Raw genomic sequence first — 286,576 nt, 5'->3', positions numbered from 1 at the left:
TCAGGAGATGAGGCCAGACTAGTAAATCATGATACCATTTTCCATCCATGAAGCCACAATGTGTAAAGTCCCAGTTACTCAGAGTGCTTCTGAGTGCAGTGGGTTCATACTGATACAGGAAGAAAATGCCTGGGATGGAAGGGTGGACAGGGACAGAAAGTTAGATCGGCACAGGATCAAAAGAAAATAGAGTCCACATGGAAACCTCTAGTTATGTTTCTTAGTGTATACTCTGCTCATGTGTTCGAGTGGCTGAATCCATGATGGAAACATCTCACTCTACTGTCCCGCCTGACAATGTAGAACATCTACTTTGAAGACCTCAGGAAAACACAAGAAACAATTTATAACTTTGCTAGAGAAATATTTCAATGGATTCATTTACTCAGAAAAATCCCAAGGGCTTAATGTTTGATTTGTCTTTTTGATAATAACGCCAGAACATGTCAAAGTTTTGAGTTTTGAAGTCATACACACACACACACACACACACACACACACACACACACACACACACACACACACGCTAAGATGATCCCTGATTTACAGTGGTTCAAATTATAGTTTTTAACTTATTTTTTAAAAATATTTATTTATTATGTATACAATATTCTGTCTGTGTGTATGCCTGCAGGCCAGAAGAGGGCACCAGACCCCATACAGATGGTTGTGAGCCACCATGTGGTCGCTGGGAATTGAACTCAGGACCTTTGGAAGAGCAGGCAATGCTCTTAACCTCTGAGCCATCTCTCCAGCCCCAATTATTAACTTATGATAGTGCAAAAAAGCTAAATACAAATTGAACTGAAATTTAAAATTTTAAGATTCATCTCTTCCCAAGCAAGCAGTTTATAGCATAATAATTTTGTGCTGCAAAACAGCAGCAAGAAGTCACAGACTCCAGCCAACTCCATGATTTCAGAGGAAATCAGTTGATTCTGTAATCCGTAAGGTACAGAATCCAAAAAATTGTATGGACAGCCAGTGCTTCACTATATGATGGCTTTATGATAGGTGACTTTTGTCAAATTGTAGCTAAAGTAAGTATTCTGAATGTGTTTAAGGGGACTAAGTTGTGACGTGCAGCAGGCTAGACACATTGAATGTATTATGACAGGATATTTTCAGCATGTGTTAGGTTTATTAGGATAATATCACTGTAAGTTGGAGGACATCTGTTATGCCATGAATATATCAACTCCTTTATATCTTTTCCTTCTTCCATATTTTAACTCTTTCCTGTTCCTTGACTTCTACTTCTGCATCCACCACGTACTTATCACAAGCTGTCTGACTTCAGGATGCCTGGCTTTCATTTTATCATCGTTGTGATGCTATATGTAAGCAACAACTCCTAGTAGATAAGATATGAGGCCTGTTTAATCAAACCTCTTAAACTTCAGGGCACAGGTATCTTTTAGATTATGGATTCGCTACTTGATAATTGCATGCAGCAGATGTAATCACTTTTCCCACTTACTAAACATTTTGGCTTTCCCAAAGTATCTGACCCACTCACATTTTCCTTTTTGTGACATCTTTATATAAATTTATAGATGAGAGAGAGAGAGAGAGAGAGAGAGAGAGAGAGAGAGAGAGAGAGAGAGAGAGAGAGAGAGATATTAGGAAGATACCAGTTAGTCACCAGATTTACTTTTTCTGAGATGGAATCTCAGAGTTGTTTTGATTTGCATTTCTCTGATGTCTAAGGATGCTGAATACTTCCTTAAGTGTCTTTCTGTCATTTGAGATTTTTCTTTGGAGAATTTTCTGTATTGATCTGTACCCCATTTTTAAATTAAATTATTTGGTAGTTTGATGTCTAGTTTCTTGAGTTCTTTGTATATTTTGGAGATCAACCCTCTGCCAGATGTGGGGTTCACAAAGATCTTTTCCCTTTCTGTAGGCAGCCATTTTGTCTTATTGATTGTGTCCTTTGCTTTACACAAGTTTCTCAGTTTCAGGAGGTTCCACTTATTAGTTGTCAATCTCAGAGTCTGTGCTGCTGGGGTTTTATTCAGGAAGTGGTCTCCTGTGCCAATGTGTTCAAAGCTGCTTCCCACTTTCTCTTTTATGAGGTTCAGTGTGGTTGGCTTTATGCTGAGGTCTTTGATCCATTTGGACTTGAGTTTTGTGCATGGTGACAGATATAGATCTATTTTCATTCTTTTACATGTTGACATCCTGTTGTACCAGCACCATTTGTTGAAGATGTTTTTGTTTATCCATTTTATATCTTTAGCTTCTTTGTCAAAAATCAGGTTAATATCAGTGTCTTCAATTCTATTCCATTGGTCCACCTGTCTATGTTTATGTTATTCCAAGCTATTTTCATTACTCTAGCTCTATAATAGAGTTTGCAGTCAGTGATGGCGATGCTTCCAGATGTTCTTTTATTATATAGTGTTGTTTTTGCTCTCTTGGCCTTTTCGTTTTTCCATATGAAATTTAGTATTGTTCTGTGAATAATTGTGTTGAGATTTTTATGTGTATTGCATTGAATCTGTAGATTGTTTTTGGTAAGATTGTTATTTTTATTATATTGATCCTACCCATGCAAGATTGTGGGGGCAATTTTTTCATTTTCTGATATCTTCTCAATTTCATTCTTTTTTTAATATTTATTTATTTACTACGTATACAATATTCTGTCCGTGTGTATGCCTGCAGGCCAGAAGAGGGCACCAGACCTCATTACAGATGGTTGTGAGCCACCATGTGGTTGCCGGGAATTGAACTCAGGACCTTTGGAAGAGCAGGTGATGCTCTTAACCACTGAGCCATCTCTCCAGCCCCTCAATTTCATTCTTCAAAGACCTTGTCATACAGGTATTTCACTTGTTTTGTTAGAGTCATCCCAAGATGTTTTATGTTGTTTGTGGCTATTGTGAAGGGTGATGTTTCTTTGATTTCTTTTTCAGCCCTTTTATCATTTGTATACAGGAGAGCTATTGACTTTTTTGAGTTAATCTTGTATCCTGCCACATTACTGAAGGTATTTATCAGCTGTAAGAGTTCCCTGGCAGCATTTTTGGAGTCACTTATGTATAATGTTATATCATCAGCAAATAGGAAAAGTTTGATTTCTTCCTTTCCAATTTATACTCTCTTGATTTCCTTTTGTTGTCTTATTGCTCTAGCTAGGTCTTCAAGTACTATATTGAAACAGTCACTAAAAAAAAAAAAATCTCAGCCAAAAAAAGTCCAGGGCCAGATGGTTTCAGTACAGAATTCTACCAGAATTTCAAAGAACTAATACTGATACTCTGCAAATTGTTCCACATCATAGAAGCAGAAGGAACACTGCCAAACTCTTTTTTTATGAGGCTACAGTCACCCTGATACCCAAATCATACAAAGAAGCAATAAGAAAGAGAATTACAGATCAGTCTTTCTCATGAACATTGATGCAAAAATACTCAATAAAATACTAGCAAATGAATCTAAGAATACATCATAAAAATCATCTACCATGATCAAGTAGGCTTCATCCTAGATATGCAGGGATGGGTCAACATATGAAAATCTATCAATGTCATCTACTATTGAAAAAAACCACATGACTATCTCATTAGAAGCTAAAAAAGACTTGGACAAAATGCAACACTCTTCATGATAAATGTGTTGGAGTGATCAGAGATACAACGAACGTTTCTAAATATAATAAAGAAAATATACAGCATGCCAACAACAAAATCAAACTAAATGGAAAGAAACTCAAAGCAATTCCACTAAAATCAGGAACAAAACAAAGCTGTCCATTCTCCATATCTATTCAATATAGTACCCTAGCATATATCTCAACACCTTAAGCGTTGGGCCATTTTTGTGTGAAGTTGCATTACCCATCATGGGGTCCCACTTACCTTGATGATCGCTTTGTCCTGGGACTCATAGCCCTACGTTGGGCGACAGTTGTTAGGCCTTCTTAGCCTCCTTATTCCCTAGGGAAAGGTGAGTGTACTATCCACCAGTTTGGCAGCCCCATGATGCAGGACAATAAGACACTAAAGGGAGTCAAGTCAAAGCAGGAACTCAGTTTATTACTGTGAGTATCAACTTATATATGTTAAGTGACATAGTGTAATGTGGGGGTACCTCCAGTCAATGAGGGACAGCCAAGCTCTCCCTCTCGCTGGAGAGGTGTCTACCTAGTTTTTGCTGTCTCATCCTCACTTGGTACCCTCAAACTCGAGCCTAGCCTTTCTCTGTCCTACAGGCCTCGAGGTACAGGTCCTGAGATAATTTTGGCCCAACATCTCCCCTATTTGTTTTATATCCCACTCCCTACCCTGGTCACAAAGCAAGAATAGTGCCCTGGGGAGAGAGTACAGGACAGGGCCACCCCTATTCAGAGTTTTCGCCTGGATACCCTCAAACTGAATGTTTATTTGTGGGATGAGATGTATCGAGCCTATTATATTGTACTTGAAGGGCCAGGAGTTGTACCCGTTGTCTATGTTTTTGGAATGCTTGTTTCAGCCTTTGGAGAACACATGGGCCAAAAAGACAGATCAAAAAAACAACCATCGGACCCAATTAGGGAAGAGATGGGTGTGGTAATCCATGGGGACCAATTAAACCAGGTCTCATAGGGGGTCCTTGACTTAAATGAATCTTTTCTTAACTCATGTAGGGTTCTTATAACTATACTGGAATGGTCTACAAGGAAGCAACATTCTTCCCCAAGTGTCCTACAAATTCCTCTCTGTTCCATAAACAGCAAGTCTCCTACTTTGTAAGGTTACCCTTGCTAAGGAATCCAAAGACTTTTGAAAATAATGTAATGCAGTCTCTGTCTTTTCTAATGTTGCTGTCAATTTCAGCAAATCATCCCCATTTCTTGTAAAATCACCAGGGATGAGGTGCCCGGGGCAGTCCTGACCACTTCTAGCCTCATCAGTGTGGTGATGGCCAGGGCCATCAGGCGCTCTCTCTTATGCCTTTGGGCCAGGAATTCTTCTTGTGTGTGGTAAAGCACATGAGGCAAAATAAATGCAAGCAGGTAAATATCATTATACTGAATGATTTGTGGGTTAGACAGTCAGGGAGTAACTCCCATCTCTTGGCAGACCCCAAAATACCCATGATCTTTGGGCACCCTCCATGAAGCTATAGACCCATCAGCCACATCACAAGTGAGGTTAAAAAAAGGGTGTCTGGTGTATGAAACACAAATTGCGTTTGACATCTGCCAAAGGGGGATAGTCAGTCCCGACATCTCCCCCATTTCAGGGTTTTCCCATCTACAAATATCAGCTTTATCTAGTATTTCATAAGAGCCATTTACCCCAAAGTCTTCAAAGTAGGGGGGTAGTGACTGTAATCAAAGCCAACAGGACTCAGTGGCTTCAGGGTGTGTAAGGTTTAAAGCCATAAAGGCCATCTTAATGGTCTCCGTCAAATAAGGAGAAGCTTCTAATCCCCCTACAACTCTAGGCGGCTTGGTAAAGGATACTTTAGGGGTAGATGATAGGGGGTTTAAGTATGTAAAGTTGATGTTGGGGTATGTAAAGTTGAGTTATATACATGCATGTTCCCCATGGGCATTGTCTTGGAAGCAGGTCCCCGCATCAGAGGAGGGTCCTCAGGAAATTTCTCCATGCGAAGCAAGAGGATAAGGCCATGATCATATCCCTTTTGGTGTAGTATGACCTAATGATTCTCTGGATTTCCTCAGTGTATGTTGCTATGCCCCCCTTTTCATTTTTTATTTTGTTAATTTGGATGTTCTCTCTCTGCCTTTTGATCAGTTTGGATAAGGGTTTGTCTATCTTATTGATTTTCTCAAAGAACCAGCTCTTTGTTTCATTGATTCTTTGTATTGTTTTCTTTGTTTCTATTTTATTGATTTCAGCCCTCAATTTGATTATTTCCTGTCTTCTACTCCTCCTGGGTGAGTCTGCTTCTTTTTGATCTAGAAATTTCAGGTGTACTGTTAAGTCACTAGTGTGAGGTTTCTCCACCTTCTTCATGTAGGCACTTACTGCTATGAACTTTTCTCTTAGCACTGTTTTCATGGTGTCCCATAGGTTTGTGTACACTGTGCCTTCATTTTCCTTAAATTCTAGGTAGTCTTTAATTTCTTTCTTTATTTCTTCCTTGACCTGAGACCGACATAGGTTAGACTCTTGCTGGTAAGCCACAGTCACGTGGTGATACACAGATTTAATAGAAATGGGTTGATTAAGATGTGAAAGTTAGCCAATAAGAGGCTAGAGCTAATGGGCCAGGCAGTAATTTAATTAATACAATTTCTGTGTGGTTATTTTTGGTAAAAGCTAGCCGGGCAACGGGACACAGCCTGCTGTTTCTCCTTACAACAGATGAATCTTCTTCTTCTATAGTATCTTCAACACCTGAGATTTTCTCTTCCATTTCTTGTATTCTGTTGGTTATGCTTGCCTCTGTAGTTCCCATTCATTTACCCAGATTTTCCATATCCAGCCACAAGTTCCCTCGGTGTGTGTTTTCTTTATTGCTTCTATTTTAGTCTTCAAGTCTTGAACTGTTTGCTTCACCTGTTTCGTTGTTTTTTCCTTTGTTTTCCTGGTTTTCTCTGGGAGATTTATTGATTTCTTCCAATTTTTTTTGTTTATCTTTTCCTCCATTTCTTTAAGGGAATTTTTTGTTTCCTCTTTAAAGATCTTCCTCATCCTCATAAAGTTGATGATCAAGTCTTCCTGTTGTATGACCACTGGATTATGGTGTTACCATGTTGCTTTTTAGGTTGTTGAATGAATTCTTCCATTGGTGCCTACCCCTCTCTTCCTTCAATAGGTGTCAGCAGTGTCTTTGCTTCTTGGTTCAATCCTTGCAGTGACTGTGTCTTTGGGAACTGTTCTTGGTCTGTTCTGTGCTATTGCTGTCCCGGTTTCAGAGAGCCACTGAGGTCTCTCTCGTCCTGCTCTTTTGGTCTGCTCTCTTTGGTTGCTCTCTTGGTCTTCTCTGTGCACTCCCAGCCTGTGCTTCAGAGTTCCTCTCTTGGTCCTCTCTGTTCAGTTGCAGCCTGTGCTTCAGAGTTCCTCTGAGGTTGCCTGGAGTGGTGGGGGTTGGCAATAGGAGGGCTTGGGGGTGGAATGGAACTTGTAGCTGGCAGGGTCTGATTGGTCAGGTGGGGATGTTGAAGCAGCTTACCTGTAGGAAGCTTGACTATTGACTGGCTAGAGAATCTGAGGCAGGTGGGGGAGGAGCCCAGGGTTTTAACCAGGTTTGGAGGGCCTAGAGAGTTGGGTGCCCTGCTGGGTGAGTGGTTACTCACCTCTTGGTTCTTTCCTTGAACTTGCAGCCTGTGTTTCAGAGTTCCTCTGAGTAAGCAGGGGATAGGTGGGTTTGGGGGCAGAGGAGGACTTGTAGCAGGAAGGGTCTGAGGATGGGGTCATCTTTTCTAAGTTTTAAATGCAAGTGTTTATAGTTACACATTCCCTTATAAAACTGCTTTTAATGCTTCCTAGAGGTTTTGTTGCATTGTGTTTTCACTTTCTTTTATTTTCAGAAAATTTTAATTTCTCTCTTCTTTGACCCATTTATATTATTCAGAAATGTATTGTTTAATCTACATGCATTTTAATACTTACTAGAGATTCATTTGCTGTTGATTTTAAATTTTATGGTATTGTGGTCAGATAAGATACATGGTGTTACTTAAATTTTTCTGAATTTGTAAGATTTGTTTTGTGTCTCAGGATGTGGTGTATTTTGGAAAAGCTTTCATGACCTGCAGAATAGTGTGTACACTCTTTGACTGAGTAGAACATATAGTCTTTGCTGTTTGATTGCAATACTGTGTAGACGTTTGCCTGCACATAGTCATAAAACAGGATGATTCAAGCTTGGAACAAATAAATATTGAGAAGCCTTAACCTGCTTTGGGCTGTAACTAAGTTCTAAGAAAGTGTTTGAGTCTGTCTTTTGATTGTAGCACCATAAAGACGCACAGGGATACTCAGGAAGGGGGAACTGCAGCACACCCTGATGATCAATTCTGGTTCTTTTGGTTTCAGTGAAGAAATGTCTGTTCAAAAACTAAAGTTCATACACTAAAATTCCATGAAATTCAGATTTTAGTGTCTATAAATAAAGCTTCATTGGCACACAAACACATAGTTAGATTTAAGCAACTGAAACTATATTGGTGTTTTGGCACACATCTGCAATTTTAGCACTTGGTAGCAAGTACAAGAGGTTTACTGTGTCTGGGGATACCCTGGGTTACATAGTGAGTGTCGAGCTAGACTGACCAACATAAAGAAATCCTATGATAAAAATAAAACCAAAGGAAAAAAATGAATGCTCAAGAGTTTAATTGACTTTGGAATCATATTCAACATATTCAACATTTGTTTATATCCTTCAATCCCACAGATTTTAGCAAGATTTACTCACAGCTTCAGTGGTTTAGGCATGGATCCCAAACACTGAAAATGTAAAAGAGAATTAGACCGATCAACCTGATATTTTTTTTTTTTGGTGTCTTAATATAGCAGAACAAGAGAAATGAGAAGGCATGATAGAAAATAGTTTATTTATATTAGAAACATTTAGGGTGGCAACAAGCAGAAGTTACTTCTCTATTCCATCAGAAGGTCCAAGTCTTTTCCTGAGTCTCCTCATGGCTGACTTCATCTCCTGGTTCCTCAGAGTGTAGATCAAGGGGTTGAGCAGAGGGGAGATGACCGTGAAGGTGACAGAGATGGCTTTGTCTGTGGGGAGGGCAGTGAACGGCCGGGCATAGACATAGATGCAGGGCACAAAGTGCAGGGTGACCACAGTGATGTGGGAGGTGCAGGTGGAGATGGCTTTCTTCCGTCCCTCTCCTGAATGAGACCTTAGCAATGATAATATGACCATGTAGGACACCAGGAGCAAGAAGAACCAGAGTGTGGTGAGCATCCCATTATTGGAAATCATCAGCAACTCCAGAACAAAGATGTCTGTGCAGGCAAGTTTGATGACCTGGGGAACATCACAGTAGAAAGTGTCAAGAACATTAGGCCCACAAAATGGAAGTGTCAGCAAGAGAGAAATCTGCACGATGGAGTGGGTAAAGCCTCCCACCCAGGAGCCCACTATTAACCCAATGCAACGGCCTCTGCTCATGATGGTCACATAATGGAGGGGCTTAGAGATGGCCACGTATCGATCTAGAGCCATCACTGACAGAGAAAACACATCCACTCCTCCAATAAGGTGGAAGAAGAACATCTGAGTGAGGCAGCCATTGAAGGAGATGCTCTTCCTGTCTGAGAGAAGGTCCACCAGGACCTTGGGTGCAGTGATGGAGGAAAAGCAGATGTCGGCAACAGACAAATTCCTGAGCAAGAAGTACATGGGGGTGTGAAGGCGCGGCTCACAGGTCACGGTGACCATGATGAGAAGGTTCCCCAGCAGAGTTGTCACATACACCATGAGAAGGAAAAGGAACAGCAGCACGCTGACTTCAGGACTCTGGGTCAGGCCAAGGAAAATAAGTTCATTGACCCTGGTGTAGTTTTCCATCTCCATCAAAACACCCTCTGTCTTCGCTTTTTTTTTGTTTCAAGCGTCAGGCTGTTTATCTTGACATCCTAAGCTTCTAAAATGGAATTCAGAAGCTCCTTTTTATGGCCATAGCACCTGGAATAGATTGTTGTCCATAATCTAATATTGCAGTTAACTTGATAATCAAATTACCACAGAAAATCATTCAATATATTTTGCTACAGTGAGCAACATTGGAAAAGAAAATTCATTAGTAGTGTCACTTAGAATATTTATAATAGAAAAAATTTACCATGGTTTATTTTGATGCTTTTGATATCAAACTTCCAAAGGTCTAAGTAAATCTCTCTTTAAAATACAATTTGTTTCTCTTTAATGAAATCTTTGTAATTCATTTTGTCAGTTATTTTACTTGAGGGGCAAAGATTCTGGCTTTCCTATGAAAAAGTGGAAGGACCACTATAAAGTTAACGTTTCTTAAAAGGTAATTTGTTTTTATTATTATCAGTTGTATTCTACATTGTACAGGGAGACTCCTGGATATGCACATATGGAGATTCTGGAATTCCTCGGAACGATTATTTGTTTTTCACTAAGCGTGGGGTTTATGTGCTTTGTGACAGGCAGCGCTGAACCCTCTGCCATGAGAAACTGGAGCGGTAGTCTCACCCCCTTCTCATTCTGTCGTTAACTAAGTGAGCGATGGAACTTTGACTGAGAACTGTTTGCTGCCAACAGCATCAGTGTCAGTATTGGTTTGAGCAAGCAGGGAAGAGGAGGAAACTCTGTGTGTGTGTTTGTGGGGTTTGTGTGTATGCGTGTGTGCATGAAACTGAGGGGAGACTCATGTGAGATGCTCTAGGACTGAAACAGGATGAAGTTTCCTGGGTCTGAACACAGGTTTCTAATTTCAGCCTCTGTCAAAAACATAGAAATCAAGCTGGGCATGGTGCTGCTTGCCTTTAACCCCAGCATTTTGGAGGCAGAGGCAGGTAGATCTCTGTTAGTTTGCGGTACAGAGTGAGTTCCGGGACAGCCAAAAATACACAGAAAACCTTGTCTCGAAAAAACAAAACAAAACAAACAAACAAACAAAAAACAACCATCACCACTACCACCTCCATCACCACCACCACCACTAGTAAAAAAACCACAGGAATCAACTAGAAACCTACTCTCCCCTCCTATGTTCCTGCTTCTTTTCTCCAGTGGGTATCATCAGCAGACTCATTTGTAAGTTTTGGGAAAAAGCAGTCACGATGACCTCAAGAGTCCATTTATCTCGAGCCTCAGTTGTCTGGTGAATGGTTCTTTTATGTGTTCTTGAGGAAGCAGCTTTCACTTAGTCACAGTTGAGGAAGACGAGATGAAAAGAGACTATACTTCCACCAAAGTGCAGCAGTTGCATGTTGGGACTTGGCTTTACATGTACTTATATCTAGTTCCAAAACCATTTTTATTTATTGGAACAATCACTCTTTGAGCATTCAATAAGTTGGAGTTATTTCTTTGTCTCAATTTTAGTGTAAAGATACTAGAAAAAGCCAAGGAGTTTCCAGATAAACTTGGGTACATCATAGGCACTCCACTTTCTCACACATGTGAAGCACCCCTAAGACGGTGTGCTAAAAACTGATAACAAAAAAATAGAGCCAGACTTCCCTAGATTAGTTTTGATTGTATTTTTGACACTGAGTTTATTAGGAATTTCAAAAGCACACACCTAATTGATATACCCTTTAGTCTTGTCTCACACAGTTTTTGGGTCCTTTCAGGAGAGTTGGCACTTGACTTATGCTAACCATGTCACACACAAGTGCAGCCCAGGTCTTATTCTGGCCATGTTCAGTCTGATGGAAATACAAATATTTAAGGGCATCGACAGCCATGGGGTCCAACCATTGATGCCCCAATGTCACAGAATCACAGTAGGGCTCTATTTTGGGCTGTTATAGGAAACTTTAAACTTTAGCAGTGGAGATAAAAATTTGTCACTGTCTGGATGAATGGCAATACCACAGGCAGAGAAATAATGCCAATAACTGGTAAAATGTCACAGCCCCACAGAAAGCACCAAGAAAAGCAGTGCAGTGGATTGGTGGGCGTGGGGAGTGTGGCGTGAAAGGAGACCTTTATTAGTAACATTTTTCCTTGTCTCATTACATCATCAATAAATATTTCATTATTGAATCCCATGGCTCTTAGGTGCTGTCACCTCAGTGAATGATTGATCTAAGCATACTATCTACTTTTCGTGAAAGGAAGATTGTATAAGCTGGAGGAGATGGAATCAGAATGGACACACATTGTTCTTTCTTTTCTCCAATTCAACACATGTAAATTTACATTTTTGTATTACAAAGTTATTTGAGAAAATCTGAAGAATTGCATTTATCAGAAAACACTTTTTGCATTGATTTTAACATGTAGCAGCCACACATTAAACAATCGAAAAGCTCTCAACACTTGTCTAATGCCTTGTCTCAGAACCAGGCTACTTTATGAATTCTTCTTAACACAAAATCCCCTTCCAGTACTTGACACCTACCTTTGTTTGTCAGTGAGAAGATTGTCTTTGGTCCGAAATACTTAATTTTTCTGGAAAATATTTAAACACAATGACAACATCTCTATTTCAATATGCACACAACCCTAGCTAGCAGCTGAGTATCTTTACCTATTGCCTTTACCTTAAAAACTCATATAAAATGATACTAGATCAAGTGTACAGCATCTGTTGATATCAACACACATAATATTAATTTTTGAAAGATGTGTCTGAAGGTAAATCTCTTTGCATGATTGAATATCTTAGTATCCTTGATCCATTTGCCTTGACAGAAAACTCAAAGAGTCACATCTTCAAGGTTCTTCTGCTGTGTTCCTGTCTTATATTCAAATCTCTCAGCCTCAGGCTTAATGTAAGCCTGGCAAAGGGAGTATCACTGGACAAGAAAGCAAAAGTAACTTACTGTAGCTTTGACCACACAATTTTAAGGGGGTCATTAAAATGTTATCAAAACATGTAGGTACATATATACACACACATAATGACTTATGTTGGCTTGTGTTCCAAGGCTTTAGAGGCAATACAAGAAGTCTCTTTGGTTTTTATCTTTAACACTTGCACTGTGCTCCTGTGTTATATCCTGGTCCCTTAGTCTCAGGCTTATTATGAGAGCTAACTATAGTTGAGCAAGCAAGTGGAAACCAACTGGCTAGTTCCACCGCTGCTGGTGGAGTTTCAGTGGGGATTATTAAATTGTTGTAATGCATGTGTAAACACCCATGTGTAAACAGAGACAATCATGGAAAAAAGCAATTATTCAGGCTACCAAGGCAGAAATGGAGTGCCTTTATTCTAAAACTTAAGAAGCTCTTTGTTGAAACATGCCAGTTCATATGTCTAAAATAGCTCAGTGTCAACCCTGTCTTTAGAAATATGAAGTATTGTATATTTGAATGGCCATATTTTTTTAAAAATTATTTTTATGTGCATTGGTCTTTTGCTTGCATGTACATTTGTGTGAGGGTGCCCGACCCACCAGAACTGGAGTTATAGATGAGCAACATGAGCTAAAATGTAGGTGCTGGAAATTGACCTGGGTTTTCTGGAAGAGCATCTGGTGCTCTTAACCACTGAGCCATCTCTCCAGCCCCTAATTGCTCATATTTCTTTCATGGATAAAATCAAGAAGTTAGAAAAACATAACTGGACCTCAAGCACTTTCATACCATTTAATTTCGTTATCAAGCAGAGAATAATATGACTCTTGAGTCTGGATGTCCACCTCTTCCGGGTGCCATTGAGGAGACTTAGAAAGGCATGCCTACCAACTCTTTCCCGTCATCATGCCATATAAACCAGCACTTTGGGGAGAACTAGACAGAACTAAGTTTGCAAGTGGCAACACAGACAGCAACTGTCCACACAATAGCACCTGCTTTGTATTAATGTACTGCTCCACACAATCGGGTGGTAAGATACAGTGCCCTGGAACACAGTTGAGATGTGAATCTTTGGTTGTTCTTCCAAAGGCTGTGAAGTCAGCTTTCCCAAAGGGATCAAGGGTAAATGAATTCTTAGCCCTACTTTTCCTGTTTCTGCTATCATGCGGCAACATAAATGAAAAGCAGCAGATACAAAGAGAAGACAAAGACCAATCAATACAACCAAAGTATCTGACCCACTCACATTTTCCTTTTTGTGACATCTTTATATAAATATATAAATTTATAAGTGAGAGAGAGAGAGAGACAGACACAGAGAGAGAGACAGAGAGAGAGAGACAGAGAGAGAGAGAGACAGACAGAGAGAGACAGAGAGAGAGAGAGAGAGAGAGAGAGAGAGAGAGAGAGAGAGAGAGAGAGAGAGAGATTAGGAAGATACCAGTTAGTCACCATATTTACTTTTTCTGAGATGGAATCTCAGAGTTGTTTTGATTTGCATTTCTCTGATGTCTAAGGATGCTGAATACTTCCTTAAGTGTCTTTCTGTCATTTAAGATTTTTCTTTGGAGAATTTTCTGTATTGATCTGTACCCCATTTTTAAATTGAATTATTCGGTAGTTTGATGTCTAGTTTCTTGAGTTCTTTGTATATTTTGGAGATCAACCCTCTGCCAGATGTGGGGTTCACAAAGATCTTTTCCCTTTCTGTAGGCAGCCATTTTGTCTTATTGATTGTATCCTATGCTTTACACAAGTTTCTCAATTTTAGGAGGTCCCATTTATTAATTGTCAATCTCAGTGTCTGTGTTACTGGGGTTATATTTAGGAAGTGGTCTCTTTGGTCTCTCAAGGCTGTTTTCCAATTTTTCTTCTATGAGGTTCAGTGTGGTTGGTTTTATGTTAAGATCTTTGATAGATTTGGACTTGAGTTTTGAGAATGGTGATAGATATAGATGTTGTAATAGGGAGCAGTGGGGCTGTGTCCCCAGCACCCCGGCCGCCTGGCTAGCTTATGCCCTGAAATAACAACACACAAATTGTATTCTTTTAAACATTGCTTGGCCCATTTCTATCTAGCCTCTTCTAGGCAGGACCTCATAAGAGCTGCAGGGTTTTGCAGCTGAAGCTGAGTCAGGAAGCCTCTCTTAGGTGAGAGCGCTTGCTTGCCTCTAGCAAGCAGAGTAGAACCAAGAAATGGCAGCTACCAAGAAAACATGCTTTACTCTTTCCCAAGCTTTCTCAGGCTTTCTGTGGACTCAGTTATCCACATGTCTGGGCGCCATTCTGTTGAAATAAGAGCGGTGGGGCTGTGTCCCCAGCACCCCGGCCGCCTGGCTAGCTTATGCCCCAAAATAACAACACACAAATTGTATTCTTTTAAACACTGCTTGGCCCATTTCTATCTAGCCTCTTCTAGGCTAATTCTAATTTACCCCATTTCTAATCATCTGTGTAGCATCAGTCTTACCGGGAAAGATTCTAGCCTACGTCCATCCTGGGTCGGAGCTTCATCGCGTGTGCCCCAGAGAACAGAGCTATCGCATCTACCTGGGAGAGGGGAGCATGGCGTCTCTCTGAGGAGTCTGCTCCCGAGAGGAGAGCTGTCGAGTCTGAGCTCACTTCCTCTTCCTCCCAGCATTCTGTTCTGTTTACTCCACCCACCTATGTTTTAACCTATGAGGGCCAAGCAGTTTCTTTATTGCTTAACCAATGAAATCAACAGATTGATATATGACACTCCCACATCTTATAGATCTATTTGCATTCTTCTACATGTTCACATCCAGTTATACCAGCACCATTTGTTGAAGATGTTTTCTTTTTTCTGTTTTATATCTTCAGCTTCTTTGTCAAAAGCAGGTGCTCTTAGGTTTGTGGGTTAATACCAGTGTCTTTAATTCCACTTGTCCATCTGTCTGTTTTTATGCCAATTCCAAGCTATTTTCATTACCGTAGCTCTATAGAAGAGTTTGAAGTCATGGATGGTGATGCCTCCAGAAGTTCATTTATTGCACAGTGTTGTTTTGGCTATCCTGGGTTTTTTGTTTACCCATATGAAATTTAGTATTGTTCTTTTGGGGTCTGTGAAGAATTGTGTTGGGATTTTTATGTGTATTGCATTGAATATTTAGATTGCTTTTGGTAAGACTGTCATTTTTACTATGTTGATCCTACCTATCCAAGAGCATGGGTGATCCTTTTCGATTTCATTCTTCAAAGATCTTGTTATGCAGGTCTTTCACTTGTTTGATTAGAGTTACCTCAACATATTTTACGTTGTTTGTGGCTATTGTAAAGGGTGATGTTTCTCTGATTTCTTTTTCAGCCCATTTATCATTCAGGAGGGCTACTGATTTTTTTGAGTTAATCTTGTATTCTGCCACATTATTGAAGTTGTAGAATTTTGGGGGTCACTTATACGTACAGTCATTTCATCGACCAATAGCAAAAGTTTGATTTCTTCCTTTTCAATTAGTAACCTCTTGATCTCCTTTTGTTGTCTTATTTCTCTAGCTAGGACTTCAAGCACTATATTGAAAAGATATGGAGAGAATGGACAGCTTTGTCTTCTTCCTGATTTTAGTAGAATTGCTTTGAGTTTCTTTCCATTTAGTTTGATTTTGTTCTTGGCTTACTGTATATTTCCTTTATTATGTTTAGGAATGTTCCTTCTATCCCTGATCTCTCCAAGACTTTTATCATGAAGGGATGTTGGATTTTGTCAAAGGTTTATTTAGCAACTAATGAGATGGTCATGTGATTTTTTTCTTTCAGTTTATTTATATGGTAGATGACATTGATAGATTTTCATATGTTGACCCATCCCTGCACCTCTGGATGAAGCCTACTCAATCATGGTAAATGTTTTTTTTTATGATGTGTTCTTGGATTCAGTTTGCCAGTATTTTATTGAGTATTTCTGCATCAATGTTCATGAGGGAGATTGGTCTATAATTCTCTTTCTTATTGTGTTTTTGTATGGTTTGGGCTTTAGGGTAACTTTAGCCTCATAAAAAGAGTTTGGCAGTGTTCCTTCTGCTTCTATAATGTGGGACAATTGCTGAGTATTCTGGTAGAATTCTGCACTGAAACCATCATACCCTGGACTTTTTTTGGTTGGGAGCCTTTTTATTTCATTATGGGTTATAAGTCTATTTGATTTATTTATCTGATCTTAATTTAATTTTGCTATCTTTTAAAATTTCCAATTTTGTGGAATACAGGTTTTTGAAGTATGACGTGATGGTTTTCTTGATTTCATCAGTGTCCGTTGCTATTTTTATTTGTAATTATGTTATATTTTATTTATTTATTTATTAAAGATTTCTGCCTCCTCCCCACCACCGCCTCCCATTTCCCTTCCCCTTCCCCGATCAAGTCCCCCTCCCTCATCAGCCCAAAGAGCAATCAGGGTTCCCTGACCTGTGGGAAGTCCAAGGACCACCCACTTCCATCCAGGTCTAATAAGGTGAGCATCCAAATTGCCTAGGCTCCCACAAAGCCAGTACGTGCAGTAGGATCAAAAACCCATTGTCATTGTTCTTGAGTTCTCAGTAGTCCTCATTGTTCACTATGTTCAGCAAGTCCGGTTTTATCCCATGCTATTTACCTGCTGGCCTTAGTAGGTTCCCGATAGAACATTCCCATTCTCTCAGTGTGTGGGTGCACCCCTCGCGGTCCTGAGTTCCTTGCTCGTGCTCTCTCTCCTTCTGCTCCTGATTTGGACCTTGAGATTTCAGTCCGGTGCTCCAATGTGGGTCTCTGTCTCTGTCTCCTTTCATCGCCTGATGAAGGTTAATATTCAGGAGGATGCCTATATGTTTGTCTTTGGATTCACCTTCTTATTTAGCTTCTCTAGGATCACGAATTATAGGCTTAATGTCCTTTGTTTATGGCTAGAAACCAAATATGAGTGAGTACATCCCATGTTCCTCTTTTTGGGTCTGGCTTACCTCACTCAGGATAGTGTTTTCTATTTCCATCCATTTATATGCAAAATTCAAGAAGTCCTTGTTTTTTTACTGCTGAGTAGTACTCTAATATGTATATATTCCATACTTTCTTCATCCATTCTTCCATTGAAGGGCATCTCGGTTGTTTCCAGGTTCTGGCTACTACAAACAATGCTGCTATGAACATAGTTGAGCATACACTTTTGTTGTATGATAGGGCCTCTCTTGGGTATATTCCCAAGAGTAGTATTGCTGGGTCCAGGGGTAGGTTGATCCCGAATTTCCTGAGAAACCGCCACACTGCTTTCCAGAGTGGCTGCACAAGTTTGCATTCCCACCAGCAATGGATGAGTGTACCCCTTTCTCCACAATCTCTCCAGCAAAGGCTATTATTGGTGTTTTTTATTTTAGCCATTCTGACAGGTGTAAGATGGTATTTTAAAGTTGTCTTGATTTGCATTTCCCTGATCGCTAAGGAAGTTGAGCATGACTTTAAGTGTCTTTTGGCCATTTGAACTTCTTCTGTTGAGAATTCTCTGTTCAGCTCAGTGCCCCATTTTATAACTGGGTTGATTAGCCTTTTACGGTCTAGTTTCTTGAGTTCTTTATATATTTTGGAGATCAGACTATCCCTATTATTTTTAGGTTTAGTCTTTTTCATGGTATTCTATATTTCCTGGATATTTTGTGTTAAGCTTTTGTTAGATTTAATATTTTCTTTGACTGATGAGTCTATTTTCTCTATTGTATCTTCAGTGCTTGAGATTCTCTCTTCTATCTCTTGTATTCTGCTATTTTTGCTTGTGTTTATGATTACTGATTTTTTTCTCCATATTTTCTGTTTCCATAATTCCGTCAGGTTGTGTTTTCTTTATTGTCTCTATTTTGGTTTTCAAGTCTTGGATCATTCCTTTCATCTGTTTGATTTCTTTTTCTTGATTTTCTTTAAGGGAGATGATTTCTTCCAATTTTTTTGTTTGTCTTTTCCTCCATTTCTTTGAGGAAAATTTTCATTTCCTCTTTAGGGTCTCAAATATCCTCCTAATGTTATTATTTAGGTAATTATCTTCTCCTTCATCTATATTAGAATGTTCAAGTCTTGCTGTTGTAGGGCCACTAGTTTTTGCTGGTGTCATGATGCTCTTTATGGTGTTGAGTGTGTTCTTACCTTATCTACCTATCTTTTCCTCTGAGTTGTGTAGTTGGGGCCGTGTCTCTGCTGATCAATCTTCCAGGTGTCAGTGGATCCAAGGCTCAGATGGTTGCTCCTCATGGTACAGTTGGGGCCACCATTCCAGTCATCCTGGAAGTCACTCTGTGTTTCCAGAGGTCGCTTGGTGCTCCTGGGGTGATCTTGCAATCCTGGAAGTTGTTTGGGCCAGGTCCCAAGGAGGTTGCTTGCTTGGACTTGCTCGCACTGAGGTCACTGGCTCGGGTCTGTTCCCATGGATGTCCCTGGCTCAGGCCTGCTCCCACAAATGTCCATAAAGTGGGCCCAAACCCCTGGAGGTTAATACTTAGAATCACGGTACTGGGTTTGACATCAGCAAGTGTCCAGGAAAGGGCCAGGCAGTTTCTGTGGTTTACACGTTTATCACCCCTCTGCTGAATCCCCTGATCTCTGCTTGAAAAACAGAGCTTGAGAATGCTCTTGGGAAGGAAAGACAGTGTAAGATTCTTGGTTTTTTAGATTTATTTATTTTATGTGTATGGGTATTAAATATTAATTTAATATATATACTAAATACCCATACACATAAAATAAGATAAATTAATAACACATTTATATCGAATACATTTTCCTAAATGTATGTATGTGCTCTTCATGGGTGGTTTCAGAGGCCAGAAGTGGTGATGTCCCCTTGGAACTGAAGTTAGGGATCATTGTGAGCCACATGATGGCAACTGGACCAGGTTCTCTGAAAGAGCAGCAAACGTTCTCAGTTGCTGAGTCACCTATCCAGCCTCAAATTACAAGACTCTTGCTGTTCAGAACACAATGAGTCTTTCTGCATGGAGTCAATCAAGAGTTATTTTTACACAAGTGAACTGCACAGAAGGTGAGAATGTATGGGGAGAAAGACCTCTATGTTTCAAAAATTGTTGGAAATTCTATTGCTATTCTTCATCACTATATGCCTTTTTTTGTTTTAAAGCTTATCTTAGTTTTGTTTTTTATTGCTGTGAAGAGACTGCATGACCATGGCAACTCTAATAAAGAAAACGTTTAATCTAGTGGGCATGTGTACAGTTCAGAGGTTCAGTCCATCATGGCAGGGAGCATGGCAGCATCGGGCAAGCATGGTGCTGGAGAAATAGCTGAGTGTCCTACATCTTGCAGGAAACAGGAAGTTGACACACTGGGCAGCATCCTGAGTATATGAAACCTCAAAGCCTGCCTCCACAGTGACATACTTCCTCCAACATGGCCATCTACTCAAGCAAAGCAAATACCTTCTAATAGTGCTATTCCCTATAAGATTATGGAATTATGGGATTATGGGACCAATTACATTCAAACTACCACAAAGTTAAAAAAAAATTTATTCTTTTAAAGTGATTTGTTGCTGAGGTCAGCAGAAAGGATAGCCAAGTGATATAGATAGTAAAGGTCCCGTTCACTGCAGAATCTGATCTCAGCCAGTCAGGGTTCCTTTGATTCTACTTTCCCCTAGAAATGAGATCCAGTGTTTGACTTCTTTCAAAAATTTATTTACATTTGTCTAAAGCAGGACTCATGAATCTAAGACTGTCTTCTAACTCTCTAGGTAGCTGAGGATGACCAGAAACTTCTGACCTTCCTGCTTCTATCTCCTTGGTGGAGTCCTGGGATTACATATATGTGACAGTTAATAGGATGACTGGGATTGAGCCTAGGGTTTAGGGCTTGCTAGGCAAGCATTCTACCCAAGGAGCTACATCCCAGCTCTTCATTGGTAGTTAAATATAGATTAAAGCTATACAGGTGTCCTTTCTGCCATGTTCCAGTGGCACTAAGGTTTCAGAATACTCAAATGCTGCTGAGATACCATGAGGAACAGCACTGTACGTTCTCTGATTAGAGTACAAATTAGCATTTCTAACTTCTACAATCCTAGAAAAGGTGACTTTTACTTATATGACAAGAAAATGAATTCCTTGGCCAAGATGGGAAAATGACTAACCCACTTTCTATGTAAAGACTTACAACATATACTTCAGTAGTTTTACAGAGGAATTCCTTAGAAAAATTGGTAATAAGAAAATTTTCTTTATTTGGCATGTGTTATCTTGCTACAAAGAAAATGTTTTTCTCAGATACTCAGAGAAAAGTTTGCATGATAATAAACAAAAGCCATGGAAAATGGCAGTAGATAGCATGCTACGTTGGTGTGATTGTTCCCCAAGTTTCTGCTGGGAAAAAAAATGTTCCTAAGGAGAATAGCATATACCAATAAGATGGGTGAGCCAGTAAAGGGCTTGCTGAGCTGGCCTGATGAGCTTAGATCCCTGAAACCCACAATGCTTCTGGGGTGATTTTCCTGCCTCTTTCCCCATTCCCTTGTAAAAGGGCTGGGATTGAGGATGAAAACCACTATATTTATATTTTTGTAGATTTTGGACATCAAAGTCAGGTCATAGGCATTTACCTAGAGCTATCCCATGGACCTTCAGTGCTTGCTAGTCTCTTCCTGTTCTTAACAAGGAAACTGATCTTTGGACCATACAGCAGGTACTGGACTTATGCTTCCTAAAGATATGAAATGTGGGTTTTGATCAAGGTCTTTTTTTAAAAAGATTTATTTATTTACTATGTAAACAGTGTTCTGTCTGTCTGTATGCCTGCACACCAGAAGAGGGCACCAGATCTCATTACAAATGGTTGTGAGCCACAACTTGGTTGCTAGGAATTGAACTCAGAACTTCTGGAAGAGCAGCCAGTGCTCTTAACCTCTGAGCCATCTCTCTAGCCCTTGGTCAAGGTTTTAAGGATTGGCAGAAATACAGGCTAACCCCTATGAGATGAGGTTCTAAACTTGTACACTATGTTCACTGTGGCTTGACATTCTTTTAGGGAAAAGAAAGTTGTAATGGTGGGGTGATCTAGAACCACTCAGTGAATCAAGGGAGGATTTGAAGAGTACTCTGGGTGAAAATAATGCATTGGTCATTGTCACTTCTGAATTTCTTAGAGTCTGATTCTAGAAGATAGGCCAGATGATGAACGAAGGGTGCTATTACCTGCCAGGGGATGAATGAATTTTTTTTCTTCGTGAAACTTTTAACAATGGATGTTTTCTTAGTACACACATTTAATTCAGCAAACATAAAATTATAGGGATGTGTGGAAAACAATAGAGAACTAGAGGGAGTATGTGGAGGCGCACCAAATCCTGCCTTCCGTATAATTCAGGGAAGCTATGACCATCTTGCCCATTTCTGTTACACAGGCAGAATGAAAACAAGTCCGTGATTAAGATACAGCCAAATCTAGTAGCAATTAAAACAGTTTACAAGATTGTATACCCAAACAATTCCTATTTGTGTTTAAAGACCTACTGGGGCTGGTCCAGTTGAATGCCAAGTCAGCCTCCTGGGGCTCAGTGGAATCAACATGGGCAGGGAATTCTCCAGAAATGAGATGAAGAATGAGAACAGAGAAGCAACCTGGAGTTCAGCTCCACAAACCCCCAGGTCCCATGTTCTTCCCTGGTGAAGGGGCAGTGGGAAGAGCTGGCATACAGAAAAGTGTGCTGTCCTCAGAGGAAGGGGGACTCTCAGAGGTTGAGCTCTGTGTGTGCAACCATTAGGAGGACGACAGCTTGGGGTTGAGTCAGCCTTGGGTTGAGAATGTGGTGCCAGGTCCCCCAAGCAGGAGAAAGGAAGGAGACAGAGGAGACTGTCTGAGCTGCTTTGTGTTGTAGACCCTGGGACTGGGCCAATGAATGCTCCTGACCTTGGCATCTCCTGAGAGGGGCTTTCTGGTGTTGAATTACAGATAAGTTGGAGAGTTTAACCTCCTCTACCTAACGAGGAGTCTCCAGATTTGTCACTAATGTGGGGAGACTTTTTTTTCACTCATCAATGTCTTAGATGGAGAAAAATACCACAAGGGTAAGTTTTTTATTTTTATGAAGTTCTATTTGTGGAATGTTGACAGGAATAATAATGACCAGCTATGTTTCTGAGCTTTGTTGGGTAGCAGCCATTATAGGAGCAAGCACAAAGTATTAAAGAGAAATAGCATTCTTAGATGCCCCCAACTAGAAACAGTAAAATTTATTTCTTAATTTATTATTACTCAAGTGTTTTAAAAATAGAATATTTGAAATAAATCCTAAAAAATAAACTGTATATGATAAAAATAAAAAAAACCGAAATAACCATTTAATGATAATTTTGGGCTAATGCAGTGGTCCTTAACTTTCCTAATGCTGAGACTCTTTAATATAGTTCCTCATGTTGTGGTGACCCCCAATTATGAAAATTTTTTCCTTGATACTTCATAACTGTAATTTTGCTACTATTATGAATTGTGATGTAAATATCTGTGTTTTCCAATGATCTTAGGTGACCCTTGTGAAAGGTCATTTGACCCCCCAAGAGATGGAGATCCACAGGTCGAGAATTACTGGGCTAAGGAATGTTCAACAATTGAGTACAGAGATTATTTTGAGTATCATAGCAGCTAACCCCAAAGGGAAACGACAAATTGTATAGCAATCATGGTTAAGCAGGATGCCATATGTATGTCCATTCATAAAAATATGCTCTAACTCCAGAAGTGCGGTACATACATGTAATCTCAGCAACCAATAGACAATTAAGAATCTTGAGTTCAAGATCAGACTCAGCTACATGGCTAGTATATGTCTTCCTCATCCTCCTTGTTCTTATCCTCCCTCCCCTTATTTCCTCTACTTCTTCCTTTCTCCTCTTTTTTGGTGACAGGATCTCCATATAATCTGGCTGTCCTAGAACTTGTTCTGTAGACCAGGCTGGCCTTAGAACTCACAGCTATTTTCCTGCCTCTGCTTTCTAAGTGCTATGATTAAGGATATGCACCACCACAGCCTGGAGTCAGTACATGACTTGAGAAAAGATGAGCAAGGAAGAAGGACCGATGTGAGAGTCACTTTACGGAGAAATGCCTCTTAATCAGGCTTCATCAGAACTGCAGTCGAGCTAACAATGCACTATGCTTCGAGATCATTTCGACCTAAGCGTTCTTTCTGCTTACACCATGTACGCAACCTGTTTAGGATTATCTGACCTTGAAAAAAAAAGCCAATGTACTTAACCTTAGCTATGCTTTGGGCTCCCAGTGCAATCAACTTTTACAAGCTACGATGAATAGCTTGAATCTTGTACCATGTTCTGCATGGTGTTCCCCATTTTTCCTTTGTGACTCATTCATGGCCCTAATTCAGAACAATGTCCATGTAAGATGAGGCGACTTGACTTAAGTGCACTTACCATTGAAAACAACACCTACTACAAACATGTTGCAAGCAATATGTGGGCATAACATGATAACATCTGTTTGTGGCTTTGTGTGCTAATCCGTGTCAGCAGGGTCAGAAAAAAAAAACCAATTCCTTCCCTCATGAGACTCCTGTTTAAGAAAAAATGTGTCTCATTCCTTTTCCATTTGCTATGATGTTCAATAGAGAGGGAGGTGGTTGTTCAGGAGATCAGCACTCCAGGAATGGCCAGGCTCACTCTTGATTAGGAGTTAGACTTTGCTATTAGACAGCAGCACGCCAGACAGAGGAGAATGTGGCATCCTGTGTGAGGGATGGATGTTCTGTCTCTCTTTTATTCTCCAGCCCATTCCTCTCTCTGATCCAATACAGTAAGAAGCCAGAGTGTGAGAGATCCATCTGATGCCGTCCTTAGAGACTCCTATAGGGTATGTGAAGTTAGTTAGATCATGGATCTGAGGGCAGCTGGTGAGAGGCCAAAAATGCTTTGCCTGAATCATGTCCAGAGAGGTAGGAGAATGGACCAGTTTCAGTGCAACCAGGAATAAGGAATTTCCAACAGATTTGGGTGTAACAGAGATGTCAAAACTACCTGTTTGGTTCAGGAATTGGGAAGTCCTTGATGACCTCAAGTTCTTGATTTCTCAAGTTCTTGATTTCTCAAGAAGCAGAGAAATCCAATATAATAGACTACTCGAGATAAAGAATAGGAAATGGGCCTGGTGGTGGTTGTGTGGGTATTTAATCCCAGCACTCAGGAGGCAGAGGCATGTGAATCTCTGAGTTCAAAGGCAGCCTGGTCTATAGAGTGAGTTTGAGGTCAATTAGGGCCTCACAGAAAAAAAACCTGTCTCCAAAAATCAAAATTTATACCAAAACAAACAAACAAACAAACGAATAAAGGAAATGGGAGACGGTTATTATGGAAAGGGGACTGTTGTTAATTGTTTTTGAAGCAGAGTTTCATTTAGCTCAAGCTGGCCTTAAACTCACTCTTAGCTGAAGGTGGGCTGAAAGTCCTGATCCTCTTGTTTCTGCTTCCAAAATGCTGGGGTTACAGGCATAGGCCATCGTGCATAGCAAGAGGCTCTGGAGTATGTCATAACACTGACACGGTTGATCTATGTTAGGGGAAGTAAGGTTCTCGGAGAATGGACAACGGCTCTAGATATTGGAAGCTGAGCAAATAGCTTGTGAGCCAGGATCCCAGACAAAATAAGAGGGACTGAGAGATCTATCTGTGCAGAAGAAAAGAAAGAGCCAAACCTAGGCTTATGGGAAAATGTGATGGTCTTAAGAGTAAGTAGAAAATACTGTGCTCAGAGCCTGTGAAAATAATGACACGTATCTTCCAGGAGCACTCTGCCTGTCGTCAGGGGTGTCACGTGTGCCAGTAGCAGTCCCAATGCACTCAATACATGGAAGAAGGAAATCAGACTGGGATGGTCCTCTTCCACTTCCGCCCCTTCTCCAGACTCCCCGAGGTGCAGATGCTGATCTTTGTGGTCTTCCTCATGATGTACCTGGTCAGCATCGGAGGAAACATGTCCATCGTCCTGACCACCTGGACCAATCGGTGTCTCCACACCCCTATGTACTTCTTCCTGGCGAACCTGGCTAGCCTGGAGATCTTCTATTCTTCTACCATAGCTCCGCTGACTCTGGCCAGCGTCCTGTCTGCAGAGAGAACTGTGGTCTCCCTGGCAGGCTGTGGTGCCCAGATGTTCTTCTTCATCTTCCTGGGCAGTGCTGACTGCATCCTGCTGGCCGTCATGGCCTATGACCGGTTTGTGGCCATCTGCCACCCTCTGCGCTACACCCTCATCATGAGCTGGCACCTGTGTGTCCAGCTGGCGCTGGGGTCCCTGTTGCTGGGGTTCATCTTGGCCATGCAGTTGACTGTGATCATCTTCCGGCTGCCTTTCTGCAGCAGTAAGGAAATCAGCCTGTTCTACTGTGATGTCCTCCCTGTCATGAGACTGGCCTGTGCAGACACCCATGTCCACGAGGCCACCCTGTTTGTGGTCAGTGTCATCGTCCTGACCATCCCTTTCCTCCTCATCACTCTGTCCTATGTCTTCATTGTAGATGCCATCCTGAAGATCCGTTCCGCCGAGGGGAGGCGCAAAGCCTTCTCTACCTGTTCCTCCCACCTGACTGTGGTCCTCCTGCAGTATGGATGTGGAAGCCTCATCTACTTGTGTCCCAGCTCCAGTTACTCTCCTGAGCGGGGCCAGGTAGTATCTGTGGTTTATACATTCATCACCCCTGTGCTGAACCCCTTGATCTACAGCATGAGGAACAGAGAACTCAAGGATGCTTTGAGGAGACTGATAATGAAATTGCTTTTGGTCCAAACACAAGAAACATTCTAAACAATCCTCTACAGCTTACTTGGTAGAAATCCTGAGTTGAACATATGCAGTAGGAGAAATGGGGGCTGATATGGCATTGGTTTGCTACTCTTTTCTTTCTGTTTTTATTTTTAAAACAATCTTATTTTACATACAAATCCCAGATTCCTCTCCCTCCCATCCTCTCGCTCCCTCTACCTTCTCCCCACCCCACCCCTCAGAGAGGGTGAGGCCTCCCATGGGGAGTCAACAAAATCTGTCCCATCACTTGAGGTAGAACCAAGGCCCTCCCCCATGTATCTAGACTGAGCAAGGTATCTCTCCATATGGAATGGGCTCCAAAGAGCCAGTTCATGCACTAGAAACGGTTATGCTGCTAGTGGCCCCGCAAAGAGGACTCACCGCCCAAACTACACAACTGTCACCCACATTCAAAGGGCCTAGTTTAGTCTTATGCAGGTTCCCCAGATGTCAGTCTAGGGTCAGTGAGCTCCCATTGGCTCGGGTCAGCTGTTTCTGTGGGTTTCCCCTTCATGGTCTTGGTCCCTTTGCTCATAATATCGTTCCTCCCTCTCTATGACTGGACTTGAGGAGTTCGACCCAGTGCTTAGCTGTAGCTCTCTGAATCTACTGCCATCAGTTCCTGGATGAAGGTTCTATGATGACAATTAAGGTAGTCGTCAATCTGATTACAGGTGAAGGGCAGTTAAGGCACCCACTCCACTATTGCTTAGATTCTTAGGTGGGGTCATCCTTGTGGATTCATGAGTGCCTGGTTTCCCACTCACCTCATAAGGGCTCCTTCTTTCAAGGTATCTCTTTCCTTGTTTTCCCTCTCTGCTTTTTATTCAACTCCACATTCCTGATCCCTGCAAGTTCTCCTCCATCCTCCCCTTCTCCCTTTCTCCTCTCCTAACCCCCTCCTCCTTCCATGCTGCTAATTTCCTAAGGAGATCTCATCTACTTCCCCTTCCTGGGGTGGGGATCCATGTATGCCCCTCTTAGGGTTCTCCTTGTTTCTGGTCTTCTCTGGGGTTGTGGATTGTAGCCTGGTTGTCTTTTGCTTTATGTCTAATATCCACATATGACTGAGTACATGCTATGTTAGCCTTTTTGGGTCTGAGTTACCTCACTCAGGATGTTTTTTTTTTCTAGTTACATCCATTTGCCTGTAAATTTCAAGGTGTCATTTTTTTTTAAACCACTGAGTTGTATTCCGTTGTGTAAATGTACCACATTTTCTTTATCCATTCTTCAGTTGAGGGTCATCTAGGTTTGCTACTCTTAACTTCATGTTTTATACTGTTAATTTTGTTTTTAAGGCTCATTTCCTCTCCTCAGCCTTAGGTTAGTCCTTTTGGAAAATGGGGATGAAAATACTTCCAGTATTTAAATTCTGAATTAGTAATGAGGATCATTAAGAGAAAACAGTGGTCTCTCTCTTTCTCTCTCTTTCTCTCTCTCTCTCTCTGAAGCAGAGTTGGAATTTATTAAATATAGAAAGAAGGAAACTCAGGAAAAGATTAAGGCACACCCGAAAGAGGGGTGTGGACTCTTCTAAAGAGAGTTGCTACTATGCTACTTACTATTTTAAATATTTATTTATTTAATGTGTAAGGGTGTTTTATTTGCATAAAAAGCTGTGTACAACATGTGTGCTTGGTGTCTTGAAGGCCCTGGAACTTGTGTTATAAGCAATTGTGAGCCACCATGTGGATGCTGAGAATTGAGTTTTGGTCTTCTGGAAGAGCAGCTAATGAATGCTCTTAATCACTGAGCCATCTCTCCAGACCCTAAAAGTATTTATAAAATATTCTTTAATAATTTTATACGTGCCTGTAGTGCATATTTTGCCCATATTCACTCACATTACTTTCTTTCTAACAAATTCCTTTCCTACTTTCACCGTGTGTGTGTGTGTGTGTGTGCGTGCTCACACACACACACACGAGAGCATGTGCGTGCTCACACACACACGAGAGCATGTGCGTGTGTGTGAACGTGCGCATACATGAGTGTATACACATGCTATTAATTTTACTTAATGTTGCCTGCAGGAACGTGGGTGCAGTTTTTTACTGGAGCATGGGAAACTTACCAGTGACTACATCATGTAAGAAAAATGCCCATCTCTGCCCTAGCAGCCATCATCTGCCATTAACTTCTTAGCTAGGAGCAGGGCCTCTTGAGACCTGTCCTACATGGTAGACTTTTGGCAAGTTTGATCTTGTGCAGGCAACCGCAGCTCTCTGAGTTCATGTGAGCAGCAGTCATATCACCTACCATAAACAATGTTTCATAGCGCTCTTCCCCATCCTGTTGCTTTCATGTTCTTTCTGCCCACAAGCAATGGAGGAGTGTTCCCCTTACTCCACATCCTTTCTAGCATAAGCTGTCATCAGTGTTTTTGATCTTGGCCATTCTGACAAGTTTAGAATGGAATCTCAGAGTTGTTTTGATTTGCATTTTTCTGATGGCTAAGGATGTTGAGCTTTAAATTAAGTGTCTTTCAGCCATTTGAGATTCATCTGTTCATAGTTCTCTGTTTAGGGCTATACCCCATATTTTTAAGAATAGTATTGGGAGTGAATTTGTCAGTGGGTACTGAAAATTCACCCACGTTTAATTTCTAACTCCTTAAAATACCCTTGATCCCAAAAGATAGGAGTAAGACAAAAAACTGCATTAACATGATACAAGGAAATGAACATACCAATTGGAAGACATGGGCTACATTCATAGTTAAACATTCTGTTGCTAGAACAAAACAAGTCACCAAATCATGCTTGTGCCCTAGACCAAAACACTCTGTAGACAAACCACTCCCTGGGTGGAATCCCAAGTTATTTCCATGAAGGGAACTGTAACTTAGTTGGATCCTTTGTATCCCATTTTTTATTGGCTTATTTACTCTTTTGAACAATTTTTTTGATTTTTTGTATATTTTGGATTTCAGTCCTCTGTCCAATATGGGGCTGGTAAAGATCATTTCCCATTCTGTAGGCTGCCGTTTTGTCTTGTTGACTGTGTTTTTTGCTTTATAGAAGCTTCTCAGTTTTTCAGTAGGTCCCCTTTATTAATTGTTTTTCTCAGTGTCTGTGCTGCTGGGGTTATATTTAGGAAGTAGTCTTCTGAGCCAATGCATTCAAGGTTACTTTCCACTTTCTCTTCTATAAGGTTCAGTGTGGTTGGTTTAATGTTGAAGTCTTTGATCTATTTGGACTAAAGGTTGTGCATGGTGATAGATATGGATCTATTTGTATTCTTCTACATAATCAATGAGTTTTATTTGAAGCTACTTAAAAGAATATGGGTGAAAGGTTAATTACTGGAGCAGAAATGACTCAAAAACAGCTACATCACCAAAACCCACCCTACCACAAATGTTGGGAACCTGGAGCACACCTGCACAACCTGCAGGTAGCTCAACAGCTTTAAGAGTGTTCTTCCCAAAGGATTCCATTGTTCTAAACCTCTTCTAGGCAGCCTACCTAGTTTTTGTTTCTTTTAGGCAGATGGGCTACCTTCAGAGTCTTCTTTGTAGCTTGCCTTGTCTGAGTCTTCTTCGTAGTTTATCTTGTTTGGGAGCGACTCTCGGTAGTTTTATTACTTACTTGGGAAGAGAAGAGCCCAGTGAATCTGGTCAGTTTCAGGGACTTCCTGAAGCAATTTTGAGTTATTTACCTTGCTGTTTAAGGAGATCCCTTCAAGATGGAATGTTTCAATCCTGGAAAAAAAAAAAAGAACTGTTACACAAGAGTGGGACAACAACGACTTTCCTGATGATCACTTCTCTCAAGGCAATGACATCAGAGCACAGATGCTATATCGTTTTATAAGGGATGGGGCACACATTAGTTTTACTATGCTTTAGTTATTTAGTGATACACTCACTCAATGACATAAAAAATCCAGCAGTAAAGAACTACTTATTGTGCTCTATCCATTCTTCTACCCTGTGCCTTCTTCCTCGGGCTGCAACCAGAAAGTTTTATTTTTATACCACAAGTCATCTTCTTGCTTCAGTGTCCTTCATTTAACCCTTTCCTCCATCTCTTTTATGTTTCCTCTAAACCTCTATCAGATTTAGATGCCAGTTTAAAGATCATTTTCCCCAAAGAGACCTTCTTTAAGCAGAGTAAATATGCCTTTTCATTTCACGACTCTCTGCACCATAGCCCCACTTAACTCTTGTGTGGGGGGAATCAATGTAATCAGAGTGACTTATTTCACTGCATATTTATGGCCAGCCTCTTCTGAAGTCTGATCTTCTAGTGGTCTTCTCCTTACAATGTTATCTGCCCCTGCATTCCTAATGCCAAGAAGAAGGTTTGAAACAGAGTAGATAGGATAAATATTTAACGCAAGCTTTTATGAATATACAAAGGCGGATTAAGTGTTAAGCTCCTACTTGCAGCGTTAAGTCTCTTTCAAACTCAACTGGATAGTTGCTATTATTGTGTTTTCTTACTTGCCACACTCAGTCATCTACTCTTTTATGACATCTCCATAGCTGCGGTTTAAAGAAAGCAGAATAATATGTTCTTCTCATGCTAGAAATACTCAGAAATGTGTATCAGAGGAGAAGGTGTATCAGAGGAGAATGTGTATCAGAGGAGAATGTGTATCAGAGGAGAATGTGTATCAGAGGAGAATGTGTATCAGAGGAGAATGTGTATCAAAGAAGTCTGGAAATCATTGTTCTACTCTTTCATCCTCACGTTCCAGCTGGCTACTGTGGGTTCTGAATCAATTTTCTTCCTATGCAAGCAAGTTAAAGAATAAATGAGCAAAGGAGTGGATGAAACGCCTCCTTCCCTATAGTCCCAATGATATAGCTCACTCTCAGAATTTATAAACTGAAATGAAAATATGGCAAATAAGACCTAGGATAGCAATGTGCTTACTCCCAAACAAAAACAGAGGGAGAAAAGGTGGGTGAGAAGGAGAGAGGAAGGGAGGGAGGGAGAAAATGATAGAGAGAGACAGAGACAGAGAATGTGTTTCAGAATAGGAAGGAACTATTTTTAATCCCCATCAAATCTCAGTGAAAGTGGCAGAGGTTACAGTTTACAGACCTGAGATAGAAACCAAGACTTACATCACCCTACTTCTCCAAGAGCACCTAAACCGCCTCCAAAATGTTGATAGAACAGCTGACCAAGACCCTCTGTCGAGGTACTGTTGATAGACAAGCATTCCAGTGTGAAATTGTCTTTGTTTATTGTATTACCAGGGTCTGAGGTGTTTCCAGTGAACTGTCAGATAGCCTGTGTAGTTAGCATTCTTTGACCTCTGCCTCAGCTCCCCTGAATAGACCTCTTCCTTTTGCTTCTTTATCCTAATGATACTAATGGCACCAATAATATTTTTTTGAAAAGAAAATAATAATTTTCTTTTATTTGGAATGTACTCTACTTTTTTGCATAAAAATTAGGTTGGTTGGTTTTCAGAACAAGACAAACAAGATTAGCCTGTTATTGAACCCATTTGTGAACTAGGTAGTCTGTCAGATTTAGAGAGGTTAAATAACTTTTGAAGTAAACCCAGAATTTGACTCTAATTTGCTTCAATTCCTGTAACAGCCCCTCTCCATTTTAAGACCCTCATAGCTTTTGATGCTCTTGTCTCTCTCATCATAATCACACTGAAGCTGCATTTTGGTCATAAGAAACAAATGATCATTTGAATTGGAGAAGTCTCGGCTTTTTGTTGCTGTTTTAAGCAAGCTCTGCTCTTGTGGTTCTGTTTTCGGTGATTGAGGCTTGAAGGCCTCCCCTTGGCCAGAACTGGAAGAGCCTGATTGTTTAAACACAGCCCCATTTTCTCCTGGGATAAGTAGCTTTGTCTTGAGTTAGGGAGGTAAGAGAAAGTGAATCTCTTCCTGATTACCCTTCCTGCCCTTGGTGGGGCTGTAGAATTTTTGTAGTGGGAAGTGTTGAACAAGAATGTTTTGGGCCTTGAAGCACAGAGCACCTGCAGTGTGAGATGTTAGACAGTCATCTCCTAGAGGGGGATATTACAGCCGATGACCCACATGCAAGGGTATCGTTGAATTACTTAAAAAAAAAAAAAAACAAGTCTGTGCCTCTCGGGGTGAAGGCATTTTTTCCTATTGCTTCTGTGTTTCAGAGTCTTCATAAACTATCACAGTAATGTATTCTGACATGTCATTTTTTTCTTCAATTATCTGAACATTTTCAGGAATTCTGGGAGTAAAGAGATATATGTGGAATATGCTTCTAAGAAATCATTTGGGGAGGTTAGGCTGCAAAATGGATCATTTTCCCTGAAGTACAGCAACGCTCACTGCCTCATTTTCCATGTGAATACTACACTCTATGAGTTTTAGCTATTTTTTTTTAAACAGAAAAAGAAACCATAGAGGAAAGATAAAAATTATAGAAACTGTATAAAAATCCTTTAACGTAAGGAAAATAAGTGGGAAGAAATCATTCCCCTAAGGAAAATATCTCAGAAGCTAAGGAGATTCTCTTAGTGAGAATCAGTGAGCTGGAACTAATACAGAAAACCATGTAAATATGTAATATGTGTTTCTGGGGACAGGCTAAATGCATGGTTAGTCCTTTATTTTGAAGAAACATGTATTCAATGCATTGTACTTCTTTCAGCTTTGTTGCCCTCCATTGGATTAAGAGGTAACAGCAGGCAAACTAATTTTGAAATCACATACTCATGCTACATAATGGTAGACATCGCTCTTGGAAGTATTACTTGTCACTCAAAAACCCATATTATATAAAATTTCAAAGAAAGGCTAATCTTTCCAATAAACTTTTACATGACACTCACTGCTTCTGCACGATCTCATCAATGCCCAGTCCTCCCCAGGCAGGCCTGTTTGCCTTATACCAGGCTGAGTCACTCTTCCCAGCTCTTAGGACCCTTTTTTATGGTCTTACCACAGTGAAGGAAGGTCAAGGTAGAATTCTCAATTATTATATGTTAACTAGCAATAGATATGTAGAAAGAGGATTGTCATCTCCATTTGCAAAGATCCAGACTCATCTAGCCATGATAACACCTCATCAAAATGACAGATAAATCCTCTGATGAGCTCCCGCCTGAATTTCTGTTATCACAAATAACAAGGGGAGAGATTTCACATGTGTTGATAAAAAAGATAAAGTTTTTTAAGGTGGCTTGCTGTGCTGAAAAGTTTTTCCATTTTGGCTACTTGAGTCCTGAAAATAATCCTATGATGGTTGTAGATGTTGTCGATCCTAACCATGAGACAAGACAACAGATGCTTGGAGAAACTGGGTCATCTGGATATGAGTGCATGTTAGCAGGGTAGTGACAGAGCTGTAGATCAAACGGCCTGGTGACATAGTCCTTACTGTGACTCCTTGGGTGATACCCTTTATTCATTCTCCCATTTTTACCCTCAGCCAGATGTTTCCCTGATCACTGATGATACATAGATAAGTTCTGTCCCGACCCTCAGCAAAATGTTTTCCTGGTCACTGATGATACATAGATAAATACTATCCCAACCCTCAAAGAAATCATAAACCAGTGGAAGGGAGACATAGAATCATTTGTGAGAATACGGTAGAGAAGGAGAGGGACGTACGTCCTTGGAAACTTGAAGTTCTCTTTCACCCTGGGAGGAAACTGTCATGGAATAGATATCAGCTAAGAAGTCCCTAAAATGATAAGAGGTAACTTCCCAAGAGGCAATGAGGCAATGAACGACCAATGTAAGGATTAGCTTGACCAGAGGCACAAGGTAAGAAACAAGCATAATGTGTGTATGGGTACCTACAAATCATTTGGTTTTTTTTATGGGGGTAAACATGGGACAAAAAAAATGAGGTGACATGGTTAGCAAAGGCTAGAATATATGGCAAGTTAAAGTATCAGCCATCTCTATAGTAGGATGCACAAAATGATCTAATAAGGAATGAGAAAGAATATTAAAATAGTATCTATATATACTTTTATTTTGATGTTATTCCTAAAGTATTTATATGTATCTGACCACTTTGCCAGCATGTATTGACGTCATGTGCATGCAGGGGGCGGCATATGCTATAGATCTAGAATTGCAGATTATGTGAACAACCCTGTGGGAACTGGAAATGAAACCTTGGTCCTCTGAAAGAGCAGTATATATTCTTAACTGCTGATCTGTCTCTCTAGCTTTCTTTTTGATACAGCTTTTTTTTTGCACAGCCTTAAAATAAACTTATCATAATAATATAACAATACAGAAATGCAATTTTCATGTAAGAGTTACACGTTAAAAATTATTTTCCTGAATAGGCCAAATTATATTGATAAGTTTAGAGGTTATTGTCATATGCAATAAAGAGGCACTTGACAGATAAAACATAGTGGTGCTTTATTGACATATGGCTGTCTATAGTGATTTTTAAAGGTTTGTGACATATGGTGCCAGAACTGTGAGTGGAAAGATGCTCAGTGCTTTAAGATGCTTCCACGAGGAACTGATAATCCAAGGATGTCAAAATAGGAGGGGAAAATGAATTAAGACAATCTCAGTGGTTAGCTCTATGGGGTTTGGTTATACTTGGCCATGCTATTTGCCAAACCCCTTCACTCTCTGTCAACTTCAGCCTCCAAGCTCTCCACGGTTTGTTGAACCTGTGGATCAGAGGTCACACTGGAGCTTCAGACTCCTCTCCCATTCCTGGAATTCTGTCGTTTTCTTTTCTAGCTGCGCACTTATTTATTTCTCATCCGGATGCCAATGTTGTTGAAGACCTACCCCTACCACTGCATTTCTGGTTCTGTGATACAATACCACAGCCTAAAGGAACTTAAGGAAGAAGGCTTTACATTAGGTTAGAGTTTCGGCAGAATAGAGCTCGTTCACGGTGGGGAAGGTGTGGACCAGCATGGTGAAGGAGCAGAAAGCTGGTTGTTCACATTTCCATTTACCAACAAGAAGCATAGGTAGAGAGAACAAGAAGTGGAATGAGACTAGAAACCACAAACTACCCTCCACAGTAAGTACTTTCTCTAACAAGGCTTCCTTCACCTTCTAAGAGTCCTATAACCTCCCTAAATAGCACTACCCCCTGGGAACAAAATATCCAAATACAAGAGCCCGTGAAAGGCATTTCTCATACAAACAACCACACCATCAATATAGCTCTTAGTCTTTTCAATCTTGATCATCTTGATAGTATCAACATCTAAATTGCTACATGATTCCTTCTTTCTTTTATGTACAGTAGCAAGATACTATGGTCTTTGGTATCTGTGCTCGTTGCTCTTTTTCATGAGGCAGTGCTCAACACAGAATATGCTCTATTAATCTTTACTGAATTAAGAGGGGAGCCGGGCGGTGGTGGCTCACGCCTTTAATCCCAGCACTCAGGAGGCAGAGGCAGGCGGATCTCTGTGAGTTCGAGGCCAGCCTGGTCTACAAGAGCTAGTTCCAGGACAGGAACCAAAAAGCTATGGAGAAACCCTGTCTCAAAAATCAAAAAAAAAAAAAAGAGGGGAATGGGTAGATGAATGTGTGGATTTGTAAATGATAAATAAAAATGGATCTTTATAAACATCATCCCTTGATGAGATCATTAGAGAGTAATTTTTCCCAATGGGCGATGATATAACTCTGTCTTAAAGGGTCCCCAATTTATCCTGTTAGATATCTTTATACAGTCTATAAAGAGGAAACAATCAAAGTGGCGTATGTGATGAAGTGAATGTATTGACTCAGGTAATTGGGCAGTCTACAAGGTCAGCAGTCTTGGAATTGTTCAATTTAGAGGCTCAAGAATGTGTCCAAAGGTGAATCTGTATCATTCTCCATTTTTCTTATTGTATAAACATTTTGTTTACGTAACAGATTTACCTGCATATAATTGTTGTATATACTACACATACAAGTGTAAAGGTATAGCACTTGTTTACAAAAATACAGAAGAACAGTAAGTTAGCAAGTATAAAAATATCAGGAACATCAAACAATAATAAAAGTAGCAATCGTTTTTGGAATAAGTGGATTATGACAGAGCTTACTCAATTCTTCCTTTACCTTTTTATTTCACTCTGATGTAAGGTAGTGTTATGTCAGTTTAGATCTGGGATTCCTGAACCAGTCGTTACCAAGAAAGTAAAACATTCTGATATGCTTAGACAATCCATCTACTGTAACCAGAGGAGGAGTTTTTCTTTTGTCCCTACCGCCGGGTCCCAAATAAGTACACAAAAGTTTATAAATAATTACAAAATATTTGGCCTGTAGACCAGGTTTATTACTCACTACCTGTTACAATTTAAATTAACCCATTTCTCTTAATCAATATTTTGCCACATGGCTGTGGTCTTACCTGTCCTCTAGCACGTCTTGTTCCTCTGACAGTTGACTGGCATCTCTCTGACTCCGCCCTTCTTCCTCCCCATATCTTTGTTTGTTTTTTATTTTTTATTGTTCTTTATTATTATTATTAAAATTTCCACCTCCTCCCCTTCTCCCATTTTCCACCCCCTCCCCTCCCCCCCTCCCCCTCCCTCTCCAGTCCAAAGAGCAGTCAGGGTTCCCTGCCCTGTGGGAAGTCCAAGGTCCTCCCCCTGTTGGACTAGAAGTCCAAACATCAGGGAACAGTTGCTCCAGACACCATTCACATATCCATAAATTGATGCAAAAGCAAGAGGATTTTTATTCTGTCATGATAGGGTCCTTGAGGTTTGGGATATAAAGGACATCAATAGCTCTTACAGTCCATCTTTTAAAGCAAAAATCCACAGACACAAGGGGGGAACCTGAATTGGTTTGAAACGATTCGTGTCTGTCTGAACCAGTCTAAACTGGCACTGACAGGTCTGAACCAGTTTTGACTGGTCTGAACTGGTTTGAGCCTGTCTCGACTAGTCTGAACTGGTTTGAGACGGTCTGAACCAGTATGAACCAGCTTGAACATGTCTCAAACGGTCTGAACTGGTCTGGAACTGGTTTGAACTGGCCTGAACCAGTTTGACTGGTCTTGACCGGTCTGAACTGGTTTGAGCCCATCTAGACTGGTCTGAACCGGTTTGAACTGGCCTGAACCGGCCCAAACCACTTTGAGACTGTTTGAACTGGTCTGAACTGGTTCGAGCTGGTCTGAGCTGTCTTGAACTGGTTTGTACTGGTCGGGACTGGTCTGAGCCGGTCGGAACCAGCCTGAAATGGACCAGACATGCACGACAAAATGACACGTGTGATGCATACGACACACATGACAGCCATGACACGTGTGACAAAAATGACACGCCACCCGCACAAGACACACGTGACAAAACCGACACGCATGGCAAAAATGACATGCGCGACAAAAAATGACACGCGTGGCAGATAGGACACACATAACGGGTATGCCACTCATGTCAAAAACGACACGTGTGCCAAAAACGACACGTGTGACGCTGCCCGCACAAGACCCACGTGACAAAACTGACACGCATGGGGAAAATGACATGTGTGACAAAAGTGACACGTGTGGCAGATGCGACACGTGTGACAGATAGGGCACACATGATGGATATGCCACTCATGTCAAAAACGGCACGTATGCCAAAACGACATGTGTGACGGGCAGAGCACACGTGGTTTGAGCCAGTCTCGACTAGTCTGAACTGGTTTGAGACGGTCTGAACCAGTATGAACCAGCTTGAACATGTCTCAAACGGTCTGAACTGGTCTGGAACTGGCTTGAACTGGCCTGAACTAGTATGGACCGGTTCAAACTGGCATGAATGGACCTGAACCAGTTTGACTGGTCTTGACCGGTCTGAACTGGTTTGAGCCCATCTAGACTGGTCTGAACCGGTTTGAACTGGCTTGAACCGGCCCAAACCACTTTGAGACTGTTTGAACTGGTCTGAACTGGTTCGAGCTGGTCTGAGCTGTCTTGAACTGGTTTGAACTGGTCGGGACTGGTCTGAGCCGGTCGGAACCAGCCTGAAATGGACCAGACATGCACGACAAAACGACACGTGTGATGCATATGACACACATGACAGCCATGACACGCGTGACAAAAATGACACGCCACCCGCACAAGACACACGTGACAAAACCGACACGCATGGCAAAATGACATGCGTGACAAAAGTGACACGCGTGGCAGATGTGACACGCGCGACATATAGGACGTGCATGATGGGTATGCCGCCCATGGCAAAAACGACACGCATGTCAAAAACGACACGTATGCCAAAAACGACATGTGTGACGGGCACAGCACACGTGGTTTGAGCCTGTCTCGACTAGTCTGAACTGGTTTGAGACGGTCTGAACCAGTATGAACCAGCTTGAACATGTCTCAAACGGTCTGAACTGGTTCGAGCTGGTTTGAGCTGTCTTGAACTGGTTTGAACTGGTCGGGACTGGTCTGAGCCGGTCGGAACCAGCCTGAAATGGACCAGACATGCATGACAAAATGACACGTGTGATGCATACGACACACATGACAGCCATGACACGTGTGACAAAAACGACACGCCACCCGCACAAGACACACACGTGACAAAACCGACACACATGGCGAAAATGACATGCGCAACAAAAGTGACACGCGTGGCAGATAGGACACGCATAGCGGGTATGCCACTCATGTCAAAAATGACACGTGTGCCAAAAACGACACGTGTGACGCTGCCCGCACAAGACACACGTGACAAAACTGACACGCATGGGGAAAATGACATGTGTGACAAAAGTGACACGTGTGGCAGATGCGACACGTGTGACATACAGGACGCGCATGATGGATATGCCACTCATGTCAAAAACGACACGTATGCCAAAACGACATGTGTGACGGGCAGAGCACACGTGGCATGAACGAGACGTGTGACAGATATGACTCTTTTGTCAAAGAGTTTTTCAGCATCTAACGAGATGATGTGAATTTTTTCACTCAGTTTGTTTATATGGTGGATTGCATTGACAGATTTTTATATGTTGAACTGTATTGTGGCTGGTTTTTCTGATGTGTTCTTGGGTTTGGTTTTCCAGTATTTTTTTGAACATCAATGTTCATGAGGAAGATTGGTGTGAAGTTCTCTTTCCTAGCTGTGTCTTTGTGTGGTTTGTGTATTAGCGTAACTATAGCATTAGAAAAAGAGGCTGGCAATGTTCCTTTTGTTTCTGTTGTGTGGAACAATTTGAGGAGTATTGGTATTGGTTTTTCTTTGCAATTCTGGTACAATTCTGCACTGAAGCCATCTGGCCCCAGGCCTTTTGGGGGGGTACTTTAGATGACTGCTTCTATTTCCTTAGGGGTTATAAGTCTATTTAAGTTGTTCATTTGGTCTTGATTTAATTTTGGTATGTGGTACCTTTCCAGAAAAATTTTCATTTCCTTTAAATGTTTCAGTTTTGTGAAGTACATGTTTTTGAAGTATGACCTGATCATTCTCTGGATTTCTGAAGTATCTGTTATTAAGTTCCCCTTTTTATTTTTGATTTTGTTAATTTGACTATTTTCTCTTTGCCTTTTGGTTAGTTTGAATAAAGCTTGGTTTATCTTAATTGATTTTCTCAAAGAACAACTCTGTCTCATTTATTCTTTGTATTGTTTTATTTGATTCTATTTTATTAATTTCAGCCCATAATTTGATTATTTCCTGTCATCTACTCCTCCTGGTTATGTTTTGCTTCTTTTTTTTCTAGAGCTTTCAGGTGTACCATTAAGTCACTAGCGTGAGAATTCTCCAGGTTCTTTTTGTAGACAATCAGTGATGTGAACTTTCCTCTTAGCACTGCTTTCAAAGTTTCCCATAAGTATGGGTATGTTGTGCATTCATTTTCATTTAATTTTTTGAAGCCTTTAATTTCTTTAATTTTCTTCTTTGACCCAGGGGTGATTCAGCTGAGCATTGTTCAATTTGCATGAGTTTGTGGACTTTCTCCAATTCATGTTGTCGTTGAATGCTAACTTTAAGCCATGGAGATCTGATAAGATACCGGTGGTTATTCCAGATTTTTTGTATTTATTGAAGTTTTCTTTGTTACTGAGCATGGTCAAGATCTGCTGAGTAAATTGTGAATATGGGGACCTTGGGGGGAGGCTTGAAGGGGGGAGGGGAGAGACAGGGAGGGGAGCAGAGAAAAATGTAGAGCTCAATAAAAATCAATTAAAAATGTAAAAAAGAGAAAAACATTCTGAGTGAGGTAACCCAGAGCCAGAAAGATGAGTATGTTACGTACCTACTCATATGTGAATACTAGTTATAAAGGAAAGGGTAAGGAACCTATAGTCCACGACCCCAGAGAAGCTAAGTATCAAGGAAAACCCTAAGAGAAACACATAGATCCCCTTGTGAAGGGAAAATAGACAAAATCTTTGGAGAAAGTTGGGAGCATGGAAGTTGGGAGAGAATGAGATCATCTATTGTCTGTGTTTTTGTGAGTACACCTGATTTCATTGGGTTGGAGTTTTCCTTCTAGTACCTTGTGTAGGGCTGGGCTTTTGGCTGAGTATTGGGCAAATCTGGTTCTGTCCTGGAATATCTTGTTTTCTCCCATCTACAGTAATTAAAAGTTTTGCTGGGTATAGTAATCTGGATTGGCATCTGTAATCTCTTAATGTCAGCATAACGCTTGACTAGGACCTTCTGGCTTTCGCTGTTTCCATTGAGATATCAGGTGTAATTCAGAGGTCTACCTTTATATGTCATTTGGCCTTTTCCCTTTGTAGCTGTTAATATTCTTTCTTTATTCTGTATGTTTAGTGTTTGTTTATTATGTGACAATGGGATTTTTTTGGGGGGGGGTCTAGTCTATTTGGTGTTCTGTGAACTTCTTGTACCTTCATAGGCATATCCTTCTTTAGGTTGGGAAAGTTTTCTTCTATGATTTTGTTGAGTATTTTTTTCTATGCCTTTGAGCAGGAGTTCTTCTATCCTTATTATTCTTAGGTTTGGCCTTTTCATGGTTTCCCATATTTCCTGGATATTTTGTGTTAATCTTTTGTTAGATTTAACATTTTTTTTGACTGATGAATCTACATATCTTCAACACCTGTGATTCTCTCTTCCATTTCTTGATTTCTTGTATTCTGTTGTTTATGGGTGCATTTATGATTCCTGATCATTCCCCCACATTTTTCGTTCTGGATTCCTTCAGTTTGTGTTTTCTTTATTGTCTCAATGTTTTTATGTCTTTTATTTTATTTTTTTTATTTATTTTTTTTTGGATTTTTGAGACAGGGTTTCTCCGTAGCTTTTGGTTCCTGTCCTGGAACTAGCTCTTGTAGACCAGGCTGGCCTCGAACTCACAGAGATCCGCCTGCCTCTGCCTCCCAAGTGCTGGGATTAAAGGCGTGCGCCACCACTGCCAGGCTTGTTTTTATGTCTTGAATCATTTCTTTCACCTGTTTGATTTCTATTTCTTGGTTTTCTTTAAGGGATTTGCTGATTTCTTCTAATTTTTGTTTTTCTTTTCCTCCACTTCTTTGAGGGAATTTTTCATTTCCTCTTTAAGGCCTCAAACATTTTCCTAAAGTTATTTTTTAGGTTGTTATCTTCTGTTTCATCTGTGTTGGGGTGTTCAAGACTTGCTGTTGTAGAGCCACTAGGTTTTGGTGGTGCATGTTGCTCTTTGTGCTGTTGAGTGTGTTTTTACCTCGTTGTGCACCCATCTTTTTCTTCAATTGGTGCAGCTGGGTCTGTGTCTCTGGTGGCTACTCCCCCAAGTGCCAGTAGATTCAAGGCTCATGCGGTTGCTCCTCATGGTGGAGTTGGGGCCCATGGTTCTGGTCATGTGGAGGTCCCTAGGCAATCCAGGAGTTGGGTCTACTCATTCTGTCCCCTATAGAGGTTGGGCGGGCAGGCAGGCCTTCCTTGCCTGCTGGCTCCTGCAGAGATCAGGCAGGCCAGAAACTTCTTAATTACAAATAGAAACTTTAACTTTCAAGGACTTAACAGAGGACAAACAGGGACTTATTCTTAACTGCAAACAGAATCTTTAACCTGTAAGGTATATTGTTCCTGTTTTGGTTTCCCATTAATTTGCAAGGCATATTCTTCCTGTTTTGGTCTCATAGTTATATTTAGGAGCTTGTACGCACATGCACAATAACAACTAATGGAAAAAGAAGTCTTGAATTTGAAAAAGCAAGGAAGAGAATATGGGAGGATTTGGAGGGATTAAAGACTTTGAAAGAATTAAAGGTAAGGGGTGTTAGGATTCAGGCATAATGCTGCCTTGCACCTGGTAGGATGCACCAAGCATTACCGTGGCCAGTCCAGGGTCTAATGGCTGCTATGCTAAGTATGTATGTAGGTGTAAAATGTCCCTTTAAGAGGCAAGCTATGTCCCATTCCCTGTTCTTTTCCTACTGTTTTTCTGAGGAGGCAGGCTGGTTGTTTAGTTTAATCTTAAGAAAAGCCGCTCCGCCAACGCAAAAAATTCCAATCAAACCAGATTAGACAAAATTAAAATGTCCGTGTTTAATAAATGCGGCACTCTGGAGTGGACCAAGATAGCATGGCAGGGAGAGCAGCCCAACCAAACCTGAAACCGCGTGTCCCTTTTTCTGGTGAAGTGGTTCTGACCTGGGGGAGGGTCAGCGCTTGGCAGGCTGGGAGTTGGAGTCTGGACTGGGGCAACTCCCAGGCCAGGGGCTTCCAATCACTGGTCCTTGTGTCTTCTTCCTCTTTCTGTATTTCTCTTTCTCTTTTCCCTTCCCCCACTCCTTTTATCTCAATAAAGCTTCCACATAAGCTCTGACTGCATGCTGTGTCTGTCCATCACCAGCTGTGGGCTCCCACCCACCACGTGGCCCCTTGGCTCACCAAGGTCTCTCTCGCACCGTTTTACAAGGGGAAAATGATATAATTATATTATAATCTCAGAAAGAAAAGGAAAAACTGTTAAGGCAGATCATGCAGTCATTTCTATTATAGCCAGAGATGAATCGAAAAGAATTTTATTTTCTGCACCAAAACATCTTGTTAAACCTGGTGTAGTGGTGCATGCCTTTAATCCAGCACTCAGGAGGCTGAGGCAGATTGTTACTCAAAAAAGAAAAGAAAGCATCTTGTTCTATGCAATCAAATTTATTATCTAGCAAATGTTTTATAGGATTGTTTGATTTAAGAGACCCATGAAGAAAAACAATGAATGATTGGGGAATGTGACAGCCAGCCCTAACCTAAGGGCACTGTGCTGCCTGTCCAGAAATAAACTGTTCTATCCCAGTCATTAGAGATTTCCCTCGGAGTCTCAGACCTGTGTGATAATTTACACATAATTCCCCTGAGATGGCAAAAGAAACTTAATATGGTAGCAGGCATCTCGCAAGGGCCTTTGACTTTGGCCCTGGAATGCCTGTGAGACCCCAGTAGCCCACAGGTGAGATAAGAATAGGATAATGGTGTTCCTGCTGTGGGGAACTCACTTCGGCTTTGGTAAACTTGCTTATTGCTGTAGGAATGGGGCGAAGGGGTTGTTTATCACTACAGAACTGGAAAGAGAAACAACTAGGGAAAGTAAAACAATTTTCTTGTCCAGCTGTGGATTCCATAGATAATTGGAATGTAGACCTTCGATATCTACCTTTATAAACCAACCCTCCCTTTGGCCCCTGTTTAAATCTAAGGTTGCTGTCCTTCTGACTGGTCTGAACTGGTCTGAACAGGTCTGAACCGATTTTGACTGGTTTGAATGGGCCTGACCTGTCGAAACCGGTTTAGACCGGTTTAAACCTGTTCAAACCGATAGAAACCGGTTCGGACTGGTCAAACCGGTTCAGACCAGCGACCGGTTCAGACCGGTTCAGGCCCGTTCAGACCAGTAGAAACCGGTTCAGATCGGCTCATACCAGCTGGAACTGGTTCAAGCCAGCTCAAACTGGTTCAGACCGGTCTAAACCAGTTCAGACCGTTTCAAACTGATCCAGACTGGCTTAGACCAGTTTAGACTGGCTCATACCAGTTCGAACCCTTCTGAACCGGTTCAGATGGGTTCAAACTGGTTGAAACTGGTTCAGACCGGTTGAGACTGGGCTATACTGTTTCAAGCCAGCTCAAACCAGTCAGAATGGTTCAGGCCGGTTCAGACCAGTCGAAACCGGTTTAGACCGGTTCAGACCAGCTCAGAGCGGCTTAGACCAGTTCAAGCTGGCTCAAACCGGTTCAGACAGGTCTAAACTGGTTCAGACCCGTTCAAACTGGTTCAGACTGGCTTAGACCGGTTTAGACCAGTTCAGACCGGTCCGAACTGGTCGAAAACTGGTTTAGACCAGTTCAAACTGGTTCAAACTGGTTAAGACCAGTTCAGACCAGTTCAAGCCAGCCCAAACTGGTTCAGACTGGTCCAAACCAGTTGAGACCGGTTCAAACTGGTTCAGACCAGTTTAGACAGGTTCTGTTTCAGACAGGTTTAGACCGGTCTTGGACCGGTTCAGACTGGTCTAAACCGGCTCAAACTGGTCTAAACCGGTTCAGACCAGCTGAAACCAGTTCAGGCCGGTTCAAACCGGTTCAGACCAACTTAGACAGGTTTAGACCAGTTCAGGCCTGTTCATACTGGTCGGAACCGGTTCAGACCGGTTTAGACCGGCTCAAACCAGTTCAGACCAGCCGAAACCGGTTCAGACTGGCTCAGACCAGTTCATACCGGTTCAAACCGGTTGGGACCTGCTTAGACTGGTCAAAGCCGGCTCAAACCGGTTCAGACTGGCTGAAACTGGTTCAGACCGGCTCAACTCAGTTCAGGCTCGTTCATACTGGTTGGAACTGGTTCATACTGGTTAGAACTGGTTCATACCGGTTCAAACTGGTTAAAACCTGCTCAGACCAGTCAAAACTGGTTCAGACCGGTTCAAGCTGGTTCATATCAGTTCAGACCAGTTCAAACTGGCTCAAACCGGTTCAGACCAGTTTCTGAACCGGTTTGAGCGTTTTTGAGAACCATGCAGCTAGGGCAGAATTCATACAACTGGCTGGGAGCAAGGTCTGGATACTCAAGGAAGGATCCAGTGACCCTTCCTGCCCCTCCTTGTAGGAGAGGATGCCAACAATCAACAGTAAACAAATGTAATACATGTTTAAATAGTTAAAAAAATATTCCACATGGGGCTGGGGAGATGGTTAAGCGGTTAAGAGCATTGCCTGCCCTTCCAGATGTCCTGAGTTCAATTCCCAGCAACTACACGGTGGCTCACAACCATCTGTAATGAGGTCTGGTGTCCTTTTCTGGCCTGCAGGCATGCATGGAACACAGAATATTGCATATATAATAAATAAATATATTTTAAAAAATATTCCACAGTGTGTGTGTGTGTGTGTGTGTGTGTGTATACACTCATCTACTGTGTGCATTGTATTTTGCAGTTGTAATAGTGGGGGTGAATGTAGAGTGAATCTCCTGGGAGAGAATGATGTGTTGGTCAGTATCACCTACGAATTCCTTGGAGTCTGGTCTAGAAGATAGGCCAGAAGGAGACAGGCACTTCCAAACAGCTTTTCTAAAAAGCACTGATTCCTCACATTGGGCACATGGGTGACTGAAACAGGATGAAAGCCAGGCATCTCTGACTTCATTTCGTGTCTGTCTGTCTGCTGCCTTTACTTTTACTGAAGGGGCAGATATAGTGTTGTCTTTAGCCTTTCCTCTCAGAGGATTCCAAGAGCAGCAGAACCTCACAGTACAACATACCACCAGGGCAGATCTCATTATCCTTGAAGAGAGGCCTTCTTCCACACAGAAGCTATCATCGTGTAGAAACTAGACTGGTCTCCTCACGCATAAAAGTGAAAAGGACTTCTGAGAGCCAACTATCTTGTAGAACCAGAAAGAGACAACGATCAACCAACCACACCTTGAAAAGACTGCTTCTGTACACACAGTTTCCCTGTCCCAGCTCTTCCCCAAGTAAATGTAAACCTAATACCAGCAAGGACACTGTGCCATTGAACTCCTTTATTTGCTTCTTTCCTCAGTGGGGCCACAGAGAATAAAATCTTCTCTGATTTGTGCTATTGTTTTTCCCTTCCATTGGTGTATTGACCTTGGCTTGGAGATATTGCCTGAAACCAAGCTGTCCTTCTATGAATTCCCATAATAAGACAATGACTGAATATAGGCTAGTACTTCTGCCAAGATGTGAGTAGATTTTTCATTCTGAGACTATAAAAGGATGGCTCTTTTCTTAGCCTCTATATGATAAAAGGTACATTAAATAGAGAAATTACAAAATGATAAGAGAATAGAAAAAGGAGAGAAATAGGAGACATACACACAGACAAAACAATACACACACACACACACACACACACACACACACAGAGAGAGAGAGAGAGAGAGAGAGAGAGAGAGAGAGAGAGAGAGAGAGAGAGAGAGATCATTATGAGGAACCTAAAAGTAGAAGAGAAGGGTTAAAATATTTCTGTATATTGTGTGGCTGGAATTGGCTACCACTGAATTATGTATTCTGTGTCTCTCACAGATGACTGTGATCTTGCCCAAATATCTTAAGAGTACAGAATAAAAACTGAATCAATGATCAAAACATAGCCAAATCTAGTAGCAATTAAAACAGCTTACAAGATTGTATCCCCAAACAATTCCTATTTGTGTTTAAAGACCTACTGGGGCTGGTCCAGTTGAACGCCAAGTCAGTCTCCTGGGGCTCAGTGGAATCAACATGGGCAGGGAATTCTCCAGAAATGAGATGAAGAATGAGAACAGAGAAGCAACCTGGAGTTCAACTCCACAAACCCCCAGGTCCCATGTTCTTCCCTGGTGAAGGGGCAGTGGGAAGAGCTGGCATACAGAAAAGTGTGCTGTCCTCAGAGGAAGGGGGACTCTCAGAGGTTGAGCTCTATGTGTGCAACCATTAGGAGGACGACAGCTTGGGGTTGAGTCAGCCTTGGGTTGAGAATGTGGTGCCAGGTCCCCCAGGCGGGAGAAAGGAAGGAGACAGAGGAGACTGTCTGAGCTGCTTTGTGTTGTAGACCCTGGGACTGGGCCAATGAATGCTCCTGACCTTGGCATCTCCTGAGAGGGGCTTTCTGGTGTTGAATCACAGATAAGTTGGAGAGTTTAACCTCCTTTAGCTAACGAGGGGGGTCACCTTTTTTAGTACAAACAATAAGCACCACAAACCAATCTTTAGAGTAAAATCCTCCCTGCAAAGGATCAGAGGAGAGAGAGATCCATTTCCCTAGAAATGTGTTCAGTTCTCAAGGTTGCCGCTGGTAGTCAGAAATCTACCCTCCCTTGAGGAATGAGTGCTTTGTTGCACAGCCAGACAATATACTGCCATCAACACAGCATCTAAGTTATACAGTCAAAACAAAATTTCTAGAAAAGAAGAGAGAGACTTGTGGATGATACTTTTTGAGACTGTACTGGTAAAGACACATCTGAGGATGACACATTAGTAAGGTGAGAAGACACCCAGAGCTTACCAACTCAGCCTTCAAGGGTAGGGACTTGTGCAGTCACCGTTGTAGCAGGGAACACAGGAGAAGAGCGCTGTTACCTACAGCAGAAGCTCGCAGTATTTCACTTTCGTCATTTTGCTAAGTCATCAGAGAGGGATGCCTGGAGAAGGGGAGAGTGGGGAGCTGTCTCAGCTGTTCATCAACGCCTTGGATAAAGCCACAGCAGGCAAGAGTAAGTGTCTATTTCTAGGTTTCTTATACTTTGGATGCTTTTAAAAATAAAATAACTCAGCCGGACAGTGGTGGCACATGCCTTTAATCCCGGCACTCGGGAGACAGAGGCAGGTGGATCTGTGAGTTTAAGGCCAGTCTGGTCTACAGAGCAAGTTCCAGCACAGGCTCTAAAGTTACAGAGGAACCCTGTCTCAAAAATAAATAAAATAATAAATAAATAAAATAATGCATAATCAGACCTCAAGCTCAAAATAAAATGCATAGGATAGAAGTAAAAATGGAAATAGAAATATAAATTTAGTTTTAATTTGGGTCAAAGAATATTCAATAACTGAGTATTAAGCTTAGTTTTGGGTTTCCTAGCAGCTACCACAAACAAAACAAAACAAAACAGTATGCAATGGTCAAGTTCAATAACATATGTAATCGAACTTGACTACTCAAAGAAATGTGTGTGCGATTTCAGGAGTGTGGTGCACACCTGTAATACCAGCACTTGAGAGGCAAGGTATGAACGTCATGAGTTCAAGACCAGCAATGGCTATAAAGTTAATATATGTCTCAAGACAACAAAACTGTGTGTGGTGGCTCTTGCCTGTAACACCACTACTTGGTACTCTCTGCGAAGCAATAAGTTCTCCATGAGATTGAGGCCAGCCTGGGCTACATAGGTAGTTTCAGTCAGTCTTGGCTGTGTATTACAGAGCATGACCCTGAGTCAAAAAATAAACAAATAAGAAATAAAAAACCCCCAAAGATAAACAAAAATTTTAAACACAAAACAAAACAAAAAAATCAACTAAGAACAACAACAACAACAACAACAAAAAGATAAAATAAAGGAAGAGGAACAAAAGGCCGTGGAGTGTGTGCTAATGGGAATCCCAGCACTCTTCCTCTTAAGAAATGGTGTTTGTTTACAGACAAGAAACTCGCTGAGGGTTTGAGTTCTAGTCAGAGTCTACACTATGACCCGTTTCCTCTTTGCGCTTCTGATTTTGAACTCACGTGAAACATGTTGGATAGAGGAGCCTGAGTGGGGATGCAGCTCCTGGAGCTGAGGTCAGGGAGCAGACTTAGCTTTGTGCACAAGTTCCTTATAATTGCAGATGTCAGTGGGGAGAGCTTGGGAATACACTGAGTCAGATGTCAGTGGGGAGAGCTTGGGTATACACGGAGTCAAAAAATGGAAGTTTCCTCAGGATCTCAAAAGTCTGGAATGCTAAGTTAAACTTTCTGGGGATCTTTTAAATAATAGCCTTTCTTTATTTTTGAGATTTTTTTCAGACTTGTATACAATGTAATTTGGTCATGGCTACCCCCAAATTCTCTTGGACACGGACCCCTAAACTTCATGACCTCATCTTTAAATATAACACAGTGAGTCCAGTTAGCGCAGTTCATATACGCGTAGGTTTTGGATTATACATTGCAGCACGAGAAATCTACCGATGGTCACACATTCAAAAACAAACAAACAAAATGAAAAACAAAACTCCTCCAGGAGCTATCAACTGTCAGTGCTTCTTCAGTAAGAGGTAGGTTGTGGCTGGGCGGTGGAGGCGCACACCTTTAATCCGAGCACTCAGGAGGCAGAGGCAGGTGAATTTCTGAGTTTGAGGCTAGCCTGGTCTACAGGGATTTCCAGGACAGCCAGGGCTACACAGAGAAACTCTGTCTTGAAAAAATGAAAAACAAACAACAAAACAGCAATAACTAAACCAAAACAGAGAGAGAGGTGGGGGTTTCGGAGGGCACCTTCCACATCCGTGCTGGAAGCTCCGTTGGACTGATCTTGTGTAGGTAAGCCACAGCGGCTGTGAGTTCAAAAGCCATGCCGAGTCCAGACGCTCTCTTTTCTCAGAATTCCTGGGTTAACTTTTTTTTTTTTATCACAGGTGTGTGTGTGTGTGTTTACATGCTATGCCATGAGTGTGGACATGTGAAGACAGGGGACAGCTTGGAGGCTCCAGCTGTCTCCTACCCTGTGGGTGCCGGGAATCAAACTGATGCTCCAGTCCTGGGGGCGGCACAGCTACCTCACCTGTCTTGCCTTCTTCAGTGTGGAGCACTGGTTCAGTGCACACAAGCTGTAAAACTCTGTCATAGAACTGCTGACTTTTCGAACCTTTCTGGGATTCCTGTGACAGTATTCAGGTGCTAAAGTAAAGATTTGTCTTTTTCATTGGCCAGAAATATCTCTTAACGCTCTCTCTCTCTCTCTTTCTGCCCCCCCTCCCCCATCATGTGCATCTGTTCATGGATGTGCTGCATGCACACGAGTCTACCAGGGTGCAGGCATAGGTGCGCTTATGTGCACATGCCGAGGCCGGAGCAGCACACTGTGTGTTTTCCTCTATGGCTGCCACCTGCCTTACTGCCTCGAGATAGGAACTCTCAACAAACCGAAAGCTTGCTGCTTTGGCTAGAGTGTCTGACCGCAAGCTCTCAAGCTTGCAGAGCAAGCCCTTCTGTGCACTGAGCCATCTTACAGTTCCCACCCTATGAATCTCACTCAGGTTGTCTTCAGTGTATTGGTCATTGCATGACTGTAGAGTGCCAGGCACTGGTTTAGGCTGTAAGCATCACTGAGTGTCAACAAAGTCACTAATGCTGGGAGCCATAGGGGTGTGGCTGTAAACGAATGAACACAGAATATGTCACCAAATGGTCACTGACCATTCTCTTTGTGTTTAACCATGGAGACCAGATGCCAGGCGTGGAAGGAAGGTCTGCTAGCTCTCCTCGGTGCCTTGCACACAGAGAGAGGTTGGGAGTGTGTACCCTAGTTCTGCTCACAGCTGACAAATTTCAATATTTGGAAAACTCCCTGACAAAACCTACCTATCCACGTGTTCTCTTGTATTCCCTTTTATAAAAGCTAAGTATTCATACAAGTGTACGTTGTATATTGAACATAGGCTTCCCACACTTTCTGCCTTCCTCCTCCTCACATCTTTCCCTCCCTAGACAGTTTGCTTTTACTTTCCTGTCCTCTATACGCCCACAGATTTGTGTATCTCTATGGAGTCGAGTAACCCCAACAAGAGAAAGCAGGGCATTTCTCTTTTTGAGGCTGGGTTAATTCTTTTAATGTGATTGTCTTCTGTTGCCCCAATTTTCCTGCCAGCAACAGAACTTCCTTCTTTGTGGCTGAAAACTTGTGTTTTCTTTACCCGTTCTCCTGTTGTTGGGCACCTAGGTTGGTTCAATAACTCAGCTATTGTGAACAGTGCTACAGCGAACCCTGATGTGCAGTTATCTCTACTGTATGTTGGCCTGGAGTCCTATGAGTAAGTACCCAGGAGTGATGCAGCTAGTTCACACGGGAGTTTAGTTTTGTGAGAAAGCACCGTTCAGATTGCCACAACGGCTCACTCATTTACATCATGCCAGCGATGTGTAAGGGTTCCCTGCCTTTCAGACCCTGAGAGCGTTTGTTTCCTGGTGACTGGAGTTATGACAAGGGTGAGATGGAATTGATAGTTTAGCTTTGCTTTTTTCTGATGACTAGTGTGGTTGAGCATTAAAATTATTTTAAATTCAATTTTATTTATGTGTGTCTATATTTAGTGTATAACATTTTCACATGTGTGTGAGTGTCCACAGGCTAAGAGGAAGACATCAAGTCCTATGGAGCTGAGGTTAGGTTAGAGATGGTTTTGAGCTGCACAAGCATGGTTGCTGGAAGCCAAACTCAGGTCCTCTGTAAGAGCAGCAAGTGCTGCTAACTGCTGAACCTCCTCTCTCACCTCCTGAACCTTTTTTTTTTTTCCATATGCTTACTTTATCTTTTCTGAACCGTCTGTTCCCTTCAGTAGCCCGTTTATCGATTGGGTTGTTTGACTTCTCGTTGTTAATTTTTCTTTTATTTTCTAACTGCTCTACCCAGATATGGATGTCCCAAATGTCTCTGCAGCATCAGATGACAGCAAGTCCAAAGAGCTGCATGGGCATGAAGTCATGTTTTAAGAGGTATGGCTATTCCAAAACACAGAAACAGGTTTAAGGAAAAGCTGCAATCAGAAGGAATACCGTTTGCCCCTTCTCCACGATGGAAAGGAACAACCTTCCATGATTGTCGCATGTGCAAAGGTCATGGCAGGCCCTCAGACAGGAGCACAGCAAATATAGGCAAAGATACATTCTGCCGGGGATGCTCCTGACACCTTGTGTGACTTCACTGTTAATTCAGAGAACAAAGCACACAGTAGTGTTTTTCTGTCTGCCGTGGGAGCTTAGATGCTTTTGAACTGAGCGTCTGCATCTGACCCTGTCCAAATGCCTGTGTTAAACTCTGCAATGTGGTGCTGTTGGTTAGTGGAGCCTGAGGAGGAAGTAGGTTTAGGTGAGGACATGGCATGAAAGCCCCGTGAAGGGATTAGTGCTCCTCTAGAGGAGGAAGTGGGTACAGTTTCCTCTCTGCCATGTGAGGCTACAGAAGAAGGAGGCAGCAATCTGCATCCAGAACACGGGCCCTCACTGTGACCCAACCTATGGCTACTTTAAATTGGGATTTTTCTGGGGTTAGAACTTGAAGCAATAGAAGTCTATGGTCTGAGCTAATCAGTCAATGGTATTTTAAAATAACAGCCTGAATGAAGACAAAGTTTATACACTTGAGAAAGAACAGACGTCTGTTTTTGCTTACACACGGGATGTGGTGGCAAAGATATATGATTGTATATATGCTTGTGTGTGCTTATATTTGTGTGTATTTCTATTGGTCTCATTTGTTATTGTTATTGTAGACACCATGGAAACTTGCAGTGAAGTTTGCTCCTATTAATCATAAGCAGTGCAAGGAATACTCAATATTAAAACTTTAAGAAAACAAGAGATGTCTCTTTAAGCATCAATTAACTATTATAACCTGCTTTATGTAGAACATTATGGATCAGCATCTAGTGCTGAGATTATTTACAAAGGCAGGGATTCAGGGAACCTGTAAGGGATGGTGGAGCACTGAGGGCCAGCAGTGATGGGAGCTGTTTATATCCTTGGGGCAGGAGTAACAAGGTATGAGGCAGAGCCACTGGAACTCAGCCATACCTTGCCCCGTGGAGGATAGGGCACTCACTCAGAGCTGTGGTCACTGAACCACAGGGTTGGGGAGGGATGTGCAAGATGAGCACCCTGCCTCTTATTGTGTAGTTATTCATTCTCCTGCTAGCTCCTACCTTTGGTCAAACTTAACTAGAAGCCATAGGGTGATGGACCCAGCTGATCCAGTCCTTAGAGACCGGCCTTCCACAGACAGGACATGGGAAGAGTGGAAGGTAGATCTGGGAGGGGCAATCAGTTGACTAGCCAGTAAAACCTTGTCTGAGTGAGTCTTGACCAGGAAGAGTAGGCTTTACAAGTGTTAAGATGGAGTGTCCAGAGAGATGGGAAGATAGACTGGTATTATCACTGAGACCAGAAAAGAGGAATTTCCAGAAAAGGGGAGTAACCAATTGGTTTGAATGCAACATAGATGAACTCAAAGCTGCCTATTTGATTCAGGAACTGGAAGGACCTTTGGTGGCCTTCATTAAGACAGTTTTAAGGAGTAGAGGGATTAAATATAACCAGACTGCTCATCTGCTTATAATAAAGAACATGTAATGACTATTGTGGGAACTAGAAAAAGAGGGTTTCTGTTTACTCCACCTCCTTTTCTCTTCCTCCTTCCTTTCTCTTTTTTTCTTTTACTTTGGAGACCCAGTCTCATGATCTGATCTAGCCCCGACTGGCCTCAGACCTTACTATATGGCTAAGAATGATCTCCTGCCTCCACCTCCCAAGCAGTGGGATTATAAACATTTCTACCAAGCCTGGCAAGATGTCTGGAAGGGTAACACTGCTGGCAGCCGCTTTATACTCTAGGCGATGAAGTTGCTGTAGAATGGGGAGCAGTGATGTAGATACTGGATTGAGCAGATACCTCATGGAGGAAATTCCCAGAGGAAACAGGAAGGTCTGAGAAATTAGTCTGACAGTAGATAAAGAGTTCATATACCAAGGATTACGATAATGTGTGATTGCCTCAAAGGGCAGCAGAGAATGTTTTGTCTAAAGCTGATGAAAATGATACCAAGTATCCTCCAGGTAGCCTTATATGACATTGGAGGCTGGATCATCAGTTGTGGTGACCTGAATGAGAAGCCCCCAATAGGCTCATAGGTTCATATGCTCAAATACATAACCCCAGTTGGTGGATCTGTTTGGGAAGGATTAGGAGGTGTGGCTTTGTTGGAGGAGATGTGTCATTGGGGGTGGGCTTGAGGTTAGAGAAGAACAAAACAAGAGTTTACTCAGGAGATGGAATTGTTGGAGTTGATAAACAAACCACTCAATCTCTGGTGTCCCCAGCCATTGTGATATTGTCTTGTCTAGCCTCATTAGGGTTGATGGACATTACAGAAGGCAACAAGATTATAGAAAGTCAAGGAGTTTAGGATGGTGTGTATTGGCAGAAGACTAAGAAGAGTTATGTGTGATATCTTGATTGGATGGGACCAGGAGGAACTCAAAGAAGACTTTTGGGAGAAGCTGGAGGCATCAAGGAAGTCTTGAAGAGACAAAAGGAAACCAGAGATAAAAGAAAACATTTTGGTTTTAGGTTTTATTTATTTATTTTTTTATGTGTATGTTTTATCTGCATGCATGTCTGTGTACCACATTTGTACAGTGCCCACAGGCCAGAAGAAAATGTTAGATTTCTTGGGACCAGAGTTACAGACAGTTATTAGCTACCATGTAACTACCCACCATGTGGTATTTGAATGTGAGTTCTTTGGGAGAGTAGTTGGTATTCTTGACAACTTAACCATTGCTCCAGCCTCCATAAGAACAGCAGTTTCAATGATTATTGCTAGTGTTCATAGAGATCTTACTAGGGCCCAGGCAGATTTATCCTCCTAATGTTTCCAAGAGTAGAGTTTCACTGATCTTTTTCTGGGTGAAGAACTTAAAACAGGAAGCTTCCACAGATCGCCTAAGGTCACATTGTTGGCTTGTATATTCTAACACTATCACCTATACAATTTACCCCAAGAGACACTCTTGACTAAAGGTTCATGAAAGTAGAAGGGTTTGTGGTTTGAGTGTGGTTTACTCTGGTTTAAGATTTCTATGTTGACTTGGCCTGAAAAGTTATTGTTTTGCAAAATTATTCCAATGTTATTCTCAATAGCCAACAAAAGGGAGAAGTTGTGCATTGTCAATGAACTGATGACTAGATAAAAACAACCGTGTAACATATTCTTACAATAGAATGCTATTCAGTCATGAAAGTAGTGTAATTTAAAAATTTGGGATGAGTTCATGCATGTATACAATGTGCTATAATCATATTCACCCCTATTTTCATCTCTTAACATTCCTTTTACTTATGATGGTCTCCTTTTTAACTTTTATCCTACTTCATCCTCCCCTCTCTGCAATGAGTTTAATTAGAGTTCCTTTTCTAAACATGGGTAGGAACTATTTACTGGAGCATAAGCAAATTGCTGGTGGCTATACCACTGAAGAAAATGACTCCAGGTCCTCTGGCAACCTGCCTATAGCTTTTTTTTTTAATATTTATTTATTTATTATGTATACAATATTCTGTCTGTGTGTATGTCTGCAGACCAGAAGAGGGCACCAGACCTCATTACAGATGGTTGTGAGCCACCATGTGGTTGCTGGGAATTGAACTCAGGACCTTTGGAAGAGCAGGCAATGCTCTTAACCACTGAGCCATCTCTCCAGCCCCTGCCTATAGCTTTTTAATGGAGGAGCTTAACACACCTCACAAGCTCCTTCCCATTCTTGACGGGATGTTAAATGGCTTTATCTTGAGCAGGTTAGCCACAGCTGCTGCAAGTTTGTGTTGCAACAGCCACGTTCCATCCAGACGACAGCATTTCAATAGTCCTTCTCCCTATCTTCTGGCTCTTAAGAATCTTTCTGCCCCCTTTTCCGCGATGTTCCTTGGACCTCTAAAGTGGTCATAGAGATGTTTTGCTTAGGGTTAAGCACTCAACAGTCATTTGTTCTCAGCACTTTGACTAGTTATGAGTCTCTGCATTCACTAGCTGTTGTCCTCTGCTAAAGATTTTTTTTTTTTAGCAAGACAGAGAACAGAACGTGGTCTATGGATAGAAATATAAATATTTATAAGACAATTTTATTATATGCCCATTTAGGAAAACATTAGCGGTAAATTACACCCCCAACCCCACCTAAAGAGTCTTTGACCACCCCAATGACAGGTTTTTACTTTCTGGAACTATGAATTCCAGCCAGTAGGGAGGAATCTTCCAGTAAAGTTCCACCTTGAATTCTCTGTGTCTTGTAACCAAAGATTGTGGTGTGTCTTCATCAGTAGTGTCTTACCTCTACCAATTAGTTAAAACAAGAACCTGCATTGTTTTGAGAGCCTCGGGAGCCTACATAACTAACAACTCATCGGGAGGTATCCCTCACCTGGTACTGTGATTTTCATTTCACAGTTCACGAGGGAGCAGCATAAACTGCCCTTAAAAGGAACTTCAGCTCAAACGTTTTAAAATATATATTTTGACATGATTGTCCCTTGAAAGATTATGTTTAATAAATTGAATAATTTCGTGTGTATTGAGGTAACCAGAGGCAAATTCACAGAGACAGAATGAAAGCAGAGAACTGTAGAGGACAGTGGAGAGTTATTGTATAATCAGCTTAGATTTAGATTTTTGGGAGAAGGACAGGATAGACAGAGGTACAGTTATAAAGTGAGAACGTAGTTAATGCTCTATTCCAACAAAAGCTTTAAGTAGTCAACTGTTACTCTTTGATTAGAACAGTCATGGAAGTGAGCTGCTGAGTGTAGACTCAGGGTAAAAAAAATAGTTGGATTTGAGGTAACAAGGGTTGGTGAGGGTGGTAGTCTAGCATATTGCTCATTAGGAGCATCAGGTCCTAATATCTGTCTGTCCTCAGGGGTAGCAGTCCCAATGCACTAAATACATGGAAGAAGGAAATCAGACTGGGATGGTCCTCTTCCACTTCCGCCCCTTCTCCAGACTCCCCGAGGTGCAGATGCTGATCTTTGTGGTCTTCCTCATGATGTACCTGGTCAGCATTGGAGGAAACATGTCCATCGTCCTGACCACCTGGACCAATCGGTGTCTCCACACCCCTATGTACTTCTTCCTGGCGAACCTGGCTAGCCTGGAGATCTTCTATTCTTCTACCATAGCTCCGCTGACTCTGGCCAGCGTCCTGTCTGCAGAGAGAACTGTGGTCTCCCTGGCAGGCTGTGGTGCCCAGATGTTCTTCTTCATCTTCCTGGGCAGTGCTGACTGCATCCTGCTGGCCGTCATGGCCTATGACCGGTTTGTGGCCATCTGCCACCCTCTGCGCTACACCCTCATCATGAGCTGGCACCTGTGTGTCCAGCTGGCGCTGGGGTCCCTGTTGCTGGGGTTCATCTTGGCCATGCAGTTGACTGTGATCATCTTCCGGCTGCCTTTCTGCAGCAGTAAGGAAATCAGCCTGTTCTACTGTGATGTCCTCCCTGTCATGAGACTGGCCTGTGCAGACACCCATGTCCACGAGGCCACCCTGTTCGTGGTCAGTGTCATCGTCCTGACCATCCCTTTCCTCCTCATCACTCTGTCCTATGTCTTCATTGTAGATGCCATCCTGAAGATCCGTTCCGCCGAGGGGAGGCGCAAAGCCTTCTCTACCTGTTCCTCCCACCTGACTGTGGTCCTCCTGCAGTACGGATGTACAAGTCTCATCTACTTGTGTCCTAGCTCCAGTTACTCTCCTGAGCGAGGCCAGGTAGTATCTGTGGTTTACACATTCATCACCCCTATGCTGAATCCTTTGATCTACAGCATGAGGAACAGAGAACTCAAGGATGCTTTGAAGAAGGCGGTCATGAGGTTCCTCCTGCTTGACAAACAATGAGGACTCTGAATGATGGTCTCCAAGGCTGGTAGTAGAGATGCTGAGTCGCCTGTTGATAAGATGAGGGGGTGGGCTTTGCCAGCTATAGTTTGATACAGTTAGATTTCCCAGTCATGTGACCATTCTACAGTCATGTTTCTTTTCTCAGCTTTGGGTTAGTCATTCTCCAACACAGGAATGAAGAATACCTGCAGAATCCAATGTTGAGGGCTCTGAAGATTAGCAGATATTAGTGAAAAGAACTGTCACTTTTAAAACTGAAACACAGCAAGCAGTGAGCATAGCTGTCCTTTCCCTGTCATCTTATGTTCACCTTGGATTTTTCTCCAGATACAGGTCTTTGGTTGATGGCAGTCCTCAACGCTGAACATGGGAAAGACAAAAACTAGCAGCAAGACAAGCATTAGGCCTGGAGCATTCTGCTCTGACCTCTTTTATTTCCATTGTATAAATATTGACTTCCTCTTTTAAAAAGTATTTCATACATGAGTACTGTGCTTACATCATTTTCATATGTCTCTCTCTCCACTCCAACTCCTCCCATACCCTCTCAAATTCATGAACTATCCTTTAAATACTGTTACATACATACACAAAGGTCAATGCTTCTCAACCTGTGTGTTGTCACCCTTTGGGAGCTTAACATATCTTTCACATGGCTTGTCTGAGACCATTGGAAAACACAGATTTACATTATGGTTCATAACAATGACAAAATTACAGTTATGAAGTAGCAACAAAAATAATTTCATGATTGGGGTCACCACAGCATAAGGAACTGTATTAAAGCATCACAGCATTAGGAAGGCCGAGAACCATTGACACAGGTATATGCAAATACTGCCCAATGAGTCCACTTAAGGCTGCTCTTTTGTTTTATAATGCTGCCCTAGAATAGGGTTGGTAGAGGGAATGGATGTGTGCGTGTACTGGTGGGTATGATGTGGAGTTGGTGTTTGAGTAGGAAGCACGTTTCTTCAGCAGAGAACTGTAAGGAGACAAGAATTGGAAATCTCCTCAGGCCTTAGCTTCCTGGTCTAGAAATCTATGAGAGATGTATTTGTAGGAGGAGAGAGCCGCTTGTTGGTTCCCGGCCGCTTAACCCCAAAATAATAACATAGAAACTGTATTAATTAAATCACTGCTTGGCCCATTAGCTATAGCTTCTTATTGGCTAATTCTTACATATTAACCCATTTCTATTAATCTGTGTATTGCCACGTGGCTGTGGCTTACTGGCTAAAGTTCTGGCAGGGCTATATGGTGTCTCTCTCACTCTGCCCTTCTTTCTCCCAGCATTCAGTTTAGTTCCCCCGCACCTGTATTCTCTGCACAGGCCCAAGACAGTTTCTTTATTAACCAATGGTATTCACAGCATACAGAGAGGAATCCCACATTATGTATGGCAAAACTCCAGTTCTTTGAAAGAGTTCCACAGGGCACAAAAGTAAAATCATGACTAGGATTCACATCTTATAGAACTGAAAATTTGTATTCTTTTTTTGAAAGATGAGAACAAAAAAAAGATGCTAGCCATAGTGGTATATGCCTAATATGCCTATAATTTTAGCATTAGCAAGGCAGAGGCAACAGAATCAAGAGTTAAAGGTCATCCTTAGCTACATAGGACATACAAGGTCAGTCTGGGCTGCTTGAGACCCTATTTCAAGATAGATAAATAAATAAATAAATAAATAAATAAATAAATAAATAAATAAAAAGTATCTTTGGTTCAGTCACTACAACTTTTGGTTCCAAATCCTACTGCAATATGCTACTAGGTACATGCTGTCTGTAGCACATTAATCTTCTGGACATTAGTCTGTTTGGGCAGAATAAATGTTGTATGACCAGACAATTGTGAAAAGTGCTATAATGATCTAAGTCAAACCTGCTTACCACAGGGTTCTTTACAGCCTGCAAATGCCAATGTGTAGTTATGATATATATGAAGAATGCAACCTCCTTTTTATTTTTGCATGTGTATAAAAATGTGCTTTGTGTGTGTGTGTGTGTGTATAAATGGGTGTTTTCATATGTGCAGGACGTCATGTGTAGGTGTCTCAGTTGTTGTTCTATTACTGTGAAGAGACACCATGACCAAGTTAACTCCTACAAAAGAAAGCATTTAACTGGGGGCTTGCTTACAGTTTCAGAGTGTTAGTCCATCATCATGGCAGCAAGCAGACAGGCAGGGCACTGGTGCAGTAGCTGAGAGCTTTATGTTGTGATCCATAGGTAGCAGGCAGAGAGACAGAGACTGGGCCTGGCTCTGTGCTTTTGAAACCTCAAAACCTCTTTTGCACACTCAGAAATCACAGAAATACACTAAACTGGAAGCCACGGTCTATTTGCAAAGGGCCTGTTGGGTAAAAAAGAAGAAAAAAATATAATAAAAATAAAAAATAAGATAAAATTAAGAGAGGGAGAGAGACAAAGAGAGAGAGAATGAAAGAGAGGGAGAGAGGGAGGGAGAGAGGGAGGGAGAGAGAGAGAGAGAGAAAGAGAGAGAGAGAGAGAGACCTCCTGCTGTCCATGCAACCAACCCTCAAGAGTAGCTTATTTCCCCAGTGACACTCCTTTGGAGAAAATTAAACTTTCATTTGAAAGTGGTTTTGAAATAGAAAACTGGAAGGACACAAGAATTGGAAATCTCTTCCTTAGGCTTTTTTTTCTTATCTGGAAAACTACACGACATGTATTGCAAGACTGAGAAAAAATCAGGGATCAATACTCAGTCCACATGTCTACTATTATATAATCTGCTTTGCTTCTTTCTTTCCAACCATCGCCCAGATGGTTGCATGCAGACCTATGCAAACCCTGTGCACAGCCCTAGTCTCTGCCTTTGAGCTTGAGGGTGGTGATTCCTCCAGCAGTTCTTTCATTCATGATTGGTTTTGTGATTCGTGTGTGTGTGTGTGTGTGTGTGTGTGTGTGTGTGTTCCTTAATGAAGCTAAAAATTATCCTTTCAAGATCTGTGAAGTTGGAATTTTGATAGGGATTGTGTTGAATCTGTAGGTTGCTTCTGGTAGGATGGACATTTTTTCTGTATTAACTCTACTGATCCATGAGCATGGAAGATCTTTCCATCTTCTGATATCTTCTTCAATGTTTTATAGTGTGGGTCGTGACCCTTTGGGGGGTCAAACAACCCTTTTACAGGGGCCATTCTGGAAAACACAGATAGTTATATTATTATCCATAACAGTAGCAAAATTACAGTTGTAGTACCAATTAAAACAATTTTATGGTTAGGGGTCACCACAACATGAGGAACTGTATTAAAGAGTCTCAGCATTAGGAAGCCTGAGAACCACTGTCTTAAAGTTTTGTCATACAGATCTTGCATTTGCTTGGTTAGAGTTACTCCAAGATAGTTTATATTTTTCGAGACTGTTGTGCAAGGTGTTGTTTCCTTGATTGCTTCCTCAGTCCATTTGTCATTTGCATCAGAAAGGCTACTGATTTTTGTGAGTTAATTTTGTATCCAGCTACTTTGCTGAAAGTGTTTATCAGTTGTAGGAGTGTTTTTCTGTACAATTTTTAGGGTCACTTATGTATGCTATCATATCATCTGCAAATAAAGATACTTTTGATTTCTTCCTTTGCAATTTCTATCCCCTTGATCAGATGTCTTACTGCTCTAGCTAGGATTTCAAGTATCATATTGAAGAGATATGGAGTGAGTGAACAGCCTTGTCTTGTTCCTGACATTAATGGAATTGCCTTGAGTTTCTCTCCATTTAATTTGATGTTGGATACTGCTTTTTATTATGTTTACTTAGGTCCATTGTATCCCTGATCTCTCCAAGACTTTTATCAAGAAGGGATGTTGGATTTTGCCAAAGGCCTTTTCTGAATCCAATGTGGGTTTTGCCTTTCAGTCTGTTTATATGGTCGATTGCATTTATTGATTTTTGTATATTGAATCATCCCTGCATCTCTGGAATGAGGCCTAATTAATTATGGGGGATGATTTTTTTGATGTGTTCTTGGGTTCAGTTTGTAAGTATTTTACTGAGAAATTTTGCATCTGTGCTCATAAGGAGAATTGGTCTGTAATTCTCTTTATTATATTTTTATGGATAACTGTGGCCTCATAAAACAAATTGGTCAGTGTTTCTTCTGTTTCTGTTTTGTGGAATAATTTGAGGGGTATTGGCATTTAATTCTTCTTTGAAAGTCTGTTAGAATTCTGCACTCAAACCATCTGACCCTGGATTGGTTTTTGGATTGGAGACTTTTAATTAATGCTTCTGTTTCATTAGGGTGTTTGTTTATTTATTTATTTATTTATTTATTTATTTATTTATTTATTTATTATGTATACAACTTTCTGCCTCCATGTATACCCATACGCCAGAGGAGGGCGCCAGATCTCATTACAGATGGTTTGGAGCCACCATGTGGTTGCTGGGAATTGAACTCAGGACCTCTGGAAGAGCAGACAGTGCTCTTAACCACTGAGCCATCTCTCCAGCCCCTCATTAGAGCTTATAAATCTGTTTAAATCATTAATCTGATCATGATTTAAGATTGATACATGGTACCTATAAAGAAAATTATCCATTTCTTTTAGATTTTCCAGTTTAGTTAGGAAAATTAAAGTACGTCCTTATGATTCTCTAGATTTTCTCATGACAGCTGTTATGTCCCTCCTTTCATTTCAATTTTTTTAATTTGAACATTTACTTTCTGCCTTTTATTTAATTTGGATAAGACTTTGTCAATTTTATTGATTTTTCTCAAAGAGCCAGAGCTTGGTTCCATTGATTCTCTGTATCTTTTGCTTGCTATTTTGTTTGTTGTATTGATTTCAGTTCTGACTTTGATTATTTCATATTGATTAGTTCATCTGCTCCTTTTGGGGTATGTTCTAGAGTTTTCAGGTGTGCTGCTAAGTAGCTAGTTTGAGATTGCTCTATTCTTTTTAATGCACTTAGTGTTGAATAGATTCCCTCAGGTCTAAGAATAGAATATGCAAGGGTGATGGAATTGTCAAGAGGTTCAATTTAAAACTACCTCAAGTTTGAACTTTTCCTCCTTTCTCAGCCTTTCCTTCTTGTGATAGAAGTCACCTTCCTGTTGTGAGCTTTCTTATAAAACAAGGACAACACGCAAGGAACAGAGCGACACCTCCAGCCAAGACCAGCAAAAAACTGCTGTCCTCAGCTCAGTAAGCACAAGAGAATCAAAATCCTGACACTAACTGATTTTTTTATTATCTAGCAAATATATATATTAAAAATGGATTAGTGCGTGTGTGGTGTATTCAGGCCTTTGTTAGAGTGTGAAGGGTCGGAAGACAACTTTGGGGGTACTCTTCCCCTTCCACCGTATGGACTCTAGAGACTAAATTCCCGTCATCAGGCTTGGGAGAAAGTGCTTTAGCATGATGTGTCATCTTGTTGGCCCTCTAGCAAATATATTGTGTAGGGATATGGGATCTTTTGAAACAAGAAACCCACAAATAACAATAATGAACATGATATTTTGACTTTGTAAAGTTTGAAAATCACTAGTCTCGGTCACTCTCCTTATTCGATGGATAGATAAAATAAATTGTGATTTCAGGTGACAGACATTTTGTGGCAGAGTCACTTTTTAAAAAAAAATTTTAGTTCTTTGTGGATTTCACATCACGTGTCCTAATCCCATTCATCTCCCTGACCTTTCACCTCTGCCCTCTTGCCTTTTTCACCTCCCCTCAAAATAAAATAAAATTTAAAAGAAAACCAAAAACCCCAAACCGAAACCAAAACCAACCAAACAAACAAAATAAAAAAAAAATGAAGTCTTGGTGTGAAAGCCGCAGTCTGACACAGTGGTGAGTCATACCGTTTACCCCGTAGTTCATAAGTCTTCACTTGCTCTGGTTCGATACCCCTGGCTCTGCTACCCCCTTAACACTGGGCCCGCACTGGGACTGCTCTTGGATATCCCATTGCTGTTTTGTGTCACTGGAGATCCTGAAGCATTGGATCTGCAGATCTGGCCCCTTGCATGCTCCAGCAGTTCATGGATGAGGTGGATGTTGGGGTGGGCTAACTCACAGCCCTGGTTCTGGTGTAGCTGGGCTGGTTAGCCCGGCACCTTTTCCTTATCGTCACCACCAGGGTGAGCTCTTCAGCACTGCCCTCGCTAGTTCACCCTCTGCAGCTGGGTGACGTAGGGGCCAGTTTTCCTGCTTCACGCCTCGGGACCAGCTCATCTGCACTCACAGCACCAGGGCCAGCTCTCCTGTTTTGCCCAGGTGAGGTACGGGGCCCATTCTCCTGAGTGTTGCAGTTGGTAACTGCAGGGCCAGCTCCCCCGCCTACTGTCTACCATAGATGGCACGGGGAGGGTGGGGGAGCGTGGGGCAAGGGCATCTTGCTCTCACTCACACCGCCTCCGCTCATGCAGAGGGAATGGGGGCTTAGACTAGCTCTCCTGCTCTCACGCCCTCAGGGCCAGGTCAACTGTGCCCTTCCCAACTGGGTAAGCTCTACTGCCTTGCCCAAGCAGAGCCTAGGGCCTGCTCTCCACCCCAGAGTGCTGCAGCTGCCGAGGGGAAGGACCAGCTCTCCCACTCTCAGGACCTCAGAGCCAGCTCTCCCACAGCCACGGGCAGTGAGGGGCAGGGATGCAGGGCATCTCTCTCTTGCCCACTCCACCGTATTGCAGATGAGCGGTGGGGCCAGATTTCCCATGCATGTTCGTGGGGCCAGATCACCTGTGCCCACCCCGATAGAATCAGCTCTATTGTAGTGCCCAGGCGAGGTGCAAGGTCCCCTGTCTCTAGTGTTGCAGCCAGTGAGGAGCAGGACCAGCTTTCCTGGGCTTGTGACCCCAGGACCAGCTTTTCTGCCTGCTAGGTGGTAAGTGGGAGTCACATTTTTTAACTGAAATTTTTTTTCATATAATATGTTTTGATGACAATTTCATCTCCCCCAATTTCTCCCCATTCTTCCACCCTCCCCACCTACCCAATTCCAGGTCATTTTTTTTCTCCCTCTAGAAAACAACCAGACAAACAACAAACAAACCAGGATTTTAAGAAAGAAAAAAAGAAAAAAAAATATAAGAAACACACACACACCATAAAAACACAAAATCAGAAATCGTAATATACAGGCAAACGATCAGGAAGACAAAATGTCCAAACAAAGCCATATGAGACACATGTGTTTTATGTTGCCTGTATACTGCTCGGTGTGGGGCCTGTGTTTAACTGTAGTTAACATGCCCACTGAATAGAGTCACATTTCTAGTTAAGGCCTCTTTGCTGTGTGTCCAACAATTGTTCTGTTAGTTTATAAAAATGGCCTCATCACTGAAAAACTATTATGTGATGGGCAGATTGGCTTTCTTGTTCTGGGGATGTAGTTGAGTTGGTAGGATGCTTGCCCAGTATGCCTGAGGTCCTGGGTTTGATCCCCAGCCTGGCATAAACAGGGATTGGTAGCATGTATCTGTAATCCTAGCACTGGGGATTGGGTGCAGAAGGATCAGAAATTCAAGCTCATGCTTGGTTGCACAGGATGTTTGAGATCATCTTGAGGTACGTGAGATACTGTTTAAGGGGAAAAAGGCAGAGTAATGTATAAAGAAACACACTGTGCTGCAAATCATGCTTGACAAATCCAGACAGCAATGATAAAATGGTGTGTGAGTGTACGGATGTAGGCAGGTTGGAAGACAACCTCGACTGTCCTTCCTCGGGAGCTGTTCTTGCTGTTTTCTGAGACAGGCTCTTTCACTTACCAAGCAGGTAAGTCTGGCTGGCCAGTGGACCTCAAGAATCTGCCTGTCTCCTCTGTGCAGTGACAGGCAGATGCCACAGTACTGGACTATTTTTTTTTTTTTTTGGTTTTTCGAGACAGGGTTTCTCTGTAGCTTTGGTGCCTGTCCCGGAACTAGCTCTTGTAGGCCAGGCTGGCCTCGAACTCCCAGAGATCCGCCTGCCTCTGCCTCCCGAGTGCTGGGATTAAAGGCGTGCGCCACCACCACCACCCAACTTGGGCTTTTTTAAAAGTGGTTCAGGGAATTGAACTCAGGTCCTCAAGTGTAGCAAGCACTCTTCTTCCTTCCTTCCTTTTTTTTTTCTTTTTTTCTGACTGAGACATAAGCTCTGCTTATGTTTGGATAAAGGCAAGAAGTATGGTGGGCATTATAGGGTAGAAAACTTTTGCTCTGTGTAATAACTTTTAAAAATGGGGTTGGTACCATTCAGTCATTGAACATACCACCTTGAGAATACACAGAAAAACTGAGCAAATTAAAATGATCAATGACCACCACCACCACCACCACCACCACCAAAAAGCTGTTCCATGCTAGGTACCTTGTGGTGGCCTTATCTAATGCATTTTTCTGATGATATAATGGTCTGTGCCTTTCATTGCCCTACAGTTATTGTCCATCTGTGTAAATCAGAGACAGTTGGTAGTAACAAAGGTGCTTCTATCCACGGAGATGAAAAGAACTTGGTCTGTAGGAGAAGAACAGGCTCTCCCACCTCCCTAAAGCCGGTTTGCACAGGCTCTCCTACACCTCCTTCCCAGCCAGTTTTGCACCAAGTAACCTATTTATACCAGCATCTCTGCTGTTTTGAGGCAGAATATCTCTTGAGCATCACCCTAACATTTTCCCCCATCAAAGGGAGCAGTCTGTGGGTCTGAACCAGTTTAGCTTCTTATTGGTTGCTTCATTATTAAGCTAAAAAGTTGAAATATATTTAATTCATATTTTCATGAGATTGACAATTACCCTGTTAAAATCAATTATGTTTTTAAAAATAGTTTTTGAGACTTTTCAAAAATATTACTTATTTGAATGTTTTTGCTTGCGTGTATCTGTCCACAATATGTGTGCAGTGCCTGTAGAGGCCAGAAGAGGGCGATGCCTCCTCTGCAACCGGAGTTACAGGCAGTTGAGAGTCGTGTGGATGCTGGGAATCTAGGTTCTTCTTTCAGTGGTTTTAACCGCTGAGCCATCTCTGCAGCCTGAAAGCAGCTATGTCTACTCGGTTCTGGCTTCAGAATGAATCCTTTTTCTTTCCTCACAGCTACACTTCTGCCCAGACTTAAGATGTGTCTACACTTTCTATTGGGAGCTCACCAAGGCCAGCTGGACTGTGACTGAAAAAGCATGGGATAAAACTGGACTCTCTGAACATGGCGAACAATGAGGGCTGATGAGATGCCAAGGACAATGGCACGGGGTTTTGATCCTACGTAATGTGCTGGCTTTGTGGGAGCCTAGCCAGTTTGGATGTTCACCTTCCTAGATATGGACGGAGGGGGGAGGACCTAGGACTTACCACAGGGCAGGGAACCCTGACTGCTCTTTGGACTGGAGAGGGAGGGGGAAAGGAGTGGGGGGAGGGAGAGAAGGGTGGGAGGAGGGGGAGGGAAATGGGAGGCTGGGAGGAGGTGGAAACTTGTTTTTTTTTTTCTCCTTTTCTCAATAAAAAAAAAAGGAAAAAAAAATTAAAAAAAAAAGAATGTTTCACTCTAATTCCTCTTACTGGAGAGGTTGAAACAGGAGAATGGCAAGTTCAAAGCTTGCCTGGACAGTTTTGGGAGTCTCTGAAAGTAAGAAGAAAACAAAAGGCTGGTGCTGGAGAATGAGCTCAGCGGTGAAATGTTTTCCAAGTCTACTCTGTATGCCAGGCAGCAGATTCAACCCCAGACTTAGGGTTTACGACCACCAGGAGGCGTGGAAGCCTTCGCTTGTCCGCGTGGGGCACAGTGGCAGACGGACCGGAAAAAAGGGGTTGGAGTAGAGAACCGCAGGGCTGGCTCGTCAAAGCCCAGCCTTTCTTGACTATCTTTATGGCAGCGGAGGAAGTCAGTAGGAGAGCGCACAACGCAGAGGGCAAAGTCCGGTTGGAATTAAGAAAGTATCTATGACCTTTAAAACTGAACGCAAAGCGCAAGATCCTCCCTGAACTAAATCTTCGCTGGCTCCGATTTTTGACCACCATCCCGCTCGACGTGTTATCCAAAATCAAATAGGGAGGAGACGGGGGCACTGTTGAAGAGGGAAGGACAGTGAGAGGAGCCCCACTTTTTCACAAATTCTTCAAATCCCGAGGCTCTTTACAGCAAGGGGATGTGTGGGACTTTTCCAAATCAAACGTCTTTATCCTACAACCCTGCCCTGTAGTTACAAGTCAGTCACTTCTTTTCTCGCATAGACTTCGCAGCTAACTGCTAAGTAGTTTCTGATTTCCGGCTACGGAAACGGAATCCTCTCGAGGAACAGGATTTCCCTAACAGTTATTCAAATTGTTAGTAAAAGATGACTGAACCGCCTACACGTCTCCAAGAGGCCCCAGGGCCACCAACAGCATAACTCTCAAATTCCTAGCCACAGCTCAAATCCGGAGTTTCATCTTCAGTTACGTTCTCTGGAACCGGTCTCTGAGCCCGGATCATACAATTCTCTACCTCGCAGATCCGAACTTTGAGGCAGAATATCTCTTGAGCATCACCCGAACATGTTCCCCCATCAAATGGAGGAGGAACCAGCTTGTCTTTAACAGGACGAATCCGCGGAGGGCTGGACAATATGGACAGTACGGAAAATATGGAATCGAAGCCAGACAGATCTCTTCTCTTTTTCTCTGTCTTGCGGGACTGGGGACCCCGGACGCTCCTGCTTCTTGGGATGCCACGACGCACCGATGGCGCTGTGCGCGTGCGCGCGGGCCCTTTAATCAGGAGCGCGGGCGCGGCCCAGGTACGGGGCGGGTCCAGGGGCGGGCGAGCGCTGAGCCGGCGCTGGTCTGGGAGCCGGATTTGGAGCGCGGCGCCGGCGGGGGCCGGAGGGGGCGGCGCGGCGGACCTCGGTGGCCTCGGACGCTCCTCCTCGTGAGCGGCCGCCGCCCGCCTCCGCCTGCGCTAGCAGCTCCCTCGCCCCGGCCGGCACCGGCTGCCGCTCCAGGCCGCTCACCTGGGACGCTCTTACCTGGGACGCGGTGCTCGCCGCCCGCACTTGGGCCAGGATGAAGGACCGGCTGGAGCAACTGAAGGCCGTGAGTTTGCGGCGTCTGGGGATCCGGCGGGCCGGGGGCTGTGGGGGATCGGCCGCCAGGAGGAGTGGCGTGGGAGAGGGGCTCCCCTTAGCTCCCCTAACCCAGGTCGCAGGGGTGCTCTGCGCGCTAGGCCTCTCTCCTTAAGCCCCCGCCTCATCCCGCGGAGCTCTGTACCCTCCCCTCCCCGGCAGGGTCACGTGCTCTGTGATTCACCACCTAGCCCGATTTCCCTGAACGCCGGTAACCCTCTCATCCCTGTCCCCCCCACCCCCCAACCCCCACAGCCAAGCTGACCAGTGTTCCTTCAGACCTGGATCCACCCCGGTGCTTGAAATCAGTGGGGCTTATGAGGTCAGGGGACTCACCCTCACCATCTGCCTTCTGTCTCCTGGCACTGTGCCCCAAATCGGTCTCCTCTCCTCTTCCTTATTTCCCTCCCGGAGCACCAGGCAGGGCTACCCCATCGCCGGAGTAGCTGAGAGTTCCGGGTGACCTCTGGAGCTGTAAGCTTGTCAGGTCCTGGGACGGGCTCCCCTCCTACCAGCCGGTGGTCTCTACTTTTCCTCACATCCCCTGAGACAGCTGTGGTCGTCTCTGCCGCACAAAAGCTGAAAAGCTTAGGTCACTTGCTTGTTTGAGCCCATTTCCTTGTCTGTCGAGTGAGAATCACCCTCCCTTAGAGGTCTGTAATGAAGATTGAACGACACTGTGGGACTTGATATAGGGAAGTGCTGAAGGGTGAAACTTTGAGATATAGATTCATTTAGTAAGTCATTGGGTACCTTTTGCGGGATAGGGTTAGTGTGAAACTTTGGGGACCCACCCAGTGATACAGGTTGGCCCTTAATGGAATATAAAGCCCAGCCCTGGATACGCACAGCCAAGTCCATCTTCCTGCCACACTAGAAGCTTCGGCTTCAGTCGAGACCTGGGGAAGGCCTCGCTAAATCTTCCCAGGTGATTAAGGAGCTCCTTAGAGTTGGGAAGTATTAGCCTGCATTAGCACTGCGGCTTTGTCCTGCCTGGCCCTGCTGGCCCTGCCGTTTACTGGTGACCCTTTAAACTCCAAGCTTAAGTTTTGTTGTCTGTAAAATGAGTAGTCGTGCAAGCTAAAAGCAAGCAAGCCTGCAGGAGAGCTCTTTGTATGACACGTAGGACTTAATAAATAGCGTTATGCTAATAACTGTTTTTTTTTTAAATAGAAATGGTGGCAACCAGTGGGTTGATATTGTAATTGTCTTTTTTCTTCTCCCTCGCTAGGGTGAGATCTTCCTGACCTGGTTCATGTGCTCTGGATACTAGGCTGCAGTGTAGGCTTAGAAGGCAGAGAAGAAAGGGCAGTTGCTTATTTAGTGGGAGGGAGCCTCTGCCCCAAATTTGCTCTTTTGTATTTGAACCTCAGGGCATCCTTGTTAAGCACAAAATTTACTTGTCTCTGTTTTATAGGTGGGGAAACTGGAGCTCACTAGGGGGAGGGACGCCTCCTGCCAAAGAGTTCAAAGCTGAACAGCAGTCAGAGGCAGCTCCCTTTCCTTAGTGAGGGGCTCTGGACTTAGTATCTGGACTAAGATACTCCCTGACTCTCTTCAGTAGCTGGTTGTCAACACAGTAGTCTTAAGTGAGTTTTGAGTCCCAAGAATAAGGCACTTTCCAGGGAACCAGAGCAAATCCCTGTGCCTTTCAGTCCTCCAGGGTGAAGCCTGGTAAACCAGGGCTAATGACATGTTTCTCCCCTTCAGCTCTTTGGAATGTAGGGAAAATGGGCTGCTGGTGCCGCTCTATGACAGTGGCGAAACCACGGGGAGGCTGCTGTCCTGCTCTAGAGCCCTGCAGTGCACAGAGGACTGGCTTGAGGTTCAAAGACTTCTCTAATTGAGGCCTTGACACCCAATAGCTGGGATCCTTTTGCAACTTTGTGCTGCTGCCTCTGCTTCTGCTTCTTCTTGATTATTTTTATTTATCCATTGACAATTGCGTACATGTGTACAATGTATCTTGATTATATTCGACCCAAATCCTCCCTCCACTGTCCTCAGGTAACCTCCAATGCTCCCCCTTTTGTACCTTTGTGTCTTCTTTTTTCTTTTATTTTCGTCTTTAAAATTTTTATATAACCAGCTGAATCTGGGAAGGGTTGCCTGCATGCAGATGAGTATGGGACCATCTACCAGGGCATGGGCAGCCTACCAGGTCCAGAAGGAAGAAAAAAAAATTCCCCCTTTCCTAGAAGCCATCAACTGCCAATAGCTCCTCACCTAGGGGTAGAGCCTCGTGAACCCTCCCCCACCTGTGGTGGAATGTTGACTGACTAGATTTTGCGTAGGCAATCACACCTTCCGTCCATGGGTTCATGAGTGCTGCAGTCATGTCCTGTCCGTCCAGAAGACAGCGTTTCAGAGCGTTTCTCCTCAGCCTGGCTCTTAAGTTCCTTCTGCCTCCTCTTCCACTATATCCCATGAGTCTGGATGGTGGTGGTGATGTAAGTGTCCCAGCTAGGGCTGAACACTCAACTGTCACTTCCAGCATGGACCAGCTAGGAGTCTGCCTTGACTGCTGCCCACTGCACCAAGGAGCCTCTCTGCCCACGGTTGAGGGCAGCACTGATCTATGGGTATCAATGTAAACATTGAGAAGGCACTTGGACAGCATGACCACTTAGCAAAGCATCAGAAGGAGGTACCTTACCCCCAAGCTTCTTGATGCTTCCTATGTAAAACAAAATTCAGTTGTCTCAGAAGATACTTCTGCCATTATTTATGGTTTCTGTGAAGGATGTTAAGGTTTCTTAACCATTCTGTAGTGTGTCATCGCCTTCTTCCACTCTGTCCCTTAGCTCAGGAACCACCTTTTGTGCAACAAGATGGGGCATGGTCTCTCTCTGATTCCTGTTATATACCAAAAACCAAACCAAACCAAAACAAAACAAAAATCAACAGCAAAACAACAACAACAACAAAAAACCCCAAAAATCTAAAACCAAAGCAAAATAAAAACATTTGCTAACCTGTGCATGCAGTACATTTCCCGTTGAGCAGCCAGTGCAATGAGTGTCTTTCTAAACCCCAAGCGGGAGAGGGTGATGGCTGCCTTCAGATGCTGGGGCTGTGTCATGTGCTTGAGACTAGTTGAGCTGTGAGTAGATAGGAAGGGAAGATGTGGGGCTGATGGGTAGAAATCAGACATCTTTAAGAAAGTAATTTAAAAATAATGTAATTAACAGTCAGGCGTGGTGGCGCACACCTTTAATTCCAACACTAGGGAGGCAGAGGCAGGAGGATCTCTGTAAGCTCGAGGCCAGCCTGAGCTACAAATCAAGTTTTAGGATAGCCAGGACTGTTATACAGAAAAGCCATGTCTCAGGAAAGAAAAATGTAATTAGTTGCCCAAGGATTGGGCAGGCCAGCTGAACAGGTCCTGAGTCCTCCAGCATGAGAAGCAAGCAGGAAGACTGTTGAGGTGTTGAATGTTGTAGGAATTTGAGCATCTCTTGAGGGAGGGACGAAGAGTGAGATTGAAGGCCTCCATGGACCCTGAGAGTGAATGGTTCTGTGAGATGTTTTTTCTTTGTCTTACTATTCTGGAGTCCACAAGGGTCGAGGCACCAGCGTCACAGCTGTCAAGGGGACCACTGTGCAGGTGAAAAAGAGATAATCTATGACAATCTATGATGGCTATCTACAACAGTACATGTGAGCTGTCCGCACTTAGCTCCTTGGGAGCAATGTCCTCCATAAACCACAGGGCTAAGTGTAGTCACAGGACCTGGCTTACCTTATCTGCTGACTCTTCTCCTTGGGGCCATCATTGTTTTCTTGTTGACCTGGAAGTTTGCTGGGAATGTGCACTGTCTGCTCCTGGCCCTTCTCTTCTCACCCACTTCTTAACTAGCTGAACTTTGACTCTACCGGACAGCTTCTGGCCAAGAAACCTTTTGTGTGCTCCTGTTTATATTCAGTAAACATTTGCAAAGTGCCCATTGTGTGTCAAGCCCCCACAGTAGATGCTGGGATGTAGTATCAAGCAACACTTGTTTCTGGCGCATAGGAAGTTCACAGTTGGGTAGAAAGAACAGAGGATTAGACAACATGACGTGTACTTCTTGTGATAGCAGCAACTACTGGAAGACCCTGCTGACTGGCCTCTAGGAGACAGGAGATGAGTCTGGGGGTGCTATTCCCAGCTGTAGTTTTTCAGTGGAGGTCCCTCTTCAAATCTAATACAGTCTCTTCAGGTGCAAATAGAAGTTATTTGGAAGACAATATGGATCCTAGATTTTCTCTCCCTTTGGTGGGTGCTTCATATATAAAAGCATCAAGAACATAAAAACATGCATGCTTGCATCCAAAGAGGGGTATAGTGGTGTGTGTGTGTGTGTGTGTGTGTGTGTGTGTGTGTGTATAGTAATCCTGTCCAGCATAATCAGGAATTTTTAGCTGCATAAGAGGTTTGGCAGAATTATTGTACAAAGTCCTTATCTTAAAGAGTCAAGTTGGGAAAAAAATATATTTCATGGAAAGAGAAACAAAATAAAGCCAACCTCATAATGCAAACAGAGTAGCCGGTGATATATAGAATCAAGGTCAAGACTTTGAGCCCCCCAGAGACCTACAAGCAAAACTAAAATGACTTGGATGTATTGGACATTCTAAGACCAAGACCATTAGGGGACAGCAATGAATCAGTCGCTCAACAGCCTAGGCTTAACCTTTGACTCTGCCTGTCTTGGTCTTGCTGCTACCCAAAGGCCTGCCCCTGTCCTTCCCCACCAGGAGTTCCCCTTAGAGTAATGTGCTGTAATCCTCTCAGAAATCAGGGGCTGCACCTTTGCATTAAAGCAAATTTAGTCAGTGAGTGTTTACCTATCCGCTCTCTGAGCTTTGGATCATAATAAATCTTAACATACCAACTTGCCCTTTGCTGAGATCCCGTGTTTCTTTAGTAATAGGATTTCCGCCCGGTCTGGCTTCCCTCTGCATCTCTCGCTGTGCCAGGGAGGGCTGTTTTGCTGTTGGTAGACAGAAGCCGGGATGAGAGTGACGGGGATTGAGTGGGGATTATAGACCCATCAGCTGGAGCCCAGAGAGAAAATGCTGGGATGAGAAAAGGGATTAATTTTATTTTTATTCCTGTGAGCTTGGGGGAGGTTAGGGGACTGGCAGGAGAGGTCCATATTGTCCTCTCTCCCTCCCCGGTGCTTCCTTCCTATGCTGATATTCTTGCACCGTTCCCCAGATTCATTCTTTGCAGGATTCATTCATTCCCTAACTGCAGTCTAGTCTAGCCCAGCCATTGCATGAGCCTTGTGTTGTTTTGCAACTAAGTAAGTTAGTGGTTTTTTTTTTTAATGTATTACCACTGAGTAGGTTTAAAACCTACTAACATTATCTTTTTTTTTTTTTCTTGCACAGTCTAGTCCTGGCTCTCCTGGAACTCACTGTGTAGACCAGGCTGGCCTCGAACTCAGAGAGATCTGCCTACCTTTGCCTTCTAACTGCAGGGATTGAAGTTGTGAGCCGCTGTGCACAGCTTCACTAGTCTTCTTCATGAATTACTCTTTGTATTCTAAGTCATCTCTTTAAGGCTGGTGACTCAAATACTTGTCATGTGAACTACGGCAAGTATCTCTTATTGAGCAGATTATTACTGGGCAGGATTTTGGGTTGATGCCTGGCACACCTTCTCTCCAGTCCTCTCAGTTCTACAAGGGGAGGTGGCAATGTCTGCCAGTTCTGCTTTACAGGTGAGGCTTGGGTTTGATTGAGATATGTCCTCAGCCGGGAAGTGGTGGGATCAAGAATAAACCTGTTTGTTTTGCTTCTTATCTTCCCACACGGTATTAGACCACAGACTGCCTGTGTACCTCCTTCCCCCAAGCCATAGGAGATCGTGAAAGGCCTCTGGGGTCCCAGCACCCAGAATCCTGCATGGTAGTCACATGTTACACCTTCTCTGTCTGCTGGTCTGCATCAGCTTGACTCTTACACACTGACACATCCCTTACTTATTATTATGGTTGATGTTTCTTGTTCCACTCCCTGTGGTAGGTGATACTTTACCTGATTGGAGTAGAACATTTACTCAGGGAATCCATAACTTAGCTAATGAAGCCAGAAGTCACTTGTTCATCCCCAAGGTCAATGAATTCCAAGGGTCTTCCCTTTATCAAAACTCTAGTGTCAGGATGTCACAGAGGCTCATTTTTCCCCTGGTAAAATCCTTCTCATCCCCTAAGGCTAGGCTGTGGCATCATCACCATGGGAACGCTTCCCAGGTTAAGTACGTAACTGTGCATTCCCTGATGTGCTCATTTCTTTATTTTGTTGATACAAACATAGCCATATGGTGCTAGTATTACAGTTTCAGAAGCTTCCAGTCCTGTCAGGTCTGGGGCCCTGGAAGAAAGCAGACCACACACATACGTCATTTATTTCCTTCCCAGTTGAAGTGTAAACCACTGGGTACTAAGCCATTCAGTGAGTGGATGGAGTTTCGCCACGGTCCTTGTCTTAGTCTCCTTTGTGTGTGGCCCTCTTCAGCTTTCTCCCACCTCTGTCTTTCCTGTTAGGTCACCTGTTTTGTGGCCTTTGGCTGTTTCTGTGGCAACATTTCCCAGTGTGTGGAGACAGAGTGAAGTTCAGCTCCCACCTAAAGAGATTAGTAGAATGTGTACTGTCTGGGTATGCCAGCTGTCTGGGTTAGGGCAGCTTGGTGTGGCATGAGGTTTGTTTAGTTCTTTAAATTCTTTCTTTTAAAATGCTTTCAGATTCATCAAGGATAAGACAGAGAGATCCTTTCTACTCGTCCAGTTGCACCCCTGTTAACGTCTCACTTGTACATTCATCAAACAAAAAAAGTGATGCTGGCACAAGATTCCTCACTAAGCACCAGGCTTTCTCTGGGTGTTTTTGTTCTACCACTAAAAATCCCTTCTCTGTTCTAGGATTTAAGCCAGGACACCTCATTGTGTCCGCTTCTCATGCTTCCTCAGCTTCCTCTGTCCTGACACAGTTTCTTGGTCCTTCCTGGTTTGTCATGACTTTGTTGGCATGACATCCACTTTACAGTTGGAAATGCATGTCTCTGGGCCAGGACTGCATGCTGCAGCTGGAGTGGGGGGAGGGGTAGGTTGAGAACAGGTTCCCCTGGCTCGGGAACACAGCTGTTGGCACGGTAGCTGGCATCTTTCAGCATTAGTTCCTGGAAGATAGTGCAGGGATTGCATGCCGTGGTAGATAGGAAGTGCACACGTTAGGAGAGCCTTCCTCTCAGTGTTCAGTCAACGCTGCCTGCTCGGCTGGGATGTGATGCTGTAGAAGGATCATGCTGGGAAAGAGGATAGGGAAAGGAAGGATCCAGCAGATTCGAGAAGGGAAGACCTTGTCCGTTTCTTCCTCCTCTCTGGACTGGAGGGAGAGGAAGAGAGTCAGAGATAGGAGGCTGGGTCAGGGGTTGAAAGACCTAAAGGGAAGCTGAGCTCAGAAGGAGGAAGAAGAGTTTTCTGTCCTGGCTTCAAGGATGAGAGTGAATGTAGGGTGTGGTGTTCTCACTCAGACTGGTCTTGCTGGAAATTTCCTCTAGGTAAATCAACTCAGTTTTCTCAAATGTTGCTCTGCACTCTGTTAGAAGCTCCCCTCTCTGAAAGGCTCTCATGTTTGGGTGAGTTTGGGCACCCTGTCTTCTGTGTATAATTTCTCATTATAATTGCTGCTCCCCTCCTCATGTGGTGGTACTGTAGTCATCTCTTTGCCCTGCTGTCTCCCAGTTTAGCCGGAGAGAACCTGGAGAGCCAGGGATGCTGAGTTTGCCTTGTGAGTCTCCAACACTTGGACCATTACTTGGCAAGCGTCAGATGTTCTTCCTGTAGGAAGAATGCAGGAACACATAAGCCTGTAGGGGGAGGAGGAGAGTCTTTTGGGTGTGGTGGTTGGTTATGAAACCTTGAGATCCTCCTCCAAGTTAATGCAGTAATGAAGCTTAGATCATATCAAAGAGAAGTCCAGAATGAGCATTGTTCCTTATTAGCCCGGTGATTCTGAAGGAATTAACCTTCCTAATTTTTATAGCTGTAACGTCTACCCAGAAGGCCTCCCTTCATCTCCTTCCTCTCATGAAAATGTTCAGTGTTCTACTCTGGATCTAGCTTAGGTCTTGAGAAGCAAAACCAGGTGGTAGTAACTCAGGATGTGGGAATGGGATTTCAGTGTTTATTTTAACAAACAGAATGGAAGGCATTTTGAGACATATATAGAAGATTAAGAAATATTGACCCTATACTAAGACCCAAGAAGCGATTCAAGTCCATAAGCTATGAGTCAATGATAGTCTTAGAGTAACAGTATAGCAATAGTCTTCTAGTTTACTCTTGTAGGAATTTCAATAGCTTCTTTCTAAATAACACAATAAAAGTCAAAACAGAAAGGACAAAGTATTAAGTGAATGATAGAAAGAGTGGTAAATTTGTGAGAGAGTTGCTGGAGCACAAACCAGAGAGTCTTGTTTCAAACTCATACAGAAGAAAAGTGAAAGGCTTCAAATACATGAACTGAATTCCGATTGTCTGAATTTCCCTCCTCACCCGTCACTTCTGAAAACTGGCATTGGAGTCACACGGAATGGGTGCCCCGTGCTGCTCTGCACACTTCGCGTGTAATAGCTAATAGGAATTTTGTGATCAAAGTATTCTGGCCATGTTACAGCTGAGAAAACTGAGGCAGAGAGAAGTAACCTGTTCAGGATGGTAGCTCATAGCCGTGAAGTGCCCTGCTGGGTCTTCACCACAGAAGCCAGATGTACCTGTGTCTCCATATTCACAGACAGAGGCAGGGATACAGGCACGATACCCCACACGTGAGGATACGGGCCCATCTAGCTTAGTTTTATGGGTATTGTAGCATCCTCTAAAATAGGTGAAGATTTGTCATTGAGACTGCAGAGAGGCGCTTTCAGGCGCAGGCAGAGGCTCCCATGGCTCTGCTAGAGTAGAGTCCTAATGATGCCATTCAATGTCTAAATTGCTTTGGATGAGTTAATTAACCTAATTAGCAGTTACCCTATCTGTAAGTGGGGAAAGTAATATTTGTCCCTCAGGGTTGGTGTGTGACTTAAATAACACGTTTGAAGTCATGGAAGTACCTGTGACAAATATACATAGTTATCATCTACTGTCATTGCTGTGACAAAGTACGAGCGAGAGTTCTGGGGACTTTGGCTCTTGACATCTAACTGGCTGGTTTTGAACTAATCCGATGATGACTGTATCCCTCGGTGTCTCCTCCTTTCAGGTAGGGCCAATGTTTTGCCTTCATTTTGCCTTCAGGTAGAACAGGACGTTGAAAGGAAAAGCAGGAGGCACATCTCGGGTATCATTGTCTGCTGATTTCCTCTTTATGCAGAAGATGAAACTCAGTGAAAAGAGGAAGTGTTCTCTCAGGGACAGTTTGTTAATAAAGAAAATTGTCCATGGGAGAACTGAGCATTGGAAAAGGGTCATCTGATTTTTCAGTGGAGGAACAGAGCACTGGGTACCCACTGAGAGCCCACATACTCACTTAGAATTTCTGAGTCTTTAATCAAAGAAGAGGGACAGGGTACTCAGGTTGGGCCACCGTATGCCCTGTATGCATGTGTCCATATATCCGGGGCCCTGTGAATGGTGAGTGGTGTCTGTCTTTGGGAGTTCCCAGACCCTGGTTCTAGAGGAGGCAGCTTTTGAGAAGTGGGCAGCAGGGATAAGAAAAGGGGGATGTCATCGTCCCTCTGAATCACACAGGTCAGGAGAAAACTGGATTTATAGAGCAGAGTCTGTGTGTGGAGTAAAGGACCCAGGGGAGAAGATAGAACAATTCATGTTCCGTGCTTGCTAGGAGGGCGCCTTCCCCCAGTCCTTTACTAGCCCTCTAAGTCTAGTCCCCTCTCCTCTCTTGATTCATCTCTCTACTCCCTTCTTAGCTGCTGTCTACTTTAGTGATTTTCCACCTCCCTCCCTCCCTCTCTTCCCTCTCCCAAGTCCCAGTGAAGGAAAGACTGCACACTGAAGAGGCAGTGGGGCCCTGGAGTCCCCCTGCTGGGCTCCCCTTACTTGAAGATGCTGGGTGGTTCTGAGGAACATGGGAGGTATCCTGGGAGTTCTCCCAGGCTACAGTGGAGAGCTCAGCTCCTTACTTGTTGAGAAAAACCAATGTTTAATAAAGACATGTATTGTGTCCAAGGCCTACAGCTCCAATTTCACAGCACAGGGTATATTCTGCATGCTGGGTTGCCAATTTCTTGTTCCAGGCTGCTGCTGGTGGTAGCCTTTGAGCAGGGAGTACTGCAGTAAGAAGGGCTTAGGACAGAGGCCTGATGCCCAAGCTGTGGGCTCTGCAACCAGTAGCTGTAAGACCTTGACTGACTTAACTTCAGACCTCTGGTTTCTAAGCTACAGCATGTAGGTGGAATTTGTAGATATGATGTGCAAAAAATGGTAAGGGTGCCTGGCCACCAAGTACCTAGTAGTGGCTATAGGGGGCAAATAAATTTATCTATTATATGAGCTGATGAAGAATGATCTATGGTCAGACAGACAGAGGGTGGTAGAGAAGGCCTCTGAGAAAAAGACAATCTGCAGAATTATAGTTAAGTAGTTTGAGGTTACATTCTAGGCTCAATATATGAGCTGATGAAGAATGATCTATGGTCAGACAGACAGAGGGTGGTAGAGAAGGCCTCTGAGAAAAAGACAATCTGCAGAATTATAGTTAAGTAGTTTGAGGTTATATTCTAGGCTCCTCAACATTCGCTACTCTGCAGAGGAGTCACCATTTGCCTTTGTCTTTGATATTTGGAGTACACTAGGCTTGAGAAGGGGAGATGAATCCTCGGGTAACTTGCTATTTCCTGAGTCGTTGGTGATATCTTTCATCTCCCCACAGGAGAAGTTATCAGGAGGAAGTGAGTGGCTGGGCTTGTGGTTCTCCTGCACACTTTTCTTCCCGTGGTTGAACTTTCAGTTACTGTAACGTCTTCATTACCACATGTCTTGATTCTTTGATAGTGATGTTGATGTTCTCTTGGTTAGGCTTAGTCATGTGAGTCAAGGATAAAGGGCAGAGTGTGTTTTCCTTGCCTCTGCCGGGGTTTGGGTGCAGACCCCGAGGAACCTGGATTTACCATAGCCACCGGTATCAGAAGAAAAAGAGCCCCTTCCTGGGGTACTTTGTAGAGATGCCAGAGGATGGTTCTGGGTCCAGTGATGTCAGGTGACACATGCCCATGGCCTTTTCCTTGCATTTTCTGATGCAGGTTAAATGTTGTTGTTACTTTATGTATTTAGAGGCTATACATGGGAAGAGCTCGGTCTGAGAAGATGGACATCCAGAATCTATAGTAACCCCATTAGTGTTGGACACTCTTAACGTTGCGTTTAGCTCCAAAAGCCCTGTTTTACTGTTGACCCAGATTTTTGTCCCATAGAAAACACACAGAGGTCTATATTAATTATAAACTGATTGGCCTATTAGCTCAGGCTTCTTATTAACTAATTCTTATATCTTATATATCTGTGTTAGCCATGTGGCTTGGTGCCTTTTTCAGTGAGGCAGTCACATCTTGCTTGCTCTGTGACTGGCTTCCTCTGTCCTGGATTACGACTGCAGACTGAGCTTTTCTCTTCTAGAATTTTCCTGTTCTCGTTGCCCCACTTCTACTTCCTGCCTGGTTGCCCTGCTTATACTTCCTGTGTGGCTACTGGCCAATCAGCGTTTATTTAAAATACAAGTGACAGGGTACAGACCATTGTCCCACAGGATTTTACCTTAAAGACCCTTAGACTTACAGTAAGGCTGTTGAGAAGTAGCATTTATGTACAGTGCTCTATTGAGCACACCCACACATACACACATATACACACACAAATATATATTCACACGTACATATACACATATATGTGCATTATATATAGTCTATATATAGATTATATAGCTTTATTGAGCTCATTTATGTATATACTGCATAATGTATATATAGTGGCTATGTTGTTAATTAATTAATTGCTGGCTGCAGGGTAGAGGACGAAGACGGTTACGCGAGGAAAAGACACAGACACGCGGCGGTCCCACGTGGGTGCACTTTAATGGGGGTGAGGGGCAACAGGCAGGTGAAGGTGTGTGATACACTAGGAAAGCGAAAGAGGGAAGAGAGGGGGAGAAGAGAGAGAGAGAGAGAGAGAGAGAGAGAGAGAGAGAGTCGTAGGACCCTCGCTTTTTAACGAGGAATACAAAGGCTTCTGGGAAATGTCCGTATCCAGGAGAATGCTGGGAACTGTAGTTCGGCAAAAGAACAACATTACACCCTTTTGGTTTGATTAAAAAAAAAATTGGGGAACCTTGAAGGGTAGGGAATGGGGGCGTAGTCCGGTCTCTCGTGGCTGCTTCCTGCTGGCTTTGGGCGTTGAGGGGTCCAGGGAATGTCCCAATTGGCATTTGAAGTCGCTGATCGCTGGTGTTTGAGGTCGCTGGTGTCTGACATAGCTGATTGAAGAGATCGGCTGTCATCTGAGGTAGCTAATTGGAGAAATCTGTCTGGCTTTCCTGAGTAGCTGGGTCATCATTAAGATGCTGGAAGGCAAAAGTTTCATTAGTAGAAGGAAGAAAATTAAAAAAGTAAAAAAGAGGTTAAAAAAGGGGATGTCTGGGGTTAAGGGGGGGAGGGGCAACAGGCAGGTGAAGGTGTGTGATACACTAGGAAAGCGAAAGAGGGAAGAGAGAGAGAGAGAGAGAGAGAGAGAGTCAGTCGTAGGACCCTCGCTTTTTAATGAGGAATACAAAGGCTTCTGGGAAATGTCCGTATCCAGGAGAATGCTGGGAACTGTAGTTTGGCAAAAGAACAACAGGCTATATATGTATATAGAAATATATAGACACTATAATGCAATGTAACATATGTATATACATACACAGTCACACATATAGACATATAGACACTATAAATATAATGTATATATGACTATGTCTATATACATATACAATTAGACATATAGTCACTATATACATTACACAGTATCTTTATATGTCTATTTACATATTTATGACTATATATGTATATATACATATATAGTCACTACTATATGTGTATGTATATGTATATACACATATACAGTCACTATACACATACACACACACACACACACACACACACACACACACACACACACACACAGAGTCATAGGGTTTCTGTTACTGTGAGGAGATACCATGACCATGGTAATTCTTATAAGGGAAACATTTAATTGGTATTGGCTTACAGTTTCAGATATTTAGTCCATTATCATCATGGTGGGACATGGCAGCATGCAGGCAGACATGCTGAGAGTCCTATATCTTGATCTGCAGCCAACATATTTGAGACCTCAAAGCCTGCCTCCACAGTGACACACTTCCTCCAACAAGGCCACACCTATTCCAACAGGACCATACCTTCTAATAGTGCCACCCCCTATGAGTCTGTGAGGGCCATACCTATTCAAACCACCACCACACACACACACACACACACACACACACACACACACACACACACACACACACGAGCTCCATGAAGGACCATGGTACTGGTAGAAAGCCCAGTAGCAGGAGTAAACATGACATGTGCAGGAGATGTAGGATCAGGTTGGTTGTGACAGAAAGTGCTTGGTACCAAACAGAGAGACTCTGACACTTAAGACAGGCATAGTCATCTTCTAAAGCATTTTAAAGAGCAGACCTTTGATTTTGTCCAGTGATACATTATATATATATATATATATATATATATATATATATATATATATATATATACACACACACACACACACACACACACACACATATATTATATATGGGAGATATTTGGATTGGAAAAGAGATGAAGTGGTTGGGGAGGTTGTTGCAGTGGCACAGAGCCTGCTACTCAAGCAAGGTCCTGTGTCATAGTTTCTGCTTTATAGATGAAGGAAAGGAGGCTCAGAGATGTTAAACCATGTTTTAGGGGTTTAGTAACTATCATGTGATAGGACCACATTATAATCCTGGTTTATGTTGCCCCAGCAGAACTATCTTACAGTTGCAGCCTTTAGGAAGGGGAAGGGAATGGTCTCTTCCTCCTCACAGGGATTCTGTTTTTCTATGCTTACATCTTTAAGGCTAGGTGATGTGGAAATTGACATCTGGCAGGTGCTGGTTAGGGGGCGGAGCTCGGTATTGTGCTAAAAGATTTCCATATGTGATTTCTTCAGTTGTCATATAAGTAATAAAGTGTGTGGTGTTAGTATCAACAACGTTTTTAAAAAAATTAGGCATGTGTGGTGCTTGAGCGAGGTCTCACAGCTTGAATGGTAACAGGTGCTGGACTGAGTTTGTAGGTCACCAAGGACTATCTTTTCTTTTCCTAGTTCACTTTCTCACTAAAGGTGGACCGGCCATTTGTCTCAAGTTGCTCAAAGCTGAGAGCCATTCTGGGCATTTGGCAGTCCTTGTACACTATCTAGTCTTATTTATATTATAAATAACCATTAAGTGGCCATTGTTTCCAGCTTCTGGAAATGATCCTTGGTGGCTCATTGCTGTCTGTTACTCCAGTACCAGTAGATACAATGTCCTCTACTGCTGTCCATGGGCACTATATGCAAGTGTTACATAGGCATGCATGCAGGCAAAGCAGATTAGTAAATCCTTTAAAAAAGGATGTTCTTGAGAAAAACTTACTAACTTCATCGAGGGAGAATGACTTTGTGTTTTCAAGGAAATATGCAGGCGTCTTCCCTGGAGAGAAGATCCTGTTGAGACCTCTGAGAAGGTTGGGTGTTTGAGTAATGGAACATTTTGTCTTAAACATTAGAAACTGATATGTGAATTGAGGCTGCAGGCTGCTGTGAATGCATTCATCTCAAAGTGATTCAATTTCTGTTAAATACTGGGAAACATGAAATGAATTATTGACAGGTGTCTTAGTCACTGTTCTACTGCTGTGAAGAGACATCATGACCAAGTCAACTCTTATAAAAGAAAGCATTTAATTGGGGGCCTGCTTACAGTTTCAGAGGTTTAGTTTGTTATCATCATGGTGGATCATGGTGGGGAATATGGTGGCACTCAGGCGGACATGGTGCTGGAGAAGTAGCTGAGAGTTCTATGTCCAGATCTGTAGGGAGAGGGGGAGGGGGAGGGGGAGGGGGGGAGAGGGAGAGAGAGAGAGAGAGAGAGAGAGAGAGAGAGAGAGAGAGTAAGTAAGAGTGACTGTCATGGGCTTTTGAAACCTCAAAGTCTAGCTCAGGTGACACATTTCCTTCAACAAGGGCACACCCAGTCCTTCTAATCCTTTAAATAGTGCCACTCCCTGATGTCTAAGCATTCAAATATATGAGCCTGTGAGGGCTGTTCTTATTCAAACACCACAACAGCAATTATGGTGTTGCCCTTTGATTGCAGATGATAAGGCTCATGAGCAACAGAGCCCTTGAGCTAACTGAAGAATACAAGGGGAGATCTGCAGACTCTGCCTGCAGTCAAGGGAAGTGGGGCTCAGGAGAAGAGGGTGCCGCCATTGGTTCACTAGGCTCCATTCTCTTCAGGCTCTTCTCACAGCACAGATTCCTTAGGGAGCTTGAGTGATCCCATGGCCTCCCCAAAATCAGGTAGGAAGGGTGAAAGAGCTTTCCCTGGAAGGTACGCTGGGCTGGCAGGCAGACACACCAATGAATGTACTCTAACAGATACACATGGTAACCTTGATCTCCGGGGATTTATGATCACTGGGTGCAGACTGATGACAGTAGGCTATGGTGGTTGCTATGGAAGGTCTTTACAGAGTGGCAGGAGCTTAAGGGAGGTTTTGAATCTTGTATGGGAGAGACAGGTATCAGGATGTCTGAAGTGAATTTGAAGATGACTAAGATTTTGGTAGTTGGACAGATGCAGTTTTGGTTAGAATCCTGTGTGGCAGCATGGAAAGAAAGATATTACATTGAAAGGAAGGATGTGCCTAGGGACTGGAAGGATTCTCAAGTGGTTTATCTCAGGAATGCACTGGGAGAGAAGTGTGCCTGTGGCTGGACTTTAAAGGCCCTTGTGTGCTGTTTTGGGTAGAGGGATTTTGGTCCTAGGAGATAAGCTGTCATTATATGATCTTGGGTGTCAGGAGATGTAATCATTGAGTTTTTTAGGAGATAGCGGTGGACTAAGTAGGAGGACCCTCAGATTCAGCCCCTCTCTTGAAGGTAGCTATTGAGTTTGGGAGCTGACTGTCTCAGAGCAGACAGAAAATCAGCTGCTGGGAAGACCCTTGGAGAGATTTCCCAGGGCCACAAATTTCTGTGGAAATTGTTCAGGTTTGTGGGGGTAGTGACAGGTAATGTGGGCCTGGCCCTTTCCTTTGCTGGTGGAGTTTCCAACTGTTGAGGGTGGTGTAGAAGGCTGAATGCTGTTGAAGGGCGTGATGAAGCAAGTGTAGGGGCTCCTCTGCCCCAGCTCCACTCTCACAGGTCAGTGTTCTGAGTGCTTAGAAGCCAGCAGTCCCTGTATAGCCCTGGTCTGGGAGAGAGCAGTCAGGAGGAATGTGGAAACAGATCAGGCTTTTGTTGCTGGGTGGGAATGGAGTCACTTCTACTTAGCTCTTTTGTAATTCTGAGGAGGAAGACAAATGAGGTTGAGAAGGTTTGCACTCTCTGAGGTTGGTGGAGGGGGCCTGGGGAAGAACTTCCTTCCTGGATAGGGAACAGCATGCTTTTCTTTGCAGTAGGTGGTTTCTAAACACAGGAACATCTTTACTCCAGCTGTGAGGCTCATCAGTTCAGGCTTTGAAGGAACTGCTTGGAACTTGTTTAAACAGCATTTGTAGGTTAGAATCTGCCTGCTACTAAACCTTTCTTAGTTTTAGGTTCTACAGCTAGAGTAAATTACTGAAATCCTACCATTAGTAGCAACAAGGTTGGTCTGGCTGTGGAGTTTAGTGACAGAGCACTTTCCTAGTTCCTGTGAAGGCCTAGGTTTTGACACCTCCCCCTCAGTATAAAATAAAGCAAAACAAGACAAATGAACAATCAAGGCCCTAATGTTGAGTATATAGCATACTAGATCCTGTGCAGATGTTATGTGTTCATTATCTCATTTATTTGTTTATTATGATTTTTTGGCAGATGGGGTTCCTCTTTATATCCGTGATGTTACCCAACTGCTTTGTAGACCAGGCTGACCTCAAACTCAGAGATCCATCTGCCTCTGCCTCCCCAGTACTGGGTAGGTTTAAAGGTACTATGGCCCAGATAATCTCACTTATTTCTTAGCTAACTTTATAAAGTAGTGCTATTAGTTTTTGACAGTTAAGGAACCCCAGGCTCAACAAGCTGAGTAGTAACTTGCTTGTCCCTTCCTTCCTACTTTGTACAAAGTCAAGAGGTGGTAGAGTTTGGATTTAATTACAGACAAATTAAATTTTTATTCATTTTAAAGAAAATTATATATGATATAATTATATATAGAGAGATGTATAGGCATGCATGCGTCTATCACCTATCATCTATCTATGTATCTTGTCTATGTGTGTATGTATGCGTAAATATAACTCTGTCAATAACAGAGGCTGTCGGCTGTGTCTTTCTTCTCACTCTGGCTGCTCTGGTCTCTTACAGAAGCAGCTGACACAGGATGACGACACGGACGACGTTGAGATTGCTATCGACAATACAGCCTTCATGGATGAGTTCTTTTCTGAGGTGGGCAGCCTTCCTGTGGTTTTTTTTTTTTCCTGAATGTCTACAAGGAAACACAGTTTCCTCAGTAAGAATAAAGAAACCTCAGATCTTTCAATGCTGGCAAGGGAACAGATGGGCAGGCAGAATTGTTCCAGGGAGATTCTGTTTTCAATTCTTGGGAGTATCTAGACTTTACATCTTACTAAGGAAGTCAGGAGACAGAGGCTGGAGAGATGGCTCAGTGGTTAAGAGTACTTGCTGTACTTCAAGAGCAGCAGTTCTGACTCTGGGGGTCAGGACCCCAGGCTGAACCACCCTTTCACGGGGGTCACCTAAGACCAGTGGGAAACACAGGTATTTACATGGTGATTCATCACAGTAGCAAAATTACAGTTATAAAGTGGCAAGGAAAATAATGTTATGGTTGGGAGTCGCCACAGCGTGAGCAACTGTATTAAAGGTCACAGCATTAGGAAGGTTGAGAACCACTGCTCTAGAGGAGCCAGGGTTGATTCCCGGCACCCATGTGGTGACTCACACCATCTGTAATTCCAATGCCAGGAATCCCGTGCCTTCTTTCTGCCCCTGTGGGCACCAGGCTTGCACCTTGTACACATCATATACATGCAGACAAAATGCTCATACACATAAAATAAAATAAATAACTAAACAATTTTTAAAAGGTAAGCAGAGGGTAAATTATATGTAATTGAAGATAGACTTGAGAAGTCTTAAGTACATGACTTTTTTTAAAAGTTTTTTTTATATTTTTTAAGAAAGAAAGCAATCTTTTTTTCATTTTACATACCAATATTAGTTTCCACTCCCTTCCTTTCTCCCATTCCCACCCCCCTGCTCCATCCAACCCACTCCTCAGAATGGATAAGGCACATTGCTTTGGGGAAGGTCTAAGACCCTCTCTACTATATCTAGGCTAAGCAAGGAATCCATCCAAAGAGAATGAGTTCCCAAAAAGCCAGTACAAGCAGTAGGGATAAATCCTGGTGCCACTGCAATGGCCCCACAGTCTGTCCCAGCCATATGACTGTCACCCACATTCAGAGGGTCTAGTTTGGTCCCATGCTGGTTCCTTTCCTGTCTGGTTAGAGTTGGTGAGCTTCCATTAGCTCAGATAAACTGTTTCAGTGGGTGAACCCATCATGGTCTTGACCTCTTTGCTCATATTCTCATTCCTCCCACTCTTCAACTGGACTTCAGGAGCTCAGCCCAGTGCTCCATTGCAGGTCTCTGCCCCTGCTTCCATCAGTTGCTGGATGAAGGTTCTAAGGTGACATTTATGATATTCATCAATCTGACTACAGGGCAAGGCCAGTTCAGACACCCTTTCCTCTATTTCTTAGGGTCTTAGCTGGGGTCATCCTTGTGGATACCTGGGAATTTCTCTAGTGTCAGATTTCTTGCTAGCCCCATAATGGCTTCCTCATACTACAAGGACATTTGTACAACTATGTTTATAACAGCATTATTTGTTACAGCAAGAACTTGGAAGCAACCTAGTTGCCCCTCAACTGAAAGAATGGATAAAGAAAATGTGGTACATTTACACAATGGAGTACTACTCAGTAGTAAAAAACAGTGACGTCTTGAAATTTGCATACAAATAGATGGAGGTAGAAAAAAATCCATCCTGAGTGAGGTAACCCAGACCCAAAAAGATGAACATAGTATGTACTCACTCGTAAGTGGATGCTAGCTGTAAAGCAAAGGATAACAAGCCTATAGTTCATGACCCTAGAGAAGCTAAGTTATAAGGTGAACCCTAAGGAAAACATATATTTATCCACCTGAAAAGGGGAAATAGAAATGACCCCCTGACAAAATTAGAAGCCTGGGGGTATGGGGAGAAGGGAGGGCAGAAGAGGAAGAGGAGGGGAGAAGGGGAGGGAGGAGGAGAACTTGAGGGAACGGGATAGTCGAGATCGAGGATGGATAGGGATGAGAACAAGGAAAGAGATATTTTGATTGAGGGAGCCATTATGGGGCTAGCAAGAAGCATGACAACATTTTAATGATGTCTTTTCTTATTTAAAATTATATAAATACATTGTCAACCTTAGGGTCACAGCTAGGAGTAAAACCAAATTATTGCTTCTTTAGGCCTTTGATTCATATTGGTGAAATTTGTTGTTTCTTATAAATTTCCTAAATGTCTTAATTCTAGTGGTGATAGAGAGAACAAGATGCTACTGGCTTCTGTTTGTAAAGTCACATGTGCCTACAGATTCATGTTTACTTTGGGCATGAAGAGGGCCTTACAGGGTTGAATTACAGCAATATGGAGTAGTAGAAGCATGGGGGGGGGGGGCAGGAGTGTATCAAGACCAGAAATGCTGGCTTCGGAACTGAGAATCCTTAGGTTCAGATCTCCGTTCACTTCTGACCAGCTATTGACTTAGCCTGCCAGGCCTGTTTTCCTTATCTGTAAAGTGGGATCAGTTATACAGTGATTCCCATAGGGTGATATTGGTTGGGTTCTAACTGTTACTAAGCAGCAGGGCAGGAGTTGGGTGTGGCTGTTTGGTCAATAAGAGTACTCATTCTGGATGGCAATGTAAGAAGCCGTAAACCTCTGTGATCGTGTATTTGAGAAATTTTCTGTCAGAAATATATTTGTTTAAAGATACTGCTGTTTTCTTAATTTACTTACATTTATTTAGTGTGTGTGTGTGTGTGTGTGTGTGTGTGTGTGTGTGTGTGTATATATATATATATATATATATATATATATATATATATATGTGCTTCTGTACATGTGTAGGCCAGAGGACGACTTGACTTTAGGGAGTTGGTTCTTTCTGGCCACGGGGGCCCGAGGAATCTAACCTGGGTGATGGGAAGTCTCTTTACCCTCTGAGCCATTTTGCTGTCCGTCTCTCAGATATTTAGAGTGCACATATCTTCCTAAAGGCTCCAAGAAGTCCGGTAGTGAAGAATCTTGCTTTCTAGGCTCTCTCGGTGTTTACCTTTCACAGACCTGACATGGAGCTTTTATTAGCAAGGTTGAGTGGAAAATGTATCATTAAAGCTTTCTTTTGGGGAGTCTTCCTTAGTTTGGGCTGCTATCACAAAGTACATAGTTTGGATGGCCTGTAGATAATAGAAACTTTCTTGCTTGGTTCTTGAGCCTAAAAGTTTGTGTTCAGGGTTCTAGCATTATTGGATTATGTTGGGGTCCTTCTTCTAAACTGCAGAGTATTTCAGCTTCCTGTGGCCCCACAAAGTGGAAATAGACAAAGACAGCTAATCCCACTCATGAGGAATCCATCTTCATGACCTAGTAACCCACAAAAGCCCCACATTTAAATTCCTTTACATTAAGAATCAATGTATGGCTGGGTGGTGGTAGCACACACCTTTAATCCCAACACTTGGGAGGGAGAGGCAGATGGATTTCTGTGAGTTCAAGGCCAGCCTGGCCTACAAAAGCTAGTTCCAGGACAGGCACCAAAGCTACAGAGAAACCCTGCCTTGAAAAACCAAAAACAAGAAGCAAAACAACAACAGCAACAACAACAAAAATAAATAAATAAATAATCAATGTATGAATTTGTGGGGGCACGACATTCAGTTCATTATAGGTGCACTTAGAAAATGAGACTATTTTGCTGGGGATACAAAGCATATTCTCTCTCTCTCTCTCTCTCTCTCTCTCTCTCTCTCTCTCTCTCTCTTTCTCTCTCTCTCGTATATGCTTGTGCACATTTGTGCATCTGTGTGTGGAGACTGGAGGATGACCTCAGGGTCAGCCTCAGAAATATCCACCTCTTTTGAGAAATTGTCTTTCATTGGCATAGATCTCACCAGTTAGGCTAACCTGGCATCTACCTGTCTGTGCCTTCCCAGTGCTAGGATTACAGACATGCCTCTATATCTTGGGTTCTTATCTGAGTTCTGGGGAACTGAACTCAGCTTCTTAAGTTTACAAGGCAAACACTTTACCAACTGAACTTTTCCCCACAACCTCAAGCATGTTTATTTCTTTACGCTGCTTGTATTCATACGTTCATCAAACAGACATTTAGAGAGTGGCCCTGCACATTGGCATCGTGAGGTCTTTTCTGTTAGTCTGAGATGAGAAACACAGCGTTGGCATTTGAAGCATCTGAGTCGTACTTACAGAAGAGGCCAAGTTCTCTAGAGCTGGCTAGGAGGGTGTGTGTGGATGGAGCAGTAGGAGCTACAGGAGGACCAATCTTGAAGCACAGGAATTTGCTGCTTGGACTTGAGTTTTGTCACTTTCAAAGTGACTATAATTTAGAAATCTAGGCATGAGGTCAAAGCCGCAGGCTGAGAACTTCTTAACTCCTTCAGTAGGGCATTTGTATGAGAGGGAAGTAGGCAAACTGGTAGATTCTGATTTCTAGGGTCTTCCAGGAGTGAGGCAGGAAGCCTTGGCTGGTCACTTGGTGATTTACTTTTTGACCTCTCTGTCCCATTTCCTTTCCTGCACTTTGCCCTTTCTTGCTTGAGCTACAGTAAGATGTATATAGTATATAGACTAGCAGATTTATATGACATGTATCTGTATACTGTACTCTGTTTGAAGCCACCTTCCCTACTATGCCCTTCCTTTTCTACTTGGTCCTTCTTCTAAGTTCCTAGTAGTGCTTCATCTACCTTCATCTCTTCTGTGTGTGTATTTATGTGTGTGTGTGTATAAATTCTGTATGAAAGAAAACATACCTAGTTGACTCTCTGAGACTACTTTAATATGATTTTTTTTCACTTAACATGATGACCCCTAGTTCCATCAATTTTCCTATAAATGACAGTATTTTATTCTTTATGACTCAATATTCTGCTATACATACATTTTAAGAATCTGTTCATCAGTTGGCAGGTATTTGGGCTCATTTTCTGTCTCGGTAACTGTGACTGTTGCCACAGTCATCATGGGTGTGAGCTGTCTCTACTGCGTGCTGACATCATTTCCTCCAGGTGTATTTGCGGGAGTGGTGCAGCAGGGTCGTATACCAGTTCTGATTTTAGCTGTTCGAGGAACCGCCATACTGTTTTCCATAGTGGCTGTACTAATTCATATCCTACCCACAGTGTATTTCCTTTATCCACCATGTTTGTTCTTTTTATGATTGACATTCTGATTAGGGAAGATTAGTGTTTCGGCTTAGTTGATTTGAGAATATTTTCTTAGAAAACTTGTTTTTATTGGTCAGTCAATTTCTGAGATCATACTTTTTATACTTCCATAAAAGGAAGCTGAAAAACTAAGTCATGATAAAAACCCTTTAGGGACTAGGAGTTTAGGAGAGGCAAAGACTAGTTCTTAAGCAGCAGAAGAAAGCATCTCACTTTGCCTTTCAACTCACCGAGCCACAGTCTGCCGGGACTTTCTGTTTTCTGTCATTTCAATTCCATTGGAGAATTAGGTTCAGGAGAAGAGGCCTTTGATGCCTTCAAAATAACTACCACTTGCTCGGTGAAATGGCTCAGTGGTTAAGGTGCTTGCCATGCAAGTCTGAAGACCACAGCTCAGATTCCCAGGACCCATGCAAATGCCACGTAGGCGTGCTATCCACCTGTAATTCTAAGCCTCGGAAGACAGAGCTAGGGATCCCTAGAGTAAGCAGCCATGTCTATGGATGCTGGGTTTGATTGAGTGACCCTGCCTCGATGAATAAGGTGTCATAGGGATTGAGGATGATTCCCAACATATACCTCAAGCCTCCACATGCATTTGCACCCATATGTGTTCATACTCTTGCAAACGCAAGTACGCATAACACACATTTATGCGTGGAAATGGAAGCAGACAAATGCAACTTGTTCCTTACAGTGAGATGACTGTGGTTAATATCATGTGGTGATTCTAATTGGCAGCACCTACCATCAGGAGTAGGTGACTTGATGTTCTTAGATTTTTGTGAGTGGCTACATTAAGATTGCTGTAGGATTCAATGAGGCATACTTTTAAAGGGCAGCCTTGTGCCTGGCATATAATCAACGAGCAGTTGTTATTGCTGTTGGTATTTATTGTTATTATCTAACATTCATTATGTCATTGTGTACTTGATGTGCTGTAAGCTTGTTCAAGGTCATAAAATGCTAAGAGGTGGAGCTGAACCCTGGACTTGTGCTGTCTGATACTAATTTTTAAAGTTGTATTATCGAGGGTTTCATATTGCTGACATGATTGGTAAATAGTCTGAAAACCAACAGATAGTAAAAGGGCACAAGGGATGCATTAGCCTCAAATTTAGTGGTGATTTGAAAAGCCTGCTTTTGGGTTGGCTTATTTCATCAGCAATGCTTCTATTCACTGTATAAAAAGCTCCGGATAAGGAGTTGTGGTCAATTTCCTGTTGGTTAATTGTTGCAGTGCTGATGTCCCTTTCACTTTGGGATAAGGCAGAGAGGCACAGTGGGTGCTGAGGTTTCTTCTGCATCTGCTGCCCCCTCTATACATCTGCTTCAGGGGCCATGGTGCGCAGACAGCTGTGCCTGTGAATGGAGCTGATGTGTACTGTTGCTGATGGTGCTTTATCACAAAACTATAAACTATTGGAAATCTGTAAACAGGAACTGCTTTTTTGTTTCCTGGCCACCCAGACCCGAACAGTCACACAAAACTATTAATTAATTTGACTGATGGCTCAGGCATATTTCTAGCTAGCTCTTACATCTTAAATTAACTCATTGGCTTGTGGTATAGCGGTAAGATTATGGTATCTTTCTCCTTCAGCAGCTACATGGCATCTGCCTGACTCTACCTTTTTTCTCCCTCTATCTCTGTTTGGACTTCCTGTCTTACTATATTCTGTCCTGCCATAGACTAAAGGAGTTTCTTTATTAACCAATGGTAATGAAACATAGTCACAGTATTCAGAGGGGAAATCCCACATCAACAGTTGTCTCTCCTGGTTATTCTCCATGGGTTCCCTGACCTTCTTGACTCTGATCTGAACCTTGCTATTCGAGGTGAGTGATTACTTTCCTCCCAGGGAGGAGCAGTGTGGATTGTCATGACAGTTTTTTATAGACCAATTTCCTCGACAGTGGGCATGGCACTCCCTGGGTCATTTTTTTCATCCTCTTCCACAAACGCAGAAGATGGACAGCTTGAAGCAGAAAGCGCTGCTAAGCATTATTCTCAGGTGTGGACTCTTTCCTCTGTTGTCTTTCTGATTGTAGATTGAGGAAACTCGACTCAACATTGACAAGATCTCAGAGAGTGTGGAGGAAGCTAAGAAACTCTACAGTATCATTCTGTCTGCACCGATTCCAGAGCCAAGTGAGTGTTGACTGAGTTGAGTCACCCTGTATTGACCCTTTGCACTGGGGCTGAGACAGGCCTGCTCTCCTCCCTTCTGGAAACAGCAAGGGGGTGTATACATCCCCTTGTGCTAATGTACATATCACATCACAGATCACCTCTCTTCTCTCTCCCCAAGCTCTTGTTCCCAGCCTCCACCAGGTCTTCTCTCCATAGTCCCACTTGAACCATTCAAACTCCTCTACTTCCCGGTTCAAACCGCTCATGACTGGTAATGCTCCTCTTATACCCCAAGCCCTGTCCCAGCTCTGTGACTTGGCTTGCATTCTTTCTTTTAACTGAGAGTTGGCGAAGTCCCTTCTGTCTCTTCCTTGCGTTTGTTTCTGCTGTTGAGGCAGCCTTTTGTTCCCTTGGGTGTTTTATATTTGCAGAATACAGTTTAGTACTGTCTTTTATGTTCCTAAGAAAAGCGGACTGTCTGTTCCTGTTCCCTGCCTTACTTTGCTCAGTGACTCTCCAGTTCCTGAGCATATGGGGATTGTCTCCTCATGTTCCCACCTTCCTCTCCACCTTTCTCCTGCCACCTCTGCTCCATCCTGCTGGTACTTCCCTCATGCTAACCTCTGGCTGTTCCTGCTTCCCTCATGTTCTTTATATATCATGCTTTCTCCTTGGGATTCCTGCTCTTAGTCCCTTTGGCTACATAGCTAACCTATAATTTTTCTTTTTAACTAACTAACTCTTTTACCATTTACTAACTTGTAGTTTTTTTATTTTTATTTTTTTTATATTTCTGTTGTTGTTGAGATATAGCTCTCCTGTCTCTGCCTTTTAGGGGGCTCTTCTGAATCCCTGAGGCTGTGCTAGGGATTCTCCATAACCATCCCATGCACATCTTGCTCAGAACTTAAACTATACCTTGTGCTACATATCAAGACTTCTGATGAACTCCCTATTCATCTCCTGCCAGGCTCAGCCCCTTGAAGGTGGAATCTGTAGTTTTTCCTTGATCCCTTAGTTTCTCAGTTCCAGGTATGAATGGAACTGAATGATGGTTCTGGAATGAAGGGTTATAGCTCTTGTTTAATTTGTTCCACAAGCCCACCAGAGTACGGTGCTCGATGCATCAGTTGGGTCAGCTCTGGGCATGTAGTAGATACATCAGAAATACTTGCCTCATTAAAGTTGGTGGGCTTTGGTTGAAATTTCTTTTCCCCAGAACGTCCATAGACTCCTCTCCTGTCGCCTGAGATTGAGCACACATGGCAAGCAAGTTGACTCCTCTAAAAGCGTGACATGGATTGGGGAGGCTTATTAAGTAAAGCAGATCCTAAGCTCTAACCCTGGGGTATTTGGTTCTTTAGGTCTGGGGTGGGGTGCGTGGAAAATGCCTTTTGATTTAGTTAATTAGTAATTTATTTTGGATGTGAGGGATTGAACCCAGGGCTTGGTGCACTGTGCCTTCCCTTAGTCTGAAAGTGCTTTAAGAAGAAAAAGAAAAAAAGAAAAAACAAAACCATCTTCTTGTGACTGTGTGGTGGATTCTGGAAAGCACACTGAGATCATGGTGCCAGCAGGTGTCTGAGAAAGCTTCTGCCTTGCTGTTGATTTTTGTAACTCACAGAGCAGTACGTCCTCTTTTCTAATCGAGTCTACCTCTTCTGTTTCTCCAGAAACCAAAGATGACCTTGAACAGCTCACAACTGAGATCAAGAAGAGGGCCAACAATGTCCGGAACAAGCTGAAGAGTAAGAAGGGAACACAGGAATAAGCCAGTCTCCACCACATCCAGATCAGCTTCTCAGGGCTCACTTCTCATCTGTCAGTCATCTCAATGGGGGTGACATCACTTGTCCCATTCTTGCTGGAGGCTTGGGCACTGTTCTTGGACTGACCTACTATATCCTTAGATATTTATTGCCTTTTGAATTCTCACTGTAGTTGAAAATGCCTAGAACTGAAGTTAGGAAGTGGGAGTTAAGATGAGCTTTCCAAGCTACGGCAGTGGTGGTGTGTGTCGTTAATCCCAGCACTCAGGAGGCAGAGGCATCTGTGTGCGCATCTCTGAGTTTGAGGCCAGCCTGGACAACCAGAGTTGTTACACAGAGAAACCCTGTCTTTAAAAGCAAAACAAAACGTAAAACAAAACAAAACATAAAACAAAAACCCAGCCCAAACAAAAACAAAATATTTGTGCTTTCCACTGTATCATTTTATTATTTTAGCTTAGTCCTTCCATTCTTTCTTACCGGTTCCCCAGCACCATGTGCCTTTGAGAGGTAACTGCAGAGTCTTACAGGTCTGTCATTCAGCCGGCAGGCACTTCTTACTGCGTACCTTCTCATTCCTGCCTCCTGCCCTGGTTTTGGAGCGCAGCTCAGTAAAGCCACTATCATAGACCCCAAATACTTGCTTATTTCCACAGCTGAAATCTATGTTCCTATTCAAAGTACTTGTTGAATATGTATTTTTGGTCAGAGAGGAAAGTAGTATTATTTTTTTCCATCCAGTAAATTACAACAGTTATTTTAATGGGTATGGAGAGGAAGACAGCTTCTGAAAATAGTGATAATATGGTTGTCTCTGTGCTAAACAGTCTATTTCAATTTTGCATTGGTATTTTAAAGAGGTTCAGGTTGAGTGTCCTGAATCTAAAATTTCCAAATTAAAAATATTCCAAAATCTGAAATGTTTTGAGCATTCACATGACACCATAAGTAGAAATTTCACACCTAACCTCCCAAGTGCACTAGAAAGATAGTGCAAAATTAAATCCAAGCTCTAAGGTGTCTGTGAAGCACAAATACGTCCTCTCTGCTCTGTCTATGCAAATATTCCACATTTAGATACAATCTGAGACGCTCCTGGTTCTAAGCATTTCACATAGAGGGTGCTCAGTTTGTGTTGCTACCTTTTCCATTTTATTTACAAGAGGGCAGGTGGCTGTAAGAGGTTACAAGGTTTTCCCCATGTTATACCGCTAGTCCGTGGCTGGGTAAGGGTGAGCGCCTCAGTCCCTTGGTGGCCTGAACTGCACTATTAGTTGTGTTGCAGAGACTTGGTAATCACAGGCGGATGAGAGCAAGTGTCCAGCTCATGGAGCAGATGTTAGGTTTTTGCAGTTGTACCTCCCTGTTGACCACCTTCATGGCCCCTGTGTGGGAGGATGGTAAGGAATCTGCATGGATAGGATGCTGTGCGGGAGGAAGGATGGATGTGTTGCTAGGATAACTTTCTTACTCCAGGTATGGAGAAGCATATTGAAGAAGATGAGGTCCGGTCCTCAGCAGACCTTAGGATTCGAAAGTCCCAGGTAACTTTGTTTCTGGTTTAGCTGTCATTTTTTGCCACTCTTTTAATTATTTTTTGCTATTGTGCATTAAAAAATGGTGTGATTCTGTTGTTTTGGAACTCAGTTTGAGGAACTGGGAAAAGGGAAGCATCCAGGTGGAAGCAGCTCAGGGCCCATTGTTCCCTTTTGGCCTTCTCTCACACTCAGAAGGAGGCACTTAAATTACTTCCCTAGATTCTTCAGAGCTCAGCCTCAGCGCCTCCTTGTTTTATAGGCAGAAAAACTGATGTCTTCCTTCTGAAGACTATTGTTAGTAGTTGTTCACTTAGGAGCCATTGAAACACGGTCCTTGTTCTATGAGAACTGACACAAAGCATAACCCGACACTTGGGAGGCTGAGGCAGGAGGACTGTCAAGACTACAAGGCTGCCCTGCCTGAGCTATAGTGTGAGAACACTAAAAAGTAAAAACCATACAGGAAAAAAAGGGAGGCGCTTGATAGGATGTTTAAGTGGTCAGGAGAACAATGGAAGGAGACATAATTGAGTGCATGCTCACTCGTCACTGAAAGATCTCATGGAGAACTGTGGGTAGCTAGGGAAGACTGGGCCTCGGGGAAGCAAGAGTGCCTCTGTAGACAGGCTCAGGAGGCAGTTTCCTTTTTTTGAGAGGAATAAGAAATAGGATCGGGGATGAGTATGTTTGTGCACGTGCGTGTTGGCAGCAGCAGAGGCGTGGTGGAACTGGCAGGGAAGATGGTGGTGGTGGCAGAAGGCTGAGTATAGGACAGCTATAACAGGAATAGCCTGTCTTGAGAGAAGAGTTTGTTGCTGGGTAGCAGATGCTGACCTTCCAGCAGAGAATGCAGTGTCACCCTCCAAAGGTCTTTACTAGTTGAGGGAATTTGGGTCGGATTCAGTAGCTGACAGTCCTTTTTTTCAGGCCACACAGCATGCTAGGGGGGTTAATAGCCTTTTGGGTGTGAGTGGGGAAGAGGCTGGGAGGCTCTTACTATGCTTTTGCAATGATTTCGTCTGAATTTACGAGGAAGTAGTGCATTCGTTAAAAAAAAAGGCATCAGTAGAGCTTTGATGCTGTGAGGTGGGCAAGGAATTAAGATTATTATGAAGGTCTGTTGAGAGAAAAATGTTGAGATTATCAGCTGGGGTAAGAACTGCAGGGTCTTCTACATGTGGGAAGGGTGGGTGACATCAGCCAGAGCTCTGGTGGGGCATTGCTGTTGGGCTCCCAGGTTCTCAGTGATTTCTCCTTTTGACTAACAGTTACCATGTGAGTTCAGTAAAGGGGAAAACAGGTAGTGGAGGCTACATTGAAAGTGGCAGTGGACTCTTCCCAAACTAGTTCCCAACTAGGAGAGCAACACTGGGTTTGCATTTTGTCTTTGGGTTTCAAGCCCAGGCTGCTGCAGACTAGCCGGTGCTGGGGTGGGGCAGAGTTGTCCATCATCTCCTGGGGTCCGCTCACTGACTTTGTTTCTGTAGCATTCCGTCCTCTCCCGGAAGTTTGTGGAGGTGATGACAAAATACAACGAGGCTCAGGTGGACTTCCGTGAACGCAGCAAAGGGCGCATCCAGCGGCAGCTTGAAATTAGTATGTGTTTGAAGTTGGGCCAGTGTCTATCCCCATCTTTTCCTGCTATGTGGTTGTTCATCCCAAGTCCTGGGAGAAGCAACAGTGATCCTGCTGCTTGTGCCTTCTGCATTCTATTTGGTGCTCAAACCCAGGGCAGATGCTATGGCATTGGTATATCTGCCATATGGTATCCTAGGTCGGAAGGTGTTCCATTTGTTGAGCCAAGGAATTTTATTCTTATGGGATCCAATACTTATGCCTGCAGGGGACACCCACTAAAGAGCCGCTCTTCTGAGAACTCATTGCATCGTCTTGCTGCTAAATGGAAAAGTACATTTTATGACACAAAGGTGTAGTGCTAGTTGCTGTGAGGAATTAAAAAATTAATAAAGTTACGTTGTTTAGGAATTTAGTGATGTGGAAGGGTAGGCCTCACAAGGAAAATGGCTTCAAGTGGGGAAAGCTGTGTGAGCAAAGATATTATCAAGAAGAAGCAGATGTGTTTGTCTAGGAGTGGCAACTTGTCCAGGGTTGGACGAAGGGTGTGTTTGAAGCTGCAGTGTAAAGTGGAGGGAGGGCTGCCCACAAATTGTGCCCTGTCATGAGGGCCTTGGGCTCTGAGGTATGGTGGTTGGGGCTAATAAGCAGTCTGAGCTGAGAAGTAACGGGGTACGTGCTTAGGGTGGGGGTTGGCTGCTGATAATGTTAAGGAAGGGTTGACTTGGGAGAGGAATCAGAAGAGTCAGTAGGTTGTTGGAGACAGCGCTTGTTTGGGAGGGAGTTTCAGATGGAGTTGTGCTTTGGTCTTCTACTCGATGTTTATTTCTTTTGTTACCAAGCTGGCAAGAAGACAACAGATGAGGAGCTGGAAGAGATGTTGGAGAGTGGTAACCCTTCCATCTTCACTTCCGGGGTGAGTGACCAGAGCACCATGGACAGCGAGGGTCATGGGGGAGATTCATGGCCTTGGCTTCACTGAAGTTGCGGCTGAGCAGGGGCGGAGCTTATGTGGGGTGGGAGGGCTCTGCAGGGGCAGTCTGTTACTAGTGCCGCTGATGGCCTGTCTCTATGGGGCCTGTTGTAGATCATCGACTCACAGATTTCCAAGCAAGCCCTCAGTGAGATTGAGGGTCGGCACAAGGATATCGTGAGGCTGGAGAGCAGCATCAAGGAGCTCCATGACATGTTTATGGACATCGCCATGCTGGTGGAGAATCAGGTAGCTGGCAGGGGGAAAAGCACACCTTACCTTGAGAACCATAAATGATATTTTGGAGGTTCAGTGAGGCAGGGAATAGGGAATTTTCACCATGGAAATAGAATTCTAGTGTCTGGGGCAGAGGTGTACATTCTTATCAGGTGTTGGCATTTAAGCCATTTCAAGCTTGTTATTTCTGCCTGTCACTTTGGTTCACAGTGATTCTAGTTAGTAATGAAGTTTCCTATATCATGACAAGAACATGGTTCATTCAGCATCTTTTTTTGTCTCCTGCTTCTCCCTTCCTCCCTCCCCCTGTAAAGACATGGGTTCTTTGGCTGGGGAATGTATCGTTCAGTTGACAGGATGCCTGCCTAGCTCTCATGAGGCCTTGGATCTAGGCCGTCTTCTAGCCCAGATCTGCATAAACCAGGCATAGCACCATGTACCTATAATCTCAGCACTTGGGAGATGGAGGCAGGCCGATCAGGAGCTAAAGGTTATCTTCCAATACAGAACAAGTCTGAGGGGCAGCCTGGGATCCACTCTTCCTAAAAAAAGTTAAGTCTTGCTGACAAAACTTTGACAGTCAGCCTACTGATAGCAAATTATTTTACTGAAAAAATTTTCCCTCCAATTCACCATAGAACTTAGTTTTTTCAGTTTTGTTTTGTTTTTATATTTGTCTTTTGCTGAGCATGTTGGCACTTTTTGCTAAGAATCAATAGTAGGCATGAAGGAAGAATTAGGGAAAGAATATTTATAGAAACACAGGACTGGACAGTTCATCCCAAGGCATGCCTGCCTGTTCAGGGGCGACATTTGATACTGCTTGCAGATGGTCTTCATGTCTGTTGGATGTTTTGTTCCTGGTTCTTGGGATAGAGTTAGACATCATGCAGAGGTCGCAGTGCTGTGTGGCTTCCATCAGGAACTTCCAGCTGTTCAGCCATCTGGACAGAATTGGAAACTCCTGCTTAGTGAGCAGACCACTGAACCTTGTCGAAGCCCCAGCACTGGTTGACTGGATTTTAATTAGTTCTCTGCCCCTTGGTGTGGTGCTTTTCTCCCATTCCTCTTTCTGGCCTTTGAGACCCTTTCTCAGTCCCTCTATTCCCACTTTTCTTTTTTCCCCACCACATTGCCTTGCTGAGGATCTGGTTTGAGTTTCAAGTGATGGTAAGTGCCTTGCTCTGTTTATTGAGAGCCCTTTGGTGATAAGATGGGGTTGTGAAAGGTCTGGGTGAGGGAGGGGCGTACCCTACTTCAGATTCTCAGGGAGTAACTGAGTGGGCAAACTTCCTTCAGAGGAAGTAAAAGCTGGGAAACAATTGGGAATCTTATTAATAGACTAGTGTCTAGAGGGGAAGAGAGCAACCAACACTTACTGCCTAAGGAACTTGAGAATTTCTCTTGAAGAACATAAGTACTTTCTACTGTGGCCAGCCTGATACTTCCTGATTACCTTTTATGTGTCAGGTGCTGTTTTACAGTACTGCATAAACTCACTCTAGGCTGAATGAACTTGGTTTGGGTTTGAATGGCCAAGAAGGGGCCAGCATCCTGGGGATATTCTGAAAATAGGAGATTTTCTTATTTTGGTCCATCCCTATATGCTTAAAAGATAAGGAAATGAAAGAAAACTGTGAGAGAGGGAATGTTTTTGTGTATATTTACACAGTCACTAAGCCTCTAGAAAAACTGCGCTGATCTCAAGGAAGTAATCCAGTGTTTATAGAATGAGTGACCGCACAGGGACTGGGGACTACAGGTCATCTGGGAAAACGGGAAGCTTGCTCGATGGAAGGCTGTGCCCTAAGGTTTCTGTGTGTGACTTAGCATGGAAGACTAGTGAGTCCCTTCACCACAGTCGCTGGGGCTGTTGTGGGTAGGCTAACAGGTGTGGCTGTGTCTCCTTTTCAGGGTGAGATGTTAGATAACATAGAGCTAAATGTCATGCACACCGTGGACCATGTGGAGAAGGCACGGGATGAAACTAAAAAAGCCGTGAAGTATCAGAGTCAGGCTCGGAAGGTGAGATTTTCCTTTTGTCTCGAGACAAGAGAGTCCATTTTGTTTGCTACTGCGCTTTCTCTCTCCCCTCCTTCTGTCTGTTCCTGTTGCCACCACATCCTGCATCTGGGGAAAGGGAGCCATGATTGACCGTATTGAGAGCAACATGGACCAGTCAGTGGGCTTTGTGGAGCGGGCTGTGGCAGATACCAAAAAGGCTGTCAAGTATCAGAGTGAAGCCCGGAGGGTGAGCGCCTTCTCTTCCTGTCTTTTGTCACGTTTATGCCTCTGTCCTTGAGCCCAAGTCCTTCTCTGTCCTACCTCTTCCAAACCTCTACCTTAGTCTTTCCTAGAGACTTCCTTCCCAGCGTACCTTGCATGGATCTGGCTCTCACATGCTTTTGTCCCAAGAACCAACAGCACCCCTTTAGGCTGGAGACATGGCCTAGGTCTTGTCACTAATCTCCTGAATGTAGCTTATTAACGCATTATACAGCTCCTCGAATCTTTGGTACCGTCTTCCACCTGGCTTGCCATTCTTTCTCTTTTTCTCTAACTTGAACCTAGCGCAGATGCTAATTGTTATGTAAAAGTTACCATTCGTTCATGGAAACACCTCCTTTCTTTACTTCTGGATGAAGCAATTTGAGGGTCAGAGGGTCAGTAGCTGGCTTCAGACCACCCAGCAGTCCAGGAGATGAGCTTGACATTCACAGCCTACTCATACTCTTTCCACTGTATCTTTGTCTCTGCCTGCCCTCCTGGCCCTGTGCTCAAGAACTTCGAAGCTTCTGTCCTCACTGACTGTGGACATCCAGCTATGGCAACTTCTGCCCTTTATTCTTCTTTGTTTCTCTTGGGCTCTAATATTTTTATTCTTCCAACTGCTTTCTCTTCCAGCTGTTCTTTCTCTTCCAACTGCTCCTATTGCTTCTGCAGCTATTCAGGGAACTGGCAAATTATTTTTTTTCTGAATCTATGCTAAATTGCACTTTGAACACCTATAGTATATGTAGTCTGAGGTATATACTGGACTTTTAAGGGGACAGATGAATACAAGTTGGTAATTAGGACTGTCAGAGATACCTTTGTGCTCCCTGTTGAAAAGGCAAACGTATGTTTTACGGATTGGTCACGTGCTGCTTGGAGACCTCATGATATAGCTTGCCATGAGTGCACATATGCAAGCCTATGAACTGAGAGCTGTAGGCACCTCACATTTCAACTCACTAGCTAGGCAAAAAGGAATTTAAGGAATGTAAAATGTACATGAAAAAATTTTTATATAGAGATGTGTATTTTTTATTTGGATTGAGGAATTTTTTTTTCTTGGTAAAAGAGATGAGAAGGGCTAAATTTTAGATGAGTTGCTATTTTATAAACTTTTTTTGTAATGATTTTATTTTTGTTTCTTATTCCTTTCTCCAGAAATTGATAATTATCATTGTGATAGTAGTTGTGTTGCTGAGCATTTTAGCATTGATTATTGGACTGTCTGTTGGGCTGAAGTAGAGTGGCCTATGGGGTCGCTGCACTGAAATGTAAGTAGATGAGTGGTTCCGGGGGCTCTGTAGGACTCCTCCTGCAGAGTCAGTCTGGGATGAGTGGTTCTGGGGGCTCTGTAGGACTCCTCCTGCGGAGTCAGTCTGGGATGAGTGGTTCTGGGGGCTCTGTAGGACTCCTCCTGCGGAGTCAGTCTGGGATGAGTGGTTCTGGGGGCTCTGTAGGACTCCTCCTGCGGAGTCAGTCTGGGATGAGTGGTTCTGGGGGCTCTGTAGGACTCCTCCTGCGGAGTCAGTCTGGGATGAGTGGTTCTGGGGGCTCTGTAGGACTCCTCCTGCAGAGTCAGTCTGGGATGAGTGGTTCTGGGGGCTCTGTAGGACTCCTCCTGCACAGTCAGTCTGGGATGAGTGGTTCTGGGGGCTCTGTAGGACTCCTCCTGCGGAGTCAGTCTGGGATGAGTGGTTCTGGGGGCTCTGTAGGACTCCTCCTGCAGAGTCAGTCTGGGATGAGTGGTTCTGGGGGCTCTGTAGGACTCCTGCAGAGTCAGTCTGGGATGAGTGGTTCTGGGGGCTCTGTAGGACTCCTCCTGCGGAGTCAGTCTGGGATGAGTGGTTCTTGGGGCTCTGGATGATTCCTCCTGCGGAGTTGGTCTGGGATTTCATGATTCTGCTCTTTTCTAATGACAGTCACGGTGACCTTTAAAACTGTTGATAGCCTTGATTGTTTTTCATGTTCTTAAAATTCCGTTCTTGGATTCTGGCTGTAGCTGTAGGATCGTGGTCACGCCTTCTGTTTGTTTGTAGCCGCCTGAATATTCTGTTCCTACCTTGTCTTCTTGCTTGGCACACTTGGGCATCTCATTTTGACTGTCTGTATGTAGAAAGCATAGGTAGATGTTAGGTATGATCTGGGAGCTGTCTTCTAAATCCTCAGTGCTGTCATAGATGCTGGGCTCAGCTTTCCTTGTCCTTTTTCAACACATCTGAAGCTTTATGCTGTGGCTTCTGGCCCTTAAGAGTTATGTTTGTGGCTGAATGACTGGCTCTTGAATGAGGTACCTGTAACATTTTTAAGTGTTGACTCATAGCAGAGAGTCTGCTAAACACCTTATACATCTAACAGAATCCTTCCGACATTCTTATGAGGCAGGTCATTTTATTTTAGAAGTAGAAAAACTCAAGTCTTAGAGAACGGCCAAACTCACACAGCTTATAGTGGGCCTAGGAGGTGCTCCACCCTAGTTTCCTTCATAAAATAAGGTAGTGTTTATCATTGTCTATGAAGTCCAGAGAACTCTAGGCTATCAACCACAATTTATTAAGATATAGCTGGCCAGTAACTTAGGCTTAACTTTAGTGATTATGGCAAAAATGACCTAATAGTCCTTGGGACTTAAGAGCTTTATTTTTTTCTGAATAAAACAGAGTATCATTTTGAAAAGCTTGTAAGATATAGGCAGGTGAATATTATTTGTAATATTATTTGTCCAAACACATGGCAGGCTCACATACTCTCCGTTTTGCATAGTTCACACTGTATTAACATATAGTGTTTTTACCTAGGTAGGAAATCATAAAGTCACTCTTTATCACTAAAATCTTGTTGTAAATCTAATTCTCAACATGAGGACATTTAACATTTCCTTAGTGCTGGAGTTAATAGTATTTTGCTGCCATTAAATGTGATGAGCTTTGTATTTTTCTTTTCTTTTTTCTATAAATTCAGAAATTAGATTACTGAGGTAATAGGCATGAACCTCTCTGGGAGCTGGTGCAGGCTTGGATGTTGACACTGGGGCTGATCTTGCATTTCACTTTGTCCCACCCTAGTGCGCCACTGCATTTTCCCTCTTTCCATGTGACTAGAGGATCTGAGAGTCAATTATTAAATCTCAGATGCTCAGCTTTACAGGGAGAGACAGCAGCAGGGAGGCAATCAAGCTTTTGTTGGTTCTTTTAATTCCTTCTCTTTTTCCTGGCAGCATTATAGTCCTTGATTATTTATAAAGTTTTAGTCTTCTGCTCAGTCTTGACTATCTCAATGCAAAATATGGTAAAATAATAAAAATTAATGTAATATTTCCATATCCTCAGATGAAAGATGCCTTGCAAATTCTTGATGCCTCTTAACCCTCGTTCCTAGAATTCAGAATGCAGAACATGCATTTTTGAGGAAGATAATATTGCTTTTTGCAGACTAACCAGACTGCACAGCATTAAGTTGCTCTGAAGTTACATAGCTTATTGCGTGTTCAGTATTTCCTAGTAAAGGCAAGGTTGATTGGCACCTGGTCTTGGCTTACGAGTCTTCCATGCCAATTCATGACTGAGGGCAATCTGTGTTTACATTCTGCGGTTGCATGCCGGCCATAGTGCCCAAGGTGTGTTCCGTGCCCCTCACTTCCCGAAAGCCACTGGAGAAACTTGCCCACTCTTAAATCACTTCTAAGATGAAACAGTCATAGTATAACACCTGAGATTTTCCAGTCTTTTGATTGTGCCTGTCTCCTTCTTATGTGAAGGGAGAGGATTTGGATAGAGGATGCTTCTGAAGCTTGAATTCAAGAGCTCCCATGTGCCAGGCAGAGGACTGGTGTTTTCAACTAGTGATTGTGTATCCCCATGTCCTTCTACAGGTGCTAGTTTGTGGCACAAAGGCTTATAAGTGGCCTAGATATTTCTTGGTCTTACTTTTAAATATCTGAAATACTTTTAAAATTAGTATACAAAGTAATGGGGTTCATTATGTCATGTGTGTATTTTTTGTTAATCCTCCTACCCTGGATCCTCCTGCCTCCTGCTGGATCCCCAACCCCAGTAGCTCTCTGTTCTCCTTTCATGGTACATGTATTCTATCGTTGGTATCCCCTCCACTACCACCCCCATGGTTCCTTTACCTAGAGCAGTGATTCTCAACCTGTTGGTTGCAACCCCCAAAAGATCATGAGAAAACACAGATATTTACAATTCCAGCAAAATTACAGTTATGAAATAGTAATAAAAATAATTTTGTTTGGGGTTCGGTCACCACAACATGAGGAACTCTATTTAAGGGTTGCAGCACTGGAAGGTTGAGAACCACTGCCCTAGAGTTTTTATTGGTTCTTTACCATACAGATCTTTTATTTCACATGTCCAGCCTTAGGTTTGTTTCTGGGCTATTTCAGTTTAGTGTTTACTTCTGCATGCTCTTTTGTAGGCATTTCTGATCTTTGATCTCCACATTTGGGGTTTGTGGCTACTTCCTTGTTTTTAGCATTGTCCTGTGTACTGATCTGCCCCCTTCTCCCCACCTCTCTTAGAACCTGATTTCACTCCAGCTTGGCCTGACCACTCTTGTCTCCAGATGGGAATGGAGTCCTAACGGCCTTTCTGAGAACGAGGGCACCTGTTCCTTTATTTCCCTGTAACCGCCCTTGGACCTGGCTCAGCAACCTACCCCTGGAGGAATCTAACCTACCTGGTGCAGCCCTGAGTTCTCCTGAGAATCACCTCCCACCCTAGCAGCTGAAGCACCCTCCCTCCTGGACTGTGTGAGGCACCCAGCTTTTCCTCCCTTCTGCTGTGTCAGTTATGCCTTGTGTGTCGGAAAGTCCCTGTGAGACCAGCCTGAGGCGCTGTTTTTCTACCTCATAGAACATTCTCCTGGAATATACTTTGTAGGGGAGTAACATAATAGAGGGGTTCTTCTAAGTTTGTCAGTAGTGTGGCTTGAATCAGAGCCCCTAGCTGGCAAGATGCCAGTCCTTAGTTTGTTGTCCTATGTCCTGAAAGCATGGGGAACTAACAGAAGCCATTTTGGCCTTCTAAGTTGACTTATTTGAAACCCACCCTTTAATTAAGCTCCCAGTTCAGCTTGCAGGCCACTTTGAATTTTCTCTGTATTCACTCATTTACTCAGAGTGATCAGGGTGATAGTCCTGTGAAGCTGTCGTTGGCAGAGACTGAGGTTATGGAATACGCTTCCACGTCCGAGTCTTGGAAACTGGCTAATCATTGTTAGAGAATCGTTCTTCGTGAAGCCATTACTTTGAGGCCAAGCAGAACCAGGGATTTACAACTGGGCCAGGGACAAGGTGCTACAGTCTCAGGCTCCGAAAGTGTCAGTCATTTGTGTGTTCCAGGTGTACTTTTATAATTGTATGTGAGAGATATGTACATATTTGTCTGCCTCTAGGAGAACTACTATGTTCTCAAAAGAAAGAAAGAAAGAAAGAAAAAAGTGACAAGGTAAACAACAGACTTTTGCGAAAATCAGTAAGGGACATGTGTCTAGCTCAAGTGATCACTGTAGAAATGTGATTTCCCCTTGCCAGCCCAGAGCTTGTTTTCTGGATGGTTGCTGAGACGGGAATCAAATGAGACCTTTGGAGTAAGGACCGAGTTGATTCCCATTGAATTTTTCTGCATAACAGAGAATGTAATATTTATTTATTCCCATCTGCTGCCTACAAGAGAGTGGTCCAGAGAGCATCCCACAGCTACCTGATGTTATCTGCACTATCCATGTGATGTCCCTCTCTGGCAGGAGACTTGGGAGGCTACAGAGCAGCTCTTCCTGCTCTCTTGTCTCCTGCGAGTCTTACCATGGAGGCAACAGCCTGGAAGTCTTTAGTGATTGCAACCCAGTGGTAAGCCTTACACCTTTGGTGGTTCCTGCCATTACCCTGATTGGATAATTAAGACCCAACTTTAATATTTTGTGGGTCAGGGTGAATATTCTAATCCAGACCCTGCCCATGAGCTTCCTTTGTAAAGACTCTTTCTTCAGTCACCCAGCACTCAAGACAGAGCCACAGGGATGCCCTCCTCCCTATGGCTGTGATGTCTGACTGGATAAGGGCCCCAGCTAGGAGGGGAGATAACCCCCAGTGCAGGCCTTCTCTCTCCTCTGACCATGAGTTCGGGGGCATAAAAGTTCTAAACGAATGTCACATGTGAAGGGCTTTTGTTGTTTGTATTTTTTTAAATGTAAACTTGATTATTTTATTGCTAATTTAAAAATAAATGACTTTATATTGATTGCAAAACACTTTGGTGATTTGTTGTCACCATGTGGTGACTTTTGGTGCCCCAGAAGAGACTGTCACTCAATTTGATCTAGTAGGAAGTAGGGGACCTGTTGGGATGCTATCCAGAAGGCAGAAAGGGCAAGCCACAGATCCCTGTGGATATGATTTTAAGTCTAACCTGGAAACATTCCTGTGAACAGGCCAGATCCATCCATTTTCCTTCTGGCGTTTCCTGTCTCCTCCCTCTCCCGTGTCTAGCTGTACCTGTCTCCTTTCGTAGTGTGTATCTGCACAGTGATGCTGTTTCTCATGTCATTCTCTCTCCTTATGATGAGCAGAAGAAGATCATGATCATGATCTGCTGTATTATCCTTGCCATCATCTTGGCTTCCACCATTGGGGGCATATTTGCCTGAAAAAGGTGAGCTGTCTGGCCGGGGCCTGGGGGTCAGGCCTGCTGTCTCTCTTACTTAACAACTTATAATTCTCCTTGCTTTCATTGTATGTCACCAGATTGCCTAATAAGGGGTGGGGGTGGGCGCAGGACTAGGTGAATGGTAGAGAAAACAAAGGAAAGGGATGTTTTGGGAGACATAGGTGAGGAATGATTGGGAGGAGGTAGTCAGGGAGATGGGAGACAAGGTAGGAGTCGGCCCCATGATTGAGTCTGGTAGGATAGTGATTCTGAACAGTAAGGGTGTTCATTCCTCTTGTACAATCTCAGCCCTTGTATTTAGAAATGGTAAAAGGAGTAAGAATTAATTTTTGCATTGAACTTGCCTTAAAATCCCCCACTTCCAAGGTTAGGACAAGCCAGTAGTTTTGAGAGTAGTTTCTCACCCCTGCAAAGGAGAGTTGGTATTCTGTCCATGAGTACCATGCTGTGTAATACATGGTTTTTCTTTCCATTTTCTGTTACTTCCTTCTGCCCTCACAGATGGAATCTCAACAGGCATCTCCAGTCTTCCACCTCTCTGGTGCCATCACTTCTCCCTTCAGAGTCCTCGACAACTCTGCCTCTTTTCATTAGTAAACTTACAACACAGGGCACCAATCAACTGCTTTTCAATGTTACACAGAGGGGGAAGAAATGAATTGAAGGCGGTATGGATGAGAAACAGGGAGCACAGCAATGTGCAGCTGGTTTGGATGTTCTTGAAGGGCAGGCCTGTGTGGTGGAGAAGCATAATGGGCCTCTGCTAGGGTACAACATGAGCCAGAATGCCAGGACAGTGAAGAGGCAGGTATTGTAATGCCAAATTCACAGGGTCTTCAGTGCGCTCTGTGAGTCTGTCTCTCAGAATGCGGTACTCAGTACTTTACTCTCAAGGCTCTTCTAGGCCTCAACCGTAGCCAACCACATTTCTGCTTCCTTCTTCAGGGTCCAAGAATAATTTTGAAGCCTAGACTGTTTCAGGATTGGCACCATGCCTGTCTTTACCACCACCATGTCCCCACTGCTTAGCACGTGCCTGCCACCTCCACATACTCGCTTACTTGTAGTCGAGCTTTGATTTCATTCATGGAAGAGTTCTCAAGCCTGGTTTTTAAACTCTTTAAGGTATCATAGGGAACATGGTTTATTGCTATCAGAGGCTTATGCAAAAGTACTACAACCACCCCCGTTACCACATCATACTCTTTAAAGTGTCTTTCTATGTGTGTGTGTGTGTGGGGGGGGTAAGTAGAAGTTGGGTTTCTATTGGTGGTATAGATTTCTATCAATAGCCTCTCATCTGGCAGAGATGGTGGTTGGTTTCAGGATGGAGGTTCATTAACTTCACCAAAAGGAAGAAGTTTATACTATGATTCAGTTCCCAATAGTCAACCAAACCAGCACACTTTGTGATCTGGAACAATGGGAGGTGTAAGGGAAAAAAATGTGTGATCAGGCTATTGCTTCCGACCATCCCAGATCCGTGTTAGCAGAAACGGCTGGTCAATGACAGGTGCAAGAACTGGTTCAAGCACATCTCCAATCTAAGGTTTCACTGTGTTTCGATTTTAAAAATATTTATTTAGAGATTATTATATTGAAGACACTCATTAAGATAAATTAAAAATCTGGGGCTAAAAATATCCTTTTGAAAGTAAGTGAAATACTTCTGTTCTTTGTTGGAGATGTTATTTTTTTTCACAAACAGGATAAAAACCCCTATGTTTCATCAGTGTGCTGTTTTCTACCCACCTTCAAAAGCCAGTGGTCTAATACTTCTACCAGTTCCTGCTTCCTTTAGTTTGAATAGGAGATACTGGCTAGCTCAGATAAACAGGTTAATCTTGTTACATACAAATGGAGCTGGAGCCACGAGGTTTTGGATCACACAGGACCCTCATTTATCCAGCAGTAAGTTGTTTGCTCCACACACATTAGATCCTGAAGGAACACAGAGCCAAAATGTCCTTCCTTAGATAGTTTCAGACCTAGGAAGCGCCAAAGGTTTCAACTTTTGTTATCAGTTTTTTGCTAAATGGTACATTCCTTGTCATATTCCATGTTTCCCCTTCTGAGACTGACAGAAGATGAGCAGCTGGGTATTAATAAATATCTGTTGAACCTACTAATCTAGGTACTGTCATTTTTATCTTTATTATTCTAAAAAACGTGTGTGTAATTAGCAAAATGTCATAAACTAGGCAGTAAACACATTTACATTTCCAGCTGTGAGATCGTCGCCCGGCTCGTTCTTAAACATCTGAAAATGACCAATGCAATACCTCGAGTTACACTCACACTTTAATAGAAACAATCTGACAGCACAGCTTTTCACAAGTCCCTTGCTCATGTGCCCAGTTACGATCCAAGAATCACCAGACCCTAAAGACAGCAGAGACGCAGACTCAGTTTCAGGAGTCCGTGCTTCCTCTACACACGCTGCGGCAGGTAGAATTTGCCCCAATATTGCCCTTTCTGTGTCAAGTCATACGGGCTCAGGAATTTCCGTATGCCAAGCATGTTGGCCGTGGCTATGCGCTCAAAGGTCCAGGGATTTTGGTTGTTACGTTCTCTTTCTTTTTGATCTTGGCGCATCTTTTCTAGAGTCTCACGGCTCACAGCCTTTGCTGGAAAGGGCAGCTTGTGGGCGACCATGTTCAGGAAACCCTGGACCTCTTTAAATTCACAGCGTCCACCCACCTCTACTATGAGGCAGCCAGTCTTCACAGGGGTCACATAGTGATCAATGGCACCTTTGCCTCCCCCCATGCGCTGCCCGACACCTTTGCGAGTGATGGGCTTGAAAGGGGCTGGCACTCGCCACATGGCAAACATGTTCCTGGGGTCCATAGAGCGGTTGATTGTCAGGCGCATCATTTCAAAATGGCCCCAGTGGAGATAACCACCTCCTAGTGCCTAAAAATGAATAGAAAAATTAGAACACATGGGGATTTAGAAATCTTTTACAGAGTCTATTATCTGCCTCTTTTTTTATAGTAACTGGCTTTAATGATATACTTGAAAATAAACATATAAGTTCTTATAGAAAGCTGAGGATAGAATCCTAAGAACTAGTCAAAAGAGAAGAGTCCCAGACAAACATTGATGTAAATGCTCTGGTACAGCAAAGGGCTTGGTGAGTTAGAGCAGAAGCCAGTGCTTGCTGGGGTGCAGGAGGAGGGCAGAGTGGATAGAAGGCTCTGAGGTCTGCAGTAGTGCTCAGTGCTCATGCAGGCCAGGGGGAAACTCTACAGCTATCACTCTGGCTGCCGTGGAGCAGAAATGCTAGTGCATATCCGTTTGTGTGGCTATTGATATTAATCTTTACAGAAACCACTCAACAGATAATGAAGCAGCTGTTCTAATCCTCTACCAGGAATATTTCACTTTCACCAAAGGCTTGAAAAGATCTTGTTCTAACTGGGCAAACGAGGCAGCCCCTTTGCGCCCTGCTTTCCCAGGTGCCTTTCTCACCCCCTCTAGTCCCCATCTGAAACAGAAAGTGGAGATCCTGGTGGAAACAATTTATAATTTTAAGCTAAACACTTTTTGGAATAGCAAGACAAAAAAAACCCAACATTATCTTGTTCTACACAGTTCCACCTAGATACGAATCAACTATCTGTTCAGTGTATACCTGTTGTATAGGCTACCTCCTGTGGGGTTCTTAGTAGCCACTAGTTTATCAGGTTCACTGTGACAGCATCACAGGGCTTGTACAGATTCAGCACTATCCACACTCTCCAGCTTCCAGTACAGGACTACTGTGTTTTCAACCCTACGACCTATACCTATTTAAAGAAGAACTGAAATGTGGTATCTAGGTGTGGCAGTTCTAAGAATGTGGAGGAAGAGACAAGAATCAACTCAAAGAGTGGAAAACTTTGTTAATCACTTATCACTCACCAAAATTGCAAAATTGCCTTCTGTAAATTCAGTGGCTTCAGTTGAGGGTCCGCGTATGTCCTTCAGATTTTTAGGTTCTCTTCTTACTTTTGGCACAAGCGGCACCCTTTCAACAAATTTAAGCTTGGACCTTTCAGGGATGGAGACATCTGGGAGGGACAAAACCAACCAAGAGTAAGTGAAGCTACGCTTCTCAGAGGATCTCTCCCATGAAGATTCACACAATCAAGTGGAAGTCTTAGGTTACCGAATAATAATTCCAAAGGTTATTGGATTTCCAATATTAATGGTTTATCCATTCTCCTGTGGGTGTTTCCAGGGAGACTGGAAATCTTTCAGCTATAACGTTTTCTACAATGTTTCTAAACCAAATTCACTTACTATCCCCCTGCTCTATGTTCGGCACCAGTAGCAGGACCTGTCCTAAGCGATTATTTCACTCCACCTTTAAAGCAGCCTTGGCATTTGAGACGGTCTTCATGGCTGTCAGGTGATCACATGTAACCTCAATCTTGTAAGAAGTGCTGGACTGAGTGTGTGCATCACCACACCCTTGTGACCTTTATTCTACTTAGGGCTTCTTTTTCTTTTAAAGCTTGAACTTTTGAAAACTAAACCACATACACTAAACGGACAAGGTGGGGGGCATATTACAAAGTGAAGAATTAGAAATCGAAAACAAAGGGCCTATGAGATGTTTCAACTGGTAAAAAGCACCTGCTCTCAAGTCTGCCCACCTGAGTTGCATCCTTTGGGCCCACAGGGTAGAAGGAAAGCACTGACTCCCATAAGTTGTCTTCTGACCTCTATATAAATGCCATGGCACGTGTGAGCCCACATGCATACAAAATAAATAAAAAAATAAAGAAATCAAAAAGAACAAACATAATTTTCACCTAGATCAAGCAAACATAACAGGGCAGATGGTCTTCTCGTCTCCATTTTAAAGAGGCACTGGGGCATAGAGACATTTTACAATTAAATCATCAAGGCAGAAACATGTTCTTTACAAAAAAACAGTCACTGCCCCTCTGAATGCTAATGGGGTTACAGAGTACTACACTGGACAAAAATATATTAAGTTCTTCAACGTGCTGTATTTTTCTTGAGAAACTTACAGCGTGGGAATTCTCTGATCAGCATTTTAACATCTTTACCCACTTTATTTGGCAACTTAGGAAAAACAATTGTGATTCATAAGAAATTTAAATTAATATGAAAAAAGTAGGACTTCAAGACAGAAATAAAACAAATCAGGAAGCCTCAAAGACTCATCAAATTATCAGTGGAAGTATAAAATTGATATTCCAAGTTATAAAACCCACCCTTCCCCTCAAATTTTTGGGGCAGCTACTGAGAAACTTGGTAATGCTCTTTCATCTACAAGTTAGTATGCACTTCCAAGAGCACACAGTACTCTTGTTTCTTAAAAAATTTTATGAGCTTTTTGCCTGCATGAATTGATGTGCAGCAGAGGGTGTTGGATCCTCTGGAACTGGAATTATAGATGGTTGTGAACCATCATGTGGGTTCTGAGAATTGAACCTGGGTCCTCTGCAAGAGCAACAAGTGCTATTATCTGCTGAGCCACTGCTCCAGCCCACAGTAGTATAACAGTTATGTGCAGAAGACCCTCAGCAGCCCAGGCTGTTTGCATTTTGGAGACTTAGGTATACTACAGAGTACAGTTAGAGTTACAGGGTTGTACCTGACCTGGTTACTATTGTTATGTGTGCATATATGTACTGTCGTTTAGAGAGAAGATCAAGTCTAATAAATGACTGAGTAGATCATGGGAGCCACACATTAGTGGCAGGATGCCGGGGAATTAACCCAATAGGTATTTGCTCTGCATGGGTGAGCAACTTTTACGTTCTTTGCCTCTAGTTCTCAGAACACTGCTTGTCAGCACAGTATGCCTTCACCATCTGTGTTTGTTCAATCACTCAAGGAAGCTAGGAAGCACCAAGAACACCTATGTCTTTTGCCATCCGCTAGAGAAACAAGTGGAAAGGACAGGCGCTCACCTTCAAAAGTTGGCACCGGGAGGAGGGTCTTCAGACCAGCATTGGTGGGAAGGGCTGCCCAAGAATCTACAAAGACAAGACAAATCACTCTTGGTACACTCTGGGCCACTCCTGATGGATGTGTTTAGAAGTGTGGGGCGCGAGTTCCACTAAATGGGCTCCCAAGAGAGCTAGCAGGGTCTCGGAGTGCCGACTCCCGCACATCGACTGGGACCCAAGAGATCCGCCCGGCGGAGGTGGCGGCAGGAAAGCGCACGTCTTCCCAGAGTAAACATTGGAGTGGGGGGAGGAAGAACAGGGGAATGCCTTTTTAAAAGACCAAACAGGCTTTAGGACCTGAAAAGTGCACTCGCAGGAGCGGCGCGGGGACGCGCGCCAGCAGCCTCCACATAGCCACGCGCGAGCGGCCGGGTCAGGATTCTCTCGGCGACAGCAGCAGTTTCCCTCCGTAAAACGCAGAGCTCAGGCGGCCGGAAGCCACCCAGGACAGGAAGTGACGTTATACTCTCCATCCCTTAGAGAGTCCCGACGGAAGCGGGGGAAATTTGGGCCCAACTCTTGGTTCCGGAGCAGACATCTGCAGGTTAAAGGTCTGGCACGCCACGCCCCACCACGCCCGGGTGTTCCATGTTTCTGTGAGGATCTCTGGTTTTCCACGCATAGTGACCGATCAGGTTTTTCCTCCTTGGTGTAGAAAGCTGTGAAAACATGAGGTTTGGTAGGCAAGTTGTTCCCTTAACTTTCGTTGTATTATGTCCCTTCTCTTGAGGACGTTAGAAAGATGTCATTGGTTTGTCATTGGCTTGTTTGCTGGGCTCTTGCACAGTTTTGTCCTGATAAATCCATGAGAAGAGCTATAGCTGGAGTTTTCAAAGTAAAAGCCCAGACTTGGGCTGTCCCAAAAAGGCTGGGTTCGATAACCTGTCGCCAATATGCCAATGAAACAGAAAGTAATGGTGAAAGCTTACTATTCATTTAAGGTGGCTTCATTTGAAACAACAGATGAAGGGGTCCAGTGACCGTCCAAGACTGTCTTCATGGCCCTGACACGAACTTTATTTGTTTGTTTGTTTTTCAGGCTATCTCTCTGTGTAGTCCTGGCTGTCCTAGACCTCACTATGTAGACTAGACTGGCCTCGAACTCACAGAGATCCGCGTGCTTCAGCCTCCCCAGTGCTGAGATTAAAGGCATAATCCACCAGCTTTAAGTTTAAATAGAAGACGAATTGGGGGGGTCGGCTAAAAAGTATGCATAATTAAGCAGTTTTGGTCAAGGTGCCTGATTGATCATTGCCTCAGTTGTGGTTTGGCACGATAGTCATCTCAAACTGGCATAGTTTTTAGCGTGTCAATTCTGTTTTTATAATAGATTAATTCTGTTTCAAGATGCAGCCTTTGTATTCTCAGAATAGTGGCAGCATTCTGTCTTCAAGTTTTTCCCTTCAAGAAATCCAAAAGAAGGAGCTGGGAGGTGGCTGGGCATTGGCTGCTGTTCTATTGGACCTGAGTTCAATTCCCAGCAGCCACTCTGTGGCTCACCACAGGCTATAACTCTAGTTCCAAGGGATTAGACATCCTCTTCTGGCCTCCTTGGGGGAACCAGGTATGCATGTGGGGCAGACAGACAGAGAGACAGACAGACAGACAGACAGACACACACACACACACACACACACACACACACACACTACAAGTAAAATAATAAAAAGGGAACCCAAAAGAGAAAGTTAAAGTCAGTGATTTATTTCTGGGTCTATAGCCAGAATAAAGACACAAAGTGAAAGTATTTCATCCTGCTTTTATTTACCTTGTGAGCCTTAGTGATGGTTTTTAGAAATGTCTGTTTCAAATAATTGTAATTATTTTGCAAAGGATTTTTCCTCTCAGCATTCGAATGAAAAATTTGAGCACAGTTTCTATGACTTCAGAGACCTTAGTGAATGAACTATGCCATAAATTAATAACAAAGGGAAAAGAAAAAAAAATATATAATCATCTTTTTGGAAATGTTGGGCACCATCATTTTTTCTGAGGCTGGGGCTTTGAAATCATGAAAACAAGAGGATCTATAGCCAAGCTTTTAGGAGACAAATGGTATTTGCAAGTGAGACATGTCTGTTGTGTTTAAGGCATGTTAAATCTGTATGCCCTTAAGAATTAATTTCATTGGTATATAAAATGAATAAAAAATTAAAAAAGGAATTAATTTCACAAACAATAAATATAATTTATAATGCTTGTAGATATCCCCGGAGAATTGCTTACAGATCTACACACCAGTACAGTGCATCTGCTTCCAAAGTGTTACTGGACTTTTCAAAGCCCCCTAAGGACATAATTTTAACCTGTTTACTTTTGTAAACACCATATTCCCCTCCTGTCCTGGTAAGAGGCCACATTTCGAAAGATCAAAGAGGAGTCAGGACTCCAACATTTTTAAAAAGAAATGTAATTAAGCCCACAACAGGTGCCACCCATCCCAGGAAGGTAAGCAAAGGTGTTACTTGATTGGGGAGATTCTAAAACAAGGAAATAGAGACCCCCTTCTTCCTGTCTTATTTCCTGTTATCTCTTTACTTAAAATAGTACTGAGTCGAGAGACAGTTTTTCCCCTAAATTTAATTCAGAGTAGTATTATGTAGTATTGGGCATTTAGATTTTGAAATTATGTTCTCTGTAATTAGGAGGGATAATTTTACGAAGGACATTTTCATGCATGTGTAGATGCCTAAATAGTCTAGAAGAGGGCGCTGTAGTTCTAGGTGCTCGTAACCTGCCCATAGGCAACAGATCTAAGGCACTGCAAAGGAGCTGCGACTGTGTTACTGCTGAGCCACAAGCAGTCGCCTTTTTTAAAGTGTGATAGCAATGAGGAAGTGAAACAGCAGTAACAAACAACAAAACACCAGCCCCACACCGTCTGGATAGAGGTAGTGATCAAAAGCTGGGTAAAGCAGTAGGCTAAGGTTGATGTCTGAGAGCACCCCAGTTTAATGAATTATAAGCACATAGCGGCGATAGGCTGGTTCTCCTTTCTTCCTTGGTGAGTGATAGCAAACTTTCCCTCATGCTTTTGATTTCAACATTTGTGATTTGCCTGTGTGTATACTAGTTTCTTTCGTATGCACGTCTTCACTTTTCCCTTATCAATTCAAAACTGCTTGTTCTGTCTCTCAGGCAGATCCTTGGTGATCCTTGATTTTAATGTGTGGTGTGGTGGTGGTGGTGGTAGTGGTGTGTGTGTGTGTGTGTGTGTGTGTGTGTGTGTGTGTGTGTTGAAACTAGAAAAGGGACCAATGGGGGACCAGTCTTAAGAGAGAACTGGGGAGGGGGAAAAGAGATGGGAGAAAGAGGGGACAGAGTACATGTGACATGAAGACAGATGGAGGACAAGAGGGAAAAGGGAGGGCGCCAGCAGGTGATGGGCAGGGGACTCGGCCTGAGGCAGGGGAGAGGACCAACAAAAATGAAGTATGAACACCCACAATGAAACCCATTACTGTGTACACCGATTTAAAAGGAATATGGTTACTTTAAAGCTTTTCGTTGTGCATTGGGCTTCCTAACTGCTGCCTACTTGTACAGACTGAAGTCATGTTTTCCATCCTGCAAACTTGCCTTTTCTGTCTCTGCACTGGAAGACAGAAGATTTCATTTAGCTGGTTCCAGTTCCTCGAGAGGTGGTGGACTTGACCATGTGCTTGTACTTTACATAGGTCACTCACACATCTAATCAAAGGCACGTGCAACTGTGTACACTTCTTATTTGGGGAAACCGTCTTCCTTTCTGTCTTCTCTTCCTTTGTGTCTTTACAAAAGTACGTGCAACTGATTGCACCTCCAAAGTTTAGGCTTTACCATTTGTGGCCATTAGAGGGCACCATTGTATTTTTATAGTTATACACCCAAGCCAAGCGCATTCTTTTTTTAAATTTTTTAAAATTTATTTTACATACCAACCACAGTTCCCCCTCACTCCCCTCCTCCTGCTCACTCTACCTCACCTCTACCCCACCCCAAGTGCATTCTTGAGCTCTATGAGTTATGTAACCCTTAGCATGAGTTGGTCATCTGCTTTGACAGTTACATGTGACAGTTACCTCTCTCTCTCTCTCTCTCTCTCTCTCTCTCTCTCTCTCTCTCTCTCTGTGTGTGTGTGTGTGTGTGTGTGTGTGTGTGTGTGTGTTAAGCTCTTTATTCCAGGCTGCGTAGGTATCTTATTATAAACAATATACATATCTTGAAGAGTTCCCTCTCCTTTCCTTTTTTTTTTCTTTCTTTCTCTGCATAGATCCCAGTCTGGTTCAAATCCTGGATTCTGCACCTTCCTCTGTTCTGGAATTACAGTCCAGTACAACCATGCCTACTAGAATGACAGCTCCTTAACTTTTTCTAAGCTAAGGATAGGCCGGCTTCCTCAGTTTCCCACGGAGAACCCTGGCATTTTTAGTTTACCTTGCCCGGCTCAGTTAGTGTCCTTATTACAAGTGTGCACAGAATGTGGGTGCAGAGTCTTTTCCTTCTCTGTCCAGATTTCTTTTCACACAGTGTTTTCAGACTATTATTATTTTTGTGTATGTCTGGTTTATGTAGGTGTCCACATGTGTGTGAGTGTGCACGTGTGTGGGTGTGCACATGTGTGGGTGTGCACGTGTGTGGATGTACTTGTTCATGTGTGCACACATAGAGGCCAGAGACCAGGATCAGGTGTTTCCTAGAGTGTGCTCCATCTTAGTCTTTGAGACAGGGTCTCCTGCTGTTTTGGTCAGGCTGACCAGAAAGTATGCTCCGGGCATTTGCTTATCTCTACCTCCCCAGTGCTGGGGTTGTGAATGTTCACAGGATTCCATGCCTGACTCTCTTAGGTGGGTGTTGAGGATCCAGACTCTGTTCTTCATGATGGTACAGCACACACTTTATCCGCTAATCCACCTCTTGATCCCCAGAAACATTTTTAAAATTTTCTGTGTATGGGTGTTTTGTATCTGTATGTGTGTGCATGTATATCTGTGCACCATGAGCATGAAGCGTCCATGGAGGCCTGAGGAGGGTGTTGGATTTCCTGGAACTCGAGATACAGAGTTGTGAGCTGTCATGTGTGTGCTGGGAATTGAAAGGTAGCCAAGTGCTCTAAAGGCCAAGCAATCTCTCCAGTTCCCTCCCGAAATGTGAACATTTTGAAACATGAATTTACTCAGAAAATATTAGAAATAGAAGTCATGATGTCATTTACTGAGCTACAAACCATTCTAGAATTACGTATGGAGTAATTTTGTTCATTTCATACAAATGTGTTTGTGTACATGTTTGTAGTAGGTGAATTGTAAAAGAGCCTTTAGTATAAGAAACACAAGCAGGTGTTTTAATAGTTATCTGTAGAAGTAGTGAGTGTCTTGTTTAATCCAGAAGATTGCACAAATCTCTCCAAATCACTGGGGCTTTCCTTCTCTCTCGCCATAGGCGTAAATGACGACTCGCAGTCTGCCTTGAGAAGCCAGATATTTTATTTCATGAGTCACAATGGTGAGTACTCCAGGAACTTTGCATTAGGAGCCATTTATTCCACACAATGACTCTGTGGGTTTTTTTTTTATATCAGGACTAGAGTAGCGTTGTTAACATCCACTCTTCTTGGCATAGATTTGAAATGAGATTTAAGAACTCCTTATCCTTTGGTCCCGTTCAGCAGAAGAGACTCCTCCTCAGTACTGGGTGAAGTTGGCTGTGATGTGCTCGTTGTTGAAGGGAATGTAGTAAGCAACTCCTGAAAAGAGGCGGAGGATAATAAATGCCGTGGGGCCTGTCGACTTCCCATGCCAGGACGTCAGCCCATTGAGCTGGTTAGAGGGTAAGATCACCGTGGGGGACGTGGGTAGGAATATGAATTTGGGATGTTTAAGGATTTCTTTTAAAATGCTTTTATTGTCGTTACTTTATTTGTGTGCGTGTGAAGGCCAGAGGACAACTTGTGAGAGTTGATTCTCTCTTTCCATCATGTGGGTCCCGCAAATCAAACTCAGGTCACCAAGCCTAGTGCCAGGTGTCTTTACCAGCTCTTGCTAGCCCTGTTTAGGAATTTCTTTCTTTTAAAAAATTTATTATTATTATTATTATTATTATTATTATTATTATTATTATTATTATTATTATGTGTGTGTATATGTGTGTGCACATGTATGCACACTACGTGTATAAAGGTGCTGGTGGAGGCCAGAAGAGGGACCTGGGATTACAGGCTGTTGTGAGTCACGTGATATGGTTGCTTGGGACTCTGCAAGAGCAGTTGCTGCTTTTAACTATGAAGCCATCTCTCCATTCCCTCGAATGGGTGGCCTGGCACTTTCCCTCCCCGTCTTCTTCTGTTTGGCAGATGATTTATTTGCCGCTTGTATTTGCTTTTATCTTGCTTTACACATGTCTATGGATTTCTCTTTTACTACCTTTAGGTTTCCACTTTATGGAACATGTCTTTGGGGGTAAGCCCATAAGTCTCTTTTCTCTCATGTAGAAAATTGTATTAAATATTCTCTCTGAAATGTTATCTTTAGTGTTAGAAGATTTATCTGGCACCTAGGAGCCATGCAATAAATGACACAAAGTATTTAGGGAAGAATCTCACTTAGTTTTGGGAGATTTTGTAAGAAACAGGAACGGCATTAGGCTGAGAACCTTTCATGACAAGGATAGATGGTGTTGATATCTTTTATCTTTTAGGTATTCTAGCAACAGGAAGTAGGACAATCTTGTGCCAAAATGTTTTTGAATCTGTTATCTTTACTTTTACTGTATTTGCTTCCAGAGAAAGGAACTATAAAATGAAAATACCACCTTGATCTCAAAAAATCATTCTGAAATTTTAAAGGCAGTGGGAGAAATGACAATAACAGCAGCATTTTGAACACGTAATCTGCAAAAGATATTATAGTTAATAATCTTGAACAATTTTTCTAGTCCTTACAACAACCCAAGGAACGGCATTTCCATGTTATAGCTACAGAGACTTATTCCTTACTTGTGTATGTAGGTTATGACTATGAGAAGCGCTTTCTCCAAAGCCTGTTGCTGCAGTTCATGAATTCTGACTGGCCAGTCTTTCCTAACTATATGGGAGATGGCAAGCAAAATAGCTCTCCCACGGTAAACCTGGAGAATGGAGCCTTCACGATACAGCCCTGGCCTCCTGTGGCTCTGGATTTACAGTCCTCTTCATGCTAACAATCAGTGCCTGGTCAACATGATCCTTAGGCAAAACCATGCCTTGGTGCTCTTGAAGTGGGAAGATGTTTTAGCATTTGTGCAAATCTTTCAGGAATACTCAGTTTTGCTGGAGTCCGAGTTTCATTCTTGCCATGTTTACCACATAGATGCAGTGACAGACACCCCTTTTGCGAGGGACTAAGCAGGTGGCGAGGGCTATATTTGCTGAAGCTGTATTAGAAAGCTCACGTCCTCATGTTTGGAAACCTGGACTTCGTTGCTTGTTCTGTCAGATTCTAGTCTTGTGTTTTATATAGGTCCCTTTGACATCTCATGGTGATGAAATATTCTGAAATATTTCTTGCATTCTAAGAGACTGGAATTTTTGCTGGACCTCACCGCTAGCTTTAATAGTACAAATTGTGGTCACTTAAGACTTAAGACTGTTATCTTACTAAGTACTCAGCCTATTTGCTTAGCCTCCTTTTCTGAGAACAGTGTAAGAATCAACATACTTGCCTTGAATTTCTCATGTAGTCAACTTTTACAGCCTAAGATGATAATACATGGCCATAATATTAAGTTCTTAAGTTATATACTCTTGCAAGCCTCTCACCCAGAACAATGCATATGTATCATTTGCTGAAAGCATCACATACAGAAGTTGAAAGCGACTTCCTAATCCTACCATAAAGTCTGAAAGCAGCCATTTATGAAATCGGAACACTGATGTTTGTAACACCGCTAAATGTTTCTGTAAAGTGCCCCATTCTTTCCCCACGTGACGCTCTCTGTGCTGTTCAATAAAGACAGAGCAAAGCCCTTTGTGAGGGACAGACACACAGACAGAGACACGACAGATACACAGCACACACAAACCACACAGATCAACAAGACAGCCCTCTTTAGGCAGGCACAGATTCAGACCCATGCAACAGAAAGACAAAGGATGGAAGACACAAGTCTGATGAAGTAGAGAATTCAAATCTGGACTTGCTCTCGGTGAAATGGCCCCAAGGGGGAAGTACCTTTATTCCTTTCCTTAATGCTACACTGATGCATTATTGGTTACTTGGGGTTAATCACCAGTGTATAAAATTCCCATCACATCTCTTGGATTTAGTTACATTCCTGTAAAAAGAGTCACTAATAATTGTGGAATGTTTATTTTATGACTATATATGATACTCAGCTCCTAATGTATACCCTTATTATAAGCACATACAGTTTCACATTCACCGAGTACATTAATTAAAGAATTAGTAAATGTAGCCTTCCAACTGGAAGAAAACCACATTCCTTTGCTTTCCTTACCTTCCTCCAAAGGTGTTTTGCCACTAAGGAGCTCCCAGTATGTCTTCTGATTAGCATTTTCAGCGATATTGTTGATAGAATAGACCATAGGGCCCCAAGATGTCATTTTGGTTTCAAATCTAAGAATAAAATGTAAGTAGTACCACTCAGTCGAAGTCAGGCAACAGAAGGCAAGATGGAAGGATAGATGTTCAAGTGCTTTACAGAGCAAATAAAAATAATGTTCAAAAGAGAAAATGCAATTGATTGAGTTTAGAATCATGCCATTTAAAATAGAATTTCAGTTAATAGATAAAGGAGTTTTTCTTTATATTTTTCACTTGAGTAGGTTGATAGGTATTTCCATTTTTCGATAGTCATGTTTTATGGATATATTATTTAGAATGGACAATTTAGTTTGCACAGTACATGTTTGCCAGATTCCATGGGTTTATTTCTGTTTGGTGTGGTGAGAACTCCAGACTAATGGGTACCTTCATGTATGAACAATGAAACATTTGAACTCTATATTCATACAGCTCCATGACTCAGAGTCCAAGGTTTTCCCCTATAAAATATTGCATAGCAATAAAAGGAGTAGCCGTCATAGAGGGCAGTACACATGAGGATTTGGGGGATGTATTCTACTATCAGTCAACTTTAGTGATGTCCAGATTCTCAGAGGACCGTATACAAAGAACCATGGGAGCTGGTGTCTTTGGTCCCCATAGGTGCATATATGTATTCCTCACTTGATTACAATAAAATAAAATTAAAAAAAATAAGGACTCAACTTTTAAAGAAGTGTATGCCAGCCTATGAATATGATGAATCATAACTGTTTATAGTACACATAGAAAAATCCACCAGATTATTAAATAGCTGATTATATTGTGGTTGTGGAGGCAATTTATTCTTTGTGGGTTTTTTCGTTTTTTCCTCTCCAAGTTTCTATGATGTATCATCTGTCATTTTTATATTTACAGACGGAAGAAAAATCAGACAACATTAAATGCTGAACTTGTAAAGCATATCCAGAGGGCTTGGGCATTTAGTGTCCTCCTTTCTTTTCCATGAGTTGGCATGGTCCCTTGACTCCTAACCTGTGACCTCCCTATCTTCCCCTGTTGCTTCCTCTTTTTTTTGCAAACAGTTGACATTTCCATATTCTACTCTTTCCTAACAGGATAGTGGGTAGAACATGAATTTCAAAGACAGTCAAATCCATGGTTAGCTCTGAACTCTATTAGTTACATGTTATGTGATCTTAGGGAGAGAGAGAGAGGGTGTAGGGGAGAAAGGGAGAGAGGAAGGGAGGAAGGGAGGGAGGGAGGGAGAGAGGGAGAGGGAGAGGGAGAGGGAGAGAGAGAGACAGAGAGAGAATGAGAATGAGAATGAATATAGGAATTTGAGTCAGGTTTGGGGATGGCAACCATTGGCACCACTCACTTGAACATGGAGTTTTTGCGCTGCGCTTCTTCTAGGACAGCAAGTAGCACAGATCCACTTTTCACCCTGACCTCGATGGTCACATTGAAGAGCAGGTCAACTCCCCTCAGCTGATTGTTTATGGTGTATATGACGTTAATGTTAGATGCTGATGTGGGGACAGGGGTAGGATAGTCAGTTAGAGTTGGTGACACTTCATGATCTGCAAGGAGCAAAAAGGTCCAGTTTATGAAAGACTTTGACTGTTATTGGGAACGCATTCCAGAAAAGATTTCAAGAAAATAGTAACCTTTAGGTTATTTAACAAACTACTTGGACAACTATTCTAGAATCCTGGCAAGGACTCGGTGTTAAACTTGTGATGTCCATGGGAAGCAGCTAGGGAGTGAGGGTAAGGTGGCAATGTTTCAGATGATGGCAGTGTGTTTGCTTGAGTTTGGCCCCTGTAGACTTGGCACTGAAGTCTGTGAGGAGCTTATATGAAGCTAGTGAAAGCAAGAGGAAGGATTTGATAAGGAAAGAAGAATTGAAGGAGTTGATTTCAGAGACTTCTTCTGGAGTGACAGAAGTTTTAGAAAGGCTCTGTACAGGCAGTCTGAATTTCAAGTATTTCAGTGTTGTATTTGATTGGATACAAAAATGTTATAAAGTAACATGTAAGGTTTCTACCTCATCCTGTTGCTGTTCTGAGTGTCAGGCTGTCATTGTTAGATCCTTAAGGCTTGGGTGAATTTCATCTATGCCTTTTAAGCCCTCCAGATAAAAACCAACAATTGGTTATTAGTCTTCTCTCCTTCTTCCTTCTGCTCGTTTTGTTTTTGCAATGTAGATGATGTTGATTTCTATTAATACTGATTTCATTACTGTAAAGACTGTAGTTTTGCCTATATGTCTGTCTTCTGATGTTATAAAGAGCAGATAAGACATGTGTGATGTTTGGCAGTACATTTGTCAAATTCGTGAAGCTTCCTGTTGTGACCACGAACCATCTACCTTCTTAAAGTAGGTGTTGAGTATGAGTAGCTGAATTCTGAAGGCTAGGCACTTTGGCTGTGTGCTAGCACACATGATTGGGGGTTGGAGATCAGTCATCTACCTATCTGGGATGAATTGACAAAACAGTCTTATATGCCACTCTGCATCAAACCACATGCCAATGTACTGTAAGTAGCAACTTTATGACCTAAGAAGGGAGATCATTGAAAAGTTCTTACCAGCACCGCAAATTACTTGGGGCACGTCTAGGTAAGTCTTGCCTTTCAAAGAGGGGAGAATTTGAGCAATGGACATGGGGTTTTCGAATTTGCCCTGCTTAATCTCATTGAGGATCCCGTTCATAGTCTTCTCACAGTCCCACTTCTTGACGGGTTGCTCAGGTGTCACCGAGAGAGCCTAGGAGAGAGGGGCAGGCATGGGCAGGAAGAGAGAAAGAGAGGAGAGCTTAGGTATGGCAGGAAGTTGGCTCTTGGGGGTTGAACTTGATCGCTAATCATTATGATAGTCCAAACTGAAGCAGCACAGTCCTCCACAGTGTCAGCCCCATGATGGAGAAGGACTGGAGGTACAGTGTGGAGGCAAGGCATTTGCCTCACATGCATGAGGTGTGGGCACAATCTTCTGTCTAACAATAAGAAACAAAATGTTATTTAAAGAAATAAACAATGTTGGGGCTGGAGAGATGACTCAGTAAGGAGGAGCTCTTCCAGAGGACCTTGGCTTGGTTCACAGAACCCACACAACAAACAGCTCACAACATCTGTAACTCCAGTTCCAGGGGATCCATCCTCCTCTTATGGCCTTGCCCTCTTATGTATGGTCTCCTCAGGGATTAGGCATGCTTATGATGTCTAGACACACATGTAGGCAGAACACCCTATACACGTAAGACAAAATAAAATCATTAAAGGAACAAACACTGATAAATTCTTTTAAAAAAAAATAGCCACAGAAAAATGATCTGGTCAATGACTAGAGCCAGGAAATAGCACTCAGATGGCTGTGGACGGTGTATGGATGTGGAGCAGGAGTAACAAAGCAAACCACAGAAGGCGCTGTAGTCTAGGGCAGGCTGGACGGGCACATGCGTAGACTGGTTTTGATTGGTGTTGTCAGGCACACCTTCTGGAGGACTTCTCCCAAAGCCTATGTCTACATAGGCCTGTCAGTCAGTTTCCATCCACAACCCTCATGGCCTGGGTTTCACTGGACTGCTTGAAAACAATGTGTGGTGGGTGCCTGCAGCAGTCAGTCCTTCCCTGATACTCCAGTGCTGAAGGAGAAAACCATTTCTCTTGCTTGTGTATTTCAGTTGGGGCTGTATGAGGAAACACCAAGCTGTCATTGACCATTTTACATACCACACAGCAGGAGAGAGTGGGGGAAACCAGTGATGAGAGACAGCTAATAGTGGTCCCCGATGTCCCCATTTGACCTTTTTATTCTGGTTATTCTTGGAACCACTTCATCTAGCCTTGGACACACCCAGGTATGTGAAATGTTAAATTTCCATCTTTAAAATGGAGCTTCAGGTACTTGCAAAATGAGTCTAGCACACCAAGCAATCCACTTATACTTGTTTAGTTTTCTATCTTTGGGGTAAATTAGAAAGTACAAGTCCGGCTTGTCCTTAGAAGGCCTATCATTTGAGGGTTCATTGGCCAAGTGTGGAAAAGAATTTTGCAAGACATGATGTGGAAACTGTCATTGCATCCTCCCTTCCTTTACAGTTATGCCAACTAGAGGCACCAAGTATGGTAATGGGCTTTGTTGGCTAGTGACAAATTTGCATGAAATTGGAATGAGAAACTTGGCGGCAGAGGGAAGTCTGAGATGGTTGTTTCAGCTAGGGAAAGCCTAGGGAAAACATTTGTGACAGGTGTGGGCACCCTGATAACTTTGGCAAATGCAGATCGTAACTACCCATTGAGGCCGCTTTACAAGGTGGTTTGGTCTAAGAGGCGCCAGGCAGATACTCCTTAGCAGGCAGGTAGGGAGAAGTGTGCCTTAAGTAACAAGAAATCTACATGGTAAGTGGTATCTGGATATGGCTGAGGTCTTACCCTTTGATAGGAAAAGCTTTTATTCTCAGGTGTAATCTACCAGAGTATACCTAGAAAGCGATAAAATCCAAACTGGAATTCCTAAGTGGAATCAGCAAGGTAAACAGTGTGCACTAAATCTGCTAACCTGTTTAATCTGGCACTCGAACAGTCAAAACCCCTTAGACAAGGTTAAGCATGTGGCCCAACCCTGCCAAACCCAGCTTAAATTCATTCTTCAGGCTGCCTGCTTTCTGCAGGAATTTCTAGATGTGAGTTCTGGGTATGCTTTTGTATGGTTCAGCTGTGGGAAAATGGTTTTGTTTCATGACAGAATTCCAGTGACTGAGATGGAGAAGCTGGCTTTGCTCTCTCACCCCCACCTCTGGTATTTTGGACTGGTGATTTGTCTTCACTCTTAGCTTGACACTGACTGTTACATACACTGTTTGGACTCTTCCTAGTTTTAGTGTGTGGAGAGAACCCACACCAGTATCTCTTTTGCTCTGGGAGCTGATTTCCTTGTAATAGTAGCCGAGAGCTACACAAAGCTTAGGGCTGACATTGTAACTCCAGCCCTCTCCCTTCCTGGGGTTTCTGAGGTTGGGAGTTCATGGTGCAAGTTTTCTCTTAATTTCCCAAGATATTTAGACCATTAATAGCTCATTATGGACTAGAGGATTTGACCGCTTGTGACTCTATAATTTCTGATTCTAGTTGTTAAGCTCTCTCCACCATTGTGCTTTCCATAGAGGATTCCTGCTCTAGTCACCGGGGGCTGGAAGATGGTGGTGGATTAGGGGCTGTCAAGTAGCATCTTTCCTAATCTAAGCCTGGAGGTATGAGAGGGAGGCATAAGATGGATTCAGACTCAGGACTCAGCTTCTCAGACTCGGCTCCACTGTTTACTGGGTGACTTTTATTATTCATTGGTGTGTGTGTGTGTGTGCGCGCGTGCGTGCATGCGTGTGTGTGTGCGTGTGTGTGTGTGTGTGAGAGAGAGAGAGAGAGAGACAGAGACAGAAAGAGTCATCTTTAGATTACTCATGTTAATCATTTTAAATACAAGCCATTGTTTTGTGGGTAAGGTTAAGTAGGAGAGAAAGGACACTTTCCTGGTAAGTTTGAAGCAGAAAATATGAATATCTTTTGGAAGAGCTACTCTCATATCAGTATGTGTGCACCAGACTTTCGATAGTGTATGATTGTTATTAGTAAGCTGATTATTATTGGTAATAAACCCTCAAAATTCTTAATTTGTTTCATTTTTTCCAAGAAAGAAGAATGAATTCTTTTAGGTTTATCTTCACATTTTATCCATGAGCTAGCATATACCTGCATTTTGTTAGTAGAGAAACTGAGGCAAGGTAGTTAAGGAATTGACCCCAAATCACATCAGTTGGACTTTCGCAGGCATGTTAGTAGACATGAAGTCCCTTAGTCCTACAGTTCAGGCTTGTTATTCTGGCCTAGATTAGGAGCATATAGGATGCATTTACCTGCATAGCAAGGCCAGTGCTGTAGGTGTCTCCGATGATGCCATCCGCTTTGACCTTCAAGCTGATATCATCCACGAGAACCTTCAGTGTCTCACCGAACAGCTCTCTGTAATCTTCCTCAGAGCCTACAGGAATCCTGTTGTACATGCAGGTCAGGGCCAGGGTTGCTACCGCTCCAGTATCTGGAAGGCAGAGGAGAGACAGACCCCACTACAATCACCAGCATAGCCAGTGTTCACCAGTTGCTCACTGTGATCTAGTTACAGGACCTCCTTTAGTTCTTGGGACCACCCATGAACAGGACCTATAAGTATCTTTATTTAAGAGGTGAGGAAATGGGAGCTCAGAACAGTAAAGCAACTGCCCAAGGCCACACAGCCAGTAAGCAGCAGGGCCAGACTTTAAAAGAACACAGCTGAGCAGCTCCGACTTTAGAGCTTTAAGTAGTGTAAACGACGGTGCATTCAGTTCCACTTCTCTCCTCTCGGTGCTGAGCTTCTGAGATGCCAGACGTTCACACCTCAGTGAAGGCATTTTGGTCTTCCCAGCACAGCGGTCTGTGGTTTATGGTCTGTGGTTCATGCCTGTTTTACTCTGTCAGCATGCTGTGTCATATGTGTGGTTCCTGGGCTCCATGCATCCATCATAGCACTCAGCGCAGAGACTTTCCGTTATTTGCATGTGGTACACGTGTGTGGGCCAAATGGGCAAGTTCTGACAAGCCTAGAGCAAGTGGAACGCTATCGAGAAGGCAGCTTTCAGCTCACCGCCTTCCCCAGCTCACTGGAGAGTCTCATAGCTCCAGTGAGGGTGCTATGATGGATGCAAACCTTGCTGTGGAGGCCCACAGAAGTGGGGGAAAACCAGAGAAGATGTTGCTTTGAGAGGGGCAGAGGACCGCGACAGTGAGTCCATGCAGGGGCGCAACAGAGTTAGATCATTACACACAGCAAGGCTAACAGAAGGAAAAAACATCCCAGAGGGAAAGGATTCATTCATTAGCAGCCCAGCGTGGGTAAAAGAGAGGAACAAGAAGTTCTCTCGGTTGGTTCCAGAAAATAGCTGTTTGTAGGAAGGATATGTGGATGGAAAAAGGAGAAACATCTTGAAGTTCAGAGTCTGGGAGAATTGGTACAAATTAAGGAGTGCAGGGTAGGGGTGAGGCAAGACCTTTATCTCCATTATATTTGAAGACAACTTGTGACTTTTGTGACCGGTTTATTTTCCCAGTGGAAGTCTGCCCTTAACTCATATGTCCAATAAACATTTGTTCAATGATTTCCCCGCACCCACAACTGCAGGGCTCAGCTCCACCTCCATGGAAGGTTCTTCCTCTTTACTTCCCCCTCCATCACCACCTCTCGTCTACCGCGACACTGATGCTCTCACCTTGGTCAGTGTCTGCTAGTCTCAACTTACCCACACCGATGGAGGACGCCCTCATCAGGTTCTTAGCGAAGCGCACTGCTATGGGCAAGGTTGCCTCTGAGTTCTTCTGGCACAGTGCGAGGATCGCCAGACTGGGCCCATAGAAGCCCGAGGCACCATCACCCTGGCCTCAGAAGACAATAGAGAACCGTCATTAGATCAACACTTACCACACTGGGGATATTTTGAGTAGCAAAGAGCGGGGCTTTTAAATAGAAATCTCTAGAAACCTGTCACCATAAAAAGAGACAATATTGGCGAAGGATGACATCAGTGTTTCTCAGAGGAAGAATGTCATCTGGCATCTGAAGAGGGGGGACAGTGCTGGCTCTGGGAGGATGGTGGCTGCCCGGTACATGCATGGGGAGTTGGCTTCTCTAGTTGGTTTTGGCTGAGAAGTGAGTCTCTCACTGGTGGGACTGTCAGAGCAGAGGTGGCCTTGTGCCTCTTCCCTGACTTTTCACTCTTCCCACTTCCATAATTTTCCTTTCTGGGTTAAAAGCTCGCAGGAAGAACCCTGCCCCCACTCTCCCCTCCCTCCCCACGAGGTCTTACTTGAGGGTGTCCAGTTCTCCATTCTCTTTAGCAGAGTGGGCACTCTGCTTCCAGGGTCCCGGCATGAGGAGCTGAGAGCCATAATGGTGAGGGCGAGCTGCCCGTTTGTCAGGTCTATGGAAAAGAGAAGAGAATGACGATGGCAGGCATTCCCAGGCAGAGCCCCCCAGGGACTAGACTGAGTGTTGCACTTGTTTTTTAAACTTCAACTATTTATTTATTGTTATTATTATTACTGTGTTTGCGCAAGCATGTGCGCGTGCATGTGTGTATGTGTGTGCAAGCCACAGCACACACGTGGAGGTCAAAAGGCATCTTTGCAGAGTCAGTTATTTTTCTAACATCTTGTGGATTCTGGGGCTCAAGCTCAGATCATCGAGTCTTTGTAACAAGTGCCTTTACCCACGGAGCCACCTCACTAACCCATCTTTCAGCTGCTGCTCACCACCTCCCCCTTTTAATTTTTGAGGCACTCTGTACCCATGACTGGCCAGAGCTCACAGAGATCCCCTGCTGAGTGCTGGAGTTCCAGGTGTATGCCACCATACACAGCATCTCCCAGCCTCATAGCCAGAGCCTCAAGTTCAGGATTTGGGTTTTAAGTAGTGCACTCACGTCATTTTGAAATCTCTCTTTTCCAAAAAAAAAAAAAAAAAAAAAGAAATATGGAAATAAATCTTTGAGGAAACACTGAATCTAGTGTTCTCTGTACGACTCACAGACTGTATAATGAAACTATTTCGCATAATTAACATATGCTAAGAAAAGAATTCTTGCTGTCTGTTTAGAAAAGAAAGGAGAAACCCCACGAAAGTCTGTGGAAACATACAGGCAGAAAGTGAACCTCGACGCAGTTCATGCGAAGTGAATAGACCCTAGACTTTGTTGTTGCTGTCACTGTCGTTATTGTTTTTGTCCTTAGAGGCAAGGAAAGTGGTATCCAGTGACTTGTTCATAAGCAGCAGATTTGAAACCAGAAGCCCCTGCTTTCTGCACTGAGTCTGGAGCTCCCTGTGTGTTCCTGTCCTCCTCCATGACAATTCTGATGTCACATACGTTTAGTTACAGACGTCTGCAGCTGTGTAGGGAAAGGTGAATGACATAGACCCGGGGTCTGGGGGAGCCTGTGTGTGGTAGGCTTTGAGGGAGGTCTCCAATGTCTGACCTGCACTGTCAGTGCTCATGAGCTCATTAGTCAGGCTCTTCTGGGCCTCCGGACTGTAGGTGCCGGCCAGATTCATGGCAATCAGGATGCTGGGGTTTGGGAAATCTGACCTCATCACCGAGCGCTCCATGAGCTTCTGGAGGCCATCGACCCAGGGCTGCTGTTCTGGGGGGACAGCTGAGAAAAGGAAAGTCACTTGCCACACCCCCACCCTCATTCCTCATTCCCCCCAGTCCTCATCCCCTTTCTCAGAAGTGTAATTCCTGTGTCTTTTAGATCTTTTAGCAGTAGACTTGAGAGTTTTGAGGATCGAGTGACAGAAGAGAAATGCAGAACGTGTCAACATTTCTCTTTAGAGGCTCCTTTCGTCTCCAGCAATCTCTATCTTTGAAGTGATTTTTTAATGTGCTAACTTTAAGCAATACAGCTCAGAAATATTTCACATGATTTTTCATCATTGCCTAGAAGTCATCCATTTCTTTTGCATTCATTTCCCTCTGCTCTTCCATGAAGAATATTGATGACTTGAGGCATGCTCTGCTCAGCAAATATTCAAACCTCCTGTGTGGTCATAGTTACCACTAAGTATCTGTCTTGTTCCAGTAACCAGCATTCCTGCATCATGATTTACTCTCTCTCTCCATAAAAAGTACATGGACTTGACTCTCAGAGAATTAGGCTAGGAAGTCATGAAAGATGAACATGCCACTATCCCTGACTTATGCCCACCTCTTCAGAACTTCTGTAGCGGTTGCTGTTCTACCTCTTTTTCATCAGTAAAACTGTGCCTGAGATCGCTGTGTCTTTGCCATCGGAACAATCACCATACTCACAGCAAGAGCTTTGGGCTCGGGTGCTGGTTCCTGCCACAGCCCAGAGAACGTTTAGAAGGTAGAGGGTAAGCCAAGCCATGCCACACTTTCTTGTGCTATCCACGTCTTCCTTTTCACAGACACCAGTAGTTGCTAATGAAGTGTGCCTCTGTCGTCTCTTACTTTTGTAAAGCAGTCTTCTCTAGACCCAGTCACTCTTAAATACCTATGCTGACCCCTCCTACCTTGATGTAACTCATTCCCATTTGCCTATCTGAGTTTGCTTACTGCATAGGCCCTCCACGGTGTGTAAAGGTGCCTTCCAAGCAGCAGAATGATAGGAGAACCAGAGTGTTGGATAATGCAGCAAAGATAATGAATATCTCTTAACAAATTCTTGAGTAATTACAGGTAGGAAATCTGACTAATCTGTGAATATAGACAGGACTTCTCCTAGGCCAATAGCCTCCTGTTGCTTATCTGCAATGATTTCATTAAGGTTTAGGTGTTTGGTAGGCACTGGCTCATTTCACTGTGCAAGCTTCCCATTTTAGGCTCTTTGGTGGAAATCTGCATTTGGGTAGATATGCTGACTATATGCATTTGAATCAACCTGATCCTGGGTTCCAGTGAAGATTCCCTGAAATTGTTTGATTTTTAGATAAAGAGTGGACTTCAATTTCGTGGAAATTGTTTTGTTTGATTTTGTTTCTTCTACTTGGGGATAAAAGCAGATTCTGCTATGTAGTAAAAAGGCTGCTAGTTTGTTTGTTCCTGGCTGCTCAGCCCCGAAATAATCACACAAAAACCATATTATTTGCAATACTGTTTGGCCAATAGCTTAAGCATATTTCTGGCTAACTCATATCCTAAACTAACCCATCTCTATTAATCTGTATGTCACCATGGTGCTGGAGAGGAGCTGAGAGTTCTACATCTTGAGCAGGCAACAAGAAGAGGGCATGACTCTAGCATATATGAGCCCTCAAAAGCCCACCCCTACAGTGACACACTTCCTTCAACAAGGCCACACTTACTCCAACAAAGCCACCCTTCCTAAGAGTGCTGTTCCCTTTGGGTGCTATTTTCTTTCAAACCACCACATTAAGGTATGAGAAACTGTACCCTCAGTGAACAGCATGAAGCATGCAGTTTTTTTCACTGATAGAGTCACACTGTATAGTAAGGTGAGCTCCCCTCCTCACAGAACTGGAACTAGCATCTGGAGACTCCAAGGGACTGAGTCTTTCCTGTTTTAAGTCACTGCACTTAGGAGGAGATCGTCAACACAGAGGCTTCAGTGTTAATGAAGTCAGTCTGTCCATCACTCCTGAGGCCCTGCAAGGCGCTGGCCTCCTTCACAGTCACACTTTGAACCACTTCTCTTGCTGATTCTGTCACAGCCATGGAGATCTCTTGTGCTACTCTCCTTGAAAACTCCAGCTAACTTGTACTTTATGTCCCTTCTTGCCAAGGAGATTTTTCCAAATTAATTTCCTTATGGCTCCTCACTTCTTTCTCCTATCTACAGAGAGGGAAGGCTCCACATGATAGCAAATGTGGTTTTTGCTTTCTGGGGTCATTGATTGCTGGTTCATATTTTGTGTCATTTAAACATGTTTGTGTTTATGTTTGGGGCTGAGTTTCCTTATTTTCTCTTATTAACACAACTGACCATATGTTTTGGTTTTCCCACGATAGTTCCTCATTTTAATGGTCTTCTTTAATTTCTTTTTCAAGTTAGACATTATGGTTGCAGATAATTTTAGGGCTAATATGATGATGGTGGAGAGGTAGCAGAGAGATGTTGGCTGGAGGGAACAATGTTTCTGTTTGTGAGCTCTCCTGTACCACATGACAACCACAGAACTGGCGGTGATGTACTGTTCAAGACTGCTCACAGAATAAATTTCAGTTTCATTACAAAATAAAAAGGGAGGTGGTGGGTACACGAGTGAGCTTGACTTAGTCACACTGTTGTCTACATGCTTAGAAACAATATCTCTTCTATGTAATTGATTACAGTGTGTACACTCTTACCAGTGTTCCAGGAAGTAATATATTTTTCAATCACACCACTTACAGTGAACAGTAATGTCAAGTCTTGTAGCTGGAGGTTTCTCTCCCATCTGCCAGTTCCCAAATAACTACTCTGAGACTTAATATTAATTACAAACTGTTTGACCTATTAGCTCAGGTTTATTGTTAACTAGCTTTTACAATTTAAATTAACCCATTTCTATTATTCTATATTTTACCATGAGGCTTGTGTCTTGTTACCTCTCTTCTTGCTTTTCTAGCATCTGCTACTGTATCCCAGACTCTGCCTTCTTTTTCCCTTTATCTTTGCTTTATCTAGGTGGGATTTCCCACCTAATTCTATTCTGCCTGGATATTGACCAAATCCGATTCTTTGTTAACCAATGGTAGTAAAACATATTCATAGCATACAGAGGGGCATGCCATATCAAAGTCTTTGTGTCTTTGTTACCTTTAACCATTAATCCTTTAAAATTTTGTTTTTTAGTTAGTGTGCAAAATGAATTTCAAGCTACACAACAGTAACATATAGGCACTCTGCCTAGGTTAGTCCCATGCAGGCTCCCTAGTTGTCAGTTCAGTCTCTGTATACCCCAGTGAGCCCAGGCTATTTGATTTTGTGGGTTTTCTTGTGGTGTCCTTGGCCCCTCTGTCATCTATAATAGTTTCTCCCCCTCTTCCATAGGATTCCCTAAACTCCTGTAGGTCTGCATCTGTTTCCATCAGTTGCTGGATGAAGCCCTCTGAAAGCAATTGGGCCATGGTGTGGGACAATTCTGTATTCTGTCAATTATGTTTTAAATAAATGCTGATTGGCCAGTAGCCAGGCAGGAAGTATAGGCAGGACAACCAGACAGGAAGTAGAGGTGGGTCAATGAGAACAGGATAATTCTGGGAAGGAGGAAGCCCATTCCTCCCCAGTCCTGTCCCAACCACAGAAGAAGGAAGAGGTGATTGCCCTGCTGAAAAAGGTACTGAGCCATGTGGCTAACATAGATAAGAATAATGGGTTAATGTAAGTTATAAGAGTTAATAAGAAGCCTGAGCTAATGGGCCAATCAGTTTATCATTAATATAGACCTCTCTGTGATTTCTTTGGGGCTAAATGGCTGTGGGACCTGGTGGGAGGACAGAAACCAGGCAGGACAGAAACCTGTGACAACAGGGCTAAGCACCAATCTGGTCACAGGCGATGGCCAGTTCAGGCTACATATCCATTATTGCTAGGAGTCTTAGCTGGCTTTGAGGTGAGACACTATGTTCATATGCCCTATGTCTTTTAGTAGCTTACTCAGGAATGAGCACAGAAGAAGTTTCTCCTTTATGCCTCATTGCAAAATCTGTTATTTGAACAAGGAATTTACGCTACATTTCTTATAGAATATATCTATCTGCCTTCCACACAGATATTGTTTTCTGGTGAGTTCACACAGTTCAAATAATGAAAATCCAGATACAGGATTCCTATCTTCTATATAGTGGGCATGGTGCTCAGACTTTTGTTTATCAAACAATTGGAAAACACCCCCTTTGAAGATAGTCTACCTTTATCACTGGAGTTGGAACCAAAACAATGTCTACCACTCTAAGAGTAACTATTCAACTGATTCCAGCTTCTGACGATGGAGTGAGAACTGCGTTTCTCCTGGGAAGGATAACACTTTACTTTGAGGCTTACTTTGGCTCGCCAAGGATACCTATATCCCACATGTTTTTGATGTTGTGGTGAAATGCAGCTTTAGTGCTCATATCTAAGCCATGAACGCAAAGAGCATCTTTGCTAACATTTAGGAGTAACCATATTAGAAAAGGCCCAAGGAAGGACTGCAGTGAGATGGCCCGGCAGTGATGAAAGTGTCTGCATTTTAGTAGAGTAAAGGCTCCCTTCCTTGTCCAGGAGGCCTGCTATAGAGAGAACTCTCAGCACAACCATGGAAGAGCAGACAGGATTAGACAGTTAGGCCATGGAGCAGGTACTTGAGTTAGGGTGGTATCATCTGATCAACAGGGAGAACATAATGGCCTCCTGAACAACATCTCCCCACCCAGCAAAGGGTAGCTCAGCTGGAAGGGCAAAACCATGAGGTTTCCAAAGTTAGGATGGGATCAGCCTGGGAAAGACAAGAACTGGAACAGCTCGGGGTGAACATGTCACTCTGTCGTTTCCCAGGGGGATAGGCATTTCTCCTCAAAGTTTATTGATGGTTCTTCATGCCAGTTAAGTAGTCCATGAGCATTTTTGACATATTAAGAACAAAGCAAGACTGATTATATTACACCTGCTCTTAAAAATCTTGGAAAAGGGCCCATGTTCTGTAAATAGCTCTGTACCCAAGCTCCTGTGTGCAACCCTAATGAAACCCATTGCGTAATAAACAGACAAACAGAAAAGACATGAAAAGAGAACTAGGTGCAAAGAGGAAGGGGACAGAGTGAGCAGTGGGGTGACACATGAAGCAATGTGGGCTGCATGTTCAAGATACATCATATACATATATGTAAGTGTCACATGAAATCTGTTAGAACAAAGAAAGAAAAATAATCCTCAATCTTGGTGTATATTAATAATACATGAGGGCTTTTAAACAGTCCTGAAACCTGTCCTTCCCCCTTCAGTTTCTATATTAAGTGGTCTGTGTGAGGCTTGGATATTAGTGTTTGCGGAAAGTTCCTTCAGGTGACCCAAATCTGCAGCAAAAATAGAAACCACTGTTTTAAGTCTAGAATTAGCAAACAGTCTTGAACCCCTGCTTTTGTAACATGCCATATCTTGGAACTCTTCCTAGGTCCTAAAACTATAAGGCAAGCAATTTTTATACATTTAGAAGCCTATGAGTTATGAGATTTTATACTCATAATATGATTTTTACAGTAGGAAACACAGGAAGTATAAATATCAGGAGTGAATCTTCAGCCATTTGAGGTTGCTATACCTAGAAATCCTTTCCCATCACATATTGCCTTGAGCAACCAGCCCAGTTATTCCACATCTGTCCCTCTGTCAGCTCTTCCAGGAAACCCCTCAGTGCAAGAAAACTGAGGGGCAGTTGGTTATCCTGTAAGTGACAGACTCTGGTGCAGTGGCTGGCCTACCTCTGACCTGTGTGAGAAGTCTGGAGAAAGGGCAGAAGGAAGCAAATGAAAACTCTATACACACTATTGCTTTTTCTCCAGTGTCACGGGAACACAGGACTGTGGTTAATAAAAAGGAAAATAGTCTCAGAAGCTATGCAGGTGAGTCAGGATGCAAGGGAGGGAGTCACGCAGAAAAGCAGTTTGGGGGCCTTTTATATATTACATGTGTACGAAGCAGGCTATCCCAAGCTTAAATTATTCCTCAAAAGGAATAATTTAAAGGAAAGCATTCAGGTTTTGCAGGGTTGCTGCTACTCGTTTTATTTATTTTTCCTCTTTATTTAAGACTCACTTTGCCCATCATTTCTTTCTTCACCTTGTACCAGTATTTCCTTGTTCTCCTCATTCTCCTCCAGGGGAGCTTTCTGTGAGTGAACTGTATCACGAAAGGCAGCTAATGGTCTTTTCCATGGTCTCAAGGATCTTTTGAGACTCATGCAGTATTTAGAAAAATAAAAAAAGAGAAAAATAGATAAATGATACAAATGTAGGATTTTTCTCTCTATGGTAACTTTTTCTAGAATAGCAATAAGTAAAATTTCTGATCTGCCTTATAACAGTTTTCAGGGTTTCATGCATAGAATATCACAAGGAGGTAAGTGTGGATCCAGCTGTCCCTCATATTAACTAGGCCCCAGCAATTCAGAACTAATATGACTAGCCCAAGGCTGACCAAGTCAAATCTCTACTGCTCTATGCTGTCTTCTCTACAGTAAGCTTTCTTAGCTATATTCTGTATCTCTGCATGGCTGACTCCAGCTAGCTTGTACCGTGTTAATGTGTAAGAGAGAGCCCATAGCTTTTGCTTTCTGTTGTTGCCTCCTTTTCTTTTCTTATTCTTACTTTTATTCAGTGTATAAAATAGGAGGTTTCATTATGGTATTTTTGTTTATGTATGTCACTGTACTGATATGGATAACGATCATATTCATCCCCTCCTTTGTGGTCTTTTGAATGGAAATTGTTTTTAGGACCCCAAAGCTGTTTTATACAGCATAGGAAATATGGATCTATCTATCTGTCTATCTATCTATCTATCTATCTATCTATCTATCTATCTATCTATCTATCTATCTATCATCTATATATCAGTGTGTGTAGGTGCATATGCATGGTGTGCATGTAGAAGTCAGAAAACAGCTTGCAAAAGTCTGTTCTCTCTATGGTGTGTGCCTGGGTTCAGACTCAGGTTTTGAGGTTTAGTGGTCAGATTTTACAGTCCTTGGATAGACGTTTTTGTTGCCAGTTTCAGGGCATATCCTTCACTATATAGTCATAAACTTCTTTTTCCTTTAATATTTTGTGCATGTTTTCATTTAAATTTACATTTGTTTAGTTTTGGAGAATTTTGTATGTGAGCCACATATTTACATCCTTTCCACCCCTCTCTCCCTTCTCCAAGTCCTCCTGTGTTCCTTCTCTACTCTTTCAAATTATGGGAGATGCGTGGATGGATGGTAAGAACTAGAGGGAGTGGATATCTGACACTGAAATATTGTTGGTCAGAATGATGGAGCCGTTTCCAAAACAACTTGTAGCAGTCACGACCGCATACCCTAGGCCTGCACATGACCAAATCAGTCCAAATTCCAGTGTGTATAAGGGAAGGAAGGGCTTGTGAAGTCCCACACTTAACTGAGGACTTATTGAAAAAGTGTCACTTTTAAGAAGTCCAGAGTCTGGAGTCTATATTTATCTTATCTTGGTATTTCTTAGTTTCTATATTAAATTCACTGAATTTATTGAAAACCAGCCTTTTAAATCCACTCTTCCATCTGTGCCAACTTAATATTTATGTGATCACAGATAAGTCCCTTAAATTCTTTGAGTCTCAGCCTTCTTATCACAGCCCTTAACTCTGGGGTCTTATGAGTTCCTATACACAGGGCGCTCGGAACGGCACCTGGTGCATAGTACACAGTAAGAAAGTAACAGCCATTTTTATCCCACTAAGAGCTGCCAGTTCTTGTCTTTGCCTGGAGTCTGGTGAGTATGTTGGTTAACATCGTCTTTTCCTCCCCGAGTCAGCTACCTAATAGTCACCAGGGTCTACCTTCTGGAGCTTTCTCTTGCCTTCTGCCCTTACTAATTCATCTCAGGTTAACATTACCACAGTTTGCTTTGAAATTTGTGTCTGAGCATTTGCCTTTGTCCCTCTCTGGCTCATTCTTACTCTGGCCCTACAGAAGCATAAATAGGACCGCACTGAAAGAAAATAAATTATCAGGGAACACAGGTTGCAACTACATCTTTTAACTTGTAATCTATGAAAATATACATTTTGAATTTTTTGTTCAATGGCACAGTTTAAAATTTTTACACATTCCCATTCCTGTTCAGTTCACTTTGGATAAAAATCAAGACTTTAAATATGACTGCTAAATAAGTTTACTTCCCAGGCTCTTTAACTCTCACCTGTGACTTCACTGGCTTATACATTTGTGCCAAAAGTATGCTTTCTCAAGCCCTCCCCCACTCCAAATACGTTCCCCTAGGGTTTTACCTAAGACCCCATCTTAACATTTCTCTGACAAGATTATCGGATTTTGTTACTGCCATTTGGCATAATGGTCTAGGGTTTCTTTCAGCAAATATTTGGCAAACTTTTAGATCACAGACTTTCTGTGTTATGTAATAGGAACACAATAGTGAACCTGAAAGACACATCTGCCTTGAGCCTGGCAGGGAGACAAATGTTAAACACAATTAAGAAATAATTCTGCAAATATTTAATTGCAGTTCCTATAAGTGTTGTGAAGGAAAGCACTGAGTGTCAGCAGAGTGGTCAAAAACCAGGTCTTAGAGTTCAGAGAGAGTGGCCCTCAAAAGCAGTGTTTGCACAGCTGGGTAAGCTGGCCATTTGACAAAGCAGAAGGCAACAGCATCTGAGAGCAAGAGCTCCAGAGCAGAAAGCACATCTCTCTTTTCCCTCCCCTTTCTCCGCCCACCCCGTGTGTGTGTTTCTGTGTGAGTGTAGACACACATGTGCCATGGTCCATCTATGGAGGTTAGAAGACAACATGGAATGTTGTTCCTCATCTTCCACCTTGTTTGAGATGGGAGTCTCTCTTGTGCCGCTGGATGCCGGGCTAACTGCCCTGTCAGCTTCTGGGAATCCTCATATCTCCATTTCTTACCTTGCTGCCAGGAATACTCAGTTACAGACTCATTTTTTACATGAGTTCTGGGGTTCGAAACTCAGGTCTTCACATTTTTGTGGCATGCACTTTACCTGATGACAGTTTTCCAGCTCAGAAGCCTATTCATTGGCTGTTAGGTTTCGACAAGGGAATTTTGGAGGCAGGAGCACAGACATTCACACTATACCGACAGTCTATTCATAAACAACAGAAAAGCCAGTAACAGAAACACATTTTATTAGAATGCCCCATGAAGTTAAAAACAAGGAAGATCTTTCTAATAAAGGATAATAAAAGCACAAAGAGTCACTCCATTAAATACCAAATAAGTTCCATTACTTAAAAAGGTAAAGCAAACAGGACCCTTAGGCAGCACGTTGAAGCAACCACAGCTTCTAAACGTCACACATGCTTCTGAATCTCAAGTGAGGAAGATGAACTACATGGTTTTTAAAGCCATTATCTTGCTCTGTACAGAAAAGGGTCACAATAGCTACAATCTAGTTTCCTAATCATTTTTCTTCTCATTTTTAAAATTTATTCTTCCCTCATACAATATATTCTGACATCAGCCTTCCCTCCCTCCACACCTCCCAGTCTTCTCCACCCCCAGATCCACTACTCCTCTGTTTTATCTTAGAAAAGAGCAGCTTTCCCAGTGATATCAACCGAACACAGCATAACAAGGTGCAATAAGACTTGGTAAAACGTCTTTAAAAAAAACATTTAAAACTAATTTGTTTATTTCTAGTTCGTGTGCATTGGTGTTTTGCATGTATGTATGCCTGTGTGAGGGTGTCAGATCTCTGGAATTATAGTCAGTTGTGAACTGCCATGTGGATGCTGGGAACTGAACCTGTGTCCTCTGGAAGAGCTTTTAACTGCTGGTGCTTTTAACTGCTGAGCCGTATCTCCAGTCCTGTCTCCTCCCACCCTCTTTTTTTTTTTTTATCAAAACAGTATTTCTCTGCATAACAGCCCTGGCTGTCCCAGAACTCATTCTGTAAACTAGGCTGGCCTTGAACTCACAAAGACCTGAAGCCTCTGCCTCAGGAGTGCTGGGATTAAAGGAGTGCACCACCACCACCACCACCACCACCACCACCACCACCACCACCATCACCACCACCACCACCACCACCACTACCACCACCACCACCACCATCACCACCACCACCACCACCACCACCACCACCACCACCACCACCACCACCATCACCATCACCACCACCACCATCACCACCACCACCACCACCACCACCACCACCACCACCACCATCACCACCACCATCACCACCACCACCACCACCACCACCACCACCACCACCACCATCACCACCACGTGAGTTATGCAAAAGTCTTATATCACAACTGGATGACTCAACCCAGAAGGAGGAAAAGGGTCCCAAGAATAGGTAAAGGAGTCAGAGGCACCCCTTCTCCCAGTGTTAAGATTCCCACAAACACCCCAAGCTAAACAACCACAGTTTGTATACAGAGGACCTACCACAGACCCAAGTTTTAAAATTTTTTTAACTTGGGGGCAAAAATTTTCTTTTTTAAAATTTATTTTATTATTTTATGTAAATGGGTATCTTGCCTGCATGTATGCATGTGTATCATGTGCATGCCTGGTGCCCTCGTGACCAGAAGAAGGCAATAGAGTCCTTGGGACTGGAGCTAGAGATGATTGTGAGCCACCATGCAGGTGCTGGGACTTGAACTGCAGACTTTTGCAAGAGCAGTCAGTGCTTTCACCACTGAGCTGGCTCTCCAGATCAGGTTTGTTATTCTTAAGTAATGGTGCATATGGAGAAGGTAGGAAGGAGTAACATTCTATATCTTGTCCTAAAAAATTAAACATAGGAGTTGTATCTTTAGGATGAACATAGTTTTCTTAACGATGAATGATAAGATATTTAAGGTCTGCATCTGATTTAAATATAGCCCCCCCATAACAGATCACAGTTTTTTCTTCTTTTTCAATTCATTTTTATTTTATTTTTTTTATTTAAAAATAGATTCTTCTCTCATACAATACATCCTAACTAACCACAGTTTCCCCTCTCTCCATGCCTCCCTTCTTCCCTCCTCAACCTCTCACCTTCTCTGATCTACTCCTTCTCAGTCTACTGTCAGAACAGAGCAGGCCTTTAAGAGATAACAACCAAACATAAGAAAACAAAATACAATAAGACAAAGCAAAGGCCCCCCAAGCTGGTCCAGGCAACCTAACAGGAGGAAAAGAGTCCCAAGAGCAGGCAAAAGAGCCAGAGATACACCCGCAGTATACACAGAGGGCCCGGTGCAGACTTATGCAGACCCTGTGCTTGCTGTTTCTGTCTCTGTGAGCCCAAGGGAGCTCTGCTTAGTTGAGTCAGTAGGCTGTGTTCTACTGGTGCCCTCCATCACCTCTGCCTCCTACAATCTTTCCTCCCTATCTTCTGTGGGATTCCCTGAGCTCTGAGGGGATGGACCAGATGGAAACATCCAATTTATACTCTCTCTACACATAATGTCTGACTGTGGGTCTGCATCTGCTCCTATCTGATACTGGAGGCAGCCTCTCTGAACACGACTGGACAAGGCACTGATCTGTGACTATAGCAGAATATCATTAGGAGTCTTTTCTTTTCTTTTCTTTCTTTCTTTCTTTTTTTTAAAGACCAGTCATGTTTGGTTTTACCCTAGGTCTCTGGACTATACATTCTCTGGTTCCTGGTTATCCAAGCAGTGTGGGACATGGGCTCCCTCTTGTGGAGTGGGACTTGAGTTAAATCAGACATAGTTTGGCTACTCCCACAAGTTCTGTGGCATATCTGACAGATAGGAAATATTGTTGACTAAGGGTTTTGTGGTTGGGTTTGTATCCACATTTCTCCTTTGGTATCTGGCAGAGTATCTTCATGCACCAAAGAGACTAGAACATAGGGGTGAAAGATCCATGTGGGCACCAGGTCAATCTCTTAGAATCAGTAATCATTGCTATCTCTCAATATCAGTGGTCTCAATTCCCCAATAAAAAGAAACAGACTAACAGAATAGATATGAAAACATGATTCATCTTTCTATTGCATCCAAGGAACACACTTCAACATCAATAACAGACATTACTTCAGGGTAAAAAGTTGGAAAAACGATGTTCTAAGCAAATGAACCTAAGAAGCAAGCTTGTGCAGCCATTTTAATATCTAGCAAAAGGGACTTCAAACCAAAACTGATCAAAAGAGATAGGGAAGGGCACTATATACTCATCAAAGGAAAATCCACCAAGATGAAATTTCAATTCTTAACATTTGTGCTCTAAACACAAGAGAACCCCCTTTTTCAAAAGAAATATTACTACAGCTTAAATCGCATATTGATTCTTACACACTGATAGTGGGAGCCTCAGTACCCTGCTCTCATCAATGGACAGGTAAGCCAGAGAAATACTGGGCTGACAGATGTTATAAAACAGATGGACCCAACATATTCACAGAACTTTTCATTCAAACACAAAAGAATATATCTTCTCTGCTCCTTAGAGAACTTTCTATAAAATTGACCACATATTCAGACACAAAAAAAGTCTGAACAAATAAAACTGAAATAACTCCTTGCATCTTATCAGACCACCAACCATAGATTAAAGCTGGATATTAACAACAACAGAAACAACAGAAAGCTTATAAACTCATGGAAAATGAACAACTCTCTACTGAATGAAAAATGGGTCAAGACAAAAATAAGAAAGAAATGAAAGACTTTCTAGAATTCAATGAAATGAATACATAGCATACCCAAACTTATGGGACACAATGAAAGAAACGAAGGTGAAAGTTCATAGCACTAAGTGCCTACAAAAAAAAACTGGAGATCTCATAATAGCAACTTAACAGCACATCTTTCCAGATGTGCTCTAGGATGGAAAGAGGTAAGCATACCCAAGAGGAGTAGATTGCAAGAATAATCAAACTGAGGGCTGAAATCAACAAAGTAGAAACAGAACGATAGGAAGAATCAGGGAAACAAAGAGTTAGTTCTTTAAGAAAATCAACAAAATAGACAAACCCTTGTCCAAACGAACCAAAAGGAAGAAAGAGAATATCCAAATTAACAAAATGAGAAATGAAAAGTGGAACATAACAACAGACATCAAGGAAATCCACAAAATCATAAGGATATACTTTTAAAACCTGTACTTGACCAAATTGGATAACCTAAAAAAATGGTTAATTTTCTTGATAGATAGCAGTTACCAAAATTAAGTGAAGATCAGATAAACAATTTAAATAAACCCGTAATTCCTAATGAAGTATAAGCAGAAACTAAAAGTCTTCTTAACAAAAAAAGCCCAGGGTTTTATCACAGAATTCTACCTGATTTTCAAAGAAGAGAAAATAATCCATATTTATCACCCTTCACAAAACTCAAGTCCAGTTAGATTGAAGACCCCAACTTAAACCAGACACTGAACCTGATAGAAGAGAAAGTGGGAAGTAGCTTTGAATGCATGGGCAGAGGAGACCAATTATTAAATATAGCACCAGTAGCACAGACACTGGGAGAACCCTCCTGAAACTGAGAAGTAAATCAAAGGACACAGTCACTAAGACAAAATGGCAGCCTACAGAATGGGAAAATATCTTCACTTGCCCCACATCAGTCAGAGGACTGATTTTCAAAATATATAAAGAACTTAAGAGACTAGACATCAAATTACCAAATAATCCAATCAAAAAAATGGGAAACAGATCTAAACAGAGAATTCTCACAACTGCAAATGGCTTAAAGACACTTAAGGAATTGTTCAACATCATTAGCCATCAGGGAAATGGAAATCAAAACAACCCTGAGATACTATTTTATACCTGTCAGAATGACTAAGATCAAAACACCAATGATAGCTTATGCTGGAGAGGATACAAAGTAAGGGGAACACTCCTCCATTACTGGGGGGAGTGCAAACTTGTACACCACTTTGGAAATCAGAATGGCAGTTTCTTAGAAAATTAGAAGTCAATCTACCTCAAGACCCATCAATACCACTCTTGGGCATATACCCAAAGGATGCACGCTCATACCACAAGGACATTTGTTCCACTATGTCCATAGCAGCATTATTCATAATAGCCAGAACCTAGAAACTGCCTAGATGCCCCTCAACCAAAGAATGGCTAAATAAAATGTGGTACATTTACACAATGGAGTACTAGTCAGTGGTAAAAAACAGTGACATCTTGAAATTTGCATGCAAATGGATGGAGCTAGAAAAAAAACATCCTGAGTGAGGTAACCCAGACCCAGATAGACAAACTTGGTATGTGTTCACTCATAAGTGGATACTAACTGTAAAACAAAGGATATTGAGCCTATAGTTCATGATCCTATATAAGCTAAGTAACAAGGTGAACCCTAAGAAAAACATACTTAGATCCACCTTGAAAGGAGAAACAGACCAGATATCCTGAGAAAATTGGGAGTAGTGGGGGGAGAAGGGAGGGTGGATGAGAACATGAGGGAATGGGAAGCTCAAGGAGGGGAAAGGACAGTGAGGGAGAAAAAGGAAAGAGATATCTTGATTGGGGGAGCAATTAAAGGACTAGTGAGAAAAATGACACTAGGGAAATTCCCAGGAATCCACAAGGATGACCCCAGCTAAGACTCTAAGCAACAGTGGAGAGTGTGCTTAAACTGGCCTTCCCCTGTAATCAGAATAATGACTGTCTTAATTGTTATCCTAGAATTTTCAACTAGCAACCAATGGAAGCAGTTACAGAGATCTACAGTGGAGCACTGGGCTGAGCTGCAGGAGACCAGCGCAAGAGAGAGAGGAGCAATAATATGAGCAAAGCGATGAAACTGCCATCCGTACAAAGGACTGAGATGTCTGGAGCTTCACAGTGCTTCCTTTGCTAGAGTTCAGTTAACTGGATATACAAATAGAAATACTTACTATTAGTGCCAAAGCAGAAAGTGCACTTGAACCCCTGCCATGTATAAGTGAACCCAGATTTGAGACAAGCATGCAGTGGACAGTCTGGACTTTAGAAAGCTTCTGCCTTGTACTCTTTCCCCAGATTATAAAGTGAAAGTTTATGAATTCCCACCACAGAGCATACATACACCTGCAATTCCTCAAATGCTAGCTTGGATTCCAAGTTTGGAATGATGGCAATACTGACAAAAGAACTATTGGAAAAAACAGGAAGACATGGTCACTACTTTCAGTGTCTGGGGCAACCAGCCCAGTTCTTCATCCTTGAAATGAAAGAAAAGGAAGGTTGCTAACATTGTTTCAGACTGACTGACAGAATAACCATGTAACAGACTCAAAACCTACCACCTGCACCCGAACTTCTATTACAGAATGATTTGATTCAGGAGGAACTTCTATTTTCATTTTTCTTCTTTTTTCTTTTCCTTTCCTTTCCTTTCCTTTTCTTTTTTCTCCTTCCCTCCCTCCCTCCCTCCCTCCCTCCCTCCCTCCCTCCCTCCCTCCCTCCCTCCCTCCCTTCTTTCCTCTTTCATGTACCTCTGTGTGCACATGCTTAGGGAGACCAGAGGTTGATGTCCGGTATCTTCCTTTATTGCTCTCCACATTATTTACTGAGGCAGGGTCTTTTGCTGACTAGTCTAGTTAGCTACCTTGTCCAGAGGATCCTCTGTCTCTGCTTCCAAAACACTGGGATGGGATTTGGGCCACCCCCTCCCCAACTTTAAAGTTTGGGATCCAAATTTCAGTTTTGACACTACAAATTCCTTATCTATGGATCCATTTGCCCAGACCCTGCAGGAGGATTTTTGTTTGTTTGTTTTTGTTTTTTAGTTGTATGAGATAGGATTTCTCTGTGTAATGCTTGCTGTTTTGGAACTTGCTCTTTAGACTAGGCTGGCCTCAGACTAGAGATATTCCTGCTTCTGCCTCCTGAGCACCGGGATTAAGGGTGTGAGTTGCCAATGGCTAGCTGTGGGGGAAATCTTAATAGATGTGCTGTTCACACATCTGAGCTCTCTCTACTTCTAATGGTTTTCAGTCTCCATCCACTCTCCGCCAAGCAAGTTCATAGGCCATATTACTACATACTACTGGGACTAGTTTAATAGGCAAGTATTAAAAACACGGTATTGAAAAGAAGCTTGGTAATTGCTTTGCCCCAGCTCCTATTTTCCTACTAATTTAGCCTAAAATGTAAAAACTCAATTAGCTTGATTTAGAGGCATAATACTACACACAATAAAATGTTTTATTTATAGATTGTGGTTATATTAAAGCTTAAAAACACTGATAGATTATTTTCAAAGCTATCACAAATGGTTATAGTATATTAAAATACAACTAAAACATGAAAATATATAAATATATATAAACTTTATGTTGCCATGGTGAGTCAACGGTGAAAGGATGAATGAAAAGGTCTTTGACGAGAATGATTTCTTGCTCCATAAAAGGGTGTTGACTGTGGAAAGAAAAGTTCAGCAACTGGTATTTACTATCTTGAGATACAAAGGCTCAAGAATATTTTTATTTCATTATTAGAACATTTTTACCTTATTTCATTTTCTAATAGAGTAACAGTAATAGCAATATTGATTTCTTAATATATTTTAATCACTGTTCTAAAAATTCTTTATGCAACAAACATATATGTTTGTGACTGTGACCAAGGACTTGGGAGAGGGGAGAACATGATCAAAATATATTTACATTTAAAAGTTGTTTAAGATAATAAAAAACAAAATACATAAAAATAAAGCAATTAAGGGGAGGTAGGCTAACAGTAGATCTTCACCTTTCCTCCTTGTCTCCAAATCCAGCTCCCCAGTCTCACCCCTACCTCTGCAGCAGACCATGTGCTGCAGCCTCCCCCCTCCCTGCTCCCATCTCTAAGGGTTTATACAGATCTCTTCCAGCCTGCCTCCCCCCTAATCCCATTATTCCAGCCCCCAACTCCAGCAGGCATTCCCCGGGACTCCATCAGCCAAGGCTACCACAGAAACAAGTAGGTCAGCTAAGCAGATAGGTGAGCTAAAGACAGATCTTCACTCTCCCTCTTTTCCAAGTCCAATGTCCCAAGTGTCATCCTCAGCTTGGTACAGAAACTTCCTAAACTATGTACATATATGAAGGTTATCTAAATGAAACCCCCAAACAGAGAGACAGACCTCTAAATGGACATCTCTTGCACCAAATGAAGTTTCCAGGACCGGGAATGGGTTACATCTCATTGAGTTGTTGGATAAAAGGGTCTCATAGGAACTCTCAAGAATCCAGGCTATTGACAAGGCTATTAGTTGTTCTCTGCACACTGATATCATTGCCCCAGTGCTCAAGACAATACTTCTATAACTCACTGAACACGGAGAAGTTAAGCTGGTACCTACCTAGAACTTCGCTCTAAGGGATAACTGTTCTTGGTACTGGAAGGCACTCTGTACATGACCAAAGAGAAAGGGAAACACCAGCCCAGCTACAAATGCTTGGATCTACAGTTGTATCCTGTCTGCAAGATATGCTAGTGCAAGGTTGGCACAAGGCTTGTGGGAGTAATCCACCAATATCTGATTTTACTTAAGGCCCACTCCTTGAGATGGGACCCATGTCCTTGCTGCTTTGGTGACCAAGAAACCTGAGAGTAGATAGCCCAAAGACCTAAGGTTAAACCAAATACTACTGTTCTACTAAAAGAACCTAACAATAAAATGAGACCTTTTATACCCATAGATCAGTGCCTTTCTCAGCCATCATCAGAGAAGTTTCTCCCTGCATCAGATGGGAACTGATGCAGAAGCCCACAGACAGACAGTATGCAGAGGGGACACTCCCTCTTCAATGAAATGTCTCCATCTAATCCTTCCCTAGTAGGGTCCCTACTAGCCTGCAAGGATTGGGGTCCTAGATCTAAAAGGAGAGTGGACACATGCCCTAAGAACCTGAGTCCAACCAATAATCACTTGGAAATGAAAATTTAGTTTTCTCTAAGGGAGTCTCGCTGGGGAAACAAATCATTCTTAAGGGTAGGCTGCATTCCCAGCAGTAGATAGGCCATGGAAAATGAACCCAACTGCTTCCTTGGAGGTTCCTGACATATAATGTTGTGTCAGGGATTTCTCTCTCTTTAAATTTTTATTTATTTTTTTATTTTATTCCCCCATCTCTCTTTGCCCTATAGACTCTTTGAGTATACATTATGGCTTCCAGCCTTTTGTGTTCATGGGTTTCCTATGTATGTCAATTTGTCAGTCTCTGTATCTATATCTGTATTTTTTTCCTCGGGCTCTTTTCCTTCTGTTTGTTTTGTCCTATTCTGATGTGTTTTTATTTCATTTTATTATTCTGTAAAAGCCTTTTTGTTTTACAATGAGACAGAAAGGTTGTGGATCTAGATGTGAGGGATGGTGGGGAGGAGCTGGGAAAAGCAGAGGGAGGGGAGAAAAAAACTATGTTCAATAAAAGAAAAATATTGTTCTTTGCCAAATGTATACATTTACATAATATATTTTGTTCCTTTTACCCATTAATCTCTTTCATCTTTCAGGGAACCACCTCTTTTGCTACTCAAGTCCTCCTGCTATTTGCATATCTTTAAAAACTATTGTTTGAATGTTGTATGTTTCTGTCTCTCTCTCTCTCTCTCTGTCTCTCTCTCTGTCTCTCTCTCTCTGTGTGTGTGTGTGTGTGTGTGTGTGTGAGAGAGAGAGAGAGAGAGAGAGAGAGAGAGAGAGAGAGAGAGAGAGAGAGAGATTGAGATATTCCATAATTCAAGAATTTTTTGTTTTTAAAGTTGAGCACTCTCCGAGCTGGAGCCAACTAACTTTAGGGCTCCAAAATAGGAACAGTATGGCATGTAATCAATTTTTTATGAGTAGCAGCTACATAAATTTCATTGTCTAAAGGCTGAAAACAGTTCTCAAAGGGATCTTGAATATATTTGACAACAACCCAGTGGTAAATCATAAACATTTTGTTTATATATTTTTCTTTTCAGAGCCACCTTAAGCTTAAGACATTTGGTCTTTTTGTGAAAAGATGTGAAGAAAATGTTCCAAATTGGTAAATTCAGCACTTTTCTGTCCCTCCTCCCATTACAGATATTCACATTGGATTCAGATATTCAGTTCCAAAGACTATAATGCAAAATATTACCGTCAAGTAAAGACATCCAAGAATGAAGAGAGGATGGTAAGGCTGGGGCCTTATTGCAGCCTCTCATCAAGTTGTACAGTGACTGTGTATGACCATCTCCACTGAGTACGTGGTCGAGATAACTATAGGATCTCCCCCAAACAAATACTAAATGTAATGGATAATTTTTGCTTTTGATATAATCTGTGAATGTTTGCATATTAAATATTTGCCCTTGCAGGAGTCCTTACCCAGTTATCTTGTAAGTGGAGATAGTTACAAGAAGTGCAGATTCTCTGCATTTTCAGGAACCAGACTTGAGCAGGAAGGGGCATTTCTAGGTCATCCATGGCATAAGAACTTCCGAAGGAAAAACAAAGCAATGAAAACAGGAGTTAGAAAGCAGTGCAGAGGCCTAAAGGTCATTATTCCTGGGCTTTACGTCCAGCCTCAACACAGCAGTTTAGTGATCCAGGCGCCTTGGCATAAAAACATAATAGATTTAACAGTCTGCTAAGAAACTACAGTTTTGATAGCTTTAAGATGACTGTGTTATTATTGTTCAACAGTCTCAGACCTCCACTGAGGGCTAATAAGTCTATGGATACTGAGATTATTCTCAGTTAAGAAAAATCTCTTCCAGAAAATACTGTGTTGGAGTAATCGGCTGAAGGGAAGATATTCCTAAAATCTCTCCGAGTTGAATTAGCAGGTTACCAGGAGCTAATGATGTCTGATTACTTTTTTAAGGATTTTATTTGATTATAAATTATATATATGTGTGTGTGTGTGTGTCTGTCTGTGTGTGTGTGCGTGTGTGTGTGTGTGCCTGTGTGTGCCCACAGATTCCATAAGAGGGTGAGAGATTCCCTTGGAGCTGGAGCTAAGGCTTTGTTCTGAACTGACAGATGCGGGTGCTAACCAAACTCAGGTCCTGTGGAAGAGCAGTCAGTGCTCTTACCCACTGAGCCATCTAGCCCCCGAATGGTATCCTTTCAGAATGTCAGTGGGTCATCTTGGAAGTTGACTTCCACAAACTTCTTAACCAGCACAGTGCACTAAAGCTTAGTTAAGAAAACAGTGTTTTCTGCTCATTATGTCAAATTAAATCTGGGACTTTCTGGCTCAGTGAATCTAGAAAATCATTTAATATGTTTGTATCTAAGTTTCTGTCATTAAGTTGGCCTGGTATTCATGCTGTACACACAGAGTTGATAGTAAGGATTCAAGTGCCCTGGGCTCACAGACGCTATGAGTGGTACACAGTGGCTCAGTGGTTATTGTCATTAGAAAGGACTGAGTCCTATTCTTACCCAAATGCTGATGCCATATACAATCTATGTTTTGGAAATTTTCTATTTTTTTTGTTTTATTTATTCCAAATTACTTCTGGAGTTAGAAACTTACTATTTGAACCAGTAGTCTGTTTTTGTTTTGAAGGCTATCTTTTATGTCATTTATTGCCGAATTATTTTAAAACTTAGAAGGTAGAATTAATTTTCATTTGACTTTCTGAACCCTAATCTTCTAGTAACCTAGAGTTTCAGTCTCTTTTCTCTCCCACTTTCTCCCTCCTTCTGCCACCCCACCTCTATCTTGCAGTACTTGGGGATTCATTTCAGGGCATTGTGATTGTTAGGTAAGTACTCTACCACGGAGCTCTGTCCTCGGCCCTCATTTATATTGAGATGGTCCAGTTTTTATAGCTGGCCTTAAACTCACGGAGTAGTGTTAGGCAGGTCTTTAACTTACAGTCTGTCTTCCTTATCCTCCTGAGTAGCTGGTTTTACATGACTGCCATGAGATCCAGCTAGGGTCTTCTGGGTTGTTCAGAAGGCCAAAGCCAATCCGTGTACTTAAGAAATTTCCACAGATACTGTGTGTCAGTATTGGTGTGATGCACTTGCCTGGCAACATGTCCCTCATTGTGGGGAGTAGAAAGGATGAACAGCCAGGACCAACTCATGGCTTTGTAACTTGTTTCACTTTGGCCTCTGGTAGGGGCTGCAATAAAGTTAAGATGGATTGACATGCTGTAGACACACAGCTACAAAACTCAGGATCTCATGAGGGATCTCTGAAAACTCCCTCCCGATAAAGAAAAAGAAAACTAAACAAAACAAAAAAAAAAGAAGTTATGAATTTCAAGGTTTGTGGACAAGCAATGATCCATTTTAGCCAAGAGCTGTTGGAATTTAATCAACGAGCGTGTGTTTTGTACTGACCTGGGAACCACACACTTCAGCGGAAGCTCAGCAGAAATATGTAAATTCTTGGGTATATAGGTGAGCCAGGAATAAAAGATAGTTCTATCAACTACTGTCTGTTGAGATAAAAGATATGGTTTGTCACAACACATTTTTATATATTCAAATAAGAAATTGAAGGATAAATCATTTGCCACTCTACCACCCCAAGAAATAAAGAAATGCAACTGAATTAATGTGCTTAACGTTCTCTCTGCCATCAGAGGCACCGAAACAGGAAATACAGCAAAACACTTGACATTTAATTTGTGAATGAGATTGCCAAGAGGCGGGTACATTATCCCTGGGGCTTTTCACTAGCCCTTTCAAATCAAAGTTCTAGGAAGCATTTCTTTCTTACTTAGATGGAAACGTGATCTGTGAGGATTTAAAAGATGAATAAACTATTTGAAGGAGTCTGAGAGACTCCTCCTGATACTTTCGACTTCAAACACAGTATTTGGCCTTTGCTTTGGATGTCCAAGTTTCTAAAATCTCATTAGAAGGAAGAGTGTTAACTAAAAACCAGTGTATTTGTATTGAACAACTGAATTTCCTAAGCATGAAATGCATATGCATTTCGTAATAAGTTACAAATCCTATGGTTTTATCATACTGGCTTCAAGTTCTGTAACAATTTGATCCTCCATTATCTATGCTTTTGGGATCATATTAGATATGATGTATTATCCCAGTTAATAATTCCAAAGTCAATAACTTGTTGATAGTGGGATGGATAATTCATGTGGTTCCCAAGGTCTGAAAAATTTATTTCATTTAGCTTTCAAATCCAGAGGTCAGACAGACAGATACTCTTAAGACTATGAAGTGGCCTCATCACAATTGGCAGAGTTTAGGCTGCATCAATTGTAGAGGAAGTCTGCCCAGAGAAAGGGGTAAGGGAAGAGGGTGGGAATAGGTATGTTGACCAGGGTTTCTCAGCTGACACTGCACATGAGATTAGGTAGCTCTCTGTTATGTGTGGAGGGAGCTGTGCCTGCAGACGCTAGACACCTGTTCCTCTTCACCCTCCCCTCTGGAAGGAGTCATTGACATTGTCTCCTCAAATGGCCCAATGTTCCCTATGGAGAGGCTCGCCCCCACTTGATAACTGTGGACTTACACTTCTGTGAAGGGCTCTATATTTGACACTTGCTTTTAGCTGCTAAAAACCTCAAAATGCCTTTGGATTTCTTTTGATGGACATATGGGAACAAATCTGAGTGCCGTGGGTAAGCACAGCTTGAGAAGTAGACGGAGATAGCCAATCACGGCACGAAACTACGAGGCAGAGAAGATTGAAGGCCCTTCATGTCAGTCTGTTCAAGTTAGTCCATGTTCATGACATGAAGCTCAGGTTCCTAGAAAATACTTATTTCAGTGACTACAGCAATGCAAACTAAGGCAAGGTAAACGGAATCTTTTGTATTTCCCTTGGATGTGCTTGAACCTTCCTCCACCAAAGTTTACTCTCAGTTTTCCTCATAGACGCTGAAGTACTATTGCTTTCAGTGATACACACACACACACACACACACACAACACATGCATGTCTATTACTTAGAAGTAAACCAATTAAGTCTATTTCTAGTTCAGGTTCAGATCACTCCAGACCATTCTTGCCTCTTTACTTCCTGGGGAAAGTTTTAATCAAAAGACCGAAACTCTGTGTTTGCTGATTTGGATGATCTGGATGCTGAGGCACTATTAGTTTAAGTCCTGGGCCCTGAGCACCACACTAAGAAGGAGCAGCACAGGAATACCCCCAGGAATAAGCTGGAGTTTAGCGATGGAGACAGCACAGTAGGATACTTCACTAGGGATGTCTTGTGTTTCTTTTATCATTGTTCATTTCATTCTGCTCACGCCAGAGTCATCCTAGCACTAAGGCAACAGGCTTAGCGTAGACATCAGCAAGCCTTGTCTCTGGCCCTTGCTCTGCTGGACACGAACCTCATGTATCTGGTTACATGGCTTTTACACTCAATTCCGCATCTATATAAGTGGAAGCAGAATTGATCCTGTAGGATTAGGTGTGTAAAATGCCATGTGAAAATAATACATGTGCCATGCTGATAGAACATTAATTTATTTTGATAGAAAATCTATATAGTGTTTTATTAATGCCAAGCATCTTGTACATATTATGTCTGGTGACTGAGTGGCAGTGACAAACACATTCTTCATGTCCCTCTCAGGCTAAGGCACCCGGCTGGCAATACCAGTGCTACACACATTTAAGACAAGAGCGGGAAGTAACACTTGACCAGACTTTGCAGATGGCAGCAGGTAAAACGGTTCCTTCTCTTACCTCTATAACAATCCCACAGTTCTGGATAGGAATATTAAACTCAAATTCATCTGGTCGCACAAAAGTCACTCTGCAGTTCGTCCCTAGAAATAATTCATCAGGGCCTATACGCTCATCTGGATAAAACAGCGCCCTTTTAGCTACAACACGAAGATTCAGATAATTGCACTCCACCAGTACTGTTGGAAGAGAAGAACAGGCAGTCAGCTGCTGCACCTCAATTCATGGCATGAAAGAAGACCTGGTTTAACCAAAACAAGCAGAGGTTGGGAGTGTGGGCAAGGGCGATCCCTGTCATAATATGACTCTACGTCTCTTTTCTTCCCATTGACATCCCTCAAATGAAACAACTCGCAAAACCCCGAAAGCTCTGCCTGAGATTAACTGTGGTGGCTATTTGGAATGGAAGCAGAGGTATGTACTTTTATCAGGGTGCTGTATTGGGTACCAAGCTCTCCAATCCTTGGCATCTGTGAAACTTAAGCCGTGAGTGTGTGTGTACTCGCATGCTGGTCAGTGGTAGATGTTTGCCTTTCTCGGTTGTTCCTCACCTTATTTTTTGAGACAGATGTTCTCACTGAACCTGGAACCTGCCAACTTTGCTAGCGTAGTTGGCCAACAAGCCTGGCAATCTGTCTGTCTACCTCCTCAGTGCTGGGATTAGTCTTTTCCATGGGTGCTGAAGAGCAGAGCGCAGATCTCCGTGCTCCCATGGAAAGCACTTGACTAACTGAACCACCTCCATGGTCCACAGGTTTTCATCATCAGGTATGGCTGTGTGCCAGATAGCAGCAGCCATATGGTTCACATGGAGATCTAATCCTAAAGCTTGGGAGAAGAGTCCTTCTGGGGTGTGAATGAGCATTCTGTTCTCCAAGGCAATGGTATAGTGGGCCCAAAGAGCATAGTGTTTACTACCAGATCTCTGTGAATTGTTGGGCCTTGGAAGACTCACATCTTCTCCCCATTTAGCTGTCAGATACACAGAGGATTTGAAGTAACCCTCAGCATATACAAGTTCCATGTGGAACTTATGGTTTTTACTTCCCTCCCGCTGTGTTTGCCTCATCCCAGTCACGAGCCCCACATCCGCCCACTGCTGAAGCCTAAAGGCCTTTGATATAGTCCCAGTTCCCACTTCCCTTCCTTCCCCCAGTCTTCCACTGAGTCTTTTCACCTCCGCTTTCAAAACTCATCTCTCATCTTCTTCTGTATGGCTGTACTGTGGATTCCATCACTGTCCCTTGTCCGGGTAACCTCAGCAGCCCCTGTCCCTTTCCTGGGCAAACTTGGCAGCCTTGTGGAGGAGCTCACTGCCCCAGTGTCATTTTCTCATCCTTTGTGTGAGTGTGTGTGTGTGTGTGTGTGTGTGTGTGTGTGTGTGTGAGACAGGGTTTCTCTGTAGCTTTGGCACTTGTCCTGGAACTAGCTCTGTAGACCAGGCTGGCCTCAAACTCAGAGAGATGCTCCTGCCTCTGCCTCCCGAGTGCTGGGATTAAAAGTGTGCACCACCACCGCCTGACTTCTTTCTTTCATTCTTGCAGCTGCTTTGTGTCAATGGAAGGGTTCTCTTTCCCGCCATCTCAGAAACCTCCACTTCCCGGTTTAACCTTTTAACTTTCACATTATAGTTTTTCCTATTAAAATAAATGTTTAGTTTATCTTGGTCATAGTTCATTATCTTGGACTATCAATTTGCGGTAGGCATTTTGCACAACTGTCCTTTTGTTTTATCTAATAGGGAGTGTTTCCTGCTCTCCCAACACCCTCTCTTCCTGTAAGCAGTGGCAATAGTATTCCATGGTAACGGTGCTCCCTCCAAAAATTCCCTTTAGTCCTCCAAATACCAAACACATTATGCTTAGTACCTGTACTCATAATCAACTTTCCTTCCGAGACATTACAACAGTTTATATGAAAAACTCCCAAGTTAACCTCTGCCTCCTTTGAGCCCAGTCTCTAGTGGTCTGCAGGACTCGGAGGTATTTTAAGTGAGTTCTGACCCCCTCTGTCTTAGGGAATGCAACCCCATGCCAGGTGTCGTAATTATTAGTTGTTAACTTTTCAGATGGGATAATAAAGCCCCGGAACCCAGAACCTCATAGCTCATGGTCACTGAAGAACTACCCCGTGAAAGCATCACCAGAAATGGTGTACTCTGATACCTGGCTCTTGCCCAGAACACCTCCACATTCCACATATGAGCAGCAGCAGCAGTCCTGATAGAACAAAAGCCTTCATTATGCCAGACTTTGGGCTGAGACCTCCTCAGTTACCAGGTAGATGAGAAGAACTGGGAAGCCAGAAGTGTTTTTATGCCCGAGACTTGACTCAGATGAATTCAATGAACTCAATTCAGTGAGGAGAAAAAAAAAAACCTTTAATACCCCCAAAACTCCAACTCCTGAGCCTTTCTTTATCTATGGGCTATAGAAAATAGTGTTGGCTAAATGAATACAGCACACATTCTGGGGTGCTTTTGAACTGTCTATGTAGTACCTCAAAATGCTTGACTATGCGGCCAAATCTCTGGTTAGTCTTTAGTGTTCTATGAGTTGATTTAGGGATATCCCTGACTCTGACACAATGGCATACTTTGTCACCGGTGGTTGAAGCCATCTTCCTAAGTTTGTAATACATATTTAGCTTAATTGGTGAATTCACTGGTTAGTTACTTCTTTGGTGGTATTGGGAGTTGACTTAGCAGAAGTTACTTACCATTAACAATCAGGAAGAAGAGGTCAACAGAGACCCTGATCTTGACCATTCCTAAACCAACCCTGAGAGAACCCAGTGCTCTTCAGTGATTTCATAATGCTCTTGCTAGAATGACATTAATGACATTAATATCTAAGCCATTATACCTTATTCCCTTGAAACTGAACATTTCTAGACCACCAGAGAGACTTTGATGTTCCAGGCACCATGGGATATCCTGGAAGAGTGGTGTGTATTTCCTGCAGAGTCAGTTTAATATGCTTATGATCTACATGTCTTACTTTTCTATTACTGTGATAAAACACCATGACCAAGGCAACTTATAAAACAAAGCATTTATTTGGGGCTTACCTCTCAGAGATGAAGACCATCACGGTGATGGGGAGCTTGGCAGCAGGCAGACAGATACGGTGCAGTAGCTTAGAACTCTCATCTTGAGACACAACTATGAGGCAAAGACACGAGAGAGAGAGAGAGAGAGAGAGAGAGAGAGAGAGAGAGAGAGAGAGAGAGAGAGAGAGAACACTTGGAATGGTCTTTTGAAATTTTATTTTATTTTTTTTTAATTTATTTATTTATTAAAGATTTCTGTCTCTTCCCCGCCACCGCCTCCCATTTCCCTCCCCCTCCCCCAATTAAGTCTCCCCCCAGCCCGAAAAGCAATCAGGGTTCCCTGGCCTGTGGGAAGTCCAAGGAACCCCCACCTCCATCCAGGTCTAGTAAGTTGAGCATCCAAACTGCCTAGGCTCCCACAAAGCCAGTGAGGCAAAGACACGAGAGAGAGAGAGAGAGAGAGAGAGAGAGAGAGAGAGAGAGAGAGAGAGAGAGAGAGAGAGAAACACTTGGAATGGTCTTTGAAATTTTAAAGCCTACCCCTAGTGACCACACCTTCAATAAGGCCATAATTAATCCTCCCCAAACAGTTCTACCAACTGTTGAAATATATGACCCTCTGGAGGCCATGCCCATCCAAACCACAAAGGCCTTAAGTTTTCTCCAGGTTTATCAATAAAGATGTTTGTCGACTTCACCAGTAGCATTGCTTGTTTTCTACACTATATTTATTGCACAAGCTCAGGATGCTAGCGTTTTATTTTTGATATAACCAACAATAAAAAGTACATGTGGGGCCGGGCGGTGGTGGCGCACGCCTTTAATCCCAGCACTCGGGAGGCAGAGGCAGGCGGATCTCTGTGAGTTCGAGACCAGCCTGGTCTACAAGAGCTAGTTCCAGGACAGGCTCCAAAACCACAGAGAAACCCTGTCTCGAAAAACCAAAAAAAAAAAAAAAAAAAAGTACATGTGGAATATCCTGGAAAGTCTATTAAGAGAAGTGCTTGATGACTTATCTGAAAAACAATTAAATACAAATGAAAAGGATATTGTAGTATAAAAGGGAAGTTTTGTGTATACCTAGAATAAAACTGTATTTCAAAATGCAACTTCCATCTCAAACCTATAATAAGGGGTTCAGGTTTTTTCATTCAGTGGTAGTTTGAGAGACATCAGATAGATCTGAAAATGTTATTAATTTTTCACAATAACTTAAAAGTTAAGCCAGGTATAGCGGACCTAACATCTGAGTGCTAAGTATGTTGAGGCAGAGAGGGACAGAGTCCTGTTAACCAGGTAGCTTTGAGAGACCCCAGGAGCCAGGTGTGGTGACACACACCTTTAATCCCAGAACTCAGGAAGTGGAAGTAGTCACATAAGGAGTTCCTCCCCAGCCAGGGCTACATAGAGAGATCCTGTCTCAACCCCTTGACCCCAAACAAAACCAAACCAAAAAGAAAATTCATGAAATGAAACAAATTGTAACTACAAAGCTTGTTAAAACCTAAAATGGGCATGCGCCACCATTTAATCCCAGAGTGCTGGAAGCAGAGGCAGGCAGATTTCTGAGTTGGTGGCCAGCCTGCTCTACAAAGCCAGTTCCAGGACAGTCAAGGCTGTTACACAGAGAAACCCTGTCCCTAAAAACCATAAAACAGACAGACAACCAACCACAAACCTAAAGACCTACTTAATACATTCCTTAGTGATAGATATTGTAAGACTTTCTGTGTGCATGGAGTGTCCATGTGTATGTATAGATACATATATGGCGTCTAAATGTATGTTGTGTGTACACGTGCACACAGAACTACACTGTAGACACAGCTTAATTTTGTCAGCTTTTATTATTTGTATGTCTGTGTTCTGCATTTCATTAGCGATGTCTACCGAGTCGGGGCCTGCAGGATTTATTTGAGAGAGGTTACACCACCACTGGCGACATCACTGAAGAATATGGCTTTCCCTCCTCCAGCAAGCATTAACCTATTGCTTCTCAGGGAAGGGGGACTTGGGGAGCCTCTTTTTCATCCTCAATGGTATATTGAGAGCCCTCTCTTGTACAGTTTCTCCTGAGTGTAGACACTCCTACTGTAAGGTCATGAGTGCAACAGCCATACCATGTCTGGAAGACATTTTACACAATCCCTCCCCGTCCCCCAGTTCTTACATTCTTTCTACCCCTCTTGTGTGACTATCCTTGAAAGACTGTACTGCTTGGGTTATTTCTAAGGAGATGCTCCTTGAGCCGTGAAGACGGTGCCATAGGTGCCCGTTTAGGGCTAAGCTTCCACAGTCACTCGGTCTCAGCACATTGACTAGCTGTGAGTCTCCACATTGACCATTGCCCACCCACCGCCAACAGAGCTTCTCTGATGAAATCCAAGAGCAGCGCTAAAGTATGGGCACAAATACTTAATGGCAGTTTAACACCATGTTCATTTAGTAAAATAAAAAAAACTCTGATTTTTTTTCAAAAACTGTATATATTTTAAAGATATTATTTTATTATCGTATGTATATTATGGTTTTTTTTGCCTGCATGTATTCTGTTAATTATGTTTGTGCCTGGTGTCTGTGAAAGTCACCACAAGAGAGTGGTGGGTCTCCTGGAGTTAAATATGGCTGGGATCCATCATGTGGTTGAGAATTGAACATAGGTCCTCTGAAAGAGCAGCTAGTGCTCTTAACCACTGAGTTATTTCTCCCACCCTTGTACCTTGAAAACTACGAAGTAATAAAAATTTAAGCAGAAGGAAAATTAGAGATTGGTTGAATACAACTTTATTGTATTAAGAAATGAAAACAGTAACAGTGATAAGAAAAAGAGAGAAGTAGGTCCTGGGGTACAAGACCCTATTGTCTAAGACGATGACATCTAGAGATGTGACACACAGTACTGAGACTATAGTTCACAGCACTGTGCTCCATACTGAACGATTGCTAATACACACACACACACACGCACGCACGCACACACACACAGCACCCCACACATAGGCACGTTTCTCTCTCTCTCACACACACATCACTCCCCACATAGGCATGTTCTCTCTCTCTCTCTCTCTCTCTCTCTCTCTCTCTCTCTCTCTCTCTCTCTCTCTCTCTTACACACACACACACACACAAACACATACTACCCCACACATAGGCACATTCTCTCTCTCTCTCCCTCTCTCTCTCTCTCTCTCTCTCTCTCTCACACACACACACACACACACACACACACGCACAGCATCCCACACATAGGCACGTTTCTCTCTCTCTCTCTCTCTCTCTCTCTCTCTCTCTCTCTCTCTCTCTCTCTCTCTCACACACACACACACACACACAAACACATACTACCCCACACATAGGCACATTCTCTCTCTCTCTTTCTCTCTCTCTCTCTCTCACACACACACACACAGACATACACACACCATCCCACACATAGGCATATCTCTCTCGTATACACCACGCGGGGGCATACCCTGTAGCTACAGGAGGAGAGGGATTTGTTGGTTCAATTGGCAGCAAGTACAAAGAGCTCATCACGCTGAAATATGTGCCTGTACTAGAAGTGGGTTGAAAATATTTGAGAAATTATTTTTTCCAGTCCTGTGGACTGAACCCAGGACCTTGAGATGTCTAGGCAAGTGGTCTACCACTGAGTTCACTCTCAAACCTTAAGAAAAGGGCTTGGAAAAATTAATTTAAAAGAAAGAAATATAAAACTTTACTTTCCCCCAGGTTCTTGTTTGTGTTGTAGAAGGGCTGTTTGAAGACACATTTTAAAATAAAGGACACATTTTTTTAAAACAAAGACATATTTTTAATAAGTTAATAAAGAAAATTATATAAAAATTATTTTTGTGGTAAATAAGTAGTTACATTTCTTTCTACTGTTACATCTTTATCTCTTATTGTGCAACAGATTTGCTAAGCTCTGGAGATGAAAATATACATGGAATATACACCCTTAAGGAGTTCATGGCATAGTGAACTTGTAGAACCGTTACTATTTATTTATCTTGGTGTGGCTATTTTGTTTTGAGACAGCATCTCATGTAGCCCATACATAATCACTCATAATTTATGAAGTGCTGAGGTTCAAACTAAGGGCTTTGTGTGTGCTAGACAAGAGGCCTTCCAGCCGAGTCACAAGCCCAGCCCTCTCTTAGGACGAGGATTAGTGCAACGATACATCTCAGGTAATACAGTCAGTGGTGCATTCCTCTAGCTATTTTGCCTTTCAGTAGCTGTTTTTCATGCTGCATTTTCATGGAATGTAGTTCTGAACTCAACTGATGATCTAGAGACAGGGTGAGCTTAAATCTATATTTTTGGGGTGTTGGGAATCAAACTTACAGGCCCACAGAAGGTAAGGAAGTTTACCACCTATAAGCTACATTCCCAGTACTCAAATATGCATTTAAGCTGTTTTCATTTTTTTTAACTTTTTATTGATTTTTATTGAGCTCTACATTTTTCTCTGCTCTCTGCCCTCTCCCCTTTAACCCTCCCCCAAGGTCCCCATGCTCCCAGTTTACTCAGGAGATATTGTCTTTTTCTACTTCTCATGTAGATTAGATCTATGTAAGTCTCTCTTATTGTTCTCATTGTTGTCTAAGTTCTCTGTGATTGTGGTTTGTAGGCTGGTTTTCTTTGCTTAATGTTTAAAAACCACCTATGAGTAAGTGCATGTGATAATTGTCTTTCTGTGTCTGAGTTACCTCACTCAAAATAATGTTTTCTAGCTCCATCCATTTTCCTGCAAAATTCAAGGTGTCCTTATTTTTTTCTGCTGTGTAGTACTCCATTGTGTAAATGTACCACATTTTCCTTATCCATTCTTCAGTAGAGGGGCATTTAGGTTGTTTCCAGGTTCTGGCTATGACAAACAAAGCTGCTATGAACATAGTTGAGCACATGTCCTTGTGGCACAATTGAGCAGCCTTAAGCTGTTTTTCATAGAGAGATTTTAACTTCTCACTTTGAAGAAGTGCCACCTTTTGTTTAGAAGCAAGGAATTTAAATTTGGTATAAATTATTTCCAGGCTTGTTACTTGAAATGTAGTCATAAAGAACCACTGGTATCACTTGGGAGTTTATTACAGCTGCAACATCTCTGAATCTTACCCCCACTTCTGTGTTAGAATCTGCTGCGTAACCAAGTACTCAGGTGATGCGTGTATTTAAGTTTGCAAACAAGCCCTTCTAATGAGTATCAAGACAGCATGCTCTGTGAAGGCAAATCCCCACGCCCCAGCAATTCTGAGGGCATTAGAATCAGTGACACTTTGGAACTTAAAAATGTAAATTTTCTGCCATACTCTTGTCTTACTGAGTCAGAAGAAAGGAATGCCTGTAATCCAGCCATCATGTATTAAAAAGAATACTCCGCAGGTGAACCTGAGTGAGTCTCTGCTCAGAGGCAGGTCAGTGAGAGGGATGGAAGTGTGAGGTGTTGAACCTTTGCATTCTGCCTGACACAGGACAACTACGTTCTTATACAGTTACTTCTTTAGTGTGCAGATGATGAGACACAGATATTTTGGGATGTTAGGGAGTTTTTAACAAAGTATACCTTATTGTATAAAATCACTCTATACACACTGATACAGATTCTGATGCAAGCCAGCCTCCCATTCCTTCCTAATCCCCTGGAGAGGCCTCATGTTGCAGCAGTCATGGGACTACAGTGGCAGGATTCGCATCACGTTCACTCTGGTTCTTCAACACCTAAATAAAGCGTTACATTTTAGACAACGAACTGTATTAGTGGCACGTGTGTGCTGTAAAAGGCACCAGTTAAGTACTCCCAACTGAGGCCATCTATTCCAGCATATAAGGCCTTTCACTCGTTCTGTTTCTCATTTCCTCTGTGGGTTTGATCTTCAGCCTGAGCCATGAAGTCTTTCCTGGGCCTGCAGGGACTCCTTCTGTTTCTTCTCGTCCTGACGACTGGTGCTGATGATTGGTCAGGTATCGCTTGTGACATGGAGAATTGGGATGTCATAACGTGTGCTGACAGATGAGGCTTTCTGACTGTTTCAGAATGATTGGTCTCTTTCATGATGTGAGATGCATGATGTGAGAATCTCACAGTTCTACTGAGAGCAGACACTGTCCTAGCTTGAGTTGTTTCTTTCTCCAGTTCCCCTTTTCTTTTGACCCTTCCCAGATCACATCACATTCTGGGGATTCAGGAAAGTGGAGTGGTCTGGAATGCACAAAGCTGTTCACGGACTCTTAAGAATTTGGGACTCGCTTGGGCGTGGTGGTGCAAGCCTTTATTTCTGAGTTCAAGGCCAACTTTATCTACAGAGTGAGTTCCAGAGCAGCCAGGGCTACGCGGAGAAACCCTGTCTCAAAAAATCCAACAAATGTAAACAAACAAACAAACAAATGATATCAGGATGCCCTGTGGCTGGTAGGAAAAGGAGCCTTTTCAAGGGCTCAGCCTTCCTTGGCCTTGCCTTTGCAGGGCCACAGCACCTGAGAGGGAAAGCCAGCTCCTCGTGGTAAGGTGACTAGTGGGCCCAGTTTCCTTAGTTTGAGTGCCAACAAGTCTCCTACTTTAAGCAAACTGAAGTGGTTGGTCTCCTAAATATGAGTGCAGACTCTTAGTTTGAACGCTTAGAATTACAATAAAAAGTTAGGTATTTTTCTGTTTATTTTCAACAAGATAATCCAGTCTTGATGCTAGGGAAGCTTCAAGACTCTTAGTGTGTTGGTTAATGTCTTTTATTTCTTTTTATTAGGAGCTATTTAAAGGAGACAGCTATATGCAATCATATTAGTATCCACTGCCTCATCATGCAGACTTATTGAATCCACATTGACTTGCTTCCCTTGCATAAATTAGGATCAAAGTGAAATTTCAGATAGGATGGGAGTCCTTGTGGTATCTGGTCTCAGTGTCTGCCCTCTATCCACATTGAAGCTTACTAATCACTTATTCCTCTGCACGTTTCCTAATTCGACTTCAGCTTTACAGAAGCAGAAATATGTATCTGATGTTTTATTTGTAGTTCATTCTACAGCTTTATTTTGCTCAGGGTTATTCAGAGATATTTCCCCTTCTCTCAGTCCCTTCTTCCACCTCCCTGTTCCCTCAGATCCATTCCTCCTCTGTTTCTCTTTAACAAAAAGAACAGGCCTCCCAAACATGGCATAACTTGTTATGCCATGTTTGGGAGGCCTGTTCTCGCACCCACACACTGAGACAACGGGGATGTTCTATCGGGAACTCACCAAGGCCAGCTGGCCTAGGTCTGAAAAAGCATGGGATAAACCCGGACTAGCTGAACATAGCGGACAATGAGGAATACTGAGATCTCAAGAACAATCACAGTGGGTTTTTGATCCTACTGCACGTACTGGCTTTGGGGGAGCCTAGGCAGTTTAGATGCTCACCTTACTAGACCTAGATAGAGGTGGGCAGTCCTTGGGCTTCCCACAGGTCAGGGAACCCTGATTGCTCTTCAAGCAGATGAGGGAGGGGGACTTGATCGGGGGAGGGGGAGGGAAATGGGAAGCGGTTGCGGGGAGGAGGCAGAAATCCTTAATAAATAAATAAATTAAAAAAATAAACATAAAAACAAGTTGGTTGTAGCGTTCTTGACTAGTGTTTATCGCTGTCAACCTCCATGTCTGCTTTTAAATACCACGAAGCTGTGGATATGTAAATAAAGGCAAGGGCTAGTATAGAGGAGCATGAGTTGATCAAGAGTGCAGCCATGCTCTGCGCTTCACACAGTTACAATAGAAATGCGTTCCTGTGGCACAGCTGTATAAAATGTTGACCGCGTGGCTGAGCATGATGGTGCCCACCTTTAATCTCAGGACTTGGGAGGCAGAGGCAGGTGGATCTAAGTTCAAGGCCAGCCTGGTCTACTTAGAGAGTTCCGGGTCGTCCAGAGCTACTTAGTGAGACTTGTCCTAAGAAAAATATTGACTTCTGAGAATGGAATTAAAGGATTAACAATGTCTTAAATTTGTATTGCTCTCCTCCACTTCCTGACAGAGTTACTAAACAATATCTTTGGTGTTGTTTGGTTTGTGTGTATCTTTGGGATGAAGTCATAGCAGATGGTCAGCTTTTACAGACTTGCTTCTCTCTACACCATGTTTTATTTTGTTAAGGGAGGAGCTCTTGCAGTAACTGGCTTTGCTCAAATGTTCTGTGATTCACATACAGCCTGTTAACAGAAATATTCTCCTTTCTACTTCCTAGCCCTTCGTCTGCAATGCACCAATCATTGGTTCTATCTCAGGATTAAGGCCACGCTATTCCACAATGTATTTATGGAACCTGATGAAGTGTATTTAGGATCTATCTGCCCTGTGAGCACCGTCTGGCCAAATGATGTCTATGACTTTACCTACCGTACTTACGCCTGCGGCATTGTCAATAAAGTAAGAAGAAACACCGGTGTCTGTGGTCCCTTCCTTGGACCCACAAAATGGAAATCATAGTTTCCATTTGTCTTACAGCTGGGTTAATGTCTTTAAAAGTCACATCCAGGAAAACTGATGTTAACTTGATGGTAGGAAGAGACCCGTTTTCACTGCATCACAAAGTAGTTTCCAAAACTAGTTGCACATTACAGCGCACGGCATTGTAGCCTCAGGTGGAAGGGAGTAACGTTGGTTAAGCATCACAAAGGGCCTCAGAGTTCCCTACTGCGGGCATTGCGTGTTTGTTATGCATTGCTGTCTAACATTAACTAAGATTTTTAGTTGATTACAAAAGTAAAAATCAGAAATGCTGTAATATTACTTATTAAAAGACATTACACAACTTTTACAGGTTGAGGTGAAGGACAGATTTGGTGAGACAGGAAGAAAACTTTAGGTGGAGCTGTGCATGCAGGATGCAGGGTGTTTATTAGGTGCCCTTGGGAGAATGATTACTGTGTGAAAGGAGCTGGGCTGTGGGGAATTCAGATGTCTGTGGATGGATCCTGCAGGCTGTTTGCAGTCCAGCCAGATAACTGATTAACTGCTTAGTACTGGAACTTCATCAGGGTGGGTTTTCCTTTCTTTTTTTCTTCCTTTCTCTCTCTCTCCTTCCTTCCCTCCCTCCTTTTCTCTTTCTTTCTTTCTTTCTTTCTTTCTTTCTTTCTTTCTTTCTTTCTTTCTTTCTTTCTTCTTCTCCTCCTCCTCCTCCTTCTTCGAAATGATATAGGGACTGGGCTGTATTGATGTATCTCAGCTGATAGCATGCTCATCTAACATGTACAAGGCTCTGTGTTTATTCCTAACACCATAGAAACTTGGCTTGGTGGAGCACACCAGTGACCCTAGTACTGGAGAGGCAGAGGCAGGAAGATCAGGAATTCAAGGCAATCCTAGAGAGTTCAAGGACAGCACAGAATACAAGAGACCCAGTCTCAAAACAAATGTCCTGAGTTCATCATTTAAATGAAATTCTCAGCCATCTGAATTCCAAATGGGTTTCAGCTGATCTGAAAGCTGGTGCTCTCTGAAATAAACAACACTTTATCTTCTACTGTGTTTCTGGAAAGGAGGTGTAAGCCCACGATTTTTAAAAATACAAACAAAAGATCTGATCTCTTTCAATAAACAAGTATGATCTGCCTTTTATATCAGTAGTGTACCAGATTGAACCAGATTGAACCTATCTCTTTAGAAGATGGTCCTCCTCATGAGTGATTAAGTTTTTTTTGAGAACTTGAAGTACCTTTGTAGCTCTAGCTCCAATCCCTTGATCTCCTGAGATGTGTGAGATACTTTAAATCTTTCTCTGCCCCTTCAGGTTCTTTATGATGTCACTCTGCTTCAGACACACCTTGCATATATCCCAAAAAACCCTAGTAATAACCGAACTGAGATGCGCCTGTCCTGTGTTCTACACAGGTGAGTACCACATGTGGGCCACCTGTCCAAGGCCCCAGCTTCTCCTCAACCCTCTAGATGAAAGGCCCAAGCCCTAAATGTTAAACCACACATCCCAGGTTGTGGGCGGGTGTGGTGCTGGTGGGAACCAAAGCCAGCAGGAATATAAATGTCGATATCCTAGGTCCTGGGCCTTCAAAGTGATGGTTGTCTCCTAGAGCATTAGAATACTGGAGAAGAGAAGGAGATTAATCTACTTCTTTAATATGAGTGTCTGAATGGCTGAAAACCTCACAGGTTCCACCCAGCTAATCGAGCCAGGCTGCTTTAAAAAGAAGTCCACATCCAAGTGTAATAAGGACAGAAATGAAAAGCCTGAAAGATATAGAACAGTGTCAGAGAAATCAAGGCCGGCATGCAGCAGGGGCGGGTGGGGCTGACGTCATAGGGAGAGAGGCAGATTAAATCCCACTCATGGGATGAGAGTCAGTATCTTAATCATTAACCATTTGAGAAAGCCTATGTTATAGCTCATTAGCAACCTTGACCAGGGATTAACAAAGTCATAATAAGCATGGCAAGGCTGTGGGAGGCAATCTATTAGATTTTTTCTGGTTAAAATCATTTAATGATCATTTTTTAAAGAAATTTAAAATGTGTTTTTCAAATGGTTTTGCACATAAATGTGTCATGAAGTTGGGCTATTGTGTGTTTAGTGGGCAGTCTTCCTGTCATGTTTGAAGCTTCCCTCTCCTTGCCTCACTTTATTAGATCACTTAATATTTTAACCAGCCTATGTTCGCTGCACATAGAGAGGGGTTCATAAATATATGTAAATTCAAGTGTCTCATGTACTTTGACCATATTTTCCCCATTACCCTCCATTTTCCCTTTTTACTAATGCCCTTTCTTTACCCAAATACTTCTACACTCATATCCTATGTGTCTTATTCAGGATCCACATATGAGAGCACATTCAAGATTTGAAAATCACATCATAGGCTTACATTGTTGTAAGAGATTCACTTGAAAAAATTTTCCCTTCAAGTAATTATTGAAGCCATCCTCCCTGTTCCTTCACACAAAGAGTAATACGTACCATAGCAACTAACAATTTTTTTTAAAGTTTCTTGAGACAGGGTTTCTCTGTGTAACCACTGTGGCTGTCCTGGAGCTATTAACATTATTAATGCAATGTTTTAATTCTTTGAGAATTGCATACAATATATTTGTATAATATTCATTCCCACTCCTACCCTATCTCCTCCCACCTCTTTACCTATTCCATTACATTGTGTTCTTTTAAAAAAATTTTTTTATTTTTTTTGTTTTTTTTTTCCTTTTTTTTATTGATAAAAGGAGAATAAAAAAATAAAAAAAAAATTTCCACCTCCTCCCAGCCTCCCATTTCCCTCCCTCTCCTCCCACTCTTCTCCCCCTCATCCCACTCTTCTCCCCCTCCTCCCACTCTTCTCCCCTTCCCCCCACTCCTATCCCCCTCCCTCTCCAGTCCAAAGAGCAAAAAAAAAAAATAGTTTATTGACTCCAATTTGTACTATTCATATACTCATGGGTGTCGAGTCATTCACTGGAGTATGATTGACTTACCAGGAGTCAAACCATTAAAAAAAACTGACTCTCCCTCCCCAGTTTCTATTAACTGTTCAAGGCTCCTTCTCAGTTAAGCGGGAAGGCTCACAAGCGTCTTCTCAGTCCATGATATCATGTGCCGTGGCTGAGTCTTATGCAGGTCTTGTGACGGTAACCACAGGTACTGTGAACTCACGAGCGCAAAGAACCTGTTATTTCTAGAGACGCTCGTCTGGTCCTCCCTGACCTTTGGCTCTTACCATCTTTCCCCACCCTCTTTCTTTATAGTGTGTGTGTGTGTGTGTGTGTGTGTGTGTACATGCGCATATGATGGTGATATAGATGACTCATTTGTGGATGACCACTCTATTGATGATTGTTTTCTGCTCTTGGCCATTAGTGAGTTTCTATGTTAACCACTGCCCATGACAACTAAGATTTTAAAATCACGTATCCTAGGCCTACATTGCTGTAAGTGGTTCACTTGAGTCAGTGCATCTACGTCACTGGAATTTGGCCTCAAGTGCAGCCTTCTAAACTCTATGGTCTGAACGAATCTTCAGCCCTCTGTGATATTTCTCTTTTTCCCTCTCCCATTTTTAGTCGGTATCCTCTTTTCTGTGAAGCTGAGAGTAAAGGAGACTTCACTGGCAACCCTCCTGAGTGGGAACTAGACATGAGAGTACGCAAGAATGATAAGGCTGCTCCTGCAGTGCCGCTAAAGTAAGGAGATCCAGCTCATAGTTTACAGCTTTGTCAGGCGTGACTTAAAATACGCCAAGAACACAGCTAAGGGCATATCCCATTTGACTAAAGACACGTTGTCCTTAAACAATTTCTAGATTAGGCCTTCCTATGTTTGTTGAAATTGTTAGTGAGGCTCCAAAGCTGCAGAGAAACCCTGTCTCAAAAAACAACAAAAAATTGTTAGTGAGGTAGTGGTCTTGCTAGCCTGTTCCTAATCAGAGATCCCATAGGAGTTAGAGGTGTCCCTCTTGGGGCTTGTGACAATTGGTCTTACTTAAAGCCTGGGGTCTCGGAGACATGCCTCTGGGTGTTGTTTCCAGAGAAGAGTAACTGAGTGGGGGTAGAGCTCATCTTCAAAGTGGATGGTATCTATGTTGATATTTACCAATCAGTGGTCCAAGGAAGCAGTGTCACCTGGATATCCTTCCTGAACATGTATTTATAGTTGTCACCACTGCCCTCCGATAACATCATATTCTGTCTCTTTAGCTTTTCAACATCAGGTCAAAACACCAACCAGGTGTCGCAGGAGCCTCAGACCTCGGGAACCAGCAGGCATCAGCATGCTGAGGCATCTAACTGAGTGGATTAGAGTTTTGCCCTCTCCATTTCTCCAGAATGCAGATGGTTGCAGGATGTCTTCTCTCATCCATTTTTAAAAAGTGACTGATTTGCAGTTTTAAATAAAATGGCATGCTACCTTCATATATTCTCATTTTAAAAAGCTGTCCCTGATTTTAGCTTCATCAAATCTGATTAATCAATAAAAATTTCTATTAAAGCTGCTTCTAATTATTGAAGGATTAATGTGTATCATTGTAATTCTAATGATCATAATTTTTTCTTAAGTTTTTTTATACTATAACTTATTTGAGTATTTCACATATGTATACAGTGTATTTCGATCACATTCAGCACCCTATTCTCACCCTTAACTCCTCTAAGATCCACCCTCTATTCTCCCTACCACTTCCCTGATGGAGGAGTTAATTTCATTGGTTATTAAAGAAACTGCCTTGGCCCATTTGATAGGCCAGCCCTTAGGTGGGTGGAGTAGACAGAACAGAATTCTGGGAGGAAGTGAGGCAATTGCCATGCCTCTCCTTTCTGGGTCAGACGCGATGAAGCTCCAGCCCAAGATGAACGTACACTAGAATCTTCCTGGTAAGACACCTCCTCGTGGTGCTACACAGATTACTAGATATGGGTTAAAGCAAGATATGAGAGTTAGCCAGTAAGAGACTAGTGCTAATGGGCCAAGTAGTGTTTAAATGAATACAATTTGTGTGTTGTTATTTCAGGGCTTAAGCTAGCCAGGCGGCCAGGAGCTGGGCGGCAGGAACGCAGCCCATTGCTCCTTCTACACTTCCCAACTTTGTTCTTAAAAAAAAATACCTAGGAAGTCTAATTAGTGCTGCCCCTATACTAAGGTGTGGGGTATTCTACTGGAGCATGGTTGACATCCTGGGTGCCACAGCCTTAAAACCTGACTTTTTCTTCCCCAGTGATCATCAGTCAATAGCTGCTTAGTTAGGGGTGGAGCTTCCTGAGCCCCTCCTCCCTACATGCTGGAATGCTGACTGATTTGACGTTAGACAGGTTTTATGTACACACGAACTCAGCAGCTACAATACTCCTGCCATGCCCAGAAGACACTGTCTCTGCCTGGTCCTCCCTGACCATGACACATAGAGAAGACACCAGTGATGACTGACTGGCTCTGTTGGACCCTTCTCTTCAGTTATTGCCATTTGAATGCCTTAAGTGGTGTGGGAACAGTGATCAGACAGCGAGAATGGAGCAGACTGGCGGCTGGACTCTGCATTATCTACCCTTTGGTAGTTAGTATTTTGGTAAGATACTCACATGGTTCAAATGTACATTAGAGTTTAATAAAATGAGCAAATGGTCCAGCCTTCTGCAGGTCAGAAAGACTGGAAATGGGATGCAGAGTTAGTGAGGAAAACACGCAGACTTCTTTTTCTGAGGGATAAAAATTTCTATTTTATTCTTTCTGTTGCTTGCTCTGTTCTTCTACCCTGATGTTTCCCTTCTTACTCCTTTTTGATGTCTTCCTTCTCCACCCTTCCTTCTCCATCCTTCCTGGTGTTTCCCTTCTTGATCCTTCTTGATGTCTTCCTTCTCCATCCTTCCTTCTCCATCCTCCTTGGTGTTTTTCTTCTGACATCTTTATTTTTCCCCTTACAGCTTATATACTCCAGTAAATTCTTTCAAGCAATATAAAAATTACAGTGTGGTTACATTCTGTTTTTCAAGTGAATGATTACAATGAAAACAAGTAAAAAATGTTTCCCATTTCCCTTACATGATTAAACATTTTACATATTACAGGTGGAAAGCAAATTGTCCCCCAAGAACCAACATAGTTAAATATCTATTTTTTAGACTTCTCATAGATCAGTAGCCTTTAAGCCATAACCATTTACATAGGCAGTTTTTATATTGCCAGAAAACAGGTTACTAGCTTCACTTTTCATATTAACTAACTAGTCCAACTAACTAGCCACCCAATTCTTTGTGTTCTAGTTACATTAAGACAATTGCTTAAAGCTTTGTTTTAGTCATGATGTACACTAAAACCTGTGAACACATTTTCCAATATCAAAAAGAATTTGAGCTAATTCATGGGACTCGATTGCGTTCCTTAATCAATAACCTAAGCCACACAGTCTATATGGCTCCTCAAGAGAAACTTGTAAGTCTGAGCTGCATGACACTTTCTTGTTGTTTTCTGTCCTCTGCAACCCCTGCTTTATCAGGAGCAGGGGCAACACCATAGCCTACCTTTACCTATATTAATTTTCCCACTAAACTGACCTCTATCCTAGTCCCTTACCATATTTGTTAAAAACCCCTAATCATCAAAGTTCTATGTAGACCAACACTACTAATGTATAAAATCATTACTTCAGTTAAACAGTACAGCCTAAGAGGAAATCATCTTCATAATAATCCACAGATAAAAATGCCCAGCTTCAGTTGGTGAAGCTCCCTCCACTTCCAGTAAAATCTTGTTCACTAAGTAAAAAGCTCATCTGACTTCCCCTCTACTCTGCAGTGTGTTTAGAAACCATAAGAAGCCGGGTGGATGCTGTCCTCCGGGAATTTCATGGCCATTACCATCTTCAAAATCAGAGCAGTGATCACTCCTCAGAGACTGACTAAGGTTGGCCTGTTAGTGTTCCCTTATGGAAGGAGTAGTCGGAGGGTGGCTGGCTCTCAGAGGAGTTTACAGCCACCTACTCCCCCCTCCCCCAGCTGCTGCACCTGGGCCTGCTTAATCCCCCCTGTTTGCTAATGGACTCAGGAGGTGGAAAGTTAAAAGGAAGAATCATCTACACAGCTTTTGGAGATCACCTAGGGGTGGGACTTTTCTGTGTATAACTGTTTTGGGGCTCACTCATGCATCTGTATGTAACCCTCACCCATGGTCTTGTAAGGAAGTCCTTGGTTAGAAGTTGTTTGGGGCTGGAGAGGTGGTTTGGTGATTAAGAGCCTGGCTGTTCTTTCACAGAACCAGAGTCCAGCTTGATGAACATAAACAAATGAGATACATTTTTGCATAGTTAGATATTCCACAACAAGTGTGTACATGCTAAATTAATAGCATATGCATACAGACTCATTTTTACAGTATGGAACGGAAATGTGTCTTTACTATATAGAATATGAAAATGCTCTCTATGTATCCATCCTGTCCACTATCAGTCTCATGGAAGAAGAGCTATCAGTTCAAATGGAGGACTTTAAACACTATGATTTGTTTACCTAACTTCATCTTGTTCATCCTGTCTTAGGGTTTCTAGTGTTGCCTATATGTGCATGGGTATGGGGGCATTCACAAGAGCCTGAGCATCCTATCTGTGGCCATACTCCTATAACAATGACTTTCCCTCCTCTAGTGTCATCAATGGTCAATAATACTTTAGGTAGGGGTGGAGCCTCATGAGTCTCTCCCCATCCATAATGGAATGTTGGCTGACTTGACCTGCAGCATGTAGATGTATAAGGGAGGATTCCATTTTTAGTTGACAACCATTCTTGGATACCGTTGCAGAATATTTAAGTGCAAAGCTCTGCTGCATTTGTTCGTTATGGGATATTTGTTTAACTAGGTAAAGATGTGTTGCTGTTTTACCTGTCTGCTTAAGGCACCTGATTGCTCGAATAAAACGCTGAACAGCTAAAAGCAAGGGAGGAGGTAGGGGCAGACCTTCTGGGAAGGGAGAGTAAGTTGGAAGAGGAATTTAGATTTGAGGTAGAAGAAAGAAAAGGAGATGACAGGGAGACACTGGAGGCCATGCAGCAAGACGTGGAGGAAGCAGAAAAGTAGGACATACATAATAAAGAGCCCCGAGGCAAAAAGTAGATGAATAGAAACAGGTTAAACTCAGTTAAAAGAGGCAGTGGGACAAGCCTTGCTAAGGCCTAGCATTCATAATTAATAAGTCCCTGTGCCTTTATTTGGGAGCTGGTTGGCAGCCCAAAATTCCAACTATAGATGATGCCCAGCATGGGGACTGAATTTCCACGTAGGGACTGGGAAAGCTGGAAAAAAAAATGAAAAGGTTGCGGCTTCTTTAAGAGGTGCTGCTGGGCAGCAGAGCACTTGAGCAGCCAGGATGCTGAGCAGAAACAGCAAGATAAGTAAAAACATTTGGCACAGTATGAGTACCAACTTCCTAGAGCTGGGAAGATTAAATGCAACTCCTGGTTAAACACAGCTCTTAGCCTAAGGTGTGGCTCTCACAGCTGAGAAGGGGTGGAGCCAACTGCCAAAGCCACAAGGCAGAGTGCCTACCTGCTGATTAGCAGTTTAAGGGTTGGCTCACGTGGTCAGAGAATGCTACAGATAAACAGTAAAACAGGTCCAGACCAAAACCAAAACAAAACAAACAAAAAAATTAAACAGGTTATAGTGTGCATAGGTGCTTAAGAAAGAAAAGAAAGTGGGCATAGACAACCACAGGGAAAAAATAGTTTAAAAATAATTAAGTAAAGTCTTAAAAGAAATGGTAAAGTAATACTTATAAAAACCACAGGGAGTCTAGATCCTTATGGTGCTTTGCTGACTTTGAATGTTTTGAATGCTGATGAGCAAACAGCAGCTGCTGAGAGACATGGGATTGTAAAAGAAATTGGTGAGTTAAACCAACCTAGATACTTTAGAGATGTCTTAACTTTAAAATGGAATTCCGAAAATGTATCATGTTGGGAGAGAGGTTATGCTTTTGCTTTCATAGGAAATGAAAGGCTGTGGATTCCTTCAAAATTAATAGAGACCAGATTTTATTGGGAGAGATGCACTGAAAATCTTGGCTACAGACATAAAAAAAAACTAGAAAAATTTACAAGACAAGTGATGTGTATGCTCATCCCATGACTTGAAAACAGCTCTGAGACGGAATGAGACATGATAAATCTTGTTGATTGCAGGGTCATCATGATTCATTATATGCCACCCTTTCATATGCCATGGACAGAGGTTTGGTTATACAGTCCAAACAAACTTATAAAGTTGACAGATGTCTTTTACATGCTCAAGCATAAAACAAAAAACTCACCTTTGACTGGCTTGTGTGCATCAATTGATGTTTTAAGTAAAAACTAGAGATGCAATTGTACTTTGATGTCTATGTAATTTATGTGTGCTACTTTAAGGATGAAACTTTTCTAACGGTTTTGAGGTTTAAGATTGATGTCGTTTCCTCTCACACTCCTCCTGTGGAGTGTCAATGATTCTGCCTGCATTATAGTTTCTTAGCAGTGCTACTTAATCTACTCTGTGTGTTGTTTTCTTTTGCTATAGAAACAGTTTTCTCCTCTGTGGGCCATGTGCATTTTACCCTTTCTGATTACACATAGAAATTAAACCATGAGTTCTGGATGGGGACACAAGTCTACTAACTATGGCACGGTGGCTGCGTGGGTAGTGCACTGCCTTGGAAATCATCTTTAACCCATTCCAAAGTTACCATTCTAAACGAAGGACATGCTTTGCAATCCACACTTGTGAACTTTTTATGTGAGATGGTGGAAGGAATGTCCTTGCATTTTAAATTTGTAATGATGTGATTTTTAAAATTAAAGTTGTTTTAGAGTTTTAAAATTTATTTTATGTATATGGTTGTTTTGCCTGTAGGTATGTATATGTAGCACATTTGAGCCTGGTGCCTGCAGAGGTCAGAAGAGTGTATCAGATTCCCTGGAACTTGAGTAGCAGATGCTGAAAACTGAACCTCAGATTCTCTACAAGAGCAACAAGTGTTCTTCCCTGCTGAGCCATCTCTCCATCCCCAAAGTTTCACATTTTCAGTAGCTATTTTTATTCACAGTCAAAGCTTAAATCCTGACTCGCATAATTGAAGGCTGATATTTGGCTGTCTTCATCATGAACAGTGACATGAGGAGTGACAGCTGTTACTCTCAGCCTAGCCCTCTTGTTGATTCCCACATCACTTACTTATGGGGATGAGTAAGAAAGGATGAGGTCAGATTTGTCCATTGGGGGCTGACAGAAGACTCACTTCTGCTTTTCCCGTGTTCTCCCTCTTTCCATCCTTCTTCTCTGTTATGTAGTGATACGTCAAAGCCAGCTTGAAGTCTTGGATTTCTCCTTCTGGCCCATAAAGAGAAATAAAATTTAGGGAGAAAAAAATAGGTTATGTTTAGCTTTTGATAGTTTTGAACCAAAAGTAAATTTTTATTTTCCAAATATCTTTACTTTGGATGTGGTAGTCTAGTTAGCAGAATTTGAAAAATTTTGTAAAAATTCTTAGATGTCCTCTTAAAATTATTTACATCGTGAATCAGTTGACAGCAGCTACTAGGTAATCATGATAGTTTCTTATCTTCACTCCCTTTTATTTGAGATAGGATCTTACTATGAAGCATAGACTGACTTCAAAATCAATGATCCTCCTGCTTCAGCATCCTGAGTAACTGTGTGAAGGCACTCAAGATTGTTAGGGGAGCACAAATAAAAATGAAATAACCACTTCAGAACCACTAAGATTACAAAACAACAAAAACAAGGATTTTTTTCCAAATGGAAGTGGAGAAATTAGAACCTTTGTCTACTGTAGTCATGAAAAAGTTTGGTGGTTCCTCTAACAGCTTGTGAGCTGTCTGATGTCTGGAGAAAGAAACCTGCATAATAATTCATTTCTGCATTTCCCTCCCTACTCAGCTCCCAAAAACAAGGTCCCTGAGACAAACAACCCTGCTTATCTCTGGATGGTGGAGTTTAATGCCCTGGCAGCCTGCAGAATCACTCAGACAAGTCAATCATATCTTCTTGTAGGAACCAAGGATCACCTCATCTTGATTCTGCAAGGACTGTGTCCCATGGCCCCTGTTCCTGTGTTCCTGTAGTCCCCTAGGTGGCTGTTTCAGTCCCTCCTCCTGGGCTGTGAAAGGGTTTACTAATGAGCTGCTGACAATTCGGTCTCTTTAGCTTTGGGTGGTGCAGGTTTGACTGTCATCATTGCTCTGAATGAGAATCTTCCATCAGCAATGGGGTGAATAAGAGTCAATAAAACACATTCAACCTTGTTTACATAGTGAGTTTCAGGACAGCCTGAGTTATAGCATGACCATCAACAAAACAAAACATACCCTCTCTAAAAAAACAAAAAACAAAACAACAAAAAACAAAAACCTTCCAAACCATCCAACCATCCCCAGCACCCCCACATGTAAGCCATATCCTCCCAAAGAATTGAAAACAGTTGTATTATACAGAAAGACTCAGAGAACTGTTTGTCAAGATGGAAACTCCTCCTCCCAATATTGTATTATTGCTTGGATGAACAAACATGCTTATCAATACAACGAAACATCCAACCACATAAAGAAGTGTACTGATAGGCTACAATGTGAATGAACCTTTAGAAGCACACTAAATGTAAGAATGTATATGTGAAAGTAACACACTATGTGACCCACAATAGGTAGGTCCATAGAAATGGAAAGATCAGGGTTAGGGTTAGGGTTAGGGTTAGGGTTAGGGTTAGGGTTAGGGTTAGGGTTAGGGTTAGGGAGAAAAAAAAAAAAGAAAAAAAGAAAAAAAAAACAACAAAAAAAAATAAAAAAAAAAAGAAATGGAAAGATCAGAGCTTGCATGGCATTTAGACCCGCACAGAAGAATTGCATAGCTGTTGTAGGTTTTCCAGTAGGGAGGTGATGAAAATACTATAAAGCCATAGAATTGATAGCTGCGCACATGCAAATATACAAAATGCCGCTGAACTAGGTACTTTACACTGGCTAATTTTATACAAAGTTAAGGTGCATAAAGTTTTCTTTGATTACTTTAGCAGAAAAACACAAACTATTGGAATTATCTGAGCCATGAGAAAACAGATAATAGACTAAATCCTCAATGAAAAAGCCTGCTTGCTGATATTGGAAGCTTAAGGGCTTATTTTTGTTTTCTTTTTTAATATTCTTATGCATCTTTTATAAAAATCTAGGAGTCTGGAAAATTAATGAATATGAGCCTATAAATTTGTACCCTAGAGACATGCTATAGCTTATATAGTTCCTTTTATTTTATTCTGTATATAGTGGACATACATACATTTTTATCTATCTTTGTTGGGAGATACTCTAATAAGTAATCTGGCAAAAAATTTTTCAGCATTATTTTATATTCTTTTGTATTGTTAGTTATTTAGAACTATGTTTACCTTTTCAATAATGAAGAAAAAGAGAAAGGTTGTGTCAGATTAAAGCTATCGATTATGGGCCTTGTAAATTTAAATAATAAATCTCTCACTCTTAAATATGTTAACTGAGAGTCTTGAGAAAATGAATACTATTAGTTTTACAGAATAAGTAATATGATAATCTATGCTGATACAAAAAACTTTTGGTGGATGTTGTCAAATTTAACTATATAACCAAGTCTTTAGGAGTATGAACTGATGAAAAAAGAACAAGTGGGTGTTTTAATCTTTGAACATCAAAATCTTCAAGATTTCTTGTGTCATTTAGCTGCCACAGGGTTGCCTGAAGAAAATTTCTTCCTGCATCTCAGGAACCACATGTGGAGGGGCAATGCTTTGCCGTCTCTGGCACCCTTCCACCCTCTCCTTGCCCCCACACTTCCAATTTGCTCAGGAGAGCTTGTCTTCTTCTCCCTCCTAGGCAGATCCATGCATGTATCTCTTAGGGTCTTCTTTGTTGTCTAGGTTCTCCGGGCTTGTGGACTGTAGGCTGGTTATTCTTTGATTTATGTCTAAAATCCACTCACGAGTGAGTACATATTATATTTGTCTTTCTTGGTTTGGGTTACCTCAGTCAGGATGTTTTTTTCTAGTTCTGTCCATTTGCCTGCAAATTTCAAGATATCATTTTTTTTTTAACCTTTGAGTAGTACTCCTTTGTGTAAATGTATCACATTTTCCTTATCCATCCTTCAGATGAGGGGCATCTAGGTTGTTTCCAGGTTCTGGCTATTATGAATAATGTTGCTATGAACATAATTGAGCAAATGTCCTTGTGATATGATTGAGCATCTTTTGGGTATATGCCCAAGAGTGGTATTGCTATGTCTTAAGGTAACTTTATTCCTAATGTTCTGAGAAATCACCATACTGATTTCCTAAACAGCTGTACAAGTTTGCATTCCCACAGCAGTGTGGGGGGAGTGTTCCCCATACTCCATGTCCTCTCCAGCATAAGCTATCATTAGTGTTTTTGGTATTGACTATTCTGACAGGTGTAAGATGGTATCTCAAAGTTTTGTTGATTTGCATTTCTCTAATAGCTAAGGATGTTAAGCGTTTTTCTTAAGTGTCTTTTGACCATTTGAGATTCTTCTGTTGAGAGCTCTCTGTTTAGGTCTGTACCCTATTTTTTTTATTGGAATACATTGATGCAGTTGACAGAATTCTACTTTAGTACTGGGTGGACTGTCACTGAGGCCACATTGCACCTGTTTTATCTCTGTACATAGTTTTCATTCCTACCTCTGCGGAGAAAGAGGGCGGTGGTTGTATTTAACATGAGGTCACTGATTTCAACTGTGTTCTGTGACACCTGTTAAACTTAACTAACATCCTTGAGCTTTTTCACAGTGAACACAGCCAAGGAAGGACCCATAACTTCAGTCTCCATCAAGTCTAATTTCCTCTTCAGGACTTCTAACTCTATCCATAAAGGATTTAGATATGAAGATATCTTAGTATGTTCCCATTTCCTAAAATTTCCTAAAATTGTCTTGAATTATGGTGCTTTCATGAAAATTACTTAGCTATGTTAATGTATATTTGGGGGACTGTGCACATCTACTCTGCACCATATTTCTACCCTCAATTCTCTTATGTTCAAATCTTTTACATAACAGATAACTAGCCTCAAAGGAGATTATAGTCAGGGATCTTGTTGTAAAAGAAAAGGAGGGATATAGAAATGTGGTAATGCAAGTTAGAATAGAAAGTGAATTAAGTACTACCTTTTGGGACTCACCATAATAGGATAGATAATGGAGTATTTTCTCTGAATTTGTCCAATGCTAATAGACTAGGCATTGTTGATGTATGTATTGCCTGTATATATTATGTATAGTATTGTACAATATAGTTTTTCTTATATTAGTTATAGCCTTTTTTATTTTAGACAAGTAAATTGTCTGCTAACCTTCACATGTATGACATGGTACATGAACATGTACACTCATGTGCACACACACAAATATAATATACTTTAAAATCCATGAGAATTCAGGGAATTTTGAGCCTCTTCTCACCTGATCTCTGAACTATAGATAAATAAACTGAAGGTGCAGGGTTGGATGAAAATCATAATACATTTATTTTTCCTAGTCGTTCTATAGAAATCAAGGGATTAGTATCCTGGACTTCTTTGGAAAAATTTATGCATAATGTAAAAGTTTCAATAAATGAAAAGACCTGTGGTCCTTTGAGATTTCAACCCCAGACAAAGATCGTGAAGTGTGCACAGTGATCAAGAATACAGTTAATGGTGCTGAGAGCTAGCCAGCCACTAAGCTTTAAAAGCCCATTGGAAGCCAGAGGGGTGTCATCACACGGGGCACTTTTTGCCAATGAATCTCAACTGTTAGCTGGTACCGATAAATATATTAACCAACAAATTTACTTTAGAATCATTAAAAAACTCCTATAGACACTAATTATTTTCCAGTTATGGACCTTCAGGGAGAGCTTGCTTTATTTTATTCTACCACATATTTAAGGATAAAATTAATTTAATCTAAAAGAAAAGCTTCAAGAGAATGGAAGGGGGAAATTTTAATTTCATTTTATAAAGTTAAATTTCTAAAAGTCTCTCTATGTACATGATCTATGCATGTGTATGTATTCTTGTGTGAGTGTGGAGGCCAGAGTCTCCTTATTTTAAAATATATTGTTAGTATATGTGTGTATACACACATGTGCATGCAGTCATGTGTGCTAAGGAGTCTGTACAGAGCTCAAAGGACACCTATGTGGAGTCAGTTCTCTCTACCTTGATGTGGGTACCAGGGTTTGAACTTGAGCTACCAGTGGGTAAAGAGAAGAAAATACACAATTTCTATGGATGAATGTAGTTGTAAAAAGTTTAAAATGTGGTCAACCCATCCAGAAATACATGACCCCAAATAATACCTGATAGGTAAATAGTTTGATTTGTAATCTAGATAATAAATTTAAGACTAAATAATGGGAAAAATTAGATATTTATCACTGCTTCTGATTAATGGATGATAGTCATCTTAGATGCAAGGAATATTTGATAAATTAATCAGTCAATGATAAAAAGCTGAGTGAATAATACAAAAAGATTTAGTGTGGGAAAGCTTAAAATAGCCTACAGCAAACCCCACAGATTTCATAGTTAAATGCTGGTCACTTCCCCTGTGAGGGCAAGGTACCTATAACTGCCCATTGACTCAGATGTTGTCAGTCTAGGCAGGACATGAGGCAGCATGAAGAAAGTAAAGTAAACATGTAAAACAATCATGAACCTAGATATGAAGAAAACTAATTGTGTATTTTTACAAGGAAATATAATTTCATAATTTTTATATTAACAAACCACATATTGAAGAAAATATAATTGCTGCGTGTGGTGGTACATGCGTGCCATCCAAGCACTGCGGAGGAGGAGATAGAAGGGTCAGGAGTTCAAAGCCATCCTCAGTTACATAGTAAGTGCAAGCCCAGACTGGACTACATCAAACTCTGCACCTCCAAAGCCATGCTACAGGTTGGGCCTGTGCTTTCAGCCTCTACCTAATGTAGAGGCCTTGGTTAAGTTCTTTTTTTTTAAATTGAAAATAGATTCTTTCTCATACAATATATCCTGAGTACAGTTTCTCCTTTCACTACTCCCCCCAGTTTCTCTCCCTGGTAGAGCCACTCCCTTTTTGTCTCTCATTAGAAAAGAACAGGCTTTTAGAGATAACAAACATGACAAAATAAAATAAAATACAGTATGAGAAAACAAACCCCATCACACTGAGACCGGACACGGCAACTTATCAAAAGGAAAGGAGTCCCAGAAGCAGGCACAAGAATCAGGGACCCACTGGTTCACACACTCAGAAGTCCCATAAAAATACTAAGCCGAAAGCTATAATACATAGACAGAGGACCTGGTGCAGACTCGTGAAGCTCCACTTTCAAATAAGCGAGCTTGGTTACTTAACACCTGGTTAGGCAGCCATATGGTGTGATTTTTCAATCACAAAAGTTAATTTCAAGCAGGTTCGAAATCTAAATATGTTAAACAACCTCTAAAGCTCTCAAAGTGAGCACTAGAGCATATTTTATGGATCTCAGGTCTGGAGTGCTTATTAAAATAGAAACAGAGTATACTAAAGGGAAAGACTGATTAGAACATACTGTAACTAATTCTTCTGTTTACCAAGATACTCTGTTGTATTAGTATAGGTGTGTGGGTGCGTGGAGCATTCGTTAGTAGTGTGTGCGTCCAGTGTGTGTGTGTGTGTGTGTGTGTGTGTGTGTGTGTGTGTGTGTGAGAGAGAGAGAGAGAGAGAGAGAGAGAGAGAGAGAGAGGTACATACTCATACAAAGCAGTGGATTGGTTCTTATGATTGTGGAGTCTCAGAAATCCCTATTCCTGATGTTTGTAGGCTGGCAATCAGGAGAGGTGACAGCAATGTTGTTCTAGCCCAAGTCCAGTCCATAGTCTAAGAACCAGGAGGTACTGCAAGTTTCACGTTCTAGACCATGCTCAAAGGAGAAGCACAATGTCACCTGTTGAAGTCAGGCAGGGAGGGGGGAAGCGGGAGCACGTGTCTTCTTTAAATGTTAGTCTCAGAGTGAGAACCTCCCAGCCACACCCAAAATAGCATTTACTAACATCTTTGAAAGTGGTAGAAGAGATTCCGTCTGGGCTAGGGATGTGGCTTAGCAGATGTGCAGTTGCCAGTCTGTGGGACCCACATGATGAAAGAGACTCAACTTCCATGAGCTGTCTTCTGACCTCCACAGACAGACACACACACACCGTGGCACATAGCTCTGTAAAGTATACACAACTAACTAGGACCAGAAAAACCATTTCAAAAATTTCCCAGGAAACTACATGTTGAAAAGGTGCTCAACCTCATTAGTAGTTCCGGGAATTTAAAACTAAATCACAATGAGAGAATGAGAGAAAAAGCCAACCAGAAACTTGCCACCTGTGTCAGCCCCCGACATTCATTGGCTCTTGTTCCTTAGGATATAAGCAACAAGAATCATACAGGTGTGTGGAGCGTGACTTAGGACATCCATACAGGCAGAGGTGCCAGGCAGATTTATGTAGCTTTCAATATTAGGATGATTTTTTAAAACCAAGTCTAGCATACTAGGCTAAGTGTGTGCTAAGATTAATGCTTGCCAAACTTGATGCGCATGTGAGCTACTCAGCGATCTTGCCGCAATGGGATTTATGACTGATCCTGTAGGTGGAGAGTGGAGCCTGGCAGTTTGCGTTCTAACAGGCTTCCAGGTGAGGCGATGCAGCACTTCAGGCTGGACCATATTTTGAGAAGATGTGAAGAGTCTCCGCCTCCTCTGCCCCATCTAAGCAGAGGGTAACTGCCGACAGCTGAGTGTAGCCAATGGTTTATAAACCGTCAAGGACATCTGTTTCCCGTTGGCTGGTTCCCGAGGCTTTGGAGTTCGACAAAATGAAGCTCACAGCCCTGTCAGGCGGGTTCTTTCTCCTTTGTCTGTTGTGGAATGCTTCTGGACTCGAGCCAGGTATAAATAACTACCTTTGGAAGATGTTGATTTAAAGAGAGTTTTCTGAGGAACCTTTCACCCTGCCCTCACTGATCACGCAACAGTGAGGGTTGGTGTTTCCAATGAAGCTTAGTGTTAACTTGAAGTTAGCATGCTGAGTCTGTGCTCAAGGCCTTTCATTTTATTGTAAACAATTTGATGGCTCTTCAGACTCAGTTTATATGATTAACAACCTCTTTTGAAAGGTTCGTCTTTTTGTGTGTGAAGGTGTGTAGAGACCAGAGGACAGCTTTCCCTAGTCCGTACTCCAGGTTCTGAAAGCGGGGACTCTGGTTACTCCTGTTGCTGGGTTTCTGGTAAACCTTCTGCTTCCACCCTTTCAATTTTTTTTTTTTTAATTTTTAAAGAAAGAATGTTGTGAACGTAGTAGCATGTGGTGGCCGGGCATTCACTAGCCCAGGTACTTGTCTGAAACACCACAGTCCTCCTGCCTCTTCTTTCTCTCCTTTTCAATAACTAGTCCCATGTTTCTATTGTAACTTGGGTTTATATAATTCTAGAAAGCCAAGAAAGGGCTTCGCTAGCCAGAGGTATGTGCCTGTATGTATGAACCCAGAACAGGAGGGCACTTGGCAGAATGTAAATTGCAGATGGGTTCTATTTGCTTCTTTCAGACCCCGAGGTTCCAGAAAGAGAAACCCCAACTCTGGCAATTAACTGGGCGAACTTCAGCTACTTACTTGAAGGCCACGTGCCTAATTTTTTCCAGGTGTCCATGAGTGGAAATTTCTTGGGATGTATTATACCTTAAAGTAAATGATGTTTGAGCTGGTAAGATGGCTCAGTGGGTGGAAGCATTTGACGCTAAACACGACAACCTGAGTTGGGTCCATGGGGAACCCACATGGAGGGAGGAGAGAACTGACTCTTGCGGGCTGTCCTCCGACTTCCACATGGTGGAACGGGTGCCCTTCTCCCCATAAATAAAAAATGTTATAATAAAAGAAAACAAGACAGCCAGCGACCTGCAAACACCCAGATCTGTCTTGGTATTACTGTGCAGGAGATGAGAGAACATCTCTGGCTCACATTAGCCTTAGCATGGTAGCCTGTTAGCTGTTTCTCATGCTGCTGGGAGGCGCTTGCCTGTGGGCTTTCTCCTGCGTCTCTACGGAACCAAAGCCCCCACCCCCCACCTTTACCTGGCACCCTGGCTTTCAGATGGGGAGGTTTTGCCATCCCGGGCAGCTTGGCAGTTTTGATTGTCTCAGCTGGGTTGTAACTGGTACACCTGTGGCTGCTCAGGGATGTTACCACCCATTCTCCCCTGTACAGCCAAGAAGGCCATCCCCGCTCCCTACGCAAGCATCTACAGCTGAGCAAGCAACCAGGCCCTAGAGCCAAGGTTCTCAAAACCCCTAATGTTGTAACCCTTCAATACAGTTCCTCATGTTGTGGTGTCCACTCCCCCAAATTGTTTTTGTTGTTACATCGTAACTGTGATTTTGCTACAGTTATGAATTATAATGTAAATATCTGATATGCAGGTGGTCTTAGGCAACCCCTGTGGAAGGGTCATTACATCCCCAAAGGGGTTGTTTCCCCCAGACTGAGAACCACCGTCCTAGAGGGTTTTACTTCTGTTTTGAAGTACTTTAACGCATTTGTCTTTGAAGTTTTCCTTTCTTTTCAAAACTCTTGTTAGAAACAACCATAGGCATTTTTCACTATTAATTTGCTTGGACTGGCCATCAGGATTGTACCATAATAATGCTATTAAGAGGCAAAGGATTATTGAATAGGTTTGATTCCATTCTAAAATCTCTATTCTAAGGCTGTCAGGAATGTTCTGACTATCTGTGTCCATCAAATTCTTCATAAAGGCAGTTCGTACTATTCAGTTTTTCAGAAAAGATACATTTCCCACCAAAGCTAAATAAGGTGTACATTACTATTGTTATTGTTGTTGTTTTAGCAGTGATTTCAGTGTGCTCTGATGACTGGCTGATCGTGAGAATAGAAAGGAGGCCCTTTGGTAACGACACAGAATTGAGAGTTGATGACATGTACCTGGGGAACAACTGCTCCGTAACCAGGGTCCTGAGCTTCAACTATGAGTTTTCTTATCCTGCTGTTTCCTGTGGGATCAGTAAATTTGTAAGTGGTTCATGATTTTCCTTTACTGTGCCTATTGTGGATACAAAATCTCATAATCCCTTCCTCCCACCCCCCTTCATTCTGCTGGGCATTGAATTCAGGGCCCTGCCATGCTAGGCAAGTGCTCTGCCCACTGAACCATCTAGCCAGCCTCAGGATTTTTTTTTCTAATTAAAAGCTTTTGCCACAGTTATAACTCACATGACTGTTTCCTGAAGGAGGTCTGGACTTATACATGCAATGCTAACATTTCTGGTTAGGGGGTTTGTAAAAGTCCACTGTTAAAGATTACATCTTCTCTATTTAGCCCATGTCTTGTCAAATTGTGTATTTTAGGACACTGGAACTAGAAATATATACATGGGGATCCATTTTGGAAACAGAAAATATACCTTTAAGTGTTCAAAGTTGAGGTCTGGAGAGATGGCTCAGTGGTTAAGAGTCTTCCAGAGTACACAGGATTGATTCCTAACATTCACAAAGTGGCTCACAACTTCGATTTGTGACTTCAGTCCCAGGAGCTCTGGTACCTTCTTCTGACCTCCAAGGGCACTGCACAGCCATTTAGGGAAAACACCAATATATTAATATACTAGACATGTGAATATTATGTAATACACTAAAATATGTAGATAATAAAGATAAAAATATTCTCAATCTTGTATTTTTTCTGTTTATTTGTGCAGATAGAGGCAAAAGAGTTTAAGGTCATACACAAAGGAGAATAAAATGTTTTTTACATCTATTTTATTTCTGCAAAATTAATGTAAAATGAAAATTTCCCATTTTTTATAGAATTGACAGATTATATTCATGTTATTAAGCCACACAATTCCATGCCTCCTCATTTCAGGTGTTCCAGGGAAATGTCTTTATCTTGTCTGAGATCAGGTACAGACTGGTTCAGGAGCTCACCCGCAGATTCCAGGTGATTTGCTCTGTGAAGAGGTAGGTACGGGTAGACGACTACTCCGCTTGTACGTTCCTAACTTTATCCATTGATGGGTCGATGTTTGAGGGCAGGCACAGCTCCTAAAATGCCTTAGAGGATTCCTCTGGCACATCTACAGTTGCTAAAGCATCTAGTTGTTAGGAAAATTGCAAGTGTACAGAAGAAGATTGAATGAATTTTGTAGGAAACTCCCATATCTCCTAGGGTCTATCATTTAATTTTTTTTTAAAAAAGTTACATGCTGTGTGTGCATATGTGCACATGTGTATAGATTTAGGTGTGTATGGGTGTACTTATACCATAACATGTGTGTGGAGGACAGAGGACAACTTGAAAGAGTCACTTACCTACCGTGTTGCCTTGCTGGTCACTGGGGTTAAGCTCAGATAGTCAGGTTTGGTGGCCACCGCTTTCTGCCCTGAGTCCTATCATGTCATTATGTATATCGTTTCCTAGCATTTAAAGTTGAAAGCATGAGTTTCTTTCCCTGAAGTGATTACATGCATATAGTGAATTGGGAACCCAACATTTATTTGCAGAAATTTTATAATCAAATATGTAACTATTTTAATATGCAAATATTCATCAAATCAGTTCTATGTTGCACATTCTTATTCAGTTCCACAGATGTACTTGACCTTTGTGGCCGTATCACACTGTCCACTCTACTCTTGTTACCTTGTGACTTAGCCATGTCATATTCAGTCATTCAGGAGGGTTTGCCACATTGTCGCTATAACCTCAAGTTTCCTGATGGTGGAAACAGTGAGACAGGGAAAGCTCTGTGTCCTTCAGACTTCACACCACCCTGTCCAACACGATAACCTGGGTGCCACACATAGCGTTTATCCTTACACAAAACTGAAGTTTGGTTCTTTAGTCAAACGAGCTCTCCCCTACCCCAGGTGCTCTGACAACTTGTTTACAGTGCAGATTTAGGATGTGTCCTTTGTCATAGACTGTTAGGTTTAGTGCTGCTTATGAGAATACACACATGATTCAGATGGATGGCAGTCAACAATTCATCACAAATATGTAGGGTTTTTTATGCGCCTTTGAACTTATTTTAAATGGCATTTATTCAAAGTCCTGTGTTTTTAAAAATTATTTTTATTTTAATTAGCATATGCATGCATGTCTCTGTGTGGGTATTCATATCATGAATGCATATGCTTGTGGGGCCAGAAGTGTTGGATTCCTTAGAGCTGAAGTTACAGATAGTTGTAAGCTATGGGTGCTGGGAATCAAACTTGGTCCCTTTGCAAGAGCAGTGTATGCCTTTAACCGCTGAGTGATTTCCCTATCCCTCAGTCCTGTATTCTTTTGATGATAGCTGATTTTGAGTTGAATTATTATAATACTAGAGATGAAGACAAATATCAGATGATTTGATGGACAAGTGGTTACAAGAAGCACAGTGGACCGTTTCTAATGCTCCAGCTACAGTGGTGAGCGCCTCCTTTATCCATCGCATTTGATATTAATTCTGTAAAGAGTGCACTGCAAGCTTCTCTCTCATTGAAGGCCCTGGAGTTGCAGGCATTGTACAGCCCTAGCAATAGAAAGCCTTACGACATATTAAAGCCAGGATCTGACTGTTCCGCGTGTGTCAGATCATTCCAGGGCTTCTGCAACTCATTGACAAAGCTGTCCTTTATGGTCTTCTGTAAATGAAGTAGGAAACTAGCCCCAGAGCTGAGGCTAAGGCACTTTGGCTTCCTGGGGAACTGGTATGCTTTCCTGGTCAAAAAAAGAGTTCAAAGTAGTATGACCTCCACAAACTCCCCGGAGCAGAGTCAGCAGTGTGCCGGCTTCCTTCATCCTGAGAGCTGTTTTCCCAGCCTCCTCTCTACCCCAGTGGCTGCAGTAGTAACTGCTGTATTTTTTTTTTTAAGAATCTTATGTTTATCTCTCACATGATTAACCCAGGGTTCGCTCCTGTTTCCAAACATCAGTTACAGGCAATGGGATCTATGAAAAAGCTGCCTTCCTTTAATTCATATGCAGAGAACGAAGTAACAGCATGGAAGGGACGCTGTAATGCCTAAAATGGAATTTGGCTTGGTGGGATATCACTTCTCAACACTTTAAGAGGACAGCTCTCCTCCTTAGCAAGATGACTTTGATGCTAGACTTGTTTTCTATATGGTGGATTGAAGTTTATTTTATTTTCTTTTAAATTTATTTATTTTACATCCTGAGAACAGTTTCTGCTCCTTCCTCTCCTCTCAGTTCCCTCCAACCAACTCTCCTCTGTGCCCTGTCCCCATCTATTCTTCTTCAGTCTCTATTCAGAAGAGGGCAGGGCTCCTATGGATACTAATAAAACATGGTACATCAAGTTGCAGTAAGACTAAGCACCTGCCCCAGTATTAAGGCTGGGCAAAGCAACTCAGTATGAGGAATAGCGTCCCAAAAGTCAGTGAAAGAGAGACAGCCCCTGCACCCTCTGTTAGTCCCACAAGAAGACTAAGCTACACAACTGTCATATATACACAGAGGGCCTAGGTCCGTCCCATGCAGGCTCCATGGTTGTCTGTTCAGTCTTTGTGAGCCTCTGTGAGCCCCTGTGAGCCCAGGTTGGTTGATGATGTGGCTATACATGTAATGTCCTTGATCCCTCTGACTTGACAATCCTCATTCCTCTCTTCAGCAGGACTCCCAGAGCCCAGCCTGATGTCTGCATCTGTTTATCAGTTGCTAGCGGAAGCCTCTCTGATGACAATTGAGCTAGGAACCAGTCTATGAGTATAGCAGCATATCACTACGCATCATTACATTTTTTTCTCCTGTTCTGTTTGGTTCTGTCCTCCGTCTTTGGGCCATCCAGCCTCTGGGCCCTGGCACTCCAGGCAGTGTCCAGGGTGGGCTCCCTCTAGTGGCATGGGTCTCAGACTGGAACAGTCATTGGTTGGCCACTTCCACATCTATGTGCCAGCCTTACACCAGCGCATCCTATAGGCAGGACAGAGTACGTCGAAGGTTATGTGGCTGGGTTGGTGTCCCAATCCCTCCACTGGAAGTCTTGCCTGGTCACGGGCAATGGTCAGTTCAGTCTATGCATCCTCTATTGCTAGGAGTCTTGGCTGGAGCCATCCTTGTAGATACCTGGGAGTTTCCCTCTCGCCAGATTTCTGCCTGACCCTGAAATGCATCTTCTTTCTGGGCATCTCTTTCAGTACTCTCTCCCCACCCCTGCCTGATCATTCAGATTCCAATCCCTGCCCCCAGTCTATGCACAAGACCTATTCAATTTTCCTTTCCTATGGAGATCAATCAGCACCCTTGAACCCTCCTTGCTACTGAGTAGATAGCATGTTTGTCTTTTTGGGTCTAGGTTACCTCAGGATGATTTTTTTTCTAGTTCTATCCATTTGCTTTCAAATTTCCTGTTGTCCCTGTTTTTAATAGCTTTATTGTGTAAATGTACCACATTTTCTTTATCCAGTCTTCAGTTGAGGTACATCTAGGTTGGTTGTTCTGGCTATTATGAATAAAACTCTATGAATGTAGTTGAGCAAGTGCCCTTGTGGTATGATTGAGCATCCTTTGCCTATATGTCTAAGAGTCTATTCTGTTTTCAATGGCAATCCCTTCTCCTCCACTAGGTAGTTGCTGCTGTTGTGCATACACACTCACACATGTGTGTCTCTGTGTGTGTCTCTGTGTGTGTCTCTGTGTGTGTGTCTCTCTGTGTGTGTCTCTCTCTGTGTGTGTAGGCTAGTTGTAGGTGAATAGTCAGTTCTAGAGAGAATATTTGTCACATTAGATGATGTTTGAAACTCTTATTCTAGGATCAATTCTAGATCAATATCATCTGGATAAGTGTTAAGTTTATGGCGGTGGCGCACACCTTTAATCCCAGCACTCGGGAGGCAGAGGCAGGCGGATCTCTGTGAGTTCGAGACCAGCCTGGGTCTACAAGAACTAGTTCCAGGACAGGCTCCAAAGCCACAGAGAAACCCTGTCTTGAAAAACCAAAAAAAAAACTTTATATTCATATTTATTAAGCTCACTTACCTTTCTCTCCAATCATTTTGTTATTGTTTCGAGAAAGGGTTCCTCTGTCTAACAGCCCTGGTTGTCCAGGAACTTGGCTTTGTATACCAGACTGACCTTGAACTCACAGATATCTGACTGTCTCTGCTCTCAAGTGCTGGGATTCACAGTATGCCCCACCATGCCTGACTCTCTCCAGTCATTTTTAAAGTACAGAAACCACTAAAATGTCCTATTTTCCCTTAGATTACGTTTACAACTATCAATTCTCTGCTTTTTTCTCTTTGCTCTGTTTAGGCCTAAGTTATTATCGATGGAGCCCTTTGGATTAAATAGGTACAGCGTGAGTGACTTCTGTGGTGGCACTCAAGTAATAGGACAAGAGTCATCGGTCTCCTCCCAAACTAAATCACATGAGCCTAATTTTAGCATTTCTCACAAGGTAAGAGGAGTCTTTCCATTATTTCATGGCTAATGGCAATTTGTTAATTAAGATTTCACCGAAGGAACTATTTAAAGTTGAATTCTGTTTGTTCAGCATGCTTGCATTTTATAATAGATCTTTCAGGCTTGGACACTTGTTTCTGTCACAGACAGTACACTTGGCTAAATGTCCAGAAACATGAGTATGTTGCACTCTGTAAGGCTCCTTACACTTTTCTTGTGAGTACGAAATTGTTTTCAGCAGAGCTTATGATAAGGAGAAATAGTTTCCTTAGACAGCCAACACTACGTCTCTGATTTCTTGACATCCATAGAAAAGCAACCAAGAACCTACATATGGCATTTGAGAATAATAGATGAAGGGCAATAGATCAGCAAAGTTTAAAAATTTCAGGGATTTGTTCCTTCTTAGTATGTTCCCTAGGTAATACCTTCAGATAAGTATCCAAGTGTAATGTCAGAGATGGTATTTAAAGAGAGACGAGATTCTTCCTACTGCTTCATGTTGAACACCTGAGGTTTTTGGAAAAGGTGCTGGGTGAGCTTTCTATGAAAGTGATTTTAAGTGCTTTCTTCTTAACCCACAGGACCAACTGTCTGTGAACCTCTGGATCAATGGTCCCTGTGTGAAAAATTCCTTTGTTCCCTGAGATCCAGAAGCAAGTGGTGCAATACAAGCCTGGGACCCTGTTTCAGCCACACCATTGTTTTGTCTGTTTCAAGACCAGTAGTGACATTTGTGAAACTGTTTAAACGTCTGTTGGGACTTGGGAGACCATAGCTCTGTAATGTCATGTTTAAATGTTTTACTGGGTTAATTATAAGGGCACTTGTCACCAGAACTTTCCGTCTGAAGGCCGAAGTTCTAATAAAGCTGTTTCTGTGCAGGAGCTTACTCATAAATCAGGCTGCATGGTGGCTTCTTCTCCCACATTAAAATCTGAAACATTCAAGAGTGTGTCTCAGCTTGAATTTGGGCTTGAAGGGGTGTTCTAATTCGTCTGTGAACTTAAATCATCTGGTATATTGTAAAGATAGTTTCATAGTAATATGGAAGTCTATGCTTTTGAGTACACATTATTAAGGGTGCTGGGCCAAACTCATTCTAATTGGCCCAAATCACTTGAAAATGAGAAGAACTAACAACGTGAAAGAAAGCACACCAACTGTTGCTTCAAAGCTCAGACCCGAGATCTCTCCAGATTCCTACAGCACAACAAATGGGTCCGCGTAACTGCCAGTGGGATGCCTCTACAGGTTTCACGCAGATTTTGGACAATTGAAAACAGAATTCTTTTTAAGTTATTCTTTGAGTTATTTCCTATTTATTTATTTTTATTTTTTTTTTGAGTTATTTCCTATTTTTGTGTAGAGACCAGAGCAACTAACGAATGACAACATTTAATTTGTGGGGTACCGTATCATGCTTGTAGAGCACAGTTGGGTCCATGGCCATCATGGTGGGGAGAGGACAGCAGGCAGGTGGGCAAGGCACCGAGCAGTAGCTGAGAGCTCACATCTAATCCACAAGCATGACACAGAGGGACAATTGAAATGGTTTGGACTTCTGAAACCTAAAAGCCCACTTCCTGGTGACATACCTTTACCACCAAGGCTATATCACCTTACCCTTCCCTAGAAGTTCCACCAACTAGATCAAGGATTCAAACATGAGGCTATGGACAGTCATTTTTTTTATCGATTTTTATTGAGCTCTCCATTTTTCTCTGCTCTCCTCCCTGCCTCTCTCCTCCCCTTCAACCCTCCTCCAAGGTCCCCATGCTCCCAATTTACTCAGGAGATCTTGTCTTTTTCTACTTCCCATGTAGACTAGATCTATGTAAGTCTCTCTTAGTGCCCTTATTGTCTAGGTTCTCTGGGATTGTGATTTGTGGACTGGTTTTCTTTGCTTTATGTTTAAAAACCACTTATGAGTGAGTACATGTAATACTTGTCTGTGTCTGGGTTACCTCACTTAAAATGAAGTTTTCTAGCTCTATTTTCCTGCAAAATTCAAGATGCTATTTTTTTCTGCTGTGTAGTACTCCATTGTGTAAATGTATCACATTTTTATCCATTCTTCAGTAGAGGGGCATTTAAGTTGTTTCCAGGTTCTGGCTATGACAAAGCTGCTATGAACATAGTTGAGAACATTGGACAGTCGCTTTTATTCAAACCACCACACTCGGCAAATCCAAGTCAGTAAATATGAATGCTCATTTGTTTTCCTGTGAGACTGTGTCTTACCATGTAATTCTGGCTGTCTTGGAATTCACCATGTAGACCAGGCTAGCCCTGACCTCAGGATCCTCCTACCTCTGCATCTTGAATGTTGGGAATAAAGGCATGCACTCGCTAGCTTTCATGCACACTCACTTCTCAGAGTTTGTGCAATTCTTTCTGGAAGGCTACCGTGTGGGAAGAGCGTTCTCTACTCTGCACCATCCGTAGCTCACCGCTTTCTCACATGGGAGCCCCCACACTGACCTCACTTCAGTCAAGCCTTAACTAACACAATTTTTGAGTTCCATACTGGCAAATCCATAAACTGAGTCTCAGTCTTCGCAGTAGTGCCAGACACAATTATTTTCTGTTGGAAAAATATAAGAACCCCCCCCCCCACTCCCATAACACACTACCCTTCCTTAGTGGCTTCTGTCTTCAGGAGATCCATCCAGATTGAGACTTTATCTTCTGGGGTTAAGGGTTAGCCCCTAGGTGGCTAATCCTATGTCTCTATAGTGAGCACCCCTCTTGGTGAGCTCAACCATACTAGCTACTCAAATTGGCATCTCTATGCTGATAAACTTAAGTTGTATTTCATCTTGGGCTCTACCTACTAGGCCCTGTCTTAAAATACGCATTTAAATGCACATTTTCCTGTACAAATCCATTAGATTATTGAATAGAAGGTTGGTCAAGTATGTGCTACAAGCCATTGCACACAGCTTGCCACTGAGAGAATGTTATTTGTTGATGTGCTGCTGCAATGCCTTCTGCATGCATTTCCAAGATTGTACTTAAGGGCTGATGCTTAAATACTTTTTTTGCCATTTTTTTAAAAAAAACCTTATTAGTTTTTTTAAAATACCAATCCAAATTCTTATTCTTTCCCCTTCTTCCATTCCCTCCACATACCCTCCCACTCTACCCCCATTTAATGCTAAGAGAGGGTAAGGCACATTGCTTTGTGGAAGGTCCAAGGCCCTCCCTACTATATCTAGGCTGAGCAAGGTATACATCCAAAGAGAATAGGATCCCAAAAAGTCAGTACATGCATTAGAGATAAATCCTGGTGCCACTGCCAGTGGCCCCTCAGTCTGCCCCAGCCACGCAACTGTCAACTACTTTCAGAGGGACTAGTTTGGTCCTGTGCTTGTTCCTTCCCAGTCCAGCTGGAGTTGGTGAGCTCCCATTAGCTCAGGTAGACTGTTTCAGTGGATGAACCCTTCATGGTCTTGACCTCTTTGCTCATATTCTCATCCCTTCCACTCTTCAACTGGACCTTGGGAACTCAGTCCAGTGCTGCAATGTGGGTCTGCCTGTTTCCACCTGTTGTTGGACAAAGGTTCTATGGTGATATTTAGGATAATCACCAGTCTGACTACAGGGCAAGTCAAGATCAGACTCCCTTTCTATTGCTTAGGGTCTTAGACAGGGTCACCCTTGTGGATTCCTGGTAATTTCTCTAGAGCCAGGATTCTGCTAACCCAATAATGTCTCCCTCAATCAAGATATCTCTTTTCTTGCTCTTATCTCCGTCCTTCCTCCATCTCGACTATTTCATTCCCTCAAGTTCTCCTCAACCCTCCCCCTCTCCCCTCCTCTTCCCCTTTTACTCTTCCTTCTCCCCCACCCCCATGCTTCCAATTTTGCCAGGCGATCTTTTCTGTTTCCAATTTCCAGGTGGGTCTATATATGATTTTCTTTGGGTTCATCTTATTACGTAGCTTCTCTAGGATCATGAACTATAGGCTCAATGTCCTTTGTTTATAGCTAGTATTTACTTCTGAGTGAGTATATACCATATTCATCTTTTTGGGTCTGGGATAGTGTTTTCTAATTCCATCCATTTGCATGCAAAATTCAAGAACAATGACATCTTGAATTTTTTTTAAATACTTTTTACTACTTCAGATCTTAAACCAGCTTTCTGTCTTCACAAGAGGATGGCCTCAAATGGTGTGGAATGCTGCCAGAGGTACTCAGTAGGCAGCAGTGTATGCACACATCTGTACTTGCTTCAGTAGAGGAGAGATCATAGTATTCAATTCGAGTCTGTGAAGCCCCAGACTTCCAAGGACCACATATCGATTTTAATTGCTTAAATCAAGCCAGGCATGGTGGTCCACACCTGCAACCTCAGCACCAGGGAGGTGGAGGCGGGAGGGTCAGAAGCTCAAGGCTAGCTTGGGATACATGAGGTCCTGTTTCCAAACTCCTGAAAAGTGCTTAAAAATTTACTCCTGACTCTTCCCCCTAATTTTTCTCAGGCCTACCCCTCTCTCGGTGCCCCTCTCCAACTTTCTGACCTCTTTTTGTTATACCCCACTTAGTTTAATTTGTTCTGTACAGGGGTGGGACTGTCCACTGCCCATGATCAACCAGGCAGGCCTCTTTGAGCTTTCAGGTGTAAATAATCAGGAGAACCTGACTTTGAAGTACTTAACACATTTGATGACAGCCCCTCACGCCTGAAGGCTACCTAAACAAGTAGAAAAATCAAGGCAGCTGAGCTTGGGCTGACGGGCAAAATCACTTAAAGCAGCCACGACTTCCCCTTTGTTTCTTGAGTGGTGCTGAGCTGGAGGTCTATCCAAATGAAGGTCTCGGTGACTTTGGAGTTCTTAGTTCTCTCTGCTGTCTTGGTCTGGCCTTGTGCTTGGAACATTGACATCAATGGTAAATGAGCATTTGGATACTTCGTTAGGAGGATGCTTTCTTGAGAGACTGGGGTGAAACGGTGGCTTTCTGCTTCCTCTCCTCCCTACAGAGCCGGGATGCTCTGGAATACAAACGCTTTTAGGCCAAGAAGACTTGTGAATCCACATTTTCCTCTTTCTGCTGAACGTTTTAGTTCTCAGACATCCCCCTTTCCTATGCTTTGGGGTTTTCTCTGTCATGCTTCTCATTTACACAAATACTCCATGGCTCTGAGTCTCAGACAGTCTTTTCAAACTTACTGGCGGCTATCTGTGCTTGACAGTATTATAGGATTGAAATTAATCATATTGTATCTCTGAAACTGACCTCCCTACTTTCGGAATCTTCCTATTTTCACTTGATGACGATATTGCTTTTTATTCTTTTAAAAGTACTGCACTGGCTGGTTGGGGTGATAGAAGTCTACAAGCCTAGCAAGTGGGAAGGGGAAGCTGGAGGATCAGGAGTTCAAGGCCCTCTTTGGCTGCAAAGCGATTTCAAGGCTAGCCTGGGCTACAGAAACGTAGACACAAAACTACTGCTCTGATGGTCCTAGGAAGCCAGAAGATAAAGACAAATCAATTTTGTCCTGTTTACAAGTTTATTTTGATATCTATCTCCCCTTTCATCTGGAATCAAGATGTTTCTTAGCTTTAAGACCTGGCTAACTGCTAGCTTTTCTAAGGTAGAATTCTTGTGTTATTATTTACGAAGCTGACTTCCTGTTGCCCTCTGTTGGAAGTGGGGTTTCTTTCAGGACTGATGTACAGGTTTCTTATTTATCTATTTGGCCTGGAAACCTTGTAGGAGTAAGGACCGTGTGTAGTCTGATATAGTTTCACTTTAAGATGAACCTTTTAGGCTAGTGTAGCTGGATCGGTGCAGCAGTCAATTACTGACACAATATACAATGCGTGCAGAGACCAAGAGGTAACCGGCATATTCCGAGTCTCCAGGATGGAATGAGAAAGGAATCTGTGTCCTGGTCCTTGCTAGTGTTTGGGGGGCACAGAAGAATTTGTTTCAGCTAATATATATAACAGCTATCTGTTTATGGCTGTCAGTCATTTCTCAGAGGCTGGAGGGACCACGGCACAGCATCAAACTGACTGGAATGTGTGATGTGTAGCAACAGTGAAGTTACGGTGTGGCCCCCAGGAAGCCCAAGTCCACCTACATTTTAAGCCCAGTTTTAATCCCAGGTGTCGAGATATATTTTTTTTCTTTTAAGGAAGATCTTCCTGATTCTCCTATTTAGGGGGTATTAGAATAGCATTTTAAACACACAAAGATGCATAGATGTAGAACACCTGCCTTTTCCAAACCCGAATTTCCCCAAACGTGCCTTTCTTCGTGATGATGGATTATCTCTAAAGAACAGGTACTCACAAATTGATTTTGAAGACCTGCGTGGCCAGGCACTCATTGAGCACCTGTGTTTTCCACTCAGGGAAAATTCATTATGGGAAGCTCCTCCTGATGCAGCCACTAAAAGCCTCGTTAGTGGTTGACATCCTGAAGATTTCAGTGTAGGGGCTAAGGGAAGGTTTTTCCTAGGCCTGGCTTTTCCCTAAGGGTGGGCTTCAGATCAAAGCTCTTTCAGACTTCCAAACAGGGAGGTGGGGGGAGTTTTCTCTCTTCACACTCCTTCCTGTCCTGGCCGAGGCTGTCTGGAGTTCCTCTGGACCTTATCTTCTCTTTGTTCCCTCCCAAAGGTTGTGGGAATACATTCTCCTCTTTCACATACTCCTGAATAGAGCACCCTTTGTGGAATCTCAGTTCTTCAGAAGGAAAAAAAAATCATAGGTAATTGTTTTGCTATCTTCGTATATTTATGTTTTTCACCTGTGAAATATCAGACACCTATGTATCTGAGAGTTATTAAGCAAGATGATGGTAATCTCAAAGTCGTTCATAGTCGACTATTTAAGCCATGTTTACCTTTGACAGAAAAGTAGCTCTTTCTTGAAGTTAATGTGCACCTGACACTTTCTTCTATGTATCTTTCTGCAGTGGAGATAAATTGTTCTCAGGACTGGTTGATGGTCTATGTTAGCCCGGATGCCCAGGACGGAAACAATTCATATATTTTCTCTGATGAATTAATTCTGGGACAAGGCTGCCCTGCAACTAAAGTACACACATATCGATATGATTTTGTATACCTTGTTAGTGACTGTGGCATCAGGACGAAGGTGAGAATGCTGCCGTCTGTAACACTACTCCGTGTTCTGTCATGCTGATACTGCGCTCCTTTACCCAAACCGTATCCCTGATCCTCCTGATAGTGATCTAACCTTCAGGCTCTCCCACTTATCCCTCCCTGACTATTTGATCAATTGCTTGTTAGGAACCTCGGAGCACAGATCTGAATAGACTCTAGTCCATTTCACAAAATCTTAGCAAACAACATTGAAGCACAATTTTACTTCTATTTATCTGTATTTATGTATGAATGTGTGCATTATATCCAGGTATCTGTGAAGGCCAAAAGAGGACTTTTGATCCCCTGACGTTGGAGTTATAGACAATTGTGAGCCACCTGACATGGGTGCTGGGAACCAAACTTGGGTTCTCTAGAAGAGCCTCAAATACCTTTGCTCACCCAGCATCTTCCCAGGCCCTGGCAAAGAGGGTTTTTTTAATTTTTTTTAATTTTTATTTTTTTATGCTTGCTCCTAATGTGCCAGACCATCAATCCTTGCAATGTGCCTGATATTCAATATTCAGTCATCTGAAATATATCCATGCTCCTATAGGATTTAATATCTGTTGGCTATTCACCTAGGGATGAATCTAAAACTGTACTTTCACTCTGAGACATTGTTTTCCTATAGATTTCAATTTATATTTATCCTATAGTAATATTTTGAGCCATTCACTGATGAGTTTAGTCAACTACAATAGGACACTACCTTTGATAAATGAGGCACCGGCAGTTTCAGATGGTGTTTGCACAATTGCCTGAGGGGTGATTTGCTGGAAATTATGATATCAAATAAGATCATTTTCCTGCCAATACACATACTTTTCTCAAAACACACATTTTAAGCCGCTTTTGTTATTTGACTTTAAATAGTGTTACTCCAAAAACAAAACAAAAACTGCTGAGGGCTAGGGAGATGGTTGTTTGAGTAGGAGGGTTTTCTCTGCAGAAATGAGAACCTGAACTTGGAAGCCCACCAAACCATGTAAAAAGCCAAACATGGCTGTTCAGGCCTGCAGTCCTCGAACTGAGCAGAGATGGGTGGATGCTAAGTGTTGCTGGCTAGCAAGCTGAGCCCAAATGGTGAGCTTCTGGTTTAGTGAGAGGCCCTGCCTCATGGCAATGAGCAGCATGGTAGAGGGAAACACTAACATGCTTTGGCCTCTGTATGTGCACAAATGGGTGGGTACACACGTTCTTACATGTATCAGTACGTGGAGAGAGACAGAGGGACAGAGAGACAGAGAAACAGAGAAACCCACTCAGAAACACACAGAAAGACACAGAGATGACAGCGAAACAGAGACACACACAGAGATAGAGGCAGACAGATAACCGTTGAAAGCTTTTCATTAATAATTTATTAGAAAAATCTCTAGGTGGCAGTTTGTTTGCTTCTGTGTCTTAATGTCCCCATCTCAGGGCACTTTCAGCCCACTCTTCCAGTTCTCCTCTCTGTCCCTTTGTTAAGTGACTGGACCTCCACATGCATCTGAGAATGACAGAAACCTCTTTTAAGATAATTGATGTTCTATGTTTTTTTGTGTTTCCATCTGCACATACCTCTTCTGTTGCTAAACTACCTTCCCCCTAAAGTATGTGATTTTCCTAGATTATTTCAAAGAACACTATCCATTTTGAAACGGAGATGTACTTTGTTCCAAGGAATAGTCGATTTGAAAACCAGACGATCCCTTTGGAGTGTTCTGCATCTCGGTGAGTCCTGCAGCCATCTCCTTTGAATTGCTATCGAGATGCTGAGATTTTACAGGCTATATCCTGACTTCCCCGTGAGAAGAATTCAGACAAACCCCAGATTATTATTTATAAAATAGTTCAGTAGACACTCGATTACCTGTCATTTTTAAAAGTTAAATATATTGCCTAATTTTAGAATCAAACTATTACAGGGTTGAAAGTTTCTAACGTACAATCTAGTGGACTTAGATTATTTTATAGTTGTGTAGTTTGCAAATCAAGATAATCAAAAACTATCATTTGTAATAAATAAAAGATTTAAATGAGGCATATATTAAGTAAAATTATATATATATACGCTAATTTTGGAGTCAAATTTAGTTTTCTTACATTTACTTGTTCACTTAATTATTTTGTGTGTATGTATGTATGTATGTGCCATAGTCTTTGTGTGGAGGTCAGTGGACAGTTTGTGGGAATTGTTGCTCTTCTTCCAGTCTGTGGGGTCTGGGCATTGAACTCAGGTTGTAAGACTTGCTGGCATAAGCCTTTACCTGTTGAGCCATCTCACTGCTCTATGGCATCAATGTATTTTGCTGTTGTCTCTTTTATAGTACACTTCTCCTGATAAACTTTCTTTCATGTTAGGAGACTGCATGGCTAAAATATGTATGGAAAACCAGTCTGCCATTTTAATATGAACTCACAGAGAATGAAGAAGAACGTGCCCACCTGTATGATTAATGCACTTGCTTGCCATTTTATGGATCCTGAAAGTGTTCTGTCTTAGTTTGGGTTTTTATTGCTGTGAAGAGACTCCATGACCATAGAAACTCTCTCTCTCTCTCTCTCTCTCTCTCTCTCTCTCTCTCTCTCTCTCTCTCTCTCTTTATTTTTCGAGACAGGGTTTCTCTGTAGCTTTTGGTTCCTGTCCTGGAACTAGCTCTTGTAGACCAGGCTGGCCTCGAACTCACAGAGATCCGCCTGCCTCTGCCTCCCGAGTGCTGGGATTAAAGGCATTCGCCACCACCGCCCAGCCCTTAGCAACTCTTATAAAGCAAACATTTAATAGGGGTGGCTCGCTTACAGTGTCAGAGGCTCAGTCCACTATCATCATGGCAGGGAGTATGGCGGCATGCAGGTAGAAGTGATGATGAAGTTGAGAATGCTACATCTTGTAGGCAACAGGGAGTCAACTGTTTGAGCCTGTTCCCTAGTGACACACTTTCTCCAACAAGGTCATGCCTCATAACAGTGCCACTTCCTTTGGGGGCCATTTTCTTCCAAACCACCATATACCTAGTAGGAACTCTGAGATGAAATGCAATAGGATTCTCATTGCCATATCATAGAAATGTTTACGTTGAATGTTATAAACACTTAGGGACAAGTGTAGAAACCACAGAACAACTTGCAATCTTGTCTAATATATAAAAATACTTAATATAAAAAAAATTTAGAGCTAAGAGAAATGTCAAATATCTTTTAATACGGCAAATCATACTTCCAGTTTTGCTTGTTTCACTATGGTAAAAATACACACAAGATAAAATTTACCGTCTTTACCACCTTTAAGTGTGGATTTCAGTTGCAGAAAATATGTTTGCCTTGCAAATATTTCTGACTCTCTTTTGAACTATTTTCCTAAAGCAAACTAAGCTGAGGAATTTAGTGACATTCTGGGGTGTATCAGAACCCCAAATAAAAGCCAGACTTGATTAAGTTATATATACACACATGCATATACATGAATAAATATATAATCTTTTCCATATACATTGTTGGTTGTAATGTAGAATTCTGACCCGTTGCCTCAGGCCTCAGGCTTCTGCAGAGTCTTCTAGATTAACAGGAGATGAAAGGGCATTCCTCTGTCAACAGTAATTGCTACCTTGTTTTCTGTTTACCTTCCTTAGACAAAATGATGACCCTGGGCTGGAGAGATGGCTCAGCAATTAAGAGCACTTACTGCTTTTGCCAATGACCTGGGTTCGATTCCTAGCACCTATGTGGTGGTTCACAACCATCCATGTCATCTCCAATTCCGGGGGAAGCGAAGTCCTCTTCTGATTTCCATAGGCACCACGGCATGCAGATGGTGCACATACATACTTGCAGACAAAACATTCATACACATCATAAATCTAAAACATTTTAAAGTGTTGTCTAGTCAGACAGACATACATGATCAGAGTTTCTATGCATAGATTTTAAGTTTGTACGCAAATACACATACATTCATTCACATTCAAAAATCCAAATTGCTTACTGGCCAGGAACTCACTATGTAGATCAGGCTGGCCTTAAACTTGCAATGATTCTCTTGTCTCTACCTCCTAAATCAGCATATTGAAAATGGTGGTATTTATTAAAGGTAGGAATGATTTGACCCCCAAGTCTAGACAGAGCAGGACGTGGCATCAAAGACTCCAACCTTGATTCTCTCTGTTCCCTTTTTCTTTAGGAAGTCAGTGTGGCTTACAGCAGTGTCTACAGATGAGGACCCAAAGGTGCCTGAAAGTGTCTTTATGACTAATCTTTAAATCACACCTGAAGACCTGGGGTTATTAAACGCTCCCTAAACTGCTTCCTCCAGAATAGGAGATGGGAATAGTGCTGGCATTGTGAACTTCACTGTACAACAAACCTCTTTTCAATAAGAACAATGCTGGCATAAACTTCTTAGATATCTCATTTCTGTACACCAATTAAATAAATGCTCTGCTTATGAAGATGTTTCTTCAATAACTTTATCCATGGGTATGACTTATTAATTTGATGTTACCTAGTAGACATTTTATATTATCCATTTAAATTTTGTTTTCTGTTTTGTACCCAGATTCAAGAATATGTCTGTCGTGGCACTTTTGAACATTTAAAGTGTATTTTTTAGATTGTGGCATATGAGTGCATATGCATGTCACAGTACATGTGGACAGGACAGAGGACAACCTGTGAGACATAGTTCCCTTTGCAAACACGTGAGTCCCAAGGATGGAACCCAGTTGTCAGGATTGGTGGTGGTAACCTTTATCTGCCTCTCCATCCTACCGGCCCACATGTTTTGACCTAATAGAATTATGTTCTAAATGTTTTTAGTAAGAATTGTGTACAGAGATAGGTGTATTAATATCTCAGAATAGAAACTTTGGGCCTTGGGCTGGAGAGATGGCTCAGAGGTTAAGAGCATTGACCACTCTTCCTAGAGATCCTGAGTTCAATTTCCATCAACCGAATGGTGGCTTACAACTATTTATTATGGGATCTGATGGGCTCTTCTGGCCTGCAGGCATACATGCAGACAGAACACTGTATATATAGTAAATAAATAAACCTCAAAGAAACTTTGGGCCTAGTTTAAGTTTTAACCTGCTAACTCTCAGGAAAGAGAAATATCCTCTTGTTTGCAGACACTTTAATTTGCATAGTGTCCTAATTTATCAAGCTGTGTTCTAGAACTAATTTAATATGACAACATACTCAGATGACTAATCTAGAAAAAACTCAACTCATGGTTTTTAACTTAAGCAAACAGCCTCAATGCTGAAATTTGATGTTACTGCCTTCTGTCATATCTCATCAACATTTGGAACAGTTGCCCCAAGTTGGCAGGCATGGACAGAGAGCCTGCCCTCAGTGCAGGAGACCATAAGCACAGAAGCAGGTGATTATAGGGTGATGTCTCTGAAACCGTGAGACAAATATGTCTTCTTTCCTTCAAGTATGTTTCTTGTTGTTTAATAAGGCAGTAGGAAAGCGGACCAATAGACAAGGCAGTGCAGGCTTTTTTCCCCATCAGCATTCTTAGGGTATAAGATGAACAGTGCTGGAACAGCTGGCCTTCAGGAATATGATTCTAAACTGTCTTATCCTGATACTCAGGCTCACAGTCCAGCCCGTTAGACTGAGGCTGGGAAGAATTGTGTCTTAAATGTACATTGACATTTGGGGATAAGCCAGGAACACATCCAGTTTCCTTCTTCATCTCACCACCTATTTAACCTTCTTTAGTTATCACAGCCGTGGTTTTCCTATTTAAAAAAAATGTGCCGGTTTAAAGCATTCAAAGATGCCTGTTTTGACATATAGAATGCCACTTCATAATGGCCAAGGACAAAAACACTGACAACTTATGCTGGAGAGGTTCTGGGGAAAAGGGAACACTTCTGTATTGCAGGCAGGAATGCAAGCTGGTACAGCCCCTTTGGATGTCAGTGTGGCGATTTCTCCAAAAATTAGGAAAACAACCTTCCTCAAGACCCAGTAATACCACTTTTGGGTATATACCCAAAGGATGCTCAATCGTGTCACAAGGACATGTGCTCAACTATGTTCATAGCAGCTTTGTTTGTCATAGCCAGAACCTGGAAACAACCTAAATGCCCCTCGAACGAAGAATGGATAAAAATGTGGTACATTTACACAATGGAGTACTACACAGCAGAAAAAATTAATGATATCTTGAATTTTGCAGGCAAATGGATGGAACTAGAAAGCATCATTTTGAGTGAGGTAACCCAGACACAGAAAGACAATTATCATATGTACTCACTCATAAGTGGTTTTTAAACATAAAGCAAAGAAAACCAGCCTATAAATCCCAATCCCAGAGAACTTAGATAACAATGAGGACCCTAAGAGAGACATACATAGATCTAATCTACATGGGAAGTAGAAAAAGACAAGATCTCCTGAGTAAATTGGGAGCATGGGGACCTTGGGGGAGGGTTGAAGGGGAGGGGAGAGGCAGGGAGGAGAGCAGAGAAAAATGTAGAGCTCAATAAAAACCAATTTAAAAAAAATGTCACTTCATGTGACTTAAAAGCTTTACATGCATTCTATCCTTTGAACTTTTTACCATTTGCTGGAGTGGGTGCTCTAATTTTCAGGTTACAAATGAGGCACTGACCCTCAAGTTCCTTTTATGACTTTTCAGCTTTAAATTCAAAGAAAACTCTATTTTATTGCACTTCCATAGGTTTCTTTCTTCTTCCCTTAAATCGTGTTCTTTCCATTTCTTTCTTTTGTGATATTCCATCTGCAATGGTTTTTGCTAAAACAGTGCGTGGGTAGTTGTGGGCGATATAGCAGAAGTAGGGGTGGGGATGGGTTATGACACTTGCCACTATCCTTCCTCCCAGTTCCTGTGACCTCTGTCTAGGTTTACTCTTCCAGCTGTCCCTGCACTTGGCTCTGGGCTCCGGTGTCAGCCTTGGCTGCAGAGCTTCCGCCGAGCATCTGCTGGCCTCATATCCCCAGCCCAAAGCCTCAGATGATCCCCCAAAGGGATACAATGGGTCAAGGCAAAGCATCGGAGGGACGTCATTCACCCTAGCCCTTCCAGAACGTGAGGCATGGATTATCATCAGTATCATGGGAGTGAGGTATAGGCAGAAGTAGGCTCATCCTAGAGGATGGGGTTTGGATTGTCTGTTATGTTTTCTTATTGTCGTGACAAAACACCAGACAAAAACAACTTAGGGAAGTAAAGTTTCATTCTACTCACAATTTGAAGGTCAAATGCCATAGGAGGTGTGGTGAAGAGGGCTGCCCTCGCTGTGACAGCAGACTGGTCACTCTCTGCAGCCAGGAAGCAGAGAGAGATGAATGTTAGCTTTCGTCTTTTCATCCAGCCCATGGTCTCAGACCCTAGGATGTTGAGTCCCATATTTGGGATTCATCTCCCAAGTTAAGCTTCTATGGAAACTCACAGAAATACTCAGTTATATTTCATTTCTCAGGTGACCTTAGATGACTGATTTTGATCATCCACTCTCTGTTTCTTTTCACATAGTGTGCCTTGTTACTATGCCATGACATGGCATGAAGGCCCCCTCAGCAGGTGCCAAATGTCCAATTCTATGATCATGAGGTAAATAAACTTTATAACTCACCATGTCTGGAGCATTCTCTTATATCATCAGGCAATGGACTGACAGAGCCAGTTAAATGGGAGGGAATCTGGCTATGTTTTTACCCCAGTTTTATCTTCCATCACAATGACTTAGTAATGTTATCTAGGCCATGGGTTATCCTGAGGATGGAAGAAAGAGATGTACGTGAAGCAAGTTGCACAGCAAGCAGCAGTTGATATATAGTAACCAGAATATATTTAAATAACCATTGTTTTGATTTATGACAAATGAACTAAGCTTGCTTGGCCTGAGAGGATTAAACATTATTACGCGGGTAAAACAATTTTAGTCACAGCACTGGTGCAGATGTGAGCACAGTCCCCTATGGCCCTGGTGTTTTACTTCTTCCAACACTATTTGTTCTTCCTGGCTTCACCTTTCATTGCATAGCTAGACCTATTCTTCCCCCATTCCACAATACCTTCTTACTAACTCACCCATATTTTCTGCTTCTGTCTCTTGCTCCAATAATGCGTGAAGCAACATCTTAGAGCCAGAAGGTGGTGGCTCCCGTTACCAGCTTCCTTCTTTATGGGTAAGCCCTGGGGGAAGTGGATGGGTTGCCAGTGCCCTCGGACATGGGTATGATTAGCACACCTTCCAGGCAGCCAGCAAAAACCCTTCCACTGGATCTGCTGAGGTATTGCACAAGGAAGAGATTCGTTAGATGCCAGGAAGAAGAAACTGCTGGTTCTGGGGGACAGACTCTTCTCTTCTGTAAGGTGATGGACTTGCAGAGAACGGAGCCTATCAAAGCCTGAAGTCTCCAAGGTAAACCCTACAGGTTTCTTCTCCGTAGGAATCCCCCTTTCCATTTTTCTACTAAAGGTGCCTCCCTGAGGCCCTCTTGGAATGCCTAAAAGTTTCCTATTTGGTTGTTCAGTAGAGGTTTGGAAATTTTAGCTGTTTGGATGGCTGCCCTTAGAATGTAGGTGTTACCCTAGGGCCATTATTTTTGGCCTAATATAGCTATTTATTTGGGAAATGTAGGCATGGACAGACAGATGGGCACACACACACACACACACACACACACACACACACGCACGCACACACACTTTGCTATATTAAGAGGCTGCCTCTGAGTTTGGTGGCCAGTTCTGGTTATGAGAGGACATTCCTGAACTATGAATGAGGTTTAGTGAGACAGCTCCTGTACAGGCTCAGAGAAAGAGTATTGTGATAACTAGAGGTCATTTTTGATCCCTGCCTGGTGGACTTAGGGATGTTATTTCAGGCTCTGTTTCTTAGATTCCTCATCTAATCTATAAGATGGAAGGGGTTATAAGGCCAATACCCACTCCAGTGGAAGTCTTGGGAACTGACATGAATAAAGTCCCCAGAAATTCTGCTACTCAGGGCTGGGAGGTGAGCTACTTAATATGATGTTAGCAAGCCTACATTTCCTTGTGTTTTTTTTTAAACCTTGCTGACCATATTTTATACAACACGGTAATTTATCTGAAGGTGGAAGCTCATCTTTGATTCTTTCTAAAAAAAAATCAGTGATGTATCAGACTATGTTTCCTTCCCTCCTTTCTGTGGTGTTTGCAGCATGAAAAGACCCAGTGCCTGCTGTTGAATTTTTGATTGTTATCCTTAGACATGGCTTCTTCTGAAATGTGTTAGCTGGGTACCAACTGTGAGAAAGTGGGGCAGTGTGAACAAAGATGATGAGCACACACCACAGAGATACAAACGGAAGCTCAGACTGAGGGATTGTTAAAGGGGTGCTCAGGGGATCCCAGAGCAGGCAGAAAGGTTAAAGGGGTGCTCAGGGGATCCCGGAGCAGGCAGAAAGGTTAAAGGGGTGCTCAGGGGATCCCGGAGCAGGCAGAAAGGGTTCATCATTCAGACTGGGCCAGGACTAAAAGGATTATCTTGAAAGTTTGACTCATGGGCTGGAATTTGATTTGGTAAAAGAGAGGTGCTGTTCAGGCCAAGGTGTAGCAGGGAGGAAGGCTTTGCTTTAAGAGGAAGCAGTTCTAGGGTAGAAAGGGATGGAGCAGGGTGTCAGTCCTGTCATTCAGGAGAGTAATCTTGTTGAACAAACAAAACTGAACTCTTCTGCTACCCTAAAAAATGTTGTTAGGAAGCAATAGAAGGAAGCATCAAGCTTTTGGGTTCTTTTCCTTGCCAGTGGCAGCCCCCAATGGCCTCCCAGGAATTCGATGATACAGGACTGGGGACTTCAGCACGTGGTACCTCGCCAGGCAGTCACAGAGAGGAGACTGATGGTTCTGGTTATCATCTCCTGGATGGATCACAGGATGTTCAGAGGGGAGTACTGCAAGCCCTCGGGGTAAGTCAGCCTTGGCCACAAAGTAGGTTTATATAAGACCGAGCAAAAGGCTATATGGATTCCGTCCAAAATTTCTCAGTTATTTTTCACTAAGTCATTAAAGACAAGGTGGTTCCATGGAGACCCGAGGAGTAGAAATGGAGAATCAGTCTCTCCTAGGATATATATCCCAGCAAACTCTGGAGAGTTTGTTCTAAGGCTCTTCCTTGTTTCTTGGTGTTTTCTGATGGCTCCTGTCAGGAGGTTGAGTTCTGTGAAGTTCCCCTTGCTTTCCTCCCATCCCCTACCTCCCCTCTCTCCTCCTCCCTTCTCCTCCCCTTTCTTTTCCTCTCATTCCCTTCCCTTTCCTTCCCTTTCCTTTCCTTCCCCTTCCCCCTTTTCCTTTCCTGTGGTCCTGTGGATGGGACCCAGGTCCTCATGCCTGTCAGGAAAATATTATTGAGCCCGAGATCCATTCCTTTGTGCTTTTTAAAGGTGGGGTCTTACTAAATCACACAGGTTGGACTTGAACTTATTCTGTAGCTTAGGTAGATGTTTCTGCTTTATTCTCCCAAGTGGCTGGGTTTGCAGGCCTATGATACCAGTGAATGGTCATATTCTATATTTTAAATAAAAATTAAAATTAAAATTTAACAGCTGTTTCCCCTTGTCCTATTATAATCCTAAACAAAACCTTTTTAGAATGAGATTTTGCTCAGTTAATTCAGGCTTAGCATTTTAACCAATTAAAGTCATGATATTTCCTACATTCTGAGGAAAATAAAGATAGTATTATGCATTTATCTTTTTTTTCTTCTTTTTTCAGGCCATCCAGATCCTGAATGCAATACTGATTCTGGCTCTGGGTGTCTTATTGAGTTGTTTACAGCATTTGTCTCACCACTTCAGACATTTCTTCTTCTTCACCTTCTACACAGGCTATCCACTCTGGGGTGCTGTGTTTGTGAGTATTCATCCCCTCCGCCACAGGAATCTCTCACCCAGCACTGCTAGGGTGCTGCACTATCAAAGTGCTCTTTGAAGATCACCAGCTGTGGTTTTGTTTGCAATTTCTGACAAAAGTAGGCAAAATCCCCTTTCTTTCTAATTATAGGAACCACTTCACTTCATATAATAATTTCCAGTTCCATCCATTTTCCTATGCAAGTTATGGCTCAATAAAATTCCGTTGTGCATATTGACACATTTTATTTATCCACTCACTTATTGATGGGCATGATAGACATGGCCAGTTCCATATCCTGGGTGGGACTTAGAGTTCTTGGATATGCACGCATGCATGCAACACACACAATCCACAGCCCTACAGCTTTGAAGCTTTATAGACTCAGGAACACAAAAACTGTATGTTTTTGCTTCTGTGCAGTGCCTAGATTTTAGATTTTTTTTATATGTACCTAAATGTGCGTGGGCTCTCTCTCTCTCTCTCTCTCTCTCTCTCTCTCTCTCTCTCTCTCTCTCATCCTCCCTCCATAAATTGTGAAACTAGAATGGAGACCAAGAAAGAAGAAAAAAGGTTTTAAGGGCATGAGGAGGGGCAACAGAATACATGTATCATGAAAGTACATTGCGGGCTGCTGTCAGTTCTCAGCCTGATAGAACAAAAGAATTTCAGACATTCCTCAAGCATGAAGTTTTATTTTCTCAGAAAGTGAGATTAGTTTGTTTTAAAATGGAAGGGGAGCAAGAGACTGGCTTAGCAGTTAAAAGCATTGGATTTCCCCCCAGAAGACCCAGCTTTGATTCCCAGCACTCACATCTGTAACTCCAATTCTAGATTTGATGTCCTATTCTGACCTTCACAGGCACTACACATAAGTGCATAGACATACGTGCAGGCAAAACACTCACACACATACAATAAAATGTGAAAAAGGAAGGGATCAAGGAGCCAGTGTCCCATTCACCTCAGCATCGCCAGAAGACTGATTCCAATTCTAGAAGCTTATTTCTGGCTCTAAAGCATTTCAGGGCAAGTCCAAGGTGTATGACCCATTCTCCCTTTCTGCCCTTGCCTATAGTCATCAATCCCTTCCAAGCCCTCCCCACGTGAACATGCCTACTGTGTGTACGGTGAACATGCCTACTGTGTGTCCCTTATACAGTCCTTTCTATTGCTTCAGCTTTCATAATCCTATCAAGGATGTGGTTTTAGAGATTAAATGTAAACTTTTGCCCTCAGTTTCCTTAGTAGGCTATCAGAAATAGCAAAAGAATTTTCTTTTGGGATCTCTGGAACCAAACAATAGCTATATATTGTTAATTTGGATGCTTTCCATATCCTGGGCAAACACATACTCCTGTTTTTGTACCATTCATTTTAGTACCACAGCGGTTAGCAGGTGATGTTAACATGGGGATATGGTATCAGGTGGGAAAGGAAGCTGAGGGGAAGAAAGACTTAGTAGTCTACCCAGGAGATGCAGCTGGCATTGAAAATGAAGGTTCTCTTTCACAAAGCACAACAGAGGGGAGGCCTGTGATAATCTTTTTATTATCTGAGGCAGGAAACTCAAAGCCTCCTCTTGCATTTTCTTTTTAATTCTCTCTTACACTGTATACCAACCACAGTTTCTCCTTCCTCCATTTCTCCCAGTCATCCCCATCCCACCCCTCAGACTCACTTTGCCTTCATTTCCCTTTAAAAGAGAGCAGACCTCCCAGGGAAATCAACTGAGCATGCCATAACAAGTTACAATAAGACTAGGTACAAACCATCATATCAGGGCTGATGAGGCATTCTGATAGGAGAAAAAGGATCCCAGGCTCAGACTAAAGAGTCAGAGACAACCCCCATTCCCACTGTTAGGAGGCCCCCAAGAATATCAAGCTACACAACCATAATATATATGCAGAGGATCCAGCTCAGACCCATACAGGCTCTGTGATTGCTGCTTCAATCTCTCTGAGCCCCTATAAGCCCTGCATAGTTGATTCTGAGGGACCTGTTTTCCTAGTGTCCCTGACCCCTCTGGCTCCTACAATCCTTTTCCCTCTTACGTGGGGTTTCCCAGGGCCTGCCCGTGTTTGGCTCTGGATCTTTGCATCTGCTCCCATCAGTTGCTGGGTGACGCCTCTTTGAGGACAGTTGTACTAGGCACTAATTTATGAGTATAGCAGAGTATCATTAGAAATCATTTTGTTGACTTTCAGAATTCAGTAGTTGAATTCTATTCAGCAAGCCTTTGTTCTCCAAGATTTAGTAACTCCTGTGGAGGGAATGCTGAGGAGAAAGTGGTCAAGACTACACAGTCCCTTTATCTGTCTTACTTTCTGTTTTAAACAGTTTATCTGCTCAGGATCCTTGACAGTTGCAGCAGGGAGAAAGCCTACAAGGATGCTGGTAAGAGTCAACTCTTCCCCTTTTTCTCTATGACCAGAGGAGAAGAAATAAATTACCCACCAACAGTAAGAAGGCAGAGGTTGGTGAATCCAGCTGAGGAACCAAGTCTCATTTAATGCACAAGAAAATCAATTTTCTTTAAGCATTCAGTGGTAGATAATAAAGGAAATCAGATAAACCATGAATACTCGTGTCTGGGATTGTTATTATGAATACTGAGTGAATCTGAAGCTTAGAAGCTGGCTTCTTAATTTTTGTGTGTTGTCAGGCTTAACAAATTATTTTTAGTGAACGTTCTTTCACTATTACCTTCAAAACTAGAAGCAAAAATTTTTATCCTTCCCCTTCTTTCTTTCTTTCTTTCTTTCTTTCTTTCTTTCTTTCTTTCTTTCTTTCTTTCTTTCTTCTTTTTTTTAAGACAAGAACTTTGGGTGGCTGTCCATGCAGGAGATGTCTCTGTCAATTCTAGAGTTTTGGAAGTTGCCTACAATGCACTTTCTGTTTACTTAGGTAATATTATATCCTTCTGGAGTCTTTGATGGAGTTGAAGAATAGATATAGTTTTTGTTAGTTATGATAAAAGATAAAGAAGATATAAATATTGTAACTGTAATTATTGCTTGATAGCTGTTTTGTTATATGTAATTTTACCATGTTAAAGTTAAAGCCTTCCTTTTTATTTAAACAGAAAAGGGGAAATGGTGTAGAAAGTCCTTCTGTATATGTGTTACTTTTATTGGTTAATGAATAAAGAAGATAGCTATAATAGGGCAGAGCAGAGCTAGGCAGAGAGGGGGGGGACTAATGCTGAATGCTGGGAGAAAGAAGGCTGAGTTGTGAGAAGCATGTAGCCCCACCAGAGACAGACTCTGGATGGAACTTTACCTGGTAAGCCACAGTCACATGGTGATACAGATTAATGGAAATGGGTTAACCAAAGATATAGAAACTAGCTAACAATATGCTTCTTAAGTGATTGGTCAAGCAGTGATTTTAATAGTATAGTTTCTGTGTGATTATTTTGGGAGTCTGGGTAGTCAGGAAACAAACAAACAGCCTCTAACAACAATGTATCCTCAGCTGTCCTGGAACTCACTCTGTAGACTAGGTCACACTCCTGAAATGTATATTCCTGACAAGATTTTTCTCCTGAGCATCAAACTGAATCATCAATTTTGCTTCTAGTTATAAGTCTGAAAGGTCCCAAACCCAACTTCTACTATCCCTCAAACCTGTCCTGTGAGATTGCATCTTCATGTAAGCTGATGGAAACTCCATCCTTTCAGATTCCTAGACTAAGAATATGAATATATGCCAATTTCTCTTTTCACATTCCTGAAGCCAGTATTTCAGCCAATCAAATGGTTTTCATATTCAAGCTTGTGTTTGGCCTTTACTCATCTTTCTTCTCAGGGCATTCTATGTAGCCTCCTAAGTGGGCTCTCTGCTTCCATTTGTGAACCTCATTTTCCTGTTCTTAATTAAGACAAAGTGACACTTTTTAGGCTATTGATCTGTTGCCTCTTTGCTCAAAACCCTCCAACAATTTTGCATTTTTCTCAGAATTAGAACTAAAGACTTTCCCCCATAAGTTGCAGGGCTTTATATAATATATCTCTCTGTAAATTCTGATTTATTTTCCTAATCTTATTCACCTTGGCATCCTTGCTTCCTGGGGACACTGTGGCCTCAGGAACTTTGAATTGTCTTCTTTACCCGGACTTCCCCTGGACCATCTGGGGAAATGCTCGGTTATTTATTCCTGTCTCTACAAGTTATTACTACTGAATGTCACAAACTCCACCCCTTTTTCTAGAATTCCATTGCTATGGCATTCTATTAGCCTCAATACTTAGTTGCTTAAAAATATATGGCATAATTTACATGGCAGTGTATTTATTGTTTTCCTTTTTAAGTGTTATTTTCTTCTTTATTTTGTAAGCATATTGGAGATAAACAAGAACATGACATCTCTTCACAGTGAAACTTACTAAACTGCCTTGCATTTCGATATTCTTAAATTTGCCTGTGATGCTCTTAGAAATTGATTGGAAAATGGGATTACAATCATCTCAGCTCATAATGACACCTCTTTATACTGAGTTTTCATTGATGTTAAAAACATTTACACACATGGGCTGTTTTCCTCATTTATGGTGTGGAATCTCGGGTCTATCTATGGCTGTGAGGGAATTGTAGTTGCGTGGTGATGATCTAGTTCTGCCCTTCCGTTTGTGTTTTCAGAGAATAGAATATCTAAACATGGCTGTCTGATGCTCCGGAAACTCGTTTCCTTGCTCTGCTTCCTTTGTTTCTGCATTCTGTCTCAATGATGGGTCAAAGTGGTTAGAATTCCTGGAATCACCACCATGCTTTAAAAAAAAATAGAATATGAACTTTAGCTATACTTTTTTTTTCCATTCTAAGTTTTTGTCCTGTGAAAACCTCACTTCTCCAAGAAATACTCAAGGGTCATTTTCAGTGAAAGTCGCCCCCCGCCACTTTTTGCCAACTAAAGTATTTTTTAGCTCAACAAATTGTCTTGTGTATTCCTCTTTTTGTTTCTTCTAGAGAAATTTTTGCTCTCTTTCTGGGCCATTTTCCCAGTATTTTAGTCAACACATTTCTTAGTTTTAACTCACTAATCTTTTAGTTTCTTTGAAACATAAATTGCTTTGTATTTATTTTTTTAATTTTTTAAAAATTTCACAGTACATCCCAACCACAGTTATCCCTTCCACTCCTCCTTCCTCCCACCACGCCTTCCCCTCAGGCCACTCTCTATCCACTCTCCTCGAAGGGTAAGGCCTCCCATGGGTAGTCAACAAAGCCTGGTACATTAAGTTGAGGCAGGACAAAGTCCCTCCCGCTACATTAAGGCAGAGCAGGGCTTTCCACTATATGAAATGGGCTCCAACAAGCTAATTCATGCACCAGGGATAGATCCTGGTCCTACTGCTAGGGGCTCCTCAGATGGACCAAGCTACACTACTGTTTCCCACATGCAGAGGGCCTAGTTCAGTACCTTGGAGGTTCTACAGCTGTCAGTCAAGAGTTCATGAGTTCCGTCAAACTTGGTTCAACTGTCTCTAGGTTTCCCCTTCATCACCCCCCCCTCCCCACCTTGGTCATATATTCCTTCCTCCCTCTCTTCAACTGGATTCCCAAAACTTGGCCTGGTCTTTGGTTGTGGATCTCTGCATTTGGTTCCATCAATTACTGGATGAAAGCTCTATGACGACAGGGTAGTCACCAATCTGATTACAGAGGAAGGCCAGTTCAGGCACCCTCTCTGCTATTCTAGGAGTCTTATCTAAATTGAGATAGGGTCTCATATATTACAAGATAGCTTTGAATTTTAATCTCTTAATCTCTGGAATTACAAGCATCCTCAAAGACACCCAGTTTATACAATACTAAAGATTGATTCCAGGGCTTTTATACATTAGGCAAGCATTTTACCAACTGAGCTGTGTACATCAGCCTCTTCTTTGTCTTTTTTTGTTGGATTGCACCATGTAGGAATCTTTGTTTATGGGTGCTTGCACTGCATCTAGAATGCTGTTAGGTGTGTAAATAAATACTTCTTTAAATGGAATGTTGCTAAGGTGTTAAATCATGTTCTACATACATTAATGGACTTTTTTGTTTGTTTTAGATGCAAAACAGTTTTGGGATGAACATTGCCAGTGCAACCATTGCATTTGTTGGAACTGCTTTCCTCTCTGTACATCTGGCACTCAATTCCCAGGCACTCAAGGGCTGCCAGTCTTCACAGTCACCTGACTTATGCATTTACCTGGGTTCCTCATCAGATGTATGTTTCAAAGCTGCTAATAACATATTTCAAGCCATTCAAAATATACAGAAAAGCAGTATGTTGTATAGAATGTTGATTTTGCTCTTTACTAGTTTTGTAGTGAAGGGCACATTAGACAATCTGTCTATATTTTAACTTTCTTATCTTTGAAGTGAAGATAATAACAGGTAGCTCCCATCTAATGGATTGATATAAAATTCAATGTGTTAATATTTGGTAAGTAATGAAAACAGTGCTTAGCTATCATGTTGTATTATTATTACTACTATTTATTTATACTCTCCATAGAGAATACATTAAACAATTTGTTTCACATATCTTTGTTTGATGACAAACTTCAGAGACACACAGCTTATTCTGCCATTTAGAATGTTTGTGCACATAAGGTACACACTCTATCATCCAGGCTATATCCATATATATATACACACATACATATGTATGGATATATATATGCATATATATATATATATATATATATATATATATATATATATATATATATGGACTAGATTGTGTTTGACTTCGTGACTATGTTGCCTGTGTTCCTCATATTATGTATCTATGTACACTCTGTGCATACCTGGTTCTTGAGGAAGTCAGAAGAGGGTATTAGATCTCCTGGAACTAAGGTTACAGATAGTTGTGACAAACCATATTGGTACTGGGAACTGAACCCAGGTCCATTGCAAGAGTGGCAGATGCTCTTGCCTGCTGAGCTATCTCTCTATAGGTGCTCAGCAATAATGGAAAGGTAACTTCTGCAGTAATGTGTTATGGTTCTCCAGCATTGTATTTTGGTCTGTGACTCTAATATAAATGCCTACCCATCCCCTCTGAAATCCTGTTGGTGGAATCATGAAGGGATCATTTTTTGTTCATTTTGCTAAACTGTGTATTAATTTCTGTAACTTATTATATTGATAAGTGTTAGTGATAGTGTCAGAATTTTTCTCCTTTGATTCCTTCTCCCCTTGACTGATTCACATAGGCTGATCTAGAAATAACATATATCTTTCTCCCAGGAGAGTGTTTTCATGATTTTGGATCGATAGTGGATCCCTTCTTCACAATTTGTGTGTCTGCATCTTCTGTCTAATTTGTGTCTCACCTTATTCCCTGATGAGGGTTGTGCAGTCTGTTTTCTTGCTGACAATTTTTCCCAGTGAATGTTACCACTGCTTTGATCTGAGGCATCCTTTGCCTAGGGCCTGGTGTCTCTGATGCTGATCCTTACCCTGCTGGAGCTGGCCGTGACCATTTCCATCTCAGTCATGTGGTGCCTAGGAAATGTCTGTGGTTTAAGAGAGGTGAGTTTGTGGAAGTGAGGAGCAAGTTCTATCATTTGCAAATCCCACAATGTACGAAGCTAGTTCTGATTTTCAGAATGGGAAACTTTTATATGGTAATGACTTGTGGGCTTCTGGGAATTACTTACTAGATCAAAGCGTGAGATGGAGTAAGGTTGGAAATGATTCAGATTTGAAAATGTAAGCAATATATTAATATACGTTTTAATGCAGTTAAACTAATTTAAATTATTTTATTGTAAATTTTTACTTTTGAGTTGTATAACTCAGGATGACCACATATTCTTGCTGTATATTTAGATTATCTAATTTAGTTTCTTAAAATTTTCCACTTTCAATATTTTTTGCCCAAGAAAGTTTTACGCAGCCTTACATATATAGGAATATAAAATAGGTATTTAGACAAAACATTTACGGATATGAATAATAAAGAAATTTATTTAAAACAATTAGTTGGTATGTAATTTTACCACATATTAAAGACCAACACAAACTTGCATATTAATGAAATAAATGTGCATGATTATTTTTCCATAATAATTAAACCTTGGCTATATATTGGATACTGCAGGATGGAGATTATCTTGTTTCTGAGAGTTGATTAATGCTCTGATTTTATTATTCTCAAGGAGCAGTCAGGGTTCCATGCCCTGTGGAAAGTCCAAGGTCCGCCCCCCTCCATCCATGTCTAGGAAGGTGAACATCCAAACTGGCTAGGCTCCCACAAAGCCAGAACATGAAGTAGGGTCAAAACCCCGTGCCATTGTCCTTGGCTTCTCGTCAGTCCTCATTGTTTGCCATGTTCAGAGAGTCCGGTTTTATCCCATGCTTTTTCAGTCACAGTCCAGCTGGCCTTGGTGAGCTCCCAATAGATCAGCCCCACTGTCTCAGTGGGTGGGTGCACCCCTCGTGGTCCTGACTTCCTTGCTCATTTTCTCCCTCCTTCCGCTCCTCATTGGGACCTTGGGAGCTCAGTCCAGTGCTCCAGTGTGGGTCTCTGTCTCTATCTCCATCCATCACCAGATGAAGGTTCTATGGTGATATGCAAGATATTCGTCAGTATTGCTATAGGATAGGGTCATTTCAGGTTCCCTATCCTCAGCTGCCCAAGGGATTAACTGGGGACATCACCATGGGCTCCTGGGAGCCACTCTAGGGTCAAGTCTCTTGCCAACCCTAAGGTGGATCTTCTAACTAAGAATTGTGCTTTTAGAACCATCCTTTTTAATTGAACAGAAAAGGGGAAATGGTGTGGGAAGTTCTTCTGTCTATGTGTTGCCTTTATTGGTTAATTAAAAAAGCTGTTTCAGCCAGTGGCTTAGCAGAATAGAGCAAGGAAGGAATTCCAAACAGATAGAGGATAAGAGAATAGGTGGAGTTAAAGAGAATCCATGGACCCCCTTGAAGAAGATAGATGCCAACAGAACCTTAACTGTAGGCCACAACCATGTGATGATACACAGATTAATAGAAATGGGTTAATATAAAATAAAAAAGCTAGCTAGTAATATTATTCTCAAGGCTGAGAAGAGTATATATAGTACAAAGTGACAGACATGTGTTTACTGTTTATGGCCAATCCGAAAAACTGCTGGAAATTCTAGCCTAATCCTGAGTCAAAGTTCATTCAGCAGTGTTTCATGAAACATGTCAACAATTCAAATAGTAAATTTTAAAACCGAACAGTTTATCATGAAACAACCCAAATATGTGCTAATTTGTGGCTTACACGCTAAGGAAGAATAGTAGAAAAATATTACAGGTATTTGGTTTCTGTAATTACATTACTATGCTTTTATAAAAGAGGTTGCTGCCGTTCATAACATACAAAGAGTATTCAATCTGAGCAGCACCCACTGGCATTTTGTGGTGTGGCAGCAGCCACACCAAGTCAGAACCAAGCCTTCAGTGAAGGCAATGCAACTCAAAACGGGCAAGCAAGGCCAGAAACACCTTGGGAAGGTTATACATTTGATTTTTATTGACTTTCCCCACACAATCTCCATATTCAGTTCTGGAACCACATATATGTAGCAGCAACCTATATAAATGAAGCTGAAAATGTTTTCATTGTCTCCTGATTTATATGGATATAATCATTCTTCAGTGTTTAATAGGATAATCACCAGTGAAGGAGTATCTTTGGATCTGTGATAGTGATCATGATGACTTTAAGAAGGGATGGAGTGGAGAGGGAAGATGATGACCCTCTTCTTGAGAACCGATGTCTCATTTTCTAGGCAGTTTCTTCACCTCCTCATTCTGCGGAATCGGGAATAGCTCCTGATGGAAGTGATTCGGAGAACCTGAGCACTCAGCCTTAAATCACCAAAGACTGAGAGCTTCACTTGAGAACCCAGGAGAGAATGAGCAGACGAAATACAATCTTTCTGTCACGGCACGATCCATGAGAAAGCTGGGCACCTGTCCCAATCCTGTCTGCTATCTCTGTAAATTCACCATGGCATGTTCTAGATCTTTATGAATAAATGTATTTCCTTAGACATTCTTTGATTTGCAGCTCCTATGGTCATTCTTCCAAAGCTGATACCAGAAACTCAATCCTTTTTCTTTTTCTCCTATTCTACTGCTTTGTGAGATTTAAGGATGGAAAATTATTTAATACTTAATTTTCTTTTTTCCTTTCTTCCTCTCTCCCTCCATCCCTTCCCCCCCCTCCATCTCTCTCTTTCTTCACAGTGTCTCATGTCCTGTAGGCTGGCTTCTAACCTATAAAGCCAACTCTGGCTTTGAATTTATTTTCCTATTTTCACCTTCCAACTTTCAGAATTAGAGGCATGTGCAAGCATACTCAATTGATATTTTATACTCACAGTCCTCCTCAAAACTGCCGAGATTACAGTTTCAATCCCTATTGTGGCTATTTTCCGTAAAATCTCAACTGCAGCCACCTCATGGGAAGGGGGATGAGCCAGATCGGTTTCAGCACAGAAAAAAGTGCTCTTGATTTTGGCTGACATCAGTATTACAGTCTAGCAAGTAAAAACAAAACAAAAAAAGAAACACTGTGATTAATTTATGCTTTACTGTACTTGAAGCTTAAATCTTCAGACTCTATTTCCATCAGTTTCTAGAAGTTACACATGTCCCAACACAATGGAGACTTGAATTAGTGACTTTTGTTCTTCAAAGGACCTTGGGAAACTATAAAGTAGAGATATGAAAAGAAAGGACAAATTGGCAGATCTGGGGTTCAAATTCAGATGTGTCCCTAACAGCTGTTTGGCCATTTTTCATCAATTCTGCTTCTAATATGTTACAGATAATTTACTTCCTTTTATTTGAATGTATCTCCAAGCATCCCTTATCAGAACATATTAACAATGTACAAGGACACTGTGGTTGTCTCACCAGCATTCCCTACAACCTGAATTGACAGTAACTTTCAGTCTTGGGTAGAATTGACCTCACTCTGAGGTCCAGGGACACGCCCCGAATGATCTTACTTTGATGATTGTGTTGACGCATGACATCTCCACAGACATTGAACTTGACTCTAGTGTGGAGACATATCCACTAAGAAAGAGGCTTTATAGCTTTCTCATAAAATATGTAACTCAAATATAACTGGAAGTAGAAGCCCTTAGGAGATAATGACTAAAGGTTGCTGAATAACTAAGCTGAAGGCCCCACAAGAGAAATTCAGAAAACAGAAGTTGACTTTAACTTAACCACTCCTGGAATGTGCGTCTAGAGTCTGTCTCTTGAGTTGGTGATGTAAGTGTAGGAGGCCAGCAGACAACCCCTCTCACTGGTAGGAGGGCTCATCAGTTAGGGACAGTTGGCTGGTTAAGGAGATCCAAGGATCTGCCTGCCTACGCCTTTGTCACTGATGGAATTCCCAGGGTATGGAACCATACCTGCCTTTTATTTCATTTTTTAAAATTTGCTTAAATCAGGATCAAACCCATGTTTTCATGCTTACATAGCAAGCGCATAATCAGTTGGGTAGTCTCACTAAACCTGCATTTTTGTAGTGAACAATTTCTGGTTTTGTTCTTGTTTCCTTTAACTTTTCAAGTTTCTCCAGCTCTTGCTGTTGTTAATTTAACTTTTAAGTATTATTTATGCATTTTTCATCTGGTAAGAAAAAACTTCCTTTTCTCAAGGTCTCAGAATAATGTTTTACTTTTTATTGCTGTATTTTTAAGTGTGTTAAATTATAAATTTTACTTTTGCCTGAAGAGAATATTATTGTGCGGTTGTTGTTATCATAACATCCTTGTAAAAAGCAAAAAATTCTAGAACTTCCACTAAAATGTTGCCATATTCAGATACAGAATTGTACACACACTTCCTGTCTTAGTGACAATTTCCCATCTTGTTAGAACATATTGTTGTAGGTTAATACCATCCCTTATAATGAATGGTTCCTACTATCTAGGACTGATTTCTTCTGTATGCAATTGTCTCATAATTTGTTTGTTTATCCTTGCTTATTTACATCCCTATATAGTTTTTAAAAGTAACTTGTTAGCATTTTGGTAATATATGGAAATTTTAACTTAAAATAATTTTAAAACATTTTTATTTATGCTTTGAAGATTTGTTTGTCCATATATGCAAAGTATCTTGATGTAATCCACTCCCAGTTCCCCCTTTCCACTCCTGTACAATCCCTAACTTATCTCCTTCCCACCTTCATGTTCAATCTATTTCTCTCTTTCATTTTGTAACCCGCCAGGTCCGTCTAGTGCCGCCTATGAGTGTGCCCTCTTGACCTTTTGCAGGTCTTGTGTAGATATCTATAGATCATGAGTACAAAATACTCTAAGCTGAACTTTTGATTAAAAAAACAAGCCATATAGGATGAAAAATGGTTTAAAAGTTCTGGAATATAGCAGAAATAGAGAATAGACTTGGTTAAACATTCAAATGTAATGATTTTAGCATCATAGAGGGAGAATGCTTGACTTAAGAAAGCTGTCAATGGCCAAAAGATGCTCAATCATACTACAAGGACATTTGTTAAACTATGTTCATAGCAGCATTATTTGTAATTGTCAGAACCTGGAAACAACCTAGACGCCCCTCAACAAAAGAATGGGTAAAGAAAATGTAGTACATTTACACAATGGAGTACTACTCAGTGGTAAGAAAAAACAATGACATCTTGAAATTTGCATGCATATGGATGAAACTAGAAAAAAAATGCTCCTTAGTGAGGTAACCCAGACTCAGAAAGATGAACATGGTATGTACTCAGTCACAAGTGGATACTAGCTGTAAAGCAAAGGATAATGGGCCTACAGTCCATGACACTAGAAAAGCTAAGTAACAAGGTAAACCCTAAGAGAAACATATGTAGATCCCCCTGGGAAGGGGAAATAGAAGATCTCCTGACAAAATTGGGAACATGGGAGTAGAGAGAGAAGGAAGGGTAGAAGGGGAGGAAGAGAGGAGAAGAGGAGGAGAACTTGAGGGAATGGCATAGTCGAGATGGGGGAAGAAGAGACAGAGAGCAAGGAAAAAGATATTTTGATTGAGGGAGCCACTATGGGACTAGCAAGAAACCTGGCACTAGAGAAACTCCCAGGATTTCACAAGGATGACCCCAGCTAAGACCCTAAGCAGTAGTGGAGAGGGTGCCTGAACTGGCCTTGCCCTGTAGTCAGATTGATGACTATCTTAAAAAAGGAAGCTGTCATGGTAACTATTCAGAACACAATATGACAGCTGATATCTAAACCTTGCCTGTGAGTCTGCAGCTCATGATATTCCCTGTCAGGAGATATTCTTATATCTTAAAGTTCAACCACATATAATGCTTATTTCCCTAATGAAAAGTAAGTTTTTGAGGTATATGGAGAGACAGATAAGAATTAGTGTGAGTTAAACAACCACCTTGGTAGTTATCTGGCCCATAGACGGTGACACCAGACAAAAGCTGTCTACCGGGAGGATTCGAGCAAACATGAGAGCCAGAATGAACTGCATGAATCCAGCTCTGAACATTTCTGAAGTCATTTGGATAAAGAAATGAAGATTTTTTTTCACTTAATGTTCTCACTTGACACTCTAACCTTTAGAGCCATTTGTCCCACGGCCATTTCTGTAATCAATTTTCCATGAAACACTGGAACTTGATGTCAGTCCAAACTTTCTTACTCTAAATAATATATGTGCTTGTATAAAAAAATTCTTTTTTCCCTGTTTGCATGTGTGCCTGTGTCTATATACCCATGGTGTGAACATGGAGGTCAGAGGACAACTTTGTGCATGTGTTTATATACCCATGGTGTGAACATGGAGGTCGGAGGACAGCTTTGTGCATGTGTTTATATACCCATGGTGTGAACATGGAGGTCAGAGGACAACTTTGTGCATGTGTTTATATACCCGTGGTGTGAACATGGAGGTCGGAGGACAACTTTGTGCATGTGTTTATATACCCGTGGTGTGAACATGGAGGTCAGAGGACAGCTTTGTGCATGTGTTTATATACCCGTGGTGTGAACTTGGAGGAGGACAACTTTGTGCATGTGTTTATATACCCATGGTGTGAACATGGAGGTCAGAGGACAGCTTTGTGCATGTGTTTATATACCCGTGGTGTGAACACGGAGGTCGGAGGACAGCTTTGTGCATGTGTTTATATACCCATGGTGTGAACATGGAGGTCAGAGGACAGCTTTGTGCATGTGTTTATATACCCATGGTGTGAACATGGAGGTCAGAGGACAACTTTGTGCATGTGTTTATATACCCGTGGTGTGAACATGGAGGTCGGAGGACAGCTTTGTGCATGTGTTTATATACCCATGGTGTGAACATGGAGGTCAGAGGACAACTTTGTGGAGTCAGTTCTCTACTTCCACCATGTGAGTTTCAGACCAGGCCCCCAGGATTGACAGAAAACAGCCTTACCCACAGAACCACCTCATCAAGCCTCTTCATCACTTATTTTGAACCCAGACATAGACCTAAGATGTGGGAATGAAAATATAAGATAGAAAGGAATAAATGAAAGAAGTTTGTAGAAAAAGGAAGATGAGAGAGATTGAGGCTGTAATTCCTTGGTGGAAGGTACCAGAAAATACCCTCTAAAGATAACATAATTTAAAACATTTGATATGGAAATTTGTGAGTATTTATTTTAAATAGAGTTAGTTAGCATTTACTTTTAGAAAACATTTGCTCATGATGAATTTAAGAGTAAATGTCTTTTGAGCTTGGGGACAAACCCCTAACCAAAAAGCTACTTGTAATTGATACCTGCTGGGAGAAGGAAAATCAGTTTTCTCCAGTGGAGTAACACTGGGTATCAACAACTCTCCAGGGAAAGCTCCATGCTTAGGATTAGTTGACCAACACAAAAGGGCTCCATGTTCTTCTTTGTGTGTGTGTTTTATTTGTTTTTTTTTGGTGTTTTGTTTTTGTTTTTTGCTTTGAGAGAGAAGGAACATGAAATTGGATTGGTCAGGAGGTAGGGAGGATCTGTGAGAAGTTGGGGGAAGAGAAACAATATGATGAAAATACATTCTATGCAAATTAAGAAAAAATATAATGAAAAAAAATCTAGGCTCTCTCACTGTAAGCATTGCAGCTCAGATGGAAAGGTATCCTGGTAGTCAGGAGCCCAGAAATGAGACAAAGTCACTGTTACCATAGCAATGTATAGCTCTGCTCTAGGGAAAGGTTTATACAAGTACAACAACTCTGCTCCACCAGGGGGAAGTTTCCTAGGGAAAGTGTTACAGCTCTGCTCCACCAGGGGGAGTTTCCTAGGGAAAATGTTACAGCTCTGCTCCACCAGGGGGAGTTTCCTAGGGAAAGTGTTACAGCTCTGCTCCACCAGGGGGCGTTTCCCAGGGAAAGTGTTACAGCTCTGTTCCACTCAGCTCTGCTCTGGCAAAAGTTGTGACTGGGCTCTGCTCTGTCACACCATATGTCATACCACACAGCAAACCTCACTCAAGAGACTTATGGGAAAGGAAGAATCCAGGAGGGTGCCTGCCTAAGGGTGAAAAGCAGCAGCAAACTGAACAGGGCACAGATCCTATATAGGGTTTCTTGGGGGCGGGGCAGAGATTTCCAGGGTGCCTTGGGATTGGTGATTTTTTTGCAGCCTGATTCTGGAGCAAGTTCAGGGATTGGTAGGGTTTCATGCTCAGGAACCTCAGGGGTTGGTGGAATTCTGTGCTCAGGGATTGGTGAGATTTCAAGCCCTGATCCTGGAGTTATGTCAGGGTCAGTGTGTTTTTCCTTTGCCCTAGTCTTGGGTCTAGTTGGGGTACAGTGTTTTTTTTCTTGGCCCTTTTCACCCTAAACTAACTTACTAAATAAAGAAACTTGATAGTCAAAAAGAAAGCCAGAGAAAAAGGCATGTGAAGAGTCTGTGTGTGCCAGAGAAATGCTATGTAGAGGTAAAGAATTGTAGCTCTGTTATCTCTTCCTTCCAGACAGACATATGGTTAAAACTCAACTTGATAATAGTGCCCAGCCCCAAAGGAAGTCATTTGATCATATGTTCTGATACTTGCTGTTATGGAAGGTAGAACAATATGGCTGTGGGGAACTGGACTATGAGTACAGAATGTGCTAAGCATCTCAGGAAGGGGAAGAATGAAGCTGTTGATAAACACTGGAGCATGAAATAATTGGGATGTCATAGGTCACCTTTCAGTACTGCGTTTACATTTCATGATTTGCTGTTGACAATTCTCACAGAAAAGCATTATCTCCAAACATGGAAGGTTCTTCTCAGTCTGGTAAGTGTCCAAATCTCAAATAGGTTCCTGATTTTGTTGTTGTTGTTGTTGTTGTTGACCACAAACCTTTATATACTACTAGGAGACACTGTTAAAGACTATCACATGGCTTCAGGATTTTACTCTGCAGACTTGTGTGGTTTTGCAAAGGTTGAATAAGGGGGTGAGTTTACTAAGCCAACCATTTTAAGGCTAGGCTCAAACATCATATTCTCTGGTAGTTCCTTCTCTGAACTCTACACATGTTCCATCAGGCAACACTGTTGTAACCTCTTTGACGTACAGCAGTCTCTGGCCTTTGACCTCCTAGACAATATTTTTTCTTTGTCCTCATCTGCAATATTGTGGGCTAGATGAGTCTGGGATCATGATCCTCAATACTGCCTGCTCCATAATGTGAGCAGTCAATAGCAAGAAGCACTAAATCCTTTCTGTATGAATGAATAAGAATATGGGGCTTAGTTCTTAATTCAAATAGTGTTTTTTTTTAGATGCACTGATTTCCAAAGATACAGAGGAAAGAAAGTAGCTGGGGCAGTGAAATATTTTTAGGAAAGATTTGGCAATATGTACACTAGAATCCTTTATGAATATGCACATCTTAATCTCTCCTGAGACAATTTATATCCCAGAAAAATAACTCAGGTGATTAGCGTACCATACAGAGTATCTTGCAGTCCTGAAAAACCATTCATAGAATTAAACTGAAATATAAGCAAGACAGACCTGTGAATTCCCTCTTGTTTGTTGTGTTCTGAGGTAGTTTACTGTGAGATAGTTGAGTGGATACATTGTCTGGGTAGATTATATTGCTCAGTTCCCACCATTCAGATTTGCCCATATCATTTCTGAGTTCACATCCTTCCATGTTTTCCTTGTCTTGTTCTTACATTTATAATGTACCATTACATTATGGTACATATATGATGTACCATTATACATCAGTTGCCATGGACACATTCAGATAAGGTGTATTTCTTAATTCAAATAGTACTTTGGCTAGTTTCAATGGCAGGTTCACTCTGTGGGTCCCATTTTAAAGATCATCTCTTGCAGACAGTAAATACTATTCAGTAGACAGGAAGAGAGAATGAGAAGGAGGGGAAGACGAGGGGAGGGAAGAGAGAAGGGAGTGGAAAGAGAGAGGATGCGAAGTTGGAGATACATTTAGAAATTGATACTCGTGCTAATACACACATTTCAGCCTTGAGGCCGCACATGAAACCAAACTGAAGAACTTATGACATGGGGATAGTAGATGAAGCTTCTAAGGACCACACCTGCTTTTAATTCTACTTCCTTTTATCTTCTCAGTGCCTGGATGCTTCAATATTAGGTTCTATTAATCCCACGTCTCAGGCAGAAGTATGCTCTAAAATGCTCAAGTTTCTCTGTTCACCCTGCTCTCTATTCGGCAGATGTCTCAGTCTTATGACTCCCCATTATAGCAAGAGAAAGGAACCACTGATACTAATCAGCTGGGAGACTTATCTGCATGGAGATAACCACTGTATTCAAAGTCAGCACATCTAACTGCCCACCCAGAGTACACCACTTCTCCATGTAACAGGGTCCTTCATTCCTGGGTAGTTCAGTTTATGAAAAAAATGGACACAGAAAATAAGAGCAGAGCAGATCTTGCGCTCCCAAACCCACAAGAATCCCCCAGGTAAGTAAAGACTATTGCTTTTCCATTGAAGTTATTCATCAAGACAGAGAAATTCACAGTGCTGGGCAGTCAGATGCCAATTCTTAGATTTATGCATGCACTCAAGTAAGTTACTGAACCATGCTCACACGTTCTTAGTGTCTTTCTCTTCAGCAGTTGGCAGCAGGTTTTTACTTGACTTGAAATTTGGCAATAGCATATTTTCTAACACTAGAGATGTGTGGTTTGGGGTGTGAGACAGGGAGTTTGAGCATACAGATCTCTTGCCTCAGTGTTTGAAGTGTGTTTTGGGAGTCAAAGGCATTCTAAGATGACCACATTCCTGTTGGCCTTTGTGAAACTTAAGGCATGGGATCCTGCACCCAAGATTAAAATATTAAAGGAGATTGAAGTAGTCCCTCAAAGCAGTTCTCTGCATATGGAGTTGTGTGTAGCGACAAAATGCATGCAGATACATTTCTATGATAAAATGATTTTGAAGTTGACAGACTAGCGTATTTGGTTGTTTTGTTTTAATCATAGATACTGACTCATAGAAGGAATTTATGACAACCTGGGATGAACAAGAACATGAGGCATGGCTTTTGTTCTATTCTGTTCTATGTAAACACTTGGATAATATTCAAATGGTTGGTTGCTTTGGCTCTCTGAGCCTTCTCAGGCACTACCCGAAGAGTTCAACTGCTGAATTCTTTCAAAAAGCAATTAACAAGTAACACTCTAGTCTCTGACAGTTAACAACTTCACACAGGAAGTTAGAGGATTTCCGTATGATTGAAATTTTGTAAATTTCAGTGTGCCTGACATTGAGCTCTTGGAAGCATCACCTTCTGCTAAAGCTCTGCCAGAGAAGCCAGCACCACCCCCACCACCGCAGACATGGCAGGCACTTTTGAAGAAAGATTTGGAGTTCCTGGGGGTGAGTGTCTAGCCTCCATTTTCAACTTGAATTAATGCTGGCTCTAGGAAAGAGTATTAGGATATATTTACATTTCCTCTCATGGGTTGATGAGGAGTGACAGGTCCTGTAACATTCTTGATAGGTGAGGAATCAGTGGTGCTCACTGCACATTCTGGGAAGAGAGAAGCATTTTCTCAAGAAGACTTTAAGTTACTGAAACATGAATGGAGACTAGGGACTAAGGATGGATACATAATGCCTGTGGCTAATAGGACAGTTACTATATAACTATGTTACTACTATAATAGATAGGATATATAGATATAATAGATAGGACAGTTACTATATAACAAGTTACTACTATAACTATGTAGATAAAGATGTATGTGACACATATTAACTGTGTGTGCTTTAGATTCTATTAGTAACAGTTCCGATTTTTATAGTGAAAAGAAGGCAGTAGAAAATCTATCATCTGGTTCAATCACAGGAAGGCATATGACACTCAAGAGATTTCTCATTTTCGGTATTGCTTATAGGGAAATTGGTACAATCTTGAGAAAATATCTCCCAACTTTACAAACTTCATGTTTTCTACAGGTAACACAAATTCTGGTTGGTGTGATATGCCTTTGTCTCGGGACAATTGTCTGCTCATCATTCCCCATTTCCGACTTTGACGATGAAGTCCTTCTGTCTTACAGAGCAGGCTATCCATTCTGGGGAGCAGGGCTGGTGAGAGCATCTCTGGAATTGTTTCTGAAATAGTGCTAATCGGAGTTTTCTTTTAAACAAATCTAGCTACATAGCTCTAGCATTTTGATAAAATCGACACCTTTTCACTTATATGCATATAAGATCCGTAATTGCAATTTCAAAGTTTTCTCCACATTAATTCATTGACATGTACATTATCACCCTTAGATGTGGTCTAAATCGTTCACCTTTTTAGTGACTGGATACTTGAGACTTACGACATTGTAAAAGAATAATACACTAATATTTAAGAAGTTAAATAATTTGCCTAAAACTTGTATTCTAAGAAAATTTCACTAGAACTATTAATAAAATTACATGCTAAGTACATGTATTTTATTCATTAATAAAAGCTAGTTAAGGCTGAGAGAGGACTTAGTAGTTAAGGGTGCTTGCTGCTCTTCCACAGGACCTGAGTTCAGTCCCAGCACTGTGTCAGATGCTCACAATTACCTGTAACTCCAGCTCAAGGAGATAAGATCCTTCTTCTGGGCTTCTCGGGCATTTGTACACATGTGGCATATACATGCACAGACATACACATGCACAGACATACATACACACTTGCAGATAAAATTTTAAAAACATAACCCCCCCACAAACCCACACCAGAATAGCATAATAGATTTTCTTTAAGAGGGGGGAAGGTGAAAAATTGCTCAGGTGAGAACAAGGGCAACTATACTGGGTAGGTATCTGTTGGGCCCTTGACGTGCTTTTGACCTCTAATATCCTGGGTTCCTTTTTAAACAATATATTATCTGGAAAGCAGAGGGCTGAATGAAAGCACATTCTATGTATAGAAGAATTCTGTGTATAGAAGGTGTAGAATTTAATACATTTGACTCATACACACACATTCAATATTAGCATATATGTCCCCTTCAGCATAGCAAGCCTATCTGTGATTTTGAAAGTTACATGGCTTCCTTTCTCATCCTGAAGCAATCACTAAAACTAAAAGCTACTTTTTAATTCTTAGAGCTTTGTAGAAATAGCATTGCATGCTACAATGTCTCTTATGCCTATCTTCCTTCAGTCCATATCACTATCATGTTTTACTTTTATAGATAATTAAATTATAAAGAAATATTTAAATCTAGGGAAAACATTACATTGGTTGGATACACTGCTAAGTATGGAGTTTGTAGGTCTCTTGGTTCTCTAGACCATCTACCATATTTTACATCAACATTCTTTTTTCTTTCCAAACATTTAGCTTTAAAATCTATTCTCTCTCTCTCTCTCTCTCTCTCTCTCTCTCTCTCTCTCTCTCTCTCTCTCTTTCTGTGTGTGTGTATTAGAGAGAGAGGTATGAGAGAAAGAGAGAGACAGAGAGACAGAGAGAGACCATGGTGCTCATGTGGAGGTTAGAGAATTCGCTCTTGCTCCCTTGTGGGATCCAGGAATTGAACTCAGGTCATTGCGCCTGTGTTGTGTTACAAGTTCTTTTAGCTGTTGGACTTTCTCATAGACTCAAATATTTAGCTCTTTAAGTGTCCCTGGACACGCAAATCTCAGTTTTTTAGAAGGTGTTCTGAATTTGAAGTCTCAATTTTTACTTCTACTAAATATTCCCATATTTACATTTTCGTAGTTAACTATATGACCATGTGCTGCTGAGCAGCCTCCCTAGGTATGCACAGCACTAGATACAGGTTTCTGGTCTGGAGGAGTTGACAGTGTAAGTCAGGACATATGAATTCAGAGTTATAATAAATGAGACTGCTATTGTAGTTGTCCACCAGATACCACTAGCCCCTGCTGCCTACCCAGGAGGCATCCAAGTTAGCCTCACAGGGGAGCCATGTGACAAAGGGAGAGCCTGCATGCTGCTTCTTTTTCTCACCGTGTAACTCAGGCCTTCCTCAGACTTACCTCCTCTCTTCTTCAGCCTCTGGAGTGCCAGGATCACGGGCGTGTGCCACCACACTCAGTTCAGAACCTGCATTTTATCAGGACCGTCACAGGATAAAAATTGGATAAAAATCGTCTTTGAGAATCACTTTATAGGAAATAATAGTAAACAGTGGTCTCCTGGGAGGTTTCAGTAGAGAGCCTCATGAAGCACCTTAAGCCGGTTTTTTGCATGTCCAGGGTAGAGGAAGGAACGTCCCAGAGAGCAGAGACTCACTTTCCTTTCTCTTCTCTTTCTTTTTGGACAGTTTGTTTTGTCTGGATTTTTGACAGTTAGGTCCGAAAGGAAGAACACACTGTATCTGGTGAGTCACGGTTATATTTTTATTCATTATTCCAAGGTAAAACAAGTGGAATTTCAGGGGTGTTAAGGGAGACCCATTAGTACCAGCGGTGTTCCAGAGGATGTGGCTATGTGATTTACCTCAATCCCTTTGTCCTTGAAGGCTTTTGGCAGCAAAAGTTGATTAAGATCATTAGAAACATAAATTGTGCCACTTATGAATTGAGGATAGACTATGCATATGTGTGTTTTTTTTGTTTTTTGTTTTTTTTGTTTTTTTGCTTTGTATCAAGTCTCTGACCTTCTGCAAAGCCTAACCTTGTGGCCCACTGCTGAACTCTTCCCCAGCCCTCATGCTATTCTTGAAGGCCTCTCAGAGGGAAATGGATGCCTACCAAATGATGAGGACATGTTTTTTTCTTGGAAAAACAAAATTTCTGCCTCCTCCCATCCTCCCATTTCCCTCCCCTTCCTCCCACTCCACTCTCCCTCCCCCCACTCCTTTCCCCTCCCTCTCCAGACTGAAGAGCAGTCAGGTGGAAAGTCCAAGGTCCTCCCCCCTCCATCTAGGTCTAGGAAGGTGAGCATCCAAACTGGCTAGGCTCCCACAAAGCCAGAACATGAAGTAGGATCAAACCCCAGTGCCATTGTCTTTGGCTTCTCATCAGTCCTCATTGTTCAGAGAGTCCGGTTTTATCCCATGCTTTTTCAGTTCCAGTCCAGCTGGCCTTGGTGAGCTCCCAATAGATCAGCCCCACTGTCTCAGTGGGTGGGTGCACCTCTCGTGGTCCTGACTTCCATGCTCATGTTCTCCCTCCTTCTTCTCCTCATTGAGACCTTGGGAGCTTATTCCGGTGCTCCAATATGGGTCTCTGTCTCTATCTCCACCCATCGCCCGATGAAGGTTCTATGGTGATATGCAAGATATTCATCAGTGTGGTTATAGGGTAGGGCCATTTCAGGTTCCTTATCCTCAGCTGCCCAAGGCACTAACTGGGGACACCCCCCTGGGCACCTGGGAGCCCCTCTAGGTTCAGGTCTCTTGCCCACCCTAAGCTGGATCCCTTAATTAAGATATATGCTTCCCTACTCCCATATCCATCCTTCCTTTATCCCAACCATCCCAATTCCCCAAGTTCCCCCTATCCTCCCCTTCTCACATTTCTCTCCCCATCTCCTCTTACCTCTATCCCACCCCATCCCCAAGATCCCAATTTTTGCTCGGCAATCTTGTCTACTTCCCATATCCAGGAGGATAACTATATGTTTTTCTTTGGGTTCACCTTCTTATTTAGCTTCTTTAGGATCACAAATTATAGACTCAATGTCATTTATTTATGGCTAGAAACCAATTATGAGTGAGTGCATCCCATGTTCATCTTTTTGGGTCTGGGACACCTCACTCAGGATAGTGTTTTCTATTTCCATCCATTTGCATGCAAAATTCGAGAAGTCATTGTTTTTTACCGCTGAGTAGTACTCTAATGTGTATATATTCCACACTTTCTTCATCCATTCTTCCATTTGCAGGAGTTCCCTAGTTGACTGGAGTTGTAGACGGCTTTGAGTTACCACGCAAGGCCAGCTCTGAGAGATAGATCAGTTGATTGGCTGCTGCCACAGGCAACCCCAGGGCTGATTGTTCTTCTGCCAGCAGGTGAGAGGAAGCCTGGGAGCAAACATCATCAGCAGCATCACTGCAGCCGTAGGGGTCCTCCTACTGACCCTCAATCTGAGCCAGGACTTCACATACATGAACTACTGTAAGGATCTAAACGAGGACGACGGCTGCTTTGGGGCGTCTTTGGTCACGGTACGTGTCTCTTCTAGAAACACACTAAGTGTGAAACCCCATTTCTCTTCCAGAGATACAATCCCTCACTTGGAGTTTCTGTCTCATCATCTAAAGTTAGGGACTTTCAGGGGTTGATGGCCTTACTCCCACATCCTCTAAGCTTAGAGTTATCTTCACGTAGCCACCTCCTGGCTGCCTATCTATGTCCATTTATGAGGTGTGCTCCCAAGAGAGATGAGAGAGAGAGAGAGAGAGAGAGAGAGAGAGAGAGAGAGAGAGAGAGGGAGAGGGAGAGGGAGAGGGAGAGGGAGAGGGAGAGGGAGAGGGAGAGGGAGAGGGAGAGGGAGAGGGAGAGGGAGAGAGAGAGAGAGAGAGAGAGAGAGAGAGAGAGAGAGAGAGAGAGCGCTTCTGCAAGGGGAGGGATCTGGGTACGTATGTCTGTGACTTTGCTCCTTGTTGGTTGGTTGGTTGACAGGAAACGGTGTTTATGATGCTGCTCCTCACCATGCTGGCCTTCTGCAGCGCTGTGCTGTTCATTATCCATAGGATTGGAGAAAAATTCAAAAGTAAAAAGGTCAGTGGGAAGTCCTGAATGGCATGTTAAAGAGTTGGTGCTTTAGTCTTTTAAAACATGGGGCCTGAAATTCCGGAATTATTACTTTTTTTTTTCTCAAAAGCTGGCTTTCGTATCTCATATTGGAAATCTTATTTTAGACACTGAAATGGAACATGGTCACAGCCACAGTCCCCCTAAGGGCCAGGCAAATAGAATCTTTATAATTATAGAAATTGTGGGTGCTTTGAAGGGATGGCGTGTGAGCAGTGAGTTAATGTCAGCCTGTGATGGAATCATGCAGGTGTTAGGTCTTACTTTTCATTTTTGTTCCCAAAGAGCTTGGTATATTTGTTTCTGCCTTTTCTACCCCCAATGTACTATTTTTTCTTTTCCCTCTCTATTGCTCTAAATAGGCCTTGAGTTTTCTTTCCCCTCGACTCACGGTGACAACTGCATTTTCACCAGCTGCACACATTCATTATACCCGTGATGGAGAGTCTCAATTCCCAGCTGCTATACCAACTCAGCTCTGACAAATGGAACCCCCTGCTCATCCTCCATGTCCGCTGTTAGACACACTCTTATGACCCCTGTCCCGAGTCAGAAGGCAAACCATTTCAGATACAGGGTCACCTTAGCAACTTGTCACTGACATGGTTTCTTTTAGCCCCCATTGGTCAGTCCATCTGATTTGGTGTCTAGACGTTAAGGGAATAATTTGAGTGTCATGAGAGGCAGGTTGAAATTTAAAAAGACAAAAGAAGAGATCTGTGTGTGATAAACCTCTTAGGAATGGAAAGTTCTGGGTAACTGATACGGAGTGGTTTTTCTCTTTATCAGGTCACAGATGATCGTCTTTATGAAGAACTAAATATTTATTCACCGATCTACACTGAGTTGGAAGACACAGAGAACACGCCGTCCCCTGTCAGTTCGTAGGAAACGGGGACCAGAACACTCTGACTCACAGTAGAATTCTGAAAGCCAATCTTTAAATGACTTTTACAAAATTATAGCAAAATTAGTTTGTTTCACATTCTGCCAGTTTTACAATTAGATTATTCTCCTGTGCCAGTGTTTTAGTTACGCTGTTTCTGATCTTCTGACTGTCCCTCTCTTTGTGAATATTATCCACTCCAGATTTCTTGTTTTGTGTTACAGTCTCACACACATTCTTCCTGGAAAGTCATTAAGGAATAAGTTAGCTTTACTGTACATCTACAATGATGAACAAAAGGAAAAAAGGAGGAAGTAGGCTGAGAACTTAACTAAACTTAGATAATCAGGTAATATTTGCTCTTTGTGATTTTTGGAATTCTCAACAACTATCGATGGGCATGATATACATTGACCCATATCCATCTATCTATATGTGTATTTTTAACATGATATATAATTTCTATATGGAAATATTTTGCACCTCAGTGATAATGACTTTTCTTTCTATTAACTAATATTTTTAGTTTCATTTTATTTTGCTTCCTTTTTACTCATTTTACATACCAACCACAGATTTCCTCCCACCCCTTCCCCCACTCCTCCACAACCCATCCCCAACCCATTCCACAGGAAGTGGAAGGCCTCTCATGGGGAGTGAACAAAGCCTGGCCCATAAAGTTGGGGCAGGACCAAGACCTTCCTCCTTAATCAAGGCCAAGCAAGGCTCCCACCATAGGGAATGGGCTCCAAAAAGCCAGCTCATGCACCAGGGATAGATCCTGGTCCCACTGCCAGGGACCCCTCAAACAGACCAAGTTATATAACTGTAGAGGATCTAGTTTGGTACCATGCAGGTTCCCCAGCTGACAGTCCAAAGTCCGTGAACTCCCATTGACTCGGGTCAGTTGTCTCTGTGGTTTTCTCCATCATGATCTTGAGCCCCACCCCCTGCTCATATAATCCCTCCTCCCTCTTTTCCACTGGGATCCCAGAGCTCAACCTGGTGCTTGTCTGTGGATCTCTGTATCTGCTTCCATCAGTTGCTGGATGAAGGTTCTAGGATGACAGTTTCAGTATTCACCAAACTGATTATAGGGGAGGACCAGTTCAGGTACCCTCTCTACTATTACTAGGAGTCTTAGCTGGGGTCATAGTTGTGGATTCCTGGGACTTTTCTTAGCATCAGGTTTTTCCCTAACACCATAATGGCTCCCTCTTTCAAGACACTCTTTCATTGCTTTCCCTCTCCATCTCTCCCCCCACTTGGCCGTCTCAATCCCTCATGTTCCCACACCCCTCCCCTCCCTTCTCGCCTCCCCCTCCAACATTTACTCAGGAGATCGTAACTATTTCCTCTTCCTGAGGCCCTGTCTCTTCTAGCAGCTGGAGCCTGCTTATGTGTGCATTTTTGTTTATCTTAGGGCTAAAACATTACAGTCTGCTACATGACTGAGCCCATGTATCAGGAAGGAAGAGGGACTCTTGACTTCCAGGATGTACATTAGATAAGATTTTGAGTTCTCAGAGTATAGAACTTCAACTAGAAAAAAGAACCTAAAAAAAATTTGGAGTGATGACTGTATCAGACATTAGGAAGATTGCTCCCTATCCCGAAGCAAGCAGTCAATGAGAGAGAGAGAGAGAGAGAGAGAGAGAGAGAGAGAGAGAGAGAGAGAGAGAGAGAATTCTGTTCAGGGCTATTAAACTACTATTTCACGCTAAATCTCTGTGTCAGCTTTATTGACATTTCTTTCTTTGGGTTGATGATTTGTTCAGCAGAAATAAAAACAGAACTGCCAGGCTTTTGCTACTGAAGTGTCTTGAATTTGTTATTAGAGAGTTGGGTAGGGGAGGATCTTATTTCTCACAATAGAGAGATATACAGGAGAGGATCGATTAGGGAGACTGACTCAAAGGATTTCAGAGGCTGAGCAGTTGCATTGCAGGGTATCTACAAGCTGGAGAGCCTGGAACACCAGTGGTATGCTTGAGCCCAAATTCCAAGTCTCCAGAGCCAAGGAAGCTTGTGGTGTAGATTGTCTGATGCCAAAGGCCTTTGCCCTTGGAGACTCATACCAAGCCCAGGAGTGTACAGCCTTCAAATTCCTCCCCCCACTGTAGCTCAGGACATGTTAGGCAATCCCACAACTTGCTTACAACAGGTCACTATCTTTTCAGCTGTTTCCCAGTCAACGCACCAAATGCGCGGTTAACGTCCTGTCTTAAAAATTTCCTTTTTTATCTACTTTGTCTTTCACATCATGCATCTCGATCCCATTCGTCTCCCCGTCCCTTCATATCTGCCCTCTGCCCTTGTAACCTCTTCCCAAAATAAAATAAAATTTAAGAGAAAATGAAAAAAAAAATCTCATCATGAAAGCTGCAGTTGACACAGTGAGCCACACAGTGACTTTTGTCCATGTATCTTTACTTGCAAGTGTTCATTGCAAAGAGTCATTGGTCTGGCTTGTGGGCTCTGGTATCTGCCATACCTTTGATACTGGTCCCTCACTGGGGCTCCTCTTGGCTATCCTGTTGTTGCCCTGTGTCATTGCGGTCCTGCAGCTTTGGGTCTGCAGGATGCACCCCCTCACCTGGTCCAGCAGATCGTAGATGGGATGAGCCAGCACACAACCCTGGTTCTGAGCCTGGGTAGTTGCAGGGTTGGTCTGCCCACCAGCTCTCCCTCATCTTCACTACTAGGGTGAGCTCTCCAGCATTGCTCCAGCTAGTTCACCCTATGCAGCAAGGAGCAAGGGGAGGGGAGGCTCTTCTGCTTTTATGCCCTCAGCACCAGCTCACCTACACCTGCACCACCAACGCCAGCTCTACAGTGTTGCCCAGGCGAGGTGCAGGGGACCCTCTCCCAAGTGCTGCACCTGGAGTGGAGCACGGTCAGCTCTCCTGCTCTCATGACCTCAGGACCAGCCCTCCCAACTTCCACAGGTGGCAAGGGGTGGAGGGAGACGTCTCTCCCTTGCTCATGCCACCATATGACAGATGAGGGGCAGGGGCAGCCAGATCGAGGGCTTGTCCCGCCAACAGGCTCCGCTCTACTGTGCTGCTCAGGTAAGGTACGGGGACCATGTTCCTGGGAGTTACAGCTGGTACGATGGAGAATCAACGCCCTCATCCGCTACAGGTGGCAAGGGGCGAGAGGCAAGGAGGAGAGGTCTCTCCCTCGCTCACACTGCCGCCTGACGAGCAGTGGGGCTGGCTCTCCCGTGCTTACACTTTTTGGCTGCTAAACTGCACCGCATCAACAGGGTTAGCTCTCCTGTGCTGCCCAGGCAAGGTGCAGGGCCCACTTTTTGGAGTTCTGCGGCATGTGAGGGAGAAGGGCCAGCTCCTTGCACAGCTGCAGGTGGCAGCGGGGGAGGGGAGAGGGCATCTTTCCCTTGCCCTCACCACCACACAGCCGACAAGGGGAGGGTACCGGCTATCCCACTTTTACTCCTCAGGACCTGTTTGCCTATGCCCCCAAGAACAGGGTGAGCTCTATTGTGCTGCCCAGGTGAGGGGTAGGACCTACTCTTCCAAGTGCTGCAGCCAGTGAGAGGTGGGACCAACTCTGTACAACTCTGTCCTCTTAGCCTTCAGTGGTATCAGGAGCCAGGGACATCAGCACAGACCGTGGTCAAAACAGGGTCTAGGCCCGGATATCACCATAGCCCAGATATCACCTCTGTCCATTCCTCGCTGCTTTCAGCTCTTCAGATACACCTCTGTCCACAGCACATGAACCATTCTGTCTTCCTCTCTCTCCCATACCACACCATACATTTGCTCAGCATAACAGCGCCCGACTGCCTGACACTGCAACGGTCTTGCTTTCTCCTTGGCACCTTGGGCGGGCCATCCCGGGGCATGTGTGTAGTCTCGTCGTCACACTTAGTCATGGTGGTGCTGGGCAGGGCCTTAAGTCCTTCTTAATCTTCACCCTTAACCATTACATTCAAACTATCTGCTTAGAGAGTTCATGTTAATAAATGTACCTAGAGCCAGACTCAACAGTCCCTTAGCGGCTTTCCTGTACACATTTAAACATCTGTTCTCACATCCCCCAGGCTTCCCTGTAATTATACGTAGGAAACTCTAGCAATTATTTTCATTTTCCCCAGAGATCAGCAGATAGCATGTGGAAGTAGAGAGGGACATCTGGTGTCTTTCTCTATCCCTGTCCACCTTGTTGCCTTGAGACAGGATCCTCCGCTGAGCTGGTAATTATGTTTACCTGGGGTTAGCTGGCATCTCTCTGGCTCCATGTGTCTCCATTGCTCATCTGGGGCTACAGACAGGTGCAGCTTTGACAGACTAAGGGGTAGTAGGGGGTATTACACTATTTCCAAAGGGAGAATTTTTTTTTTCATTTTGCTCTTTATTCTGAGAGCCTTCTAAAATTCGGTATATTTCCCATTAATCTCTTAGATAATCATTGCTTGTTATATATATATATATATATATATATATATATATATATATATATACGCGCCAGGCTTTGGATAGATGCCAAACACGGCACATATAAAACAGTATCTTCTTCCTAAGAAAGCCATTCAACTCTCTTTAAAGTTAGTTTTTTGAAAATTGAGATGTCTTGAGAGTTGCCTCAGTGGTTAAGAGCATTGGCTGCACCTCCAGAGGACCTGGGTTACATTTCTAGCACCCATGACAGCTCAAAGCCACTCCAGTTCCAGGGCATCTGTGTCCTCATCTGGCCTCAGCAGGCACCGGGCATCATGTGGTTCATAGAAAGACATCCAGACAAAATGTCCATTCAAATAAAAAAATAAAAGTGTGTGTGTGTGTGTGTGTGTGTGTGTGTGTGTGTATGAGAGAGTGCGTGTGGGTTTGTGCATGTGAATACATTGTCTGCAGAGACCAGAAAAGGGCGTCAGATCCCCTGGAGTTGAAGTTACGGGCAGTTGTGAGCCTCCTAATATGGGAGTGGGTATCAAGATCCCTTCTAACTGCCCTGTTTATTTGCTCTGTTTCTTTTATGTCTGCATGATTGCTCTCTTCCTTCTTCAGTTGCACGGAGCCCACCAATGAGCCCTTGACGACTGCCTTATTTATCTCTGATACTGTTTCTCATTGTTCATTATTTGTTAGATTTTTCCCCTAGCTTTTTTTTAAATTACCCTCCAATTCTGTGTATTTTGAAATTCTATGCAATTTTCTAATAGTTATTTAAACTTGGCATCCTGTAGTTCCAACATCCACATCACATCTGAGCCTGGGATTTAGTCTATTAGTAAGATATTAGTCTATTTTTACATTTTTAAAAAAATGCTACTTTTTTGTGTGCCCCCTGATATTTTGTTGAAATTTGGACAGATCATTGGGGACCAAAACTACTCAGATAGAAACTTTTTATGAGAGGAGATGGCAAGGGCTGGGTGTGAACGCCTGCACTGTGGTTCCTCAGGTGACAGACTCTTCACTTTCCTCTAGTGAGGCCTGGAGTGTGCGGGTAAGCTGCTTCACAGACGGTCATCTCTGGGTCTGATGCTTCTCTGGCTTTGCTTTTCTTTCTGCTGATGGCTAGAAAGACACTCTTGCTTCTTCATCTGTTTTATCCCAAGGTGTTTTTCATCTCCACTAAGGTACACGGAGGTAAAGGACTGAGCTTGTCTTAAGCAGGTGCAATTAAGGAACATAGGCCCAGGGGCCTTCTCAAGAACGCTGCCCCTCCTTTGGCTGTAATGATGGCCTCAAAAGTCACTCCATTCCTTACCAGATGCAGCTTTTTGTTTTTGATTTTCTTTCCCAGATAAAGTAGATTTGCAACCACGCCTTCAGGTTACTTGTTTTGTTTTGTTTTTTCAGATTAAGATTTATTTTATTTTCTTAAAGGTAAAGAAAAGGATCTGCCTGTGGGCCTCATAGTATTCCAGTAGGAAGAGCCTACGAAGAACTGTGCACACTTTCGTACTGGATCCCTGAGTCTCCATTACACTGTGCCTTATACTATTCTGAAGGAAAAGCCCATAAGGAACTGTGAATTCCTTTTCTCTGGGTCTCTCAGTGTCCACTACACTCCTCAAGTCCAGTCTTCTTCCAGGCTTGTATTTTCAGTCCTGTGTGAATGGTTCTGATGGGCCCTCTCTCTCTACTTTTAAGGTTAATGGTGTGTTTCCTGCAGACTTCATTCTCTAAAGAATCCATGAACCATGTCAGGATTGAGCAATTGAGCTGAAAGACAGGTCAGAAGCAGTGTGTTAATGACAGAAAATCAAAATAAGAAGGGAATAAGGAGAGGATAACTAAAGAGCGCATGAGCTGTCGAAGCTCTGGAGGGAGATTAGTCATGTTTTTAAAAGAATGTGACTTGCACAATGAGAGAACAGAATGTCATGGAGATAATACCTGACGAGATAAGGCTCAGGATGGTGAAGGACATCAAGACATTAATTAAGAAATTCCTAGGAATGTCAAATAACTAAAATAGGAATGCAAACTCCTTGTTTATCTAAATACCATGCACCAAAGGAAGACAATATAAGGAAAAGTTGGTAACGTTTAGATCAGCTCAAGATAATAAAAGTACAGGAAATTAATAAGCAGTTGCTCCTACCTGTGTGAGGAAATTGCAGCAACCACTAAAAGTGACCACATTTGTTTGAGAAACATCGAGGCAACTGGGTGCCCACAGCAGCAGTAGCAGAAACAATTCATGCCTCCGGCAAAGCTTGTCCTCCTTCTGCTCAAGGACAAGTGGATTTTCATTGCACTTTTTCCTATTTCTTTTTATGACCAATCTCTCCTGGATCATATAATTATACTATAAACTGCAACTAGAATGTTGACAAACTATTACGGGAAATACCAACCCACTCATGCAGCCTCGTCAGTGTGTGGTAGAATATGGACTAAGAAAAGTCCATCTGCCTTCAAAAAAAGACCGAGATGAGAATTTTAGACAATTGTTTTCTTCTTGTTTTTCTTTTTTTCTTTTTCTTTTCTTTTTTCCATTCAAAAATTTACACTTCCTCCGCTCCTCCCATTCTCCTCCTGCTCCCCCACTCACCCTCCTCCCACCTCCTCCCTCCTTAAGAGAAGGCAGGGAACCTCTCCCTGTGGGAAGTCCAAGGCCCTCCCCCCTACATCCAGGACTAGGAAGCTTTGCATCCAAATAGACTAGGGTCCCCAAAAGCCAGTACATGCAGTAGAAAGAAGTCCCAGTGCCTTTATCACTGGCTTCTCAGTCAGCCCCCATTGTCAGCCACCTTCAGAGAGTCCTGTTTGATCACATGCTCATGCAGTCCTGGTTCAGCTGGCTTTGGTGAGCTCCCATTAGAACAGGCACACTGTCTCAGTTGGTGGACCAGCCCCTTGCGGTCCTGACTTCCTTGCTCATCTTCACCCTCCTTCTGCTCTTCAACTGGACCTTGGGAGCTCAGTAAGTTGCTCTGATGAGGGTCTCTGTCTCTATCTCCATTCATAGACTGTATGAAAATTCTATGGCGATATTCGAAATAAACATCAGTGTGATCGTGGGTCAAGGCCAGTTCAGGCCCCCTCTGCACTGCTGCCCAAGGACCTAGCTGGGGACATCCCCATGGACACCTGGTATGTACTCACTCATTAGTGGACTCTAGCCATAAACAAAGACATTAAGCCTATAGTTCACAAGCCTAGAGAAACCAAATAACAAGGTGAACCCAAAGAAAAACATATATAGATCCTCCTGGAAATTGGAAGGAAACAAGATGGCCGGGCAAAAGTTGGGAGCATGGGGGTGGGGGTAGAGGTGAAGGTGGGGGAAGGAGAGAGGGGGAGAGAGAAGGGAGAAAGGAAAAACTGGAGAGAGCTTGGGGGAGTGGGAGGGTGGAGATGGAGGAAGGGTAGATATAAGAACAGGGAAAAAGATATCTACATTAAGGGAGCCATTTTAGGGTTGACAAGAGACATGGCTCTTGAGGGGATCCCTTTTCTAACTTCTTGTTGCTGATCTATATATTCACTCTTCTGCCACCCCTCACTGCATAAGAGAGGGAAATTCATGGGACCTCAGGCAGGAAGTAGATGTCTGTTCCTTGGGGGGAATGGTCTCTGAGCCGTGTTAGGGAGGTGTGACGAGAAGGAAATGATGAGCAATTGCTTTTCTCCACGTCTCTGTAGAAACGGCCTATATATTTCTGGAGTTGCACAATGTCTGCCCAACTTTTACATCTTGGGCTGGTCCTGTATATTAATTATAATGATGCTGAAGATAATTTCACTTCCGATGTGAAGATGTCCTTGTAGATTACTCCAGAAGAGGAACCATTTTGAAAAACAGCGTTATCTCTCTTGCTTCTTTTCCTTTCTTAGTCATGATTTATTTGGCCAGATAATATAATATCATGTTTTTATATGATCTTTTGCTTCTTCCTTTTTTTGCTTTTTATAGCCTAGAACATATATATGTCACCTCGTGTTCTAAAATGTTTAATATTTAAGCACTATCACGTTATGATGAAATAAGCATCTTTTCTGCTGGGGTTCTTCCAACTCAGGGGAATTTCTCTCCGTGGGATCAGTGGACAGTGTTTCATCAGGGGCTGGGAAGGGGCCTCAACCAGCTAAGTGCCCGCTTCACAAGCAAGAGGACTTGGGTTCAACTCTCCAGAGCCCATATAAAATAGCCATGCCCAGTGGCACGTGCCTACACCACAGGACTGGAAAGGCAGACACAGGGGTTCTCTGGAGCTTTTCTTCCAACCAGTGTGGCCAATTAGGTGAGCTCCAGGTCTGTTGAGCTAGCCTGCCCGAAACTAGAAGGTGGACAACAACTGATGAAATTGCCCAGCATTGGCCTCTGGCCTCCAATTTCACACACAGTTGTATCCACCCACACATGTTCACTCCCACCCACACATGTAAACACACAGGAGGAGAAAAAGAAAGAGGAGAAGGAGGAGGAGGAAGAGGAGGAGGAAGAGCTTTGTGGTGGCCTGGGTCCAATCAGAAAACCCACAATAGATGTATTAGGGTACATGTAATATCTTGAGCTATAAATAATAAAAGAGTAACAGAAATTTTAGATGGCATTTTAGATTTGAGTTCATCCTCAGGGAAGGACAAATTTGGAATGGGATCATTTCCTGGGAAAGTATGATTTAATCACCTGATAGAAATTTGTTGCTTTGTCCAGACTGGAATGAGTTTGCAGTTAACCAACAAATAACTCAACAGTTTCCTAAGTGTAGACAGAGAGTGGAAAATCAGCAATGGTCCCACCGCTAATGTGCTTTGAAGTTCAGGTCCTAGCTGGGGCAATGTTCTTCAGGATGCATGAAGTTTACAGGAAGAAAAGGCACACAGCCACAGGAGGCTGCCTGTGCCCAGGTGTCCTGAGGTTGGCCAATGGGAAAAGCATGTCATGTGGGTGAGCATCTACTTTTCTTGGCCAGAGAGTGTCTATGTTGTAAATTCAGAGATGCAGGCCTGGAATGTGCATGCTGGGGGTCTGTGCCCACACTAGGGATGGCAGGACGACTCTTGTTGCCGCAGAGACTCTCTTGCTCCCTCTACTGAGAAACTTAGCACATTGTTCCTGTTACAGAACTGCTGAAAGATACTGTGTTACCATTAGACACTTTCAGATTCAACAACCAACAGGAACAACACATTGCTAACTGTTCAACCTCCAGCATCAAAATCGATTCTTGTATCTGGAATATACACTAGTGATATATTTTGGGTTGTAGCGGCGTAAACGAATGCAGGCAGTTTGTAAAAATATATATAGTTTTAATGTAGAAATAGACTTACAGAACCACCGTTCCCGCGGAGACCAGGAGAGTAGAAGAGAGCTCTCGGAGCACGCTCGCCAAATTTATAGGCAGACATTAGCCCGAGGCGAACACGCCCCCTAAGGGGCGGGACTTATCCCTACATCTCCCCTTTTTGTCTAAATAAGACAGAACTAAACCAAATACAACTACATACAATAACAACAAATAATAAATATAACAAACAATATTGAGAACAAAAGCTTTGCTAAACATTCTATCTCAAGGAGCCTAAATAATGTAGAGAGTAACTACAATTATATAATCTTCAACTCCATCAAAGATCTCAGAAGGGAATAAATATTACTTAACAAACGAGATATATCCAAAATGTGCAACAATTGACAGAGACAACTGACTACCTGGGCAATCACCCAAAGTCTCGTTTGCAATGTTGAGTCAACCAATTTTGGCTAAGGCCTAACATAACTGACATACCATTATTAAAGGCAAGGAACTTTTCAAAACTATCTTACCCTGTCTTGGCAGGATATGACAGTCCTGTTTTGTCCATTGATGCACGTTCTGTATCTGTGTCAGTGGTTGAGGTATAGGCATTTCTTTGCCCAAAGGCCAGTTCTGCCAAATAGAAAGGCTCCAGGTGGAGTGTCTTTGGTGCTCAACATTCTCTCGGGAATGGAGTGGTGTTGCCAGGAGCAATTGTGTCTCACTATCACGAAACTCTGAGTTAGATTAAAGGCCATTTTCTACAGCTCTTTGAAGAGGTTGAAGATTATCTATCTATACTGAGTATAATCTCTATATATCTAAAGAACCTGATTAGTCTGATTATAAATGACAAACTTAGATGACTATTTATCTATATAATTCTCAATATCTATCTAACTTAAAGACTAAGACAATAAACAACTGTGTAACAAATGAGGATAATGACCTCCAAATATAAACACTGTAAAAATATACATTGCAATATGGTAAATATATATCAATGCATAAACATTATATAAGTATCTTAATCAGAGGTAGAAATGTACATTGCAATATGGTAAATGTATACAATATATATATCAATACAATATATGTCAATACATAAAAATGTTTTAAACAGACATAGAAACATGCATGCATACAATAGTCAATATAATTTAACTTTGTTTCAATATACAAGAATTGATACCAATATATTTGTCTAAAAGCAGTAACTCACAATTATAAATCTATTATCCCATCATTCCCTCTTTTTTTTTTTCAAAATGATCCCTGAGCTTATAAAATTCCTCCCCCAACCTCCCAACCCCTAAATGATGTCCCTAAACCCAGGGGTAAACTTTACTGGGAGAGGGGACGTCGTCCTCTAGAATTACTTCCAGCTGTCATAGGGGCGACGTTCTTTCTGGGGGATCCTGTGAAAGTAAAATGATGGTTAAATTTCAAGATCAATGTCTTTTAAAATTGCAAATAGTCTCTGAGTATTTTGTGGAGGTCTGGCCAGAATGTTGTACAAGATGTGCACCATTTCAGCTAACCAAGTTGGGATCGTCTTGTGCAGCTGGTATCCAAAACAGGTCTTGTAGTAGTGCTATCAGTATCATGACGTCATATCAACCAGGTAGAGTTGTTGTTGTGGGGCCCCATCTTCTTCCTGGAAACTTCAAATGTCACTTCGGGAAAAACTCATTGTTCATTGTGAAAAACTTAAACATTAATCATATAGACATATATATATACATACATATATATATTCAATAAAAGGCATGATACATATATTCAATGAAAAGTATGATAGATATGAAGAAAAGGATGTTTTCTAAACTCATATTTCTTTCTGTCCCATATCATGGCTCTTGACATGAGACAGAAACTCCAGAAACTCTGGGTTTTTCTCTTACTAACAGGCTTGGAATTGGAGAGGGACTGAGCCAGAGTCCAACTTCAAAACCAGCTCTATATATTTATAAAGAAATGTTTAATAAGATATATAAATAAAAATTAATACTTACAAAATGTGTCCATCCATTAGTAATTAAATATTCAGGGTTCCTTAATTTCTTTGAAGATGAGTGTTTTCCTGTGGAGATAAGAAAAGAACCCCGCCTCCAAACCTATCTGTATTTCTTACCATCAGTATGTTCGCCATCCTTATGAAAGAATTGTTATTTATCTTTTCCAAGTGGCTTCTCTTCTTCAAACCGAACCTTTATTAATTTTGATGGTATCCACAATTTTTCCTCACCTGTGGAGATAAGAGCAAAACCCCTTCCCCAACGTAGCACATATCCTGGCTTCCATTGTGAGGTCAGCACATCCTTGAAATAAACTGGTTGATTTAGTTCAGTAGACTTTTCCATTATCCAATGTCTTTCTGCAGCCGTTGTTCCCTTCTCATTAGCGTTGAGAAAATTCAAGGTTAACAAAGCATTATGTAGCCTATTTCTGGGGGTGTTTTCCACCCCTTTCTGTTTGTTCAACATATCTTTTATAGTTCGATTTGATCTTTCTATGACTGCTTGACCTGTAGGATTGTATGGTATACCTGTAACATGCTTGATATTGTAATAATCAAAAAACCGTTTCATTTTCCTAGAAACATAAGCAGGACCATTGTCCGTTTTTATTTGTGTAGGTATACCCATGATAGCCATGACTTCTAATAAATGAGTGATTACTGAATCAGCTTTTTCTGAACTTAAAGCAGTTGCCCACTGAAAGCCTGAATAAGTGTCAATGGTGTGATGAACATATTTTAATTTGCCAAATTCTGCAAAGTGGAACACATCCATCTGCCAGATTTCATTCCTTTGGGTGCCCTTTGGATTAGCCCCTGCAGGCAGTGGCGTTTGGTTATAGAAAGAGCAAGTAGGGCATTTCTTTACAATCTCCTTAGCTTGTTGCCATGTAATTGAAAACTCTTTCTTCAAACCTTTGCTATTAACATGATGTTTTTTATGAAATTCAGAGGCTTGTAGCACACTACCAATCAGTAATTGATCAATTTCTGCATTACCTTGTGCTAGAGGACCTGGCAGACCCGTATGGGATCGGATGTGTGTTATGTACATAGGGCAAAGCCTGTTCCTGATCAAATCTTGAACCTGGAGAAACAATGAGGTTAGTTCAGTATCATCAGGTATAAATTCAGCAGTTTCAATATGTAAAATAACTCTTTCTGCGTATTGTGAATCTGTAACTATATTAATAGGTTCTTTAAAATCCCTTAGCACCATAAGAATGGCATATAATTCTGCCTTCTGGACAGAATTATACGGACTTTGTTCCACCTTATCCAAGTCTTCTGATTTGTAACCTGCCTTCCCTGATTTATTGGCGTCAGTATAGAATGTACGGGCTCCAGTTATTGGAGCATCACGGACGATTCGAGGAAGAATCCAAGAAGTTCTCTTTATGAAGTTGAGCCGCTTGCTTTTTGGATAGTTATTATTAATGTCTCCCAAAAAATTAGCACAAGCTCTTTGCCATGGTTCATTATCTTCCCATAATTTCTTTAGTTCATCAGCAGTGAAGGGCACTATAATTTCTGCTGGGTCTATGCCTGTTAGTTGACGAAGTCTCAGCTTGCCTTTTATAATTAACTCAGAGACTTTTTCCACATAAGTTTTCAGTTTCTTACTTGGTTTATGTGGTAAAAAGATCCATTCCAAAATAATATCATCTCTCTGCATTAAAATTCCTGTAGGAGAAATTTTTGATGGTAGTATGACAAGAATACAATCGAGCTCTGGATTCACCCTGTCCACATGTGCCTGTTGTAATTTTTCCTCAATCATTGTCAGTTCCTTTTCTGCTTCAGCTGTTAATTCTCTGGGACTGTTTAAATCTTTATCACCATCCAAGGTTTTGTTCAAATGAATTATTAGATCAGGTGTTATTCCAATAGCTGGTCGTAGACTGGAAATGTCTCCTAACAGTCTTTGAAAGTCATTAAGAGTCCGTAGGCGATCTCTCCTAATTTGTGCTTTTTGTGTCTTAATTTTTTGCAAACCTATTTTATAACCTAAATAATTAACAGAATCTCCTTTCTGAATCTTTTCAGGAGCGATTTGCAATCCCCATTTAGGTAAAAGTATCTTTATTTCTTCAAACAGTCTGTTCAAGGTATCCATGTTTGAATCGGATAACAAGATGTCATCCATGTAATGGTATACTATAGATTTGGGAAATTTCTTGCGTATTATTTGCAATGGTTGGTTCACAAAATATTGGCACAGGGAGGGGCTATTTAACATACCCTGGGGGAGGACGGTCCAGTGGTACCTCCTCGAAGGTTGAGAATTGTTATAAGTAGGCACTGTGAAGGCAAATTTTTCTCTATCTTCTTTTTGCAAAGGTATAGTGAAAAAACAATCCTTTAAATCAATAACTATGAGAGGCCATCCTTTTGGTAATAAAGAGGGCAAAGGAATTCCAGATTGCAGAGGGCCCATAGGTTGAATAACCTTGTTGATGGCCCTGAGATCTGTCACCATTCTCCATTTACCTGATTTTTTCTTAACCACAAATACAGGAGAATTCCAAGGGCTGGTAGATTCTTCTATATGTCCAGCATCTAATTGTTCTTGTACCAGCTGTTCTAAAGCCTGTAACTTTTCCTCAGCTAAAGGCCATTGCTTTGTCCATATTGGTTTCTCAGTCAACCATTTTAGCGTCAAGGCTGTTGGTATCTCTGAAGGGACATCAATTGCTTGTTCTTGTACAGCCCGAATGGCCGGTTTTCTCCATTTGTAATATCTTTTAATATTATTCTCAGAACTATAGGCTCTAGAAGTAGCAGGAATGTTAATTTCGGTATTCCATTGTTGTAATAGGTCACGACCCCATAAATTCATTGCGATATTGGCTACATATGGCTTTAATTTTCCTATTTGTCCCTCTGGCCCTATACATTCAACCCATCTCGTGCTCTGCCTTACTCGAGATAGGGTTCCAATTCCCAGGAGCTGAACATTTACATTCTGAAGAGGCCAATACGGATGCCAAGATTCTGGGGTAATGATACTTACATCAGCACCTGTGTCCAGCAGGCCAGTAATAAAAATGCCATTTACACACACTCTCAGTTTAGGTCTTTGATCATTTATAGAAGTTTGCCAAAACACACGTAACTTATCTTTCTGATCATTATTGCTTGTAACAGTAGGCATGGGGCTTCCTAATTGTCCTGATGAGACACGTTCTCTGCAGAAACTGGATATGACTGAACCATGTTTGCCATGGGGGCCTGTGAGGCCCCCCCTCTCACGTTTCCCGACTGTATCAGGTTGCCTTGTCTATCTCTTGTAGACCTGCATTCATTCGTCCAATGTCTGCCTTTTCCACATCTTCTACATAAACCTGAAGGCTGAGTCCTCCTATTTCTGTTATTTCTAGAAGATGCATTATTATTATTATTGTTTCTGAAAGATGCATTATTATTATTATTATTTCTGAAAATCCGTTGTCTACAATTCCTTTTCATATGACCCATTTTGCCACAATTAAAACATTTGGTATTCTGGTGTCTCCTTTTACCATTGGAAATTGCTTCTTCTACCCATGCTTCAGTGCCATAATCAAATGTATCAACATTGAGTGTATGCAAGACCCATTCTTCCAAAGGCGCTGATCTGAGCTTTAAAGGCCCCAAAATCCTTTTGCATTCCACATTTGCATTTTCATAAGCCAAAGACTCAATCATTATACGTCTTGCTTCTGGGTCAGATATCCCTATTTGTACAGCCTTAGTTAATCTTTGTAAAAAGTCACTAAAGGGTTCTCTCTGACCCTGTTTAACTCTGACAAATGATTCTATTCTCTGTCCTGGGTCTTGTACCCTGTCCCAAGCCCTTAAGGCTGCTGTAGTACACATGGAGAGTGTGTTTTCATCCAAATTAGCTTGTTCCTGAGGGTCGGAAAAGAGCCCTTCACCTAGAAATTTATCTAGGGAAATGTCAATTCCCTTTGCTTTTTCCTGCTGTTCTAAGAGTCTAGCCTCTTGCCTGAATAAGCATTGCCATTTCAATTGTGGTCCACTCTCAAGTACTGCAGAGCTCAGCTGGAGCCAGTCCAAGGGGGTTGCTCTGTTTGTCGTGGCCCAAGATCTTAGCATCTCTTTAACAAAAGAGGCTTGCATCCCAAAAGTCATGACAGCCTGTTTAATTTCCTTGAGGTCATTCATACGGACAGGCTCCCATGTATCCTCCTTGATGACCCTAGGGTTTCTGGAACCAACCACCTTCTCTGTTGTTATTACTGGAAAGGCAGGTAGAGCTGTCGGTAGAGCTTTGTGGAAATTGTCCCGGAGAGATTTACCCACAGATGTAGTTAAAATTTGCCCTTCTACCCTTTGCTCTTCTTCATCAGAATTCAGAAATTCCTCAATCTTTTCAATTCTATTCACTATTGCCTTCTGCAATGTCTGAATCTCCTGTCCAGAATTATGTTCCAAAGCCTTCATTGAGGATTCTAAAGTATGAAGTTTGTCCGTTAGAGATAACATCTTATCTTTGGACATAATTTTTATGGCATAAACTGTGCCTTCTTGTATTGACACTCTTTCCATCAATTTGTCATAAGCTTTAGACAAAATCCGATTGTCACATTCAGCAGTTTTGATTCTCTCAGTTAATGTTTCATTTCCTACAGAAAGGGACTGAATCTTATTGTCCAAATCAGCTGTTCCCTCTTCCATAGTAATGAATTTCTCCTTAATATCAGCCACTAATGTTTCAGTTCCTACAGAGAGGGACTGAACCTTACGATCCAGATCAGCTGTTCCCTCTTCCATAGTAATGAATTTCTCCTTAACATCAGCCTGGAGAGCCTCAAACTGATTCTTGAGAAGATTGTTATCAGCCTGGAGAACTTCAAACCGATTCTCGAGAAGATTGTTATCAGTCTGGAGAACTCCAAACTGATTCTTGAGAAGATTGTTATCAGTCTGGAGAACTTCAAACTGATTCTTGAGAAGATTGTTATCAGTCTGGAGAACTTCAAACTGATTCTTGAGAAGATTGTTATCAGTCTGGAGAACTTCAAACTGATTCTTGAGAAGATTGTTATCATTCTCAATTGTTTTTAAGCGTTCTATCTCTGCCTTAAGAATCCTGGATTCGTCTCGTAAAGACTTTATCATATTTCTATTATCAAACCATTTGGTGCCAATGAAAACTACGAATCCCAGAAGGATCCATAGAGGTGGCGTGACAGACACCTCTTGTAAAATCTCCCACATGGTACAATTAAAAAAACTGTTAAATTCTTGAACAGTAATGTGTTCAGACATTTTATTTATAAAAGAAAAATTTTTTTACCTGCAATATTCGGTTCCTGCCAGTTGTTGGTCTCTGTGTTTTTGGAGCCTGTCCTAGAACTAGCTCTTGTAGACCAGGCTGGCCTCGAACTCACAGAGATCCGCCTGTCTCTGCCTCCCAAGTGCTGGGATTAAAGGCGTGCACTACCACGGCCTGGCAGGCCTCAAACTCACAGAGATCCGTCTGCCTCTGCTTCCCAAGTGCTGGGATTAAAGGCGTGTGCTACCACTGCCTGGCAGGCCTCAAACTCACAGAGATCCGTCCGCCTCTGCTTCCCAAGTGCTGGGATTAAAGGCGTGTGCTACCACTGCCTGGCCGGCCTCAAACTCACAGAGATCCGCCTGCCCTTGCCTCCCAAGTGCTGGTATCAAAAGCGTGCGCCACCACTGCCGGCCAAGTCACTTTGTGTCAGACCAAATCTGCCGCTGTGGCAGCTTTTGTTGCAAAACCGCAGGTACTTAAACTTCCGCTAATTCAGGCAGTGGGGTTCCGCTGTAAAACTTAGCCAAGGCAGGCAGAATGGGCCTGTGTGGCCGAGTATGTCTCGGACTCGGCACTAGGGCCGGAGTCACGAACTGAAAAACAGCACCCAGGAGGGTGCTGTGTTAGCTAGCGGGCTACCCGCTTGAGTCGAGGGCAAAATAGCCCGACGTTGGACGCCAAAATGTAGCGGCGTAAACGAATGCAGGCAGTTTGTAAAAATATATATAGTTTTAATGTAGAAATAGACTTACAGAACCACCGTTCCCGCGGAGACCAGGAGAGTAGAAGAGAGCTCTCGGAGCACGCTCGCCAAATTTATAGGCAGACATTAGCCCGAGGCGAACACGCCCCCTAAGGGGCGGGACTTATCCCTACATTGGGTTGCTAAACATTCTTTCTTAATAAGGAACATATAAACAGTCATGTCATATATAGTACTTTCTGCAGTGATTTATTAATTTTTATATGCTGATTTTGTATTGGAGATTGAACCTAGGGCCTCAGACAGGAAAGGCAAGCACTTTACCCCTAAGTTGTAGCCTCAGCCTTTATTTTAGCGTTTTTTAAAAATATTTATGTATGTATGTATGTATGTATGTATTATATATACAATATTCAGTCTGTATGTATGCCTGAAGGCCAGAAGAGGGCATCAGATCTCATTACAGATGGTTGTGAGCCACCATTTGGTTGCTGGGAATTGAACTCAGGACCTTTGGAAGATCAGGCAATGCTCTTAACCACTGAACCATCTCTCCAGCCCTTTAGCTTTTCCAGCCTGGACAACTCAGTGAGATCCTGATTTAGCTTTTATTTTGAATCAGGATCTCACTGAGTTGTCCAGGCTGGCCTTATATATACTTTCTAGTCCAAGCAAGCCTTGAACTTGTGAGGCTTAAGCCTTCCAAATAGCTGGTATTATGATCATATACCACTGGGTCCAGGTGATATGAGGATCTGTCAGTAATTTATTTCTTTTCTTTTTTAAGATTTATTCTTCTCTCAGATATCATATCCTGACCAGTTTCCCCTCCCTTTACTCTTCCCAGTTCCACTCTACACCCTCCTTCTCTCCCGGATCCATTCCTTCTCAGTTTCCCTTCAGAAAAGAGCAGCCTTCCCAAGATATGAGCTGAACATGACGTAACAAGTTACAGTGATGCTAAACACAAATCCTTATTTCAAGGCTTGATGAGGCAATGTAGTAGGAGGAAAAGGGTCCCAAAAGCAGACAAAAGAGTCATAGATACCTCCACTCCCACTGTTAGGATTCCCAGAAGAACACCAAGCTACACAACCATGACCTATCTACAGAGGACCTAGCTCAGACTTATGCAGGCTCCCTGAATACTGCTTCATTTTCTGGGAGCCCCTATGAGCCCTACTTAGTCGATTCTGTGGGCAGTGTTCTGGTGGTGTCTTCCAACATTCTGGCTCCTATGATCCTTCCTCCTCTTCCATGAGATGCCCTGAGCTCTAACTAATGTTTGGCTATGGGTCTCTGCATCTGTTCCCATCAGTTGCTGGATGAAGCTTCTCTGATGATGACTGGGCTAGTCAATTTATTGACTTTTTTAAAACTTTGCCACTCATATTTTGTTCTCCTCTAGGTCTCTGAGTCATCTAGCCTCTGGTTCCTGGCCATTCAGGCAGGGTCAGATGTCGGATTCATTTCAGCATGGGGGCCTCATGGACCAGTCATTGGTTGGCCCCTCTCACAGTTTCTGTGCCACCATTACCCCAGTACATCTTGCAGGCAGGGTAGATTGTAGAGCAAAGGTTTTGTAGCTGGGTTGGTGTTCTAGCTCCACCGCTGGAAGCCTTGGCTGGTTACAGAAGATGGCTGGTTCAGCTCGGTATCCACCATTACTAGAGGTCTTTGCTAGGGTTACCCTTGTAGTTCCACATTGCCCCCCCACCCAGCAATGTCTTCCAATTCCAGCCATCTCCCCCAGTATTCTCTCTCTACACCACCATCCTTCTTGTTCCCACCCTCATCTGAACCCATGCAGAGTGAGGTTGGATATTTAGTGGGTTATGGAAAGGAAGGGGAGAAGGGAGAAGAGCAAAGAGGGATGGGGGAGGGGAGAATTAGGGAGAAGGGAGAGATATGAGCTGCCTCTGCAAGAGAGAGACAGAAAAGGAATGGACTCAGGCTGGAAGCTGAAGATCAGCTTGCCTCTGTGGACAGGGGAGGAGGTGGGCATGGCTTGTCTCTTAAAGGGACAGAGCAGACCATTACAGGTACTGTTACTTAATAATACAAGGACAAAGGGAGAGGGAAAAGAGGGAAAAACAAGACACCTAAACTTCTTGAAGAAAATAAAAAGCCACCGTATGCCTGATGATGGATGAAAAGCTGTCAAATCACAGAAAACACTGGTCAGTGAAGTAGAACACACATGAAGAAGTAATTTTACTTATCTAAGCAACAACTGTTTCTGCTTACATACTGCCAAAGCTTCTGTGCTTTTCACTGCCTTTATGTACAGTCTTGAGTGTGGCTACAAAACACAAGTGTTGTTGACAAAACATGATTTGTTTGTTGAACATCTGATACTGTGATGGAGATAGAGAACCATTCCCTGAAAAATTAAAGTGAATTCACACACACACACACACACACACACCAGACATTCTGATGTTTTCTCTTGGCGTCTGGCACTACAATCAGTGCAGATTTTCTGGAACATTTTTCTCTTGTGTGCTGATGGCAGCAAGCCTCCTCGCACAGCTGGAGATGCTATTCCTGTCATGGGAGAGCTTGAAGGAATGATTACCACAGCCTGGTACAGTCAACCAGATGCCATCACATCACGCACTATCCTTACAGCTCCATTTTTCTTTAACGATATTATGTCACTACTACCAGCATATGCTCTTTTATCACTGGATTGGATTTCATATTTCCATATTTCATTTTCATATTTTGCTCTTTATTAATCTTAATACACAAAATCATGGGTGATACAAAATTTTCATATATCATAGCATTTTGCTTATATTCCTTTGCCAAAGTTTTACAAACCGTAAATCTTTACTTATCACCACAATAAACATTATTATTTTCTTGTGGAAAAACCCTGTAAGTCATTCTTTTTGAGTATATTTTGTAATAAATATACACACTCTAGCTGAGAAATCAAAACTCAGTTAACAGTTTTTATAGAAAAAAGAGGAAGCTGATATTTTCAGAAATTTATACCACACCCTTTATTATCTAGAAAGGTGAAAGAAGAAGCATGCAAATTTCAACTGAGAGTGAAGTGGGGGTGTGGTGGGTCCCGGGTCTGGACAGACTGAGGTTGAGTGTGGGTTTGGTTCTGGGTCTGGACAGACTGAGGCTGGGTGTGTGGTGGGCCCTGGGTCTGGACAGACTGAGGTGCTCTCCCAGAACCTGGCCTTCATCAGACAGCAGGCATTGCAGACTGGAAGAAGGTAGGTGCAGACATTTGTCTTCTTAGGTTTTTGGCATGATGGTTTTTAATGTAATGGATGAATGTAGGACATCTAGATGGAAAGATGAGATCACTACAAACACACTAGTATTTTGAACTTGAGTTGAGTGCACATCTAAACGCACCTTGGGAGGCAGTTTTTGATGCAAAGAATAAGGAAAATGAAAAGACAAACTCTTGGTAAATTGGCAGCAATATTTTCTCCTTCAGGGTCTATGACCTCAACAGGCAGGTGGCTAGGTTTAATAGTAGCAGACATTAATTTCCTCCTATTGAATATTCTGTAAGGCCATTTACACAGTGCTTGGCTACCCCCAAGATATAAGTGCCACTTTTGTACCCTTGAGGATAGCTTGTCATATTTACCCCTAGATGAAGAACTATAGACAAATACTGACTGTTAAGAGAGGCAGAATCTGTCTTCTCTAACAGTGAACTCCCAGATGGGTTATCCAATCCCAGGAGTTTATCCCTAAACAATATACATATGAGAAACACTAAATGGACCTACAGGTTGTATGTTTATATATATTCATATTGTATATTGATATATTCTATATAATCACATGCATATATAACAATAACAAAGAAGAAGAAATCATAAATATTAAAGACTGTGGGGAACATGGGAAAAAGTTGAACGGTAGAGAGGGTGGGGTGTAAATGATGTAAATACAATACTCAAGTATGACATTCTCAAAAATAAAATAACATTTAAAAAGGAATATAAAAGAAAGACAAAGGCCACACCTTAAATTGTAGACTGAGAATTTTGCACATGTTTAAAAATCTTCTACCATTATATTCATCTCTGACTCCTACATATTATCTCGATAATCCATCAGTTAACAATATCTATTCCATGCAGACTTAGTGGAGATGCAGAGAATGATGGATCCTGAGCTACCAACCAGATATGCTTAGTCTGCTCCCGAGATGGACTGTGACCTGGACTAGGTCTCCAAGCATCTCTGGCTTCATTTAGGGGACACATAGGCCATGAGCTGAAGTTGTTGATGCAGATGTTTATCAGCGGAAGACACAGGGCAAACTTTTAGCAGTATAAATATCAGAAAGAAGCTTGGACCAATTGTGCCCAATGCGCTCTTTACAGGCACAGTCACGGTAACCCAGAGACGGTAGCCAGAAATTCACATCTTAATGAAAGAGCTAGAAGTAGACTCCAGATTATCGGGTCTTAGGCCAGGCTTTTCCCTGCTCACATTTCATTTCTCGACAACCATCAATTACCAACAAACTTGAGATTTAGGCTGTGTCTGTGTGTGTTTTCTATTTGACAAAAGAGAGGCTCACCCTTTAGGTTCCTCTATTCTTCCTCATTAGTAATTGGCTCATGAGGAGAATATTAATAGACATCCAAGGAACTCAGCACACCGCAGAGGTCTGAAGGTATTTCTGAGAGGCACGGCAGAAGCCCTTTGTAAACAGAGAATAAACTGCATTGGAGAGGACTATTCTACAGCTTAGGTTTCCTTAAGAACACCTTTGCCTTTGGAGCACGAAAAGGAAGTACCAAAGGCAGGTGAATCCTCTCTTGCATGGCAGAGTGAATAGTATACAGCAGTGGGGAGTTGTATCTGATGACAGCCGGAGACCATGTGAGAAGAGTGATGGGTTTCTTTGCCGAGGTGGAGCAGATAGTGAGTTGGGGAAATGATGTCATTGGAAATAAATTCAGCTTGTACAAAGGCTCCAATAATCTATTTGAAAATGATGTCCAAAACAGCCATGGCTACCTAAAAAAAACTATGAACATTCAAAAATAAGGCAAGAAAATAGAAACAGAAGAGCTTCTCTTACCAAGAGATTAAAGCCATTTTTGTAGTTTATCTAAGCTAAACTTTTTGTGTTAACATGGGAGGGTTTATTTCAGAATTTACCCATAAGCAAGAACCCGACATTGAGTCATTTCCAGGGGTTCATCCAGAATTTCAATTTTATTTCAGCACTGTTTCTGTTGCCGTGGCAACCATGCAAGCACTAGAACAGACCACCATAGAGGTGGCCCCTGGAGGTGCTCTGCCTTCAGAGAGGTCTGTTGTAAAGTCACAACTGTGGAAAGAGAACGCAGATAAATTCTTGAAGGGGGAACCCAAAGTCCTCGGGGTAAGACATTTCTGGATCTGAGGGGAGAATGATTTTGCAAATATCTAAAGGATTAACAAATAAAAAAATCTAACGCAAGTATTTTGTCCCACTAACCTCATGGTCTCTCAACACTTCCCATGGTCACTAGCATTTGATTTTCAAATCTATCATTTGAAAACAGATATGTTATTCTGCCACATCAGATTTTCAATTTAATTATGTTTCAAATAGAGAAACTTCAGGTACATTCTAGGTTGTGTGTTATCCAAGATGACCCCATCCATTTCAGTGCAGACAGAAACCTAGGCAAGCTGCTGCTGCGCTCCAGTCCCAGGCCTGCCCAGCGGCGGGGAAACCCATACTATTCTTACACGTTTCTAGTGCTTTTCCTTCCTCTGCTGGTCAGATGATGAGAAATCCCCTATTTTCTGCATTCTTCTGTCTGCAAAAGAGTGTACCTAAAAAGAGAGAGAGAGAGAGAGAGAGAGAGAGAGAGAGAGAGAGAGAGAGAGAGAGAGAGAGAGAACTTCAAGAAATAACATCCTAAGCGGGTTAAAGGTCACTAAATGCAGAAGGTACTCACTGGCCGAACCTTCCAACCACTGGGTAGCTGCCCTAGGCAGCCACTTCCTTTTTCCACTTCACTGTTTTAGTTCTTGTAAATATTGAAAAATTGTCAGTCTTTTTATTGTTATCATCAGGAGACTTCTGCAGTCTTGTCGTGATTGCTGCACTCCAGGAGGCCTGGGGACAGATTTAAGAACTTTATTGGCTGGATAACAATTTTACCTCTTTTATTGCTTTTATTGAGCTGAACATTTTTCTGAGGGCAGTTTTACATTCCCAGTAGCTCTGAAGGAGACACAAAGATACAAACTCCCCATGCTGTGAGCTCTGAGCTTAGAGCTTTGTGTTCTATTAATGCTTTTAAATATTGATTAAGAGAAATCATGATATCAAGCATTATTAATTATTTTCAGTTGTTCTATCTTATATAGTACTATTCATAGTGGCTATTTCTTTTTTTGAGATTTGGTACATGGTATTCTCAGGCAATTCCTCTAAGTATATTGGATTTGTTGGCCTCTTCTTTTTGGTTCCCACAATGCTGTCCCCTGCATGATTTCTGACAGTGTTAGTTACTTGTCTCCCACTTATCTTGTCTAGCAAGTAATTGATCGTATCCATCTTTAAAGGAAAATAAATCTGGGTTTTCTAATTTATCTCCATTGATTCCATATTTCGAATTCTAGTGATTTTCACTCTCATTTTATTTTGCCTTTGGATTAATTTCTTGTCCTTTTTGGGTGTTTCCACAAATTAAAGTGTAACAGGAGGAATGGGCTGCATCCTGCCACCCCACTAGCTTACACCTGAAATAACCACACAGAAATTGTATTAATTAAATCACTGCCTGGCCCATTATCTCTAGCCTTTTATTGGCTAACTCTCACATATTGATTTAACCCATTTCTACCAATCTGTGTAACACCACGAGGTCGTGGCTTGCTGGGAAAGATCCTAACCAGCATCAGTTTCAGGAAGGAGCTTCATGGCGTCTCTCTGACTCTGCCCTTCTTCCTCCCAGAATTCAGTTCTGTCTTCTCCACCTACCTAAGTTCTGCCCTATCAGGCCAAGCAGTTTCTTTATTGATTAACCAATGAAAGCAAATTAGTGGTTTGATAGCACTTAGTACAGACATCATTTTTGTGGTGATAATGTTTCACTTTTCTGTGTCTAGGTTGTCCAAGTTCTGATTGCTCTCATAAACCTCATTTTGGGTATAATAATCATGACAGAAATAATAGATGTGCGCTCAGCATTTTCAGTGTACGTATATGCCCCAGTTTGGGGTTCCATCGTGGTGAGTAGCACACCTTCTTATGTAACTGGAGACAATAACACTCTGTTGTGACTCCACTAACCTTAGGGGGAATCCTCTCTTTACTCTTTCAGTAGTCCATAAGTTTGAGAACAGTGTATCTGTTTTGTCAGTTTTTTCCTTGTTCATGTTGCAATACCAATAGACTCTTCACATAAACTAGGTGGGTTGTTTATTTAATATGGCATTTAGGGTACTGTGTCAGCATGTACTCATGTACTCCCACAAAGGTTACTTAAGCATTGTCACAACCAATTTCCTTAGGAGTCCAGAGGCTAGTCATTCCTAGTGGTGGTTATTCAGTGGTACAAGGATGTCATCACATCTTGATACATATTGATGTAGCTCAGTCATTGTTAACAAAGAATTTACCAGTCTATTCTTCAGCCAAGGATAATGAACCTGCATCTTTAACTTGTGGAAATTGAGATTCACTTCTCTAGCTGGGAAGGGATCACTGAACTCTGAAGCTCATGAAAGAATGAAGGAAATGAGGGACTTGTTAGCAATGCAGAGGAGGCAAAGCTGAGCAGGTGGTTAGCAGTGCCTGGCTAATCAACTCTCAGTCAATGCTTAAGAGAATAGAAAACCTAGGTAAATTCTGTTCCAAATTTTAAAGAAAGTAACTATTAAAAAATTGAAAAAGAAATTTTAATAATTAAAAAATTTCCTCTATAATAAAATTTAAAAAGTTTTGTAAAAAAAAGAGTGTCAATTAAGTATAAAATAGCAAAAATTTTCTTACCTATATATTATGAGCTGACAAGTGGAAAGTAAAATGCAAACTTGGTTATTTTACAAGTGAGAATTCCATTGAAAAATGAGGGCTCCATTTATTAATAAACTTGAGAATGAGAAAATTTAGAGAATTTGAAGACCTGGTACCTTAATTTTCCCTTCCTATTTTCAATAGGTGTTTAATATTTGAGAAATGCCACAGGCTCCAATAGTTTTCAAAGTTACATGACATTTGACATGTCAATAATAGTATCAATGATTATGATAATAGCAGTAACAGCACCTATAACTCCAGTAATAGTTTTCATTGCATGTAACCTAGGAATATTGCCAACTATTTTGTATGTTATGTTCCACTTCAATCAATCACCACAACTTCTGAGAGATTTGTTTTCATTGTCATTGTATAAATGAAGAAAACGAGACTAGGAAAGGTTAATATACCCAAGATGTACTCAGCCCATGAATGAGGACTCAGAATCTCTCATATCTCCCCACCACTGCCTTCTTCTTCCATCTTTATTTTCTATTAAGTACTATCCTGGAAACCAACTCCTATAGTTTTTGATGGAGAATTGAACCTAAGGGCTCAGCCCTGCATGGGAAGCAATTGGCTGAGAGCTATCTCCCCAAACTTATATGTATATGTTGATTTTCATTTTAATGTTGTGATAGTGCTGATGCTGCTATAACTTTTAAATCTTCTAAGCCAAGTATGGAAAGCAAATGCAGACATCCGTATAATAGTTTAAAGTCACTTGAGTCAGGTTGACAGCAGTCATTTAGAAGAAATTGAAAATAATTGCCAAATTGCAGGACTCAAATGAGCTACAGCATTCTAGTATAATTTTTGTCATTATTTTATTTACAGCTTTTAATATATCTTCAACAAGAATAATTTCTGGTCCGATTTTGTTTGGCTATCTTCTTCAGTTTCAGGCCATGTGTGCAAAAATCTAATTATAAGGATTGGGGAGTTTTATCCTTCATTGATCTTAAACAATTTTGTTGGGATGACAGTTTCATAATTTTAAAAAACCTTGATGATTCTTCCACGGACTCCCTTTCCCCCTGTTCTTCTGGTAGGGGAGGTATTGTGACAACTGGCCACTTTAGTAGACCCAACTGACATAGAAGTGAGTTTTAGTATGCTATGATTTATAAAAGCTATTTAAAAATTGTTAACTTGAAATTTTCCTCTTATTATCAGTTCATAATCTCAGGATCCTTGTCAATTGCAGCAGGAATGAGAACTACAGAGGTCCTGGTAACTATTTTCTCTTATTTTGCCATTACATGAGAATGATTTCATCAAGTATACATTCTGCTAATATGTAAAAGAGGTTGGTTCTACTTTCCTAAGGCCAAGGCTCTGCATTTTAAAAAGATCTGACTTTTAAAGGTGTAGCTGAACTACTTGTTCATAAAAGGTCTCATCATATCTGAGTGGATGGTGTGTCCAAGCAGTTGCAGAGAGAATCTTGGTCCTGGTGAAACCAGAGAAGTGAAGTTAGACACGTGAACCTTGAAGCTTCAGATCATGCCCATGACAATGACACCAAATATTTGCAGTGGCAATAACATCATTAACTGACAGGTTAAAATGGTTTCTACAAATGTATCTAAAATAACATTTTTTTAAAAAAATTATCACAGAGGCCATAGAGATAGCTAAGTGATTAAGAGCACTTATTGCTCTTGCAGAGGATCCAGATTTGATTCAGAGTTTCATATAATGACTCTCAGTTATTCAATTTCAAGGAATATAGACCCTTCTTCTGATTTTCGCAGCTACCAGGCATGTAAATACATGTAGACAAAACACATGTACACATAAAATAATAAATGATTTTAAAAAGACAGTAACAATAGGATTTCTGTCAAAAACTGATAAAAGGCAACAACCAAGAGTTCAGCAATTATTTCACTCACTTGCTAAAAGCTGCAGTTGAATTTCCCTTCCTGCAGCAGGTAAACATCAACTTTTGCACCATGACCAAGTGACCCTTCTATACCTGTGCTCTTGTCTACCTCCTTAGCATCTTTTTTTTTAAAAAAATATTTATTTATTATGTATACAATATTCTGTCTGTGTGTATATCTGCAGGCCAGAAGAGGGCAGCAAACCTCATTACAGATGGTTGTGAGCCACCATGTGGTTGCTGGGAATTGAACTCAGGACCTTTGGAAGAGCAGGCAATGCTCTTAACCTCTGAGCCATCTCTCCAGCCCCCTCCTTAGCATCTTTAACCAGCTTTGACCATAACATGTACCTCATGTCATGAGATCTGCAAGGTTACACAGAAGATCAGCTAATATTTAGAAGACAACCCCACCAGCGATTTACACATTGAATGAAGGTTAAATTCATACAGGCATGGCCTGTGAAAAATATTACCTTTGAGTAGCTGCTGTCTCTAATTGCAGATTCTCTTGTGTGATAAGATACTCCCCTCTAACTCAGCTTTGGGACTTTCAACCAGTGCATGCCTCATATGTTGGGCACAATCTTCCTGTGTTGTTAGTAGGATGACTTTTTCCCCAAACTGTAATTCTGGCAAATAAAATATGACAGTCAAACCTTTTGTCCCACACTGCTATAAAAAAGCAGAAGCCTGTTCTTTGTAATTAACTCCCCGGCAGTATGATTTGGCCAGATGGAAGTCCTTATGGGGTGATCACAGGAGGAACTTTTACAGAACAGATTTGCAGGTGATAGAGCATAGTCCTTTAAAGATTTATGACAAATTAGGTTGGTATTGCAGGTGTCTGACCTTGTTATATCATAGTCCTTTGAGAGAGCAATAGGACCTATGTGGTCTGAAGTGCTCTTCAGCAGCATCTCTCTGCTCTCATTCAAAATAGCAATTAACACTTTGTGCCAGCTTTTGATACATAAAAGAATAACTGTTTATGTTTAGATCTTAAGATTTAGGTGATTAAAAATGATGTTTATTGAAAACCATATTCAAGTATTATTAATCACACTTGTGAAATGTAAAATAATGCATGTATTCTTTGCCTTTTCCTTAGATCTCACAGTGGTTTAGTTTTCTGCATTTTGTAAGCTGTAGCAGCCTTAATAAGAGAGGGCTGGAACCTCCTCATAGCTGCAGCTGAGCTTAGCTACAAACTAGACGATAAGTTTTGCTGCATATCTTCAAAGAATGCCTCTGTCCCTGAGAATATTCCTTGCAGTATTTTTATTACTAACAAGTTGTTAATGAATGGATTTATATATGGTTTTGATTTTGTGATGGCAGAGGAACTCAGAGAGCACGTGTGTGAGTTCATTCCCTTACCTCTCAGACTAACAATTGTCTAAGTCCCTCTTGCTATACTGAGACATCCTACCTAAACCCCGTGAGAAAGCCTGCAGATCTGGACTCTGTTCTCTTTCGATTCTCATGTTAGAGACACAGCACACTTTCAGTTTCCTGAGTAGTTTTACTTCTCATAATAAAGTTACTTTTATTGAACCACGAGAAGGGAAGTGTGAAACCGAATCTACAGCATAGGGGAAATATGCCAGAGAGCCATGCCGTGAGTGATTATCAACATTTATACAAGGAACACAGTCAGACGTCTGAAGAGTGTGGTGGATATTGACAGGCAGGACCTTCCAGATAATGTGTCAAGAGCTGAAATTTTCACTACAAAATTTGAAGAGCATGTTATGCCCTTGAGTGTCATCTCAGGGGGCCAGAGGATTTCATCTTAAGAAAATGGCATAATGCTTTTACATTGTCAAAGGATTGGAAGTAAAGATACCTTAAGGAAAGACACAGATTCTGCATTTGGCAGAAATAGGATGAATTGTATCAATAAAATCATGCTGCATTTCAAATATTGATGGAGTACATGAAAGATGCTATTGAATTAACTGGTTCTCATTCCTTTCTAGGTCTCCACCAGCCTAAGTTTTAACACCATTAGTTCTGTGGTGGCTGCAGCAACAAGTATAATTGGTTTCTTCAGTGTACTTATAAGTTTACATTCCACACTCCTTAGAATTGCTGTTGTGAGTATTTCCTTTGCTGATGGGCTGCCACTGTGGAGATAAGGGTTCCCTGACTCTTGCAAAGGCAGCAATCAACGCTGTAAAATGTGACTGCCAAATCTCTTTGGGGAGCTGCGAATGATTGGGAAGTAGAACAGTTAATTATTTAGGGGTCAGGTGATTATTTCCCTTCTTCTATAACTAAGTAAAAGAAAACCACAAATGTGGCTAGTGCAGAGACATAGGGCCCATATGTCCTGTCATCTTGAATTGGCATCCCAGATAGGCCCAAAATAAAACCAAGTTTCTAAGAAAGGGAGGTTCCAAAACTCTAGGAAAAAAGATATATTGTTTAGCTTATGATTTTACAAAACAGGTTTAAAAGGGTGAGTTCTTTGTACAAAAGAAAAAGCCATATGGAATTATCAGTGACCATCTAAAATGATCTAAGTAATAATAATTCCTATAGCGTAAATTAGTATATTATAAACTTATATACACATACTACTTCTGTTGAAAGTCTTCCTTTTGTCTTGTTTATGTTGCTGTTTTCAGTTTGTGTGTTTGTTTGATATTTCTGGAGATGTGAATCTTGCTATATACCCTGGGTATCCCACACATTAAAAAACACCATCTCTTCTCAATGTTGGGATTCTAGCTGTGAGCAACCAGACCCAGGCTCTACTTGTTTATGTAAAATAAATTATGTTATGTGAGACTGTTTATAAATTATATGAAAGTGATTAAATTGTAAGGAAGGATATGAGGCATATAGACAGGACTTCGGTACTCTCTGACGCTCAAAGAAACTCTTATCTAGATGGTCACATTTCTGAGGACAAGGCTACCATCCCTTCTACTTGTTATTCTCCACTGTGCCTGTCACAGTGCCTGAGACACAGAGGCTACTGGATCTGTTGAGGCAGGAGCAAGGAATATCTCATCACAAAACATGCAAATCTTCTCAGAGCCTGCTGAATCAGTATCTCTCACATGCCAAGGTTCTGATCTGTTGACTAATCTACAGTAGAGGGAGCATTTCTCATCAATGAGAGAAAGAGACAGAATATTCAAACCCAACAATTCCAGGCAAGAGAAATTCAAAACCAGTTCAAGGCAAGAGAATTCAGAACAAATGTGCTGCTTCCTTTTTCCTCCATTTTGATCCTGTGGCTTGGTAAAGAATCAGACAAAGCCAAGTGCACTGAATACTAACGAATGTGGTATTTAACACTCCAATCATTTACCATACTTGCGACAATTGCTACCAAATTAGCACATAATCCAGATGTATTACAGGATGACAGAAGTTCAAAATGAATCTCAATTGCATACAATCAAAATGTTGGCAGGGCTGTTGTCCTTCCTGGGAGACATAGGGAAAGGTAATTTTCTTGTCTTTTATGTTTCCACCTTCTGTCTGCATCCCTTGGATCATCATTCTGTCCTCTGTTTTCAAGGCAAGTACCACAGTCTCTTAGACTTTGATTATTCAGCATCTTGCTTCTACTTGTGAAGTTGCTATGGTAACTTGGATACCCTGCAGAGGCCAGGATAGTCAGCCTATATTATCTAATAAACAACCTCTGTTCCCAATGCAAACTCAGATCTCGTCATTCCAGAGTTCGGTTCGAAATCCAACCTGCAAGCCTCTTCTCTTCAAAAGTAAAATAATATTATTGTTTTCTCCGTGTGAAATTTCTAGCACCAGAGTTAGGCAGGCTTTGGGGTTTCTGATGATTTTTGTTAGTAAAAAAGTGAGAGAAGAAATGGTATTCAAGAGGCCGGAAAATTGTCTAAGGCTTGGGCCATATCAAAAGCTAGATTTCCAACCCCCTGGCCAGGGTCTTTCCTTTTTGGCATGGTAGTGGGGAGCATATTTCAAATATATAATCTCTACTCGCTATTTACATTACTTCATATAAATCTGTTTTTAGGGTATAGATGCTTTGATACTCATTTTAAATGTGCTAGAATTCTGCATCGCTGTGTCCACCTCTGCCTTTGGATGTAAAGCAACCTGTTGTAACACCAGTGAGGTGAGTAGCAGTCCTTGTTGGATGGTGTTTAGTAGGTCTCTATCGCTCTAGTAATCAGTCTCACAATTCTAATAGCTTACAAAGACACATCTTCATTGCTCTTAGTGCCCGCAAGTCCAGACCATCCACAGGTCAGCTTGGTCCTAGCTCAGACGTACAAGTCTGTTTTACCAGGGACTGAGGCAGCCTTTGGGGTTCTTAGTTTCATTAATAAAAGAGTTTAAACCCAGACTAGGAAGGAAGCTTAAGAGCACGTTCTTGACAGTTTGAGGGACAGACAAGGTGGAAATTCCTACAGCCTTCAGAGAGAGGGAGATGGAAAGAAAGACTCTTCAGTCTGTGAAAACGTGTTAAGGATTGCCAAGCCACAGATCTGAGTTCAGAGGTTACCCAATTCCAGATCCTCGTTTTACAAAGCAAAGGACTGTTCCAGGGACTCATGCTTAGAAACTAAAACAGAGTCCATTTACTAAGAAAAGCATTTCTAAAGATGGAAGTGCATTTGTGAGCTGTAGAAAGAACCTGAAAGGTATCCAGCCACAGAATGTAGCATCCTTTACAGGACTGTTTTAGACACTGCCTTTTTGTTTGTATCCCATTGATCTATTGCCAATCAGTCCCACCTAGCGTGCTCTGTTCCTAAGATGAAACCCAGCTGAAAAAGGGTTTCTAGTCTTCTTCTGTGTTCAGACTTCTTTCACATGCTAATGTTTTTTATTGTTTTAAATACCATAATTGCATCTTGTATGCTTTGATCAAATCCAGCCCCATTTTCTCCACTCTGATTCCTCCTTTCAAGGCCCCATTGTCATGCATAATGTGTGTTCAGGGAGCTGACTGGGCCGTTGTTTATCAGTAACTTCCAGCTGGTGCACATCTGGCCATTGTCTTTCCCCAAGGACTGCTGCAGATGTTCTTGGGGACTGAGGAGGAAGAAGGTCACATAGGGATAAGAAGGTCACTCCTAAGTGAGAAACTTAGGAGTAAAAAAAATACCAGAAGTAGACCATGATGATGATATGCCAGCAGAGGCCTCAAAGACTCAAATTTTCAAGTAGAGAAAGTAGCCAGTGAAACCCAGAAATTGCTCCCTAGAGCCGAGTAATGCTGTTCCTGATGATTTCCTGTTTATCCACCACAGCAGTGGCCTGGGCCATGTGATGCTTAAGTAGCACATCTTCTTCATGCTGCCACTGCCCCACATCACTTGAGCTTGTGAAGGACAGAATTTTCCCAAGTCTCATGATGCTTCTGCCATTCTGGGCCACTGTCATGTGTGCAGAACTTTGTTCACGGCTGTCACACCAAAGTCTGGATGTGATGCTGTCAGCAGGGGTAAACCACTTTGGAAGAACGCCATTGTCATTTTCCATAACACCTTGTTTCGTTAAGCCATTTAAAATGGAATGGAAAAATCAATGCTCCAAGATGCAGCTGCAAATATCAAGTTCTCTGGTCCACCTCTGCAATAGAATGAGTGTCCTATGTGTACAACACTTGATCCAAATGGTACCTAAGACACCAAGCAGGGTGAGGTGTGATTCAGTTCAGTAGTGACAATGTAGATACTGCCAAGGGGGACATAAAGGGGTAAGGAATAGGAAACTCTGGGTATACTGGATGACTCAATGACATTTTGATTCATTTCACAGGTTGTTGTAATTCTACCACAAAATCCTGCTGTGTCTGCAGCGGCAACTCCCATGTTACTTCAACCATTGGCACCACCAGTATACCAAGAAAGAAATGTTCCAGAAAATATATATAAGAATTACACTTGAGAAAGAGTCTAGTTTTGACTGTGTGTGTGTGTGTGTGTGTTTGTCAGAGAGAGAGAGAGAGAGAGAGAGAGAGAGAGAGAGAGAGAGAGAGAGAGCCTGCTGTATGTGATTTCAAAATCAAAATTTCTCATTCTTTGTTTCCCTATAAATTTAACAATTCATTGCACTGGATCTTGGAGTATCAGACCTGCTAAAAATAAATAAACCCAAGCATTTACTAGGCTAACAATACCTGGATATCTTTCATTCATTGTATGTACAAGGGTATTGAATTGGCAAAGAAGTTTTCAATGTAGACTGAAAAAAATTTGTTAGTGAAATGAAATCTCCAAGAAGTGAAGACTACAGTCCACATTGTATTTGGGGTTATTGCTAAATAAGTCGATTTGACTACTCATGATCATGTAAAGACACATGAAGTATGCAAGACAACATGTGCGTTAAATCACTAATTATAGCAACCAGCAATCAATTTTAATATCTATGTGCATGTGCATCACATAATGCCAGAGTGTATCCTGAAAAATTACAGTGAAGACAAGTAAGTGAAATCAGAATACCTGATCCCTAAATACACACACATATACACACACAGAGTGTGCCTCTCACTATATATGTATCATATATATGTGAGTATACATAGTATACGTATAGTGTAGATACAGAGAGAACACACACATATATGTATGTATTTATGTATTATATATAACATAAAAAGCAGTTTCTTATTGTTGTGGATTGAATCTACAGTGTCCTCTACAGGCTCACATGTTTGAACACTCGGTATTCAAGTGATGCCACTCTTTAGAGTGGTTGCTGAATCTTCCCAATATGAGGTCAAACTTGTGAAAGTAAGTCACTGAAGGGTAACTCTAAAGGTAACACTTATCACTTCCTGGGGTGGCAGCCTCCAGACAGCACAGGGCTCGAAAGAAATCCACAGTATCAATGTATACTAGAGTTTTCCACCTGATTTACACTCTTTCTTTTTTTTTATTTTTCAAGACAGGGTTACTCTGTGGTTTTGGAGTCTGTCCTGGAACTAGCTCTTGTAGGCCAGGCTGGTCTTGAACTCACAAAGATCCGCCTGCTTCTGCTTCCCAAGTGTTGGGATTAAAGGCCTGCGCCACCACCACCCCTTATAAGGAATCTTAAAGGAATCACAAACCTAATCTTTTACACATGAAAACAAATCATTCAGCTGTACTTTAAGTCTTTAGGGTGCATACTCATCCACTGATAGTTTCTTATATCAGGAGATTGTGGGCAGGGATGAGCACAAGGAATTAATCATCACCTCTGATCACCAACCAAACCTACCCAGGAAAGTATGATCAGTTAGCAACAGTTGGGTTGAATTGCGTTTTTGACCCTAAACTAATGAATTTATAACTCGGCTATGTGTCCTTGTGAACTTTAGGTTGTTTCCTGGGATTATCATCTCAAAACTATTATCAAAATATCTGATTTAACTTGAAATTATTTAAAGTTTTGTTTCAGTGTAGCGCCTGTACTACGGGACTGTATGTGAGCCAGGAACTAGGCTGTAGATTTAAAAACATACACATACAGACACAGACACAGGCCACAGGTCATTCTTGAAACAAGAATGCTAACTTCATTGTGCTCCAGGTAAGCTTATATAGGGATCCTTAACTGATAGCCACTCCCCAGCTCCTAGGATTTTCAGCTGTAAAACCCACCAGAATTCCCTCCCCTGCTATCAGGAACTCATGAGAGTCTCCTGCTCAGAGCAGCTGCAGGGGCAGGAAAACAAGTTGTTTCACTCCAGCAAGCAAAGGGTCTGAGGCAGTCAAAGAAAACAAACGGGCCAGAGGTCTGCAGCCCCCAACATTTCAGCTACTGATGCACACTGAAACCTGTGACTGTAACTTTCAGGATTAAGATTAAATGAATTTGAGCCAGCCTGGCTCCTGGGACTCAATTGCTTTTCTTAATCATTAACTTGAGCTACATCTATGCAGCCTTTAAGTGAAACTCCTAGGGGCTAGCTGTGTAACATTTCCTTGTATATGTTTTTATTCATCAAAACTCTGTATAAGCTAACGCATTTATTATCAAATAGACGGTACAGCTTGGGGAGGAATTACTTTCACAATAACCTACAGATAAAAAAGCCCAATAGAACAGGATGATTCCATGAGATAAACACACTCTGTTACAGGCAGTGGGGATCTCCTCACACCCATTCACACCATGCCAGATACCAGAGAAAGATGGCAGCAGCAAACATTCAAAGGCATAGTAGAAACAAGATGTTCCGAGTTCTGTGGTCTTGGGGCCTTGCCTTCCAAGATCGACTCATCAGAGAGTTTCCTCCTGGTAGTCTGACACCTTAAACTTCAATTGCCACCTGCTACTCTTCTGACTCGGCCCTTGGCGTACACTGCCTTCCAGTTACTTCATACGTTTGCTCCTTCTGAACTCACTGATGGAGGATTGACTCTACTACATGTGACTGCTACCACAGCCCTGCCCCACCATCCCTTCCTCACAATGGCCGACCATACCTGCAGAAACCATTAGTTAAAGTCAACTTCTACTGTTTTTATATGCCTTTCATTTGTACATTGCTTGGAGTAATGAGAAAAGTATTTAATATACTTATATACCCTCATTATTAGTAGTACATTCCAAAGTTTATGAACATAATCTAGTATAAAATTCCTACTAAATTTTCTACCACTGTCCACAAATTGTATATATTTATATGTAAACAAATTATGCATAATTTGTCTATAATAATATGTCTTACGTTTACTCATATATTAAAATAAATATGGTTGGCTTATAACTATAGCTGCCTCTCTGGTCTTTTTAAGAGTGCCATCATCTAGATGATTAGGTTGTATCCCACTCTGGTTTCATTCTGTGATGTTCTTATATTGTTTTGTAATTTAGGGGCTTAGTCTGGATTGTTTGTTTTATAAAATATTGCATGTCCTTGAAACTTACCCCCAAATTCAGATGTTGAAATCCTAACTTCCAGTGTTTGTGGGGTGTCTAAAGTAGGAGAGCAGGTCACTCAGGAATGATGCAGACCCCAGAGAGTTCCCACATGCCCTTCTTCCATGCAGACACAGTAAAAGGCAGTTATCTGTAGACTAAAAAAACATTCTCATTGGACATGTATCAGTGTCTTGATTCTGAAGCCCCAGCCTCGAGAATTGTGAGAAACAAAAGTTCCATGTAAGAAAAGTGTTGCCTACTGGCTGCTGTCATTATAAAGATGTATTTTCACATGCATTGCTGAGAAGGTACCAGTAGACATACTCTTTGGGTCGAGGTGAATATTATGTTCCCCAACAAGTTTTACTGAATGGTGTTAGCATCCTTAAAAATTTCCAACGCATTCTTAGTTCATTTAATATTTGTTGAATGTTTGTGTTACCTTTTTGGTTAGAAGCACAGTACAAAGTCTCTGCTATCAATCTAAATTTCCAAGAAAGAAATAAGTGTAAATAAATTCTTGGATAAATTGATTTTAAGTATGTGTCAATATTTACTGTTCATTTTGGAATAAGTCTAGATCCTGCGTTGTTACAGACCAGCTCAGCCAGGGCACTGGGAACGATTTGACAAGGTCTCAGGAATAGGTAGGTAAGGAATCGGCCAATGACAAACAGGCATAAGACTCAAAGGAATTGTATTTGAATGTGTCTTTACTAGGTACGAGGCTCATCCTTTATATAGAAAAGATTGTTTAACAGCATGTATGTTTTTCCATGTGATACAGAATACTTTTAGAATTATTATATCAGATATATGAGAATGGAATTTCATCAGACAAATGTCCCCAGTGTGAGTCTGTGTTTGATCATGTTAGATATGGCTTTGTATTAGTTTTGATATAAATCTTCATCTAGGCTATGAGTTCATGGCATTTTGAGCTAAGTGCAAGCGGTTATGGTTAATAGTCACAAAGTCTACAGTCTTTTTATATTTCTTCAATCTATGCAGAAGAACTTTTTAAAAAATATTTTAACTCCTTTTAAAATCTTTTCCAAAACCATTCTCAAGAAGTTAAAGGCATTTATCTTTTTTAATTCTTATTCCATTTTTGTTGAATCTGTCTTAATTGCTTATAGAACTTTGTCTTTTGTTCTTTATTTATTAAGCATCAGATTAAACCTGGAAACTTTGTCCCTTGAATGTAAACCCATCTTCCTCCATTAGCATCATATACTCCTGTATATGGCAATAGCTCATCAGTAGACTCTGGAAACTTAAACATACTATCTTCCTTTTCAGAAGAAACCAGACTCTATTCCTTAGAACATAAGGAGATAATGTCAAAAGTGCAAGGGTTTTGATGCAGGAAGCACAGCACACACACACCTTTGCGGGCATTTTTTTTTTTGAAGCTTGTGTCACATCTTACTTGAAAGACCACAGACTCCGCAGGAGGTGGGGTGACACTGTGTTAGTTTGGCATAGCCTGATTTAAATTGTTTGCCATGCAAAATTCGAGAAGTCACTTTTTTTTTACCGCAGCATAGTACTCTAATGTGTATATATTCCACACTTTCTTCATCCATTCTTCCATTGAAGGACATCTAGGTTGTTTCCAGGTTCTGGCTATTACAAATAATACTGCTATGAACATAGTTGAACAAATGCTTTTGTCATATGATAGGGCATCTCTTGGGTATATTCCCAAGAGTGGTATTACTGGGTCCAGGGGTAGGTTGATCCCGAATTTCCTGAGAAACCGAAACACTGATTTCCAAAGTGGTTGCACAAGATTGCATTCCCACCAGCAATGGATGAGGGTACCCCTTCCTCCACAGTTTCTCCAGCAAAGGCTATCATTGGTGTTTTTGATTTTAGCAAGGGCCCAAGGCAATGTCCCCAGTTACTTCCTTGGGCAGCTGAGGATAGGGAACCTGAAATGACCCTATCCTATAGCAATACTGACGAATATCTTGCATATCACCATAGAACCTTCATCTGGTGATGGATGGAGATAGAGACAGAGACCCACACTGGAGCACTGGACTGAGCTCCCAAGGTCCCAATGAGGAGTGGAAGGAGGGAGAAGATGAGCAAGGAAGTCAGGACCGTGAGGGGTGCACCCACCCACTGAGACAGTGGGGCTGATCTATTGGGAGCTCACCAAGGCCAGCTGGACTGTGACTGAAAAAGCATGGGATAAAACCGGACTCTCTGAACACGGTGAACAACGAGGGCTGATGAGAAGCCAAAGACAATGGCACTGGGTTTTGATCCTACTTCATGTTCTGGCTATGTGGGAGCCTAGCGGTTTGGATACTCACCTTCCTAGACATGGAGGGAGAGGGGAGGACCTTGGACTTTCCACAGGGCAGGGAACCCTGATTGCTCTTTGGACTGGAGAGGGAGGGGGAGAGGACTGGGGGGAGGGGAAGAGGGGTGGGAGAAGGGGGAGGGAAATGGGAGGCTGGGAGGAGGCTGAAACTTTTTTTTTCCTTTTCTCAATAAAAAAAAAGTAAAAAAAAAAATTGTTTGCCAGGATATAAACCTCAGGTACTGATGTGTTCCAGGATCCAAAACATCATCCAACCACAAACCTACTTCTATTTCTTTACTTATAACCTTAAACTAACTTTTAGTATAGGTATATCCCGATAGTTCTCAAGGGAAAAAAAAACACTAAAACGTAACAAATGGGACTGGAGAGATAGTTCAGCAGTTAAGAGCTCTTTTTCTTCTTGGGGAGGACCTGGTTTCAGTTCCCAGCACCCAAGTGGTGGTTCACAACCGCTGTAACTCAGGTTCCAGGGGATCCAATGCCCTTTTCTGACTTCTGTAGGCACCAGGCACACAAGTGAACCACATTCACACACCACACAAAACACAAAATATTAAATAAATAGATCTATGAAAAAATAATACTTGGGACCAGGTAGTGGTGGCACACACCTTTAAACCCATCACTCAGGAACAGAAGCAGGTGGATCTCTGTGACCAGGGAAGAAAGAGACGCTGAGTTTTAAAGGATAAACAGTGAACTGGTTTAACTGGGAAGTTACACACACAAGCCCAAAGAAGAGGCATCTCGAAAATGTTTCTGAATAGTTCCAGAATCCACTCCCATTTTCTTGTTTTGGGTCAGTTTCACATATATTCCTTCTGGAAAGACATTGAGGAATAACTTAGCATTATTGTATGTCTACAACCATGAACAAAAGGAAAATGAGAAAGTAGCCTGGAAATTTAACCAACCTTGATCAGGCAATACTTGGCTCATAGTTCTTGTTATAATTGTCAACAGCTATCGTTGGGCATTATATGCATCCACAATCCACCTCTCTGTATATACATATTTTAACATGATATATAATTTTCTATGTGGGAATATTTTGCATCCTAATGATAATGGTTTTTCAAAGTTTAAAAAAAGATGCACATTGTTTGATTCATCAATACATTCACTAACACAGTGATTGTTCAATGATGCTCACAATTGGTGAGTAGTAGGGAATAGGTCATGCAGTCTAGTGAAATGCATAGGTAAATCAGGGGCATAATGAGTGCGTGTAGTTCAGTGAGACATTTGTGATGAACGAATAATAAATCAGGGGCATGATGAGTGCTTGTAGTTCAGTGAGACATGTGTGATGAACGAATAATAAATCAGGGGCATGATGAGTGCTTGTAGTTCAGTGAGACGTGTGTGATGAACGATAATAAATCAGGAGCACGATGAGTGCGTGTAGTTCAGTGAGACATGTGTGATGAACGATAATAAATCAGGAGCACGATGAGTGCGTGTAGTTCAGTGAGACATGTGTGATGAACGAATAATGAGTTGATGGTGAATGAACTGATAAAGATGAGTAGAAAGGTGGCCAATGGAAATAAGAAGAAACGATCATGTATAACACATGTAGATAAATATCTACCATAAATTTGCTAAAACAGCAATCCTAAATGAATGCAAACTATGAAGAGGCATTTCCCATTGGACTGGGCAGAGGGGCAGAGCATTTGCGAAGGTGCTTAGAGAGAACAGGAGATTGTGAGCAGAGGGTCCTAGGTGACAAGACAGAGTGTGTTATTGTTAATAGTCTTTTGTCTCCAGGTACAGGGACTGACTCAAACTCTGAAACAACTCCGGGTGAACGGGCAGGATGGAACTACGCTGAGACTAGGGAGAGCAGCCTTTTGCTTGGAGTGTAGAAGTCCCCTCTCCAAACAAAGCACACAAACCCAAGGTTGGGGAGAAGAGAAGGTTGATGGTGGGGATAGATGGATGGGGAAGATATGGGGAAGTGCGACAAAAATACCACTCTTAGGTCACTATGGTGATGGTGATCTTACAGGCATTATCTCAAGTACTCTATTAATATCTTTAAGTACATTTAAAATTGTGAGAGTGTGCAGATGAAAAAGAGACTGGAGAGGGAATCTAAGGTAGACAGATTTAACTTGCTTATTAGGCCATTCTCCTGGAGTCAAAAGTGGGTGTGGTTGCTCTCAAGAGGCCACACTTCTGCTTTGTCAAAACTCAGAAGAATAGCTGTACCTTGATGTGGGATTCCCCTCTGTATGCTGTGAATACCATTTTTAATAAAGGATTCTGTGGGCCTGTGCGGGGCAGAGTATAGGTCGGTGAGGAACAACTAAGCTGAATTCTAGGAGGAAGGAAGGTGAAGTCGAAGAGAAGCCCTGGAGCCACCACCGGACACAGACATGCTGAAAGTTTGCTGGTAGGCCACCACCTTGTGGTGATGCACAGATTAATTAGAGATGGGTTAAATTAAGATGTAAGAGTTAGCCAATAAGAAGCTGGAATAATGGGCCAAGCAGTGCTTTAAATAATATGATGTCTGTGTGATCATGTCAGGGCTAAGAGGCTGGCAAAAATCTAGCAGCCTTCATACAACAGCATGTCACTAATTCACTGTTTTCTAGGACAGTGATGAGTCCACAGGACATGATGTGAAAAGCAGAGTGAGAATAGGCATCCAACTCCAGATCAGGAAAGACCCTTTTTTATAGATTTCTTAGAATCTAGAAGCAGGACTCTACTAATTTTTCCTTCTAACCTACATCTAGACCTTTCAAACAAAGGAAGAAGGAAGTTTCCAGAGTGTGGCTGTGCAGTTGCTGCATCTGGTTCTGGTTCCCCTGTGCTATTAATTATCATCAAAATCAACTTCTGAACTGTGAACTGAAAGCCACAAGGACATCTGTCTTCATGACAGCACACCGAGTGAGCAACTGTCAAAGTCATTCATGGTGTGTTGAATCTTTCCCACTTCTTCCTCTGCTGTAGGTTACTTTCCTAGTAGAGTCCAGGCATTCTCAGGACACCTCTGTTGTTGAGAAGCACAGGGGTCTGGACGTAGGTTAGAAGGAGAACATTAGTAGAGTTCTAAAGTTGTAGCAATGAATCAATATTAATAATCAAATATTATTAAATAGTCCCTCAAAACCTAAGGTTAAGATTACTACTATCATTATACTTTTTAAATATGGTGAAATGTTATAGCATCAATATTTCTATGACTGGGAATATTATTAGCAGTCAAGACAGTTCATTAAATACTACTTAAAAACAAGACAGGCCTTGCAAAGTCACTTTCTCTCATCTTCACGGGCTTCCCCAGCTTGTTGCTGTTCTCTGTCTAACACTTCGACATATAAGGATCCAGAACATGGACTTGAACATTACTTGGAGCTGGTGGGGGTTGGTGATCACACCCCACAGACTCCCAGCACTGGTTCTAGTCATGATTTTTCTGAGTTTCTGGAAGTTACTGAAATAGGAAGTACGGCTGCACTGACATGGTCACAGTGTGTACGCATTCCATCCTGCGTGGTAGTGAAAACTGAAAGAGGAAGAAGGGCTGGGGACAGTCAGAACTTCGCCAACAAAAACAAGGATCAGACCGAGAGAACCCAGCATTAAAAGCTCTTCGGATCCTGAGGGCCCAGCTTGGGAGGACTGGGAGACACAGGCACAGGTAGGCAATCCCAAAGAGGTTTCTGCCTGTGTAGTACTTTCTTTCTGGGACTTTGATAAGGGGAACCGCTAATGCTCAAAAAAGCGCTGGAGACACTGGGGCACTTCAGAACTTAATGGGAGAAGGGAAGAGGCATCTGGCTTACCTCTGTCCCTGTTCTTTCTAGCTGCATAATCTTGGTGGTCACCAACCTATGGCCACATGACTATTGGGAGCAGAACTCTTGCACCTGCAAAGGTTCTCAGGCCATTCACTAACTGGGCAGCCTAAGGGCTGAGAACAGCACAGAGAAAAGAGAGCCAAGCTCATGTTTTCCTCTTGGCTTAGCTGCTACTCATTAATCTATTGATATTTAAATTATCATCTGCTACCCCATAAGCCCTCAGTCAGCACCCTGCTGACCACTCAGGACATGACCTGGCAGGGCTTCTGGTTCCACAGCCAGGCTCTGCCACTTCCACATAGATTTGAATTAAGTATCTCTGTCGTTCTGTTAACCAATGAGACTCAGAAGTCAGAGACTGGGGTGAAAACCTGCTAGCACACAGAGACTGACTGAGTAGCAACTGGCTGACCTTTCTTTTTGGCCAGAAACACTGCAAGAGAACAGTCCCTTCCCTCCTAGCTGAACCAAGAGGAAGCTCAAACTCCACTCCACACCTTTTCCTTCCTGTGTGTCATCTCTATCCAAGTTGCTGGCTTCTCTATGGCCAATTCCAGCCGACTAGTCACTGAATCTGCTCACAGATTAAAGGCATAACTTTATTGGGCAGAATAGGGAGTGTCAGAGTGTGATCAAAGTATTGTACAACGTCAACCTGAGCTCAAAAAACAATTCCACAGACAACTTGGTCCTTCCAACTAACAAGGACTTGTGTCTGACCTTGAACCTCAGGGTATGACTTCCTGAGTTCTCACACCGCTGCATTCAGCTGCTTCTCCATACTGAAGAGACTCAGACACAGGCTGCCATTGGCAGAGGGGGAAACAGGGAGAGCCAGAGAGAACTGGGGTGCAGTACCCAACTGTGTATAGGCAACTGATTAACAATAAGTACTTTAAATATTATTTAACATTGATTTTATGCCACTGAACAAAGTGTAAATTACTTCCACACATAATCTAACTTTTGACTCTGGATTTTCTTTCTGATTATGATTTTATTATTTGCAGAAAGGATTTTTTCAAGGATTAAAAACACTACACGATCACTTCTATGAAAATATGACAAAATATAAAGGGCTAATTCTATACGTGGTACTATTAGACTCACAAAACTAACAAATGGTATTAAGTATTTTGAATGGTTTGTAGCAAGAACTGGAAAATTTTATGAATGCTGAATTTTAATATCTCATGACTAGAGAGTAACCTGAGGATGAAAGTTATCAGATAAAGAAAATTTACTTAAACTAGGCAGAACTGAGGAAAGAGCTGGAGCTACATTTTACAAATGTTGTGTGAACGTTTAGGTGTGGACCCAGGAACCCTGAGGATTCATGCTGTCTCTCCGTATGATGTGCTTATTATCAAAATTTTGTGGGGTGGGCCGAACATCATAGGGAAAGACCTCAGGAATTGAGGTGTGGTGTCTTTTATTTCTCCGAACCACCAGTTTCGTCTGCCAGAAGACAGGTCAAGAACATAGGGAGCTGCAATTCTGGAGGTGGTGGTAGACCCTGGGAGCATAGTTTGTTTTGTTTGTTTGATTGGATTTTATTGTATTCACAGTAAAGTATTTAGTTTTTAATTGAAATTTTATATAATATAGTCTAATCCTCCCTTCACATTCAACTTTATACCTTCTCTCTCTCTCTCTCTAGAAAGCAAATAGACAAATACAAACAAACAACCAAAAACAAAACCAATCAATCAAACAAACAAATCAACAATGACAACAAAATAGTACAATGAGCACAATTCTTTTTAAGAGCAAAGTGCATTTTCTCTTCCAGCCCTGGAAGCGCCATCATGATCCCACAAGTAGTGACCAATGAGACTGTCACAGTGATTTCACCAAATGGAGTTAACTTTCCCCAAACAGACAAACCTCAGCCAACCCACCAGATGCAAGACAACCTGAAGAAATATCTAAAGGCAGAGATCAAAGTGATTGCGGTAAATCCAACTCAGAACACTTGGAGTGGGTGGAGGGCAGAGCAGGAAACAGTGTGTCTGAGGACTAGAAATAGATTCGGGGAATGGAAAGCCTTCATGTTGACAAAGTGATCACAGAGTAGTCTGTAGACCAGTAGAAAACCCTTGGCAAGATGTATATATCTCTAAGACTTTCCACAGATTAACAAGTATTTTCCATTATTGTAAATATGGGTTATAGAGATTTTGTTGTTTAATTTTTTTATTTTTAGAGAGTACTTGGTAGTATTTTATTTTTGAAAATATTATAGATACATCCTTGGTGCTCACTGAGTATAAAATACCTTTCTCCCCTTTAGGCAGAGGAGGCAGCACAAAAAGACCACTGGATTTCCTCTATGTGTTCATTCCAGATTTATTAAAGGCACTCTTTGAGGGGAAAAGGAAGTGTATGAGAAAGAACATATATTTGTGCTGTGAGGAAAGATAAGGCTGTTTCTCAGTGTTGGCTGTTCTAACACTATCTGCATGGGCCTCTGAGTTACCCAGTTTCAGAACTGTTGTCCTTGCCTTGGGCATACCGTCATCTGGATTCCTTTGAAGTACATGCAACAAAAATTTTAAGATTGCTTGACCAAATGTAAAAGAACCGTGAGTCTGTGAGCTGAAGGAGGTCAGGAAGACAAAAGTGTCCTTCTCCTACAGAGGCTAGGTTTCCCTAGAAGGGACAGCTGGGCGGAAGCGGCTGTGGAGCTGGGCAGAGAGCCTGGCTCAGTGTGGTGTTCTGTGGGTTCTGGGAGATGTGGCACCCAGAGGTTTCCATTAGAATGTGCTCAGAGTGGAAGGAATTTCAGATTACTCTTCTTCCCACAAGAAGGAGCAGGAGACTTGTTAACTAAGGGCTTACAACTTAGCACCAGCCAGGAGATGCTGGGAAATTTCTTGAACATGAAAGGGGTTCATGAACAAAAGTACTTGAAGATGGCCTGAGGCTGTGGCAGGGCCACATCTCCTCCAGAAGGAACTTCCCTCACCTCTCAGCTATTACAGTGTCTGTGTGCTTACAGTGACGGTGTAGAAGGTGACAATTCATGAGCACCATGGGAGGCGTGGAGAGGTCCCACTTGTCATTGCTGGTTTTAATCTTCCATCTCTTTTCTTTCAACAGGCGATCCAGATCATGTGTGGTGTGATGGTGCTGAGTCTGGGCATCATCTTGGCATCTGCTCCACACACCACACACTTTACCGCAGTGATTTCTGTCCTGTTAAATTCTGCCTACCCATTTGTAGGAGCTGCATGTGTAAGTAGAGTTCTGTGGGCACAAGAACAGAGGATGCAGGCAGCAAGGCTTCTACTTTTAGGCTCTGGCTTTTTGAAGGCACTAAGGGTGATAGACTGGAAATTTCTCAGAAGCTGCTCCATGCCTGGGGTCAGGAGGACATGAAGGTCCTTCTCTCAGAGCACAGCTCCCCTCTAGATAGGTAGAGGAGACTCGTGCACAGGTGAGGTTTCCTGTCACTGTGACTTCCTGTCTGCCTACTACAGTTCAGTAACAATCCTTCCTTTCCTCATTTTATTTTCTGATGCCTCCACAGCTCCACCTTTTCCTCATTTTGTTCCAATGATTTCTGCCTTAGTCATCTCATAGCAAGACACCGTCTGATTTCACCAGTTTTTCACCAGTGTCCTTTGCCCCGGGTTTCATTCAAAGACCCTGCATTCCCCCAGCTGTTCTGTCTCCAGAGCCAGATGGACAGATGTGAGGCACAGGTCCCTAGCATCACAGAGATAAAGACTCAGCATTTATTTTATGTGGATAGGCTACTTAACTTTAGAATAGAAATTACAAAATTTCTTTACCTTTTTTAAGTTTATAAAGAATATTTGCTTCTTGATTTTCTTTGATTTATTGGATAAGAGAAAGTAATTTTTATTTTTATGAACCTTGTTAAGGATTTCTCACCATCCAACTTTATGCTTCCTTTGTTCTCATTACCTTAGTTTGTAGAACCAGCCACTGAGAGTGCTATATCTTGACTTCTGTGTTTGTTAATATCATCCCTTTTTTAAAGAACTAAAACAAGTACAATTTTCTCTCAAAGTATTATAAAAATCTGAGAGTAAGAAATTCATTTAGTACACCAGCATCACCTAGACACCAGGATGACAGTATGATATTAGCCATGAGCATGACAAGAAATGGAAAGTATGGACCAACATCCTAACAGAAGGTAGCTGAAAACTCCTCCCTAAGATTCTGGCAGACTGACAATTGCAAGTTAAAAAGATACTTTAACAAGTTCAAGTGAGAGTCACTGAGAGAAGTTTGCCTGGTTGTTTTTATGAAAATCAGAGTGGCATCGCTCTTTTAATGAAGTGGGGACAAACCCCATGGCTATTTTCCATTCTTGCTCCCTGTAGACCAATGCTTCAGAATCTAAAAATTATCTAATTTCAAAAAGTCCCTTTCCATTCAACAAAATCTGTTTTTACCACCTCTTAAGTCTTTATTTAGTTTATGGAATATAATTCTATTCTTATCTACCTTTCTTGTGTTTTCTAAATCGTATGTGAGCAAAGAGACTGCTCTGAGATCATAAGTGTAACCTTGGTCATTTGGTCCTTGAGGCTTTTACCATGGAGGTTTGTCATGAACCCTAGAGAGTGACACTGTCGTCACTTTGTATAAAGAAATTGACCTGACAGCATTTTCCTCCTGTCTGAGCAGTTTATCATCTCTGGAATTCTGTCAGTCATCGGGGAGACAAAGTCAACCAAGTTTTTGGTGAGTACAAGAGCCTTAACCCTGACCTGATGAGGATGAAAGCCAGGGAGCACCCTTCAGGGCCCTGCTTTTCACACTGAAGTTACAAATAAGATCTTGCTCTGTTTATGAGCTGATTATGGGTTCTCCATATTCCTATATAGAGCACATTCTTCTTATCACAGTGACCAAAATAACAGTGTACCTTATGCCTGAGACCACTGCCAAGGAATGTCATGTAAAACTATGTTCTTATGATTCCATTGTGCAGACAACAGGCTACGATGATTAATGTTGATCATCAACTTGACCTGACAGGAAGCACCTTGGAGATTAAAAAGCATACCTCTGAGGTTGTTCTATTTCCAAAATGTGATAGGGTCATCCCTTAGGATAAAGACTCAGAAGGACCGAGATACTGAATCTGTATCATTTTGTTGCTCAAGTTGTTTATGTGCAGTATTTTGTCATAACAATGAAAAGTCTAACATAAAAACTTTTAAATTTTACTCTTCAGTAGTTAAGTTATGGTCCTTATTATTTTTTTAAATGTTTATTTATTATGTATACAATATTCTGTCTGTGTGTATGTCTGCAGGCCAGAAGAGGGCACCAGACCTCATTCCACCATGTGGTTGCTGGGAATTGAACTCAGAACCTTTGTAAGAGCAGGCAATGCTCTTAACCTCTGAGCCATCTCTCCAGCCCCCTATGGTCCTTATTTTAAAAAGTTGTATTTGTTGTGGATATACTATATAATCTCACCACTTCAAATGCATGAACAACCTCAGACAAAATGTTCACATGAGAATCATCTTTCATTTATATTTCCATAAGGGTAATGCTTTTGCTGGGCTTGAGTAAACATTTTTGAACCAAGAAGCAGAATAGTTGAATCATGAAAGTCTCAATAGTTATTTGTTTTGACCAAGAATTCAGCTTTATCTACTTTTAACTTATTCCCGAGGAATGCTGAAGTCAATGGGAGAAGAAAGATGGACTATAGGAAGAAACTTTTGAGATATGTAAAGATTCACCTAGCCATCAGTCAACTCACGTTCCTCAAGGAGTTGACTCAGGAAGTCATGGGACAGAATGCCATGTGATGCATTCAACAGCTTAGGGACTTAATTGTTAAGATCTGACTAAACCAATCTCTCCAATACACAGAGTATTGATTACTTTTCTGTTGCCATGGTCAAATTCCAGGGGTAGAAGCAACCAAGGACATAGGTAGTCTCTAGATAGAATAAGAATGAAAGACACTTACCTATGCTCAAGAATGATCTTGTCATCCTGTGTGTGGAGCCTAAAGAAGATAACCAACTAGAATACACCTAGTCTGTTCTAGAACACACAAGCAATATCCTGATTGCAGCTGTTGTTAGAGGAGTCCAAGAGTTTGACTTTAGTCACTGTTTGTGTGAAGTAGCACCCAAAATGCCAAATTTTGATGGCTTATACAATTGATCTAAAATATAAGTGTGCTGAAATTAAGTCACACACCAGTGTAAGACATCCGGGTACACCCTGGAAATTCTTACCTCTAATTATACCCTTTAGACAGATCTTAGCTCAATTTTCACTTTCTCTATGTTGAGGAAGAAAAGAAGTCATTATTGAGAAAAGTTTATTTATTTTGCTGACACTATAAATGTAGAGATGAATCCAAAGTGAGCTTTGGAACTGAGTACTCAAGAACAATGAGAGTAAAGGAACTCTGGCACCATGGCCTCAGTTTATCAATATCTAGTTTCCTCCTGCTTCTCTCTGCCCCACTGTTTCTACAAGTGACAACATCCTTTGTCACATGTCTAGATTTCTGCCTACAGCCATCCCAACGTGGCCCCAGTTGCAGCCAATCCTAAGCCTTTTCAGACTGCAAAGTCTACCTGACACTGAGAAGAGTCCCCATAATCACCTTTCTTAGAGGTTCTGAGATCTCACAGCATCATCTGCCTGGGGATCAGGTCTTTAATATGCGTGTCTCAGGCCACATCAAATCCAAACTACAGTGCTGACAATGTTGAGGGACAGGGAACACACCTGGTATCTGCACCTCCTCCTTTGCTCCCAGTGTCTTGAGAACTTTCCAATTTTGCATTATGGGGTTCCATTAAAAGTCATGGTTGATGGGTGATTTTGCCAGGGGGATTATTTTATTTCTTTTCATTGTAATCCTAGTCATCCACACAATTACCAGTTACATTTTGGTTTGTATTTTTCTAGTCATTCTGTAGGGCCAATACAAATGATAGAGGTTGTTTAAAGTGATCTGATCAAATAACATCTAGGAAATGGAGCCTAGGATAAATAAAGAAAAAAAACCTACGGCCTCTCCTCTGTCTAGTGATCACAACTATGAGTTAGGGAGATGGAGAAACAAATCATTAATCTTTCAGCCGCTAAGAAAGACCAATAAAGAGAATTGGCTCAACTTTGTGGGAAAGAGGTATAAACGAATCCTGTTGCTCATTTCAGGTAGAGGGCAGCCTGATTACGAACATCCTGAGTATTTTATTTGCTTTCATGGGCATCGTTATCATCTCTGTCAGCCTGGCTGGTTTGCATCCTGCCTCAGAGCAGTGTGAGCAGAGCAAATTTCTTAGACCAACCGAGCATTATTTCTACCGCCGTCCCCTCAACAACAACGACTGCCCTAGCACCAAGAATGTTCTGACTGTGAGTATTCCTCAAGGCTCACGTAGCTCTTGGAAAAGAGTCGTCTTCCCCTAGTTTTTGAAATCCTTTCACCCTGTCTGGTTTGACATTTTAGGGAATAAAATAAACGTATAAATAACCAAAGTAATAAGCATGGAATTCAAAATCTAGAATAAGAGTTACATGGTAAAAGCAAGGAATCAAAGGAAAATTACCAAATAATATAGGTGATGAAACTGTAAATCTTGTTATTAGAGTTTCTTAAGAATTGAAAAAAAAGTTTCAAATTTAAAAGCATAAATTATGAGAGACCAAGAGCCTCGACCCATAGATT

At 42.1% G+C, this 286,576-nt stretch overlaps 14 protein-coding genes across 18 annotated transcripts in view; 10 read left to right on the top strand and 4 right to left on the bottom strand.

The window, feature by feature from the left end:
• Positions 1-8,562: 8,562 nt before the first annotated feature.
• LOC142851088 (olfactory receptor 4D10) lies at positions 8,563-9,504 on the bottom strand. The gene has a single exon (XM_075974999.1). It carries the CDS (start codon positions 9,502-9,504, stop codon positions 8,563-8,565), a length of 942 nt encoding a protein of 313 aa, XP_075831114.1.
• Positions 9,505-25,266: 15,762 nt separating this feature from the next.
• On the top strand, positions 25,267-26,223 carry LOC142851381 (olfactory receptor 10V1-like). The gene has a single exon (XM_075975233.1). The coding sequence runs from the start codon at positions 25,267-25,269 to the stop codon at positions 26,221-26,223; it is 957 nt and encodes a 318-aa protein (XP_075831348.1).
• Positions 26,224-56,769: 30,546 nt separating this feature from the next.
• On the top strand, positions 56,770-57,999 carry LOC142851087 (olfactory receptor 10V1-like). Its single transcript, XM_075974998.1, has one exon. The coding sequence runs from the start codon at positions 56,791-56,793 to the stop codon at positions 57,736-57,738; it is 948 nt and encodes a 315-aa protein (XP_075831113.1). The 5' UTR covers positions 56,770-56,790; the 3' UTR covers positions 57,739-57,999.
• Positions 58,000-68,504: 10,505 nt separating this feature from the next.
• On the top strand, positions 68,505-108,342 carry Stx3 (syntaxin 3). Of its 4 annotated transcripts, XM_075973553.1 has the most exons (11): positions 68,589-68,765; positions 86,404-86,487; positions 93,637-93,736; positions 95,392-95,466; positions 96,964-97,031; positions 98,513-98,621; positions 99,443-99,516; positions 99,688-99,822; positions 101,725-101,835; positions 103,243-103,355; positions 106,619-108,342. In XM_075973553.1, the coding sequence occupies exons 1-10, from the start codon at positions 68,736-68,738 to the stop codon at positions 103,324-103,326; spliced, it is 870 nt and encodes a 289-aa protein (XP_075829668.1). In that variant the 5' UTR covers positions 68,589-68,735; the 3' UTR covers positions 103,327-103,355; positions 106,619-108,342. The 4 variants fall into 4 exon arrangements, with proteins under 4 accessions (XP_075829671.1, XP_075829668.1, XP_075829667.1 ...); XM_075973556.1 differs by lacking the exon at positions 103,243-103,355 and having other exon boundaries at positions 68,505-68,765; XM_075973552.1 differs by lacking the exons at positions 101,725-101,835; positions 103,243-103,355 and adding an exon at positions 101,951-102,061 and having other exon boundaries at positions 106,619-106,871.
• A 2,705-nt stretch (positions 108,343-111,047) lies between these two features.
• Positions 111,048-115,192, bottom strand: Mrpl16 (mitochondrial ribosomal protein L16). Its single transcript, XM_075973557.1, has 4 exons — positions 115,034-115,192; positions 114,698-114,763; positions 112,671-112,819; positions 111,048-111,680 (listed from the first exon to the last, which is right to left on the bottom strand). The coding sequence occupies exons 1-4, from the start codon at positions 115,086-115,088 to the stop codon at positions 111,195-111,197; spliced, it is 756 nt and encodes a 251-aa protein (XP_075829672.1). The 5' UTR covers positions 115,089-115,192; the 3' UTR covers positions 111,048-111,194.
• Positions 115,193-115,247: 55 nt separating this feature from the next.
• Positions 115,248-172,122, top strand: Oosp1 (oocyte secreted protein 1). The gene is made up of 6 exons (XM_075973551.1): positions 115,248-115,287; positions 120,158-120,220; positions 167,386-167,567; positions 168,931-169,031; positions 171,204-171,323; positions 171,837-172,122. Exons 2-6 carry the CDS (start codon positions 120,208-120,210, stop codon positions 171,928-171,930), a joined length of 510 nt encoding a protein of 169 aa, XP_075829666.1. The 5' UTR covers positions 115,248-115,287; positions 120,158-120,207; the 3' UTR covers positions 171,931-172,122.
• Cblif (cobalamin binding intrinsic factor) lies at positions 120,400-133,233 on the bottom strand. The gene is made up of 9 exons (XM_075973550.1): positions 133,155-133,233; positions 132,322-132,498; positions 131,157-131,270; positions 130,593-130,730; positions 129,174-129,355; positions 125,851-126,028; positions 124,637-124,838; positions 123,209-123,327; positions 120,400-120,461 (listed from the first exon to the last, which is right to left on the bottom strand). Exons 1-9 carry the CDS (start codon positions 133,231-133,233, stop codon positions 120,400-120,402), a joined length of 1,251 nt encoding a protein of 416 aa, XP_075829665.1.
• On the bottom strand, positions 148,822-158,354 carry LOC142850670 (oocyte-secreted protein 3-like). The gene is made up of 5 exons (XM_075974599.1): positions 158,279-158,354; positions 156,114-156,292; positions 153,782-153,879; positions 151,808-151,916; positions 148,822-148,890 (listed from the first exon to the last, which is right to left on the bottom strand). The coding sequence occupies exons 1-5, from the start codon at positions 158,352-158,354 to the stop codon at positions 148,822-148,824; spliced, it is 531 nt and encodes a 176-aa protein (XP_075830714.1).
• Positions 172,123-185,466: 13,344 nt separating the features above from the next.
• Positions 185,467-194,019, top strand: Oosp4b (oocyte secreted protein family member 4B). Its single transcript, XM_075975232.1, has 5 exons — positions 185,467-185,557; positions 187,566-187,747; positions 188,601-188,695; positions 192,996-193,140; positions 193,730-194,019. The coding sequence occupies exons 1-5, from the start codon at positions 185,467-185,469 to the stop codon at positions 193,790-193,792; spliced, it is 576 nt and encodes a 191-aa protein (XP_075831347.1). The 3' UTR covers positions 193,793-194,019.
• A 3,943-nt stretch (positions 194,020-197,962) lies between these two features.
• Oosp2 (oocyte secreted protein 2) lies at positions 197,963-204,512 on the top strand. The gene is made up of 4 exons (XM_075974997.1): positions 197,963-198,044; positions 200,079-200,260; positions 201,884-201,987; positions 204,434-204,512. The coding sequence occupies exons 1-4, from the start codon at positions 197,963-197,965 to the stop codon at positions 204,510-204,512; spliced, it is 447 nt and encodes a 148-aa protein (XP_075831112.1).
• A 5,524-nt stretch (positions 204,513-210,036) lies between these two features.
• Positions 210,037-220,983, top strand: Ms4a3 (membrane spanning 4-domains A3). Its single transcript, XM_075974995.1, has 6 exons — positions 210,037-210,186; positions 210,992-211,129; positions 213,473-213,529; positions 217,188-217,346; positions 218,558-218,659; positions 220,900-220,983. The coding sequence occupies exons 1-6, from the start codon at positions 210,037-210,039 to the stop codon at positions 220,981-220,983; spliced, it is 690 nt and encodes a 229-aa protein (XP_075831110.1).
• Positions 220,984-228,964: 7,981 nt separating this feature from the next.
• On the top strand, positions 228,965-237,936 carry Ms4a2 (membrane spanning 4-domains A2). Of its 2 annotated transcripts, none has more exons than XM_075974994.1 (7): positions 228,965-229,060; positions 229,856-229,979; positions 230,562-230,696; positions 232,883-232,939; positions 234,686-234,730; positions 235,188-235,286; positions 236,109-237,936. In XM_075974994.1, the coding sequence occupies exons 1-7, from the start codon at positions 228,990-228,992 to the stop codon at positions 236,205-236,207; spliced, it is 630 nt and encodes a 209-aa protein (XP_075831109.1). In that variant the 5' UTR covers positions 228,965-228,989; the 3' UTR covers positions 236,208-237,936. The 2 variants fall into 2 exon arrangements, with proteins under 2 accessions (XP_075831109.1, XP_075831108.1); XM_075974993.1 differs by having other exon boundaries at positions 234,575-234,730.
• A 19,083-nt stretch (positions 237,937-257,019) lies between these two features.
• On the top strand, positions 257,020-272,452 carry LOC142850246 (membrane-spanning 4-domains subfamily A member 4D-like). Its single transcript, XM_075973549.1, has 7 exons — positions 257,020-257,175; positions 259,163-259,322; positions 261,047-261,169; positions 263,136-263,192; positions 265,830-265,946; positions 267,863-267,964; positions 269,617-272,452. Exons 2-7 carry the CDS (start codon positions 259,188-259,190, stop codon positions 269,743-269,745), a joined length of 663 nt encoding a protein of 220 aa, XP_075829664.1. The 5' UTR covers positions 257,020-257,175; positions 259,163-259,187; the 3' UTR covers positions 269,746-272,452.
• Positions 272,453-278,599: 6,147 nt separating this feature from the next.
• Positions 278,600-286,576, top strand: part of LOC142850245 (membrane-spanning 4-domains subfamily A member 6B-like) — a 10,982-nt gene continuing 3,005 nt past the window's right edge. Inside the window, exons 1-5 of the mRNA XM_075973548.1 lie at positions 278,600-278,717; positions 280,673-280,835; positions 281,983-282,117; positions 283,546-283,602; positions 286,063-286,263. Of these exons, the coding sequence (XP_075829663.1) occupies positions 280,689-280,835; positions 281,983-282,117; positions 283,546-283,602; positions 286,063-286,263 (540 nt within the window). The 5' untranslated portion in view covers positions 278,600-278,717; positions 280,673-280,688. The remainder of the gene's footprint in view (positions 278,718-280,672; positions 280,836-281,982; positions 282,118-283,545; positions 283,603-286,062; positions 286,264-286,576) is intronic.

Source organism: Microtus pennsylvanicus, chromosome 5 (genome assembly GCF_037038515.1).
Source record: "Microtus pennsylvanicus isolate mMicPen1 chromosome 5, mMicPen1.hap1, whole genome shotgun sequence".
Classification (NCBI taxonomy): domain Eukaryota; kingdom Metazoa; phylum Chordata; class Mammalia; order Rodentia; family Cricetidae; genus Microtus; species Microtus pennsylvanicus.
Note: the sequence above shows the minus strand (reverse complement) of the source record. Positions and strands in the feature narration are given on the sequence as shown.

What these genes read in the sequence shown, in the direction of transcription:
- LOC142851088 (XM_075974999.1), bottom strand. Translation starts at nt 9,504, where the DNA reads ATGGAGATGGAAAACTACACCAGGGTCAATGAACTTATTTTCCTTGGC.
- LOC142851381 (XM_075975233.1), top strand. Translation starts at nt 25,267, where the DNA reads ATGGAAGAAGGAAATCAGACTGGGATGGTCCTCTTCCACTTCCGCCCC.
- LOC142851087 (XM_075974998.1), top strand. Translation starts at nt 56,791, where the DNA reads ATGGAAGAAGGAAATCAGACTGGGATGGTCCTCTTCCACTTCCGCCCC.
- Stx3 (XM_075973556.1), top strand. Translation starts at nt 68,736, where the DNA reads ATGAAGGACCGGCTGGAGCAACTGAAGGCC. An exon ending in GGCTGGAGCAACTGAAGGCC is followed by an intron (nt 68,766 to 86,403) that starts GTGAGTTTGCGG and finishes GGTCTCTTACAG; the next exon opens with AAGCAGCTGACACAGGATGA. An exon ending in CCAGCGGCAGCTTGAAATTA is followed by an intron (nt 98,622 to 99,442) that starts GTATGTGTTTGA and finishes TTTGTTACCAAG; the next exon opens with CTGGCAAGAAGACAACAGAT.
- Mrpl16 (XM_075973557.1), bottom strand. Translation starts at nt 115,088, where the DNA reads ATGTGGAGGCTGCTGGCGCGCGTCCCCGCGCCGCTCCTGCGAGTGCAC. An exon ending in CCCGGTGCCAACTTTTGAAG is followed by an intron (nt 112,820 to 114,697) that starts GTGAGCGCCTGT and finishes TGTCCCTCCCAG; the next exon opens with ATGTCTCCATCCCTGAAAGG. An exon ending in AAGGCAATTTTGCAATTTTG is followed by an intron (nt 111,681 to 112,670) that starts GTGAGTGATAAG and finishes ATTCATTTTTAG; the next exon opens with GCACTAGGAGGTGGTTATCT.
- Oosp1 (XM_075973551.1), top strand. An exon ending in CCTGCGGCATTGTCAATAAA is followed by an intron (nt 167,568 to 168,930) that starts GTAAGAAGAAAC and finishes CTGCCCCTTCAG; the next exon opens with GTTCTTTATGATGTCACTCT. An exon ending in GCTCCTGCAGTGCCGCTAAA is followed by an intron (nt 171,324 to 171,836) that starts GTAAGGAGATCC and finishes CTGTCTCTTTAG; the next exon opens with CTTTTCAACATCAGGTCAAA.
- Cblif (XM_075973550.1), bottom strand. Translation starts at nt 133,233, where the DNA reads ATGGCTTGGCTTACCCTCTACCTTCTAAACGTTCTCTGGGCTGTGGCA. An exon ending in CCGAGCCCAAAGCTCTTGCT is followed by an intron (nt 132,499 to 133,154) that starts GTGAGTATGGTG and finishes TCCTTTTCTCAG; the next exon opens with CTGTCCCCCCAGAACAGCAG. An exon ending in CGCAAAAACTCCATGTTCAA is followed by an intron (nt 123,328 to 124,636) that starts GTGAGTGGTGCC and finishes TTTTATTCTTAG; the next exon opens with ATTTGAAACCAAAATGACAT.
- LOC142850670 (XM_075974599.1), bottom strand. Translation starts at nt 158,354, where the DNA reads ATGAAGGCTTTTGTTCTATCAGGACTGCTGCTGCTGCTCATATGTGGA. An exon ending in GTGTTCTGGGCAAGAGCCAG is followed by an intron (nt 156,293 to 158,278) that starts GTATCAGAGTAC and finishes CTCTTCCAACAG; the next exon opens with TACTGGTGGAGTGCAATTAT. An exon ending in TCCACTTACAAGATAACTGG is followed by an intron (nt 148,891 to 151,807) that starts GTAAGGACTCCT and finishes TTCTTTCCACAG; the next exon opens with TCAACACCCTTTTATGGAGC.
- Oosp4b (XM_075975232.1), top strand. Translation starts at nt 185,467, where the DNA reads ATGGTTTATAAACCGTCAAGGACATCTGTTTCCCGTTGGCTGGTTCCC. An exon ending in GTGATTTGCTCTGTGAAGAG is followed by an intron (nt 188,696 to 192,995) that starts GTAGGTACGGGT and finishes TGCTCTGTTTAG; the next exon opens with GCCTAAGTTATTATCGATGG. An exon ending in ATTTTAGCATTTCTCACAAG is followed by an intron (nt 193,141 to 193,729) that starts GTAAGAGGAGTC and finishes CTTAACCCACAG; the next exon opens with GACCAACTGTCTGTGAACCT.
- Oosp2 (XM_075974997.1), top strand. Translation starts at nt 197,963, where the DNA reads ATGAAGGTCTCGGTGACTTTGGAGTTCTTAGTTCTCTCTGCTGTCTTG. An exon ending in ACTGTGGCATCAGGACGAAG is followed by an intron (nt 200,261 to 201,883) that starts GTGAGAATGCTG and finishes TGATTTTCCTAG; the next exon opens with ATTATTTCAAAGAACACTAT. An exon ending in TTGGAGTGTTCTGCATCTCG is followed by an intron (nt 201,988 to 204,433) that starts GTGAGTCCTGCA and finishes CTTTTTCTTTAG; the next exon opens with GAAGTCAGTGTGGCTTACAG.
- Ms4a3 (XM_075974995.1), top strand. Translation starts at nt 210,037, where the DNA reads ATGGCCTCCCAGGAATTCGATGATACAGGACTGGGGACTTCAGCACGT. An exon ending in CACTCTGGGGTGCTGTGTTT is followed by an intron (nt 211,130 to 213,472) that starts GTGAGTATTCAT and finishes TGTTTTAAACAG; the next exon opens with TTTATCTGCTCAGGATCCTT. An exon ending in ACCTGGGTTCCTCATCAGAT is followed by an intron (nt 217,347 to 218,557) that starts GTATGTTTCAAA and finishes TCCTTTGCCTAG; the next exon opens with GGCCTGGTGTCTCTGATGCT.
- Ms4a2 (XM_075974993.1), top strand. Translation starts at nt 228,990, where the DNA reads ATGAAAAAAATGGACACAGAAAATAAGAGCAGAGCAGATCTTGCGCTC. An exon ending in AACCCACAAGAATCCCCCAG is followed by an intron (nt 229,061 to 229,855) that starts GTAAGTAAAGAC and finishes TGTAAATTTCAG; the next exon opens with TGTGCCTGACATTGAGCTCT. An exon ending in CATTCTGGGGAGCAGGGCTG is followed by an intron (nt 230,697 to 232,882) that starts GTGAGAGCATCT and finishes CTTTTTGGACAG; the next exon opens with TTTGTTTTGTCTGGATTTTT.
- LOC142850246 (XM_075973549.1), top strand. Translation starts at nt 259,188, where the DNA reads ATGCAAGCACTAGAACAGACCACCATAGAGGTGGCCCCTGGAGGTGCT. An exon ending in GGGAACCCAAAGTCCTCGGG is followed by an intron (nt 259,323 to 261,046) that starts GTAAGACATTTC and finishes TTCTGTGTCTAG; the next exon opens with GTTGTCCAAGTTCTGATTGC. An exon ending in CCTGTTGTAACACCAGTGAG is followed by an intron (nt 267,965 to 269,616) that starts GTGAGTAGCAGT and finishes TTCATTTCACAG; the next exon opens with GTTGTTGTAATTCTACCACA.